This window comes from Liolophura sinensis, chromosome 9, assembly GCF_032854445.1.
Source record: "Liolophura sinensis isolate JHLJ2023 chromosome 9, CUHK_Ljap_v2, whole genome shotgun sequence".
NCBI classification, from domain to species: domain Eukaryota; kingdom Metazoa; phylum Mollusca; class Polyplacophora; order Chitonida; family Chitonidae; genus Liolophura; species Liolophura sinensis.
The window spans coordinates 4173066-4456600 of NC_088303.1; the positions used below are offsets into that span (position 1 = coordinate 4173066).

The 283535-nt window shown below is 38.9% G+C and overlaps 9 protein-coding genes across 19 annotated transcripts in view; 5 read left to right on the forward strand and 4 right to left on the reverse strand.

Moving 5' to 3' along the window:
• LOC135475447 (tetratricopeptide repeat protein 17-like) overlaps positions 1-7018 on the reverse strand; it is a 10997-nt gene extending 3979 nt beyond the window's left edge. Inside the window, exons 1-2 of the mRNA XM_064755350.1 lie at positions 6555-7018; positions 4096-4336 (exon numbers count right to left, since the gene is read on the reverse strand). Coding sequence (XP_064611420.1) covers positions 4096-4336; positions 6555-6883 — 570 coding nt within the window. The 5' untranslated portion in view covers positions 6884-7018. The remainder of the gene's footprint in view (positions 1-4095; positions 4337-6554) is intronic.
• Positions 7019-93675: 86657 nt separating this feature from the next.
• LOC135474734 (neuralized-like protein 4) lies at positions 93676-122024 on the reverse strand. The gene is made up of 26 exons (XM_064754309.1): positions 121860-122024; positions 120790-121156; positions 119864-120150; positions 118391-118514; positions 116220-116308; positions 114488-114749; positions 113891-113984; positions 112590-112857; positions 111844-112006; positions 110943-111182; positions 110191-110269; positions 108684-108853; positions 106568-106702; positions 106141-106280; positions 105703-105915; positions 105185-105283; positions 103852-103992; positions 103286-103459; positions 102553-102711; positions 101392-101571; positions 100642-100723; positions 99275-99397; positions 98362-98500; positions 97327-97442; positions 96575-96722; positions 93676-95276 (listed from the first exon to the last, which is right to left on the reverse strand). The coding sequence occupies exons 1-26, from the start codon at positions 122022-122024 to the stop codon at positions 95072-95074; spliced, it is 4362 nt and encodes a 1453-aa protein (XP_064610379.1). The 3' UTR covers positions 93676-95071.
• A 3755-nt stretch (positions 122025-125779) lies between these two features.
• Positions 125780-131312, reverse strand: LOC135474752 (inhibitor of growth protein 4-like). Its single transcript, XM_064754335.1, has 6 exons — positions 131156-131312; positions 128815-129053; positions 128422-128548; positions 127936-128023; positions 127328-127481; positions 125780-126922 (listed from the first exon to the last, which is right to left on the reverse strand). The coding sequence occupies exons 1-6, from the start codon at positions 131190-131192 to the stop codon at positions 126821-126823; spliced, it is 747 nt and encodes a 248-aa protein (XP_064610405.1). The 5' UTR covers positions 131193-131312; the 3' UTR covers positions 125780-126820.
• A 1156-nt stretch (positions 131313-132468) lies between these two features.
• Positions 132469-201946, forward strand: LOC135474671 (neprilysin-1-like). 10 transcript variants are annotated; one of them, XM_064754211.1, is made up of 28 exons: positions 132469-132516; positions 136264-136402; positions 136732-142091; positions 145578-145681; positions 154708-154768; positions 155042-158849; positions 168544-169020; positions 171775-171816; positions 174134-174295; positions 174571-174654; positions 175112-175317; positions 176673-176849; positions 177234-177320; positions 178560-178684; positions 179558-179660; positions 180256-180375; positions 183855-183953; positions 184885-184962; positions 185818-185921; positions 187289-187347; positions 188102-188153; positions 188560-188627; positions 189900-190030; positions 190608-190673; positions 192339-192434; positions 194446-194522; positions 196157-196877; positions 197501-201946. In XM_064754211.1, exons 7-27 carry the CDS (start codon positions 168699-168701, stop codon positions 196254-196256), a joined length of 2358 nt encoding a protein of 785 aa, XP_064610281.1. In that variant the 5' UTR covers positions 132469-132516; positions 136264-136402; positions 136732-142091; positions 145578-145681; positions 154708-154768; positions 155042-158849; positions 168544-168698; the 3' UTR covers positions 196257-196877; positions 197501-201946. The 10 variants fall into 10 exon arrangements, with proteins under 10 accessions (XP_064610281.1, XP_064610284.1, XP_064610285.1 ...); XM_064754214.1 differs by lacking the exon at positions 132469-132516 and adding an exon at positions 152025-152043 and having other exon boundaries at positions 132882-136402; XM_064754215.1 differs by lacking the exon at positions 132469-132516 and having other exon boundaries at positions 132882-136402; positions 155042-156461; positions 157013-158849.
• A 4967-nt stretch (positions 201947-206913) lies between these two features.
• Positions 206914-210168, reverse strand: LOC135475833 (ceramide-1-phosphate transfer protein-like). Its single transcript, XM_064755773.1, has 2 exons — positions 210046-210168; positions 206914-207427 (listed from the first exon to the last, which is right to left on the reverse strand). The coding sequence occupies exons 1-2, from the start codon at positions 210162-210164 to the stop codon at positions 206914-206916; spliced, it is 633 nt and encodes a 210-aa protein (XP_064611843.1). The 5' UTR covers positions 210165-210168.
• A 435-nt stretch (positions 210169-210603) lies between these two features.
• LOC135475025 (dolichyl-diphosphooligosaccharide--protein glycosyltransferase 48 kDa subunit-like) lies at positions 210604-226255 on the forward strand. The gene is given in 12 exon segments (XM_064754756.1): positions 210604-210678; positions 210680-210752; positions 213263-213373; positions 214174-214260; positions 214912-215015; positions 217416-217510; positions 218115-218208; positions 218971-219116; positions 219984-220131; positions 223427-223547; positions 224979-225085; positions 225840-226255. Coding segments are annotated over 12 exon segments (1317 nt in total). The 3' UTR covers positions 225996-226255.
• A 3244-nt stretch (positions 226256-229499) lies between these two features.
• LOC135474831 (protein mono-ADP-ribosyltransferase PARP12-like) lies at positions 229500-243330 on the forward strand. Of its 2 annotated transcripts, none has more exons than XM_064754441.1 (7): positions 229500-229584; positions 231143-232327; positions 232646-232826; positions 237979-238190; positions 239349-239454; positions 239932-240077; positions 241589-243330. In XM_064754441.1, exons 2-7 carry the CDS (start codon positions 231183-231185, stop codon positions 242004-242006), a joined length of 2208 nt encoding a protein of 735 aa, XP_064610511.1. In that variant the 5' UTR covers positions 229500-229584; positions 231143-231182; the 3' UTR covers positions 242007-243330. The 2 variants fall into 2 exon arrangements, with proteins under 2 accessions (XP_064610511.1, XP_064610512.1); XM_064754442.1 differs by lacking the exon at positions 229500-229584 and adding an exon at positions 229741-229862.
• Positions 243331-270470: 27140 nt separating this feature from the next.
• LOC135475145 (sulfotransferase 1C4-like) lies at positions 270471-277159 on the forward strand. Its single transcript, XM_064754910.1, has 6 exons — positions 270471-270584; positions 273965-274132; positions 274366-274686; positions 275426-275529; positions 276086-276218; positions 276777-277159. The coding sequence occupies exons 1-6, from the start codon at positions 270554-270556 to the stop codon at positions 276878-276880; spliced, it is 861 nt and encodes a 286-aa protein (XP_064610980.1). The 5' UTR covers positions 270471-270553; the 3' UTR covers positions 276881-277159.
• Positions 277160-279855: 2696 nt separating this feature from the next.
• The window catches only part of LOC135475146 (sulfotransferase 1C2A-like), a 14745-nt gene continuing 11065 nt past the window's right edge, over positions 279856-283535 (forward strand). Inside the window, 1 exon segment of the mRNA XM_064754912.1 lies at positions 279856-279902. The gene's annotated coding sequence lies outside the window, so the exon portion shown is untranslated.

Sequence of the window (283535 nt, forward strand, 5' to 3'; positions counted from 1 at the left end):
AAACGCAGGACATACCCTTCTCCACAACAATATGCCAAAACAGACGGGTAAATGCAGAACATATCCTTCACCACAACAATAAACCAAAACAGACAGGGAAATGCAGGACATACCCTTCTCCACAACAATAGGCCAAAACAGACAGGGAAATGCAGGACATACCCTTCTCCACAACAATAGGCCAAAACAGACGGGTAAATGCAGAACATATCCTTCACCACAACAATAAACCAAAACAGACAGAGAAATGCAGGACATTACCCTTCTCCACAACAATAGGCCAAAACAGACAGGTAAATGCAGAACATATCCTTCACCACAACAATAAACCAAAACAGACAGGGAAATGCAGGACATACCCTTCTCCACAACAATAGGCCAAAACAGACAGGGAAATGCAGGACATACCCTTCTCCACAACAATAGGCCAAAACAGACAGGGAAATGCAGGACATATCCTTCACCACAACAATAAACCAAAACAGACAGAGAAATGCAGGACATACCCTTCTCCAGAACAACATGCCAAAACAGATGGGGACATGCCGGACCTACCCTTCTCCACAACAATAGGCCAAAACAGACAGGGAAATGCAGGACATATCCTTCACCACAACAATAAACCAAAACAGACAGAGAAATGCAGGACATACCCTTCTCCAGAACAACATGCCAAAACAGATGGGGACATGCCGGACCTACCCTTCTCCACAACAATAGGCCAAAACAGACAGGGAAATGCAGGACATACCCTTCTCCACAACAATAGGCCAAAACAGACAGGGAAATGCAGGACATATCCTTCACCACAACAATAAACCAAAACAGACAGAGAAATGCAGGACATACCCTTCTCCACAACAATAGGCCAAAACAGACGGGTAAATGCAGAACATATCCTTCACCACAACAATAAACCAAAACAGACAGGGAAATGCAGGACATACCCTTCTATACAACAATAGGCCAAAACAGACAGGGAAATGCAGGACATACCCTTCTCCACAACAATAGGCCAAAACACACAGGGAAATGCAGGACATATCCTTCACCACAACAATAAACCAAAACAGACAGGGAAATGCAGGACATACCCTTCTCCACAACAATAGGCCAAAACAGACGGGTAAATGCAGAACATATCCTTCTCCACAACAATAGGCCAAAACAGACAGGGAAATGCAGGACATACCCTTCTCCACAACAATAGGCCAAAACAGACAGGGAAATGCAGGACATATCCTTCACCACAACAATAAACCAAAACAGACAGGGAAATGCAGGACATACCCTTCTCCACAACAATAGACCAAAACAGAGAGGGAAATGCCGGACATATCCTTCTCCACAACAATAAGCCAAAACAGACAGGTAAACGCAGAACATACCCTTCTCCACAACAATAAGCCAAAATAGGTGGTGACATGCCGGACATACCCTTCTCCACAACAATAAGCCAAAATAGATGGTGACATGCCGGACATACCCTTCTCCACAACAATAAGCCAAAACAGACAGGTAAACGCAGAAATACCCTTCTCCACAAAGAAATGCCAAAACAGACAGGGACATGCCGGACATACCCTTCTCCACAACAAAATGCCAAAACAGACAGGTAAACGCAGAACATATCCTTCTCCACAACAATAAGCCAAAAAAGATGGGTAAATGCCATACATACCCTTCTCCACAACAATAGCCAAAACAGACAGAGAAATGCAGGACCTACCCTTCTCTATAGCAATAAGCCACAACAGACAGGTAAACGCAGAATATACCCTTCTCCACAACAATAGGCCAAAACAGACGAGGAAATGCCGGACATACCCTTCTCCACAACAATAAGCCAAAACAGAAGGGGACATGAAGGACACACCTTTCTCCACAACAATAGGCCAAAACAGAAGGGGACATGAAAGACATACCCTTCTCCACAACAATAAGCCAAAACAGATGGGTAAATGCAGAACATACCCTTCTATACAACAAGCCAAAACAGATGGGTAAATGCAGAACATACCCTTCTCCACAACAATAAGCCAAAACAGACAGGGAAATGCAGAACATACCCTTCTCCACAACAATAAGCCAAAACAGACAGGGACATGCCGGACCTACCCTTCTCTATAGCAATAAGCCACAACAGACAGGTAAACCTCAGAACATACCCTTCTCCACAACAATTTGGCAAAACAGACAGGGAAATGCCGGACATATCCTTCTCCACAACAATAAGCCAAAACAGACAGGTAAACGCAGAACATACCCTTCTCCACAACAATAAGCCAAAATAGGTGGTGACATGCCGGACATACCCTTCTCCACAACAATAAGCCAAAATAGATGGTGACATGCCGGACATACCCTTCTCCACAACAATAAGCCAAAACAGACAGGTAAACGCAGAAATACCCTTCTCCACAAAGAAATGCCAAAACAGACAGGGACATGCCGGACATACCCTTCTCCACAACAAAATGCCAAAACAGACAGGTAAACGCAGAACATATCCTTCTCCACAACAATAAGCCAAAAAAGATGGGTAAATGCCATACATACCCTTCTCCACAACAATAGCCAAAACAGACAGAGAAATGCAGGACCTACCCTTCTCTATAGCAATAAGCCACAACAGACAGGTAAACGCAGAATATACCCTTCTCCACAACAATAGGCCAAAACAGACGGGGAAATGCCGGACATACCCTTCTCCACAACAATAAGCCAAAACAGAAGGGGACATGAAGGACACACCTTTCTCCACAACAATAGGCCAAAACAGAAGGGGACATGAAAGACATACCCTTCTCCACAACTATAAGCCAAAACAGATGGGTAAATGCAGAACATATCCTTCTATACAACAAGCCAAAACAGATGGGTAAATGCAGAACATATCCTTCTATACAACAAGCCAAAACAGATGGGTAAATGCAGAACATACCCTTCTCCACAACAATAAGCCAAAACAGACAGGGAAATGCAGAACATACCCTTCTCCACAACAATAGGCCAAAATAGATGGTGACATGCCGGACATACCCTTCTCCACAACAAGCCAAAACAGAAGGGGACATGAAAGACATACCCTTCTCCACAACAATAAGCCAAAACAGACAGGGAAATGCAGAACATACCCTTCTCCACAACAAGCCAAAACAGATGGGTAAATGCAGAACATACCCTTCTCCACAACAAGCCAAAACAGACGGGTAAATGCAGAAACATACCCTTCTCCACAACAATAAGCCAAAACAGACAGGGAAATGCAGAACATACCCTTCTCCACAACAAGCCAAAACAGACGGGGAAATGCCGGACATACCCTTCTCCACAACAATAAGCCAAAACAGAAGGGGACATGAAGGACACACCTTTCTCCACAACAATAGGCCAAAACAGAAGGGGACATGAAGGACATACCCTTCTCCATAACAGCCATCAACTGACTGCAGTTACCACCCTCAGTGTGATTAATCTGCTGAGCCTTCAACCAGTTCTAAATTTGCAATTCTAACTTGGCTTGAAGAGTACATGAAAAGGTACTTTAAAACAAAGAGTATGTAGAGATAAATGAAAAAAGATATGCCAAGAAAATGAATTTTTTTTATTTTTGAGGTTTATCTTATACTTCTCAATAGCCCTTTATTTTATACTTATTTTCCATCACTGATCAGGAATATTCCGAGATGAAGTCATCACTTATTATACTGGGAGCCAGATTCAATTCGGGCTCTCCCCTCAACAAAGTTGTTTGCACAGCTGTCATCGCTGACCACTGAAGGCTTAGGAAAACTGCAGTTCAAAGTCATTTTACCTCCCCAAGGAAAGCTGAGCTGTTTTGTACTTTCTGAATGTTTTCCGCATCCTAAACTCCATATTAAGAAATAACAACCAAGTGTTTCATGTATCCTTTAAGGCAACATAATTTATGGTAACATTAGCTAATGCATTTCACAGCAATCAAATCCATGTCACTAGGTGATCATTCAAATGTCAGCTGAAATACCCTGCAGAAAAATTTTTTTGTAAATAACACCAACTAGAAGTAAACTCTGAGGATCTGGATCTGGCATTCTGGATCAATATACTAACCTGTTTTTTGTTTCTTTTCAACTGTTCTTCTAATGAATTCATGTCAATCTCTCCGGAATCTTTTCCACCTTTCTGTTTAAAAATGAGAGCCACTTCAGGTTCAGGAACATGTGGATGTTCACTTCTGTTGGCAATTCCTCGTAAATGGTCATATTTTGTGGTATTCACTGGCTTCCCACATGTGAGCACAGTTTTTTCCTTAGTCTTATCTTTCTTTTCTGATAAATCTGAACAAACGTCTCTGAAATAAAGAAGCAAAACTGATACTTATTACAAATGATGAGCTTTAAATATAAACACATCAACAATAAAAAATAACCCAAAATTTCCCAGTCATTATACTCATAAAAAGCTTGTTGTTAATAATCAGAACAGAGATATTTCATTATGAATGATACAATGATTTTCTCACTTACAGTACTGAGGACTATGACTCTCACATGCTACCCTCAAAAATTATTCCACCATAGTGCATTGGTCTGGAGAGGGCCATAGATATGAAGTCACAGGTTTTATTGTAACGTGACACAATGCTAAATGAACAAAGTTAGACAGTACAAGGCACCATAACGATGAGGCAAACTGTCTAAATACTGGGACATGTTTGGAGATGATTACAGGTATTGTTACAACTGAGTTTGATAGAAAATATTTCAAATTTTGTTTGAAATCTGTCCAAGAAAAGCCATTTTACTCGTGAAGTAAGTCTTTTGGTTAAATTTACTTGTTGGATTTAATACAGCTCAACAGTTTGGGGGCCCAAACACTGTCCAGTACTAAAATGGCTCTAGATATGGCCTTGATGGCATCGGCACGCAGGAGTTAAGCACAAGGAGTTCTCTCTACTTAACAAACCAGAATTGTAGGAGGTCAATTCACACTGCCAAAATTCTAAATAAATCTATCAAAAGAAAACAAATTATGATAAGAAATGTCCCTCTTCTCTCTATCTAACGACATCTGAGACTGACTTGACTTTATAGGTTACCTTAAAAAAATAGGGCACTGATGTTATACCCACATAAATATCTTGTATCAATACAGTACTTTAGATCTTCAACACAAACTGTTATTGTAATGTGTGTGGATAGTTTTTGAATAGTTGAACTTTATAGGGCAGAGAATGGTCCAAGATCAACTGGATTATAAATCGTATCGCTGTTTGTTACATCTGATACCATGCTGGGGGCAACAGACAGGCTAAGCATGACCTCCAAGTGACATCACTGTTATCTGTGTAGGACGTCACACAAAGCAAATCTAGGTTGCATCATTTCTTTACTCATTTCAAGAGTTAATATGTAGATTTTTTATCTGTTTGAAATAAAAATGAAAAATCTTTACCAGTGATACATTAGTCATCTTACATGTAAATATCAATTTTAGTTTGCATGAGTAGAAATTACTCCAAGAAAACATAATTTGTATGTATTTTATGTCTATGTAACTGTGTGATGAAACATTCTGGTGTACGCGCTGCAGTTTTCATGAAACCTTTTGTGCTGTAAACATGTGTTCTTCTGTGTATCATTATTTATATTGACTTTGCTCATGTGCACGTCACACTAGTAGGTTAATTGTTAACGAGTAACTCAACCTCTCTTATATTCTGGGTACATGCAACAATGAGGGGCTGTCAAATCACCTGACAGTAGGAACTTCATGCCATCTTATTGACATCAATGGTTCGTTCTTCAGCTTATCATTATCACGTCACAACAAAGACAGGACGACATTACCGCAGAAAATGACACACTGTAACATTGTAGACGTTGTGCAACGATAATTTTTTAACGTAACAACAGATCAAGGGGCTTTACACATGCTCCACCTTGGGGGATTAAAAATTATGTGGTATTTCCATTATTAAAAGGCAGGTAGACCTTCGCTATGTTCACTGCAATCCTCTGTGATATGACTCAGTGTTGTTTAACACCATGACTTGGTCTGAAGTAGGAATTATATTAATACAACAAATCATATTATTATGCCTCATACAGTGATTCTCAGTTTCCATTGGTCGAGAGAACGTCATACGATAGTCCACAAAATATGATGTACAACGATTATGTAGCAGAGTAAAGCTACGTCACGCTCACTACTACCCCACGTTCATGAGGCAATAGCCAACGATCTCATGCTAATATCCAACCATCACATGCGTTCATGACACCTCTTTAAAAATTGCTAGATTAAATCATAACAACTGTACCGACTTAAATACTTGTGTCAATGTGAGCTATTCCAAGCCACTGACGTGCAGTCAATGCAGACCACTCAACTGTGACGATTACACGCTCTTTGCCAGTTTGACACTGTCTGAGGTCATTACACCCATGTGTACATGTATGTAAAAGCTGTGGGCGGTTTTCGAAACGTCTAGGCCTACTTATTTGTACTTGAAAAGGAGGAAATATCTCTGGGAACTTATAAATCAAATTATTTCCCCCTCAACTCACTTCCCGTTTCGGTTCTTCTCGTCCAAACTTCCAGTGCCCAAACATCTGTCAAAATATTGGTGGTTGTTTTTATCGTTTGATGGCCTCTCCACACGCCAACCTCCGCCCTCTGCTAACATTACTTTGCGCGTCAATATATCCATGACAACATCGTCGTTTTCTTGTACTCCTGAGTCCACACTGTCAGCAGCTTTTCCGCTGGCTTCCACGACTTTCCCTTCATGAAGATTTAGCCGCCAGTGGGTTGAAGTCCTCGAGTTACTATGAATGATGTGTAGAGATATGATATACAATGCCATGTGCGAGACGCATGGCAAATCGCACGCCATAGTCCTACAGACAAAAACTGAAAGATGTCATCTATCAAACGAATTTTCACGAATTTACTCTTTGTTTCTCCTTCACACGTGGCCAAAAAGTTCCTTCCTCAACATCCAACTTGTAATTTTCGCGATCTGTCAAGATGGCCCTCACAGCGCCATCTATTATAAGGGTAAATAACCAATGTTGATTTATTTGCTTAAAATACATGGGCTAGACTTACCTCCCTTGAAACAGCACCAACATATACATCGGTTGGCGCCCCACTAAGTTCCACTCGGGACGGCCTGATTAATTTTGCATAGGTGTTGTGCAGAAAAATAGAGACTGCGTTGCGAAGAATTATTAAACGAAGTGCCGGTTTTCTTTGTTTGTTTGTTATAATACTCATGTATACCTGTTATCTTTATTATTTTCTCATTTAGACATTACGTTCTCATTCAACATCAGACAAGCGTTCCAAGTCCTAGATAACCTTTTCACATTTCTGGTCTTTGGTCAATCAATATAGGCCCTGTCTGCGGTTATCCGGTTTTCCATTCTCTTTTCATAGTAGATCTGGAGTTGGTTTCTGCAACTTCATCGGTCTCACTTTGTGCGCTCACGACCAAGGAGTCCACTAGTCAGTCAGTCAGATCTGCAATCTATCGGTCAGCCAGTCCAGATGTATGACGTAACTGAATCGCTATAAAGTAGAGCGGCTGTTCTTGTGGCATGTTGTGCCCATCTTTTTTTTAATTTACTTCATTATTTTTTGTTGCTGTTGTTGTTGTTGTAAATGTGATTTTGCCGTATAAGTTATCTTAAAAACAAGGGAATATAGCTCGTAAGTATTGTGGAATCAGTCAGGTATGTTAAAATGAATGTGTCTAGTATATTTGTATTGCCTTGTCATTTACAAACAAAACCCCACAAATTAACGTGAATTTATTTAATATAAATTAAAGCCTAGGAATAGACCCCTAACGGACCAGGTGTTGTAATATAGTCCACAGACAAGCCCTAACAAATACATTGTGTCATTCGAAAGTCAAATGACGATGTCAAGCGTCAAGAGCATCGTGCCTACAAGGTGATTGCGCTGTCAACAACAACGACAGCAGTGAGAATAGTAAGGCCAAGATCCCTCAGTGATGCATAGAAAGGTGTTATCGCCGTAGATGGGCGTTGATAATGTCGACCGACGCTATACATGTAGGGCCTATAGGCCTACACTTAAAATAGCATGGTTGAGTAAGAGAGCTATATCAAACCAGGGTTGTGTCACAAATAGATTTTAAAAACGGAACTTGTTGCTGCCTCGCTTGGTGCTTAGCACGGAGAGGTTAAAAAGAAAGGAAACAGGACTGGTTGGCCGGGTGTCGATATATATACAGTGTGACTGGGTGGGACGTCATGCCTGGTGTCTTCCTCATGATACTTCAGTGGCGGCAGCATTCTAGCGGCATGGACTCACCCTGCCACAAGAAGTCACAGCATATTACCCCTATACTGAAAGATAGGTCTAATACAATGACAAAGATAAACTGATCCCATTCTCTTCGTTTTTGAAATATTCAATTGTAAAGGACATTCTAGATTATATTCGTTTGGTATACATATCATATATAGTGTCATAGTTGCATATCCGTACTTACTTCCATTTGGCTATTTAACTTAAAACTGTGGCTGCATAATTTAGTGCTCGCGGATCTCGCCGATAAGCTGTTTGTTTACAGTCGAAACTCTTCAAACGGAGATTGCCCTTCAGTAGGGGTACTGTTTGCTATCTATTTCCATGCCATATAATTACCGCATCTATAGTCAACTGGTCATGAGATCAGGTGTAAGCTGGTCACTATCGGCCTGAAGAATACAATATCATATAATATGACACGCTGTTTCCTTTTCCTTGACATCTTTAAACAAATTTTCAAACTCGCTGATTTATACAATTTTGCATGATTAGATCATTTTAGCTTGGATAAACATTGTGTAATCTCACAACCATGCATTTCATTAATTGAAAAGGGGATAAGAAAGAAGCATACATCTATATAGTTTGAGTGTAGACATGGTCTATACTCGGTCTATGTATGACTTAAAATTTGCTGCTATATTTAAGCATTTACATAAACCGTTACTGAGGTAAGCTGACAAGTGGCTGTACTTCACCAGCAATGCATTTGTCAGTTATCAGGCTATTGTGACTGCTCTGGTTTTGCCATTTGTGCTGTAAGCCTTTTATCATACTGTATTAAACCGAATATTAAACAGAATTATGCTTCAGTTTAGACGTCATTACTGTAGAATTCCTCAAACTGCTGTGCTGTCACATTTCATACGGTAACATTAACACAATACAAAGGCCGTGTAATTTGCTTCTATACCTCATTGAAGCATCTGAACGCTTAGAATAAATTCTTATATAACAGAGGAATATTGACAAGATACCGTGTTTCACCTGTTGCTTGTGGCCGTTTGCAAAGGGCCTGGTACGATAAGGCGGTGAATCGGCCCCAGAGAAGCACGATAAGAAAGAGCAAATTTCAAAATCCCAGCATAATTCTGTAAATTTCAAAATCAGAAGTATAAAACTTGGCCGAATCACCATAAAAGTTATATGACTATAAAAGAGATGATTGCTTAATTATAACTCACCAAAAATACAATCTCGATCAAAAACGCCAATTTTTCGTTCGAACGAGGGGGCACTGTGTCTTTAATTTTGTGTCTTTAAACGTTAACGAGAAAAATATCTTTACTGAAACTTTCATGTGTGTATTTCTGTGTGCTGTGAAAGTTCGTTTTGGTTAACGTTTGTCCTCATGCGTAAAAAATAAATTTTATAATGTGATCTATTTTGTCATATTTTGGTTTAAACTCCATATTTTTGCCATAGTTTGTTAGGCATCCTTCATAGTATGGTGAACTGACAAAGTCACTGTAGAGATCAGGTTACACCTCAATGAAGAGTTCGAATTTTCTTGAGGGTTTTTTTCTTTGGCAACATACATTTTTGTGTGAGTCAGGATATAGGCTGTCTTGTATTAAACGCTGTAAGTATTATCATGAATTAGAGTTAATAATTGTTAAGCCATGGTATTACGTAACGTGTGGCACCTATAGTGAAACCATACGTGAATCTTGGTTGAGAGCACATGTAGTGCACTAGCTATGATTAAAGAACAAGACAGCACCAGTACAAAACATATTTCATTTGAATGAGTGAGTGCTTGGGGTTTAATGTCGTGCTCAACAATCTTTCAGTCATATACGACGAAGGAATCCTTAGGGTATATGTGATGTGCCTCCTTGTTGCAGGGCGGATTTCCACCGCTCTTTTATCTAGTGCTGCTTCACTGAAACGACTTACCGAAGGAAAGTAAATGGCCCCGCCCGAGCCATTGTACTGATACGGGTCAACCAGTCGTTGCACTATCCCCTTCATGTTGAACGCCAAGCGAGGAAATTACAACTTCCTCTTTTAAGTCTCGGGTGTGACTCGACCCAGGATTGATCCCGGATCTACCGCTCTCGAAGCAGGCGCTCTATTTCAATCGAAAGCAGGATTCTCAAGCTTTCTTAAAATTATCATGCTTTATTATTTAAATGTAGAACAAAATGACAATACTGTCCAAATGACTGGTGTGAATCGAGGCAGACTTTTACCCAAGCGAACACGTTGCTATCAGATTAAGCTGTGACGTAGCCTTTACCCATTCACTCCATGAAGTCACATATTATAAAACAGAACTTCTGCATAAGACATTATTTTGAGATCGTTTACAACGGCTTAGTTACGTGTAGCCAAAGGAAGATTTCACACAGTGTTGCGGGATAGATTTGTATCATTTACGGACCAGCACAGGCGTAAAATTAGGTCATTTTTAGGTCGTTTAATGCTCAACGACGGCATCACAAATTAAGTCAGACAGTAGCATACAGTCTCAGCCAAACCGCAATCACCCTATTCCTACTTAGACACGCTGTGTGTGTGTAGAGAGAGAGACGGTAATTTTAGCCAATATCACACCGGTTTGGATTCATATATCATTTCATGGTTATTTTTAGACAGAAAATAAAATTAAAATAAAAAGACATGTTCGAATGCCAGTGTACAGTTTGTTAAGCACGGGTCCCTTTATAACACACAATGAATATTATAGCCTGTATACAAAGATAGGTAATTTTTGTTAAACACAAAAAAAAACATAGTAGTTTTTATCAAAAATGCTGTGCATAAATTTTTCACTAGAAAGAAACTTTTGAGAGCTGTGGCGTTTACTTACTTGGCTGTGTATACAATGTTTTGGCCACAGGTCAAGTTTGGAGGATGAATAACCTACCATTCCTTGGTGTCTTAAATTTCTCTATTTATGCCATGTATACATTTTTCAGCAATAATATTCAAAGAAAATATTATATAACAAATACATTTAAATGTGCCAATAAAAATGACAGTATCATGCTGGAAGTCACAAATCATAGAAAATGTGGTACGTTTGTGTAAAGTATATTACTTGCGTTCATTCTGGTACTGTTCTGTCCGCCAGGTGGATCGACTGCAGCGGTAACCACTAGATCGGGGCGCGTAAATTAACTATCAGGCGCTGGACACGCTGCAAATTACAATATATTATAAATATATTTATATTACAAACTGTATAAAATTATATTAATTGTGATTTTTTGCACAAATGTGATAAAACTTCCCCGTAAATATAATAATTTAGGATACATTTTTACATTTGAAGCAATATCACCCATGCAAAATACGGGTCGTGTTACTATTCTTGCGAAAATAACTGCGTATTCGGCGGAAACCTAAGTAATGTGTTACCTTCGGGTGCACTTACTTATGGAGGAAACCAAGTTTTTGGAGCCGTGAAGATGATTCACGGCAAAGTAATACGAAAATTAGACAGACGCTGAACGCTATTGACGTAGTCGCGCATGTGACCGGGATAAGAACGCCGTTACCAGAGTTATGTCCCTTGGACCACGGTCAGCATGTGTGGGAAGGGCTGGCCCTCAACCATAAAGTAAAATCTCATCAAAAGTGCGTCGTGTATAGCGGTTGAAATACCTAATCTGATGCCATCAGCTCATTCAACTTCATGGTTCAATTCTCTTTTCTTATAAAATATACATATATTGCTGGAAATCTTGTGAGTTTTTGTCTCCCCAATAATAACAGAAATTATTGAATCTACGTTGGGAAAATACAGTTATTAACTAAGATAAAAATACTTTACAAAGATTTTGAAATAAATATGTAAATACGTCAAACCTCGATTTAGAAACGCCATGAGTAGAAACTGTACACGCGAAAACACTGCTCCTGAAACCGGAGAGGAAAGTTTTAAATAGGTTGTTTGTCCGCGCGTTTAACGTTCGGGATACGCGGAACACGTGTGTGTTGCCTTCAATAATGACGAACCCAAATGTTCTAACTAGTCCTGAATGCATTGACATTCTGTCACGGCGAAAAGACGAAACAACAACAAATCTGAGAGAACAGAAGCCTTATCTCACGTCAATCAAAACCAGAAAAGTCTATGTAGTGACGGTAGGTATATAAACGATGCATCGCATGGGTGGGTATATCAGAGTTCTCGTCCATAAAGATGTGTTCGTGTACATGAGAAGTAGGAAGAGTATGCGCGTTTTAGTCTATGTCATCGTCTTAAATCATTATTTCTTAATTACGGATGGCTATATATATATATGTGGTGTACATGTACTGTTTGGTAACGTTTGTTTCGAGCCTCTCTTTGGTGAGCTATTTTTGCAAAACCCAAGGTAGGCTGAAAACAAAGTTGCAGGTACCTAACATCAAGAGACACTTAATTACCTAGTTTGAACAAATCTTACCTCACAATAAGTCCTCCGACAAAGGTACGCTGTCTATTCGATTACCTATTATAAATAAACGTTTGTTGGAATGACATAGTATATGTGTTCATTTGAGCCCCCTGGAATTGGAAATGATTGGTTGAGTAATAACTATAAAACCTCCGGTGACAGAAAAAGGCCGCCAAATAATAAATAAAAACAAATTTTTATTTTAGAAACAGAACAAAACTTCATTTGTACTGAATACAGTAAACACATGTAAAAATATTTCAATTTTGTCATTAAGTTTAGTAGAACTCGCAGCATTCGAAGGATATGCTTTGATCGAAACACGGGTTCATTTACTATGTATATATAAATTCACAGAAAGGCGGTAGGAAACCTAAGTATTGTGTTACACATTGTGTGCACGTGCTTACGGAGTAAACCCAATTTCTGAAGCCGGGAAAGTGTCCACGGCAACTAAGTATTAATGTAAACGGTTAAGTGGGGCCTGACGTGTGGATGACGCTATGGTACACATGGGGCCAATGGTCAGTGAATAAAGCCGCATACAGCGGCAGTAGCGCGAAACACATGTCTGGTCGCTGGCAAACTAAATGAAATATGATTCAGTATGACATAAAGTACACTACATAACCAGACCAATCTGTAGGTATTTGGCTGTGAAGACGACGAAGGCCTATTTATCGACTGTATTCCGGTGGCATCCTCAGGGATCCTTTCCCAGGTATACAAACTCCCCCTGCTCCATGTATATGCGTGAGTGCCGTCATTGATCGATAGTTATCTTACTGATTTAGGTTTCCAGTTGTAATTAAAGGCTCAAAACGCGGCACGAATGCAGAGCAAAGAGCACCACCCTCGGGACGCGACCTGCGGGGCAAGGGGACGAGGTCACCGTTCGCCACCACGTGATGTAGGCCTACGTGCCATATATCAATAGTAGTTACCGGGAACATGGGATTAAGAGACGGAGGGATATGAAACTCCGCTGTTAAAGCCCACTCGCTATAGTTTTAGCCCGGGCAAGGGTGCCACAAAGTCCAGGTAACGCCTGGCAAGCTGCTTCGGGAACTATCGTGGGCTGCCGGAGTGAGCCGATGTCTTCTGAGCGGACAAGAGCTGATGTCATATCCAACAAACCTGATGGAAATGGTCAACACGTCTGTTGCCATAATTCCCTCCAGTTTATGGTCAAATCGCCTGCCGCCTTTCGCTTCTTCACATACATGGAAAAGTATGACTCCCGATACCAGCAGATAAATGTGTGAAATTATACGCTAAAATTCGCCCCGCAAATGTCACTTATAGGAAACTGCTTATGTTTAAATCGATGTCAGTGATAGTGTATTCGTTGGATTTGTGTCATTTTCAGCTTTCCAGATAGTCTGCATGTTTTTACAGAACTCACGTGATGTTTTTTTGTACAAACCAGCTCCCCCCGTTGTGATTTAGAAACATTAGGTATCCCCATGGGTGTTCCTGGTTTCCTCCCACCATAATATTGGCCTCCGTCCCGTGAGTGAAATGCTCTTGCGTGCTGCGTAAAACACCAAACAAATAAATAAATAAATAAATAGTAACAGGTGTAAAAGTCCTTCTCTGTGTGACCCTTAATTGTTACATGATCTCCAATTGCTAACCCACGATCCCCTAGCTGTTGTGACGTAAAAAATAGGTGTTATATCAAAACAGTATTTTGTTTAACTTCTTTAAATCGTTAACTAACTTGTTTAGATTGTGCATACATAATTTATCTTACAACTGATATACATGTAAGAGTTACCCTATTTCTTCAACCACCACTGCGATCAATATTTTGAAACATTTTGAGAGAACTATGGGATGTAGAAAAATAATTTACGCAGTTTAATAAAACTTGCATCCTTAGTGACACAAACAAGTTATTTTTAGCATCATTTTTATAATAATCCTGTGCATAGATTCCTCTGAATAGAGTGCTTTAGTGGTAGAAAAGGTTGAAGATTTAGAGTATACACGCCCTCTTAATTTTCAATTTTATATCTTGCTTTTATATATCATATAAAGCAAATTTTAAACTATGTTGTCTCCCACCATAATATTGGCTGCTGTCATATAAGTGCAATATTCTGCATACGACATAAAACACTAATCAAATAAATTTTAAAAATTCTTTGCATGTTTTGGACTCGCCGATGCATTACTTATTTGGTATCATTGGCCTACGACAATTCTGTTGACAACTTTTAAATGTGGGCGTCAGATAAACCGGTTCTGATCATACAGAAGGAAGATGACACATAAAAAATGTCCCTGTCTCTCAGAATGGGCTTCTTCCCTCTGGATTTTCGAGGCAGAAGTAATCAACTTTACGAAACAGAAACAAATGTTTTGGTAAGACAGTTTACAATAACAAGGAGGGTGAAAATGTTACATCAGCATTTAAGCTCAGATCTAATGAGTAAAAATTTTACTTCACCATACCATCACATGAAAATCAACAATATTTAAATTGGACCTGAATGACACATTTTCAATGAACTTTTTGACTCTCTTCCCTGAAATATATACGTAAGTAGCCTGCCAAATCCACATGCTCTATTAACATCAAATGGAACCATACACCTGCTGACAGTTCGGTTTTATTTTATGTGTCATACGGTTGTAAATAAATGCAATAAACACCAAAATAATTGAAGACACTTCCCGCAATATTTAATGCGTCTTGTTGCTGAAATAGACATCTATAATTTAAATGGTTCTATTACTAATCATCTACCTGTGCAAAATTGAACTCTGGAATTAGAAATTACAACAGCCGACTTATTACAGCGGCTCACATTTTAATAGAAAAAAATTATAACAGAGAGATCATTAACAAGACCATGTCCAAAAATGACTATTCAGTGTAAATAAAACGTGCTTTTTTTGAGATGTTTGATCCGATAACAGAACACGACTCACAGACGTAAAATTATAAACATGGCGATTACAATCCGTAATCTAGCCGAATTTAGTCACTGGGCATGGTGACTGAATTTTATACCTGTCGTCTTGGTCAGTAGCATGAAGGGGATAGTGCAATGACTGGTTGACCCGTATCAGTATAATGGCTCGGGCGGGGCGGCTTACTTGCCTTCGGTAAGTCGTTTCAGTGAAGCAGCGTTAAAAAAAAAAAGCGGTGCAAATCCGTCCTGCAACAAGGAGGCACATTACACGTACATGCACCCTAAGGATCCCTTCGTCGTCATATGACTGAAAAATTGTTGACTACGACGTTAAACCCCAAGCACTCACTCACACACTCTTGGTCAGTTGATGGGACGAACAGACCCGACTGCACGTTAATTTCAATGTTGTTCAGGCTTGAGGTGGACTGATGTTTCCGTGAATAAAACTGAAAAATGAGCTCTCGGTCAGAAATAGTACATAACTTCATCCGCGCTGAATACTGTAAAGACATGTAAAAATAGTTGAATTTTGTTATCAAGTTTAGAAAATATTGCTCTATTCGAAGAGATATCCTTTCATCGAAAAAGGGTTCTCTTTCTATGTATATAAAAATTCACGTGAAGGACACGGGAAACCTAAGTATTGTGTTACACTTTGTGTGCTATTGCTTACGGAGTAAACCCAATTTCTGAAGCCGGGAAAGTGTCCACGGCAACCAAACAGTAATAGTAGCTTACTATGTCAAACAGGGCAAACGGTGTGTGGTAGGTGATTCTACCATACCAAGCCAAGACTAATCTGTGAATGAAAGTCCACTGGTTGGAACAAAAGTGCAAATAGTGGAAGTACGTCCCCCATAGAACACCTTTGGGATATCATGGGTCGTCGAGTTAGACAACAACCATACCTTGCAGCTATTTGTCTATTTTTCTACCCCTTCGCTGTTTGTTCAGTTGTAGAATGATTTGAGGGCTGCTTTGTCCGTTCTTACTCAAGACTTTCAATATCTAAAGTCATTGGCCTTTTCAAAATATTAAATTTCAGTCATCCTGTCTTTTGCTTTTGCAAAATAAATTGATTGGAACTCTTTGTAAAGTTTCTTTTGGCCGTCAGTTTACAATATTGACCTCAGTAACCTTTTCCGGAATCTGGTAATTGACTTTAGGTGTATTTTGACCGTTCTGCGGCAAAGATTAACCGATGTCTTCTTTAAAGTTCTGTGGTTGGTGAGTTAATCTTGTGAAGTGTCGGACTGCCGCGTGATCAAGCTAAGCGATTTAAATTATTCAAAAACGCTTGATCTTGTTATATATTGTTCAGAATGGGTACGCATGTTTAGTACATATGTATAAATATATATGTAGGAATATGTTCTGTAATAATCTTGAATCCATTGATTAGCCGCCATGTTTATCTATGTATTACTTGTATCCTCTCGTGTCACCCTGGGTGGTCTTTGAGTGTAAATAAATGAATGAAAGGGCATGATTCTCATGGCTGACTGAGCGAGAACAATAAAGCTTCGTATTCCTCCGTCTCTTGATTTCAGTTTGAACGCAGCTCGCTGGCAGAAATTGACGCGTTCGTTTGGGTCATTCTTTAACCTTGCAATAGACTTATGAAATGGACAAACTTGTACAGGCTGCCAATAAAACTTATACATGAACAGAGCTCTTTAATATCGCCTGAGTAGAAAATGCTTAGGAAATATGTATAAATATTAATTTTATTACAAAGCCTATGGACTGTGCACGTATAGGTTGGGGCACTATCACTGAAGGTTAGATAAACACCATAGAATATATCCAAAAGGACGCTCTGCGTGTTATCACTGGACACTAGACAAACACGTTGTTCCTAACATACTGTGCAAAGATTCAGGCTTCATACAAATGCGTATACGTCACAACATACATCTCCATCTATTCATTCAAAATCGCATCAATGATTCATCCAGCAATGTATTTGAAAATAAACTACCACCACCAACATATTATCGGAACCCCCATCAAACCAGAACAACAAACGACTAGCAAGTTTCCAAGAAGAACAACCATCCAAAAAGAAATGAAGGGCCATTTGCCCCAAACAGAGGTCTCGGCGCCCTCGTGCAAAATGAAATATTATTCAGTGTGAAAGAAAGCACATATTTTTTATTAAAGTAATATTAGAGCTCTACCGGTATTGGATATCTCTCACCTCCACTCATGTATATATCTAAGTGTGTTTGTGCGCAGTCAAATATAATTTAGCATGAAATAATCCATCGGAGTAATCAGCATTTGTATTTAAACGAAACATGCAAATGACATGACATAATAGTAAGTAAAGAGCATGACATCATAGTATCATTTGTTTGCATAGATAGTCGTGATCAGGTAAGTGCACGAATTGTCTCATCCATTGGACCGTGGGTGTCACAAATCACATGCAAAGCATGGAACGTTTGTAGAAAATGCATAATAAAATTAGGCGTTTCTTTACCATTTCTTATTTATTTGTTCTATTTTAAATTTGTTAATTTTTAAATGAAATACAATTGAGTTTTTTACTATAATGATCAGTGGGATAGATATAAAAGTGTGTAAACGTTAATAATACAATCGCAATATCATAGGGATACATATAAAAAATGTAATATATCTGACTTGTTTAAAATTTCTACCTTGCATATTAATATGTATGTGTCCATGGTCCTTAGAGGAATAACTTAGTTGCCCCACTGAACGAAGTAAAACGTCAGTCAAATGCAAACAAATTCCCTCCTCCTCTCTCATACATCCCTTAGAAAACAAATACTGTGTTACACAATGAGTACACTTCCTTATGGACCAAATCAAGGTTTTGGGGCTAAATCTGGTCTTTTTATCTTTGTTGGGTACTTTACGAACTGTTCATGTAACCGCTTATATAGCTCCAGATTTACATGCCCTTAGCACCATAGGTTAAGCATACTTAGGTACAAAAAAAATACAGTGCTGTTAATTTCTGTTACTAGCGCAGCGTAATGATCCAGGAGTCTCTCACCAATGCGATCGCTGGGAGTTCAAGACCAGCTCATGCTGCCTTCCTCTCCGGCCGTACGTGGGAAGGTCTGTCAGAAATCTGCGGGTGGTCGTGGGTTGCCCCTGGGCTCTGCCAGATTTCCTCCCACCATAATGGTGGCCGCCGTCGTATAAGTGAAATATTATTGAGTACGGCGTAAAACACAAATCAAATAAATAAATAAATAATTTCTGTTACTCTTCTAGAATTGCTCGAACTGCCGTGTTTTTATCACATTTAACATACAATCACATTGGAACCGTGGAGCTGATTCAAGGAAGAACAAAAATTGAAAAGTAGAGCTCTAACGATATTTGGCTGTGGAACAACCATAACTTATTTTCTGAAAAACGTCTGATGCCAGAATGTTCGTCTTCCAGCTGTTCCAGCTCTCCCACATCCACCCGTATACATGTATCTGTCAGAGTGGCGTGGTACAAAGGCACGTATTTTATACTGTGAAAAATAAATATTTGTATTTTACTGAAAACCGGAGATAGTAGTATCATAATGAATAAAGATCAAGGCATTACACTATAACTATTTAAAGCGTTAGCTACATTTCTATACATATGTTTGGTAAGGGAAATACATGGATTATCTCTTGCCTTGGTTCTTTGGATGCCACAAATCACAACGTTTGGCACGTTTGCTAAAAATAACACAGTAATCATAGTAATGTAGTGCTCTATTGTGTATGTATTGTCCATGTCTATGTGCCCTATTGTTTATGTCTTAAAAGTATGCTATTGTAAGTAAAACACAATGCACACTATTTAAAGAGGATAAATGGAATAGCTGTCAGTATGTTAAAAGTGATATAAATAATGGCGGTACCATAGGTCATGGATAAAGATGTAAAGAATTTGTGAATTGTTTCAACTCTTTATTATGCATATCCACATGTGTGTTTCCATGGACGTTGAAATATCCGAATTGCCATCCACCAAGGGTCTTCCATATCACAACTAATAAACAGGAGGCATAGTACTGTTTAAAAAATTTTTTTTCAGTTATTAATATATCTTTTGTTATTATTTATTTGATGTTTATTCATTTTATTTGTGTTCATACTTTAATATTTCTTGTATACAGAAATACAATCTGCAGATTGCAAATGGATCTGCAGCACTGAGTAAAGAGGCGGCGACAATGTGATGGCTAGTATATCAATGTGATGGTTGCTATATTGCCACTTGTGACGGTAAATTCTGGTCTCTTGTCGATTCGTCTCTGTTAGGGTTTTATTCTAGCTGTTCATAAAAATGCTTAAATGTAACAGCTTATATGACACATTGACCTCTAATGATCTTCTGATAACTGCAGCGAAGGACTGTAAATCAGTAAAGGCAGTTCATTCCCTCCACATGCAAGGCTGGTTACACCGATGGACATACCCACTCTAATTCCTACTACGCGAATAATTGTACAAAACCTTCGGAATCCGGAGAAAACCGGAGATAGTAGTATCAGAGTGGGTATAAAAGCACAGATTGTCTCGTCCTTTGGATCTTGGATGCCAGAAATCACAGTGAGTTGCACATTTTGTGAAAACACACAATAATCAAAGCAATTTAGTGATGTAGTATTTGTTTCTTTGTCTTTAAAAATATGTTATAGTACGTGAAATACAATTGACGTTATATAAAAAAGATAAATGGAATGGATGTTAATATGTCAAAAGGTGATATAAATAATCGCAATATCACAATTCATGAGTAAAAATATAAAGAATGTATGACTTTGCCTCAACTCTTTATTATGCATATCCATATGTGTGTGTCCATGGACGTAGATATATCCGAATTGCCATCTACCATGGGTTTTGCATTCACAACTAATAAACGGGAGACCTGACACTTTTTAAAAAAAATTTCAGTAATTAAGATATCTTTTTGTTTATTTTGTGACTTATTCCTTTCATTTGTGCTTTTACTCTCATGTATATTTACACAGGAATACAAAGATCCACAACAATGAGTAAGAAGCGACGACAATGTGATGGTTGCTATATTGCCACTTGTGACGGTAAATTCTGGCCTCTTGTCAATTGATCTGTGTTAGGGTTTTATTCTAATTGTTGACGAAAAAGCTTAAATGTAACAACTTATGTGATCCCTTGATCTCTAATGAAGCTCCAATAACTACATCGAAGGACTGTAAATCAGTAAAGGCAGTGGAATCCCAGGCATTCCGTCCACATGCAAGGCTGGCATTCAAGTACATGCTTACACCGACGGACATACCCACTCTAATTCCAACTACTCGAACAATTGCACAAAGAATTCAGCATCAGCCAGCATATTAGGTTGTTATAAAAGTACAGAAAATGCCCAAAACACTCTGTTACTAATAACTTTTTCTCAGAATTTTAGTCTTAAAAACAGTGAAAAATGGATAGATTGCTATTTTTGTGCAGTAAATGTAAATAAATTCAAGTGGGTAAATATATTTACCATATGTTTGTATATTCTAAGAAATATAGCTTAATCGAAACACGGTATTTTTTGGTATCGGTGTAAATTTTGAAATTGCATAATTTGGAAACCTAAGTAATGTGTTACACTTTGTGTGCACTTACTTATGGAGGAAACCAAGTTTTTGGAGTCGTGGAGCTGATTCACGGCAAGAACGAAAATTAAAAAGTAGAGCTCTGTCGATATTTGGCTGTGGAATAACCATAACTTATTCTCTTAAGACGTATATTGTCACCCTGATCCTTTGGCAGCTGTTCCAACTCTCCCACACCCACCCATATACATGTATTTGTGAGAGTGGCGTGGTACAAAGGCACGTATTTTATACTGTGAAAAATAAATATTTGTATTTGAATGAAAACCAGAGATAGTACTATCACAGTGGGTATATATCAAGGCATTACACTATAACTTATTTAAAAAATTGGCTATATTTGTATACATATATTTGGAAATGAAAATACACGGATTGTCTCGTCCCCTGGATCTTGGATGTCAGAAATCACAATGACTTGCGTATTTTGTGAAAACACACAATAATCAAAGCAATTTAGTGATGTAGTATTTGTTTCTTTATCTTTAAAATATGTTATAGTACGTGAAACACAACTTACATTATATTTTACATTAAAAAAAGATGAATGAAATAGATGTCAGTATGTCAAAAAGTTATATAAATAATCGCAATATCATAGTTTATGGGTAAAGATATAAAGAATGTATGACTTTGCTTCAACTCTTTATTATGCATATCCACATGTATGTGTACATAGACGCAGAAATATCCGAATTGTCCTCCATAACAACTATTAAACGGGAGGTCTGGCACTTTTAAAAAATATTTTCAAGCAATAAAGATATCTATTATGATTGTTAATTTTGTAAATTATTCATTTCATTTGTGTTTGTACTCTAATATATATTTACACAAGAATACAAAATCTACAACACTGAGTTAAAAGTGAGGAAAATGTGATGGCTGCTATATCGACACTCGTAACCGTAAATTCTTGTCTCTTATCGATTCATCTCTGATGGGGTTTATTCTAATTGTTTATTAAAAAGTTTAAATGTGACAGCTATATGTGACCCCTTGATCTCTAATGAAGCTCTGATAACTACAACGAAGGACTGTGAATCAGTAAAGGCAGTGGAATCCCAGGCATTCCCTCCACATGCTTACACCGACGGACATACCCACTCTGATTCTTACTTCTCCAACAGTTGCATAAAACCTCCTTCATCAGTCAGCATATCAGGCTGTCCCACTCCTCAAATAAAGCCTGTTTGAGCTGTTGCCTGTTTTGTTGGGGAGGGATGCGTTGTTTCAGACGTCGATCAAGATGATCCCACAGATGCTCTAAGGGATTCATATCTGGCGATCGTGCTGGCCAAGGCAGTACGTTGACATCAACGGTGTCCAGATGATTTAGTACAACTCTGGCGGTATGAGGTCGTGCATTGTCCTGCTGCAAAAGGATACCCCTTTGCTGTTGATGCACGAATGGCACCACAACAGGTTCCAATATTTCATCTCGGTATCTTTGGCCAGTCAGATTTCCCTGGATGATGACCACTCTCGTTCTCACCTGTCCACAAATTCCGCCCCATACAAGCACCCCACCAGCACCACAAGGGTGGACATTCTGAATGCAGTTTTGTGCCAATCGCTCTCCCCTGCGTCGATACACACGAATTCGATAATCATTTCTGAAGAGGTTATATCGGCTTTCATCAGTGAACAGCACCATTTCCCAGACTCGTCGCTACCATCGACGTACAACTCTTGCCCAACGCAGCCTGTTTTGACAGTGTAGAGGAGTCAATGCCATTCCACGGAAGGGGCGATAGGCTGTAATACCTCTCACGCGGAGTCGTCGTAAGACTGTGCGTCTGCTGATGGGGTGTCCCAGTGCCGTTTCCACCGTTGACGTCGCCGTCACAAACCGGTTACGCAGGTGGATTGTGCTGATGTACCGGTCTTCGCCAGGCGTCGTAGCACTTGGCCTTCCCGATCTTGGACGATCTTGTGTCCTGCCTGTTAGGCGGTAACGACTCAACAGTCTGCTGATGGTGGCTTGACTGCATTTGAATGTTCTGGCAATGTGGTGTTGTCTGGCCCCCATGTCGGCCATACCAGTGGCTATATCACGTTCTGCTTGTGTGAGTCTCGGCATCTCTTAGATGTTTTTTATGGTATTGCACCCTTACCATATGCTACATCGGTATTTATACGGCAGTCATTATCGAGAATTTTCAACAGGGCCCGAAACTCTATTTTTCCGATTTTTCATGATGTCTGACACCAATTTCAATGAATCTTGTTAAAAAGTGACGTGTACACAGGATGCTTATGTGCAAACGTATTCGCACAAAGTTCAAACTCATTCAACTTATTTTTCCATAGAAAAAACTGGATTTGAAAGTTATACGTTTCTTTTGCCCGGTAGTATATATTTACACAGGAGTATAAAGATCTACAACATTGAGTAAGAAGTGACAACAATGTGATTGTTGCTATATCGCCACACGTGTCGGTAAATTCTTTTCTGTTGTCAAGTCATCTCTCTTAGGGTTTTATTCTAATTGTTTATAAAAAAGATTTAATGTCACAGCTTATATGACCTCTTGGTCTCAAATGAAGCTCCGATAACTACAACGAAGGACTGTAAATCAGTAAAGGCAGTGGAATCCCAGGCATTCCCTCCACATGCAAGGCTGGCATTCAAGTACATGCTTACACCGACGGACATACCCACTCTAATTCCTACTACTCGAACAATTGCACAAAGAATTCAGCATCAGCCAGCATATTAGGTTGTTATGAAAGTACAGAAAATGCCCAAAACACTCTGTTACTAATAACTTTTTCTCAGAATTTTTGTCTTAAAAACAGTGCAAAATGGTTAGATTACTATTTTTGTGCAGTAAATGTAAATACATTTAAGTGGGTAAATATATTTACCATATGTTTGTATATTCTAAGAAAAAGAGCTTAATCGAAACACGGTATTTTTTAGTATCGGTGTAAATATTGAAATTGCATAATTCGGAAACATAAGTAATGTGTTATACCTTCTGTGCACTTACTTATGGAGGAAACCTAGTTTTTGGAGTCGTGGAGTTGATTCACGGCAAGAACGAAAATTAAAAAGTAGAACTCTGTCGATATTTGGCTGTGGAATAACCATAACTTATTCTCTTAAGACGTATATTGTCACCCTGATCCTTTGGCAGCTGTTCCAACTCTCCCACATCCACCCGTATGCATGTATATGTCAGAGTGGCGTGGTACAAATGCACCCATTTTATACTGTGAAAAATAAATATTTGTATTTGAATGCAAACCGGAGATAGTACTATCACAGTGGGTATATATCAAGGCATTACACTATAACTTATTTAAATAATTAGGTATATTTGTATAAATATGTTTTGTATAGGAAAAGCACGGATTGTCTCGTCCTTTGGATCTTGAATGTCAGAAATCACAATGAGTTGCACATTTTGTGAAAACACACAATAATCAAAGCAATTTAGTGATGTAGTATTTGTTACTTTGTCTTTGAAAATGTGTTATAGTACGTCAAATACAATTTACGTTATATAAAAAAGATAAATGGAATAGATGTTAGTGTGTCAAAAGGTGATATAAATAATCGCAATATCACAATTCATGGGTAAAAATATAAAGAATGTATGACTTTGCCTCAACTCTTTATTATGCATATCCACATGTGTGTGTCAATGGGCGTAGATATATCCGAATTGCCATCTACCATGGGTTTTGCATTCACAACTAATAAACGGGAGACCTGACACTTTTATAAAATTTCTAAGTGATTAAGATATCTTTTCTTATTGTTTATTTTGTGACTTATTCATTTCATTTGTGCTTTTACTCTCATGTATATTTACACAGGAATACAAAGATCCACAACAATGAGTAAGAAGCGACGACAATGTGATGGTTTGCTATATTGCCACTTGTGACGGTAAATTCTGGTCTCTTGTCAATTGATCTCTGTTAGGGGTTTTTATTCTAATTGTTGACGAAAAGGCTTAAATGTAACAACTTATGTGACCCGTTGATCTCAAATGAAGCTCTAATAACTACAACGAAGGACTGTGAATCAGTAAAGGCAGTGGAATCCCAGGCATTCCCTCCACATGCAAGGCTGGCATTCAAGTACATGCTTATACCGACGGACATACCCACTCTAATTCCTACAACTCGAACAATTGCACAAAGAATTCAGCATCAGCCAGCATATTAGGTTGTGATAAAAGTACAGAAAATGCCCAAAAACACTCTGTTACTAATAACTTTTTCTCAGAATTTTAGTCTTAAAAACAGTGAAAAATGGTTTAGATTGCTATTTTTGTGCCGTAAATGTAAATACATTGAAGTGGGTAAATATATTTAGCATATGTTTGTATATTCTAAGAAATATAGCTTAATCGAAACACGGTATTTTTTAGTATCGGTGAAAATATTGACATTGCATAATTTGGGAAACCTAAGTAATGTGTTACACTTTGTGTGCACTTACTTATGGAGGAAACCAAGTTTTTGGAGTCGTGAAGCTGATTCACGGCAAGAATGAAAATTAAAAAAGTAGAGCTCTATCGATATTTGGCTGTGGAATAACCATAACTTATTCTCTTAAGACGTATATTGTCACCCTGATCCTTTGGCAACTGTTCCAGCTCTCCCACACCCACCCGTATGCATGTATCTGTCAGAGTGGCGTGGTACAAATGCATGTATTTTTATACTGTGAAAAATAAATATTTGTATTTGAATGAAAACCGGAGATAGTAGTATCACAGTGGGTATATATCAAGACATTACACTATAACTTATTTAAAAAATTGGGTATATTCGTATAAAAAGATTTTGTATAGGAAAAGGCACGGATTGTCTCGTCCTTTGGAACTTGAATGTCAGAAATCACAATGAGTTGCACATTTTGTGAAAACACACAATAATCAAAGCAATTTAGTGATGTAGTATTTGTTTTTCTTTATCTTTAAAAATATGTTATAGTACGTGAAATACAATTGACGTTATATAAAAAAGATAAATGGAATAGATGTTAGTATGTCAAAAGGTTATATAAATAATCGCAATATCACAATTCACGGGTAAAGATATAAAGAATGTATGACTTTGGCCCTCAACCCTTTATTATGCATATCCACATGTGTGTGTCCATGGACGAAGATATATCCGAATTGCCATCTACCATGGGTTTTGCATTCACAACTAATAAACGGAGGCCTGACACTTTTAAAAATTTCTAAGTAATTAATATATTTTTTGTTATTGTTTATTTTGTGACTTATTCATTTTATTTGTGCTTTTACTCTCATGTATATTTATACAGGAATACAAAGATCCACAACAAATGAGTAAGAAGCGACGACAATGTGATGGTTGCTATATTGCCACCCGTGACGGTAAATTTCTGGTCTCTTGTCAATTGAATCTGTGTTAGGGTTTTATTCTAATTTTTGACGAAAAGGCTTAAATGTAACAACTTATGTGACCCCTTGATCTCTAATAACTGCAAGAAAGGATTGTGAAGCTGTAAAGGCAGTGGAATCCCAGGCATTCCCTCCACATGCAAGGCTGGCATTCAAGTACATGCTTACACCGACGGACATACCCACTCTAATTCCTTACAACTCGAACAATTGCACAAAGAATTCAGCATCAGGCCAGCATATTAGGTTGTTATGAAAGTACAGAAAATGCCCAAAACACTCTGTTACTAATAACTTTTTTTTCAAAGTTTTGTCTTAAAAAACAGTGAAAAATGGTTAGATTACTATTTTTTGTGCAGTAAATGTAAATACATTTAAGTGGGTAAATATATTTAGCATATGTTTGTATATTATAAGAAATATAGCTTAATCGAAACACGGTAATTTTTTAGTATCGGTGAAAATATTGAAATTGCATAATTGGAACCTAAGTAATGTGTCTACACTTTGTGTGCACTTACTTATGGAGGAAACCAAGTTTTTGGAGGTCGTGGAGCTGATTCACGGCAAGTACAAAAATTAAAAAGTAGAACTCTGTCGATATTTGGCTGTGGAATAACCATAACTTATTCTCTTAAGACGTATATTGGTCACCCTGATCCTTTGGCAGCTGTTCCAACTCTCCCACACCCACCCGTATGCATGTATATGTCAGAGTGGCGTGGGTACAAATCCACCCTTTTTATACTGTGAAAAATAAATATTTGTATTTGAATGCAAACCGGAGATAGTAGTATCACAGTTGGTATATATCAAGGCATTACACTATAACTTATTTAAATAATTAAGTATATTCGTATAAATATATTTTTCAAGGAAAAGCACGGATTGTCTCGTTCCTTTGGATCTTGAATGTCAGAATCACAATGAGTTGCACATTTTGTGAAAACACACAATAATCAAAGCAATTTAGTGATGTAGTATTTGTTACTTTTGTCTTTAAAAATATGTTATAGTACGTGAAATACAATTGACGTTATATAAGAAAGACAAATAGAATAGATGTTAGTGTGTCAAAAGTGATATAAATAATCGCAATATCACAATTCATGGGTAAAAAATATAAAGAATGTATGACTTTGCCTCAACTCTTTATTATGCATATCCACATGTGTGTGTCAATGGACGAAGATATATTCGAATTGCCATCTACCATGGGTTTTTGCATTCACAACTAATAAACGGGAGACCTGGACAATTTTATAAAATTTCTAAGTGATTAAGATATCTTTTGTTATTGTTTATTTTGTGACTTATTCATTTCATTTGTGCTTTTACTCTCATGTATATTTACACATGAGATACAAAGATCCACAACAATGAGTAAGAAGCGACGACAATGTGATGGTTGCTATATTGCCACCCGTGGCGGTAAATTCTGATCTCTTGTCAATTGATCTGTGTTAGGGTTTTATTCTAATTGTTGACGAAAAGGCTAAATGTAACAACTTATGTGACCCCGTGATCTCTAATGAAGCTCTGATAACTACAACGAAGGACTGTGAATAAGTAAAGGCAGTGGAATCCCAGGCATTCCCTCCACATGCAAGGCTGACATTCAAGTACATGCTTACACCAACGACATACCCACTCTAATTCCTACAACTCGAACAATTGCACAAAGAATTCAGCATCAGCCAGGCATATTAGGTTGTGATAAAAGTACAGAAAATGCCAAAACACTCAGTTACTAATAACTTTTTCTCAGAATTTTAGTCTTAAAAACAGTGAAAAATGGTTAGATTGCTATTTTTGTGCCGTAAATGTAAATACAATTGAAGTGGGTAAATATATTTAGCATATGTTTGTATATTCTAAGAAATATAGCTTAATCGAAACACGGTATTTTTTTAGTATCGGTGAAAATATTGACATTGCATAATTGGAAACCTAAGTAATGTGTTACACTTTCTGTGCACTTACTTATGGAGGAAACCAAGTTTTTGGAGTCGTGGAGCTGATTCACGGCAAGAATGAAAATTAAAAAGTAGAGCTCTATCGATATTTGGCTGTGGAATAACCATAACTTATTCTCTTAAGACGTATATTGTCACCCTGATCCTTTGGCAACTGTTCCAGCTCTCCCACACCCACCCGTATGCATGTATATGTCAGAGTGGCGTGGTACAAATGCATGTATTTTATACTGTGAAAAATAAATATTTGTATTTGAATGAAAACCGGAGATAGTAGTATCACAGTGGGTATATATCAAGACATTACACTATAACTTATTTAAAAAATTGGGTATATTCGTATAAAAAGATTTTGTATAGGAAAAGCACGGATTGTCTCGTCCTTTGGAACTTGGATGTCAGAAATCACAATGAGTTGCACATTTTGTGAAAACCACACAATAATCAAAGCAATTTAGTGATGTAGTATTTGTTTCTTTATCTTTAAAAATATGTTATAGTACGTGAAATACAATTGACGTTATATAAAAAAGATAAATGGAATAGATGTTAGTATGTCAAAAGGTTATATAAATAATCGCAATATCACAATTCACGGGTAAAGATATAAAGAATGTATGACTTTGCCTCAACCCTTTATTATGCATATCCACATGTGTGTGTCCATGGACGAAGATATATCCGAATTGCCATCTACCATGGGTTTTGCATTCACAACTAATAAACGGGAGGCCTGACACTTTTTAAAAATTTCTAAGTAATTAATATATTTTTTGTTATTGTTTATTTTGTGACTTATTCATTTTATTTGTGCTTTTACTCTCATGTATATTTATACAGGAATACAAAGATCCACAACAATGAGTAAGAAGCGACGACAATGTGATGGTTGCTATATTGCCACCCGTGACGGTAAATTCTGGTCTCTTGTCAATTGATCTGTGTTAGGGTTTTATTCTAATTTTTGACGAAAAGGCTTAAATGTAACAACTTATGTGACCCCTTGATCTCTAATAACTGCAAGAAAGGATTGTGAATCAGTAAAGGCAGTGGAATCCCAGGCATTCCCTCCACATGCAAGGCTGGCATTCAAGTACATGCTTACATCGACGGACATACCCACTCTAATTCCTACAACTCGAACAATTGCACAAAGAATTCAGCATCAGCCAGCATATTAGGTTGTTATAAAAGTACAGAAAATGCCCAAAACACTCTGTTACTAATAACTTTTTCTCAGAATTTTTGTCTTTAAAACAGTGAAAAATGGTTAGATTGCTATTTTTGTGCAGTAAATGTAAATACATTTAAGTTGGTAAATATATTTAGCATATGTTTGTATAATCTAAGAAATATAGCTTAATCGAAACACGGTATTTTTTAGTATCGGTGTAAATATTGAAATTGCATAATTTGGAAACCTAAGTAATGTGTTACACTTTGTGTGCACTTACTTATGGAGGAAACCAAGTTTTTGGAGTCGTGGAGCTGATTCACGGCAAGAAGGAAAATTAAAAAGTAGAACTCTGTCGATATTTGGCTGTGGAATAACCATAACTTGTTCTCTTAAGACGTATATTGTCACCCTGATCCTTTCGCAGCTCTTCCAACTCTCCCACACCCACCCGTATGCATGTATATGTCAGAGTGGCGTGGTACAAATGCACCCATTTTATACTGTGAAAAATAAATATTTGTATCTGAATGCAAACCGGAGATAGTAGTATCACAGTGGGTATATATCAAGACATTACACTATAACTTATTTAAAAAATTAGGTATATTCGTATAAATATATTTTGTATAGGAAAAGCACGGATTGCCTCGTCCTTTGGATCTTGGATGTCAGAAATCACAATGAGTTGCACATTTTGTGAAAACACACAATAATCAAAGCAATTTAGTGATGTAGTATTTGTTTCTTTGTCTTTAAAAATATGTTATAGTACGTGAAATACAATTTACGATATATAAAAAAGATAAATGGAACAGATGTTAGTATGTCAAAAGGTGATATCAATAATCGCAATATCACAATTCATGAGTAAAGATATAAAGAATGTATGACTTTGCCTCAACTCTTTATTATGCATATCCACATGTGTGTGTCCATGGACGTATATATATCCGATTGCCATCTACCATGGGTTTTGCATTCACAACTAATAAACGGGAGACCTGACACTTTTTATAAAATTTTAAAGTAATTGGGATATCTTTTGTTTTTGTTTATTTTGTGACTTATTCATTTTATTTGTACCTTTTACTCTCATGTATATTTACACAGGAAAACAAAGATCCACAACAATGAGTAAGAAGCGACGACATTATGATGGTTGCTATATTGCCTCCCGTGGCGGTAAATTCTGGCCTCTTGTCAATTGATCTGTGTTAGGGTTTTATTCTAATTGTTGACGAAAAAGCTTAAATGCAATAAATTATGTGACCACTTGATCTCTAATGAAGCTTTGATAACTAAGACGAAGGACTGTGAATCAGTAAAGGCAGTGGAATCCCAGGCATTCCGTCCACATGCAAGGCTGGCATTCAAGTACATGCTTACACCGACGGACATACCCACTCTAATTCCTACTACTCGAACAATTGCACAAAGAATTCAGCATCAGCCAGCATATTAGGTTGTTATAAAAGTACAGAAAATGCCCAAAACACTCTGTTACTAATAACTTTTTCACAGAATTTTTGTCTTAAAAACAGTGAAAAATGGTTAGATTGCTATTTTTGTGCAGTAAATGTAAATACATTTAAGTGGGTAAATATATTTAGCATATGTTTGTATATTCTAAGAAATATAGCTTAATCGAAACACGGTATTTTTTAGTATCGGTGTAAATATTGAAATTGCATAATTTGGAAACCTAAGTAATGTGTTACACTTTGTGTGCACTTACTTATGGAGGAAACCAAGTTTTTGGAGTCGTGGAGCTGATTCACGGCAAGAAGGAAAATTAAAAAGTAGAACTCTGTCGATATTTGGCTGTGGAATAACCATAACTTATTCTCTTAAGACGTATATTGTCACCCTGATCCTTTGGCAACTGTTCCAGCTCTCCCACACCCACCCGTATGCATGTATATTTCAGAGTGGCGTGGTAAAAATGCACGTATTTTATACTGTGAAAAATAAATATTTGTATTTGAATGAAAACCGGAGATAGTAGTATCACAGTGGGTATATATCAAGACATTACACTATAACTTTTTTAAAAAATTGGGTATATTCGTATAAAAAGATTTTGTATACGAAAAGCACGGATTGTCTCGTCCTTTGGATCTTGAATGTCAGAAATCACAATGAGTTGCACATTTTGTGAAAACACACAATAATCAAAGCAATTTAGTGATGTAGTATTTGTTTCTTTGTCTTTAAAAATATGTTATAGTACGTGAAATACAATTGACGTTATATAAAAAAGATAAATGGAATGGAAGTTAATATGTCAAAAGTGATATAAATAATCGCAATATCACAATTCATGAGTAAAAATATAAAGAATGTATGACTTTGCCTCAACTCTTTATTATGCATATCCACATGTGTGTGTCCATGGACGTAGATATATCCGAATTGCCGTCTACCATGGGTTTTGCATTCACAACTAATAAACGGGAGACCTGACACTTTTATAAAATTTCTAAGTGATTAAGATATCTTTTGTTATTGTTTATTTTGTGACTTATTCATTTCATTTGTGCTTTTACTCTCATGTATATTTACACAGGAATACAAAGATCCACAACAATGAGTAAGAAGCGACGACAATGTGATGGTTGCTATATTGCCACCCGTGGCGGTAAATTCTGGTCTCTTGTCAATTGATCTGTGTTAGGGTTTTATTCTAATTGTTGACGAAAAGGCTTAAATGTAACAACTTATGTGACCCCTTGATCTCTAATAACTGCAGGAAAGGATTGTGAATCAGTAAAGGCAGTGGAATCCCAGGCATTCCCTCCACATGCAAGGCTGGCATTCAAGTACATGCTTACATCGACGGACATACCCACTCTAATTCCTACTACTCGAACAATTGCACAAAGAATTCAGCATCAGCCAGCATATTAGGTTGTTATAAAAGTACAGAAAATGCCCAAAACACTCTGTTACTAATAACTTTTTCTCAGAATTTTTGTCTTAAAAACAGTGAAAAATGGTTAGATTGCTATTTTTGTGCAGTAAATGTAAATACATTTAAGTTGGTAAATATATTTAGCATATGTTTGTATATTATAAGAAATATAGCTTAATCGAAACACGGTATTTTTTAGTATCGGTGTAAATATTGAAATTGCATAATTTGGAAACCTAAGTAATGTGTTACACTTTGTGTGCACTTACTTATGGAAGAAACCAAGTTTTTGGAGTCGTGGAGCTGATTCACGGCAAGAAGGAAAATTAAAAAGTAGAACTCTGTCGATATTTGGCTGTGGAATAACCATAACTTATTCTCTTAAGACGTATATTGTCACCCTGATACTTTGGCAACTGTTCCAACTCTCCCACACCCACCCGTATGGATGTATATGTCAGAGTGGCGTGGTACAAATGCACCCATTTTATACTGTGAAAAATAAATATTTGTATCTGAATGCAAACCGGAGATAGTAGTATCACAGTGGGTATATATCAAGACATTACACTATAACTTTTTTAAAAAATTAGGTATATTCGTATAAATATATTTTGTATAGGAAAAGCACGGATTCTCTCATCCTTTGGATCTTGGATGTCAGAAATCACAATGAGTTGCACATTTTGTGAAAACACACAATAATCAAAGCAATTTAGTGATGTAGTATTTGTTACTTTGTCTTTAAAAATATGTTATAGTACGTGAAATACAATTTACGATACATAAAAAAGATAAATGGAACAGATGTTAGTATGTCAAAAGGTGATATAAATAATCGCAATATCACAATTCATGGGTAAAAATATAAAGAATGTATGACTTTGCCTCAACTCTTTATTATACATATCCACATGTGTGTGTCCATGGACGAAGATATATCCGAATTGCCGTCTACCATGGGTTTTGCATTCACATCTAATAAACGGGAGACCTGACACTTTTTAAAAAATTTCTAAGTAATTAATATATTTTTTGTTATTGTTTATTTTGTGACTTATTCATTTTATTTGTGCTTTTACTCTCATGTATATTTATACAGGAATACAAAAATCCACAACAATGAGTAAGAAGCGACGACATTGTGATGGTTGCTATATTGCCACCCGTGGCGGTAAATTCTGGTCTCTTGTCAATTGATCTGTGTTAGGGTTTTATTCTAATTGTTGACGAAAAGGCTTAAATGTAACAACTTATGTGATCCCTTGATCTCAAATGAAGCTCCGATAACTACAACGAAGGACTGTGAATCAGTAAAGGCAGTGGAATCCCAGGCATTCCCTCCACATGCAAGGCTGGCATTCAAGTACATGCTTACACCGACGGACATACCCACTCTAATTCCTACAACTCGAACAATTGCACAAAGAATTCAGCATCAGCCAGCATAATAGGTTGTTATAAAAGTACAGAAAATGCCCAAAACACTCTGTTACTAATAAGTTTGTCTCAGAATTTTTGTCTTAAAAACAGTGAACAATGGTTAGATTGCTATTTTTGTGCCGTAAATGTAAATACATTGATGTGGGTAAATATATTTAGCATACGTTTGTATATTATAAGAAATATAGCTTAATCGAAACACGGTATTTTTTAGTATCGGTGTAAATATTGAAATTGCATAATTTGGAAACCTAAGTAATGTGTTACACTTTGTGTGCACTTACTTATGGAGGAAACCAAGTTTTTGGAGTCGTGGAGCTGATTCACGGCAAGAAGGAAAATTAAAAAGTAGAACTCTGTCGATATTTGGCTGTGGAATAACCATAACTTATTCTCTTAAGACGTATATTGTCACCCTGATCCTTTGGCAACTGTTCCAACTCTCCCACACCCACCCGTATGCATGTATATGTCAGAGTGGCGTGGTACAAATACACATATTTTATACTGTGAAAAATAAATATTTGTATTTGAATGAAAACCGGAGATAGTACTATCACAGTGGGTATATATCAAGACATTACACTATAACTTATTTAAAAAATTGGGTATATTCGTATAAAAAGATTTTGTATACGAAAAGCACGGAATGTCTCGTCCTTTGGATCTTGAATGTCAGAAATCACAATGAGTTGCACATTTTGTGAAAACACACAATAATCAAAGCAATTTAGTGATGTAGTATTTGTTTCTTTGTCTTTAAAAATATGTTATAGTACGTGAAATACCATTGACGTTATATAAAAAAGATAAATGGAATGGATGTTAATATGTCAAAAGGTGATATAAATAATCGCAATATCACAATTCATGAGTAAAAATATAAAGAATGTATGACTTTGCCTCAACTCTTTATTATGCATATCCACATGTGTGTGTCCATGGACGTAGATATATCCGAATTGCCATCTACCATGGGTTTTGCATTCACAACTAATAAACGGGAGACCTGACACTTTTATAAAATTTCTAAGTGATTAAGATATCTTTTGTTATTGTTTATTTTGTGACTTATTCATTTCATTTGTGCTTTTACTCTCATGTATATTTACACAGGAATACAAAGATCCACAACAATGAGTAAGAAGCGACGACAATGTGATGGTTGCTATATTGCCACCCGTGGCGGTAAATTCTGGCCTCTTGTCAATTGATCTGTGTTAGGGTTTTATTCTAATTGTTGACGAAAAGGCTTAAATGTAACAACTTATGTGACCCCTTGATCTCTAATAACTGCAAGAAAGGATTGCGAATCAGTAAAGGCAGTGGAATCCCAGGCATTCCCTCCACATGCAAGGCTGGCATTCAAGTACATGCTTACGTCGACGGACATACCCACTCTAATTCCTACTACTCGAACAATTGCACAAAGAATTCAGCATCAGCCAGCATATTAGGTTGTTATAAAAGTACAGAAAATGCCCAAAACACTCTGTTACTAATAACTTTTTCTCAGAATTTTTGTCTTAAAAACAGTGAAAAATGGTTAGATTGCTATTTTTGTGCAGTAAATGTAAATACATTTAAGTTGGTAAATATATTTAGCATATGTTTGTATATTCTAAGAAATATAGCTTAATCGAAACACGGTATTTTTTAGTATCGGTGTAAATATTGAAATTGCATAATTTGGAAACCTAAGTAATGTGTTACACTTTGTGTGCACTTACTTATGGAGGAAACCAAGTTTTTGGAGTCGTGGAGCTGATTCACGGCAAGAAGGAAAATTAAAAAGTAGAACTCTGTCGATATTTGGCTGTGGAATAACCATAACTTATTCTCTTAAGACGTATATTGTCACCCTGATCCTTTGGCAACTGTTCCAACTCTCCCACACCCACCCGTATGGATGTATATGTCAGAGTGGCGTGGTACAAATGCACCCATTTTATACTGTGAAAAATAAATATTTGTATTTGAATGAAAACCGGAGATAGTAGTATCACAGTGGGTATATATCAAGACATTACACTATAACTTATTTAAAAAATTGGGTATATTCGTATAAATATATTTTGTATAGGAAAAGCACGGATTGTCTCGTCCTTTGGATCTTGGATGTCAGAAATCACATTGAGTTGCACATTTTGTGAAAACACACAATAATCAAAGCAATTTAGTGATGTAGTATTTGTTACTTTGACTTTAAAAATTTGTTATAGTACGTGAAATACAATTTACGATATATAAAAAAGATAAATGGAACAGATGTTAGTATGTCAAAAGGTAATATAAATAATAGCAATATCACAATTCATGGGTAAAAATATAAAGAATGTATGACTTTGCCTCAACTCTTTATTATGCATATCCACATGTGTGTGTCCATGGACGTAGATATATCCGATTGCCATCTTCCATGGGTTTTGCATTCACAACTAATAAACGGGAGACCTGACACTTTTTAAAAATTTTAAAGTAATTGGGATATCTTTTGTTTTTGTTTATTTTGTGACTTATTCATTTTATTTGTACCTTTTACTCTCATGTATATTTACACAGGAATACAAAGATCCACAACAATGAGTAAGAAGCGACGACATTGTGAGGGTTGCTATATTGCCACCCGTGGCGGTAAATTCTGGTCTCTTGTCAATTGATCTGTGTTAGGGTTTTATTCTAATTGTTGACGAAAAAGCTTAAATGTAATAAATTATGTGACCCCTTGATCTCTAATGAAGCTTTGATAACTACGACGAAGGACTGTGAATCAGTAAAGGCTGGGGAATCCCAGGCATTCCCTCCACATGCAAGGCTGGCATTCAAGTACATGCTTACACCGACGGACATACCCACTCTAATTCCTACTACTCGAACAATTGCACAAAGAATTCAGCATCAGCCAGCATATTAGGTTGTTATAAAAGTACAGAAAATGCCCAAAACACTCTGTTACTAATAACTTTTTCACAGAATTTTTGACTTAAAAAAAGTGAAAAATGGTTAGATTGCTATTTTTGTGCAGTAAATGTAAATACATTTAAGTGGGTAAATATATTTAGCATATGTTTGTATATTCTAAGAAATATAGCTTAATCGAAACACGGTATTTTTTAGTATCGGTGTAAATATTGAAATTGCATAATTTGGAAACCTAAGTAATGTGTTACACTTTGTGTGCACTTACTTATGGAGGAAACCAAGTTTTTGGAGTCGTGGAGCTGATTCACGGCAAGAACGAAAATTAAAAAGTAGAGCTCTATCGATATTTGGCTGTGGAATAACCATAACTCTTTCTCCTAAGACGAATATTGTCACCCTGATCCTTTGGCAGCTGTTCCAGCTCTCCCACACCCACCCGTATGCATGTATATTTCAGAGTGGCGTGGTACAAATACACATATTTTATACTGTGAAAAATAAATATTTGTATTTGAATGAAAACCGGAGATAGTACTATCACAGTGGGTATATATCAAGACATTACACTATAACTTATTTTAAAAATTGGGTATATTCGTATAAAAAGATTTTGTATAGGAAAAGCACGGATTGTCTCGTCCTTTGGATCTTGAATGTCAGAAATCACAATGAGTTGCACATTTTGTGAAAACACACAATAATCAAAGCAATTTAGTGATGTAGTATTTGTTACTTTGTCTTTAAAAATATGTTATAGTACGTGAAATACCATTGACGTTATATAAAAAAGATAAATGGAATGGATGTTAATATGTCAAAATTTGATATAAATAATCGCAATATCACAATTCATGAGTAAAAATAAAAAGAATGTATGACTTTGCCTCAACTCTTTATTATGCATATCCACATGTGTGTGTCCATGGACGTAGATATATCCGAATTGCCATCTACCATGGGTTTTGCATTCACAACTAATAAACGGGAGACCTGACACTTTTATAAAATTTCTAAGTGATTAAGATATCTTTTGTTATTGTTTATTTTGTGACTTATTCATTTCATTTGTGCTTTTACTCTCATGTATATTTACACAGGAATACAAAGATCCACAACAATGAGTAAGAAGCGACGACAATGTGATGGTTGCTATATTGCCACCCGTGGCGGTAAATTCTGGCCTCTTGTCAATTGATCTGTGTTAGGGTTTTATTCTAATTGTTGACGAAAAGGCTTAAATGTAACAACTTATGTGACCCCTTGATCTCTAATAACTGCAAGAAAGGATTGTGAATCAGTAAAGGCAGTGGAATCCCAGGCATTCCCTCCACATGCAAGGCTGGCATTCAAGTACATGCTTACATCGACGGACATACCCACTCTAATTCCTACAACTCGAACAATTGCACAAAGAATTCAGCATCAGCCAGCATATTAGGTTGTTATAAAAGTACAGAAAATGCCCAAAACACTCTGTTACTAATAACTTTTTCACAGAATTTTTGTCTTAAAAACAGTGAAAAATGGTTAGATTGCTATTTTTGTGCAGTAAATGTAAATACATTTAAGTGGGTAAATATATTTAGCATATGTTTGTATATTCTAAGAAATATAGTTTAATCGAAACACGGTATTTTTTAGTATCGGTGTAAATATTGAAATTGCATAATTTGGAAACCTAAGTAATGTGTTACACTTTGTGTGCACTTACTTATGGAGGAAACCAAGTTTTTGGAGTCGTGGAGCTGATTCACGGCAAGAAGGAAAATTAAAAAGTAGAACTCTGTCGATATTTGGCTGTGGAATAACCATAACTTATTCTCTTAAGACGTATATTGTCACCCTGATCCTTTGGCAACTGTTCCAGCTCTCCCACACCCACCCGTATGCATGTATATGTCAGAGTGGCGTGGTACAAATGCATGTATTTTATACTGTGAAAAATAAATATTTGTATTTGAATGAAAACCGGAGATAGTAGTATCACAGTGGGTATATATCAAGACATTACACTATAACTTTTTTAAAAAATTGGGTATATTCGTATAAAAAGATTTTGTATAGGAAAAGCACGGAATGTCTCATTCTTTCGATCTTGAATGTCAGAAATCACAATGAGTTGCACATTTTGTGAAAACACACAATAATCAAAGCAATTTAGTGATGTAGTATTTGTTTCTTTGTCTTGAAAAATATGTTATAGTACGTGAAATACAATTGACGTTATATAAAAAAGATAAATGGAATGGATGTTAATATGTCAAAAGGTGATATAAATAATCGCAATATCACAATTCATGAGTAAAAATATAAAGAATGTATGACTTTGCCTCAACTCTTTATTATGCATATCCACATGTGTGTGTCCATGGACGTAGATATATCCGAATTGCCATCTACCATGGGTTTTGCATTCACAACTAATAAACGGGAGACCTGACACTTTTATAAAATTTCTAAGTGATTAAGATATCTTTTGTTATTGTTTATTTTGTGACTTATTCATTTCATTTGTGCTTTTACTCTCATGTATATTTACACAGGAATACAAAGATCCACAACAATGAGTAAGAAGCGACGACAATGTGATGGTTGCTATATTGCCACCCGTGGCGGTAAATTCTGGCCTCTTGTCAATTGATCTGTGTTAGGGTTTTATTCTAATTGTTGACGAAAAGGCTTAAATGTAACAACTTATGTGACCCCTTGATCTCTAATAACTGCAAGAAAGGATTGTGAATCAGTAAAGGCAGGGGAATCCCAGGCATTCCCTCCACATGCAAGGCTGGCATTCAAGTACATGCTTACATCGACGGACATACCCACTCTAATTCCTACTACTCGAACAATTGCACAAAGAATTCAGCATCAGCCAGCATATTAGGTTGTTATAAAAGTACAGAAAATGCCCAAAACACTCTGTTACTAATAACTTTTTCTCAGAATTTTTGTCTTAAAAACAGTGAAAAATGGTTAGATTGCTATTTTTGTGCCGTAAATGTAAATACATTTAAGTGGGTAAATATATTTAGCATATGTTTGTATATTCTAAGAAATATAGCTTAATCGAAACACGGTATTTTTTAGTATCGGTGTAAATATTGAAATTGCATAATTTGGAAACCTAAGTAATGTGTTACATTTTGTGTGCACTTACTTATGGAGGAAACCAAGTTTTTGGAGTCGTGGAGCTGATTCACGGCAAGAACGAAAATTAAGAAGTAGAACTCTGTCGATATTTGGCTGTGGAATAACCATAACTTATTCTCTTAAGACGTATATTGTCACCCTGATCCTTTGGCAACTGTTCCAACTCTCCCACACCCACCCGTATAGATGTATATGTCAGAGTGGCGTGGTACAAATGCACCCATTTTATACTGTGAAAAATAAATATTTGTATCTGAATGAAAACCGGAGATAGTAGTATCACAGTGGGTATATATCAAGACATTACACTACAACTTATTTCAAAAATTAGGTATATTCGTATAAATATATTTTGTATAAGAAAAGCACGGATTGTCTCGTCCTTTGGATCTTGGATGTCAGAAATCACAATGAGTTGCACATTTTGTGAAAACACACAATAATCAAAGCAATTTAGTGATGTAGTATTTGTTACTTTGTCTTTAAAAATTTGTTATAGTACGTGAAATACAATTTACGATATATAAAAAAGATAAATGGAACAGATGTTAGTATGTCAAAAGGTAATATAAATAATCGCAATATCACAATTCATGAGTAAAGATATAAAGAATGTATGACTTTGCCTCAACTCTTTATTATGCATATCCACATGTGTGTGTCCATGGACGTAGATATATCCGATTGCCATCTACCATGGGTTTTGCATTCACAACTAATAAACGGGAGACCTGACACTTTTTTAAAAATTTTAAAGTAATTGGGATATCTTTTGTTATTGTTTATTTTGCGACTTATTCATTTTATTTGTACCTTTTACTCTCATGTATATTTACACAGGAATACAAAGATCCACAACAATGAGTAAGAAGCGACGACATTGTGAGGGTTGCTATATTGCCACCCGTGGCGGTAAATTCTGGTCTCTTGTCAATTGATCTCTGTTAGGGTTTTATTCTAATTGTTGACGAAAAAGCTTAAATGTAATAAATTATGTGACCACTTGATCTCTAATGAAGCTTTGATAACTACGACGGACTGTGAATCAGTAAAGGCAGTGGAATCCGAGGCATTCCGTCCACATGCAAGGCTGGCATTCAAGTACATGCTTACACCGACGGACATACCCACTCTAATTCCTACTACTCGAACAATTACACAAAGAATTCAGCATCAGCCAGCATATTAGGTTGTTATAAAAGTACAGAAAATGCCCAAAACACTCTGTTACTAATAACTTTTTCTCAGAAATTTTGTCTTAAAAACAGTGAAAAATGGCTGGATTGCTATTTTTGTGCAGTAAATGTAAATACATTTAAGTGGGTAAATATATTTAGCATATGTTTGTATATTCTAAGAAATATAGCTTAATCGAAACACGGTATTTTTTAGTATCGGTGTAAATATTGAAATTGCATAATTTGGAAACCTAAGTAATGTGTTACACTTTGTGTGCACTTACTTATGGAGGAAACCAAGTTTTTGGAGTCGTGGAGTTGATTCACGGCAAGAACGAAAATTAAAAAGTAGAACTCTGTCGATATTTGGCTGTGGAATAACCATAACTTTTTCTCCTAAGGCGTATATTGTCACCCTGATCTTTTGGCAGCTGTTCCAACTCTCCCACACCCACCCGTATGCATGTATATGTCAGAGTGGCGTGGTACAAATACACGTATTTTATACTGTGAAAAATAAATATTTGTATTTGAATGAAAACCGGAGATGGTACTATCACAGTGGGTATATATCAAAACATTACACTATAACTTATTTAAAAAATTGGGTATATTCGTATAAAAAGATTTTGTATAGGAAAAGCACGGATTGTCTCGTCCTTTGGATCTTGAATGTCAGAAATCACAATGAGTTGCACATTTTGTGAAAACACACAATAATCAAAGCAATTTAGTGATGTAGTATTTGTTACTTTGTCTTTAAAAATATGTTATAGTACGTGAAATACAATTGACGTTATATAAAAAAGATAAATGGAATGGATGTTAATATGTCAAAAGTGATATAAATAATCGCAATATCACAATTCATGAGTAAAAATATAAAGAATGTATGACTTTGCCTCAACTCTTTATTATGCATATCCACATGTGTGTGTCCATGGACGAAGATATATTCGAATTGCCGTCTACCATGGGTTTTGCATTCACAACTAATAAACGGGAGACCTGACACTTTTTATAAAATTTCTGAGTAATTAGTATATTTTTTGTTATTGTTTATTTTGTGACTTATTCATTTTATTTGTGCTTTTACTCTCATGTATATTTACACAGGAATACAAAGATCCACAACAATGAGTAAGAAGCGACGACAATGTGATGGTTGCTATATTGCCACCCGTGGCGGTAAATTCTGGTCTCTTGTCAATTGATCTGTGTTAGGGTTTTATTCTAATTGTTGACGAAAAGGCTTAAATGTAACAACTTATGTGACCCCTTGATCTCTAATAACTGCAAGAAAGGACTGTGAATCAGTAAAGGCAGGGGAATCCCAGGCATTCCCTCCACATGCAAGGCTGGCATTCAAGTACATGCTTACATCGACGGACATACCCACTCTAATTCCTACTACTCGAACAATTGCACAAAGAATTCAGCATCAGCCAGCATATTAGGTTGTTATAAAAGTACAGAAAATGCCCAAAACACTCTGTTACTAATAACTTTTTCACAGAATTTTTGTCTTAAAAACAGTGAAAAATGGTTAGATTGCTATTTTTGTGCAGTAAATGTAAATACATTTAAGTGGGTAAATATATTTAGCATATGTTTGTATATTCTAAGAAATATAGCTTAATCGAAACACGGTATTTTTTAGTATCGGTGTAAATATTGAAATTGCATAATTTGGAAACCTAAGTAATGTGTTACACTTTGTGTGCACTTACTTATGGAGGAAACCAAGTTTTTGGAGTCGTGGAGTTGATTCACGGCAAGAACGAAAATTAAAAAGTAGAACTCTGTCGATATTTGGCTGTGGAATACCCATAACTTATTCTCTTAAGACGTATATTGTCACCCTGATCCTTTGGCAACTGTTCCAACTCTCCCACACCCACCCGTATGGATGTATATGTCAGAGTGGCGTGGTACAAATGCACCCATTTTATACTGTGAAAAATAAATATTTGTATCTGAATGAAAACCGGAGATAGTAGTATCACAGTGGGTATATATCAAGACATTACACTATAACTTATTTCAAAAATTAGGTATATTCGTATAAATATATTTTGTATAGGAAAAGCACGGATTGTCTCGTCCTTTGGATCTTGGATGTCAGAAATCACAATGAGTTGCACATTTTGTGAAAACACACAATAATCAAAGCAATTTAGTGATGTAGTATTTGTTACTTTGTCTTTAAAAATGTGTTATAGTACGTGAAATACAATTTACGATATATAAAAAAGATAAATGGAACAGATGTTAATATGTCAAAAGGTGATATAAATAATCGCAATATCACAATTCATGGGTAAAGATATAAAGAATGTATGACTTTGCCTCAACTCTTTATTATGCATATCCACATGTGTGTGTCCATGGACGTAGATATATCCGATTGCCATCTACCATGGGTTTCGCATTCACAACTAATAAACGGGAGACCTGACACTTTTTAAAAATTTTAAAGTAATTGGGATATCTTTTGTTTTTGTTTATTTTGTGACTTATTCATTTTATTTGTACCTTTTACTCTCATGTATATTTACACAGGAATACAAAGATCCACAACAATGAGTAAGAAGCGACGACATTGTGAGGGTTGCTATATTGCCACCCGTGGCGGTAAATTCTGGTCTCTTGTCAATTGATCTGTGTTAGGGTTTTATTCTAATTGTTGACGAAAAAGCTTAAATGTAATAAATTATGTGACCCCGTGATCTCTAATGAAGCTTTGATAACTACGACGAAGGACTGTGAATCAGTAAAGGCAGTGGAATCCCAGGCATTCCCTCCACATGCAAGGCTGGCATTCAAGTACATGCTTACACCGACGGACATACCCACTCTAATTCCTACTACTCGAACAATTGCACAAAGAATTCAGCATCAGCCAGCATATTAGGTTGTTATAAAAGTACAGAAAATGCCCAAAACACTCTGTTACTAATAACTTTTTCACAGAAATTTTGTCTTAAAAACAGTGAAAAATGGTTAGATTGCTATTTTTGTGCAGTAAATGTAAATACATTTAAGTGGGTAAATATATTTAGCATATGTTTGTATATTCTAAGAAATATAGCTTAATCGAAACACGGTATTTTTTAGTATCGGTGTAAATATTGAAATTGCATAATTTGGAAACCTAAGTAATGTGTTACACTTTGTGTGCACTTACTTATGGAGGAAACCAAGTTTTTGGAGTCGTGGAGTTGATTCACGGCAAGAACGAAAATTAAAAAGTAGAACTCTGTCGATATTTGGCTGTGGAATAACCATAACTTTTTCTCCTAAGACGTATATTGTCACCCTGATCCTTTGGCAGCTGTTCCAACTCTCCCACACCCACCCGTATAGATGTATATGTCAGAGTGGCGTGGTACAAATGCACCCATTTTATACTGTGAAAAATAAATATTTGTATCTGAATGAAAACCGGAGATAGTAGTATCACAGTGGGTATATATCAAGACATTACACTACAACTTATTTCAAAAATTAGGTATATTCGTATAAATATATTTTGTATAAGAAAAGCACGGATTGTCTCGTCCTTTGGATCTTAGATGTCAGAAATCACAATGAGTTGCACATTTTGTGAAAACACACAATAATCAAAGCAATTTAGTGATGTAGTATTTGTTACTTTGTCTTTAAAAATTTGTTATAGTACGTGAAATACAATTTACGATATATAAAAAAGATAAATGGAACAGATGTTAGTATGTCAAAAGGTAATATAAATAATCGCAATATCACAATTCATGAGTAAAGATATAAAGAATGTATGACTTTGCCTCAACTCTTTATTATGCATATCCACATGTGTGTGTCCATGGACGTAGATATATCCGATTGCCATCTACCATGGGTTTTGCATTCACAACTAATAAACGGGAGACCTGACACTTTTTTAAAAATTTTAAAGTAATTGGGATATCTTTTGTTTTTGTTTATTTTGTGACTTATTCATTTTATTTGTACCTTTTACTCTCATGTATATTTACACAGGAATACAAAGATCCACAACAATGAGTAAGAAGCGACGACATTGTGAGGGTTGCTATATTGCCACCCGTGGCGGTAAATTCTGGTCTCTTGTCAATTGATCTCTGTTAGGGTTTTATTCTAATTGTTGACGAAAAAGCTTAAATGTAATAAATTATGTGACCACTTGATCTCTAATGAAGCTTTGATAACTACGACGGACTGTGAATCAGTAAAGGCAGTGGAATCCCAGGCATTCCGTCCACATGCAAGGCTGGCATTCAAGTACATGCTTACACCGACGGACATACCCACTCTAATTCCTACTACTCGAACAATTACACAAAGAATTCAGCATCAGCCAGCATATTAGGTTGTTATAAAAGTACAGAAAATGCCCAAAACACTCTGTTACTAATAACTTTTTCTCAGAAATTTTGTCTTAAAAACAGTGAAAAATGGCTGGATTGCTATTTTTGTGCAGTAAATGTAAATACATTTAAGTGGGTAAATATATTTAGCATATGTTTGTATATTCTAAGAAATATAGCTTAATCGAAACACGGTATTTTTTAGTATCGGTGTAAATATTGAAATTGCATAATTTGGAAACCTAAGTAATGTGTTACACTTTGTGTGCACTTACTTATGGAGGAAACCAAGTTTTTGGAGTCGTGGAGTTGATTCACGGCAAGAACGAAAATTAAAAAGTAGAACTCTGTCGATATTTGGCTGTGGAATAACCATAACTTTTTCTCCTAAGACGTATATTGTCACCCTGATCTTTTGGCAGCTGTTCCAACTCTCCCACACCCACCCGTATGCATGTATATGTCAGAGTGGCGTGGTACAAATACACGTATTTTATACTGTGAAAAATAAATATTTGTATTTGAATGAAAACCGGAGATGGTACTATCACAGTGGGTATATATCAAAACATTACACTATAACTTATTTAAAAAATTGGGTATATTCGTATAAAAAGATTTTGTATAGGAAAAGCACGGATTGTCTCGTCCTTTGGATCTTGAATGTCAGAAATCACAATGAGTTGCACATTTTGTGAAAACACACAATAATCAAAGCAATTTAGTGATGTAGTATTTGTTACTTTGTCTTTAAAAATATGTTATAGTACGTGAAATACAATTGACGTTATATAAAAAAGATAAATGGAATGGATGTTAATATGTCAAAAGTGATATAAATAATCGCAATATCACAATTCATGAGTAAAAATATAAAGAATGTATGACTTTGCCTCAACTCTTTATTATGCATATCCACATGTGTGTGTCCATGGACGAAGATATATTCGAATTGCCGTCTACCATGGGTTTTGCATTCACAACTAATAAACGGGAGACCTGACACTTTTATAAAATTTCTGAGTAATTAGTATATTTTTTGTTATTGTTTATTTTGTGACTTATTCATTTTATTTGTGCTTTTACTCTCATGTATATTTATACAGGAATACAAAAATCCACAACAATGAGTAAGAAGCGACGACATTGTGATGGTTGCTATATTGCCACCCGTGGCGGTAAATTCTGGTCTCTTGTCAATTGATCTGTGTTAGGGTTTTATTCTATTTTTTGACGAAAAGGCTTAAATGTAACAACTTATTTGACCCCTTGATCTCAAATGAAGCTCCGATAACTACAACGAAGGACTGTGAATCAGTAAAGGCAGTGGAATCCCAGGCATTCCGTCCACATGCAAGGCTGGCATTCAAGTACATGCTTACACCGACGGACATACCCACTCTAATTCCTACAACTCGACCAATTGCACAAAGAATTCAGCATCAGCCAGCATAATAGGTTGTTATAAAAGTACAGAAAATGCCCAAAACACTCTGTTACTAATAAGTTTGTCTCAGAATTTTTGTCTTAAAAACAGTGAACAATGGTTAGATTGCTATTTTTGTGCCGTAAATGTAAATACATTGATGTGGGTAAATATATTTAGCATACGTTTGTATATTATAAGAAATATAGCTTAATCGAAACACGGTATTTTTTAGTATCGGTGTAAATATTGAAATTGCATAATTTGGAAACCTAAGTAATGTGTTACACTTTGTGTGCACTTACTTATGGAGGAAACCAAGTTTTTGGAGTCGTGGAGCTGATTCACGGCAAGAAAAAAAATTAAAAAGTAGAACTCTGTCGATATTTGGCTGTGGAATAACCATAACTTATTCTCTTAAGACGTATATTGTCACCCTGATCCTTTGGCAACTGTTCCAACTCTCCCACACCCACCCGTATGCATGTATATGTCAGAGTGGCGTGGTACAAATACACATATTTTATACTGTGAAAAATAAATATTTGTATTTGAATGAAAACCGGAGATAGTACTATCACAGTGGGTATATATCAAGACATTACAGTATAACTTTTTTAAAAAATTGGGTATATTCGTATAAAAAGATTTTGTATAGGAAAAGCACGGAATGTCTCGTCCTTTGGATCTTGAATGTCAGAAATCACAATGAGTTGCACATTTTGTGAAAACACACAATAATCAAAGCAATTTAGTGATGTAGTATTTGTTTCTTTGTCTTTAAAAATATGTTATAGTACGTGAAATACAATTGACGTTATATAAAAAAGATAAATGGAATGGATGTTAATATGTCAAAAGGTGATATAAATAATCGCAATATCACAATTCATGAGTAAAAATATAAAGAATGTATGACTTTGCCTCAACTCTTTATTATGCATATCCACATGTGTGTGTCCATGGACGTAGATATATCCGAATTGCCATCTACCATGGGTTTTGCATTCACAACTAATAAACGGGAGACCTGACACTTTTATAAAATTTCTAACTGATTAAGATATCTTTTGTTATTGTTTATTTTGTGACTTATTCATTTCATTTGTGCTTTTAATCTCATGTATATTTACACAGGAATACAAAGATCCACAACAATGAGTAAGAAGCGACGACAATGTGATGGTTGCTATATTGCCACCCGTGGCGGTAAATTCTGGTCTCTTGTCAATTGATCTGTGTTAGGGTTTTATTCTAATTGTTGACGAAAAGGCTTAAATGTAACAACTTATGTGACCCCTTGATCTCTAATAACTGCAAGAAAGGATTGTGAATCAGTAAAGGCAGGGGAATCCCAGGCATTCCCTCCACATGCAAGGCTGGCATTCAAGTACATGCTTACATCGACGGACATACCCACTCTAATTCCTACTACTCGAACAATTGCACAAAGAATTCAGCATCAGCCAGCATATTAGGTTGTTATAAAAGTACAGAAAATGCCCAAAACACTCTGTTACTAATAACTTTTTCACAGAATTTTTGTCTTAAAAACAGTAAAAAATGGTTAGATTGCTATTTTTGTGCAGTAAATGTAAATACATTTAAGTGGGTAAATATATTTAGCATATGTTTGTATATTCTAAGAAATATAGCTTAATCGAAACACGGTATTTTTTAGTATCGGTGTAAATATTGAAATTGCATAATTTGGAAACCTAAGTAATGTGTTACACTTTGTGTGCACTTACTTATGGAGGAAACCAAGTTTTTGGAGTCGTGGAGTTGATTCACGGCAAGAACGAAAATTAAAAAGTAGAACTCTGTCGATATTTGGCTGTGGAATAACCATAACTTTTTCTCCTAAGACGTATATTGTCACCCTGATCCTTTGGCAGCTGTTCCAACTCTCCCACACCCACCCGTATGCATGTATATGTCAGAGTGGCGTGGTACAAATACACATATTTTATACTGTGAAAAATAAATATTTGTATTTTAATGAAAACCGGAGATAGTACTATCACAGTGGGTATATATCAAGACATTACACTATAACTTATTTAAAAAATTGGGTATATTCGTATAAAAAGATTTTGTATAGGAAAAGCACGGATTGTCTCGTCCTTTGGATCTTGAATGTCAGAAATCACAATGAGTTGCACATTTTGTGAAAACACACAATAATCAAAGCAATTTAGTGATGTAGTATTTGTTACTTTGTCTTTAAAAATATGTTATAGTACGTGAAATACAATTGACGTTATATAAAAAAGATAAATGGAATGGATGTTAATATGTCAAAAGTGATATAAATAATCGCAATATCACAATTCATGAGTAAAAATATAAAGAATGTATGACTTTGCCTCAACTCTTTATTATGCATATCCACATGTGTGTGTCCATGGACGAAGATATATTCGAATTGCCGTCTACCATGGGTTTTGCATTTACAACTAATAAACGGGAGACCTGACACTTTTTATAAAATTTCTAAGTGATTAAGATATCTTTTGTTATTGTTTATTTTGTGACTTATTCATTTCATTTGTGCTTTTACTCTCATGTATATTTACACAAAATACAAAGATCCACAACAATGAGTAAGAAGCGACGACAATGTGATGGTTGCTATATTGCCACCTGTGGCGGTAAATTCTGGTCTCCTGTCAATTGATCTGTGTTAGGGTTTTATTCTAATTGTTGACGAAAAAGCTTAAATGTAACAACTTATGTGACCCCTTGATCTCAAATCAAGCTCTAATAACTACAACGAAGGACTGTGAATCAGTAAAGGCAGTGGAATCCCAGGCATTCCCTCCACATGCAAGGCTGGCATTCAAGTACATGCTTACACCGACGGACATACCCACTCTAATTCCTACTACTCGAACAATTGCACAAAGAATTCAGCATCAGCCAGCATATTAGGTTGTTATAAAAGTACAGAAAATGCCCAAAACACTCTGTTACTAATAACTTTTTCACAGAATTTTTGTCTTAAAAACAGTGAAAAATGGTTAGATTGCTATTTTTGTGCAGTAAATGTAAATACATTTAAGTGGGTAAATATATTTAGCATATGTTTGTATATTCTAAGAAATATAGCTTAATCGAAACACGGTATTTTTTAGTATCGGTGTAAATATTGAAATTGCATAATTTCGTTACCAGGGCGTCTCTGTGAGTTTTGACTGGGTACCAGCTCATGTCGGTATTGTGGGAAACGAAATGGCAGACTCCCTGGCGAAGAGAGCTTCATCCTTTTTAGATATATCCATACACGTGCCCTTAAACATTAATGAAATCATGAGTCATGTCGCACCTAAGTTTGTGGATATTTGGCAGCGGCAGTGGGATGAAGCTAATAAGGGGAGGTTTTTTCACCAGTATAATCGTTCTGTCTTGTTAAATTCGCCAATATCATTACGTTCCCGACGAGATGAAACGCTAGTTTTCCGCCTTATTTCTGGACATGTACCTACAAATACCTATTTATTCAGAATGAATCTGCACCCATCTGGGTTATGTGACGTATGCCTAATTAACGATGATATCGCTCATCTCTTATTTACGTGTACCCGGCACTCTAACGCTCGCCGTGTTCTTTACCGGGACTTACGCTCCATTGGCCTTCGGCATTTTACGTTAGCATCTGTTTTAAATCCTAAAGCGAACCGAAGTAAGACTTTCCAGGCCCTGGCGAATTTTCTTAGCAGATGTCGTCGTTTTTAATAATGGTTTTTTTTGTTAACATGGTTGGATCAGCCTATTTGTTGCTTTTAAAGTGGTTGTTGTCGTTTTTTTTTTTTTTTTTTTTTTTTTTTTTTTACCCGAACAGAACTGATGTGAGCTGACGCTTCTACTGTTTTTTTTTGTCCAGGTGTTGTGTATATATACTGTTCAGCTCCTCCTGTACTACACTCTGTGTTCCATATATGTTATAACATCGTGAGTGTTCTAACGCCCACCTTTCCCAAAATCTCTCTTTTAACCCATGTACCTGCCCATCTTGTACTGTAAATATGGATTATACACTAAGAAACGGTCATCATAGTGAATAATGACCCTCTGCAAACACTTTTGTTTTTTTTTCTTTTAGTCATGAAGCCCAAAATTCGTCGGCTATAATGCTACAATGTCCATAGCACTAGTACTGAAACTTCTTCTTCTTGTCCGAAATAATATACTCTTCCTTTATATACTATCCAGCTTAAAAGCATTTTCAATGACGCCAAGTTTTGGCGCGCATCGGCCCTTTCGGCCGGAAAAGCGCCAGTGCAAATCAACCCCCCCCCCCCGCATAATTTGGAAACCTAAGTAATGTGTTACACTTTGTGTGCACTTACTTATGGAGGAAACCAAGTTTTTGGAGTCGTGGAGCTGATTCACGGCAAGAACGAAAATTAAAAAGTAGAGCTCTATCGATATTTGGCTGTGGAATAACCATAACTTATTCTCCTAAGACGTTTATTGTCACCCTGATCCTTTGGCAGCTGTTCCAGCTCTCCCACACCCACCCGTATGCATGTATATGTCAGAGTGGCGTGGTACAAAAGCACATATTTTATACTGTGAAAATTAAATATTTGTATTTGAATGAAAACCGGAGATAGTACTATCACAGTGGGTATATATCAAGGCATTACACTATAACTTATTTAAATAATTAGGTATATTCGTGTAAATATATTTTGTATAGGAAAACCACGGATTGTCTCGTCCTTTGGATCTTGGATGTCAGAAATCACAATGAGATGCACATTTTGTAGAAAACACACAATAATGAAAGTGATTTAGTGATGTAGTATTTGTTACTTTGTCTCTAAAAATATGTTATAGCACGTGAAATAAAATTTACATTATGTATAAAAGATAAATGGAACAGATGTCAGTATGTCCAAAAGTGATGTAAATAATCGCAATATCATAGTTAATGGGTAAAGATGTAAAGAATGTATGACTTTGCCTCAACTCTTTTATATGCATATCCACATGTATGTGTACCTGGACGTAGAAATATCCGAATTGCCCTCCACCAAAACTAATAAACGGGAGGCCTGGTACTTTCTAAAAATATTTGTAAGTACTTAAGATATCTTTTGTTATTGTTTATTTTGTATTTTTTTCATTTAATTTGTGTTAGTACTCTAATATATATATATTTACACAGGAATACAAAGATCCACAACATTGAGTAAGAAGCGACAATAATGTGATGGTTGCTATATTGCCACCCGTGGCGGTAAATTCTGGTCTCTTGTCAATTGATCTCAGTTAGGGTTTTATTCTAATTTTTGACGAAAAGGCTTAAATGTAACAACTTATGTGACCCCGTGATCTCTAATGAAGCTCTGATAACTACAACGAAGGACTGTACATCAGTAAAAGCAGTGGAATCACAGGCATTCCGTCCACATGCAAGGCTGGCATTCAGGTACATGCTTATACCGACGGACATGCCCACTCTAATTCCTACTACTCGAACAATTGCACAAAGAATTCAGCATCAGCCAGCATATCAGGCTGTTATAAAAGTATAGAAAATGCCCAAAGCACTCTGTTCCTAATGACTTTTGTCTGAATTTTCATCATACAAATTCTTATCATGCCATACAAATACAACAAGACAAAGTGGATTGACCTTTAATTCTGAGCGACTCGTAAGTCAACTAATTGGAAGTATGGATAGTAACCCAAACACTGCAAACTTAACAACTATCTGTTTAACATGGCAGTGGGTACGATTGCACTGAAAGGCTTACAGCGGCCCATTGAAGTTATAGGCTCTCAGTGATTCTACATATACATGTATTCTTACTGCAACCCAAGTATTGTTTCGTCGTCGGTCTACCTTGTTAAAAACAAACCTGAAAATAAAGATCAAAACTTTATCTCCACGCTTTCTTCCGTCATGTTTGGCCTCGTTTTTGGCAAACCGTAAGAATGGAATTTGACGTTTTCCAGGAGTAGAGGTAGCGATAACAAAACGGTGCCAAAAATGACCGCAGAGGAAAACGTCAAGTTTAAGTTAAGCGGAGACTACAGTTGTTCAATGTGACGTCTTGAGTTTCCAAAATTACTGTTCCTCTGATAGCAGACTTATGAGGGTAGATACGAGTTTGGTGGTACAGCTTATTGATCAACATTAAAGCCACCTTTGTATGGAATTTTTTGAATTTTTGGAATCCAGTTAAGTTTTGGTATATCGGTGTGACGGGAAAGTACAGATCTTTCTTTGAGAAAGGAGTATGTGAATGAAGTTATACTGCGGTTATTGTTATAGCCCCCATTAAGTGTCATTAATGTACCAAGGGTGACGTTTGTAGGTGCAGTATTAATGGATAAATGGGCCAGACTGCTATTCATCACAGAAGCGCCCCCTGGCGTCAGAATCGGGAATTACATGTATCAGGTACCAAGTATGGTAGTTGTAGGTGCAATATTGATGGAGGTATAGCCCAATAAATAATGGATAGAAATAATGATTTGTCCTCGTTGAATAGTTAACCATTAACTGCGAATCGCAATCTAAGATATTTCACGTGAAATGGGTGATGTTTTTAAAAAGGGTAGGTCGTAGAATACGTCGATTTTGCGGTAGTTGTAGCAATATTTAGCTATTCTACAAAAACATGACAGTAATAATTCCTGCAGACAAATTTAACATTGTTAAGGACTTTGTCAAAAGTCCTTAATAACGCAGGGGGCAACTTTCTCTGGAAGTCAATATTGCACGCAGGAACGTCAGAACGTTTGGCTGTTGTATCGGCATTAGCATTTACGTGGCGGATTGCATACAACCTTTTTCTTTAGTGTAGCGCAAAACCAGTGTCAAGTACTGAAGGTGGGAATATCTGCCGTGTTGCATATGGTTCTAGTTCGAATAATACTTTAGCCTTTTTCTCAGCTCTTTCGGCGGAGAAACCCCCCAGACCTTTCCACGTGCGACCGAAAAACCAGAGTGAGGTGGGCATGAACTCACAACGACCACATAGTTGAGAGGCTCCTCACTTTCTTGAAAGGGAAGTACCTATACTCACAAAACCATATCTCCCTCGATCCGTGACATTTACCATAATTTCGCTATGTTTTAGAAGGAATTTGTAAACTTTATCAACAGAAATGCACTAAATGATTAGCAAAATTGGTTTTCATTAAACTTAATTTAATGTTCTGTTGAATATTGAATGTTAAGTTATCTGATTCTTATGTCCCTGATTTATTGGCGATTTATTGCCAGTTTTGGTGACATTTTGGCTCATTGAATGCTGTTGCTCCAATATCTTTAGCAACATTTGTAAAGGATATAATATCACCTCGGTTTCGATGACGTCCGGATTTCATAAGTAGTTGTCTCCTTGACTTGAACTGTGTAATAGTGTTGCTCCCACGTCGCTAGGGTTATTTGTAAAGGGGATACGATCACTTTCGGGTTCGGTGATGTCACTTCCGGTCAGTTAAAATAGCTATCCGTCAGTGTATATGCGTTTTTTTAAAAATATCCAATTAGTTTTAATGTTTTTAGGAAAGTATCTTTTGCTCTACTCAATTGGCTAATAGCCCAAATACCGTCAGGGCTACATTCGGACGCATTAAAATTAAAATAACATTAGGACTGTTTACACCATGATCTCTACAAACTTGTGGTATTTTTGTTCTCTACTTGCGCATCTGCAAATGTTAGCCATTTATTTACAAGATCCCTTTTATACCTTTAGTCACCAGAGAAGTGAAAAAAAAATAAAAAGCGACCAATACTATTAGGGAATTTAACTTGTGGTCAAATATCGTCACCCACTGAGGCACCCAGTAAATAATGATATCATCACCCAATGAGGCACCCAGTAAATAATGATATTCGTCACCCAGTGAGGTACCCAATAAATAATGATATCGTCACCCAATGAAGCACCCAGTAAATAATGGCATCTGGGGTCAAACATTGTCACCCAATGAGGCGCCCAGTAAATAATGACATCTGGGGTCAAATATCGTCACCCAATGAGGCACCAGTAAATAATGACATCTGGGGTCAAACATTGTCACCCAATGAGGCTCCCAGTAAATAATGACATCTGGGGTCAAACATCGTCCCCCAATGAGGCACCAGTAAAGAATGACATCTTGGGTCAAACATCGTCCTCCAATGAGGCACCAGTAAATAATGACATCTGTGGTCAAATATCGTCACCCAATGAGGCAGCCAGTAAATAATGACATCTGTGGTCAAATATCGTCACCCAATGAGGCACCCAGTAAATAAGGACATCTGTGGTCAAATATCGTCACCCAATGAGGCAGCCAGTAAATAATGACATCTGTGGTCAAATATCGTCACCCAATGAGGCACTCAGTAAAAAATGACATCTTCACAATTTATGACAAAAGCATGCAAAAAATAAGACAGCTTTCGTGAACAATAAGCCAAACTTCGTCAGGTACCATACTCGATATACTTAAGTTCAGAAACATTTGTCAAATGGCCAATATGATAATCAGTGAGTTACCACAGTATTCAAGATATAAAAACTGTTTTTGTGCATTGCGCGGGGTGGCAAATGATTTAGCAGTGAATAAAATGTCACCCAGGTCGGTCAGGTAGTTCTCAAGGAAAACATTCTGTAAAGGTTTTGATCTAACATGGCCGACAAATCCCGTGATCAGTTTTATATGGCTCATTTGTTTCTTGCAATGAGAACTAATAAAATGCATTTAAGATCGCTGCATTTTTTACCTCATTCTGTCTAAGACATGGTGCTAGGGGGCGTGCAATAGAGTAAAACCCTAACTGAGGTTAATTGATAAGAGGCCGTATTTCACCGGTTACGTGTGACCATTTGCCAGCGATCACACCGATGTCGCTGCTCTGCTCTCACTCTCTATGCTGTAGCGGTAATTCACCGGTTACGTGTGGCCTTTTGCCAGCTATCACACTGTTGTCGCTGCTCTGGTTTTTCTCTCTATGCTGTACGTCTTATTTATATTTAATTCCTTGAAGAATTTGTAAGACCCGTATGACTTGTTTTTTTAGTCAAACTTATGTGGCCAGTAACACAGATTATTTGGGTCTACTGTACTTTTAACGTAGCTTATATATTTGTGATCCTTATCTATTATCTACTGGGCCCCCATTGTAGCTTATATATTTGTGATCGTTACACCCAGCTGTACCCGAAACTGTGTCCCGTTCAAATACCTTTAATAATTTGAGCTATTTTCTCACATTTTCATCAGCCTGTTGTTGCCTAATTGCATTTTCACGAAGTTCATGTTCATCACACTTCATTCGCGTTGGAATCAGTCTGGAATGGATACCTTGGAGATTATTACCTATATGCCATGTATTTTAAATTTTACCAAATTCCAGTGTGATGTGGTTATCCAATATGGCGCAAACCACGTGACTTACATTGCTCTCTTTTGGTGTCCTGGTATAAATTTTACATCCCTACAATATAATAAATTTTCAGATTCCTGACAACAGCCTTATAGATTTTGGGGAAATATAGAACTTAACAAAAACAAACGGGCTTCCAGTAAGCTACTGTAATCCTAATTAATGCCTGGTATGTTTGGCAAACTTGCAGAAATGTTGAATGAAGGCTCTTGATATTCCTCTTATCCTTCCAAAAGCAGGCATTGCCTTTTGGTTATTTATATTAAATGCATTATGTGAACCGTGATTTCTGCATAGTTATGGGTGGTAACTTGCCAATTTTTGAATTAGTTCTTTATGATCAGAGCCAATAGGTTTTTTCTGGTCAGAGCAACCCGGTTATTTGTGGTCAGTCCGACCTAGTTATTTGTGGTCAGTCCTACCAAAGCTATTAACGGTCAGTCCGATCAAACTATTTTTGGTATAACTGACCACAAAAAGAAACTTAATAATATCTTAGTCGAGAATGCGGCCAGGATGTTTTGGTCGGTCAAGTCTGTACCAAGTTTTGGGTCGGTCAAGTCTGTACCAAGTTTTGGGTCGGTCAAGCCTGTACCAATTTTTTTTTGGGTCTAAAACGACCAAGTCCATATAACATTGTGGTAAATCACTGACCTGGAAGTTTCAGCAGTAATGCTTTATTGCACAAATTGAAATGGTTGATGTTATTATGCAACTAGGCGAAATATATATGTATGTACACACCATATGCAGGGCATTATGAGGGGCGCCATCCATAAATGGTGTCAAACGACCCCAACTCCCGGTCACCGCGTCAGTGAGTTTGCCAGGATGAATTCTGTATTCCTTACACGAGAATTTGTGGAAATCTCGATTCTCCCAGTATGTGATGAAGACATCGGTATAATGCAGGTTTCAGAATATCTGGAGTAAGAAGTAGGCTTAAAGAAACAGAACCCATCCTGATTAAATTCAGCAGTGTGTTAACAATGAGTTTTACACCATTCGTGAGGCGAACAATACATAAAGTGTTGAAGACAGAAGCATATGAGCTTTCTCCGTTAATCCAAAGCACATTATTATTCTGTGGGATTCTTTGGGAAATTATTTATAAGAATTATTCAGATATATAGTATAGAAAGGCTGCAGTATGAAGTGTGAAACCAGAAAAGCGACGACAGTTATGCTCGTTAGCAAATGGTCACACCTAACTTTAAAATCTGGTCCCTTCTCAATTTTCCTTTTTTAGAGTGTTTTTCTAACTGCTCATGTAAATACTTTGATCTACTAACAAGATACCTAGCCCAATGGCTTAAGTAGAATTAGGTTTAAAAAGACAGTAATGTTGATTACACTTTGTTGGACGGTCTAGACAGTAGTTACTGGATCAGGCCGCCAAATATACTCAAAAAAGCTAAAAACGCTCTGCATTTTATATTGTATTGTCACGTCCTATTTTATATACAGTACAAAATTTTAATCTAAACAAGTGCACAAATATCTTAAGTTGCTGAATGATGTTAGGACATGGATTTTATTTGAAGAAACATATTTCAGTCGAAACATGGGTTCTCTTGTGACGCATGTCAATCTGTTCCAACCAGGGAACTTAAATATTGTGTTACACTTCGTGTGGACATGCTTACGGTGTAAACCCAGGTGTTGAAATCGAGGAATGTGTTGCACCGAAACATATAACAGATATTAGACTCTATAAACTATAATGATGATTACATAGTGGAAAATAAGTCTTTTACAGTACCAGAAAACCAGTACAGGAAAATGTGTCGTTAAGACGACGTCTTATCGTACATCGACGCATACTGGGCTACCTCCACTGGTAGATCAAAACGATACGTTTGTGAGGCAAAAGACGAACTTTCCCAAATGTGACGGACAGGTGTTTGTCATATTGGTTTTTGAGAGTAATCTCCCCTGACCTTCAATCATGCCATGCAGAGCACTTAATTATAAATAATCTTACTAACGTAGTTGGCCTCTTATTGCCACTAAGGCTGAGCAAGACAGACGATTTACAGGCATTCTCTGTCCACCGACTTGTCTTCAAGTGACTAGTCTGCACCGAGGAGCATATCCATTCCAGTCACTGGAATCATGCTAACAAAGTTAATATGAAGGATCCAAACTTTCTTCCCAAAATGACATGTCATGTTGTCACAATGATGCCGTGAATGCAGGCTTTCCTGAGGGCGAAATCGCCTTGAAACTTCAACCGTATACTGAACAGAAAACCATTTCGTCCAGAAATTCGTCATGCTTGTTGTCATTTGTGTGGCTTTTTAACACTGAACTAGATGGCGAAGCTCTGACAGCTCATAAAGGTTGGACTTGAATGACGTCATTCGGCGGAGACTACCGAGGTACATTACTGTACCTTTTCCCAAAATGTTTTTACACTCAATAAAAGAATACATACATATAATTAGGTTTATGACTAAATAACCAGTCTGGTCATTAGTCCTTTAATATTACAAAAACGATTATTACAGCGTATTTCATAACTTCTTGTGAGGCATTATACATAATTAAAACATGTACGGAAATTTGATAGTAAATTATTACCGCAAAATAATGCCAGGTAAAGCTGTTTTCAACTAAATACGCCCGGTAATGCGAGATGTATGGGCCTTCTTATCTTCAGGGGCCATCGGCTGTCGGATGGTTTGGCGTCTATAAAGAGTTGTTTGCAAGCTTGTCACTGGTCTGATCGACGTAAGCCACTCAAGAGTCCGTTCCCGTTTTTAATTTGTAGGCGATGCTGTGCAAAATAACATACCCGTATATATAAGATTATTTATATTCACCATTTATGCAACAGCTGAGTGTTAGGTAGCTACATGACTCTATCTCTATGTAAATATTTTCATTTTGACCTTATATTGTGCCATTTTGAAAATTCCCAACAGAAACGACCAGCGTTTATGGTTTCAATGTAAAGTATGATGCCGTATTAGTAACCGAGCTTTCATTCATCCGTATTTCTTAGTACGGAGTATATGATGTGGTCCAACATATAAAAGTACAAAAAAGCTTCTCGGCTCACTTCATGGTGAAGTTACTTCAACAGGTGTATTATATACCTGGTGAGATATGGCGTCACCTCAGGGGATTATCTGATACCTGGCGAGATGAAGTGTTACGTCAGGGGGTTTATCTGGTACCTGTTGAGATGCGGTGTTACGTAAGGGGGTTTATCTGGTACCTGCTGAGACGTGACGTTACGTCATTTGATTATCTGGTACCTGGTGAGATGAGGTGTTACGTCAGGGGGTTATCTGGTACCTGGTGAAATGAGGTGTTACGTCAGGGGTTATCTGGTGCCTGGTGAGATGCGGTGTTACGTTTATGCGGTGTTACGTTATCTGGTACCTGGTGAGATGTGACATTATGTCTGGTATCCGCTGAGATGAGGTTTTACGTCAAGGGGTTAATGTGGAACCTGGTGGGATGCCGTGTTACGTCAGGGAGTTTATCTGGTACCTGGTGAGATGCGATGTTACGTCAGGGGGTTTATCTGGCACCTGGTGAGATGAGGTGTTACGTCAGGGGGTTTATTTGGTACCTGGTGAGACGTGACGTTACGTCAGGGGATTATCTAGTACCTGCTGAGATGAGGTGTTACGTCAGGGGGTTTATTTGGTACCTGGTGAGATGCGGTGTTACGTCAGAGAGTTTATCAGGTAGCTGCTGAGATGCGGTGTTACGTCAGTTTATCAGGCACTTGGTGAGATGTGGAGTTACGTCAAGGGTGTTTGTCAGGTACCTGGTGAGATGTGGCGTTACGTTAGGCGGTTTATCAGGTACCTGGTGAGATGTGGCGTTACGTCAGGGAGTTTTTCAGGTACCGAATGAGATGAGGTGTTACGTCAGGGTGTTTATCTGGTTCCTGTTGAAATGTGCTGTTACGCCAGGGGCGTTTATCTGGTACCTGGTGAGATGTGGCGTTACGTCGAGGGTTCATCTGACACCTGGTGAAATGTGGCGTTACGTCAGGGGGTTTATCAGGTACCTGATGGGATGTGGTGTTACGTCATGCGGTTTTCACGTACTTGATGAGATGTAGGTTTACATCAGGGGGTTTATCACGTACCTGTTGAAATGTGGTGTTACGTCAGGGAGTTTATCAGGTACCTGTTGAGATATGGCTTTACGTCGGAGGGTTCATCTGGTGCCTGGTGCCTGGTACCTGGTGTTACGCAAGGGGAATTACCTTGTACTTTGTGAGACGCCTTGTTACGTGAGAGGATTTATCTGGTGCCTGGTGAGCTGTAGGTTTACGTCAGGGGGTTTATCAGGTACCTGTTGAGATGTGGCATTACGTCAGGGAGTTTATCAGGTAGCTGATGAGATGTGGCGTTACGTCATGCGGTTTATCAGGTACCTGATGAGATTTGGCGTTATGTCGGGGAGTTTATCTGGTACCTGTTGAGATGTGACGTTACGTCCGGAGGATTATCTGGTACCTGGTGAGGTGCGGTGTTAAGTCAGGCGATTTATCATGTACCTATAGAGATGCGGAGTTACGTCAGGAGATTTACCATGCATCTAGTGAGTTGTAGCTTTACATCAGGGGGTTTTTCAGGTACCTGTTGAGACGTGGCGTTACGTCAGGGAGTTTATCGGGTACATGGTTTATCTGGTACCTGTTTCAGTTTTAGGTAGGCAGTTTTCTCTATGTAACATGATATAATCTTCAGCCCAGTTAAATTTTGTTAGCATTCACTTTTGTAACTTCCCGCCGTTCCCCTTTAAACATGACATCTACAGTATCCCACCATATACTACTATACTGCTCCCTCTGTTTTGCTATCATTGCAGAACAACAAATAAATAAATAAAATAAATGTTTCTCATTAAGCGAAGACCAGCCAGAGTTGTCAATCTTCACTCAGAAAAAGCAAACAGCCCTTTTGCGGCCCCAAAATATAGGTAACAATGTCCTACCTGTTGCGAAGCATTTACAGTACAGAAAACTGCAATCGCCGAACAGCTCCGTTGGATCGACTTCATCAAACTGCTGTCCGTTCTCCAGGCATTTCTTACTGAATGTGTCACAGAAATCTTCGCCTGCGGAGTCAGACCCGCTGGACTCGTTGGATTTGCTTGATTTGCTGGATTCATTGGATTTGCTGGATTTCGACTCTTTGCTTGCGTGACCCTGTTCCACCGTCAGTAAGATCAGTAGTATAGTCATCAACGCGAAAGTAAATGCCGTTTTCATGGTTGACAATGCTGAATTGTAGATGTAAACTTCTGAGGGGTGGGGTCAATGTCAGTTTTATCTGCCAGTGTATGACATTTAGCCTTTATATAGCGTTTCAAAATTCAAAAAACACACTGTGCTCGATCAGTGAACAATGACAAATCAAATACGTCGGCTATCTTGTAACAAGAACTGAAATGCAGACAGGTCTATAGAGAGTATTGTTTCTTTCTTTTCAGTTATGTACATTTACACAAAAAGCAGCCTATTACCACCTCTTGACCCACTTCATCTCCGCCACACCCTCGCCCACTTCAGAGATATGTTTTGTTTTTCTATTCGCTAAATGTTTCTACTAGCACTTACGTATAACAAAGGCTTCAGTAAAAACACTTGAAGTAACGCATCTCTTATTGAAAAATCTCTTCAATGCGATATCCAATTCTGAGTGAATATAATATTATCTTCTGTCAGATGCACATGGATATAAGTGAACTTTTATTATCGAATTTCATCCCATTTTATACAGTACTCAGTCTTATAAGTGCCAGTGTCTTCATGGAGTAAACAATTACCTTACATTGCATTTTGTTCAGATCTGTGAGAATTATTATTTATATGCACTTAAGGCATAGAAAAAGTTTACACAAAGAACATCAAAATATGGTTTGTTTAGCAATGCATAAGGTTTACATTGCAGTGACATCTTTTCATTTGACAACACCAACGCTCAGTATCTACTGGGCCAGGCCATATATACTCATTAAGGTACCTGTAAGAATATAGCCGTGAATCTACTTGTATGGAAAGTTTACCAAAATGAAATTAAAACAATTTCTGCTAACAGGAATAAGGTTATGTTTATTTATCTATCTGATTGGTGAATTAAAAGTTTTGAGTTATTAGGAAGACATCACTACATTTTCTCAGTTGCATATCGTCGACCTGTCATTCACTGAATACTACTTGAAATGTAAATTGGAATGTTGCAAAATTCGAAAGCAATACATTTAACTTTACAGGTGGTCAGTGTTCAGTTTCAAGAAAAATGTGTTGCTTTATTATATTTTGTTCTGATAAGAATCTTGTTACAGGTAAAGAACACCTAAAATGTTATTTTGCACGAAATACAAACAACAAACATAGCCTACCATATTATTTAAACAACACCCACCATTCCGATCTTTTCCAGGGTTATTCTGCCGCTCTTGTGACGGTTTCTGTGAACTTTACTTAGTGTATTAAAGTTATGTAAGGTTATCTGATTGCCATGGAGGAATAGGGTCAGATAGGACATATGGATAGAAAGCTATAAGCAAGCAATGCAAAATAATTCTACTGATTCAAACTGCTGGCCTTAATGAAAATGGCTATAGCTAGGTAAGGATATGTCAGGATGACCCCTGTACGTACACGTATTCATGCCTTTTCCTAGGAGTGTTATGCAGCATGGGCGCTAAAATGAACACAAAATGCTGCAGATGGAGTGGTGTGTATCAGGTCAGAAACTCCCGGCTTTTGACGTGTGATGTTCCCCCTTATTCGAGGAACGATATGCTCAATCTACAGATTGCTCAAAGCCACAGATGGTGTATGCTTTTGTTCACTTCCAGGAAGGCCGATCAATTAATTTATTGATTTGATTGGTGCTTTACGCCATAATCAATAACCGATCAATCCGTGCTATAGATATTTACTTGATTGCCGTTTACACACTACTTCATTGATGAGTATTTCATATGTTTACGGCAAACAACATTATGGTGGAAGGGCCTTCCACAGGTTGCTGGCAGACTTTCCAACATATGACCAGAGAGCATGAACTGGACTTCAGCTCACAGCGACTGCATTGGTGAGCGGCTTCTGAGTCACTGTACTGTGCTTGCACGCTTACTCTCGTACTTGACAATTTTTCAGTGCTGTGAAAACGAGGAGACATTAGGTGTGTGTACATATATTGTGTATGGTGGCATCCACTGAAGTATCATGCCAAAGACACCAAACCTCACACCCCACCCAGTATACTGACATCGAGTCAGTCAACCCTCCTCTAACCTCTCAGTTCTTTCCGCCAAGCAAGTGTCATTTTAAAGTCTTTGGTATGGCCCGATACGGGTTTGATCCTAGGGTATCCCGACTTAAAGGCGGGCGCTCTAACCGAAGCGGTCCGTATTTACATCCATTCACAGTGATCTTATGAACAGATTTAACTGATTATTGTTAAACTGACACAATTCGTATTCGTCAGCAGAATGATGGTCACTGGCATCACTTTAATTTTGGCTTTGTTCACTGTGTATTCTTAAAAAGCTCTTTCGACACTTTATGATACGACATTTGGTATCAAATATTAATTTTTAAAAAACTTGCTAATATTCCGGTACAAATGTTCTTCTACCTTTTTTAAACCGTCTTGGGTTCTTGTTCTAGCAAGAGCTAATGTCATTTTGAAATAATTGGCGTTGTGTAATGAAGACACGTAGTTGTTATAATTGTTGATTTTCTTGTGAAGAACTTTCTACTAACTGAAGGTTTACTCATCAGTCAATATGATACCATTTGGATGTCACCAAAACGAGCTAACATTTCCTATTACTATACCTCATAGGTTAAATGTCGGTTTCCATCAGTGGAGAGAGGGTCACATGAAATTCCGCAAAACATGATGTACAATGTTCACGCGCGCCAAGGAATGCAACGTCACGCTCACAAAGTATTATCCCCCATTCACGAGGCAATACCCAACGATCTCGTGCTATTATCCAACAATCACATACATTTATTCCTTTGAGAGCTTTCTGATGTCTGCTTGTTCGTACAAATGACATACAAATCGGGCGATTTAAAGTACAACACGGAAAGGTACTGTTTTTTTTTTTGGTATAATAAAACATATGGCCCTCGTTGAACACCACGTCTTTCGAGCTGATGTCCTGATGTCAACAGCAGTTATCTCCCTTTGCAATTGATTTAGTTATTTATTTATTTTATTGGTGTTTTACGCCGTACTCAAGAATATTTCACTTATACGACGGCGGCCAGCATTATAGTGGAAGGAAACGGGTAGAGCTCGGGGAAACCCACGACCATCCGCAGGTTGCTGAGGGACCTTTCCACTTACGACCAGAGACCCTTTGCAACTGATAAATCTCACCTCACAGCATGCACTATCTGTAATCTCACTGTATGGTCATAAGACTTTGTTCAGCTTAACTGAACATACAATTGAACACTCCTAATGTCTCATATGTCTCGTTCGCTTGTGTATACATTTATAGTCAGACATTTCTCTGACGTTAGGTTTGGTAAAAATTTTGAGCAGCAAGGATGGCCGAAACCAGCGTGCTACATTTGAAAACATGATGCACCTGCCGCGGTAGTTTGTCACAGCATTAGAGGCAAAAACTTCCCATCAAATACGTATCTACGGTATGTAGACTCTTACATTCCTTACTTTTTCCTCTGTCGATTTTTTGTACGCACAACACTGATCGGTTATTTCTTCGGCCATGTGGGCACGATATTCCATATAAAAGGCACCCGCTGTACTACCAGCTCCGACAAAATTGACAAGCGCAGGTAACTGCATCAGGTTTTTAAATATTTTAAATATTAAAAATTTTTGATATGAAGTCGACATCACGTTTGGGTACATTAAAGGAAGGTATTGATGTGCTTTATTTATTTGATTGTTGTTTTCGGTGTATTGCACTTAGGGATACCAAAGGGTTTGGGGATATCACTACCATCCCAAGGTTGCTGGCAGAGCTACCACACTGGCCCCGAGTCACCGTGCTGCGATAGCGCGTTAACCATACACTCCCCCACGGAGATCACGTTTAAATAAAAATCTCAAAATTCATGCATTTTATGCAGATATCGTTTTGTTGATATTTTTACATTTTTTACATTAAATACATAGAATAAACAAAACAAAACAAAAAAACCCATTCAGGTTATGCGGTGGCTTAAACAATTATTTTTTCCTGCTGAACAGACTAACTCTTACAATATATTTTTTAATTAAATACAGATGAAGTAATAAATGTATTTGCATGCTGTATTTAGAAATACGGAGTATGTGCAGCAGCTAAAAACAATCGGTGACTTCACTGTGCTTCAGCCTGTTGAATATGGCCCCAAAACTCCACCCTACAATCTCTGTTTGCATTGTATTCACTATAAAAACAACTGCATATCGCGACTTGTTTGTAACTTACTAATGAACAGAGTCGTCGTCCTGGTATTATAAAATACACAGCGGTATAACTATTTGCTTAATGGAAGCTCGTTGGTTTGGTCAAAGTCTGTTTCTCCTGCTTAGTGTTACAGACATATAACAAAGAACACAACAACATCAACGCCACCTTAACCAGGACGATCCTAAAACTAGTACTCAAAACTCAAGACGCTAAAGTGTACTCGATGTGTATAGCATGAATTCCACGTAAAATGAGCCACTGAAGCCAAATTTCAAAATAACATTTTTGGAACTCTTGTAGTAAATCCAAACAGAGCACTACCTAAAGCCCTGAAATTGACTGTAGCTTTTGAATATGCATGAGGTATTTGTCTTACGCGTGCTGAAAACTTCAACCGGAAATTGTAGGCCTTTGTCACGAGGCCGGCGTACGCATGGTGAGATTTTACAGTCGCTAATCTGGACCCATCTTCAGCAAGGTAAGAGTTTTCAGCCCTAATTGATGGCTCATTTTGTAGATAAATTCACACTTTATAAAACACAGCCAGTTATTTTGTCAAACATTCGTTCAAAAAGCAACTTAGCTAGCCAAAAGTTTACGTGAATATCCTTGTTTATTCGTACGATTTTGGTGATTCCGTCACGAAAAGTGCTACTTTTTAAATATTGCAGTTCATGCAGTAGTCTTACTAAAGGGAGGATTAAAATACAAAGGCAAGTCGGTGTTAAGGGTCTTTTACATGAAAAATCGAGAGTTTAACGACAAATACAAATCCCACATAACCGTGACGGAATCACGCAAACCGTGTGACGGAATCACTACCAATATGTGATTCCGTCACTTTCGCTTTACAATGCGAAGGACTTAATTAGAATATAAATACGGTATTGTTGTGCAATTTTAAAAAGCTCCGTTTAGCATATATGATGACAAAAGTACACATTGAACAAATCTGAGGTTAAAAAATAGGCCTGTTTGATTAATACAAACAAACTATAACAACAATTATGTATCTGTTCAAAGCTCAATCTTGTTATATTGCAGCATGCCTAAATCAGCCGCAGAACGACAGAGGGATAGAAGGAACCGATTGAAAAGTGATGCTGAAGCATTGGAATTGTACCAAGAGAATGACAGGCTACGGAAGCAGGCGCGGAGGGCGCGGATGACAACTGCTGAGTTGGAAACTCTGCGAAATAAAACAATGCTGAATACCCGAGCATGGAGGGAAAGGAATATGGACACCACTGTGACTAGTACAGAGACACCGTCAGGTTCAGGCACACCTTACAGCTGTCCCCAAAGCAAGATAAAGCTATTGCTAAACACCAAGATAGCACAACATGTATGCTCCAGATGGACTTTGCCGAAAATTTTACGGCATCTTTTCAAGACGAAATACAATCGGCCCATTGGCGACAGAGACAGCTCTCTATATTCACCATCATGACATGGGCAAGAGACGTTATTAGGTCGTCAGTGATTGTTTCAGATGTGAAAGAACACGAAAAAAGAGCAGTATCAACATATACATATTTAGCTCTGAAGCAGATAAAACAACACTTTCCCTACGTGAAGACAGTGCTTATGTGGACAGATGGACCTAGTAGCCAGTTTAAAAACAGGTACATCTTTTCGCTGATTGGGGAACTAGAGCGTGAACTCGATCTCAAAATCATTTGGAACTATTCTGCAACCAGTCATGGCAAAGGCCCGAATGATGGATTCGGTGGAAATGTCAAACGAATAGTGCAGAGAAAAGTTCTGAACAGACAAGCAGTCGTCAGCGACGCAGAATCATTTGCCACAGCAGTGATGTCTGCCACTCAGCAAATTCAGGTGACCGTACAGACTCAGCAGAATATAGATGACAGGTGTTCACAGCTTGATCTTGACACGGTTTGGTCAACGACGCCAACAGTTCCGGGTACCATCAACATTCATCATGTTACCACATGTGGGACTGGAATGATTAAATCAAAATTCTACACTTCAGCACCGGATAGTAAGATACACAACATTGCCAAGCGATCTGATGCCGGCATGAATCGGAGACAGAGGCAGTTGACCAGGAACCATCATCTGAATCTGATGATATTCCCCTTGCCCAACTTTCAGCCAGAAATGTGGAGTATCCATGTGCGAAATGTGGCTGGATCTTTGGCTCTTCCGATGATCCGAAAAAGGCGGAAGATTGGCTGAAATGTCCTTGTGATAGATGGCTTCACGAGTCATGCGCTGAAGATAGTGGCATTATTGATGACAATGATCTGTTCACATGCGAACTCTGTATCTAATCCCAACTGTCGTTGTGCTACGCTCTTCAGAAATAATTGTACGGATAAATACAATGATACAGATGAAATCATTTTCTAAGAATTTATTGCATGTGTGTATACTCACCCATCTCATAACCTAAATACATGTTAAATTTGGTATCTTCAGAGTGCAATTTGTCATTGTTGCTGTTTATAGTTAAGGTGGTATCCGATTAAAGACGTTTATTTGGGTAGTAAGGATAATTTGTCTAACATGAAATTCAAATAAATGTATCGAATAATTGCGAGAACTAATTTTATTCCCATAGTTATGATAAAATCGTACTCGTGATTCCGTCACGATAATTTTGTGATTCCGTCACAGCGGTATACTCAGTTTTTTTTTCTTGTTTGGTCTGTTTTCTATACAAAAAAGCTTCTAATATCTCGGCAGTTCATTGGCGCCTGCCAATGAATACTTTGTTTGCATGATTCCTGGTCACAGCTCGCACATTTTGGGTGAAATGTACTAGTGGTACAGAATGCACTTCCAAGTCATGTGATTCCGTCACGGAGATTTCAGAACTCCGGCCTATAAAAAAAATCCGGTATATGACACTGGTTTCTCAATAAAATGTTGGGAATTTCACTGTCGTTGTTAAAAACAGTAAGTTTCTGTTCTGATCAGTGTGCGGTAACGTTGTAGCGCATATCAAAGAACCGCGACACCTTTGCAAATGTGATTCCGTCACGCTGGAATTCATGATAGGCAATTGACACAGAAAACTGGACTACCTTAGACCAGAACTCGGTTCTGGACGGTATTTCGACTCTGGAGTTGTCGGAACATCCTCAGTAAAGAGCTCGACTTCGGACTTGGTTGTCCTCAGCCAAGAAAGTCCAAGGTAACGAAAGCGGTTCCACACGAGATTTTCCTAACATCATCAGTCAAGGGTCTTATTTTAGAGGAATGTTTTTGGTCAGGACGTCCTCAAGAAGTGAGGTAATTTAGAAGAACAAGATGAGTAAACCGTGTATCCGCATTCCCAACTACTTTGTTCAATGCTCGGGGGGTGGGGTGTATTAGCCAGGTATTAAGCATGACCAGCTTGTATTTCCCAGTGTGGGCGTGGTTACTGTCAAATGTTAAACAATGACAGGTTATGTCTCCTAGCCTTGAAGTATTGTGGACTTTCCAAACATCAGCTCAGTGGAAGATACAATGATACACAATGAATAAACGACTTTTCAAAAAATCCCAGTAATTCTAAGGTTCAGAGATTATATCATTTGTGATCAACAATCGTTTCTTAATAAAAACGTACAAATATATCATGCAATATGTGAACCGCCAGGGTAGAGGCCTTCATGCAGCATAACGTTGGCGGCGGAAACATGGGTGAAATGGGTGGAAACAGGACAAAAAGCAGGGGAAACCTTCCACCATCCGCAGGTTGCACACAGACCTTCAGCATAAGTCAGCATAATGTTAGTGATGTTTATATGGTATGGATATATTGATACACTTCAGCCAGAATCTCCGCAGAGATGATGATGGTGTCAGAGAAGTTGCCTGTTACATTTTAGTATCCATTCGAAAACATTGATGGTGTTAGAGACGACCCATCGTTACACTTCAACCTGTGTCTCGTCAGATATGTTGATGGTATCGACCAATCGCTCTAAGGGTGGACGCAATATCAGACTCCTGCTGTATCTCGTCGGCGATGTTGATGGTATCGACCAATCGCTTCGAGGGAGGATGCAATATCAGACTCCTGCCTGTATCTGGTCGGCGATGTTGATGGTATCGACCAATCGCTACGAGGAGGATTCAATATCAGAATCCTGCCTGTATCTCGTCGGCGATGTTGATGGTATCGACCAATCGCTACGAGGAGGATGCAATATCAGACTCCTGCCTGTATCTCGTCGGCGATGTTGATGGTATCGACCAATCGCTACGAGGGAGGATGCACTGTTACATTTCAGCCAGTGTTTTGTTGGGGATGCTGATGGTATCGACCGATCGCTCTGAGGGAGGATGCACTGTCAGAATTCAGCCAGTACCTCGTCGGATAAGTTGATGGCATCGACCAATCGCTCTGAGGGAGGACGCACTGTCTCACAAACACCGGGTTGTATAGACAGCAGGTCAACCCGGAGAACCACGGCCACAGTCTAACTTCCACTGCACTCAGGTTCTTTCAGTACCTGCCTTACGCTTCTCCAGCCTTGATGACCGGTCAGTGGACAATTCTGCATGTACAAAACAACTATACAAGCTATGCAATACATGTCGACGTTGTTGCTCAATTTTCACTTGGAGTTTTGGTATCGTCGAGGGCGCCTGGACAGGAACAGTGTCTTGTATGGTCGACTTGTAGCAAGGGAGGACACACTGTCTCATGATAACCAACGGAGACATGCAGACAAGAGTTACCTCCCGTGTTATAAGCCGTTGTCTTTATTTGATCATGCGGATCATCTCTCGTGAAATTTTCAAGAAGTGTTTCCACCTGCAAGAAATTGAAGGATAATCCGAAAAACGTCATGTTTTTGCCTCTACGAAAAATGTCTTTGTGAATAACCATAACACTAGTATATCAATTCCTAATTGCTCAGTAGTCAGTGACCTTGTTAAGCTCTTACACCCCCTTAACTATTTGACACGACAACACCAGATTAGCAATTCGCATCAGGCCAAGGAGCACTTATAAAAATAAATGTTTACTTGTTTGATTTGTGCTTTCTGCCTAGATCAAGAATATTTCGCTTATAATACGGTAGTTAGGTTTTGCTTTTGGAGGAAATTGGAGCCAAGGAATAGCGAGAAAGGCATTAAAATCCATATGATGTTTTACAGTTACTCGTAAAATGTATGTATTTAAGAATGTCGCTCTTTATAACTACATAGCTCCACTGATAACGTGTGTCGGTGCCTACGCCTTTGAGAACATGTTGAACTTTAGCGATTGTTGACTTTGCAATTGTACGAATTAACCCGGGAACAAAACTGTGACACCCTCCGTCACAGACGACACCTTTTGACGACGTCATTAATTGAAATTAAGAAAATAAAAGAACTGGCGATGGCCTTTTGAAATGAATGCTGTGTAAGCCCCTGGTAAACAAAGACAGAATGTCAAAGAGTACGGTGTGGGTTCTGGCATGGTTGTGAGAAATATAGCCCGGGACTATGTGTATGATTTAGGCATACAGCGAAAATATCATATTTGAGGTTGGGAAAGTGAATAAAATACAAAACATGGGCAATGGTCACAAACTACATGCTGCGGAATATCATCCCAATAAGAACTGTTACATTCCAGTCCTCTCTGGAACGAATATTATAAAAAACTTACTGCACTTAATCCATTCAAGAAACATATAATAAATATATAACTGATTATATACTTTATGTTGAAGTTGTACTAGGGATATACAAGGCGTATTCATGAAGATGCGCGCATCGTTAATTTGAGGGGAAAAGGTTAGAATTGTTTGAATAGCAAGTCTCAATGCTGTCATCATAAAGAGACCATGTCTAAGACAGCATACAGGCTTGTAACCCGGTCAGTGACAAGATACAACGATCAGTTACATAGATTATTAACTAAAAGAGTTCCCCTTGTCGTATTTGTTGACACCTACGATTGTTGCCAAACACATGTTCAAAATGTTGATAAAGAACTTAAGAAGCATTTTGTTTTGGCTTTAATTGTTTTGAGTATTTTTCCGATCATGCAGTCAGACAGGGTAACTCGTTAACGACGAATATGCATCCAGTGTTATTATATTTACAATGTGGATTCAAACACATCGAGAAATTATAAGTGTCCCGACATAACATTCCACTGAGTCACACTATCCTGACAATGGCTTTTCAATAAATACCTCTTGTCAAGTGAAAATAAATGAAGTTACTAATTATCTTAAATTCTGGCAAGAACACGGTTTTGGGGATTGCTTAATCCACATACGACGCCAGATCAGTTTACAGGACAAATGAGAGAATATTTTATTTCCATTTTTAAAGTATGAAGTACAACATGCTCTATGTATAATATTTTAATGAGAGCAAAACGCTGAGGAAGTACGGTATCCAGTTAGAGCGGCTTTCAGCTCATGCATGTATGTGACAACAACATGTGATGTTTGTGAATTCACTCAGCATGAGTGTTACATTACTCAGCTGGTTCGTGTATGGGTTAGGCAGCAATTGTACACTATAGGGGCCTTGTTTATACACTATCATGTTTGGAGGCCAGCATGTGCGTGGTATGTTTACAAATAGGCTGCACCAAAATATATAGCTGTAGATAAACCAAAGAATATCAAAACAAAGTACAGTTACCTCTATATATAGGTCCTATGTATGATTAGTATAACGATAGGGCCACCGCGCCTAACCTGTCTATGGGCAACAGCTCTCAAGCTGGTTTTACTCGAGTAAATGTAGTCCACGTCAAAGTTATAGATTTTTCTGGGCGAAAAAGAAAAAGGCAGATAAATTCTAAAACATCGCTTGTCCTATAACCGCTGAGTCCATAATATGTAAGTGAATTTTCATACAGTTTTTACAGTGGTATGCTCTATCACTGTTCAAACATAAGAAAGGCTTCACAGCAAACGTATCCACTAGATAAGACAGTGAGGAACAATGGAATGTCGACTTCACTGTCCCCTCTGCGATATTCGGTACATAGGCTTGGTTTTATTAATGGAAATTACGCCCGACCCTTATCACATCAAGGGGAAGCTATTTATCAGTCAGAACATGGATTCGACCTCTGATTCGTTTTACTTCCACCGGTATAAGAAACAGATTATTGATAAAAAGAGAACCTCATATATGAATGACGTGCGTCTAGGTATTGAAACACAACCTTCCACCATCCAAAATAAACGTTCGAAGTCAAAAATCGCAAGATCATTTTCCAGAAGGAGTCAACAGATTTCAGGGATGGTGGAAAGACGCAAGGAATGAAGTCAAGCAATCAAGTCAGTATCCAAATCATGTACCATGCTAGTTCATAAGTCGCCCTTAATTAAAATATGTGGAACTCGGTTAATTGCGTTTTGATTGTAACTGTTCATATATCCAGCGTGGCAATCTTGTTCAACACGATGAATACATTGCCCCTAGCCTCGGGCTAACTGATATAAGACAAATTTATGCATAAATGTGTACCATAATCAGATTACACAAAACACAACCCAACTTAATATCTGTTGGTAGAAATGTGTGCATTAAAGATGTACATAAACATATGCTATACTTGTGGTCTACACACACATATCTCTTTTTTAATTTCTTTTAATCTGGAATTTAACAGATGGATAAATTCAAATTTTTCCAAAGAGAAAAGTCGTTCGTTTACACCGTGCATTTCTCCGCCCATAAAACTGCTTGCCATCTTGTAAGTGAAAAAAATGTTGTCTTTCGTTTTTACAACAATCAAATTAATAAATAAATAGATAAATAAGTAAATAAATATATTCAAGGAAAACTGTAATACGAATCTTATCCATCCCTTATATAACTTACAGATTACCACTGGAAAAGCACGTATCCGCATATAGGCAGGACATTTAAGACATTGTTAACATCAATACCGTTAGGGCTAAAAAAAAAAACAACAAAGAAAACAGAGTAACCAAACAAACCTTGCTCCAAGTAAGACTCACTCAGCTGTCCGGCGTGTGGGTGGCGGTTCGAATACTAGCAATGGCTCCTTGTAGGGTTGTTCATGGTATGCCGCTTTCAGATTTACCTGAACAGGTGAGGAGTACGTCATAATCTGAAAGGTAGTTGATACATACTTAGCTGATTACATCAATTACTGTAAGTCTACATGTCAATTGTGCATTCGTGTCAGCAGACTCAAATCATAATGTGGAGAGTGTCTACGTGTATATGGGTTGAGTAAGCCGTCTCTAATGATAATGTTATGCCCTCTACAACCTCTAGTATATACTGCCGGTTTACCTTGACTGGGGCAAGTACCCCTGTGGTATACCTTGGAGCATAGGCCCGGGGCCACACGTACATATGTGTTACCTGTTGCCTGAGGCGGGCTGTATTCCCAGACAGAACTACAGGTAGAGAGTCGGATGTTCGAACCGGCTGTTGGGTGTTTGTCTAGCTCGCTGTTCAGGCAGCCCGCATGCGCCAGTCAAACGCCGTTGTAAGCGTGACATAGCAATTAAGCAAAACACAAGAACAAAGGAATGTTGATCCCTCGTGTTTTCTCTTTGCTGTCCAGTGATTCATCTGGGGAGAGACATACCAATGACTGCTTTCCGATGAGTTCGTACAATGTGAATGTATGCTGTACGTAAATAGAGGGACCATTCATACGCTGGTATACAAATCTACCACTTTATCATATATATATATGTACACTCGTATATCGACACTAAATTAAACATGTACGCGGGCAGTGTTCCAGCATGTGTTACGCGCTAGATGGTTTGATATGTATACAACTGTTATGAAAATATATTTATTTATTTTCTATTTGGCAAAGGTTTTACGCCGCCTTGAAGAACATTACACTTATTCAACGGAGAATGGATTAGCCTATGAACCATCACATTTGCTCAAAATTAAAATTTCTCTATATTACCGTACTTCTTTATTTACATTTATCTTATCCCCTGTTATCAGGAAGAGTAACGATTAACCGCTTAGCAAGCCTCCTATTTATGTCCACTTCATTTTCAGCTGGGAGTAAGGAACTGGAAACATAACACTGCTTTTATTCCTGAAGCTATGGAAACCTGTTACAATTATTTCAAGAAAACAACTTTCCTCAGAATGACGTCTTCGAAATGTTGATTCTTAAGCGGTCAACGAAACAAATCTTTGGTAATTTAACTTTCCATACACAGTCTAGACAATAAACCTGGGGATTATATTTTACCCACTGTGTTTTGGATTGGTGAAAAGGATTTATTCCTTCGTTTAATTGTTTTGTTCTTGTATTCTCCATTTAATGTGTAATGAATGGTACAGAAATAGGTGCGATGCTGTTGTCTCTAATTTTGATAAAAGTTATACCTTCGGTAGCTTTGCAATCAACAAACATATTTGCATGTTGTATAAGATTGCCCGATTTTGTCTTAAATCCAAATTCCATGCATGCATACATCACTTTGTTCTTTGCATGTTTTTTAGAATAAAATACCGTTTTGATTTACAGCCATAAGAGTACAAATACGAACAATTCTACTACTGCGTATTTCTTGAGCACACAGCTGTATACGAGCAAATAAATAAATAATGTGAGTTATTTGTGTTTTACTTGTGTCATTCACTTGGTCACATTTAGTACACCCTCCATTTTGCAGAACAAAAAAACTTCTTAGAAAGACAAAACAGGCGGTTTGATGGCTTTGTATTCAGTGTTTGTCTTGTTGAACCTATAGCTTTAATTGACCCGTTTCTTGTCGAATGTACATGTCATGCCATGCGTATTACTGATCCTTATGAAGATTTCTATACCATGCCACCAAATGGAAAACAAGAGTACGTCATCAACACTACTGATCTTCAAATCGAGAGCAATATTATAAATTAGGATGCCTAAAATATACGTGGTGAATACCCATTTACATGTAACTCATTCAAGGGGACCGGCCCGGATAGCACAGTTGGAAGAGCGCCCGCTTCGGGACCGGTAGATCCAGGATCAATCCTTGATCGAGTCACACCTAAGACTTTAAAAGAGGAAGTTGTAACTTCCTCGCTTGGCGTTCAGCATGAAGGGGATAGCACAACGACTGATCGACCCGTATCAGTATAATGGCTCGGGCGGGGCAACTTACTTGCCTTCGGTAAGTCGTCTCAGTGAAGCAGCACTAAATAAAAGAGCGATGGAAATCCGTCCTGCAACAAGGAGGCACATTACATGTACATGCATTCCTAATGATTCGTCATATGACTGAAAAATTGTTGAGTACGACGTTAAACCCCAAGCACTCACTCACTCATTCAAGGGGAAATCACTGTGAGATAATTTTTGAAAACAGCGTGAATGTATCCGTGAAGAAAATAAATTCAGCAATAAGTCAAATGTCACATTTTTATATCCCTGAAGGAGGTTTGTATAAGAAACAACTATCTTGTGTAAACCTTGTATAAGGTTCTGTATTGAACATATGGCCACAATAGAAAGCAAACAAACTACTCCTCAGTAAGTGGAGTCTCTACAAAAATACTTGACTCGGAAACCGGTACATTATAAAAACTGGGTGAAGTAAACAAAGGTGTGGCGTCAAGGTATCCAGATACTCGGTCAGATGAGAATATAACTGCACATAGGTACAACGATGAGAGCTTCTTAAACGTCATGTTGCTGGATTTGTCAGGCTTTTGAAATAGATGGGCTGAACAATAGTTAAATTTGTTACTGTGAGGCCGGCGGTCTGTACTCAGGCAGATTCAGTCATGTGTGAAGGTAATGAACAATGCGAACCAGGTACGCATCTGTGTACAGCTAGCATTATCAACTTGGTTCACCTAGGAGCGTCCTGGTGGCCAGTATTATATATGTAATACACATTTATAACGAAATTGGAGAATTCCCCAAGAATAGGAAAAATATAAAAAAAACCTCCAACCGACAGTGGTCGCTGAGGTAATACAAAGAGAGGTAAATGGAGGTAGGAATACAGAAGTACAGATGTAATTACTGTCCTTTCTTTTGATACACGCCCACTAATTTGTACACGTTTTAAAGTCAACATTATAAATGTCGCCTTTCACACACTATTTACGTACATTACATACAACCTGGCTTCAGTAAAAAGGGATGTCAAACATGACAGCTTCACGTGACTTAACATGTTCAAGTTACAAGACGAGGCAAAACAGCCAATTCCGGATATGCTGTTAGCTAAATTATCGTTCTGTGTTAGTTTAACCTAAATTATCTAGCTCTTGTTCCACAATTATTAAAGACAAAAGGAATGAAATTTAACATATTGAAAGATTCAGAGGAGATAAGATAGCCTGGTCGCGTGCCAATCTTTCCTGCGCCTGAGGCTCTCATGTTCAAAACTGCTGGTTGAGACCTACACCTAGCACAGTTTGAAAACTATAGTAAGCAGAACATCAGACAGCCTACAACTATTAATGTATGCTAATACACTCTTTTTCAAATATCTTCCTTTGAGTTGCACTGAAGACAAACGTTGTTACAGTTTGACTATGATTTAAACTATGCTTATAACGTACTGTTCACAGATGGTAAATTTCACTATACGGGCGGTTAATGCTAACAATTGAAATCTCTTCTGGGTGATTCTAAAAATTAGGTTATACAAAGTTCGTGCGCTTTATATAACGTTTTAAACATAGCACTAATATAAAGATTCACATCTGTCTTAACTATGTTACTGGCAATAATGTTAGAATAATTCTTACCTGACTCAATGCCATCAACTTATCGTACAGGTGGGGTAACAGGTATATGGGGGTTGAGGGTGTCCGACTCCAGTGCGTGGATGACATACATCTCTCTTTGATACGGTAGGTGAAACTCGATACATGCGCTTTTAGTCAAGCTGTGAACCGAACTATCGTTCATGTCTGAATCTCTAGCTAATACAACTGGACCTAAACCTCGACACCAGCTGACGGCCATAAGCAAGTACATCAGTGCCTGTCACTCTACATTCCTGCATGGTGAAGCAGTTCTACCTTCGGCAGAGCGAATCCTTGATATGGTCTGTTTGTTTGATGAGCCCACTGTGTGTTATACTTTGTAAACATGACAAGAAAGTATCGTGTGGCAATCACAAGTCAGTGAATGCTGTGCGAGATTATACACAGTTGCAGGTACAGACGTCTACATATGACACAGAGGTCCACGTGCGGTTTGTTAATTCATTAATTACTGGTTGGGGTTGGGTAGGGATGCCTACCAGCTAACCACGATTATATATAGGCTACTTAACCTATAACGTATCACATATCCGCGATCAATAGTACTTTCTATGTAAATTACATCATTCTAAGCTCCATGCAATGAGCGTCTTATGATTGGTTACATACATGGTTGTGAAACATTTGCGTTAATTCGAAAATCGTTATTTCAGTGGTGGGTACTCCCCCAGTGCCACAGTTTGCAACATGCATAAGCGATAAACTGTCTTACCGCGTTCATGAACCGTTAAAACTGCACAAAAGTAATTCCGTAATTTCAACGAAATTCAACCATCGGCATCTTTCATCATGGCCTGATTCTTGTGTGCTAGCAGACGACAGCTCGTGGAATGTCCATTTCCGTCGAATTGCAGACTTGTCCATCGTCCAGCAGTAAGAAGCCCATAAAACTGTGGATTGCCCGTAAGCGAACACTGACCGGCGGCAACTACTGTGAAGGGAGGTGACTTTTAGTGGCACAGATAGATATAGCAGTTAGTAGTATAAGCTAAATGGATCTGCTATTGTTGCGGGGACAACTAAAAATACGCTGGTAAAGAATGCAAATAGATTAAGAGCCAAACGGCCGTGTTGGTGACCCGAAGGTGACACACGACACGGCATCTCAACTATTCCCTCCGCCTGCCCGAGTCAGGTCACGTCAGAGATGGAGAGACCGGGAAAAACAGCGGCGAAATACCGTGTACTGGGCCGAGACAGACGTACTCCAGCGCCCGTCAGTCCAGCTGGATAGAAATGTCCGAGAGACAAGGATGTCTCGGGGCGGGTTAGCCGCGGTATTTGTGGAGACAGACACCTAACGTGACAGCGTGCCGAATGTCAGCTCGGACATTTTAAAAATCACGTCCTTATAATTAAAGCCAGATCGTGAATCAAGGTTTCCCATCAGAAACTTTACTCCAAAAGCTGCTCACAAAACTTGAGATGTGACCAGACGACCAAATGGCCCGGTTCTCCGTCTTTTTCTCTGCTTTTGGCGGATTTCCGTCTTTTATTTCCGCGGAGCAGCCCAATTTCACACCGCCATATTTATATGTGACCAGTTTTAAAGACCACAGAACAACACAGAAATCTGGCCGAAGCTGTGGGCAAAACGGCTGGCGGTATCCTGTAAGATCAGGCAACGACCTGGGGGTTAATCTATATATCAAGGTAAACAGACTAGCTGACTCCAAGCCCACAGCGATGGCAATTCTGCAGGTTGGTCACGTTGGCGCATGCGTATTTTGGATAGATATGCCGAGGCACGTGCTTGTTAACAACTATTTCAGTCAAAAATAAAAACGTCGGTTGGATCCATTCTTAAGCATACCCAGGTCAGCCGTGTAAGGGACATGTATGAGAGTTTAAACAAGGCAGGCCTGGTTAGTAGAGCATGTGGGGTGTCTCACGCCATGCAGGTGGGCCGTTTGTGCGCCGTGTGTCCACACTCAGGGACATTGTAGTATATCTGACATGCATATCCTGTATGACAGGACTAATATAGTGCATGCATGATGGAGAAAACATTTCCGCCACGGAAGTGATAACTGTCCAAACAAGACGGATTTCAGGTGAACCAATCCAACCACAGCGTGTTTGTATAATATGTCAGTGGTGTTTCATGTTCAAATTTCACCTACTCGTTAAGTCCACGTAGATTGAATACAATAATTCAGGCGGACGTAAAGCATTCTGGGTAACAGACCCGTCAATACACGTGATGTTTCACATGTCGGGGATCATCTTTTATACATGTATATAAACTGAAGGTACCACCTTGTTTTAGCGTCTATACCTTTTCCTCCACGCGCTGATTTAAAAGCGGAAGTTGTGGTTTTGTGTTCCCTGTTAATATATTTTAGTCTAGAAGCCGCAAAACACTGGCCGTCATTTGCAATAACTGAAGTTATTCACTGAAATGCGTGATATACAATATTACACTATTGTGCAATGGCCTTTGTTGTCAAAATGGCCATAACGCTCGCGAATGGTCACCTATTTATTGCGAACACGATCGTATATATTGCAAAATGGTGTTTATTGAAAACAATAGTCCCCTCAGTGTTTGACTTAATACGGATGTAATGCGTAAAGCCATAACATGCAATTACACTGCACATGTAGTCTAGAAATACAGAGCAAGGAATATCCTGTTTAAAGCTAAATGCATGTTCATATCAGAATAGATTTTAATGGATTTAGTCATCTATTATTCTATCTCAAGGCCAATAATTCCAGGAAGGCGTTTCGTGAGAAGTAAGAAGTAAAGACAGTCATTGATCATTGAGAAAATGCGATTGGATGGAAAGAATTATCCATTCACGCCGTTTCTTAGAAAATTACGGATAACAAGAGCATGCAGTTCCTGGAATGCGCGTACTATTCTGTTTTAATCCATGACTCTCAAGCTGATTGGAGACGTTCTCTTCAAAGTGAACTGTAGATTAAGTATAAATTAAACAAAGCAGGAATAGAATACAAACCCCGGCTCAAGAAAATATCATGCGTTTTTCCAATTACATGTGCAGACTGAATACCAAGAACCCCACAGTTAAATTTTCGTTCTACTTCCTTTCTCGTTCGTGTTTTTACGACAGGCAAGATCAACCATGTCGCATATACAGGGTCATAATAGAAATCACAAACAGAGTTAACAGATCTGTAAAAATAAATTTACTTAAAATTATCATCTTGAATTATACATAACATTTGAATTATTTGTTTACATACTGTCCTCTAATCCTAGAATATACGCCTTACCTTCGATAACTCCCCAGTGCTCAACTGGTCTCTTCATTCCTTGTTTTCGGAATAGTGTTCAGCAAATCCAGGTAAAGATCACGGCTGATCTGTTATCAGCATTCTTTGTGGGGTACTGCTAACTGCTAACTAACTGGTCGTCAAGAAGAAACTTCCCCAGCCAGTTTTCTGATTTTATGTCTCGAAAGATCCAACATATTCAAGTCAGTCTGTCGAAGTTTTTCAGCGACCATCAATGTATATAATTTAATGATGAAGAAGTTGCAAAGAAATCAGTTAAACAGACCCGAGAAGTTGAACGGAAACTTGACATTCCAAGATTTGCTTTAGGATTGCTCGGTCAAATTGGGTTCTTTAACACAGACAAGCAAAATCGTTTCGACAAAATTTTCTCTTGAAAAGAAAGCCTTGGTATTCAAAATGTCTTGCAGACCACCTTTAGACTACCTGATTTATCCAATCACAGATCAAGCAAGAAGCAGGCCTAGATTTTTGAAAGTGACACAGAACATAACCGATCACTGAATAATGCATCTGAACGTTCCCAAAAAGATTCTCGCTCTTGATCCAATTCAGACATACCTTTGATCATATCTATCAGAATTACAAACGGTTTCTCCAGCCAAACCAGAAACGATGTTCAAACCTTGCAAAAGCTTTTGTGAACTGAGTTGATGTCTAGATCTGGGGACAGGGTTTATATAGGTTTGCTGGTGAGACGGTGACTACAGCCGGGGTCGGAGTACGTGAGGCAGGGCACTTCTCTCGTGGGGGAAGAGAAGCGTAAGCCACCAATCTGAGGCTGGAATTAGACCACGGGCCTTGGATTTAAAATAATACCCGACAAAAACAATTTTGAAACATTTTCTTTGTGTTATATATAGAAGTTAGGTTATGAGATGTGTTAAAGTTGACCTGACGGGAACTCTTGGTTTCTGACTCGGTGTGACCAGTCACGGGCAGGGAAGGCTTAGACGTGTCGGATTATCCTTAGGCAAATGCCGTGAGCCACGGAGACAAAACTGCCTGCCGTATGTTGTGGTTCGTCTTCAGGGGGTTATGCCCTCACAATTCGCTAGGTCTTTTTTTTGTAAAACAGTTTCAAAATCCGACCACGACTAACTTTAGAAACCTCAAGCAAAAAAAAGCTTGGCTTCTTGATCTGATTCCCATGACTTTTCTAAACATAGGTTGACTTTGCGGTCAAATTCAATCTCTATAGAATAAGGTAAACATCTGTGGCGACCGATTTCCCACTGCAGGTGTGAAAAAATCGACAGAAAAAATAGATCAGACAAATTTCATAAAATTATCTGCTATCGTCAGTCGTTTTTTTTCCTCAGACTGGGACTTAAAGATAAAATTTGTCTTCTGAATTTTAAAGTAAAAATATACATGTACAGCTTTAACTAAATTACACATCCACTATATGAAAATATGCCAGTGAAATTGAATAATATATTCATAATTACTTTCAAACCCAATTTTTCCATTTCCGAATTTAATTGATTAACAAGACTTGACATTGGTCAATTTGGGCTGATTATTTTAAAGTTACAAACATCGTATATTGTATTTCGCCTACAGACGTACGTGCGTGTAAGTGGCACTTTCTTACACCCAATATGCTCAATATACTGTAATATGAAATTGGTAAAATCCACAGGAATGCCAATCATTTGGTGTCGTAAACTGAAAAAAAAATTTTCAAGGTATTTTAAGTTACGATTTACGGATGGATTATTGCATGTGTACGATTTATTGATTGGCTGATGATCGTGTACGATTTATCGATTGATCATTGATTGTGTATGGTTTATTGGTTCATTATTGATTGCGTGATATAACCAGTATACATTGTTATTTGTGTTTGTTACTACTTCGAATATCAGGATATGATCCAAATCTATACCAAACTAAACACTCTGTTTTTCTCAACAAGAATTATATTTTACAACTAGGCTGTATATCAGACAGTATGTCCTTAAATACTGCATTATGGTTAACTAATAAGCCAATTAAAATGTCCATAGGTTCATCCACATGTTCAGATATTTTAATCAAGTTTATAGTCAGGTAATATATGTGTGCCTTTAGAGGTCAATTAACAGAAGTAATCCGCATGTTTTAGGACTTCTGGAGTGGTAGAACAGAAAAACAACAGTTGTAGTACGACGCAGTTGATCCAACCAGACGTGCTCACAACACTGATGAATCTTTATCGGTTCCAGATCCAATAATCCGGTAATATTTGCGCCATATTGTATGTAACATTTGTCACACCAGTGCTAGGTCACGGTCTTAGTCTGTATATACTGGCTGATCTCTCAGATACACCCATGCACTTATACAGGCATAATAAACATGCGCAAATGAGACAATTGTAAACAAAAAAACATTTATACATTTCCAGTATTACCAATAAAATGCACAGGTACATCAGAAATGTACTTTGAACATTTTTTTTATATAAAAGCTGTATTATTAGGGAAAATGAAATATGCATGATTTTCTGCTGTTCCCACCATCTGCTGATGAGTTCTACAGAGCTGAAGGATACCAGCTGTTTAGCTGTTACTTTTATGCCTTTTAATAGATTCCCCGACCCTTGATGTTTATGGTGCCTGGTGACAGTAAGCTATCGACAACGCTCGTGTGCAGTTTGCACAGTCTAACGTTCGTTAAGACCACTTGTCACCTGCTGATATGGTGTGCGTACCTACAGGCCTACGCCAAGTGGGAAAGTTTGTCAGTAACTTGCCAAATGTCGCTGGTTTACACCGGGCACTCCAGTTTACTCTACCTGTAAACCTGGCCGCCATTATTCTAGTGAAAACGTCTTGTGCATAGCCATAAAAAACAATGAAATAAAAAAGCAACCAAAATAAAACAAGAAACGAAATAATCAAATAGGTATATCTTTTAACGTGTGGTGGCCGATTGGTTACAGTGCCAGCGCGGCATAATGACCCAGGAGCCTCTCACCAATGCAGTTGCTGTGAGTTCAAGTCCATCTCATGCTGGCTTCCTCTCCGGTCGTATGTGGGAAGGTCTTCCAGCAATCAGCGGATGGTCGAAAATTTCTCCCCACCACAGTGCTGACTGCCCTCGTATAAGTAAAATATTCTTGACTACAGCGTAAAACACCATTCAAATAAATAAATAAACTTAACACGAAGGTAATAGTTTGTAGGCCCATCTATGATCCAGGTAACTCTTTGATTGGTATTTTACACCGTACTCAAAGGTATTTTACTTATACGACGGCGGCCAGCATACAATATTATTACACTACGGTAGATGAAAGCTGATTCATAGATGGACCTACAATATAACGTTAGAGAGTTAGCTGAAACATAGATGGGCTTACAATGCAGGGTTACTACAATACGAAAGATGAGAGTTAGCTGAATCATTGATGGGCCTGTAATATAACGTTACTCAACTCAGGAAGATGGAAGTTAGCTGATTCATAAGTTTACCTACAATACAACGTTTCTGCACTACTAAAGATGAGAGTTAGCTGAACCATAGATGGGTCTACAATACAACGTTTCTGCACGACTAAAAATGAGAGTTAGCTGAACCATAGTTACTATACTGTAGAAGATGAGAGCCGCTGGATCATAGAAGTGTATACAATACAACGTTTCTGCACTACTAAAAATGAGAGTTAGCTGAACGATAGATGGGCCTATAATACAACGTTACTATGCTGAGGAAGAGTGAGTGAGTGAGTGCTTGGGGTTTAACGTCGTTCTCAACAATTTTTCAGTCATATGACGACGAAGGAATCATTAGGGTGCATGTACGTGTAATGTGCCTCCTTGTTGCAGGACGGATTTCCATCGCTCTTTTATTTAGTGCTGCCTCACTGAGACGACTTACCGAAGGCAAGCAAGCCGCCCCGCCCGAGCCATTATACTGATACAGGTCAACCAGTCGTTGCACTATCTCCTCCATGCTGAACGCCAAGCGAGGAAGTTACAACTTCCTCTTTTAAAGTCTTAGGTGTGACTCGATCAAGGATTGATCCTGGATCTACCGGTCCCGAAGCGGACGCTGTACCAATGCTGAGGAAGATGAGAGTTTGATAAATCATAGATGTGCCTACAATACAGCGTTAATACACTCCTGAAGATGAAAACTGAACCGTAGATGTGTCTACAATACAACGTTACTACACTATGAAAGGCGAGAGTTTGCTGAACCATAGATGGGCCTACATTACAATATTACCACACTACGAAAGATGAGAGCTGAATCATAGATATGCCTACAATACAACGTTACTACACTACTGAAGATGAGAACTGAATCGTAAATGTGCCTACATTACAACGTTACTACACTACGAAAGATGACAGCTAGATGAACCATAGATGGGCCTACAATACAACGTCACTACACTATGAAAGGCGAGAGTTTGCTGAACCATAGATGGGCCTATAATACAACGTTACTACACTACTGGAGATGAGAACTGAATCACAGATGTGTCTACATTACAATGTTACTACACTACGAAAGATGACAGTTAGCTGAACCATAGATGGGCCTACAATACAACGTCACTACACTACGAAAGATGAGAGTTTGCTGAACCATAGATGGGCCTATAATACAACGTTACTACACTACGAAAGATGACAGCTAGCTGAACCATAGATGGGCCTACAATACAACGTCACTACACTATGAAAGGCGAGAGTTTGCTGAACCATAGATGGGCCTATAATACAACGTTACTACACTACTGGAGATGAGAACTGAATCACAGATGTGCCTACATTACAATGTTACTACACTACGAAAGATGACAGTTAGCTGAACCATAGATGGGCCTACAATACAACGTTACTACACTACGAAAGATGAGAGTTAGCCGAACGATAGATGTGCCTACAGCGTTACTGCAATACTGAAGATGAGAAGTAAATCATAGATGTGCCTACAATACAACGTTACTATACTACGAAAGATGAAAGTTAGCCGAACGATAGATGTGCCTACAATACAACGTTACTATACAGCGGAAGATGAGAGTTAGCTGAATCATAGACGTGCCTACAATACGTCACTGCACTACTAAGGATGAGAACTGAATCATAGATGGACCTACAATACAACGTTGAGAGTTAGCCGAATGTAGATGCTAATGGCTTCAGTTTTCCCGATATAGCGTGTAGTGTTCAGCTTTAGAGATGGTGTAAAGGGAGGATGAAACGTGGTTGATTTTAAATTTTAAATTTTAAGTTTAACTGTGAATTACACAGTTTAACTATCAAAAGGGTCATTGAAAAAACTAGAAGGTAATCCGAGTGCACAAGCCTAGCGTTGTCAGATAAATTTATAAATTCGTCACAATCTAAAGAAAGAGACGATAATTTTATGTACTGTTTATTCTGTAGTACCTTCGCGATGGTGAAGAATCGTTTAAAATATTATTGGATCCGCATCCGAATCACGACTGCCAACAAAATTTATTGAACTGATGCTTGGCCCAAAGCCAAGTTGAGCATACAATTACACCAAAGTCCGTCCGTGAGTATTTGCGTAAAGTTACTGACACACAGACAGACAGACAAATAAATGCCGACAAAAACATGCGGAAGTAATAAAAAAATATATAGAGATTAGAGGAATGAGTGAGGATGTTTCCCTCCCCCACCCCCCTTTATCATGCTGACAGAAGTGGATTTAATTCCAGATCAGTTTAAAACCTGATCATTTAACACGTGCAAACATATAATGAAAATAGTATATGCGCCAGAAGGGCACCTTGTCGCACGATATACGGCCAATGATATTATCATTCACATCTTTCATTTACTGGAACGCCCTGGCAGCTTATGGAAAGAATGCAGATTAGTATTACGTCGTGTGTTGACGAATTCCGTCTACATGCAATTAAAATCTCTCCACATCCTCGTGTACATCATGAGTTCACCCCAAGACGAGGTATTTCCGCTTAGTGTTATAATCTCATATGTGTGATTAGCATGTAATGTCAGGGATGTATGAAATAAGAGGCTTATGACCCAAGATATATACCATAACCTCCCGTTAATTTTATGAAATACTTGTTACTGTGATTAACGATGAAACCGCTCCAGAAATAAAGTGCCGAGACTATACCACAATACTTATGTACTTCACAATTTTTCAGTCATATGACGAGGAGATGTCAGTAGGTGGGTGTGCATATATTGTGTCTTCTTGGGGCAGGACGAGTCCATGACTCTGAGGTATCATGTTGAAAACACCAGACATGATACCCCGCCCAGTCACATTATACTGACACCGAGCCAACCAGTCATGTTTCCTTGCTCTCAACTCTTCGTGCTGATCGTAAAGCGAGTAAGCAGCACGTACCGGTACCATTTTAGCAGTTGTAACACAGTTTTCTCGCAAAACAACAAAAATCAGTTTTCAGAAAAAAAAAATTTGTAGCGAAAACAAAAGGCTTCCAGCTTTCAGTTTAGCTGTATGCGTAATAAATGTCACACCATTACGGCGTGTTTTACGCCGTGATGGAGAACTGTCACCCCTTCGGCAGTTTATTCAGTTAACGCCTGGTGTTTTACGCCGTAATGGAGAACTGTCACCCCTTTGGTAGTTTGCTCAGTTAACGCCTGGTGTTTTACGCTGTAATGGAGAACATTTTACGCATCGAACGAAAGCCTCATGTATATTTCTTGATGAAGTTACTGTTACTGGGTCCTTGCCGAGCCGTCTCAAGGATTGTCTCAGAGAATGACGAACACTTGATCAATGCAATGGCAGTGGAATAAGTGAAGTACTTCTAGTATACGGCACAATACACCATTCAAGAGATAAAGTTACTACCCATGCGGAGATATCCATCTTCCCTTTGCAGTAAGTCGATGTATACTATACTCGAAAGTAAGCACGTACATGGGATCGATTCAACGAAGCGATTTTTTACAAAGTCAAGATTTCAAACTTCGGAATCTTAGGTATGGTTTATAACCGCTAAGTAGTCGAAATTGTGATACACCGATCTTCCTAAATAACACGTTAGGTGCTCCCAATTCTAAATCCTGCACAAGGCCCATAAATTCAGATGATAAATTACATTCAGACTTTAGTACAAAGTGCACGCTTTGCGGAATTGGGTTCACAAATTGAGGTGAAATTTTACATTTAAACTCCGGTCAAAACTGCATGCTGCGCGGAACCAGCCGTTGGTGTTATGTACCATTTCAGATTATACATTACTGAGCATTTGTCACGTACGGTATAATGTCTGCTGAATCTATATATATATTTTACACTGAATTAATCGTACAGTGGAAATTACACACAGCTACTGACTGAAAACCACGGTGTACAAACTTTCACCTCCACAGCGACGTCCATGTGTATCAGCAGAAGTCTTGTTAACTAGTTATAACAGATTTCTGTTATCAGTGGTACACAGTTAAAATATCAAAACTTACTAAATCAAATGTTATAACATTTTTCGTAAATGACCTTGCCTGATTTGTGAAGGTTTTGTGTTTGGGAAGGGTGTGTGTTAGAAATTTGCCCCCAAATCTAATTCTGCATACACCATTTTTAGTCCCACTTTACAGGGAAATAAATTCTTCAGCTTCTTCGGGCCCACGCCAATGGCATAATCTGCATCACTTACTCAATAATATCCACCCACATTCTTTGATTAAATTCAATCAAATTGAAAAAAATATCCATAATATGTATCTACATCGCTGGTGTTTAAATCCATGTGTAATGTTTCCATAAGCATGAACTTCACACAGTATTGATCACGCAGATGTCATGTATATGTAGAGCCAAATGATCTAGTCCATATCCTGATTCATACACTTCTACCACCACTACTTTCACACAGTTTCGTAAATTAAAGTTCTGGTAACTTGCTCCATGGTTCATAGCGCCATAAGGCGACGTGACTTACGATAAAGCTTATAACAAAATTATCAAATAAATAAATAAATAAAACAAAATGAAATTGTCACAAAATTGATGAACGAAGTTTTGCGAAAATGGGTCAAGATCTTATCCGCTCATATGGTTTTCTCTCCAAACAGGACAAAACTGGAATATATAACACAGCAATAGATCACATACACATTTATTACATAACTTATACAACTCATAGTATACACAGTAGCGATTTGATATACACAAACAAATAAATAACAGATCATTCTTGTGGACATAACAAAATAACAAAAATATAAAAGCGCATTTAATACTCACGGGGACGGGACATGATGCGACCAGAGTTAATAGTAATGAATGTACATATAATCACACCGATAAAAACGGACAGCTTTTGCTACAAGGAAAACGGCGTTCATCTCCATGCAGATGCTTACTATACCGTGTACTACATTCTACCCGACATAGACACTATAGTCCTAAAATTTCTTGTGGAATTTTGTTTCTCTTGACAAGGAATGTGTAAGTCCGCCTCACACCTCCAATCAAAGGACAAAAACGCAAACGTGAGGCACCAATTAAGTGCCTTAGTATTAATACAGGAAGCAAATCAGATATGGTGATATGAAGAGAAGTCCAGTGTGAGTTTGAGGCCGTTACGAGAGAAGTGGTTAACATCAGTGTGTTCTGCTATTGTAGACAATTCAAGGACTGTATCAGAATTTTCACGTGATTGATCAGGAAAGGCGGGCATGTCATCAGCCTTGGGCGGATCAATCAAGGTGGTTTTGTCAGAATCACTACAGGATTGGTCAGCCAGGACGGTAATGCCGGCCCAACATCAGCTTTGTTGACACAATTAAAGAACATTTTTTAAGAAACTTTATCAGATTTGGACTGGCCAAGCTTTTCAATGCCGGCGTCATCAGCTTCGGCGGGCCAATGACCATCGCGAGAAACAGCCTAGGTTAATCACAGAAGTGTTTCTAACCAATTGTAATTTTATGATATTATAACTTTTCCAATACCAAATCCATAAAACTCGATTTAACATAGCCTGAATTAAAGCACCCAGTTTTTCTCTGGAAACAAGATTGTCTAAGTATAGAATGCAAGTTATACACATATACCGTGGTCATAATAGGAACACAACATGGCGCGTTTGAGAGCTGAAGTATATGTAGGAATTCCAAAGTCCTTCCACGATTAAATAAAAATGGGATTGACAACGTATTCAAATCAGAAGATAAAACTATTCCCAGCTGACATGTACATGCAACAGAATAACAACAGTTTTCGCATCTTATTTGGATCCAGTGAGAAATCAAAGCGGATCCAACCTTTCCGTTTCAAGAGGAGTCGCTTAAATTGGCTGAAACCAACACTAGAAAATAAAATGTTTGGCAACCTGAAAATATCAAATGAAGTGAAAACAAAGAGGTATTTTGGATTGTCGACCTACCATGACAAACTTGACACAGTGGCTGGGTCTCGGAATATAAACGCTTGAATACCACATCAACTGTCCTTATGCTGGTAGAAACAGCTTTTCAAACCATGGTCATAACTGACTCTCCGACATGTAAGTGATAACTGGTCCCCTTCTCACTTTATCTCACTTTAAAAAACCGACAGCCTAAAATGTGGGATACTCTATCAAGACCTGCCCAGCAGAAACTGTTACATCCACTTGACCAAATTTATAAAGAGAGGCCAATACTTTTTTAAAACCTGACCAACAGACCACTATTGGCTCTCAAGCAGTCCACGATAATACTGAAGCGTTGTCCTCGTTAAGTCACTGTCTGGTTCCTGTTGTTAGTAGAGGACAGTTTAAACAGATGCAAATGTATGTAATTATTACTAAAAGATATAATATTACCAAAAAATGTTCATAGAATCAGAAAATAGTCTTCAAACAATAAAACAAGATTGTACATATAGCGGCACTGTTCACTGCTTTGAATTTCATTTCATCACCAGTTCAAACACCAGATAAGAAAGCTTCTGGGATTGATCTCACAACTAAAGACCTATGATGAAAAGATCTGTGACCATCACAAAACTGATCTAAGCAGCATATGAGGCAAAAATGACCTGTCTACAGTGTTTAACAACAACTTCTCTAAACATGGCACAGCAATTATCTTTCAAAAAATTGTTTTGCAATAAAGTAAAGTTGTACGAGTAGTAAGTCGGACTGTTTGTTCTTTAACAAATCTCACTTCTTTCTCTTTTGAGCGAAAACAAAATGAAATTTATGCTCTTTGCTATCTTGATGAATAAGATTATATTGTATTGGCTGAATTTGGTCATGTGACAGGACAGAAATATCAAAACGATTTATCATATCATTCTATCATCAAATCTTCACAAAAGTCTGCACTACTTCCATTAAAGGAGAAGGAAACTTAAAACAATGACACTACAGGCTGAAAAGAGCACATTTTCTTATATCTGCTGGTGCCTGCTGCATAATTTTGCGATTTTTCCTCGCCATACACGTGAAGTGTGAAAACAGCAAAGCTGGCATAAATCGCTTAGTTCATCGCATCCTCCATCTTTAACACCCTGTAATTTATGCTGGGGGTGGGTTCTCTCTCAGCCAATAAGAGTCGTTAAAACTACCGGCTTGTTCGTGTAAACTCTTTCGTGTAAACCAACTGTACTATTCACTACCTTCTGGGAAGAAGAGTTCTACAGGAAATGTACGAACTGCACTTCGGGGGTTTCCGACAGCAATTCCCCTCCTAACACAGAAGCCTTCAGGACTAATTCTTTGGCAAAATAGAGTCGCCCACAGCGGATTTTGGCGCTGACTTTATTTATAATTTATCAACGTCAGGTACATAGTAGAATTTTTTATGCCATGCACTTGCAAGGAAATGCGTACTCCTTTTCAATGGTATTTGTTTGACATTTAAATTTTCTTCTCCTTTAAGAAAAAAAGCTGGAACTTGTACATATCTCACAGCATAGAATATGTCCTGTTAAAAGGAAAGACAACACCAGACTAACTGGAAGTAGCTATCCATGAAGTATCCCATCCAAAGTTTAAAAAGCGAACTTCTTTATGTTTGTGATGTTAACAGAGTTATCACAATTCAACGCAAGCCAAAAATGTCCAGTAAGAAAATCAACAGCACATCCTTGTTATAAATTTTAGCCAATCAGGCTTGAGTTGTTTATATAACCCAGAACAGCAGTTTCCGCTGTGACATGCAATCCCTGCGTTGCCTTTCTGCCACATGAGACTGTGAGCACAGGGTACGGGTGCTACGACATCATGTTGCAGGCGTCTCTATTATAGCATATTACATGTCCTTGTAAAAATGCCACATTAACTAATGATTAATGGTGTCACAAAGCACATGAGAAAAATAAGGCGGTGGTAGTTTAGGCCTGTTTCCACTCTTTGTCCAAAACAACTAAAGCTGTGTTGTCTTCTCTTGTAATGATGCTGAGCTGTGGATACAACTCAAGGGCTAGGGTTAGAGAAAATTACAGAGAATTTTGAAGTCACATTATGAATCAGCAATGTCAGACATCCCACAGTACCTTGTCACAGAATACTGACACCTGGAGCGTCTGATGTGACAGGTAGTTCTAGTGTCATCTTACCACTGGTGTCAGACATCCCACAGTACCTTGTCACAGAATACTGACACCTGGAGCGTCTGATGTGACAGGTAGTTCTAGTGTCATCTTACCACTGGTGTCAGACATCCCACAGTACATTGTCACAGAATACTGACACCTGGAGCGTCTGATGTGACAGGTAGTTCTAGTGTCATCTTACCACTGGTGTCAGACATCCCACAGTACATTGTCACAGACTACTGACACCTGGAGCGTCTGATGTGACAGGTAGTTCTAGTGTCATCTTACCACTGGTGTCAGACATCCCACAGTACCTTGTCACAGAATACTGACACCTGGAGCGTCTGATGTGACAGGTAGTTCTAGTGTCATCTTACCACTGGTGTCAGACATCCCACAGTACCTTGTCACAGACTACTGACGCCTGAAGCGTCTGATGTGACAGGTAGTTCTAGTGTCATCTTACCACTGGTGTCAGACATCCCACAGTACCTTGTCACAGAATACTGACACCTGGAGCGTCTGATGTGACAGGTAGTTCTAGTGTCATCTTACCACTGGTGTCAGACATCCCACAGTACCTTGTCACAGAATACTGACACCTGGAGCGTCTGATGTGACAGGTAGTTCTAGTGTCATCTTACCACTGGTGTCAGACATCCCACAGTACCTTGTCACAGAATACTGACGCCTGGAGCGTCTGATGTGACAGGTAGTTCTAGTGTCATCTTACCACTGGTGTCAGACATCCCACAGTACCTTGTCACAGAATACTGACACCTGGAGCGTCTGATGTGACAGGTAGTTCTAGTGTCATCTTACCACTGGTGTCAGACATCCCACAGTACCTTGTCACAGACTACTGACGCCTGAAGCGTCTGATGTGACAGGTAGTTCTAGTGTCATCTTACCACTGGTGTCAGACATCCCACAGTACCTTGTCACAGAATACTGACACCTGGAGCGTCTGATGTGACAGGTAGTTCTAGTGTCATCTTACCACTGGTGTCAGACATCCCACAGTACCTTGTCACAGAATACTGACACCTGGAGCGTCTGATGTGACAGGTAGTTCTAGTGTCATCTTACCACTGGTGTCAGACATCCCACAGTACCTTGTCACAGAATACTGACGCCTGGAGCGTCTGATGTGACAGGTAGTTCTAGTGTCATCTTACCACTGGTGTCAGACATCCCACAGTACCTTGTCACAGAATACTGACACCTGGAGCGTCTGATGTGACAGGTAGTTCTAGTGTCATCTTACCACTGGTGTCAGACATCCCACAGTACCTTGTCACAGAATACTGACGCCTGGAGCGTCTGATGTGACAGGTAGTTCTAGAGCAATCTTTACAGTACTGTCTCACTGATAAATCTTACCACTGGTGTCAGACATCCCACAGTACCTTGTCACAGAATACTAACGCCTGGAGCGTCTGATGTGACAGGTAGTTCTAGAGCAATCTTTACAGTACTGTCTCACTGATAAATCTTACCACTGGTGTCAGACATCCCACAGTACCTTGTCACAGAATACTGACACCTGGAGCGTCTGATGTGACAGGTAGTTCTAGAGCAATCTTTACAGTACTGTCTCACTGATAAATCTTACCACTGGTGTCAGACATCCCACAGCACCCTGTCGTAAACTACTGACACCTGGCCACTGTGATGTGACAGGTAGCTCTAGTGTCATCTTTACAGTACTGTCTCACTGATAAATCTTACCACTGGTGTCAGACATCCCACAGTACCTTGTCACAGAATACTGACACCTGGAGTGTCTGATGTGACAGGTAGTTCTAGAGCAATCTTTACAGTACTGTCTCACTGATAAATCTTACCACTGGTGTCTGACATCACACAGCACCCTGTCGTAAACTACTGACACCTGGCCACTGTGATGTGACAGGTAGCTCTAGTGTCATCTTTACAGTACTGTCTCACTGATAAATCTTACCACTGGTGTCTGACATCACAAAGCACCCTGTCGTAAACTACTGACACCTGGCCACTGCGATGTGACAGGTAGCTCTAGTGTCATCTTTACAGTACTGTCTCACTGATAAATCTTACCACTGGTGTCTGACATCACACAGCACCCTGTCGTAAAGTGTAGTCATGAGAGAGTTTTGTGAGTGTTCAAATATTGTCAGTACAGTCTAATATACAAGTACATGCCTCATCAATGTTTTGGAATCTCAATCTGAAACTAGTATGTCAGCTCAACAGAGTTATCACACAATATCAGTCATGTGGCATAAGGAGACAGATATGCCACAAATATTTTCATGTACAAGTGCAAACATGCATGTGAATACTGGAAAATAACACAACAACATCTCATACTTCAGGTGCAGACCACCATAGGCTTCACTATGAGGAGAAACTGTAGCATGTGAACTGTACGTATAATGCTGGGGGCTAGTTTGTGACAACGATTCTGTGTAGTGACCAGTGATCAAAGATGCTACAGGTAACATCTATGGTGGTCACACATCCTTTACAGTTCTGAGACATGATCTGACACATCCCTGTCTGTTTCACTCCACTTTGATCAGAAGTCCACATAGCATTATTGACCCCCTCTCTTTGGTGGCCCACTCTAGCTCATTGTTACTGAAGCGGGGGTCTATCTGTTCATTGGCCCCAATACTCTGGGGTCCTATCTTATAGGAGCCTGGCTTCACCCACACCTGGAATGCCACTCTACAATGGTACATCTTTTTGGTCTTGGGATCCACAAATCTGTAAACAATACAAAGCAAACCACCATGATAACTCGTTCACTTAGTAGCCTAACACATAGCTCTGTAGGGTTTTGATTACGTATACTATCACAGCCCTGTCTTGATCCATAAGCTTACCTTGACCACCACTGTACTTCCTGTGTTGACTTCGATATACTACTGCTGGCCACAAAATAATGTGTCTGTCCATACTCCTAGTCGTTTCAGCCATCAATTCCAGATCCAGGTCTCCATGTGTCATCCCTAGTGAATCCTCACAACGATGAAATTTGTGGAAGCTGGATAAATTTGAACTCCAGCCGCCATGTTTGAATGCATACTCCTCACAGCCAATACAAGTTAGATCACTGGACATCACTAGAATATTTTGTCTCATCTTGCCGTAATCTTTTCTTGAATTGTCTGAGAAATCTTTGTAGTCATCAATGTTGATTACAGGCTCCCTCTAGGCCATTACTTGTGAGACTGATCCGAAACAATCAGCACATGTGTGTCAAAAGGTCAAACTTGTCTAGGGGTAGTGGCAGAGATAATTGTATACATGATTCCCCTCATTGTAAGGATTCAAACATGGCGGCTGGAGTTAGGATTTATCCAGTTTCCACAAATTTCATCGTGGTGAGGGTTCACTAGGGATGACCCATGGAGACCCACACCTGGAACTGATGCTGAGACGACTAGGAGTATAGACAGACACATTATTTTGTGGCCAATAGTAGTGTACTGAAGCCAGCATATTAAGAACAGAGGTGTTCGAGATAAGGTTTAGGATCTAGACAGGGCTGTGATAGTATACCTGATCATGGCCCTACTGAGTTACGTAACACACTGATCTAACAGCAACATATATTATTGGTGTTTTCTTGAAACTGTACAACTTTCATTACGATGATCAAGCTTAACAGAATGAAGGAAAGTGGACTGAACAGAGAACCACTGCACCTTGCCAGATTCCACTTGTATGATCCCTCATACAGCTATAAGCTATCATCAAAAATATGTTCATTGAGCAAAACCTAAATGGCCCTCCCAAAAGGGTCTCTACTCAAATATTTGTATTGTTTTTTTTTTCCATTGTTAATTCTTTTTAAATCTTCATGTTTGTCAAAGTATGACAATTCATCGTATTATAGGATATTATTAAAATACTACAACTGGTTTACAGGTAGAAAAGGAAAAATGTAGAATATGAGTGACAGTGACAAAATGCTGAAGCCCAAAAAATTACAGTTAAATTCAAACTAGTGTATCACATGTTAACGTATCCACACTCTTGCTGCATGACGTCATACTTACTTGCACTTGGGTGCAAACGTGTTGGATCCACCATATTTTATGGTTGGTGAAAGGAAGATTTGCTTTATATCACAGCCATCCGGTTTGCCTCGGTCTGAAAAATGGTCAGGCAAGGGAGATAACACACTACTGCCCATCATCATGTCTCCTGCAAGGTGAAAACAGCACTGATGTAATGTACAACTATTTAATTCTCTTCATCTGAACAAAACACTAAGCAACAACAAGTACTCAAGAGTATATTATTTATTCCTGTGGGATAAAAAATACACTTTCATAAAGAAAAAAGATAACTGCAAACATCCATCATTCATTTCCATTACAACTTTTTTCTTTTGAAGTGCTGCTATCATATTTTACAACTTCACACATCCAGTGGATACAGGTCCCATGTCAAGTGGTTTTTTGACTGGTATGAGAAGGATACATATTGCTCAAAGAAATAATTAGCGGTACCTCTACAGAGAAGGAAAAAAACATGATTTGGGATACTAACTGAAGGTGCATTGAAAGTATGTACATGTAATACAACATCTGTTTCTGATGTGTCCCTTGCCAACTGTTGGAAGAGTTGATCACACAAAATTGATAATCAGTGTGAGATGGACGGACAGAAGGACAGACACTTTTTACTGCACCCATCCTTTTTTGAATAGGGGAGAAAAATCCTTAAATTAAAAGAAAATCAAAAATATTCAAAAGAAAAAAATTTTCATTTTTGACCACATGGATTAAAGTAAACAAATGAATACCTGGAATTAACAGGTCTCCACGGTCTAGAATATTCCTCAAGGCTTCCGCCCTTGTTCCATGGAATGAGACATGCCACTTTTCTGACACATTCAACATATGTGCTTTAGAGGACACTCTGTGGAACACAAAAATTACACAAACTTAACGAATCTTAAGACGACTTTAACAGTTTTCAATATCAGTAATCTGCAGGCAAATATTTTGTACATAAATGGAAATGTATCAAGCCTTGTTTTAACATAAATACACCTAAATTCAACAATTGAGTTTCCATTCTGACATAAAATATGTCCTTTATTATTTATATAAAGGTGAAATGTCAGAATTTCCTTCACTGATAAAAGTGATATTTCAATCAGTTAGATATCACGTTTTTAATTACATTTTGATACTTTAATAACACCCAGATGAAAAAAGAAAAAAGTTTTGCATGACTGTCCAATCTGAGCTCAGCTGGATAACATCATAATGTATCTTCAGTCCATTTTCCCAACAAGGAAGCACGATCTCATACAACAGGTCATTTCTGACATCACACTAAATACACCTGTGTGTAACCTGTAGTGATATACAACTGTAAAACACTGCGTAACTTGTTCACATACACAATGTCACTGTCAAAATAAAAATACTAAATAGAATATTGTAGGAGAAGGTTGAATACCGTAAGTATTTTTCTTGTGAAAAAATGATAACCCACTTAACGCTTCACATTTCACAGGTTATTATTTCCACATCTCACTCGAAAAATATTTATGGCCTTCAACTTTCACTGTGCAATATCCTCTATTTCTTGGGTGAGATTCACTTAAAATATCAAACCTTGCAAACAAAGCAACTCTGTGCCCTTATGCAGATGAAATATATTTCATAAACCCTTTTTATCTTTACCATGAGGAAAATTACCTGCTTTCAACGTACAAATTTGATCTACATTTGTCTCCTTTTTACACATGCACTAAAGGTGGGTGACACAAATTTACCACTAAATTGAGTAAAGAATTCAGAATCCCCCAAATCCAGGAGGAGTTTACCTGACAGAAAAGCGTGACCATCCATGCGGAACAGCGTACTCCTTTGGTGGGTCACCGCGGCGACCATAGAGATCATCACCTCTCAACTTGTGACAAGTTTCACAGTAGCAAATATTTAATGAAGATTCGAAATATCCATCTGGAATCACAGCATAATTGAGTGAGTGAGTGCTTGGGGTTTAACGTCGTACTCAACAATTTTTCAGTCATATGACGACGAAGGAATTTAGGGTGCATGTACGTGTAATGTGCCTCCTTGTTGCAGGACGGATTTCCACCGCTCTTTTATTTAGTGCTGCTTCACTGAGACGACTTACCGAAGGCAAGTAAGCCGCCCTGCCCGAGCCATTATACTGATACGGGTCAACCAGTCGTTGCACTATCCCCTTTATGCTGAACGCCAAGTGAGGAAGTTACAACTTCCTCTTTTAAAGTCTTAGGTCTGACTCGATCAAGGATTGATCCTGGATCTACCGGTCCCGAAGCGGGCGCTCTACAGCATAATTGCAAATAAATACTTATAAATGTATGTTCACACAGACACACACCTCTAGCCACTAGACCCGAGTCTCCTTATAACCAAGAATTATGTATATAAATGTATGTTACAAAGATTCACTTTACATTCATGTATATACACACATTTGGACTGCCAAAATTCATTTTGACAGTAATTTCACATACAGCCAGATATGAAGTCGCCAATACGAACACAGTGTTTTGATAAGCAAATAAAAAGCAGAAATGACTTGACAACAATAACCAGTCTTCAACATGTACGACTCATATATTTGAGATGAGAAATGCAGATTTCTGTACATACATACATTTTGGTAACACAGAAAGAATCCCATTGTGGTGACATTCTCAGTCACAGACTGGATTTGAACTCCTCACATACTCCTGTACATACCTGGCAATCCTAGCGTGGCCTTGAAGCGCTGACACATGTTGAAGTATTCACAGTTTCTGACATGTCTGGTTTCTACTGGTCCCGGTCGACTTGGCCCCAGACCCACAGACTTCTCCTTCATACCTGGTTAAAATGAAAGCAACACCTGTCTGTAACTGGCCATTTGGCTTACACATCAACTTGTCAGATTAAACTGCGGTTTACATTTGGATTACACTGTTACCAGGGAGGGTTTTATGTATGTATGTATGTATGTATGTATGTATGTATGTATGCTTGGGATTTTTTGTAATACTTAACAATTTCTCATAGTGACGATGATTCATGAGTAGGTCTGTGTACAAATACTGTGTCTTTTTGTGGCAGGACGAGTCCTTGCTGACACTGAATTTTACTTATTTATTTGATTGGTGTTTTACGCCGCACTCAAGAATATTTCACTTATACGACGACAGCCAGCATTATGGTGGGAGGACACCGGGCAGAGCCCGGGAAAAACCCAGGACCATCCGCAGGTTGGTCTGGACAGGAAGCCAGCATGAGCTGGACTTGAACTTACAGCAACCGCATTGGTGAGAGGCTTCTGGGTAATTACGCTGAGCTAGCGCGCTAACCAACTGAGCCATGGAGGCCCCGCTGCCACTGAAGTATCATGCCAAAGACACCAGATGTGACACCCCACCCAGTCACATTATATTGACACCGGGCCAAACAGTCTTGCTTCTTTGCTCTGACCTCTCAGTGCTGAACGCCAAACAAGGCAGCATCAAATGCCATTTTTAAAGTCTTTGGCATAATCCGACCCGGGTTTGATCCCAGGGTTTCCCGACTTTAAGGTGGACACTCTAACCATCAGGCTACTGAAGCTGTCCAAGAGGGTTATTATGGTTTGTGTAATCAATGATGTGCCCTATCTCTTCGAGGGTGATTTATTTTTTGGGGAGTGAGTACATTGTTATGGTATTCATTTCACCGGGTTGCCACAATCTTCCTTCACAAAATGGCTCACTTCACTTGTTTACTCACTACTTTCATTTACATCAACCAAAAATAAATTGGAATAATATAACATGCTGGCAGGATTAACGTTCAATGAGCTTGTTCTGTATCAGGAAACTGGGAGTTTCACCCAGAAGTTCTTAGTAATGTCTCTGTGTGAGCAGGCCTTTGTACATGTCCAACGCACACTGCCCAAACTCTCACAAACAAAAGCTGTTTACCAATCAGTATTTTATCTCCCCAGAACAATGTGAAAATTGATTAAACTACAATTCAAGAATGAAAATAAATTATCAAAATCCTTCACCATTGTACTGTGTCAAGAAAACCATACCATACAAAGGAGAACCAGCCATTATATGACCTACCTTCCTCTAGGTTAGCTTTCTCTCTGTACTCTGTAATTGGGGGAGGCGGTAAACAGCTGGCTGTGTTAGCGACAATTGTCACCTGCACAAGAAATAGACAAAAGCGATAACTTCTTAATACATGGTACTGTAATTCTTCAACATTTTTGCATGTTTGCAAGGTGTTTATTTAAGCATATTTTGAAGGCATTATTCTGTGTAGCTATAGACTGATAAAATTATACTTTTTGTGAAGCCCTAAAATGGGCCAATCCTATTTTGGTCTCCAAAATCAAATAAAAAGTGTGCACAGATTGCACTGAAACTTGTTCTTCCATATGTGAAAAAGTTGAGGAACTAGGGCACTTTATGTGATACATGTGATATCCCATAAGTGTGAAATATTAACCTTTGTTTACTCTTCCAACAATGTACAATGTTCATAATTGGTGTGAAGATGAGACTAGATGTATATTTTTTAGTCGAACATGTAACTCCAGACATAAATCAACATTTATTTGGAGCTTAAAACTAGACTTGAAAAATATTTCACTCATATACCAGAATATTATGAATTTGTGTTTATGAATAACTTAAGATTTTTCTCCAAAAATTGCATATTTAGAGGCACAGAAATACTACTTCTTGTGCTGAAACTTGAATTTTTTATAGGTTATAATGGTAACTTCCAAACAAACCTCAAAACAACTTCCTGAGATCATCAGAGCTCGCAGAATCATGCAAAATGTGCAACTCAGTCATGGGGGTTACCTGTTCACACTGTCCGTAGAGGTCTACAAACACATAGGAAGGGTGGGGAATGTCTCTGGTGGCCACACCATGGTCGATGCCGTTCACATGAAGGTGTAGACAGTTGTCCTCATCAATCAGCAGCCCCACCGTGTGGCCAGTCTGCAGGGTGTCCAGGTTAGGCCCGTATCGCTCTCGGATCTGATCACAGCAGAGAAGGGGAGGTCATCAAGACTCAGACTAGTTACATGTACAATCACAAACTGAATGTAACTAACAACTCGTGAACAGTAGTTATTAACAACACAAAAATATCCTTTAAACTTTCCACATATCTAGCCTTAGTTACCCACAGTTGATCACATCTAGCTTTAGCCCCACAGCTGAACACATCTAACCTTAGCCCCACAGCTGAACACATCTAGCCACAGCTCCACAGTTGAACACATCTAGCCTTAGCCCCACAGTTGAACACATCTAGCCTTAGCCCCAAAGTTGAACACATCTAACCTTAGCCCCACAGTTGAACACATCTAACCTTAGCCCCAAAGTTGAACACATCTAACCTTTGCCCCACAGTTGAACACATCTAGCCTTAGTCCCACAGTTGAACACATCTAACCTTAGCCCCATAGTTGAACACATCTAGCCTTAGCCCCACAGTTGAACACATCTAGCCGTAGTCCCACAGTTGAACACATCTAACCTTGACCCCACAGTTGAACACATCTAACCTTGACCCTACAGTTAAACACAGCTAACCTTGACCCCACAGTTGAACACAGCTAACCTTGGCCCCACAGTTGAACACAGCTTACCTTGGCCCCACAGTTGAACACAGCTTACCTTGGCCCCACAGTTGAACACATCTAACCTTAGCCCCAAAGTTGAACACATCTAGCCTTTGCCCCACAGTTGAACACATCTAACCTTGACCCCACAGTTGAACACAGCTTACCTTGGCCCCACAGTTGAATACAGCTAACCTTGACCCCACAGATGAACACAGCTTACCTTGACCCCACAGTTGAATACAGCTAACCTTGACCCCACAGATGAACACAGCTAACCTTGACCCCACAGTTGAACACAGCTAACCTTGGCCCCACAGTTGAACACAGCTTACCTTGGCCCCACAGATGAACACAGCTTACCTTGGCCCCACAGTTGAACACAGCTTACCTTGGCCCCACAATTGAACACAGCATCCCCTTGAATAACAACACAGGATTTCCTTATGGCCATAGCTGAGGCAGGGAGTGGGAATTTCTCTGGGTTGAATCCCAGAACCCCTAGCATCAGCGAAGAGCTCCAGCGTAAGTTCAGCTGTTCAATCCTCACCTAGGGAGAAAAATAACAGGCTTATTTTATTAAGTCATGTAAAAGTAAATTCTGAAACACTTGAAGACAGTGCATAATTCAGTCCCTATGACATGCATGTCTTTACAATACTGTGTAAAGTGGACATTTTCATTCCATAATCAGGCATTCAGACATTCAGTCATTTTGAAAAATACATGTTTTTATTCCTCCGGTTTTCTTCTGAGAGGCTGAGCCAGCAATTATTTAACTGCACATCAATGTCCCACTGAATATAAGAGCTATCCTTTATCACACCATTTAATGGTATTAAATACTTAATGAATGTCTGGAATGCCAGAATTCGCTGCAGGTACCTTAAAAAATTGTTAGCAAGATGGCCAACAATCATGATATTCTTGGCAGATGATGTCAAGAATGAATAGTGTCTACAGCTGGACATACACACGCAGGGGAGTGTCTGTTGAGCGATGTATAGGAGTATAACCAAAGTTGGCTGCAAGGGTTTACAAAAGAGAGCAATAAAATACAGAAAAAAAAACAGTGCATACAAAAAATGCCTTGCCTTTTGGAAGGCCTGACATGAAGCACTCACCTGGAAAAGCTCAGTCCGTGGAAGGGGCTTACGACTAACGACCAGCCCTTGGTTATAGCTGGCTGCTCGACACGCCCGCAAGTTCCGCTGACTCAGCCGTATGTTTTTGCCATGGTTGTTGTTGAACTCTACTGTGATATCCTCAGCAGTATCCTGATCCTGGTCAAGGTCAGGCTGAAATCATGCAAAACACAGAGAACTCTATATATATTTACAGCCATTTTAATTCCACATTACCTTTGGGTTCCCAAATTGTTGAGCGTGAAAGCTAACCAAGATGTATAAAACTAACAAGTAAATTGAACATACAAGTTTCTTTCATTCACAGATTTAACATGTCTCAGAAATTATCATTTTGATTTTTTTTTCCAGATATGGCCCTGATATTTCTCTTAAACAAGTTACAAATAAACCGGCATCAGGTGGAAATTTTCGTTACCATTCTTTTTAAAACATAAATTTCATCTTAAACAGAAATTAAAACAATGAAGATCCCCATCTCCATCCACTGTACAAAAAAAAAAAATATGACCGAATAAGTGTACATGCAATAAAAACATGCTCACCTGTAAATGAAAGTCCACCTTGTCCCGCATGTACTCCTCAAATGTGAGTCGTGATGAAAGGGGTGCCGCTTCAGTGACCACATTGCTGGTTACTGTCACTGTGTCGACACGGCCGTACAGATCAACCACCGCAAACACATTCTGAAATGTACATCGACAAGCACAGCCATATATTACCCTGATAACAGTTCTGTGTAAGGTGCAATGTATGTACTTCCACGTTTTCATACAGGTACAGATTACAAAATTCATGAATATTAAGAAAGGATTCTCTAGTCATGCTGGCTTCCTATTTGGTTGTACATGAGAAATTCTGCTAACAGCCTGTAGATAGTCATGGGTTTCCCACATGGCTCCTCTCGGTTTTCTAGCACCACAATGGACACCGTCATCACTTAAGGGAAATATACTTGAGTTACGGTGTAAAACACCAATCAAACAAAAACAAAAAAGACTACTTAAGTTAATAAAAGAAATACAAATGACAACTAAAGGAAAGCAATCTGCAATGATGCTAAAGTAAACAGTGCATCAAAAGTTGGTTCCACCCAAAAATGTGTTTGACATTTAACAAGATATTTGCCCAGTTGTTCTGAAAATTTTTAATACACCATCTCAGTACTCCATTCAACACAATGTAACAAGGGTCACCCTGTAGATACAGATGTGCTCCAATGAGCATGCACAAACACATTATCTGTCGAATTTTGAAAATTTTACAAACAGATTCGAGACGGAAATGGACTTCTTTCCATGGACGACAATGCTCGTTCACATCATGCCAGAGTGATAAATGTCTTCTTTGAACATGAAGGCATTAAGCACATGCAATGGCGCTCCAAATTCCCCAGAACTCAATCCCATTGAACGTTTGTGGGACTAGTTGAGATAAGCTGTGTATCCCATGTTATGATGGTGTCCGATCCTGATGACGTTAGATATCTGCCTCAGGAAGACTGGTTAGTCATCCCTCAAAATCGGATCACACGCCTCATTAACACGAAGCAAGCTCGCTTTCTCAGTCTGATACAAAAGCGTGGTGGTTATACCAGATTTTAACATTATCTGGTCATACGGGTAGTCAAAATTATCCACAATATGTCAGTAAAATTGTCAAAATCCGTCCGACAATGGGTTTGCACATACTCATTGGAACACATCTGCATCTACAGAGTAATCATTGCTACAGTGTGTTGAGTTCATTACTGAGATGCTGTGTGAAAACTTTCACAACTATTGAGCAAACATCTTGGTAAATGTTTTTGTGCTTAGTAACACAAAAGCATGTAACATTGCACACAGGAACTAGGAGTTGACAACACGGTGGCCTGACCTTTGGTATGTTGGAGGCAGCCGTTCCCACGTCCTCACCATTCACATAGACGTGCATGGTGCCATCAGAGCATCGCTTCAATCCCACCTTACTTCCCACCTGTAATGAGACAAACATACCTTCCTCAGCTGACAAGTGCTTATGTACAGAGTTTACATGTACTAAGTTTATACAGAGTATAAAGTAGTATACAGAGTTCCAGAATAATTCACTATCAGAATGGCAATCAAGTATATGGGGAAAGAAACTTGACACACTCGTCACACTCTGTATGTATTTTTGAAAAGTAAAGTGTGACGCACAGACTTTCACTTATATGCCCTTATCATTGAAGATCACAGAAATATGTGAGGGGGCCTCCATGGCCGAGTGATTAGCGTGCTAGCCTAACACAGCAAACTAACTCAGCAGTCTCACCAATGCCATCCCTCTAAGTTCAAGGTACAAAAAGAATATTTTCTTTGTGAGTGTTACACCTCACACTTTTTAATTACACTGAGACAGAAAAAAACACCTACCTGGAGTCTCTCCAAGGATGGAGCGTAGTTCTCCTTTATCACAACACCATTTTTCATCACCTCTGACCCAGAAACAATCCATGTGACCTTTGTGTTGAGGTCATGAGCTGTCGCCGGGATAAGGGACAAGGGTGTGGTGTCAGAGATTGCCATGGTGGTGAGGCCAACCACTAGAGACCCTGACCAGGCCGGGGAGAGCTGATCAATGCGTACCTATCAAACAAAAACCTGAATTATCAGGCGGAGTAACTGAGTGACTGAGGACATGGGTTGAGGTGTAGTGTCAGAGACAGCCATTGTGGTGACTCCACCTCAGCCCGACCACCCTTCACCCCCTGAAACAGTAATAATAAGTAATAATATGGACTAATAACCACCTAAAATAGAAACTCCACACAGTAGATTTACATAATCAGATGTGAGATAAGCAATATTTACCTCGAAAAGTTCCTCTTGTTTAAGTGGTTCAGCACTGAAGACTATCCCATGATTGAAATTCCTCACCCTGCAGGCCGTGCTGTTGTTGTTCTTCAGGGTAACATTCTTACCACAACACAGACTGAAACGATGACTAGCTTCTGCAATACAAAACACACACACTCACTGCTGTAATGTACATGTTGGTGATGGTGGGTAGTTCTCCTTTATCACAACATCATTTTTCATCACCTCTGACCCTAATTCATCAATCTTTTCACATGTGATGGACCAATTTTCAGCCAAAACTTTTTCAATTTGATGAAACTACACTGAATGGATTACAAAGAGTGTAACTGTATCTGTTTACATAGAATAATATTGTCAGAATGAATAAACAATATGTCTGATTACAAACATTTGAAAATTGAAAAGGTTTCAGAATCACCTGTACAGATTGGAGAGTTGAAGGACTGCTCTGGTTCCAGGCTACAAGGCAGGTTTTCTGAGGGTACAACACACAAGCCACTGGTGATGGTCACTTGAGCACACTGACCATAAAGGTCTATCACAGCATACACACCTGCAAAACAAAACCCACAAAGGTTAACGCACTGACCATAGTGGTCTATCACAGCATGCAAATCAGCAAAACATAACCCACCACAGTTTACACACTGTCCACAGGGGTCAATCTAGGACACCACAATGCCTAGGCATTGCCAAGTTCTCGCAAATATTCAGAAAAATGTGAACGTATGCCTTGGGTTTAATGTCGTACTTTACGATTTTTCAGTCGTATGACGAGGAGTCATTAGGTAGGTGCACGTATATTGTGTCCTTTTGACGCTAGGGGAGTCCACTCAAGTATCATGCTGAAGACACCAGACATGACACCCCACCCAGTCACATTATACTGACACCAAGCCAACCAGTCATGTTTCCTTGCTCTAACCTCTCCATGCTGAGTGTCAAGCAAGGCAGTAACAAGTACAGTACAAATTTTAAAGTCTTTGGGTGTGATCCCGCAGTCTCCAGGCTTCCAAATATTCAGTACAATACTTAACTATGTACTTATGCTTTAACCCTTTTGACAGTATTTCCACAGATTGGATATAGTCCGGCTTGGACTCCTGTCACTCTCAAATCTGATATAGGGCTGTAAGTTCTCGCCTGGTAAACACAATCTACAGTGAAGAGTTTGTGCCCTACTGAGAGAGTCTGTAGTGTACTTCTTGATGCCCCATTGGTGGATACAACAAGGTGCATCTTGATAGTTATCCTGTTTCAAAGTGATGGGGTCGAGACTTGAACCTACATGTAACACTATCTACAGTGAAGAGTTGTGCCCTGGTAAAGGAGAATATATAGCACTAACAGATGCTTTCCAGTAGTGGATGAAGGCATCTTGTGAGTTATCCTGTAGTGATGGGGTTGAGACTTGAACCTATAAACACAATGCACAGTGTAGAGTTTGTGCCCTACCAAACGAGTGTGTACTGTAATTGCCTTTTTATTCCTGGAAATAAACGCGGATTTGGTAAGAAGACACATTCGCAGGAACGAACTTTTACCGATCTTAACAGAATTTTTGGACAACTGATCAACGAAAATCAAACTTCAATACAGAAACGTCAAGTAATAAAACAACAAAAGTAACAATGTTATCATTTAAACTTGTTTGTACCTTGTTTTGTGAGATGAGACAAAAATTCTATACAATACAGTAACTCGGCCAGACAAATGAAGTTAGTCCTCCTAAGCTTTTAATCTGTTGAAGACTGCTAATCTTTACAAGACGAAGCCCTTACCTGCTGTGTGAGCAAATATTCGTGTCACTCACTCCGAGAGGCATCGCAGGATTAAATGTGATATCAATAAATCCCACTGTTTAATTCTCATGCGTAAGCAGTGTGAGTGAAACTTTGAGTGAACTGTGACAAATCTGAGAAAATTTCTCAGAAATCATAATTATGAAAAGGAAATTTGAAGTGCGGAAACCCCCGAGCGATGCATTGGAAAAGCGATCTGACTTGAAGACAAGTGTAGTTGATTGAAAAAACAGCCTCTCTCATCGTATGTATATCATATCATGTACAAACGCCCAGTACAAATTATTGATTTGTATGTCTTTAAACTGGGCACTAAATCAACAACAACAACAACGTCGCAATGAGGTCATGCTTAGACGGAGCTAAGCCTACTTACAAGAAAGCAAGATTAACTGACGAACAAGTAAGCTGGATTTGTGCGGGAATACATTCTAATTAGGTATTTCTAATTAACGTGTTTGAAAAAGTATTTAAACTGTAGTGTTTGTTAATGAATTTATAACTGTAACCCATGCTACAGTAATAAATTACTTACATGGGTTTTATATTCGATGGCACTTATTTTCGCAGAAATGTGTTTGCCGCGAAATCCGCGAATGTTAGTTCCACGCGAATAAAATGGCATTTACATCATCTCAATCTATAGGCTTTCCAGTTGTGGATATAACACATATAACAGAATTACTGCATGTATCCTGTACTGAAGTCCTGGGGTTGAGACTTGGGACTTACCACTGGATATGTCACTACAGGCCACCCCCATATCCTGGCCATTGTAGTAATAGTGCAGAGTAGCATCAGAACACCTCATCATGCCTATCCTGTCCCCTACCACCAGGGTATCCAGGTCTAACGTGTAACCAGTCTGGACTGTGGCCCCATCCTGCATGATTGCTGAACCGCTGGTGTAAAAAAGAGCAGAAAAATGTCATCAAGCTCCCTACAGGCAGATGTGGTTTTTAGCCACAAGGTGTTTAAAATGTTTAAGTAACTCTATAATCTATAATTCCTGAAACTCACCAATGAGAATTGTTTCTTTGTTTTATTTTTTCCCTTGGGTCTTTGACATACATGTAGTTTCAGTCAAGTTCTTGGGCTATCTCCTGCATAAAGGGAGCCTTCAAAAATCCAATGATTTCAAATTTCCAAGCTGTTTCAAACCTAAAATACACACTTTCCAGGCTATTTGGAATAAATATGTGTATTCCACAGTTGCAAAACCTTTGAGCAATGAAAAATGATCTCATTAGTTGAACTTTCTCATAAACACAACAGTGCAAGAAGCAATTTCAAAGATGTTGGAAAATGAATTTCCCAAAGAGATAGTCTTCATATAATACATGTATACAGTCTATGTTCCTACTGGTTGAATTTAACTTTAAGTTGAGGTACAATTTCCAATAGACTCCGCAAATGTGATATTTGGTACCACACGGAAAGCAATGTTTCAATCAAATGTTGTTGTGGTTTTATAGATACAAATGTGATAATCATGACTAGTTACATGTAATTACGATATCCTGGAATACTAATTCCTTATGATAGCCTGGAATATTAAATCCTTACTATAGCCTGGAGTACTAAATCCTTATGATAGCCTGGAATACTAATTCCTTATGATAGCCTGGAATACTAAATCCTTATGATAACCTGGAATACTAAATCCTTATGATAGCCTGGAATATTAAATCCTTACTATAGCCTGGAGTACTAAATCCTTATGATAGCCTGGAATATTAAATCCTTACTATAGCCTGGAGTACTAAATCCTTATGATAGCCTGGAATACTAATTCCTTATGATAGCCTGGAATACTAAATCCTTATGATAACATGGAATATTAAATCCTTACTATAGCCTGGAGTACTAAATCCTTATGATAGCCTGGAATACTAATTCCTTATGATAGCCTGGAATACTAAATCCTTATGATAGCCTGGAATACTAATTCCTTATGATAGCCTGGAATACTAAATCCTTATGATAGCCTGGAATACTAAATCCTTATGATAGCCTGAAATACTAATTCCTTATGATAGCCTGGAATACTAAATCCTTATGATAACCTGGAATACTAAATCCTTATGACAGCCTGGAATACTAAATCCATATGATAACCCGGAATACTAAATGTGGTTGCATGTGGGAAGGTCTGCTGTGGGTCTCCAGAGCCCAGTTTCATTCCAGCATAATGCTGGCCGTAATCAGTGGACAAGGATGCTGTCCATTAATCCTTTACCTGAGCATCCAGGTGTCATAATCTATATCCGTCATTGTATTGGGGAATTCCAGTTCTTCAGGTTTAATCAGCGTCACACCTGTCAGGGACAAGAACTTTGCCTTTAGTCCAAGGAAAGTAGCTGACTTTTTGTCTGGTTCGTATAGGCTTACAACTTGAAGCCTATTTCACAAAGCATAATGCTGTAACCATCATTTTTACAAACTATAACCACAAACCTTGTACTTATATGTCCTGATATTTGCTAAAACCATCAGTTTCCTACTCTCTCTTTGTGGAACATGACAAAAAGTTCTCCTAAAATGAAATGTTTGAGATTTTCAGTATGAAAGAGCTTATTCTGAGAAGAAACACCCACCATATGAACATGTAATTAGCGTGTACACAGATGTCACTCGATGTCAAGAGTACCCCGACAAATGAGGATGTAATTCTGAATAGGTACCCAAATTCAGGTTAGCAAGTAAAAATAAGTCCTCCAAATTTGTTATCCACAACATTTCAAATGTTCCCTTTAGTGTAGTTCTGAGATCTGATTCAATCTTCCCATCTTTGCTTTCAGAAATACAAAGACCAGTCTTACAAAATTTACAAAGGGAATTTGCAGGATACTAGGGAGGTTTCCCTCATATCGTATGAAATCTCCTCTGCAGCTGTTCCAAGCTTTCTATTAAAATCAACGGGTTTACAACAATAAAAATGCCTTATTTAACCTTGGTCCCAAGTCCCAAGGTCCCAATGTATTTGCCCACCTGCTTCTATTGACCCAGACCACCTGTCAACCATCTTGTCCACGGTCACTTCAAACAGTTCATTGTCCCGCAGAGGACGAGTCGTCATCACAATAGCATCGTTAAACTCCCCGCGAGCGTTTGGTCGAGCTGCTGTTTTCCCTCCGTTGACGATGGCGGCATTCTGGCCATGGAGGTTATGAAAGCGAATGTCCGAATCCAGCAGGAGACTGGAATCAAGCTCAGGAGAACTCAGTGTGTCTGAAATACACAATACTTAATACCATCATGTGTTCTTTAAATTAGCTCATGACAGTGAAAACACAAGTGTCAAAGGAGACAATCAATAGATTAACTGGATGATAAACATCTCACTGTTCTACAACACTGGCTCGCAAAATGACATGCCACTGACATGCAATCACCACTCTGAGTCATAATCCATGAAATTAAAAAATGAAATGAAAAAAAAGGAACTGATATTGCAAATCTGGTATATAAAGCTTGAGTTAGGGAACCTATAAATACCACTGTCATGACAGAGTCAGTAACAGAGTCAGGCATAGTGTTGAATAAAATTCCTTTTTCAGTGCACCTAACTTCTTTACACACAGTCGTTTAACGGCAAAGAAATGAAGTATACACCAGATGAAAGACCATTAAACCCTGTCCAGGAAAACAGTCTGATGTATTTTTTTTTACAATTTTTCCCACTGAGTAAACTTCATTTATAACATCTGATTCTACGGTGGTCTGTAGCGACCCAGTGGGTATCAGTTAAATAACATCAATATTTTTTGCTTGACTATTTTCATAAACAATCTTTCATCTAACACATTCTTGTTTTCTTTGCCTTCATTTGTTGCTGGCAAACTTATGGGCATGCCTCTGTAACATTACATGTTAGAGTAGTCTCCCTTACCAGACATATCACAAATAGTGGCCTGTGCTGCCTGACCGTAGAGGTCTATCACACCGTACACATTAGCCGGTACATTGCTGGCAGCTGGGCCCTGGTCTATACTGTTCACATAGAAATGCAGAGTTCCGTCCCCCTTCCTCATCACAGCCACACGGTCACCAACCTGGGCCAAACAATACATGCATTCCACATGGGAGAGATTTGCTCCAATTCTTCCTCTTTTCTTATCATAAAAAGCGGATGTATTCAATTTCAGGGAAAAAAAAAACCCAAATTATTAAATAGACTGGGAGGGTTTTATAATTTGGGGCGTAATAAAATCTAGAAACTAGACTGCATAAAAATAAACCGAAATGTGTCAAACTCTACCACTTTCTTACGAAATGCCAGATTGCCATTACAGGTTTGCTTCAATCCAAAGTCATGTGTTACGTCTGTTTCACCAGAGTTACATAGAAGCCAGTTAGGATTATCTACAAACCTGTGAGGCTGATTACATAGACTGTATGGATGATAGTAGTTTAATACCACATATATTAGCATTTCTGTCAAGCTGTGGTTGAGACATGAGTAATGATATCAGTCTCTGGGAAACACACTTTGAGCAGACACTTTCACAAAAGCTGATATTTTGTAAACTTTGAAAAAAGTTGTTTAGTTTACAGGGCCATAAGCCAAGGTGGTTTATGACAAAACTTATTTAAAAACTGATTTACGAAGTTATGAGGAAGTGGATCCAAACTGACCTCTAAGCTATCTAGATTCTGACCATAGTCCTCTAGCACTGTCGTTCCATTGTGCATGATACCATTGCCCGTCATCATCCATGTTCCCGAGAAAATGTTGGTCATTGTGCATGGGAATTTAAGGTCCGTTGGTAAGTGGGTTGTCACTCCGATTTCAATGGAACCCGCCCACTTGTTGACCATTCGATCAATTCTCACTTCAAATAGCTCAGTAGGGCGCAAAACACGACTGGTCAACACAACCCCGTTGTTGAAATCATCGAAAGCACTGGTGTAAACAAACAAAGCATGTACAAGAAATGTGCATGTTGTGCTTTAAAAAATATACCGATATACGTATAACCTTTACCTTAAACAAAAGCATCTTTAACTTATGATAATTATCATAAAAATTATACACTGATGCAGTAGGCTAAACCAAAGCTCATTCTTGCAATATTTTTGACAAACATATAACTCATTCACAATGGCCTGGTGTAGTCCACTTATTTGTTGAGCGTGATGAGAATGTGTGGGCATGACTATTAACTCTACAAACAACACAACCCCTACATACTTAATCCATGTAGAGTTTAGCCAGGGAATGCTAGCCGTAAAGTTTAACCTATCTGAGTTGCTGGTACAGATGCCAGGGCAAAGTGATCAGTCACCAGTAATCCCCAGTTAAACCTTGACAGCCAATCCTTGCCACTTGGGGTTAATTCCCCACAGCATGGACTGAGAGAAGGGTGTTTCTGGTTGAATCTTGAACAGTACATTGTTAATTCACTACCTGCACTTATTAAAACTTAGGAGTTATTGTCAGTCATTTTAAAAAGTGACATGTGATTTCTGAAATGTAACTGAGCTGTGGTATTTGTGCTTAATGCCATCTATTGGCACAATTTTAATTTTCATATTTCAACTGAGAAATAGAGACAAAAGGACTGATTGTTTTAAGCGTGGACCTCAATGAGATCAGTTTCATCAAGCTGGAAATCTGTCACCAATTTCTGAATGGCAGGGATGGACGTAATGTCACAATGAATTTAACTTATCAAAATGTTTACCAAAAGCTGATAAACCTGGCGTTGTTGTGAGCAGCAGATAAATCCACTAGTAGTGGTGGCAGGAAAACACAGGTAAGTCCAATGACCCACAATCACAACTAGACACAAGGAATCACGGGATACATATTGTAGGATAATCGGGTAAACTATATGTGAAATACAGCATATATTCCACTACCACTGTATTTGTGTTAGAGCTTGACAAGGTGATGTAACTGACAGCAGAACTGTCGCACTGGTGATGTCACTTACTTTGGTCTGTGCGCTGTTCGATGTCCATTGATGACGGACACATGAGATCCACAGCGAGGATGAAAGGTCAGTCTAGACACGTCGTCCTCAGTAACTGCAACGTAAGTTTTATTGCTAGTGTTATTATTGCGGAAGTAACAAATCAGCTACTAGAGGCATTAATTGGGAACAACTGTCCAGGAGCCTCTCACCAATGTAGTCCAGCTCTTTCTGGCTTTCTCTCCGGTCATACATGAGAAGGTCTGTTAGCAGCCTGTGTATGGTCATTTGCTTTTCTCATGCCTTAAAGTTGGCCACCGTCTTATAAGAAAAACATTCTTCAGCACAGCGTAAAACATGTCATGTAAATAAATATCACAGGGATAAATGTACATATGACATGCATACTAGCACTTAACTTTCCACAATGCCTGTTTAGAAAATGTCAAAACTTTCACCATGGTGATAGCCAAGATATACTTCCTTCATATTTTGGGGTCATTTAACATTCTGTTTCTTTGGTTACTCCTACAAAACAAATAATTACTTAACAATCCATCACAAAGTATGAGGTACAAACCTTCATGTCCTGGTTAATATGATTAATAAAACCCTTACCATCCAGAGCATTATCTTCAAACATCTCAGAGAACTGCCAGAAACTTCTATTTGCCCTGACCTCCGATCGGGCTCCTTCAACTTCCTGGTATTCTGGATCACTCCGCTCGATGATGGTGACCTTGACTGCCATTCCGTAGAGGTCAACGACTCCCCAGATTGGTGAGGGCGTGTTCGTGGCAGCCACACCCTGGTCAATGCCATTGATGTAGTAATGTAATGACCCATTGCTCTTCCTCACCAACCCAATACGGTCATTTTCCTGTCAACAATCATGATGTAGTAATGTAATGACCCATTACTCTTCCTCACCAACCCAACACAGTCATGTTCCTGTTAACAATCATGATGTAGTAATGAAATGACCCATTACTCTTCCTCACCAACCCAACACAGTCATTTTCCTGTTAACAATCATGATGTAGTAATGAAATGACCCATTACTCTTCCTCACCAACCCAACACAGTCATGTTCCTGTTAACAATCATGATGTAGTAATGTAATGACCCATTACTCTCCTCACCAACCCGATACGGTCATTTTTCTGTTAACAATCATGATGTAGTAATGTAATGATCCATTACTCTTCCTCACCAACCCAACGCGGTCATTTTCCTGTTAACAATCATGATGTAGTAATGTAATGACCCATTACTCTTCCTCACCAACCCAACGCGGTCATTTTCCTGTTAACAATCATGATGTAGTAATGTAATGACCCATTACTCTTCCTCACCAACCCAACACAGTCATTTTCCTGTTAACAATCATGATGAAGTAATGTAATGACCCATTACTCTTCCTCACCAACCCAACACAGTCATGTTCCTGTTAACAATCATGATGTAGTCATGTAATGACACATTACTCTTCCTCACCAACCCAACACAGTCATTTTCCTGTTAACAATCATGATGTAGTAATGTAATGACCCATTACTCTTCCTCACCAACCCAACGCGGTCATTTTCCTGTTAACAATCATGATGAAGTAATGTAATGACCCATTACTCTTCCTCACCAACCCAACACAGTCATGTTCCTGTTAACAATCATGATGTAGTCATGTAATGACACATTACTCTTCCTCACCAACCCGATACGGTCATGTTCCTGTTAACAATCATGATGTAGTAATGAAATGACCCATTACTCTTCCTCACCAACCCAACACAGTCATGTTCCTGTTAACAATCATGATGTAGTAATGTAATGACCCATTACTCTCCTCACCAACCCGATACGGTCATTTTTCTGTTAACAATCATGATGTAGTAATGTAATGACCAATTACTCTTCCTCACCAACCCAACGCAGTCATTTTCCTGTTAACAATCATGATGTAGTAATGAAATGACCCATTACTCTTCCTCACCAACCCAACACAGTCATGTTCCTGTTAACAATCATGATGTAGTCATGTAATGACACATTACTCTTCCTCACCAACCCGATACGGTCATTTTCCTGTTAACAATCAGTTTTTAAATGTTATTTTTAGTCAAAATTTTCACTTTTCAAATGAAAAAAATTCATATACATAAGGAATGATACCTTTAAGGGCTAGCTCTGTGACTGTCCCTTAATAGATAGGGCTGAACAGAAAAAAAATGCCTGTTCTCAAAGCCAAAAAAGTATACATACGTAAATAGACATGCACGTATTATTGAATGTAAGTTATATACTACAAATACTGTGAAAAAAGATATGACTGTGAACAAAGAATTCTTACTGTGAGTTCATCTAAATTATATTCTCCATATTCTCGCCTTGATCCTTTCCCATTGGTCAAAATACCACAGCCGCTCATCATAATTGTACCTGCAACATTCAGCAATGCAGCATTAATAACCAAATTGTTTCAAGTCATGGTAGCTTTGTTATTAATTTTATGTTTATCTATTGATTTAATTGGTGTTTTACGCAACACCCAAGAATTCCTAGTTTAATAAGTGATGTGTCTTATTGTAATCTTTGTAAGAGACCATTAGTTTCCAACATACGTAAAGGTTAAACAACCTCAAAAAGTATAAACTTAGATTTGGCAGCAATGTTAACAAAGAGTACACCTGTAGGAGACACATTAATGCAAAACTTCATTTCAATACATAAAGAACTGAAGTCATGAATTTGGTTATTTATGATAGTTAATATGCACACAGGGGATCCGCGATGGAACATCCCCTTGTGTCATTGTGCTTTACATGCACGTAAAGCTTGTGTGAATACATGCAATATGTTTAGCATCCCAAGACCTCCTTTAAAGAACAAGACAGCACCTTGCCAAAACATATTTCAATCAATAGCAGGATTCTCAAGCTTTCCAAAAACTACTGTATTTTATTATTTTAATGAGATTTCACCGAATAACATGTACAACAAAATGTCAGTACTGCACAAATGACTGGTGTGAATCGAGGCATACATCTTGAGAATTTTATCCAATCAAATATGTTGCTTTCAGATTGTGTGGCCTAAGCTGTGACGCAACCTTTACCCATTCACTCCATGAAGAGACATAACAACACAGAACTACTGCATAAGACATCATTTTGAGATCGTTTACAATGATTCAGTTACGTATACTCAAGAGGCCATTTCACACAGTGTCATGGGACAGGTCTTTATCATTTACCGACCACCACAGATGTAAAATCAGTTGATTTACAAGCCGTGTAATATTGAACAATGGTATCATGACAGACAGTAGCATACCGTCTCGGCCTATACCACATTCATCTGCCCAGTCTCCCCTAGACCTATTTAGACTTGCTGTTCAAATTACACAAATACATTTCTGGTCGTTCAATACAGTGTTTAATCAGGAGTTTCTAACTAACAAATATTAGAGTCAGTGAAAAATTCATCAGGGAAGCCAAAGATTTGTGGGAATGAGAAGATGGCATCTTACCTGACAATGCTTACAATTAATTAAATCTTACGATATAATCTTTTTTTCTGAATTTATTAGAACTGAAGAATTTAAATTTTGATCTTTCTTCTTTCTTGCACACAAGAGATGTTTTTTTCTGTTTTCTTTTATAAAATAAAGTAAAATTATTGAATCGCCACGTTTCAGCTGAAGTGCTTTTTCTGACATCTGCAATAACTAGGTCAGCAATGCTATTATCTTAGAAGCCACCACCACAAAAATGAAGCATAAATTCCAGCAACAGCAGAATGTCTAGATCTGCCTCAGTGGTGTTAAGATTTATTTCCATTTGTTTCAGAATTGAGCATGAACCGAGTTGTACAACAATCAAATTGTAATTTTGTAAGTATTTAATAGGGGTCAAAATCACCAGCACAACCCCTCCAAAGGCACAACCTGAACCAGGAATAGCCCGGCCATGCATCTGCAAAACACTTAAACTGTAAATGATATAGCAGGCTGACTGTATTAACAGTTCAAGCAGTGAAAGAAATATCCTTCCAGTATGTCCAATTTCCAAGAAAGCTTGGACCTTCATCGCCAAATTCCACAACTTTTATCTCCCTGGGCTATACTACTCTGACTATAATACGGAAAATAACTTCGACCTTACAGAGCAAACGTGATGTCCCCTTGCTGTCGATAATGGAGACGTGTTGAAGCTGTGTCAAGATGAAGTTTCACTAAACGTTTACTGGGTTGCAAAAAACCCTAAAAAAATGTTAAATGCTGGCCCTTCAGTGGACATAACTATTGGCCATGTGCTGTCTGTCACTTTAACACTGATTCTGATACACAATACACAAAGTTGTAAATTCTGAATTTACAATAATTAATATGCACACAGCGCATCAATGATGGAACCTCCGATGCTGACGTTCAGGGTATGACATATGCTACTCTTGGCATTTGTACAAGCAATAAGGTATTAATTACACATTTTCACCAGAACAAACACATATTTTTCTCACCATTTGTGATGCCTGATCTCATATTGGTCATGGTTGCGGGAAAATCCAGCACTGAAGGATTATGGGTAGTAATACCCATTTCTATAGAGCCAGACCACTTGTCCACTAAACGGTCCAGACGAATCTGTAACAGATTAGCACATTTTCACTGCCTGATTCATTTATATCCACTGTGTTACATGAATTTGTGCAGGCTAACACTGTATGTGTATTATTACACAATTCGAATTCAATATAACATACGGACATACTGCAAAATAAGGACACCAAAAAAAAAAAAGGAATTCCATACCCTGTATTTCACTTTAAGTTTAAATACCATATCTCTTGGGACACATTTGCACGATTTTGACTGATCCATTCACCTTCAGAGTTGACCTTGTGAAGTGGGACTAATTTTTATTATCAAGACTGGGCATCAAAAGTATAATTTTAGGGTAAATATATTTTTGTAAGTGCATTTTTAGGTACAATGTACCAAACTTGAGGTGATATACAGTATTTTTTAATTGAAGTTTATTGTCGTTTTCAAGAATATTCCACTTGTATGACATCTGATGAATGGCTGGACCTGACGGTCTGAACCTGACAGCCTTTCCCATGTATGCACTGCACATACTTTCATATCCGGAGGAACTCAACATCTATGTCATATTGGTGGAATTGAAGTCATCTTTGTCATACTGGTGGAATGGAAGTCATGCATGTCATACTAGTGGAATGGAAGTCATCCATGTCATACTGGTGGAATGGAAGTCATCCATGTCATACTGGTGGAATGGAAGTCATCCATGTCATACTGGTGGAATGGAAATCATCCATGTCATACTGGTGGAATGGAAGTCATCCATGTCATATTGGTGGAATGGAAGACATCCATGTCATACTGGTGGAATGGAAGTCATCCATGTCATACTGGTGGAATGGAAGTCATCTATGTCATACTGGTGGAATGGAAGTCATCTATGTCATACTGGTGGAATGGAAGTGATCGATGTAATACTGGTGGAATGGAAGTCATCCATGTCATACTAGTGGAATGGAAATCATCCATGTCATACTGGTGGAATGGAAGTCATCCATGTCATATTGGTGGAATGGAAGACATCCATGTCATACTGGTGGAATGGAAGTCATCCATGTCATACTGGTGGAATGGAAGTCATCTATGTCATACTGGTGGAATGGAAGTCATCCATGTCATACTGGTGGAATGGAAGTGATCGATGTAATACTGGTGGAATGGAAGTCATCTATGTCATACTGGTGGAATGGAAGTCATCTCTGACAAACTTCAAGTATGACTAATTAAGCAGCAATAAGAGGTTTTGACAAAAATTCACTCACAGTTTTAATACACCGTTATGATTTGATCATATTCTACAAGTCCATGTTAATAGCTACACCATGTAAACAAGGATTTGTATGAAGACAAGGAAACGGTTCAAGTTGTCATAAATCAATGAATCCTACCTCAAATAATTCATCATTTCGAAGTGGTCTGTTAGTCATGACAACACCATTGTTGAACTCATCAAGTGGTCGTCTCCGTTCAGCAGTTCGCCGACTGTTGCTAAGTTTTATTAGGCTGCCACATTTCTCATGGAAAACCAGACTCTCATTGGAATAAAGGATCTGCTGTTCTACAGCAGCTATCAGTTCATTGGATAATTCATTTGACAACTGATTGGTCAAGTCACTAGAGAGCTGATTGGATAACTCTGTGAGAAATTCAGCTGCTACTCCATTACTGATCACAGCTGAAATGATGTAAAGGCAAAGATTACTGCTACTCAAACATTTTCACATACCAGTTCTTAGCAAAAGCAGTCTAAACAGAACTATGCAGAAAAAAACAAAGGTGATGCTGACTGACTACATGTGTGGGGTATGTCTACATCATGATGACTTATCAGACTTCTCGCAGATTCTGCCTCAACCATGACCAAGGCTGAAAAATATGACTAGCGTTAATTTATGCATATATATATATATATATATTAACACAGGATACATTCGCTTGCTATCAGCCAATGTAGATTCTCTATATTGCTTTGATTAAATGACCAACTGATTGTTGTTTAACAGCATGGTCATGAATTGTTCACTCATATGATCAGTTTCGTAGGAAGAGAACTGGAGTGTCTGGGGTAAACCACCACGCATAGGCAATTTACTGACAGACTTGTACATCCTACTGATGGGAGAACTCAGACAGAAGGCCTTAAAAAATGTAAGGCTGTGTGTAAAAGGCCATGCAAGCACATAATGAATCTGCTTTAAAGTTGAATTTGGAGTCTGAAGTTATGTTAGCTATAACTATAAAACAGGGATTCACAAACCTTCCAAAGCTTGTATGAAATGCTAAACCTAACAGTGACCATGATATACAGTCTCACCCTGTGCAGCCATGTCTCTGTTACTATCCTGGTCCACTATTGTGACTTGAGCACACTTGCCATACATGTCTACCACAGCATACACAGTTGGCGGAAGGCCTGTGGCTGCAGGGCCCTGATCAACACCATTCACGAAGAAGTGCAGGACACCGGCGGAATTCCTCATCACTCCGATCCTGTCCCCTTCATCCAGTTGGTCCAGGTCCCGCCCATACTCTTCGATCATCGCATGACCGTCCTTCAGGATTGAACTGCCAGACATCACCCATGTTCCCTCTCGAAATCCTGTGGCGCTTGTAGGGAAGTTCAGATTGTTGGGGTCACATGTTGTGACACCAATCTCTATGGATCCACTCCATGAATTAACCTGGAAGGATTGATAAAACATATATACAATACTATATGTCAGTGCTACAAACAAAAATACATGCTACATACTGAGAGATCGACTGACTGATGAACTGATTTATGTGTTTGTTTCTTTGATTCATGTTTTAGGTAATACTTTACAAATACTTCACTTGCATGATGGTGGTTAAGTTTACACGACAGTGGAAATAGCTGCACCTAGTCTGGTACTCAACCATCTTCCCAACACATACCAGCAGACAAAACTGCGCGAGTTGGATTTTAACCTGATACCAGTAATTCATTGATAAAATGCGAGTGGCGTCCAGCAGAAACCACTACATCACTCTGAGTTTAACTTCTGAGTCTAACAATATTAAGAATTGATATTACGCCAAACTTGACGAGGGAAAGGCACAATATTATGTGAGAACTGTACTATATTACGCGATTTCTAATACATGTACGTCGATACATTCACGTGCATTTACTGTGTACATGTATGATCCCAGACGATTGGAACTTGATTGTGATGATGAGATACATGGTAGATATCGACAATTTGTCAGTATATTCAGCTATTGTGTCTAATGTTTCTGTTCATGCTACCGTTCAATATGCCAACCCTAGCACACAAGTACATGCATCGTTGTATGTACGCAGATTTTATCATGATAAACCATGTAAACAACTTCACATGATATATCGCCTGCAACAATAACCTTCTTGTCAATGTGAACTTCAAATATCTGGTTATCTCGCAGCGCATCAGAGCTAAGAACAACCCCATTGTTAAATTCTTGCGTTGGACAGTTGCGCTGAGCAGTTCTGTTCCCATTACTGAGACTGACAAGTGTCCCAGTACGACCGTGGAACTTGGCCGCCATCTTGCGGCATTACCGCATAACATTGAATGCGAAGTTTCGTATTCATAAACATTTGCTTGTCCTCGGTTATTTTGGAAGAAATACTTTACATCAGTCGACTGTGACATTTATGCATGATTAACAGGCACTAAAGCCCTTTTCTATTTGGTACACTATTTGTTACATGATAAAAAAATATACGAAACAGTGTAAAATTTCGAAGGGGGCGTCTTCAAATATCTGAATCACAGAGTTGTTCATAGTAGTATTTATTTATTTATTTGATCGATGTTTTACGCCGTACTCAAAAATACTTCACTTATACTACGGCGGCCAGCATTGTGGTGTGTGGAAGCCAAACGGATCCCGGGGGAAACCCACAACAATCGGCAGGTTGTTGAGAGACCTTCCTACAGAGAGGAAGCCGACATGAGCTGGACTTGAACTCACTGCGACCGCATTGGCTAGAGGCAACTGCGTCATTATACTGCGCTAGTTCACTAACCCACCGAGCCACAGAGGCCTCTTCATAGTAGTGAGTTGTAAATTAAACGACCATCAATGCACTATCAGTTGAGAACATGCAGCTGACGCAATTAATTATACAGCTGGAATAAGATCTAATTCGGCAGTAGGCCTAATCTGCCTCAGGCTAGGCTACCAGTTGTGACTCAGTAGCATCACATGCATGGTGATTTATTTTACATGGCATGCTGTAGATCACAACCCCATTCAGATTTTTCCATGCATATAAAAATCCCCAAAATAATTCTCTTGGCTGTATGACAATAGTTCAATTGTTTGATTTGTGTCTATATTTATTTATTTATTTATTTGATTGGTGTTTTACGCCGTACTCAAGAATATTTCACTTATATGACGGCGGTCAGCATTATGGTGGGAGGAAACTGGACAGAACTCGGTAGAAACCCACGACCATCCGCAGGTTCCGACATCTACATACTAATAGACTTACTTACTTATAGACTTATCTGTTGCTATAGCCAAACTGCGCCTCATGCTAGCCTGCTAGCAGATCACACAGAATCTTGTACCGGTAGGGCTGCACGCTAAACAGATTAAAATTCATACAAGGTATAATCACTCTTTCCAGCTGGATTTGCATGTTGTCAGATAAGACTGAGTGCAAGTGTCAGAAAATCAACATTTCAAGCATCTAATTTAGTCTATCAGTAAGTAAGGCTATAGACATACAGACCTCTGTGAAACAAATTAAACCAATTCTACCACTAGTTCAACAAAGTATAGGCTGGTACCAATAATGAAACAAACAACATAAATATCTGATAGGAAAATATTTTAATTCAACAATTAAAACAACCAAAACAGTTATCCATAACTTTAAAACAGGGATCTGAGGTTACATTTTAAAACTCAGCTGACATTTACAGTAGCCTTGGATATGTACAATGGGACCTACAGGGAAATTCATTCCCAGCATTATTTACAGGCAATGTTCATACACCTTGTACCATGGAATCTGAAAACTGTACACTTGCTGTAGTTGATCAGTCAACACACAAGGATTCAACTAGAGCCTATTTACAGCGCAGCACTGCTGAAACATTTCAAATGAGTTTTGATTATATAACTCTTCCCACTTTTCAGGGTGCCAAGTTCCGACATGCACTGAGTTCCAGCTCCTTAAAGACAAGCAAACAGAACTAGGCACAGGCCTATTATCTGTTTTATTCAATAATAGGGGAGCAAACATTTACCCTCCTCTAACTTTAACAGATCCACAACAAATACCTGTTAAAAGGTTCTGTATTGGAACTCACAGAGTTCACAGTATCTGTTAACTGAAGCTTCTGTGGAAGTTATACACAAACTTATTCAGTACAACCCACTTTTCCTGCCACCACTATTAACAGGCAGGTTTATGAGCAAACTGAATAATTCCTGGGTTCACATGCAGTGACAAGTGATATGCCATACTATATAGTCACCTATTCCTGGTATACAGATCCAAATACTCATAATTAAAACTTATTTAACAAGTCAAACCTTTTTCACTTTCTTCCTTCAGATTTACTTCATCCAATCTATTCAACAAGGTTTTTAATTGTAGATTGACAAGTGAAGAACAACCATGGAACAATAAGAAAATCAACCTTGCTTGATCTTGGGCACCTGCATCCACAGATTAATCAGAATTTGAAATCAAATCGTCCCATTTCCTAATTCCTCCTATTTTCTCTACCTGTCCTGTGTCAGAATGCAGCATCTCACCCATGCCTGTATCAGAACTGTTATCAGCAATATAAAGAGTATGGAGCTCCATACTTAATATTTACATCTTCATCACCAAAAATATCAACATTTAAAAAAAAAACCTGCTTGTCCATCCACTATATATTTACAGGTTTTGGTGGGACTTTATTACAAAGTATCAAACCATACTTGTTTATATGCACAAAAAACCCAGATAAGAGACACATAAAATAACCCGAACACATTGATTATGAGCTACAATTTCTTTGAGCACGCTATTGGACAATAAACAATAACACTTCACACACCAGTTCTAACGCAGTAGTGATATTAAAATGATAATGTCAAGAGTAACTAATATGTCACAGGCTTAACTTACATCAATGGGCAAATGTTATCGGTTTGACATGTTAAATGGTTGGGCAGAGGGCCTCTTCATGCATTTGCTTTGTATTACTAGGGGAAGAGTGCGGCTGTTCACATGGACCAGGGCATTTGTAGTTAAAACAGGATAAGACAGTTGCACTGCTTTTTGCCAAAATGAAACAAATGAAAACGAAAAAATACCGTAACACAACCATCTGAACTTGTATATTAAAAACTCCCATGACAGAAAAATATCCACTGACCACTCAAATATAAAACAGTGGACATATATTTAAAAGAATCAAAGAAACAAGACCATCAGACTAAAATAGTTAACGCTGCCATGAAAATCTGTAACAGATATATAGTCTAGTTTTAAGAATCTTGACACTCTTTCACGTCAACACCTGTAATTCCATTAAAATCAGTTTTATGAACACTATCATCATTAGTATCAAAATAAGGTATTGGTGCATTAAGTGACTCATTTTTGATCCTTTCAGGCCGTAGAAAGCAGCACGGAAGTAATTCAAAGTCACACGTCTACCCTACCCCACAGTCTTTGATTTGAACAACAATGTAAATAAATGTATGAAAACTCAGTTGAGATTAGATGTTGGTTGATCTTTGTATGGCACATCATAATTTCTGTAAGTCTGAAATAAATGTTTGTCAGATTCTTATCTGTACATCATTAAAATGATAAATAAAAGTAATCAGAATTACATTTCAAAAAGAATCTCTTTGCAGTCTGCCTTCCATTCAGTAAAAAAATAGTTTCACTCAATTGGTGTACCTTTGTGTCAAAACTAATGTGAATATGAGAAGAATAAGTAAAACACACTGATTCATAGTTTGAGTAAATTTCAATAAAGGTACACGGCATAATTTCATATATCTACACGAGAACTCCCTTGTAAAGCCTACTGGTGTCCATGTGTATCATTGATGACAAAAGGAATTAGCAGGGAAACATCAGTGATAGACTAGTTGGGAACTTTATTGGATGACTACTCTTTAGTGGAAGTACCAAGGCTAGTGTTACAGTATCCATGTATTTCATTTTTTGGGCAAAGCTGTACACTTGTGGGTAATACTATAGCAAGTCAACTAAATGTACTATCATGTTTGCTATTCATAAGTTTATTAGCTCTCACTGAAATATTGTGTATTTTGCGTAACTTCGACAAAGGCTGAATCAAGTCGGCCTGAGAGAGCTTTAAGTGTACTCCTTCATCCATCTGACATGTCCATAAATTGTGCAGTCTGAAGAAGTATTATTGTCAGTTTCATGTACAAGTCCATGTCCACTTCAATATCAAACTCAAAGTCCTTAAGACACACACAACACACATGCAGGTAAGTATATTTCACTGGAAGGATGGAATGGATAAACAAGGACTGAACACACACAAAAAAACATCTTTGGCATTATCAGCTTCATCATTAAAGAAACATCTGAGCTAACTTTCACAAAACTTTTGAAATACATTTACCAAAACTTTTCTTATGTAGCCTTATCCTAATCCTAATAGTGTACATAACCTGTACACTATGACAGAAGCTTAGAGAAATAGAACTTGGGAAGTTCTGAACATTTCAGTGTTTCTCCCACATCTACTGAATCACTCATAAAACAAGCCAAAACAAAGAGCCTATTAACCAGTTCCACTAGAACTGATCTAAGTCACAGAATACTATTCCTTTCCTCACAAAAATGTCAATCTATACAATTTGCATGTATGTAGTGCACTATACATGCTAATGTATTTCAAATGTATTAGGCACCACAACTACAGCATTCCTGTAGATGTCTGTATTAACCGATCCCAATAACTGTACAGCAAAAAGGCATGTCTGAAACTGTAGCAGGATTTATGTTTCAGAACAAACAGGATAAAAATGACACGATAAAAATGAACTGTCCTGATTAGATCATTATCAAACACAGAGTCTGAACATATCCATGACATTTCAAACACATGCAAATTAAAATTCTCAAATTATACTGAAAGTGTTATCGTATCATGTATTTTTCAAACTGACAGGGCATCTAATCTACGACTTCAGACTTCATAACTCTCAGCACACTTAACAACAAGAAATATCACATTCCACAGAGTTGTCTGCCCTTGTTCCACATCCGCATGAGCACTCTCCTTCAATCATGCAAAGAAATCAGAAATAATTGTCTCTTCTTAAAAGAAATGCTTTGTTCATTTCTTTTTCCTTTCTTCTGTGCATCTGGGACAAAACCATTTTCCTTTAGGCTTCATATTGAGACCGACACAGGCAAAGTGAAACCACTCAATGGGGCACTGAAAAGGGAAACAAGAGCAATCATTTTAGGCATAAATAATTATAGGATAGGTGTTTATAGGATATTTAACTTACTGACAAACCTCCTGATGTAAAGCCATAGCCATAGAAGTAAGGGCTAAAATTTAGCCTGCGACATACCTGGCTAGAGGCCAGTTGGATACAAAAAGACCATATTACCTGAATGTGTCATAAATGATTACAAGCATTGCTGCCTCCAAAGTTAATATTTACCATTCCACCTATCTAATTTTTATAAAAAGATTTACCTTACACATTTGTTTGGGGGGTTTTTTGCTGAAGGGTTGGGGGGTGGAGGGATTTTCAATATTTCATCTTCTGGTGTAGTTATGTTGACTTCCTCACACTATGATGAGCTAACTATAACATTAGTTCTGACTCACATCTGGATTGTCACAGCCTATCATCTCCCCGTAGGACACTTGGTGGCAGAGACAGTAAGTGGGTTCGTTCGGATCAACTGGCATGTCAAGGACATCGGACGGATGGGTTATGGATAAAGGTAACTGGGGAATGATCAAAGGCGGAGACTCGAGTCTGAAACAGATATGCATTAACGTGGCTAATGACACATGTACACTCAACCTCTTCATTTTGACGGATTCTAAGACAAATGGATGATACAGAAATGACAGACTATCAACATTAACAACATGAACACATTAAGTGTCGTTTTAGGGGCCAGAGAAATGCCGGCTTAGGGAAATGTCAGGCAGCATTAAGCTCTTTTTACTGCTGATAGAGAGGCACAGTTCACATTTATCACCAGCACAGTTAACTCAGTTTGTCAGCCTTACTGTATCACATTTAGTCAACTTAGTCTTCAATAGCTACAAAACTAACTACGCCGTCACATAGGATTAATGACATTTCCTGTCCAACCCAGGGACTGAACACAAACCTTGTGCGCCAGGGGCTGGCAGTTATGCGCTTTACCACTGACAGTGACGCGATACTTGAAACCCTTTATTGCCCATCAATATAAACTTACTGTGTCTGGGACTTTTTCAGTTTTTTCCTCTTTGGGATTTCATCCTCAAACTCGTCTTTCTTCTTCCGTTTTTTATCTTTGTCTTTATCTGCAACCAAAAATAACTTCTTGCTTTAAAATACCAACTAGTGAACTCAAGTCATGCAATAATGGTGATGTACTAATGATCTCTTTCTAAAATGTGCAATTCACTGATTTTTTGGGTGTGTATCTTTGTGCTTCAGTGTATTTCCCTATGGCTCGAATGTGCAGCAATAAGGTTTAATCATTTCCAGATGGGACAAACTTGGCAAGTGACGGTGCCTACCCAAACTTTTGCACAATTTGATTAGGGGATGCAGCCTACTTAGAATTATGATAATCAGGTTTATGGGTGGAGGAAAACATAGCTTGGAGAACACCAAGACATTTTGGCAGCAAAGCCCTTTATCGTGAAGGAAGATGTATCCAGGGTAAGCTTCTTTTCTTTGCTAAATACAAACTTACTTTTCTTTCCAGTATCTGGTCCTTCAACTCCCTTCAACTTCTGATTTGCTGTAGACACAGATTTCTCCTTCAAGTCTGCCTCAAACCTTGCTAAGTCAGCATCCAATTTTCGAATATGTTTATCAACCTGCACAGAATGTTCTACATGTACATGAATCATACAAATTAAGAAATAAACAAGAAAGAATGCTCAAAAGTTGTCAAAACAATATTATTATACAATAACCGAAGACAAACATTCATCAGTCTGTTAGCTTTATTCTATTCTATGCCAATTACTTCCTATCTGTTTGTTTACAGCCGCACTAAACTCATGAGCATGGACTGTGCTCTTTTTGTTCTTTGGATCCTATTAATAAAAATATTTAAAACAAGTATCATGACATCTATTACCATTTCATATGTCTGCATCGCTAGCTGAACTTTATCGTCTCCAAACTCTCTGCTTTTTCCAAATCTCTTCTGGATCTCTGCCAAATGTTGTGTTCGTTTCTCAGGTGACATCTGTCGTACATTTTCAAGGTATTCCTCTGCCATTTTGTCGATCTCCTTCATTAGATCCTGTGCTCTCTGATCCAAGTCCCTCATTAGTGTAAAGTTTCTCTGTAACTCTGTTGGCAAGGACTCTAGACCTGGACAGAGAATTCACAGATATTGCATGTACTCGTAATATTATGCATTACATGCCAGTAAACAAATAAAAATGAATGAACATACGAAAAAAAAAGATCCAGCAACCCTGCTTAAAGACCATTAATAACTGATGAAATAGGTTTATATCAAGCTGTCTGCTGCTTAGTCCTGCTATTACGTTAAGAAATATTTGAATACGATACAATCATGGCTGCTGAACCTGCAGTCAGAGACCCAGTCATTCACCGAAGTGGTGAAGAGAAGATTGTGGCACACTCTGAATACCACCAGCTAGTCAAATGGACGTCATAACATCTCCTCTTCCAATCTACATTTCAGTAATGGTTGTCTGTTTAAGTATCACTTCTCAGGAGAAAACAAACACGCTATGTGGTATCGTCAATAGCCAGCATATGATTTAACAGGTGAATACAATTTTGGGTGCGTGCCCATATGTACAATATCAAAGTTTTACACTATCTGCATATGAAATATGGAGACTAGGAGTTTCACTGTTTTTTGACAATTCAAGTGTTCTAGCCAGCTAGAGGTATCTTCTTCGCCACAACACTGAAAAGTCGGATCTCTGACTTCGAGGTTGAGCAGCCATGACTATGGTGTATCCAAACCGTTCTCAACCTACTATAGTCTATGTACCCAGACTACATAAGATCTTTTCAATATACATGTAAATGGTGCCTTTTTTTGTGACTAAAGATACCAGCTTGAAACGTATCTTACATTTGGCATACACTAACTTTCTGGGTCATTCAAAGTGTAGATATGTCACAGCCAGCATCAATAAACTAGATTTTAACAGTAATCTAGCCATCTAAACTTTGAATCAAACTTGTTTCACCCTGGTCCATCTAGATTTTAAAATTCTGGCATTCATCATAATACTGAGTCCATCTCCACTCTCAAAAACTTTCCATAGATTTCCTAACACTAACTCGCTGGGACCGATCTCAGTGAGGTTTGCGCTGATGGTAGCCAAATTTAACTGTACTAAAAAATACAAGTACTTTTAATGCCCTTCTGGGGTGGATTACGAATATTGAAGTGGTACTTACAGACATCAATATAAAAATAATAGCATTTGGAAGGATTTTAATGCGAAAACTCAGTTACATTTCAAACCCACAAGAAGGTCATGTGATATTTCAAAACGGTTCTCTATGGCAAGGAGCTTAGAACTGCTGAAGTTCTTGCAGTCAATGTGTCCACAAGGCAGCGAGTTAATTTCATTGGTGAGAATAGTATTTTAGGAGAATAATATTGGAGATTCCACTCAAAAATTAGACAACCAAGCAAGAGGCGAACGTGGTTGCCTTGAGTGAGGAGATGGGGGTTGAAATTTGTGCCATGTTTTTTGAAAGGAGGGGATGGGCTTAGTGTCACAACAAATGTAAGAATTCTAAAACAGTAGAGTCCATCTAGATGTAGTAGTTTCTACACAGTAAAAGGATCACTGAATTTGACAGAGAATTTGTCTCTACATTACCTGGAGGATGGATATGAAAATCCTAAGCAATGCATGTAGGCACCTTTTCAAAAGTTAGACCACTTTGCCGATTTTAGTATCAGCTAGTTTGGAAAGCCCACGGTAAACATGTTGTCTGTTCATGAATGGTGTGATTGGAGCAAAACCCCAGCAAGTTCCTTGCAAAGGGAGATCAATCCGATGTTTGATAAACAACATAGCAAAGTTTGGCGCAAAAAAACAGATATTCAGATCTTCGCCGTCAGAGATCGTTTACTTCTTTCGTTCTCACATGAGAATCTCTTGTGTACACGCACAACCTGCTTTTAGATGTGGATCATTCTTTTAAATCTCGGTGAGTTCTGATCCCTCTAGAGCTATCACAAAAAGTTTAAATTTGTCAATGAAGTCGCGCTATTTCCTTACTTCCGGTACACAAACAGCAGCGCAAAAAAAGCTAACTGTCAAATTTAGGAAAGAAAATGAACAGGAACAGGGTTAGATTTCGTGTAGCTATGTTTCTTTATGTGGAGTAAAAGAGAAAACTATCTTTTTCGAAGTCAGACAAATATTTTCATTTCTGAACCACTGCGATCGAAGTCAACACTAAATACTCACTGTCCAAATAATGCTCCAAATACATAGCGGTCGCCATTTTCACGATTAAATGCTCATTGGTCCTTTAACCACGTGACTTGCTATAAGGGACCCGCTTCAATTCACGATAAACAGTAGCTCTCGCCCATGCTGTGTTTAATGGATACATAAAAAGGAACTCTAAAAAAAAGATAGTGTTTCAATGCCAAAAGAAGAAAATTATTCCCCGGAATTTTTGTTTAAAAAATCATTTTGAAGGTATTTTGTATACGTTTTAATTACTCCTCTATATTATGCATATCTTCCGTCAACAGTCGGATTTCTTCAGAAATTACGTCATCGTGGATCTTCCTCGAAACTCGGTGAACACCCCAGAAGTGTCTCGAGCCGGGTGAACCGTGAATTGCTATTGTATGTACAAGGTGACATGTCATACAGGCACGACATCGCTTCTTCGGGCAAACCCATTCGGTACGTCGCCCACAGTTCTTTTTCAACAGGGATCATCGTTGACGTCACCGCTGCAAACTACTTAATTTCCGGAATGACCACTGGAACATTAGGAAAACTGTACTTTCAAGGCATTTTGTCTTCGAAAGCGAAGTTCAAAACTTTGTTCGTACTGTTAATTATATGTCATTACACGTGATAATATGCACATTATAAAATAAAACCGAAGCATTTCATGTATCCTTTAATCAATAAAAACATGCTTGGACTTATTTATTCTCTTTATTTATTTGATTGGCGTTTTACGTCGCACTCACTAGCCCGCTAACCAGCTGAGCCACGGAGGCCCCCTTTTAGAGTGAGCTAGTTTTCTAAATTTGCCTAAACCGAACATACCCTAATATGACAAGCTATGTAGGCCAACGGATGTAATACCTTACTCTCTCTATATACAAACAATAATTATGGTGAAAACAAAAGATTACGTAAATTTATGAACTTGTACTTTTATATAGTGGTTTAGCTTAATTACAATGGCATGGAAACTGTAGGTGTGATAGGTTTTATCTGAAAAAATCCTGTACCGTCTGCACAACCTGGGAGCAAATTCAATGACCAGTGCCGATCAAGTCACTGTAATGCCCCGATTTCACCTGCGAACACCTTTCAGACCCAAGGCTACCGGTACTTGAAAAAGATCTGGATTGTTTGTAGAGTAAATCCCATCCGATCACAAGGGGTCACATTATTAATAAGTATCACTTGTTAATTTATTTTTGACCTGTGGTTGCATCAAAGGCAGCTAGTCCTACATGTAAACAACGATAATAGCGTCTACTAACCACTGTTACCTCCCTTATTTGTAGGGGGCGCGGCTAGAAAAGAAAATATATCGGCTGCTAGGAGTAGATCTGCAGCATTTCTTGAGCGGTGTGAGAATTTTTTGTTATTTTTGTAAGCATGTTACTGTTTGTGCAGGAAGTTTTTGTTCTGAAGCTGTAATGCAATGGATGAACCATATTTCGTTTTTCCGAGCTATTCATTTGAACCTTATGACGAGAAACGGACCCTTTGTAAACCACTTTGAAGTTGTGTGAAATCTAGTTGCGGAATGTAACTCTGAAATCGATCAATCCGAAGTGTTGGGAGGGCTACGGGCAATAACTGCTTCAGATGTGTCGGATCGACGCCACATCTTCACACGCTCATTAAATCTTCCCTAGGGTAAATCGATGTCAACCAAGTGGTCCGCATAATCAACTAACCTGTTATGATTCTCGCCAAAAACGATCAATGACAACCGCACAAATTCACAAAATAAATACATTTTCAAACCCTACACCCACTGTGGCCTCCATCTCGTTCTGATAGTCGTACATACAAATCACGTGGTCGATTTGAGCCCAGAAAAAATAAGGTCGTTCAAAGGAAATGATAGCTATAGCAATCATTGTAGTAACACTGGGCAAGTCTAGTCGTCCATTTGGCTGGTTCAGATGGTGCTTCAGTCTCGTTCGTTCTCGCAAACGGCTTTCGGCCACAGTGCATGTAGTGTCTGAAAATGTATTTATTCTGTGAATTTGTCCAGTTGTCATGAATCATTTTTGATTCGGGGAGACTCAGAACAGGTTAATTGATTATGGGGACCACTCAGTCGACATCGATTTATACTTGGAAAGATTTAATACGCATGTGAAAATGTGGTAAATGTGGCTTACCTTTGGTCCGACACATCAGAAGCAGTTATTCCCCCTAACTCTCACAAGACTTCATGTTGGTTGATTTCAAAGTAACATTCTGCTACTAGGTTTCACGTGGATACAATTTCAAAAGAGTTTATAAAGGGTCTGTTTCTCCTTATATGGTTCAATTGAACAGCTTGAAAAAACGAAATATGGTTCATCCATTTCGTTTAGGAAGTTGCATTACGGCTTCAGAATCCTCTCAGGCAGTACGTGGGAAAGTCTGCCAGCAACCTGTGGATGGTTGTGGGTTTCCCCTGGGCTATGCTCAGTTTCCTCCCACCATAATGCTGGCTGCCTTCGTATAAGTGAAATATTCTTGAGTATGGCGTAAAACACCGATCAGATAAATAAATAAATAAATACAGCTTCAGAACAGAAACTTCCTGTACAAACAGTAACATGCTTACAAAAATTACAAAAAATTCTTACAGTTGCTCGTCATTAATATAAGTACAGGGAAAGAGAAATACGTTCAACTCAAATCAGGATAATCCAAGATGACAGTTAACACTATATATTTGGGTCTGGGTTGCCCCGGGTGGCTATTTTCACTCCTCTTTTTATACTGGGCTGGCGGAATGTTATAAGAGAGGTTGCATGACCTACTTTTGGTAGCCGTATTGGAGTACTATGGCTATACCAGCCCATGTTAACAGCACTCCAATATGGCTACCTGGCTGTTGTTCTGCCAAGGTGATCACGTTACCATAAACCCCTCTGTAGGCACAGTGGCAACGTATGGTAAAGCATGCACCAATTCATACCGTGTTGAATAAGTCCTTTTTAAATGATGTCTGCAGTCAAAAACAGGTGTCATCTGTGGCTCTTACCTCTCATGCAACAATCCCAATCATGAGACAGTCACCGCTGAAGCAGTAGCCATTTTGCCTTCTGTTCTGGGTCTTGAAAAAGTTATCATTCCTGGATGGTGCATGCGGCTTAACCCAGAAAAGACAAGCCTATTGGCAGACTTGTTTTAAAATCGGTTGCATTGTTGTGACTACAGGACAAGTGTGTCATACCTGGGATGCTGCGTGTACGGGCGAACTGAGAGGTAAGAGCCACAGTTGACACCTGTTTTGAACTGCAGACATCGTTTAGAGAGATGTCTCGGACACGGCATGAATCAGTGTATGCTTTTACCATTGGTTGCCACTGTGGCTATAATACTCCACCTGCCCAGTATAATGACAGGAGTTTGAATGGCCACCTGGGGCAAGATTTGGGGGCCTCCATGGTTGAGGTCATTAGAATGCTGGCATGGTGAAATAACTCAGGAGCCTCTTACCAGTGTGGCCACTGTGAGTTCAAGTCCAGCTGATGCTGGCTTCATCTCCGGCTGTACGTGAGAAGGTCTGCCAGTAACCTGCAGATGGTTGTGGGTTTCTCCCGGGTTCTACATGGTTTCTTCTCACCATAATGCAGGCCGCCATTGTATGTGAAATATTCTTGAGTATGGTGTAGAAACACCAATCAAGTAAATAAATATATTTGAATCTTGCTCTGAATCATGGATGAATATATCTCTGACTGGAGGTTGAGCAGCCATGATCACAACATATCTAAATATTTCTCAACCTACTAGTCAGTTTAGTTGGAATTTTAACAGTCCAGTGGTCTGGGACCCTAAGCATTGTAAAGGAGTAACTCCAGGGAGGTTAGGCTATAGTACAATAATAATAATATTGTCATTTTTGTAATCAGTTGTGTTCTGAAACTGTACTAAGTATCCTACAGCGGTGAATGGGAGCAAGCCATAACTATGTGAGAACCAGTCCCCACGGAAGTGAACATAGTTATCCAGGGCTAGCTCTGTAGGGCCTTGTATATTTTGTTTACTATTGCAGCCCTGCCTCGACTGTTCCATAAGCTTACTTTGAACACCTCTGTACTTCCCATGCTATCTTCAGTGGATCGATGCTAGGGCCATTAAAAAGTGTCCGTCCATACTTATAGATGTCTTATTCGTCGTTTTCAGATAGATGTTGTCATGCGTCATCACCTATAATCCAAACCTGACGAAAATTTGACAAATTCCAGATCCTATCAACATTCTTGAACTGAGACTGATCATACAGAAAGCCCATGTGTGTCAAACTTGTCTGGTAGCAGGGTATTCATTATCTTTTGGACATTTTAATTGGAGTTGGAATTTGTCAAAATTCGGCCAGTTTTGGGGACATATGGATTCAGTGATGACAGAATAGGACATCTACTCCGAATTGACAGCTAGGGCATCTTTGAGTACAGCTAGACACTTTTTATGGCCCCAATTGATCTGTTGGGGTTAGCACTTGAAGAGCAGAGGTGTTCAAGTTTATGAACAAGACAGAGTTGTCATACTAATAGTACATGTATACGGAATCACTGCCCAGTAGAGCCAGTTTGTATCATGATACACTATCATGCGTTCCAACAATATTGCTTAAAATTTGAATTTGGTTTTGAACATGTAAGTTTCAGTTAACCTCTATTCCTTCACTATCTTCAGCAAATTCTTGCAAATCAAAAATGCCTTTTCTTTTTCTGCATATAGAGATCATCTAACAGTATGAATAAAACCCTTGCTTTATGCCTGCTACATGCATCTTCATACACCTATCATTTTAGAGACCCCGAAGCGTCCATGACTGAGGGGGTTAGTACGCCAGCGCGGGGCAATGACCCAGGAGCCTCTCACCAATGCAGTCGCTGTGAGGTCAAGTCTAGTTCATTCTGACTTCCTCTCCAGCCAAACGTGAGAAGGTCTGTCTGCAACCTGCGGTTAGTCGTGGGTTTCCCAGAGCCTGGTTTCCTCCCACCATAATGCCGGCCGCTGGTGTGTAAGTGAAATATTCTTGAGTAGCGTGTAAAGCACTAATTAAATAAATAAATAAAGAAATGGTAGACCGCAAAGACCTTGGAATTTGCTGTTTTACTTCGTCTGCTCCACAGCTAATTCAGCAAGATAAATGATCTCCCTCCTGAGTTAACATTCTGACATCTACCAACGGAATGAATGTCAGAAATATAAAATGTGGATGTAGTACATTTAACGTTGTTGAATTACTTCAGAGCAACATAGGTCCAAAACGTAAGTTGTTATGTTGTAACTGTGTAACATATCTGGCTTTTCAAATTGACCAGTTGTTATGTTGTAACTGTGTAACATATCTGGCTTTTCAAATTGACAAGTTGTTATGTTGTAACTGTGTAACATATCTGGCTTTTCAAATTGACAAGTTGTTATGTTGTAACTGTGTAACATATCTGGCTTTTCAAATTGACATGAATTATGACTTCAAAGCAGCATTTGTTCTATATAGTGACAACAAATCACATATTTTGTATGTTTAAGGTTGCTAGTAAGGACCAGTGAAGACAAGTGAACGAATGGTTTAATTCTCTATTTCTCTGTTTCAGACAATGCTGAATAATAAAGACTCGTAATGCATGTTGCAGACACAGGTAAATTGATTTTCGCTTGAAAATACTTTTAGGATTGAATTATTACACCTACATGTACATATGGTACAGGAGCTGTATAATTTCATTATACATGTACTAGAGGTGGATATCAACAGTAACTAGTGCGGTTGACAACCTTAATAAAAACAGAATCTTTATCTGATCCGTTCAGTATCACCGAGGCCCAGCAGTGACCAGCACTATCACTAAACATTACCTGGAATGTTTTAAAGCAGTTTTCACACAGTGCTGAGAATGGAACTTTTACAATCCATTGATGTTGTTTCCCTATTTCCTCAGCATCCAAATATAGGTTTCTATCTCATGTCACCATGAACCATTTTAATGTGTCTTAAGGCAGAGTAAGTGTAAAAAGATATGGGGAAACTGTGGCCGGGGTGGTGCAATGGCCCTGGAGCCTCTAACCCTTGTGGTCGCTATGAGTTCAAGACCAGCTCATGCTAGTTTCCTCTCTGGCTGCACCTGAGAAGGCATACCAGCAATTTGCAGATGGTCGTGGGTATCCCCTGGGCTCTGCCTTGCTTCCTGCCACCATAATGTTGACTGCCATCATGAAGTAGTCCTGAATACGGCATGAAACGCCAATCAAATACAGTAAGTAAAAAGATAAAGTCTACTTGACGAATCTTGTAGTTCTAAGGGAGATAACTGCAGGATATCATTGAACATAGTGTTCTACAGGTTTGACCCATATACCTTACATATAAAATACTTGAGTCGCTTAGTTATCTTATAAACCTTCATTATGCTGTGGGGTACATTTCTGTGTATTTTGTACAATGCTGTGTTTGACTCCTTTGTGTTTATGATCATCTCCTTGATGTTAGTAGACTTAACTGTGTCAACTGCTAGTATAAGTTTCAGCGGCCCCCATACTTTCAAACCCTCTTGATGTCATTCCAGCAGAGCTGCATTACTCCACATCATATATTCTGCCTCAGGGTGATTCAGATCACACGATGAATGTTTTCACTTCACATGAGGTAGACTTTATGAAAATTGATGGAGGATTTTGTTTTTGACGTCAGCTATAGAGATTAAATAGTGTCCAAGTTATTGGTAAATCCTTTAAACCACACTGCTAGCTGTGTTCCAGAGGAAATTTTACGTAGCAGTGTAACTTTTTTACTAGAATTCTGCCCATGGTAAATGACATAATTTCACATATGACAGTTGCACATTCTGCCTGATTTTGAGAATTCTATTGATCTAATAGGTGTTTCGTTTGGAATGAAAGTTAATATCCTTTCTGCCCCCAAAAATAATACTTTTTTCCTCTGAATATGAAATTTTTGGGGTGAAATTTAGACTTGGAACTTCAGTCCAGTCTTTGTTTTCAGTTTCTTATATTTCTTTCATTTTCTAAAAATGCATGCAGTAGTGTTCTTTAGGAGCATAGTGGGTTTGACCTTCCTACATGTGTTAAAGCCGGCAGCGGGCAGTTCTTATTACATTGAATATACATGTAACATAACTTGTATGATGTATGCTCATACATGTATATACAGAGACGGAATATACTAACATGGAAGGGCCACTATTTGTAATTTATTAAACAACTGGTATATGTTTCCTTTATTCTGTACGGTACCTCTTGCAAGGAAAAAATTAAAATCACATCACAAAGTTTATGAATTTGAATAGATCACAAATTGAATGTCCTGTGCAACTCATAATTTATTTTAACAGTTTTAGGTGCTTGAAAGAGAAGGCTTTGTCAGTTTTGAAAATTGTTATGTGAAACATTTGCAACGACGCACCTAATTCTTCAAAATTATTCAGCGTCATTTCTGTGAACAGCTACCGGCCCTGATAGTATAGTTGGTAGAGCATCCACTTCGGGAGCACTAGATCGAGGGTCAATCCTGGGTCAATCACACCTAAGACCTTAAACGAGGAAGTTGTATCTTCCTCGCTTGGCGTTCAGCATGAAGGGGATAGGCAACGACTGGTTGACTTGTATCAGTATAATGGCTCGGGCAAGGCGGCTTGCTTGTCTTCGGTAAGTCGTCTCATTGAAGCAGCACCAGATAAAAATCCTCAAAGGATTCCTTCATCGTCATATGACTGAAAAATTGTTAAGTACGAAGTTAAATCCTTATCACTCACTCACTCTAGGAGCAACTAACAAGGTAAACAACATAAACTTTTATGTTCAAAAAAGTGCTTCTTTAGGGGCAAATAAATTAGGAGATATCCTCTCACCAAGCAAACAAACTTTAAAACACTTGGTTGATGTCAGCATTTTATGTAAAGCCACTCTTTTATGAAAAAAATATTGTCTGACAAACTTGGACCTAAATAAAGGTCTCAGCGGATGTCACTCGCTGACTTGGATGTGCAAGTAACAATAATTTCCAAGACCAGACAATCAAATTTGAACTTTTAATGTCAACAATCCATACAGACAGTATTTGCTAGCCTTTCTGATTATCATGTAACAAATCAATGTGCAGGGTACAAGAAGATAAAGTCTATGATGTTTCAGCTTGATTTCAGCTCTTGACTATTCTGTGTATAGCGCATGTGTATGTTGAATCAAGCTGGACTGACTGACTGATTTAGAAGGAGTGAGTGATCTTTACAGTAGAACAGAGCTGTGTCGGTCACAAAGTAAATTATCAAAAAAACAGGTTACAGTTTGAAAAGTTATAAAATACTCTTGGTATCAATAGTCCTGCTCTGAATTAACTCCTTTGTTAAACAACAGTGACTGTGATGTGATGTAAGGTTAGCTTTTGAAGCGTGAAACTACAAAGTGGGACATTGCCTATTATAGCATGCATGTCTGTTATAGTATGTAGGCTATGCCACAACAGTGACAAATATTTTGTAGGCAACAGGATATAATAAAACATGATATCAACCTTGAGAGTGGCAGAAATGTCAAGAAATCGTAAATGAAGTTGGGTTTTCAGCTTAGAGTTTGCTGAAATTGTTTATTGTATTTAATTAGCGTAAGGATTTTAAAATTACCTCCAAATGGATTTTAAAAAATGCGTAACGTTTATCCTGGGTTTTCCAAATAAGTTTTAAAAATTAAAATCTGCCTTAAAGCTAGGTCATCAGCCAGCTAATGCTGCTTTAACTCGAAAACTTGGTAGCCATTTTCTGAGGTCCCACCTAACCATAGCTTACTCCTAAAAACAAACCTTTCAAACGAGAGTGACCACAGCGGAGGTAACTTGGTGTGGCCCCATTAGAATGGTACAGCTCACCATCTGGCTCCAGCATTGCAAGATGTTATTTATTGTTATATTTCTTTTTTCCTTGTTAAAATAGTCTGACCTGCAGTCAGTCGATATACATTGGTTCCCCTACGGGTTTGGGCTATAGGGTAGGTCGAGTTTTAAGCCATATGTATTTTTGACAAATTACGGCAGTTTTTATCCTGTCTTTGAACCTCAACAGTTTTGCACATGTTTTTTAAAAGATCATCACATTGAAATGAAACTTGAATGGTAATTCAAACATTGTACTTATTTATGTCATGTGGGATATCAAAATTTGTACCATTGTTGTTACATCAGTTGTACATAGATATATTATGGAATAGATTTCTACACCTATATGTGGAGCATGTTGTGCTCTTGTACTGGTAGTGTGTGTTATGTATTGTGAGTGTACAGGTAAGCATTGCAAGGTAGCCAATTAGTGTACTTTAATGACATGAAAAACAACACATAATCTTTCAAGTACATGCACGACAACATGCATTCTACATAATACATATTAAACAATGTATATAGTTTATGTCAGGCATCTAAGGCTCATTTGAAATGCGTATGCCATGCCATTCACAGGTGACTCTTCAATGAGTATGGTACTTTTTTTGTTCTTGGAGCTGACTAGATGTGATTGTTTGGTAAAATTTTACAGTGATAGCTTTTTAACAATGAACATGATTTTCCAAAGATCTAATACTCATGTACACTAACACTTATACTTCATGAAGAGGTCTTAAGTTGTTAAAACATATTATAGCAAAAAGGCCACAGCAGAGGATCAGTAGAGGAAACTCTGGCAGTGTGTACTTTGCTCTGTATGCAATCTTCACTTGGCAGTCTTCACCATCATTCCCTCATATCTCATGTGTATCCATCATAATTGTGATCTGCTCAGCGTGCAGTGTCATCACATGTCACTTTTCTTGTTTGTACATGTTCCTCATGGTTAGCTTCAGTTTCATACTGTCTTTCTTATGGATGAAGCTCTCAGCTGCCTCTCACATCTGGGACTAACATAACACAATCTGTTGTATTAGTCCCAGATGACATGCACTGACATGTATGCATATACTTTCAGGTACATGTATTACTGTTGCAGGTATATTTTTTATTGCTTGTTCAGTTTTTAATCTGATTCATTGTTATTGCTACATACTGCTTCTTTTGTGTATGGTTATTAATCATTATTGCTGTCTGATCTTTAAGATGTAATGATCGAGTTACCAGGGTCACATACAGTCAATTTTTCATACCCATACTGTATGCTCAAACCAAGCCAAAGATGAGATGAGTACAAAAATGTTAATTTTGATTATTTTGAGGTTGAAAATGTGTAATATTCCTTTTCCCTCAGTCATTGTCCTTGTTACTAAGTGTCATATTTAGCCCAGTATGTCACATGTTACACCACTTGTTTTGATTTAGCCCATATTATAGAACTTAAAAAGGCACCCATGTTTACAGACTGAATGTGACCCTGATTTATGATTGTGTCAGATATTCATTTACAGGCAAACTGTATCATGAGAGAGATTCATAGAACTAGACAACATCTTTTCACACCTGTCTGGATAGGGGAATTGCAGTTGGTGACAACCACCAGTTATGCTTTTTCCATCTGTTATTTACACATCACGCTATAATCCACGGAATGAAGAAGTCTTCAAACATTAATACACTTTAAAGCTTTCCTCTCGGGACATGTTTTACATTTTACATTTGCTGTGACTGCAGTTTATTAACTACAGAATTCTGTTCATTGCCTCTGATCTAAGTTTTTCAGTTCATTGAAAATTCCTTGAGTGCTATAGCCAATAGTAACACTGCAACTGATTTTGTTGACAGATCTGAGGATGGTTTATCTCCCTTGTTGTGAATGTCGTCAGCTTTGGGCTTGTTTAAGTGGAGAGGGAGGCTGTTACAGAGATCCTGTGAGCAAATAAATGTACACTTGATGGCAAACCCTGTCATGGGCGTCTCATCCAACTGGCACCATGTGACTCCCAGACCAGCGTCCGTGGTACACTCTCGAATGATGGCCACCATTTTACCTGGTCACGAAAAAAGGTATAACTGAGTATACTACATAACCTCAAGACACTGCATATGGGTTCTTCCTGTAACTTGGCAGTTGTTAACTGATTTCAGATTTTTATTTCAACTTCTGTAAGCAAGAAAGACAGCAAAAATTAACATATACATCCTTTTGGAGAGGGGGATAGAAAAACAAATCCATGTGAGCCATCATCAACTGAAATCTCAAGTTTGTCTCAGATGCAGTTGTATATGGATAGGTAATACATTTGGCTGAAACTTAGATTGGAAAATTTCTATTGAAAGTATCAGTTATCCTCAAAACAACTTTCTCTGCCAAGGCTGCATATTGATCCATGTCTTCCATTCCATAGTTGTCAAAATGGACCATATTAAATTCAACATGGCGACAGTTCTTTCCTCTCTGGTTTCAGAATGGCTAAAGACCGGTTATCCAGTTTAACTACAGATTCAAAAATTTTGTAGAACAAAAGGACAATACTACACAATTGGCTGTTTTGAATCGAGACAGCCATCTAAAGAATTTTATCCAATCAAACATGTTACTATCAGATATGTCAGGTTGCACAGCCTAAGTTGTGACATGGCCTTTACCCATTCACTCCATGAAGTGACATGATAACACAGAACTACTGCATTGGACATCATTTACAACAATGTATTTATCTGTAACCGAAGGGCCATTTCACACATCATTCACAGACCACCACAGATCGATGTAAAACAAGTTGATTTATGAGCAGGGTAACATTCAGTGACACCAAATTATGTCTGACACTACCATAACGTCTCGACTCAAACTGCATTCATCTCCCCAGTGACCCTATAGGCCTATTTAGTCACTCTGTTCAAATAATACAAATACATTTGTGTCATTAATTTTGGCATTTAGTCAGCAGTTTCTAAATAACAAAATTAATTAGGGAAGCTGAAGGTTTAAATCTTATGATAAAATAACTTAAATCTCAATGAAACAATATTTTTTGACTGAATATATTACAACTGGACAATTTAAATTTTGCTTCGTCTTTTGCGCATACAAGAGATGTTTTTTCTGTTTTCTTTTATAGAATACAGTAAAATTATTAAAACGCCGTGTTCAAGCCAAGGTGTTTTCTCTGACATCCAGCACTACTAGCATCTTAGAAACCATCACTACAAAATTGAAGCATAAAATCCAGCGAATTCCTAGATCAGCCTCAGTGGTGCTTAGATTTATTTCAGAATTGAGCATGAATCTATTTGTACAACAATCCTATCGTAATTTTGTAAACATTTAATGTTTCAAAAATCATCAGGGGTCAAAATCACCTGCACAACCCCCCCGGCGGCTATGACCTGAACCTGGAATATCCTGGCTGTGCATTAGCAGGCTATTTAAACAGGGTCGCTGGAGTTCCCTGAAAATGATATAGTAGGCCTACTGTATCAATGAGGCCAACTGTATCAACAGTTCAGTGAGTGGAAGAAATGTTCTTATATTATGTCCAGTTTCCAAGAAAGCTATTTATCACTAGGACCTTCATCGCCGAAGTCCACAACTTTTATCTGCCATAGGCTACTGCTTAGACTATCATACAGAAAATGACTTTGACGGAGAGCTGGAGTAAAGGTAACATCACCTTTCTCCCGATAATGGAGATGTGCTGAAGCCGTGTCAAGATGAAGTTTGTCTAAACTTTCACTGGGTTGAAAAAAATCTAAAAAAATATTTAGTGCTGGTTTAAGATACCTTGAATGGTAGTCTTTTAGTGGACATGAACATTCGTCAGTTGCTGTCTTTCATTTTAATAAATTTCTAAACTCAAAAACAGTTGCTGATCGATCCTTGTGGTTTAATGTATTTAAAGGGAAATAACTCTTTTACCTCGAGGGCTAATTTGATAGCAAAAGGGCGAAAGTAATTTAGAAAATATAGGTGTGTATGTTGAACCAATACTGTGTCCATGTAACTTGTACAATCATCCTTTCCCAAAGTAACTCTCCTCCAGCTAAATTAATGGCTGTCACGTCTAGTGAAAAATTGACTTGGCAGCACATTTATCAGCATTTTAACAGCAAAGTGGAAAAGTTTTGATATTCAAAACCATGTGCAGTGTTCATAGTATTTGGTCAACTTAAATTCTCCAGTCTTTCCAACAACAAATTTCATCCATATCCATCTCTGTTCAAACACACAGTCTTCCTTGTCTCGTTGAAATAACCTCCAATAAACCAAGCCGAGTGGCCTTTACACCAAACTCTCTATGAATGTACTGTTAGCTAATGCTCCTGAGCCAGTGGAGAATTTCCAGCCGTAATGTAAATATTCTACACCAATCTGCTTTGCCATCAAATTCAAGCAGCTGGCAAAATTAAAATTGCTTTCCCCACTTTAATAAAATGTGGACAAAACATTGTTGCAGGAAAATTGTTATGTTAATGTGATCATTTGACCAAAGTTTATTGACATGTAATTGTCTATTTCAATTTCATGGTACTCGTGGGCCTACTGAAACTTCTTTTTTCTTTCCAAATGTATGGAAGAACATAAGACAGATAGGCTTGTGGGATAATACATTTGTTATTGAGATTTTAACAGGGCTGTATTACATGCTGTGACCCCCATTTTTAAACTTTTATTTCTCATGTTTGACAAAATCGACATACTGTAAGTGCCTTTTTATTCGCGTGATACTAACATTCGCGGATTTCGCAGCAAACACATTTCCGCGAAAATAAGTGCCATCGAATATAAAACCCATGTAAGTAATTTATTACTGTAGCATGCGTTACAGTTATAAATTCGTTAACAAGCAGTACAGTTCTTATTCTCTTTCAAACAGGTTAATTAGAAATACCTAATTAGGATGTATTCCGGCTTTTAAAAATTCAGCTTAATTGATTGTCATCTTATAAAGTTTAACAGTCTTCAAAAAATTAAAAGCTGAGGAGGATTAACTTCCTTTGTCCGCTCAAGTTACTGTATTGTATAGAATTTTTGTCACATCTTACAGGTACAAACAAGTTTAAATGATAACATTGTTACTAGAATGCTTGAGTTGTTTTATTTCTTTACATTTCTGTATTGAAGTTTGATTTTCGTTGACCAGTTGTCCAAAAATTCAGTTAAAATGTGCAAAAGTTGATTCCCGCTAATGTGTCTTCTCATCAAAGTTTATCCCCGCGAATAAAAAGGCATTTACAGTATTATTTTAAATAGGCCTATTTCATGTTATAGCTCAGTTTGTAGAATCCTCAGCTGAGTCTCATACACCCTCCACCTACAGCTCAGTTTGTAGAAGACTCAACTGAGTCTCATACATCCCCCACCTGCACCTCATTTTGTAGAAGACTCAACTGAGTCTCATACACCCTTCACCTGCAGCAACAAAGATTGGTGTAAACAGAGATATGATGTATTGAACATACCATTTTGCTCAATTGTCTGGGTAACACAGTAGTAATTCCTGAAGCCAGTCAGCCCCAAACTACAATTCTTATGGATGGCATTTGTAGGTTCCGAGCTGCACTCACTGTGGGCCGAAGTGGAGGCACATTGATAACACACATTGGCAGTGTCACCTGAAATGTGAACACACATGTGAATGATGGTGCAGCAGGTAAGATTATTGCTTATACATGTACATTTGTGTGTAATACAGCACTGTTTTAGCCAGTGTTAACACATCAGTTTGAGAATATTGATTGAATGCGTGATTGATTGATTGATCAAGAATTTTTCACCTATTTGGTGGTGGTCAGATTTATGGGTGGAAGAAACCAGGGTGCTGGGTGTAGACTCTCAGTCTGAAAAGCCAGGTTTATGGGTGGAAGAAACCAGGGTGCTGGGTGTAGACTTTCAGTCTGAAGAAGCCAGGTTTATGGGTGGAAGAAACCAGGGTGCTGGGTGTAGACTTTCAGTCTGAAGAAGCCAGGTTTATGGGTGGAAGAAACCAGGGTGCTGGGTGTAGACTTTCAGTCTGAAGAGCCAGGTTTATGGGTGGATGAAACCAGGGTGCTGGGTGTAGACTTTCAGTCTGAAGAAGCAAATCTTATTGTAGTTACCCTGAAGTTCTCTCCAGGCTGTTATTTGTGCATTATGAGAAAACTTGCTCTGACATTTTGGGGGCAACGTTTAACAATCAAAATTTGTTGAACAAAACTATGATTTAAGTTGGTACACTGGTGTCAGTATACTGTGCCTTGTGATTTCACCATGCTGTTCCAGTGCAGCAACACTACAAATACATGAAGGTTGTGATTAGATTGAAATGGTGTTGAATGCAACTTCAAGTCCTAAATCGTTCAAGTTACGTCTGTGGATTTATTATGCGTGTCATAACTGGCAAGAACAGGTATCATTGTCTTCATTGGGAAAGTACATGTACTTGCCAGGTGTTTTTTATTTATTGACATGTTTTCAAGGCAAACACCCTGTTACAATGTACATCTCTGATTATTTTCATGGAACTTATTATACATGTATATTTCATATATGGTGTTAACATGTGGCCTGCACTTTACACAGCTCTATTGCAAGCATAAACATTTTATACAGTCATTAAAGTTGATATCCTGAAACATAACCTTGACCGAGTTATAGCATGCAGTGAACAAACAAATGGATAAACTCTCATGTGGTCAACAATTTGTTTTTGGGATTCAGAATGGAGCATGCCATTGCCTTTGGGTTAATGACGTGCTATGTTTGTTACTGAGTATGTAGTATATGTAAGGTATAACACCTATAAACATAGTATTTGTAAGCCTTTCTTAGTCTCTTCATTGTAAGGTTATGCCCATGGGAATGTATACTACTAATACCAGTCATGATGTTATAGGTTATCAGATAATTTAGTCAGTACGTATTGCACAGATGTACTTGTGTGGATACATATAGCCAATATATGCACTCTCCGAAAACCCAAAGTGTTATCATTGCATGCCTATGCCTACATGTAGCTATTTAACTATGAAAAAAATTTTGCAGTTCTGCGAGCAGATATGAAAATCAGCAAGTAAAAAAAACAAAGGTCATGATACATGTATGATATACAGGTTAAATTTAGGTATTTACTTGTATTTCTAGTTTCTCACCATGATATGGCTTCATTATTGCAAAGTGACCTTAAGCCATAATTATTTATTTATTTGTTTGGTGTTTTATGCCATACTCAAGACTATTTCATGGATAGGTTGGGAGGAATTGGGGTGAAACCCACGACCATCCACAAATTTCTGGCAGCTAAATTTTGTTACATTTATAAATATGTACAAGGAATTATACATGCAGCAATATTATTTCATAAGCCATACGAAACATCCTTTTTTTTAGACAGATGCTTTTGAGTTTTTAACTATTATTATGTGATCACAAGATGAAATGAGTTGAAATGGCATTGACAGGAACAGGATAAACTCTTAAATCAAATTTAATTGCCAGGGTCCTGCGCTGTGGAAGAATGAACTCACCTTTGTGAAGCAGTAGTTGGATAAGGGTGACAAGGGTTGGGAGTTGACAGATGACAAGTCTCTGCTTCATTGCACTTCCTCCCCATTCATCATTCTAGCTCATCGACACTAGCGCATATTTGTTGTGCAGCTGACAGAATGAGAAGGACAAGTGCTTCTTGTGTTCCCAGACTTATTCTTGTGTTAGGAGAAGCATTGGTCGTACAAGTTGTTCACTCCAGACAAGCATCAGCATATCAAGAGGCTGTACACAGTTGGTGCTGCTCCCACCATCAGATTGGTCCTTAGCCTGACTGATCTTTACTCTCTCTTTTGCCGCATCCTATCCAGAAAGCAATCCATCCCAGGAAACATGCACAGTAATTTCATTTCTGCCTTTGGAATTGATTGCCCCTAGCTCTACCTAGCATTGTTGAAATTTTCCTCGGATTCAGGTTGACCTAGAAAAAAAGGTAGCAGGACTTGGAATCAATTGCTTCCCCGAAGCGCTGTCTAAGGTAGAGGTGATTTACAGAAAAAATATAGCATGAAGTCAGAAAAGCCATTGATAGAATTTTAACATGCCTCTGTCATTTTGTCCCCAGTGCACAAGTCTGAAAGGAAAATTGCACAGTTGCTTGATTTGCTTAGGAGAATCTTCAAGAATGTCATGGAAACCACACAAAACGTTTTTTATGAGTTGTAATTGGCCACGAGTCAAGTCAATAAACTGCAACTACTTGGAAGATGAGTTGGGGCTTATAGGGCTTAATTGACAACTCATGTTTTAATCCCCGATCGTTGGAAGTCCCTGGTTTGTCATTTGTCTCTTCTGAAGACAGCAAAGGCGCTCTATCTATTTCTGTATGAAGGGAGCTTAAATGGAGCCCTGCTTTAAGTCGCTTGAATGATCATAGTATATGCTTATGAAGAGTTTCCACTAACTACATGCACTTGAAAAATATTTTTGAAAATTTTGCAGGCATATATTAATTTCAGGTTATAATTAATTCTGTGATATATACTACATCCAAGAATTAATGCTTTTATACTGTAGAGTTGAAAATTATACATGTGGATTGCATGTACTTCACCAGTTGAGTAAAAACCTGCTGTCAGTGACAGTGTGAACAGCCAACAGCTGCAGTGTTGTCATGTTGTAACTATTAATATCTTAACCAGAAGAAGTGTTACATGTACATAACTCCTGCAGGAATGAATGCAATCTACGTGTAATTTAATAAGCTACATGTAATTGGCCAACGATAAATGGATAGGTGGTATAAAGTACCCTATTTCTTTTTCACCCGCCTCTGCAACCAATATTTTGAAACATTCTGAGAGAATTCTTCGTACAGTTTTATGAAGCTTTCATCTTTAGTGACACAAACAACTCAATTTAGCATCGTTTGCATTGTTGTATGCATAATTTCCACTGAAAAAAGTGCTTTAGTGGTTGAAAAGGTTTAAAATTTACATTATTATTTATTTCTACAGTATGTAGTGACATATCAATTATCTGCTTTAATTACTATTTGGACTGAATACAGGTACAGTGAGAGTAGCCATGGCAGCTTAGAGTCATAGTTTAGGAGTCTACATACCTATATGTGACAGAATATACTGAATAACATGCAGTACATTTCGTTAGAAATGACATTTTCTGTTCGTACTGTACAAATCACCTGAGTCAAGTTAGACTGCAGTTCGCAGTTAGCGGTTAGCTATTCAACGGGGACTTGTCTTTATTTCTAGAAATTATATATTAATTTAGTAACAATAAGTCACCATGTCTGTGCAATATATCGATCCAAATGAATTCATAAGAAGTTGACCATATTTTGATTTGTACACGTGACATAACCTAGACTGCCGTTGGCAGTTAGCAGTTAGCTATTTAACGCTGACAAGTCATTATTTCTATAAATAATCTATTGGGCTATATCTCCAATAATACTGCACCTACAGATATCATACTTCGTACATTAATGGCTCTTAATGCGGGCTATCATGTGATGCTAATAATTCACGATTCTGACACCAAGGGGTACATTAATGACCCTTAATGTGGGCTTTCATGTGATGCACTTAATTCCTAATTCTCATGCCAGGGGCCTCTTCTGTGTATAGCAGTCTGGCCCATATATCCATTAATGTTACACCTACAGACATCATACAGTGTACTTGGTACATTAATGACCCTTAATGCAGGCTATCAAGTCATGCCAATAATTCCTGATTCTGACACCAGGGGGTGCTTCTGTGAATAGCAGTAATAATGGATGTATGGGCCAGACTACAATTCAAAGAAGCGACCCCTCACATCAGAATTGGGAATTATGTGCATCACATGATAGCCCACATTAAGTGTCATTATTGTATCAAGCATGATGTCTGTAGGTGTAGTAATAATGGATATATGGGCCAGAATGCTATTCATACTGCTATTCACCTAAGCACCCCCTGGTGTCAGAAACAGGAATTATTGGCATCACATGACAGCTGGCAATAAAGTGTCATTATTGTATCAAGTATGATGTCTGTAGGTGTAGTAATAATGGATGTATGGGCCAGAATGCTATTTATACTGCTATTCACCTAAATGCCCCCTGGCGTCAGAATTGGGAATTATATGCATCACATGATAGCCCACATTAAGTGTCATTAATGTACCAAGTATGATGTCTGAAGGTGCAATAATAATGGATGTATGGGCCAGAGTGCTATTCAGACTGCTATTGACAGAAGCGCCCCCTGGTGTCAGAATCGGGAATTATTGGCATCACATGATAGCCCGCATTAATTGTCATTAGTGGACCAAGTATGATGTCTGTAGGTGGAGTAATAATGGAAATATAGCCCAATAGATAATTTATAGAAATAATGACTTGTCAGTGTTCAATAGCTAACTGCCAACTGCAGTCTAGGTTATGTCACGTGTACAAATCAAAATATGGTCAACTTCCTTTGAATTCATTTGGATCGATATATTGCACAGACATGGTTACTTATTGTTACTGTCAAAGATTGATTAATGGTAAAAGCCATGGGAAGATGATTATCATGTCCTAGTAAAGATAACAGCTTTTCGGAAATTTGTAATGGCGAACATTTAATTTTTTTGTACCCTCAGTTGTATACATGTAGATTTAAACACTAGCCAGAAAATTTTTTATTCTAGCCAGTTAGATTTAAGCATATTTTGTGGACTTTTGAATGAAAATAATCAAGTAAAGCTCTCTATTGCTGTTTTTAGCCAACAATTTACAGCAGAGGTGATGTTAAACTGTCTGAGAGTTTCTATATTACATGCTGACATGGCTGAGAAATGGTTAGATGTAATCTTCCTTAGCAGTACCGACAGCAAGGTGTAAGAGTCAATAAAGATTTACAAGGATCACTGGGAGTGTACATGTATATCATGTCATAGTGTGCAAAAAATCACCAGAGTTGTACATTAGGATGATAGTGATGTGTGAATGGGTGATATGTGCAAGAAAAGCACATATTTTCTGTTTACATGTATGTCTATGTTATGAACATTACAGACATTGGCAACAGTCTGGGATTCAGTTCTGTTCTAAGTTTTTTTGTGTGTTTTTTTTCTAATTTTTGAACTGTTTTTTAAAAACTATCACACTGACTCAGATAAACTGCACAGAATTGCTGAGGGTTGCAGGCAACATAGCCACGTGGATTTCTTGTTAACACTGTGCCGCAGTGAAGAAATCCAAGTCAGGTGCACTTAGACATGTCAAAAGAGCTTTATATTTGCTTTGTCACATATTTGATTTTCAGGGAGAAAATAAAGCTTGAAGACAAAACAATACTTTGCAAGCCTAATGGGTTTGTATCTAGTTGGGCGTAGCTGGGGTGACTGCCAGCAATATTAGTAAAAAAAGTTTTTTTTTTTTTTAAATTTTGGATTTTATACAATTAATCAAGCATCTTTTCATTTCGTTTGTCACTCAGTCTGTATATACATCTTGTAAATAAATTAATAATTGGCGAAGGATTAATTAGGAAACCAATGGACTTTGCCACCTAATGTTGCATGCTGGGCTTTCAGTAAAATTACCAGTTTGGCAGTGGCATTAGCTTATGGAAATGTCTGAGAAACATGAGAGACATAAAAATAGAATATCCAGGAAAGTACTGGGCACCTTGCTTTCTCTTGCTTAGACTTCCTGTCAGCCTAACTGATGGACATGACGTGCATGTAATATAATAACATATAACGTATAATGTGTAATTACAGGCTAGCTACAGGTACCACAGCTGTAGATCAAGCTAGCACAGCTACAAGGTCACAAAGAGCAGAAGTGTGGTATTAGATAGTCAAGGACAGACAGTGTACCTTGTCTTGTGTTCCCTGGGAGGAGGTGTAATTACAGCTGCACAGTCCTGGTTTGTTATTTATTGTCTTGTTGTCTTCCTAATTATCTCCCTATCTTCTGTGACTAGCTCACATCTTAAGGCTGCCCAATAGATGTTTTTTTTTTTTTTTTTCAGAAATGGATCATGTTTCAAGGTAAAAACTTCACAATTATCCCTCAAAGGACCAGCTGCATCTACATCGATTTTCTGCTTTATTTTTTTTTTTTTGATTTGAGAGCTGCCATTGTTTCTGTAGCCCTGTTAATTGTTGTATTTGTTTAGGTGAGGTGGAACAAATCCTCTTGGGTGAGGTTACTGAACAAGTAGGTTATAATAGTGACACAATACCCTGCTGGTATGGAGAGAAGTAGGGCTATCTTTTCCTTATTCTATATTAGCTCATCCATATAGCCAATATACATGTATCTCATCATGTGTGTTTGTCTCTGCCTATTTGTCTCTATGCACATGCACTTAAAGTCCTACTCCAGTGAGTTTAGGTGTCATAAAAAAGTGAAAGTGAGATATGTTGTTTTCAGTGTGAATAGCTGAAAAAGATGATTTTGTTTTTCTCATGACATTTTTTTTTTTGTAACTTCTTTCTGTCAATTTGTGGATTTACCCCAAAACCTGTTTGCCCTCGGTCATTTCCATAGGCACTCATGAATGACGTAACAAGAGACACCTGTCTTTGTTGAGTTCATTGAAAGGGTGCAGACAAGGTAAAGATGTGCCAAAAAAAACCAACAACAAGGGTTGAATTAATTTTTATGATAAATGGTTTGATAATGTGTTACCTACGATTGGTATCCATTGCACACAAGGCCCAGACATCAGAAAAGGGTGAAGTTGTTCACAGATTTTGTTCAAGATATGCGAACCCACTAGAAGCCCTATTACAATGGAACAAATGACAATAAGAATTACAGGAAAGAGTTTTGTGACAGTAGGCCTGTTGAACACTGAATATGACCTCAATTAAGGCCATAGAAACTAGTTTAATTAATGTTTAATTCTCACCAAGTCATTCCAACCTGTTTGGAAATTGAGATGTACGGTACTGAAATCAAGGTTAGAAACGTGGTAGCTGTCTTTTTCCACCTGATCTGATTGCTAGAAAGCACCTTAGGCTCTGTCTCGAAGTGTACTGCAATGGTGTAATTTTATTCCATTTTATATAAATAAAATGTCTGCTGCCAGTGTTATCTCTGGTTTGGTCAAATACCAGATGATTACATTGAAGTGCACCAAATTACACACCTTTCTCATGAAAACATACCCTGTAATGTTAAATAGCTTCATAAAGATTAATTAAGTACAGTGCCAATAAAGTGCACATTTTTGGTGGAGGATGTGTTGGCGAATGTGTAGTTTTGACATGATACCTTCTTTTTCCCCTTGCCCTGTATTTCTGAAAGATTGAACAAATAACATCTGAGGCAAAGTGTATGTTACATGTAGAATAAGATCTCCTTGTGGTTAGAAGTATAGATTGTAAACCTTATTAAGCGTTAAAAGACTTTACTGGAAGCTGAGTGGAAGCCATGTATATGGGCCCTCAATCGGTCGATCAAGTCTAAAATTTTAATTTCCTGATTGACTATAGTTCAGTGTAAAGGTGAATAATATTTTATGACATGCAAATATTTGCCTCAGATAAAGAAATTTTATGGTGAAAATTTTTAGCTATGTAACATAAAAAAGTAAAAACCAACAATAGAAAGATTATATTAGGGCACTCCACATCTGTAAGCTGTGTTTCTGTGACGGTAGCTTCATGGAAAGTATTTGATTGACAGGCCAAAGATGCAGTTGGCCCAATTCCAGGTTTGGCCCAGTTCGTTTTAGCTTTCATTACTGTGTAAACCAACAACCATTACTGTGTTAACCAACAATCAGGGACTACACATGAGGTGCCGATTCCACAAAACCATTTTGACTTAATTCAGAATTTGAAATATAAATTTAGAGCTTATTTTGAGTCCTGTGAATTAAAATTTTGAGCACCTCATCAAAGTTATCCAAGGACGAATGTGTCAGAATTTCAACTTCCATTACCGAAAACTAAACATTGTGATAACATTTTAAATTTTTTGACTTAAGTCAGAAATGTCTTAGGGGAATTGGCCCCTGGCTATGTTTCATTTCTTGTGAGTGAAGGCAAGTCATTGATCTTGAGGTTGGAAAAAGGATTACCCATTTGAAACATTTCATTCTGTAAGATTTTAAGAAATGGCTGGTTGTTTGGCTGAATGAGGAGGAATTTATTGATTGATAATTGTAATCTTAATCTGATTGGTTTCATAACTGATCTAATTCTTCATCCAACTGTTAGGAACAGTTGAACCTAGCAGTTGACCTGTATGAGGATGTATTTACTCCTGGTCATCATGCTGGCTTCTCTCTTAAGTATTATGTTCACCACTCTTAAGTGCTCCAGTCAGTGAAAGATCTATTCCAAGACATCCTCTGGCCATGAAGAGAAAGCCACACTGTTGAGCAAAATCACGCTGACAATTTATGGTTTTAATAGCAGCGTTCAAGCTACCACTGAGCAGCTTTCTGTATAAATTGTATTGAGTACATGAAATGCATGTATGAAGGCTGATGTATTTGGTTGTTGAGGTATGTGTTAAGGTGGAGATCTCACAAACTTGACAAGGCCATCCACTGAGATGTCATTAAAGGAAAGATTGATGGGAAATAGCATCCATCTTAGGCCAGTTTGTTGCCTGCACTGCTTGGTCCTCCTCCATACTCCATCTTCTTCCAGGACTCCAGAGACTCATAGAAATCCCATTTTCTCCTTTTATTGCAGATACCAGATTCACTACTGTTCAGATGATGAGGTTTTGCCCTACCAAAGCAGATTTCTGCTCGTGAGTTATACCGGTTGATGTGCAATGACATTAAAAACATATGTCCAAGGAGAAAAACCCTTCAGCACGATCAATTCCCTGGAGCTTTTAGTGTTCTTGCAATGTCATTTTAATAACCTTTACTACTTCCATTGACATGAGGCTCTTCAACTTTTCTTTAGTCATATAGTGCTGTATACCCTGTAGAACAACATTTGATACAGTTTATACTGGAGATGCTTTATCATAATACATATTTTTTTTTTTTTTTTTTTTTTTTTTTTTTTGTAAAAGGACGTGCCTGGTTTTATTATGAGCAGAAGAATACACTTCCAGGCCACTACTTAAAACCAGTTTACACATGGAATTTTTTTTGAAAGTTGAGTATGTGTTAAATAACATTAATGGATTGTGATGTTCCTATTTATTTGCATACACAATTTTTCGTTACTTAATATTGCACTGCCTTGGATCTTTAGCGGTATACTCCAGATATATGAAGTCAGCCAGTAGAAGGGTTGTGGAGAAAATTGTAGGACAAATGTACATAGAGGAGGACAGACAGACAAACAGATACAAGCAGAGAATGATGTATGTAGAATGGAGAAAAATGTGTATTCTGTAAGACGGATCAAAAACTAGAGACCTCATGTTCTCTAGTAACAAATGGTGTTGGTGAAGAAAATGGTCCTCCCAACGTTGTTGAATAGGAAAATGCCTATTTTTAAATTGCTGTTAGCAATCTTGTAATCGTTGGATTTTTGCAATTTTCAGCTTAGTTCTGCAAAACTTTTGTGATGCTATTTTGTACAACTAGGCCTTACTGGTCACTAACAAAGTGGCAAAAAGTGACCTTTTCCCCAATGCTTTAACATTGTGGAGCCATTTTATTTTCGACACAAAAGGGTGGTCACATGACCTCCAACTCCTGTCCCGTCTTACAAAATATTTTTGTACCTTGCTTGCCTTTCATTAGTTTGGGTATGTGAACATGTACATAATGTAGGCCTTGTACGGATATCAGCTCAGATGCTACGCCTCTATGTTACTGGTTCTGTTGTGTAGCTTATCAGCCTGACATTTACATGTGTATCAGTGGTGTTAACATATCTCTGGCATGGAAGATTCAAGCAATACTGCATGTGCCATTGGAAAGGATTAAGAAAGATTTAAGGTGCTGAGTGCCAAATAGCTTGCATATATGTTACTCACATGATTAAATAAAACAACGTTCAGATACATCTAAGGCCCCTTTGTCACAGATTCCAGAGACATTCTCAGACTCTGTTCTTTAGATCAGTGATTACCATAAACCATTATGAACTATTTAATAGCAAACCAGGGAGTTGTTGTGCAATCATGGTCATTTGGTTTGTCTTTTCATCATTAAGATACACTATTGGCTTTTTTCAGCTAGACAGAGCATGTGACTCGCAAATTCCCGTTTACAGCAGTGCTCCAACATTACAAATCCCGCATGATAATGTGTGAAAAGCAGGTAGTACACTTACCTCCTGTTTATCTGTTTGTCTTTCTGTTCGTTGATGGTAGTTGGTTGCTTTCATAGTGACACTTTTGTCCCTCTGTTTGCTTCTTTTAAATCTGAAATCAGCACGACATAATCTGGTGAGAGCAGTTTCTCATTAGCTGTTAATGGTACTAATCTGAAAATCTTTTCCAGGCCATGTCTGAAACTCTGGTCACAATAACTTTGGTAAGTATTGATGTACAAGGTAGTTTACTGTTACATTTCTTTGTAACAGTATTTGTGTGTGTATGCTGTCTTCTGTAAACATGCAAGAAAAACATTTTGATCAAAGATTAAATATATTTCATGTACATTTTTTTCTCATGATTTTTGTTCTTTTACTGTGCAAGTTTATGGAAAGATTGAAGGCTCTGATTTGGTACATGTACATCAGTTTGGAAGGTTTGTGTATATGAAACTCTTTCAGTATTATATGTCTAGATATGTCAACTGATGTTGAAGTCTGTAGCTGTGTAGGGCTTGCTGAGATTACCTGTGTGTAACAAACGCGTGATATATAGTGCATGTGTATGTGAGCTCCATCATGGAGCATGTAGGCTCCTGGGCAGAGCAAGACGAAGACCCTATAGGGACCTAATCACAGGACTACAGCTAATAACCTTAAACCAACTTGGGATACTCAGCCTTGAGCCCGGATTACCAATCTTATTTAGAGATTATATATTGCATTAGACGCAAATCCCCATTCCTAATCCCTGTTGTGCCTTCATTTTCAGCTGTCAACAACAGAGATATTCCTAAAACCTGGAATGATAATCCTTGTATAAGTTCAATCTCCATATAAGATTTTTGCTCCATTTTTTTTTTTCCATCTTCCTTTTTGGACGAATGAACAGATTGTTATTCACCTAGCCAATTTAAACCAACAGATATCCATTTTACAGTGGGTGTATGGCTGGAGAAAAATATCAAAATACCTGAATGTTTGAAATTTTACTTGATCAGCTTTTATACCATTACAGAATGTGTTTAATGTAACTGCATGCACATAAAGTTAAAATTTTTATACAGTTCATTTCCCAGTGATCATATGCAATATATACATGTAGGCATATGTATTAAAATATTTCATGGCAATGTACTGGCTGCAGAAAGTAGGAACTTCAAATTTTTTTCCCTCGGGAGAGGAGAAATCTGATGCTGTTAAATTGTATAGTGAATAATGTTGAAAGCAACATTAAACCTCAATTGTAGAACAGGATACTTAGGTACGTTGACAGCCAGATTGAAACTGGTCATAAGGACTGTTTTGAGACTTGTGGGTTAGCGGGCTAGGTTCTGCTTCAGGATTGATTGTTATAAAATTGCCAGAGGCTTTGATTTCTTTTGAAAACTAAGGCTTTAGTGCCTTACATTAGTAGTCAAACCGTGCTGATATGTCAGTTTGATTATGAGTAAAAGTCATTTCTCAGGGACAAAAATATATCATCTGTCAAGTCACAAAGTCCATAAAATAGCATCTGCAGAAGGAGAAGCTAGGTTTGAGTGATCAAAGATAGGCGTCCTCAAATCTGGCATATTCTAGCTGGGTCATATCCTATTAGTGATGCTTGCCACACAACTAATGGATGGCTGGATTCCAAAAGAGCATTGATTATGTCTTATTAGTTCCTTGAATCTCTGGGTGTCTTGATGGCTCCCATTCTGTCGGACTGTGTTCCTCTCTCAGACAATGCGTACAATTAAATCATTTCTGCTGTGATAATGTGTGAAGGTTGAGTAGGATCCGCTGTGTAAGGGTTTGAGGGGATTCCAAACCACAGACGCTTGGAAGCACTCTCTTGAGCCCGGGGAGAAAAAACATCGATCTTTGTGGCTGGGAAAAACTGCTGGCATCTATATAATAATAAGTAATGCTTCTGTCTCCTTGGTGGAAAGCCCTTTGTCCGGGGCATCTTGAAGACAATGGAGCAGACCTGTCTACAAAATGGATGAGTGAAGAAGGCTGGGGCTGGTGAAGGGCTCTGTAGGCAGCTCTGGATTCATCACCTACTCATTGCTGTCATTGATTTGTCAAGATTTGTCACAAAGACTGGCACTGATCTGATTGGGTTTATTTCCTGGGTTGCTGCATGCATGGAGTTGCTGGAAAATCTCATTAGATCAACCGTCTTGTATTGCCAGCTGTTGTTCAGGTGTCATCAACAAGGCTCGCTTTTCTTGGCAGCGCGTCAAAAGATTAACAATGCCAGCGACAAGACGCTGGCATCATTATCACTGGACTCAGATCTCCGCAGTTTGCTGAACTGGAAAAGATAAAAAAAAAACCACACACACACCCTGGGTGGCAATTGAGGTCCTGATGGAGGGCTATTTGGGAGCTGTGTTAAAGAATACTGTGGATGCAGAGGGCTATTTGGTAGTGTGATAATTTGATCTGTTGCCGATAACAGGGAACATTTGTAGCTGTTCCACGAGGAGGCCTATCCATGACAATAGCACCTGGTTCACAGCCATTGACGAGACTTGTGGGACTAAATGCAGGGATTACGCTCATCTTAGCCACTAAATTGGATGGAAATTGGATGCTAACAGCTTTTGAAGCAGTCACTGGTAAGTCTAAGGAAGCTTTTGTATTCAAGCCATTTGCCTTGTGTTCTTTAAAACCTGCTCAATCAATCTGCAGATTTCCTCTACTTTTGTACTATTCCAAACCTCATGTAATTAGGTGTTATTTGTGTGTGGACTTTAAACTGTATTTGAAACTGTTTTCCTCAGTATTGGTTTATGCTTGGCCTACTAATTAGCTCTTTGAGATTGTGTACATACATTTAGGCTTCCCAGTAGCTTTATGGAGAAGCTAATAGAGTTGTGAAAGGACCATTGTGTTTATGCTCATACATGTATGTATGTATGGCTGTTATATCTTGCATGCATTTTTACATGGTATTGAAGGTTTAAGTTTGTGGTAAGAAAAGAAAAATGCCGTTCAGAAGATTAATATACCAGAGATGGTATGTCTTTGCTTTACAGGGTGCATGTGTTTGATAACATGATAATTTAGGTTCTTGATAAGGGTGTAGCCTTTACTTGATGCCTAAACTCAGCCTTGTAGTGCCTTAATTTATATGTATATTATAAATTAATATATATTTTTGATTTAATTACTTTTTAATGGAAAGATTAACTAGTATCTTTTGGTAGATGGACCTGTGTGAATATTCATGTATTGAGTAGGTGACGGATGAATTTAGTGCAGAATTTTTAAACCATTGTATATTGAAATAGGGAGCAGGACACAATAATTCTTTGCCTCACTGTTTTGTGCCTTGATATGAAAATTTTGTCTTAGACATGAAATCTTGTCATGGACTAAGTTTTGAGTCTTAAGTTTTGAGTTTTGAAGTTTTGGGATGAGATTTCAGGTTTTAAACTAAAATTTGTGTCTTGGGGACTTGTAAATTTTCATGTTTTATTGTCATTTTTTTTTTTCAGGTAAACGTAAATCCCTTTCTTTGATTACAGTTTTTGGCAAATAAACTTCAGAGAAACTTCATCATTGGTGGTATTGTTGGTTCCAACAAGAAACTAAATGAGCTCTTAGTACATGTGACAATACACAATATTGTAGCTACTTGGTCCATTGGAAATGGTACTCTGAGGTACAGTTGAAAAATTTGTTTAGAATGGAAAATTTTGAATTTTCTATATGATAAAAATATAAAATAAAAGTACATGTGTGTTATCCCGATTCAATTCATCTGTGATTATTGAGATTAGTTCAGTTAAATCCTGTTGTTGATAGTAGTATTCCCTTCCCTCCGGAGATGCAACGTAACATTGGCGACGAGGAAAACTTAACTTAACTGTGAGTTTATGGTGCAATTGACTTTAAGTGAGATAATTGTGTAGATCATGGCAACAAACATTGACATTACTGAGGTGCCGAATTTTGACTAAGGCTGACCCGATTACTTATGCATCACGCTGGCGTCGTCGGATCCGTGCATTTGAACTGTATGTCACTGGAAAGGGAATTGAAAAACGACAATCAGAAAGGTTGTCTGCTGCTACACTGTGCAGGGATGGATGCACAGGACATATTTTTCACCCTAAATGATACAGGATCTGATAACAAGACAGCTGGTGAGAAGTTAAGACAGATGTTTTACCCTGCAAACCAACATGCCCTGTGAAAGACACTTGTTTAGAAACATGTCTCAAAATGAAGATGAGTCTGTGAACTGGTATGTGACTCATTTAAAACAGAAAGCTGCTAACTGTGAATTTGGTGACAATTTGGGGGAACAAATCTATGATTGGATAATTGATAAATGCCATTCATCACAGCTGAGAAGAAAAATCCTTGAGAGAGGGAAAGACTTAACTCTAATAAAACTAACTGACATTGATGGAGCCTGCTTGAGTCTGCTTTGCCCCAAGCTGCTGAAATGGAAAGTGGACTGAATCCTAACATTGTGAAAGAAACTGTCAAAAGAGTGTCCGAACATAAACAAAATCAACCAGAAAGAAACACAAAAGGTCCCAAGTGTTTCAGATGTGGTTACTCAGGTCAGACACAAAGAGATAAAAACTATCCTACTAAAGGAAAAACATGTAGGAAATGTAATTCACCTGACCAGTTTGTGAAAATGTACAAAATGAAAACACGTACTCGACAGTACATCGACAACAAGAAACACAATAAACGCAACACAAAAAGAGAGGGTAAAGGCAAAATTAACTACATGCAAGAGAGTGATAATGAGGAAGTCATGCTTCGTGTACGTGACATTACAACAAAGTAAGGAACAATTCTAGTTAACATTGGGTCAGCCAACATACATGTGTTAATTGATTCAGGGGTTAGTGGTAATGTTATTGATCGACCTACATGGGAAAACATGAAACATCAAAAAGTAAGATTGTGCTTTCAAGGAGTTGGAAAAACAGAAGACTTATATGATGCAAAAATTCATCTAAATCCGGAGGTGAAGACTGTCGCGCAAACTGCCAGGAGAATTCAGTTCCATTTGCGATCAAAACTGGAAGAAAAACTGAATGAACCCGAAAACTTGGACATAATTGAGAAAGTTAGCGGCCCTACGCTGTGGGTCAGTCCCATCGTAATTGTACTGAAACCACCTGGAGAAATTAGACTGCTTTGACATGCCACAAGCAAATGAAGCTGTGTTACGAGAATGTCACCCATTTTCCGACCGTTGACGAAATCATTCATAACATGAATGGTAGTACTGTGTTCAGCAATCGATCTGAGATGGGGAGAAGCAGAGGAGTCAAGCCATATTACAACAATTGCAACTCACAATTAATGGATTGTGTAGGTACAAATGCTTGATATTTGGCCTAAGCTCAGCTCCTGAAATATATCAGCATGCGCTACAGCAATGCATACAGGGCTGTGAGGGGCGCAGAGGGCAGATTTATGGGAATACACTTATCTGACAAAGGTATTAGCCCGAACAAATCCAAGGTGGAGGCTGTAGTCAATGCAAGGTCTCCACAGACAGCAGCTGAGGTGAGAAGTTTCCTGGACCTGTTGAATTTCAGTGCTAGATTTATTCCGCACCTAGCCTCAATTTCGGAACCACTATGCCAACTCCGTTCATGTGGGAATGAGATCAAAGGAGTTGTTCAATAGACTTGTGTGGTCGGGAATGCTAGCCCAGTGGGATTGGGTGCAGTGTGGTTTCAAGAGAAAAATGGACAGCAGAAAGTTCAGGGCTATTCCAGCTGTAGTTTAACAGACGTCGAGAAGCAGTATTCTCAAACTGAGAAAGAAGCCTTAGCTCTGGTAATACCGACCTGGGAAGACAAACATCGTGGACGCGTTGTCTAGGGGTAAGGCCAATATTGGCAGGAATGTTGTTGTGGAGTACGTTCAGTTTGTTGCAGAAAATGCAGTTCCTGTTGCACTGAATGCCACATATGTCGAACATGAATCAGCCAGAGACACCAAGATATATGAGTTGCGACAGACAATACTGACAGGGGATTGGTTCTCTCCAGTTGTCAGCAAGTATAAGCGATTCATCATGAACTGACCATGCTAGGAAAATTTGTTTTAAGGGACACACAGTTATTATGTGTAGGTTAAAACAGTGAGTGATTCATCTTGCGCACGATGGCGATCAAGGCATTGTCAAGACAAAAATCTGTCTGCGTACTAGTGTATGTTGGCCTATGGATAGAGATGCAGAGACGTTTTGTAAACAGTGTCACTCATGTCAACTTGTGAGCCAGGCACCACCGCCAGAACCAATGCAGAGAAACCATTTTACCATCTGCTCCGTGGGAAGATTTAGCTGTTGATTTGATGGACCCGTTACCATCAGGTGACCATATCTTGGTACTGGTAGATTATTACACACACGTTACTATGACATAGCCATATTGAAATTGACTTCTTCGGCAAATGTGATAGACCATTCAGAGAAGATGTTTGTCATATGTGGAATTCATGTAACCATAACCAGTGACAATGAACCGCAGCTTGTGTCTGAGGAATTTGAAAACTTCCTAACGGAAAACGGAATAGTCCACAGTTAAATCTCGCCCCTAGGGCCTGAAGCCAATGGAGATGTTGAGCGACAGAACTGAACACAGCTAAAAGCATTCAGAATCGCTCAAGCCGAAACTGGCGAAAGGAATAATAAAAATCTCTTCGCCTACTGCACAACGCCGTATTCCACAACAGGTGTTTGTCCATTCAAGTTACTTTTTGGTTGGAAGCTGTGAACTAAGTTACCAGAATTGAGAAATGATGAACTAGTAACTGATGTTTCGTGTACGAGATGTTGACAGCGAGCAGAAATCTAAAGGTAAAGATTACGCTGATAACAGAGGCAATGCAGCAGAGAGTAATATCACTGTTGGAGACACAGTGCTATTATGACAGCAATGCCAAAACAGACTTTCAACACAGTATGAGAATGTGCCCTACACTGTAAAAACAAAGGACGGAAAACCAGGTGATTTGTTCAGTCAACAGAGGGTGAGACGTACTGTTGAAATTCAACTTATATAGTATCATGGTAACCTGCCTTCAGTTAGCAAACCAGAAGCAGTTATGTCAATAACGCATTCGATGGAGAGCCTGAATCAGATGCTCAACTCTCTCAGCCAAGCTGTAGACCTGTGCGCGCCAAACATTTGTAAACCTCCTTCAGTCAGCAAACCAGAAGCAGTTATGTCAAATAACACATCCGGTGGAGAGCCTGAATCAGATGCTCAACTGTCACAGCCAAGCTGTAGACCTGTGTGCACCAGACATTTGTAAACCTCCTTCAGTCAGCAAACCAGAAGCAGTTATGTCAAATAATGCATCCGGTGGAGAGCCTGAATCAGATGCTCAACTCTCTCAGCCAAGCTGTAGACCTGTGTGCACCAGACATTTGTAAACCTCCTTCAGTCAGCAAACCAGAAGCAGTTATGTCAATAACGCATTCGATGGAGAGCCTGAATCAGATGCTCAACTCTCTCAGCCAAGCTGTAGACCTGTGTGCACCAGACATTTGTAAACCTCCTTCAGTCAGCAAACCAGAAGCAGTTATGTCAAATAACACATCCGGTGGAGAGCCTGAATCCGATGCTCAACTCTCTCAGCCAAGCTGTAGACCTGTGTGCACCAGACATTTGTAAACCTCCTTCAGTCAGCAAACCAGAAGCAGTTATGTCAATAACGCATTCGATGGAGAGCCTGAATCAGATGCTCAACTCTCTCAGCCAAGCTGTAGACCTGTGTGCACCAGACATTTGTAAACCTCCTTCAGTCAGCAAACCAGAAGCAGTTATGTCAATAACGCATTCGATGGAGAGCCTGAATCAGATGCTCAACTCTCTCAGCCAAGCTGTAGACCTGTGCGCGCCAAACATTTGTAAACCTCCTTCAGTCAGCAAACCAGAAGCAGTTATGTCAAATAACACATCCGGTGGAGAGCCTGAATCAGATGCTCAACTGTCACAGCCAAGCTGTAGACCTGTGTGCACCAGACATTTGTAAACCTCCTTCAGTCAGCAAACCAGAAGCAGTTATGTCAAATAACACATCCGGTGGAGAGCCTGAATCAGATGCTCAACTCTCTCAGCCAAGCTGTAGACCTGTGCGCGCCAAACATTTGTAAACCTCCTTCAGTCAGCAAACCAGAAGCAGTTATGTCAAATAACGCATCCGGTGGAGAGCCTGAATCAGATGCTCAACTCTCTCAGCCAAGCTGTAGACCTGTGTGCACCAGACATTTGTAAACCTCCTTCAGTCAGCAAACCAGAAGCAGTTATGTCAAATAATGCATCCGGTGGAGAGCCTGAATCCGATGCTCAACTCTCTCAGCCAAGCTGTAGACCTGTGTGCACCAGACATTTGTAAACCTCCTTCAGTCAGCAAACCAGAAGCAGTTATGTCAAATAATGCATCCGGTGGAGAGCCTGAATCCGATGCTCAACTCTCTCAGCCAAGCTATAGACAGACCCGTGCGCACCAGACATTACCAGCCAAATACAATGACTTTGCCCTGACATAAACGTTGTGCTGCAGGTTCTGCTGCCAGAAGTGATGTTACAGTGTGGTTTATTCAGGACATGTCAGATGTTAAAAGTTCAACAGTTCAATTGTCCAGTGTGGATATTTTGATTTATGGAAATTTGAACTCTCAGATTATAAAATCAGTGTTATGAGTGTTGATTAATAATTTTAAGAAACTAACATTACGACTGTGGGTCATGTGCAAAGCACATATGAACACTAATTTCAGGTTAAATGTTCACAAATAACTGCATGGTCATATTGTTGACATAAAGTTTACAAATGTCAATTTGTAAATGTCAAGTCATTTTAAAGTTCTTAAAGGGATAGAATTTTAGTCATTTGATTATTTTGCTACAGAAATGTAATAGAGTAACACGTATATATTAACTGATGATTTTATTCCGAAAACAAGGAGGGATGTAATGTCGTGACATTTGTACAAGAGCAATGCTAGTGTAGAACTCGCTAATGTATAGAGGTTAGAAAAGTATTCAGTACATGTACGTTTTCCCAATTCAGTTCGTCTGTGATTATTGAGATTAGTTCTGTTAAATCCTGTTGTTGATAGTAGTATTCCCTTCCCTCCAGAGACGCAACTTAACAATAAAGTCTTGACATAAAGAGTCAATGCAACCCATTTACATGCAGTGGTTTTAAGTGGGTTTTCATAAAGGTATACATGTACAAATGATTAGGAGGCAGCACATGTATGTGGATGTGCATGGGCTAATTTGGTTTCATTACATGAACTTCTTTTTCCCAAGTTATTGCCATTTGAAAATAAAATTTATCATCAGTTTCCAACATATCCAACTTTACATGTGTTGGGGACACTGACACGTGTAAGATGTGCATGCACATATTACGTTGCATGTCAGTAATTTTACAATATCACACACAAGCATAAATGAGAGCATTTTGCAAGGCATCCTTCATTTTTCACAAGATTTTAATAAACTATTGTGAAAATGCTGTTATGAAGTGTATTAGTTGCCTTTCATGCTTTCATGTCAAAGTTATGTCAGTTCAGTAATAGTATTTGGACTCTTGTCAATCATACTCTATTTTTTCCCATCTGCCATTAATTTTATCTGGGCCCTTTAATTTTGTTAAACAACTGAAGATTCTTTGCTTGCCCAAGAGAATTTTGAATTTGAATTTTAGGCCGAGAAAGAAAAACGCTTGATTGGTTTATTAGTCCTGTAGTGTATGATAATACCTATAGATTACATGTAAGTGTACTCAAGTCAGAGTCATTATTGTAATAACACAAAAGTGTAACTGCTATTGTTTATGATTATAAGGCAAAATAAATTGTTGTTATTTTTGGTAGGCATAATGGTCATTGTATTAAGCAGTGATGGATAAAATCTCCCACGTAAAAAAAACACTTGGTTTACTTCTGATGCCGTGCTTGAAATCATAAAAGAACAATTAGGGCTAAAAATGGAAATGTGGTGTAGGATTATTTAATTATGTCCTACCTTTTATGTGTTGTCAGGTGACACATCTATTGTTATAACAAATTGAAGAATTCTTTTACATGTAGGGCTGCGTGTAATTGTTTCAGAGTAAGTCATTTTCAAACTAACATTAACACAATTAGATATATTTTAAATATTCACAGTTTACCAGTTATGCTGAAAAATACAATTCTTTGTCTGTTCGCATGGAGTTTGATTGATGTCTGATTTTTAAAATCCAGTTGGCTAGAACTGTAAATCAACCTTAACTGAGTCCTAATAGTCATAGCTGATGCCATTATGTGAGCAGGCAATGGCACATTGTGCTAGCTGTCTTTCTGGAAGGCTTGATTCTTTCAGTTTTGAGATATATTGGCTGTTATTATTTTTGCTGCTATGTGTACTACATGTAGATGAGACACAAGCTTAGTTCATGAATAAATACAACATTGTAGGACGAAAACTGAATTGCGTGAGAGTCTGTCTCTAAACTGCTCTGTATATACAGTATGTATTACTGCCTTTGTGCAGCCTATACAATTAAGACTTGCACTGGTCAACAAGTGGCATGTGACACTGTCTTTCTAGATGGCCATTAACAGAAATGTTGTAGAATTCCTGTCAGGCATCAGGTGTGCACATACCACAGGTGTGGTGGTCCTGCAATTGGCTGAACAAGACTCAGGTACATCATAATTTGCCTCAGCTTGTAGTGTTGTCTCTGTAGAGGACAATGTACAGTAGATTGCTTCTGGTGCATTGTGTGAGTCTTTCCCATTTATTTGCTTACTTCATTGGGCAGTATAGTCAAGAATATTTCACTCTCACGTTCCAACTCACATTAATGGATGGAAGCAACAGGAAGGTTTCCAGAGCTGCTGCCTGAAGAAAACAACCAGATATCAGGTATTTCTGGACTTACTTGGGTATAGAACGAGCATTTTCATACATGTATGTATTTTGACTCTATGGCTATAGATGGTATACATATTGACTCTCATGTGTATACAGGATTCGTTCTTCGGTGTAATTGAAACCCAACGTTAGCTTGAAATTAATAGATTTTTCCGCGATTTCTGGTGTATTTACTTGACACCTTGTACATGCATACGTATGTGTACATGTGGTTGATGAGTACACAAAGGTTTTATTGGGCACACCTGTCATCTACATGTGGTTGATGAGTACACAAAGGTTTTAGTGGGCACACCTGTCATCTACATGTGGTTGATGAGTACACAAAGGTTTTAGTGGGCACACCTGTCATCTACATGTGGTTGATGAATACACAAAGGTTTTAGTGGGCACACCTGTCATCTACATGTGGTTGATGAGTACACAAAGGTTTTAGTGGGCACACCTGTCATCTACATGTGGTTGATGAGTACACAAAGGTTTTAGTGGGCACACCTGTCATCTACATGTGGTTGATGAGTACACAAAGGTTTTAGTGGGCACACCTGTCATCTACATGTGGTTGATGAGTACACAAAGGTTTTAGTGGGTACACCTGTCATCTACATGTGGTTGAACACATGAGATGCATGTTCAGTTCAGGCTTTGGTCAGGAAATTTGTGGATTCCCCTGAGTTCTACTATTTATAGTCCTTAATTAACTGGTTGCAGTAGGCGGTTGAAGACACTTACATGTATCTGTATGTTTGTGCCATCTAACCTTTGTCGGAGACATAGCCACTTGTCTTCTGTCAGTAATCACATGTATATCTGTACATGTATACATGTCACAGGTGGGAAAGCTCATCATTAAATTGCCAAAGGTTATACCTGCTTGCTTTAATGACCATAAACACTCAGGCTTCCTACACTCAAAAACTTGGCTGCCATTGTAGAAGTGAAAAATTTTAGACATTTAAAATTAACTCTTAGTTTAGATAGATCTGAGTGCATGAATTGTCTGTACGTACTACACATACATGTATATATATCCTGTCATAAAGAAAGGCGCATATACAAATCTAAGGCATGGTGCTTGTCCTAAAACAGACATACTCACTTTTTGTAAATTTCTGTCCTGGCAATTATTGTCAATAACAATTATTTGCTTTTCACAATTATGAGTTTCACCATACATATAATTCTTCATAAGCTTCAAGGCTACTTGTTAATAATTGTTGTCCATTTATAGCCCTTGGTCCTTAATTATATGCCTAAAATCAAGCTTAAAGATTACTATCCATTGATGGATCTTTTCCTTTAATAGCAAACTACTGCATGGAACATGTTTTAAGATGCTAAATATCAATCAGGGTTACATGTGTACATTGTTCACTTGTTGCAGTGCGTATGCTGTATTCAGAATCAGCTTGAAACTTTCCAAGCATCCCATGGTGGACATTTGAGCAACCAACGGTTTGGATATAATCCCATAATATATATCATCAGCTGTCATTCTTCATATAAGAGTTTTCGCGGTGGCAGTTCCTAGTGGCCACGATGCCGAGTGGACAGGGACGATACTCGCCAGCTTCAGTGCGAGAGGATTGTAATGGTGGCACAGAGCTTTTACAAAAAGGCCATGTGCACAGTCACAATGAGAGCACAGAAACAGATGCCTCCACAGAGACCCAAAGAAACTGTGAGAAAAGGCAGCAGGCAGACAAAGTGCATTACAGCATTTTTAAGAAACCCTGCAGTGGCCGTCGATGGACGAGTTTTGAAAAGTATTTGTGCTCTGTGTGTGTTTTGTTACTTCTGGCGTGTGTAGCCTTCATCGTCATTGCCTTCACTCGAGACCAGCCACAGCAATGCAGCCCAGGTAAGTCTGTCAAGATGTGATAGTTCATGAGCTTCTGTCTGCATTCGCCCTTGAATGACCTCATTTACCATTACATGGCAAGGTACTTACATTGTACTGTACATGTACTTATGAGTGGAATAAATAAGTACAGTACATTTAAGAGATAATGTTACTGCTATGGGTGTCTAACAGAAGTTTTACAGTCAATAAGGTGGATGCTGTTGTTATTTTATTATCTTTACAAAATGTTTAACTTTGTTCACCTTATTGACTATAAGTCGTCGCTGGACACCCATAGCAGGAAACATTAATTCAGTTCTGTGTACTTCTCCAAAATATTTAATGCCGGTAATCTTATAATTAAACATGAAATACTCCAGTCATGTAAACACTTTCACAACCACAGCATTGAAAGATCCCAGCAAAGTTATTGTAAATAGTGCATGACCTGTAACGTCATACACATCGGGCAAGACCATTGTTCTTTGACAAAAGGGGTACCAGTCAATATAGTCATTGATTTTGGTTCAAACGATTAATGTTGAAAGTAATATGTGAAGCATTTTGAACGGTGAAACAGTCGTTAGTACCAGTCTGCTTGTAATCTTTAACAGTGATACATTTCTCACTGTGAATTGAACACTGCTGCCAAGTGTTGTTTACATATCATCTGCAACACACTGGTTAGTACGTGTACATGTTCGATCTTTCTGTGACGTAATTGCATTCACCAGAATGAAATACAGAGTTGCAAATCGTTCGCCATATACTGAGTACATATGTTCAACCTTTCATGACGTCACAGGAGCTTTCCCCGTTGATGGAATGAAAATGAACAATGTTGTGAGATGTTGTTCTCTTGCAACTGGCATGTGATGTTTATCCATTCATTTTTGTTGGCGAAAACAACATCCTGTTTTATAATAGACTTGTCCATTCTATTTACATCATCGGACAAGTGTTTCGCAGGGAGTAAAACATGATATGTATAATCTTTGATCGTCTTCCTTATATGTAATAATATGCTGTAAATCCTGTAAAATATCACACAATTTTTCCACCAACTTAAAGCAGCAGGTGGGTTGGTGAAAACTACCTGTACATGTACATTCAAACATGCTCCCCTTTGCAGATTGACCTGATGGAAGGTGGACACTATTTGCAAGCACTAGTTTTTTCCTATCATGAAAGTTGAAGGGAGAGTTACATATAGAAGTACAGCTGTTCTTCTCTTTCTGTAAATAATCTATCTAAAAAGCAATTCATCACTTTCAAAATTCGATAGTGCCACCATTCAGCTATCCTTACTGTGATGTATGTAAACTAGATTGAGGAATTCCTTTGACGCATGAATAATGCTTTTCCATGTTTAGACATTGGCCCTGATGCTTTTCGCTGCTTTCCATGTTTCAAAAAAGCTCTTGTTGACCATCTTAACTCTCATTCATCTGTCTTTGACTTTAATAACCATTTTGTCAATATTATATATTGAAATCAAATCAAGGAATTACATGTGCTTTCAAACTTTACTATATTGTCTAGGTTGGGATGGCTATTTGCTGTACACCTTCATCCAAGATGTTCTCTTTCATCTAAGATGGCCTCTGTAGGCCATCTTAACTTGTTTTCTTTTGTCTGTGACTCACCCATACTTTGAACAAGATACACATGTATTTAAATCATATGAAGGAACTGTTTTCAAATGTGAACCAAGATGACTGCTGCTGCCCATCTGACGCAGCTTCCATTCATCTGTCTGAACTTCTTGTATCCGTGCTGTACGTGAAAACACTAAATTTATTTTTAAACCGAAACCTTTCCTGCTTGAAAAGTGTTTTTCACTGCACTAGTTTGATCCAAACTGTGAATACACTCTGTTTAAATCAAAACAAAGGATGTTTTTCATGTTTGAATAATGTTTAAATTGCCATTTTGAGATGATGTTTCTGAATGTTTTTTTTTTTGTTTTTTTTTTTTGCTGCAATCAGTGAAGAGATCTACATTTGGCAGTAAAATGGTTGGCATTGCCTATCCTAAGATCAATTTATGAGTCTGTGTTTGCGACTGATTCCTGATTTACCTGATTCCTGATTTACCTGATTCCTGATTTACCTGATTCCTTTTCAGTGCCTTTTCAGATTGCTGCTTAACACCATATTCCAGGATTTTTCTCTTACACAGGGGCAGGGAGTTTTATGGGATGAGGATATGTTAGGTGCACTGATATGGGATAATGCACACCATTTTGGTTGAAAACAAGCGGCTTTAACAAATGTTAAAGTGCGTAATCTGTGAGATGAGTGATGCTTCAACTGCTTATTGCCACCATATTATTAGCTTGATGGCATACAATATGTAGCTTTAGGCTAAATTTTTAATGGTTTAAAGTGGTATTGAAGGATTAATGATATTTCCTGTATGGTATTTCTTCAATAGTTTCAACATTTCTGTGTTAACTTTTAAAAGTTGACTGTACAAGAAGTCATTGTATGTACATGATACATACATGTCATGTGTGTCTAAAAATCCTGTTTCATACTTTTTTAAAAATTTTTATTTGATTGGTGTTTTATGCACTACTCAAGAATAATTCACTTACAGCCAGTATTCTGGTGAGAGAGAACTGGGCAGGGGACGAGGGAAACCCACAACCATTCGCACGCTGCTTACAGACCTTCCCATGTACTTCAGTCAGGTTGCATTTTTACGTAAATGTCATTGCATTTTTAGGTAAATATCTTTTGCATTTCTATTTTCTTTTCCTTTGAATAGGTAACTCAAATGTGTGTAAGACAGCGAATTGCATTAAAACAGGTAAATTCATTTATTTATATTTATTGAACATTCCGAAGATCCAAGAGAGTGTAATTAAAGCCATCTTAAAATATCCATATCAGGTGTTCATTATTGCTTAATGTTCTACAAGACAAGGGATCTTTTCCATATTGCATTTCTATTTAGTCATGCATCTGGAACAATACAACACCATTTTTATTCTGCTGAAGCCATTGTATATGACCACCTTGCATGATTAATCTAGTTTGACATTCATGTCAGCACCTTGAAATGACAGCATTCAATGATGTCAGCATGATACTCAAGATAGAAGTAGTTGCCATTTTTTGCTGATATTACATAGTAAAGCAAAACATTGTAAGAGTGTGAGTTGTACATGGCTCAGATGAATCTCTAGCTAAAGATTTAGCTCTGTGTGTGTTTTTTTCATTGTTAGAGGCATCATGAGTTAATCAGGGCCCATGTGTCATTAAATTTTAACAGAAACCAAACGGATTCTCCTCACTTCATCTCACGAGAATGAAATTACAGACCCATGCATATTCAAATTGGTCTTTAATCCCTTTTCTCATGGCAGAAATGTATACCTAATTCTTCCCACAGGTACAGATCTTGTTTTTATGGGAATATTACCCCTGAAGTAAATTCCCATGGGAGAATGTGAGCCTTGTCACACAGAGGTGCTTTAGGTGTGCATGGCTTTGGCAAGGCATTCTTGTATTCTGACAACACTAATACACTGTATTGTACTAATATGTCAGAAAAACCCTTGACTGAGTTTAGTTTTTGCATTATACTTTAAGTCTCAGGACTACAGCTTTCTTTGTATGATTACATAATATTTCATATATGTCAAAGAAGAAGATCACCTGATAATCCAACATCATTTTTTGTCAACTTTGACATATAAACTTTCCACAGACTCATCTGATTAGTTGAATTGTTAGTGAATAAGTTGAACTTGCATATCAGTGTATCTGGAGTAAAATCTATAAAACACAAAACATTATTAACCACAAGATCAGTGTCATGTTCATTGGCAGTGTGTATAGCCATTGACATTGATCATTAAACACTGAATTCAGACATGACATCATTTTCAGCCACTACACTGAGGGACATGAACAGACATTAATCAAGACACACTGAATGCTGACATAATGCAGATTCAGTCATGACAGTCACCAACTTATGTTGACATTTATTGTTATAAATACCAAACGCAGATGTGCATGTAACACCAATTTCAGCCTCCACACTGATATAAACACGTGCGGACACTAATTGTTAGTCACCACACTAATAAACATGTAGTGACATTTAATCACTTTTAGGCACTGAATGCAGACAATTTAGCCCCCACATTGACCGACATATACCAACCTTTATCCCACATCAGACAAAATACTCCGCTTTTCATTGTACAACAGTGGTCCAGTGGGGTACAGATATATATCCTGCAAACGATGTCAAATGTATCCTTCAGCCGATACCATATGCTTCTGTTGACAAGGCTATCTGCCTTTTTTTTGGCTGTGAAAACAATGACGACCCTGAAATGATTCCCCTGTCTAGCTGAATTAATAGATCATAAACATTTGGCAGATTATAAATGTACTGCTGATGCCATAGTCTGGTATGAGAATTACCGACACTATTCCATATCCTCAGACTGAGTAACCGTGTGACTAATGTCATCATTATAAATACCAATCACATGTCATCACACTGGCTGCAGAGATCAACTGATATTAATCATTTATAGACACTGAAGACACACTCCATCAATGTCATTATCCTTAATTAATCATTAGGATCTGCAAGCAGACATAACACCGTTATGGCTTCCCTATACTGACTAGAGGCATTAAATAACATTATACCATTAGAAACCAAATACTACCCTAAATTACCTAAAATTTTGCCCACAAAAATGCATTTTTAGAGGCAAATAGTCACAAAATACTGAAATGGTGGAGTTGTTTTTTTGTTTTTTTTTTGCTGAAACTTATAATTTTCAAGTAGAATGTCATTTCATAGCAAACCTCAAAACACCTTTCTGAAATCAGTAGAACCCTGGGAATCAGAGAAAATGGGCAAGTTAGTCGTGAACGGAATTCATTCATTTAGGGTATAACAATTACCACACTGATAGACAAGTACACTCTGTTGACAGTAATCGTCATAGAGACAGACAGGCAAACATCACATCAGTTTCAACTGAAACATGCAGGCTTTAGTCATTTTTTGCTGACTAAAGACATCAGATTGATGTCAGCTGCCACACTAACTGTGGATTAGTATCTCTTTTGTGGCCAAATGTTGCACTTTGCAGCTGCCCAGCTGATGGATTCCATGGACATGGCAGCTGACCCATGCGAGGACTTTTTCCAGTACGCTTGTGGGACGTGGAACAAGAAATATGTTATACCAGAAGACAAGGCTACATTTAACACATTTGAGAAGCTTCATGATGACTTGCAAGTCATTCTTAAAGGTACTTGAATGAAAGATTTCTTTACTCTATCTGTCAAGAAATACACGTGTAATGAGGAAGAAGGTGCGCTTATTAAAGAAAAAAATGTTGATTTCTCCCTACAAAAGTCAAAGTATGTACACTCTTCTTATTATTTCTGATCTACATTCAGATTATATAAAATCATTTTGTGTGTGTGGTGGGAGGTGGGGGGGGGGGGGGGGATATTGAGGGTAGAGTTTGATGAATTTGAGATGCCATAGCAACCCCTGAAAGTATTCTTTTTTGTTTGTCAGATTTACTGGAGGAACCGTCTAGGCGAGATGAACCAAATGCTATCCATCAGGCCAAGGTTTTATATAGATCTTGCATGAATACAAGTATGCCTCTTTTACTTTCCTTCCTTTTTATTTTCTATCTCCTTAAAATATAAAGTTTAACCTCATTCCCTGCCCTCTAAACTTTTGGCTTTGACTGAAAATGAATTTTTGGTGGGTGGATTTGAACTCATGTGACTGTGATAAAGTCAGAAAGTGTGTCTGTCTGTTCGACCACTCGTCTTTCTGTCCTTCTTGAGGCCTGAATTTTGATATCTCTATACTTAGACCTGACACATGTTGATATGTGATTTCCTCGACAGTACCCCATGCTTGGGATTTTTTATTTTCGCCTTCGTCCATCTGGTGATCTGCCTAATTATTTTCAAAGTTATCACCTTTCCTAGGGACATGTATAATCTGGACTTGAGGAGCTAGTGCATGTGAAGACAACTCCTCCCCTAGTTTTTGTAAGATCTTTGGTCGATATGTACTAGAAAGCATTTATATGTTGCTACAGCTCAGATCCAGGAGATTGGTGATGGTCCCTTCAGGAAGGTGCTAGAAGATCTGGGGTCCTGGCCAATTGTGGCCCCAAGGTGGGATGGACGCAGTTTTGTACTGGAGGATACGCTGGCCAAGTTGCGCAGCAAGTATAACACACAGGTGCTAGTTAAGACTGTTGTGGGCCCAGATGATAAAAACTCTTCGGTCAATATCATTCAGGTGAGATATGACATGCAGGGAACCAGTGTTTTGGTTAGCAGGTTACATGTACTTGTACAGCCCATTAATATGCGGTTTCCGATTTCCTGAAGAAATTGTGATACGATCTTATGTATTGATTATCGATATAATCCTTCATTTGAAATTTTCAGCCAGCAGAAATCAACGCATACACACATGTATTACTATATTGTGGAATCAGGTCCCTTATAGTCACATGACAAGCTTCATTTGTACAATGTCATGATCTCCTCTGCATTTTAGTACTGTAAAACTTCAACCATTCGGCATGTTTGCAAGGTGTTTATTCAAGCATATTCTGAGAGCATTATTCTGTGTAGATTGATAATTACACTTTTTGTGAAGCCCTGAAATTGGCCAACCCAACCAATGTATTTTTATCTTCAAAATCAAATTAAAAATGTGCATAAATAGCGCTGAAAGGTGATCTTTAATGTGTGAAAAAGGTTGAGGAATTAACGTGGTAAAATACATCACTGTTCATGGCAGATCAAATGCCTCATGTGCAGAGCAAAGGTGTCAGTAGTTTTTGTCTCAATCTCGACTTTACAGGCCTATAAAGGGCCATTTAAAAGTTTTCTGTGAAGGCTTAATTTTAAGTCGCTGAACTATTTAGAAAGCCTGATTTTTTTTAGTCATTTACCTCCCCTTGTTGTTTAGACGACAGGAGATGTTTAGCAAACTTGAAGTGTCAGATACAGTGTTGTGTTGTAATTATGCAGTCTACCTTGTAACTTCAGTTCTGCTGTACAGATCGATGGCAATTACGCATTTATAAAGCATTATCGATAGAAGATTGTTTTTGGTTTACTGGACTTATTATTCACTTTCAATCTATAATATTGTTTACATGTGTGATCCATGAGCAAATGTTGCATTGTGTGAATCTTTGCACTGCCCCATTTGCATGTTATCTTGCCAGGCAGACAGTTTAGACAAGTGACGGATTTCCCCTCATAACTGTCTGAAGTGACATAGACCCAGGAGGTTTAGTTAGGAGTCAAATGTAACTCATTGTATTTAGCTGAAACAACTCTGAATTTCTTTCGGCGGTATGTTCATTTAATACAATGCATTTTTTTTTTCGATTGGGGAAAACAATTCTGATTATGTTGATCCTCATCATTTTATCTTACCCTTAAGACATTCAGATCTTGACACTGAAGTAGCTCTTTGAATGTTGGCATCACATTTTAAGACTTTTATGAAAGTTAATTTTCACAGGCTAAACTTTAGTTGTAATACAGTATTTTGTCATTCGTAAAGTTGGCCATTTGTGTCACTTATGACATGCATGACACACCCATAAACTAAACACAGAACTTATGTTGCAGTTAGATCAGCCTGAACTGGGCATGCCCAGTCGGGAGTACTACCATGACCCGGAGTCAAAAGTTGTCAAGTCCTACCTCAGGTTCATTGTAAAGGTGGCATTGGTCCTTGGTGCAGACCCGGACCAGGCAGAGACAGACGCTCGTGATGTAGTGTGCTTTGAAACTGAACTGGCCAATGTTAGTAAACACTGTAAATGGCAATGAAAGTGATTATGAGCCCAGAAGATTCAGTATTCGTAGATGCTTCTGATTAATGCAAATTAGTTTAATATGGTGGAATTGTTTTAATTTTTTTTTAAAATGTATACTGTTCTAAAAAAATATCCACATATGGCAATACAGTGAATTACACTGACCATGGAGTTACATATAACTACATATAAGTACATGTAGAAGTTTGTTTATTCCAATTTTGTTGTCCTTAAATAGATTAAAAAGTTGTATTACTGTAGTCTGGAAGTAGCCAAATATTAAAAGAATATTATATTGTCCTGATAGAAGCTTGTAGGTTGATATTTTGATTTTAATCAACTATAAGTAACTATGTTATCTATCATGCAGGTAACAAAGCCAAGGGCTGATCGACATGATACAGGTGCCATGTATCAGAAAATGACCATTGGAGACCTGGAAGCATTAATCCCAGGGGTAAGAGACATATTTTACATACAGGTCTTCTGCTCAGTCTTTATGTGTAACATTCAAAACCACAGAGTGTGCCTTTAGTTCTGGTCCAATATCAAAGTAAAGCTAGGTTTGCGCTAATTTGCTGGTCATCATATTTTCTACTCTGTGGCAGAGGGGTTAGCATGCTAGCCCTTCCTATCCAGTCATACATGAGAAGGCCTGTCAGAAATCTGTGGAAGATCGGGGGTTTCAACCTGGTTACCCCCACCATAATGCTGGCTGCAGTCGTATAAGTGAAATATAATGAAAAAAGATAAATGAACAAATACTTGGAAGGCATTACAAAGTACCGATAGCTTTGCGAGCACTATGCGAGAAATCTTTGCATGAAGCTATATACAGTTAAAATTGGTGACTTTTCACCCGTGTGCTAATGGGTATGGCCAGAAATGTAATCGTGTATGTGGCCGTTGTGTTCATCTGTTTGTGTTTTGCTGAAAAATCCTTGAGAACAGAAAGTCGATTGATGTTTTAAATTCAGGGAGTAAAACTGCTAGCTGGGATTCAGTACCAGTTCTTGGTGATCAGGTTTGTTTGTGGTCAGCACAACTGAAATTTTAGTACTTACTTTTGAACTTTTAAGTGTAAATAATGTTTATTCAGTTTCCAAGAAATCTTCAGGGAGAAAGTGTTGCCATGTGAAATGTGAATGTATGGCTTTGTGAATGGCCACGTGGAATGTGAATGTATGGTGAGGTGAAACATGCATTTATGGCCAGGTGAAATGTGGTTGTATGGCCACGTGAAATGTGAATGTATGGCCACGTGAAATGTGTATGTATGGCAATGTGAAAGTAAAACCATGAATGTATGGTCATACTTCATATGACCAGGTAAAATGTGAATACATGGCCATGTGAAATGTGAAGGTATTGTCAGTGTGAATTGTAGAATATAGCAATCATGTTTATGGCTCAAGGTAGGCTGTGGAAATGTTCTTGCTTACTACATGTAAAATTAGTTTCTGATGATCCCAGTCACGAGCCCACTCCTAATCTCAAAGGTGTACGTATGCTTGACACTAGGCTAGGTATATCTAATTTCTTTTCATTTTCCATTATGTATCTACGACAGCGTTGATGACAATGTATTTAGATTAAACATGCTATTGTAACTGTCTGGTTTTTTTTTCAACTTTATCTGTTAAGGACTTACCAGTTATTCTCTCTTTCATGCAGCATTCTGTGGTGTATATTTCAGTTTGACTGGCTACGGTATCTACAAGGGGTTATTCCCATACATATTGCCAGGGATGAGGAAATTGTTCTGTTTGCTCCAGAGTATCTCTCATTAATGGTGAATCTTGTGAAGAAGACAGAAACTCGGTGAGATTTTGTCCATTTTTGTAATATGGAAAACAACACAGAATGCAGGATTCAAGTTCCAAAACTACAGTGATCCTTGTTGTGATGTTACAATTTCACGCTAGCACTGAGCTACATGCGTGTCTCTCATATTCTAATATCACATGATGGTTTAAATATTTATTTGTTTATCTTATTGATGTTTTACGCCATACTCAAGAATATTTCACTTATACGAAGGCAGACATGGTAGGAGGAAACAGGCCTATTGCGAGGCAAACCCCTGACCATCTGCAGGTTGCTGACAACCTTCTCACATATGACCAGAGAGGAAGCCAGCATGAGCTGGACTTTGAACTCATGGGGACCACATTGGCTTAGAGACTACTGGGTCATTTGAGCTGCAATGACATGCTAACTGCCTCGGCCTCAGAGGCCCCCGTTTAAGTACTGGTACTGTATTTAAGACAAACTCCTGACACAATTTTCATTTTAGATCAGTGTGGTCATATTATACTCTGGCCTACATCATCCTCTGTCAAGTCTTCTCCACCATTAAACCATGCCACTCTCATATTTAAAAATGAAATATTCTTATGTAAAATATGTCAAGTAAATAAAATTCAGTTTGTTTCTTTAAATTTATATCTCAGGTTATTTATTGTCTTCATTTTATTTTTTATTTTATATTTTTTTTTGACATACATGTATAAAGAATTTTCTAGGTTATGCTGATAATGCAACACATTTTGATTGACAAGCTAGAGAATTTTAAAGTTGTGCAAGATTTGCCTAAATGGTAATTATTTGACATGTGCACGGAAGCTTTGCATACTGGTATTTTAGTTGTTCAGGTTGAATCTATGTGGCGTGGGGTTTGCTGATGTTTTACAGAGTAGTGGTGAACTATATCATCTGGAGAATAGTGATGGACTTCACAGAGAAATTGACCACAGAGTACAGTCAGCTGAGGAATGAGTACAGGAAGATACTGCAGGTCAGGCTCCACACCAACCAAACATTCCAGTAGTACATGTAGTAAAGTCAGGGAGTGGACAGTGGTCCAGTGATTGGAAAGGAAATTCCCTGTGGATTCCCTCACTCTCACTGCTCTGTGATCCTTCGTGACAAAAAGTGGTTGAAAAGCTCCGGTGGCCGTTCATGCCGTGTAACATTTGTTGAAAACTGTTTGTCTTCCTCCAATGTGGTGTGTATACCTGTGCTTCACCTGGGAAAGCTCATCGGTTTACCTTGGGCACTCCAGTTTCCGCCCATAAAGCTGACTGTGAAAGTATATAAATGAAAAATTCTTGAGTAGGGCATTAAACAATTGTTAAATGAGTGATAATGTGTAAACTTCTTAAAGGATCACAGTTGGTGTTAAATTTTGAAAACTATTTACTCTGCTGTGCATAGAAATTCCAAGTTTAAAGCTCTAGCTGGTTTGGCTGCAGCCTTTAATTAGAAAGTTTGTTACGTAAGCATCAATCCTTGATTCTAGAGATCATTTAGTTATCATTTTGAGTCATGGGCAAATTAAAGTCATGTCCAATATGATATGTTAAGCTGTATTGTGAACTGAACTATTGCAGGGTGTATCGCGAGACAAGGTGAAGTGGCAGCAGTGTGTGGAGTATGTCAATGAAAAGATGGGAATGGCTGTCGGGGCCATGTTCATCAAAGACCACTTCAAGAAGGAGAGCAAGGACACAGTAAGTCAAAATAATGTGCTATATTACTTTGACACAAATGCAAAGTGACATTTGTCACATAGTGACAGATAAAGAGAGGTATGGACAAATTTGTAGTGATAAAAGCTAAATTAAACATGTTAAAGAGGCAAATTTAGGCAAGTGGTGTGGCACAGTATGAAGAATTTATGTCAAATGATGAAGTACATTAAAAGAGTCATGGACATATTATCAAATACACACACCTGTACATGTACCTGCATAAAGAAAGGTCGCCTCGACAAGTGAAATGAAATAATGTGGCATTTATAAATTAGATCCCCAACGCTGGGCCTGCCAAACTGCATATAGTTGGTTTGATGTCCCCTGAATTGATTCCGATCATTTAAAATGTCAAAACGGTAGAATTTGGTGATCAAACATCAAAAAGTCCACTCCACTACAATCGAGCCACCATTGACCTTGTGATGTCACAGTGGTACATTTGCTGCAGACATCTGAGGCTTCTCTGTGTACAACACAGACAACAGGAGACAATCGCCATGCTTTTTCAGCTAATTTTGAGATTATTCCATGCCCAAGTATTTGACTGTAAAGTTAAATACGTATGGGTAAAAAATATATGTTCTAAATATAATGCAGAAGTTGTTTAGCTCTTTGCTTGTTTGAAATAGCAGACTGTGACACGAACTGTAGGGAGCCACTAGCCTATGCCCTACAATGGCCATGAGGCAACAGTCACCAAGAACGTTTCTAAATTTCTTATAAAATGACCTATGAGCACTTGTTTGATTGACAGATGAATGAGGCTTGGTTAAGTTGTTACAGTGATCTGAAAGACACTACTGTAAAAAGATTTTTCTTAATTTGAAGTACTTTCCGATCAGTGAAGAAAAAAAAAATTCATGTGAATGTAGATAACATATCAAGTTATTGATTGCTTAAGTGAATTGAAGGTCAGAAGCATATTTTCAGAGGAATCCAGTGTTAAAAAATCCCCAAACGGCCTGTTTGATTGACATTAGAAAAACGGAGAAAATCAGAATACTGCCTGTCTATGACAGAGTACTGATATACTTCCCGATCAACGTTCATAAAAAAAGATTACGCTAACCAAAACAGGAAAATGGAAATGAAATATTTTTCTCTCAGCACATGTGCGCAAGAGCTTGGGGCAGTCCGGCGCAAATGGACATAGAGCAATTAAAGTCTATGGGCCTACACATTGTGTAATATCGATCATATATAGTAAGGTCGTGGTCTAACAGAAATCACAATATTGCTTGAGGGAAACTCCTCCTGGCAGGCAGTCATGTTTATAAAAACCTCTACACTTGTTATTTCTGAGGTTTAAACTTATCTGTTGATAATAGAGGAAACGCAATTGTTGCCTGCTTGGGTGGAGTGATATACACACGTGGACTCTCAGGCCTGTTGCTCTCTGGCTGCATGGGTGGGGCAGGTGACTTTAATAAATACTTACCTAATAGGCAGAATTAGAAATATTTGCGACAATCTGGATTTACCCCGCTTCCGGCATTACCTGTGCTGATTGAATTGTTTCTAAAAATTGTGCGACCCGCTTTATAAAATGAAGAAGCTTTATTACTGATTTTGAAGGGTAATGTGTGCACAAACAAGGCTGGGGTTATTCCAAAATAAGAGCAAAATACGATTAGATTATCGCTGCGTGGCAGACTTTTGCTCTCAAACAATCTCTGGTATAGCCTTTGATATGAAACTCTGGCTGTCCAATAGAACTTGCCCTTAGTGTGCAATTTTTGTTGCAAAGTTTATAAATTCCATTTCTCTCAGAGTTGAATACAAAACTTCATAATGGACCACAATGACTAAAATAATGACCCGTACCTCGAGTTTGTTCCAAACCAAACTAGATAAACCGGTAGGAATGCATCGAGACAAACAAACATTTAAATGATCAGATTTACCGAATCTTTATACAATAAACAGATAAATCCATTAAATTCAGTAACTGTAGATCAACATTTGTAATGATTTAGGCCCTATAATTCCTGTAGATTTTGTTTATTATTTTACGGAGGGCATACAGGGTGGTAATTAAAGAACCATCCGCAACTCACATGACTTTCATAGAAACTTTAACATTTTCTGCTTTGTTCCTGTGATTCCAAGATCAAGGCACCCGCCTGTCCTTTCTTTGTCTTGGTGGTCTGCTTATTCACCAATATACAACCGGCTTCATTGTTCAAACAGTTATTTATTTTAATTTTAATCAAAATACCACAGACAGAAGTACACAAACTTAAAGGCATAATTGACTGACTTAAGTCTTTATCAAAACATGTGTCCTGACCGTTTGCCTGAGACAGCCTCAAGAGTGCTTGCGACAAGGCTTGACCAAGCCAGAAAGCCCCAATCTCCTGTCACAATAGAGAGTGGACCGCAGGGTTGTGCTTCCATCTATTCTACTTCCATGCTGCAGCTCACAATCTGCCAGCCCAACTGCTTCTAAGATCCTCATGTTACAGCCCGTATTGCTTGAGTTGGCAGTAAGAATTTATAGTCTGTGGACTGCCAAAGCGTGGAAAATTCTCCACATCAGGTACTGCCCTTATTCCATGGCTGTCCAATTCATGTCAGACAAACCAGAGGTAAGCGTGTTTGCGCCACATATGGTGGCCTGTATGTGAGCGGAAATTGGGCATCAAGTAGCCCAGTTGTATGCTGTACACACTTTTCCAGGATTTAATAGAGCTCCGCTAGCCAATCTTTCTAAATATTTGTTGTAAAACTGTTTTACTTACATGATTATCAGGAAGCTAATTAAGAGGTGTACGTTTAGGAGTAATTATAGATTAAGCCTTAGAATGGCTTCTGGAAAACACAGTGGGTAGGCCGGCAGGTCTTACTGGCATGACCTCACCCAGCCAGGGGTCTGCGGTCAACAAGATAGACAGAGACTCCAACTTTAATGCGTTTTTTTAATGGAACTATTTAACATAATGTTTTTTAAATGCAATTCACGGAATAACATAGCATAAATATTGTGTTTAAGGAACATTTTCTGCGAGGATCTTGTTTGGGATGTCCCTAAATTATAGCCAAAGACAAATCCAGTGAAATACTATATTTAAAGAAAGAATAAAACTAGGGCAGAGTACATTAAATAACCATGCATCTCCTCAGGAAAGTGAAGAACATAGAGACATCATTCACATTTAAGACATATAATTGTACCACTAACAGACATATATATTATGAAGACAAAAAGAGATACAGCAGAATTGTTGGCCAAAGGTAAGCTAATTCCACCTGTTAAACAATTTGTATCAAATTGGAAATGGCAATATTGTGTTTTTAAGTCCATGCACCTATGTATACAACAGAAGTACTAGCCGTTTGAGAATGGATAAATATGAGCAGGGATGTTCAGGTATAATAAGGTGACTCTAACTTGAGCAGTGGGTATAGGATTTTCACTTTGTTCTGCAGTATATGTACATGTATGTGTTTGTCAGGCCCTGGAGATGATCCATAACTTGCGAGAAGCGTTTGATGAGTTGTTACTGGACAATGATTGGATGGATGACGAGACACGTGCTGTTGCCAGAGAAAAGGTAATGTGCAAATGATGCACATTTCTGCTACTTTGCTCAGTCATTTTGTCGTGCATAAGGCCTACATATCTGTTTGACACATTTGCATTGCAAACAACTAAAGGTGGACTGCAATGTTTTAATTTTTTGCAAAACTTGTTTTGAAGCTTCAGTCTCATGTTATTGTTTAAGAGTATGGAAATGTCCTTTGTAAAAGTGCTGTGTTTCACCTTATGTTTACCTATTTCAAGTGACACATTTTGTTTGACCCTGATTGATACATCCACCTTATAGAGGCACATGAGAGTTTCTTGTGAAGTTGGATTTGTTTCTTATCAGGAAAAATTGGGCTTTTTGTGCTTCTGAAAGTACATTTTACGGACCAAACATTAGGTGAAATACAGTAATTCATGTAGTATTTTAAATATAAATCTTTAAAATTGTTAATGTTATATACGGAAAATGCCCATGACATATATTATCTATCTTTGTTTTTGGAACATTGTGGTGACATTATGTTGTCTGTCATTCATAGTTTGAAAAAAAAAAAAAAAAAAAACAGCTTTGGTGATGTTGACAGTTAGATGATTGAACTGGGACCACATTGTTGGGGAATGATGATTTAAACCCCGAAGGAACAAACCAGACCTTTATAAATTGTCCAATTTATTTCTGGCTGAACATGAACTACAAATTACATACATGTACACAAAATAATAGAAAAATGTTACACCATCATCACCAAATATAACTTTCATTTTTAGCTTAAACACCTTTACAGTTTACCTTAAAGAGGAAATGTGTGAAAAAGGCAATAAGCCAGATGTATAACATAATTTGTGAAAAGAGAAATTATTCAAATATGCTTTTGAGTGTCAGTGTGATCAAAGAAGAAGCAGTTGGTTTGAAAACTATTGAAATGCTGACAGCAGTTTATTTGTGTATTTAACAGGCATATGCTATGAATGAAAGGATTGGATACCCAGAGTTTATCCTCGACAGAGATGAGCTTGATGAGCTGTATGAACAGGTCAGTGTATATATCGCGGGGATTTAACTTTTTATATTTGTAAGTCTAAAACACAGGGAGGCAGAAGCCATATTAGCACAATTTTATTACAGCATGTGAGTTAGTGTTCTCTAGCTCTAACATACTCTTGCCATAATATAACTGAAATACTATCAATGTGATGTCAAACCTCAGTCAATCGTTGATTGATTCATTTATATTTGTTGATGATGCATGGAGATATTTTTCAAGAGGTATGATGCAAGAAATGCAAATATACCTATGTAGATCATGTGAGAGTTAAATTTTAAGAGATTCGTGAAAAAGAAATGTTAAACTGAGAAATATCATTGTAAATGTTCAGTATTAAGCCAAGATGATTTTTCATGTTGGGGGGCATATTTGTAAATTGCTGTGCTTGTTTGTGGAGTTTCTTCATTTGCACATCAGTTTTTTCAAAAATGACATCAGAAGTCAATCAAGATCACCGTAGCAAAATGCCAGTTGAAGGGCGTATTCAAGTATCTCCACTATAAATAATAGTGGTTTTCGCAATCTATATCACTGGCCTAGCTCATCATATGTAGGTGTCAGGTTGATTTTGTTGACCTGGTGAAGCCTTTTCTTTAAAAACATATATATGCCAAATATGAAGACTGAAAAGCTTGTTTATATCCTGTCCTCTGCATATCCTTTCACATCTGGAAAAGTTTGGCAGTAACTTGCCCATTGTTGGGGATTTTCCTAAGACACTGCAGTTCCCTGCACCCATAAAACTGACTGCCATCATATAAGTGAAAAAGTCTTGAGTATAGAGAATGAAAAACATTTAAATCGATAAATAAATAGACTCTTTGCTTTCTTTGTTTGAATCAGCTGGACCTTGATGAGAGGTACTTCTTGGAGAATGTCCTGACGGTAGAGGAATTTGATGCACAGTTTATGCTTAAGAAACTACGACAGCAGATTAGGAAAGACAAGTGAGCTGGTTTTGAAGTTTAAAGTCTGGTTTAATGTCTTTAAGGATAATGTTGCTATGAAAGTAAGTTTGCATAAACTACTTATGCGTAAGTATTAAAATATAAAGGGTATTCTAAAGATAGTTTGTTCACCAATAAAATGGCCAGAAACAGTGTGAAAATTTTCTTCATAACGGCATTCAATCAGTTATTGGTAGGGTGGGGAAGAATACTACATTTATGAAAGGGAGCTGTCCTCCTGGATTAAAAGCGTTTGCTGTCAGACTTTGTTTTGAAGGATCTCACATACCCGATATTCCAAGCTCCTTCTCATAACAACAGTAGTTTTCATTTCGTTCTTGGTGAAAGCAGCTGGCTTGCCATCACGTTACAGAGAGACTGACAGTTGGAAAGTCCTCTATAGTCTATGTCTTTTAGAGAGTCGCCTATATTTAGCTGACTGTAAAATCACTCATACCAGCTACCAAACTTGCCTTTGGTCAGTGACAGGTAACAATACAAGTTCTACACATTGATATGTTTGAAGTTCATATTCTTGCTATGAAAATGAAGTTAGAACACTTTTTTAAAGTCATACTGTTGAAGTCCATAAGTTCGCTTTCAATGGCAAGGACCTATTGCCTCGAGCGACGTCATAATTATTAAAAAACAGTGGCATGCTGGGTATTGGGCAGAGCTCCACATGTTTTAAAGGAGGGTGACATCAGTTACCTGAACTGGTGTCAGCTGTTTTTGACATTGCCATATTTGAAATTGTTCGCACGTTTTGATATAATATAACCTTAATAAATGAATTTTACTTTATCTTTTATAGTGTATGATCTCACGGCAGTGTAGTTTTAAATATGGATATTAGGGAATTAAAGTGATCTAGTTATCCGCAGAGACAGTAGAGTAGGCTGTTACTGCGTGGAGTTTGTTCAAACTGCTTGTTGGTGCAGCTGTTGTAAAACAAATTACTCTGCATGCCCATTGTCCGGCAAACAACTTGTTTCTTTAATAATTATGATTCCACCCCATGATTTCTTGGTGTTGAAACTAAGCCTATGGACTTTAACATTATGAATTAGAAACAGTATTCTAACTTCATTTTCTTTGTAATATTATGGATGTCCAACGTATCAATGTGTACAGCTTGTGTTGTTAAGTGACACTGACTGAAGGCAATTTTGGTAGTGTGTATGACTGATTTTACAGGCAGCTGAATGTAGACGACTCTTGAAAAAAAATACACAGTAGAGCACCAAGTGAAGGTAAAGAGCAGGTGAGTGATAGACTGTCTCTCAAAGACTGTAATGATCATGTGACATGCTTTAACTGTGCTTGTTCATAAATCCTCCATGTATATGTGTAACTTCTAATTCCAGATGGCTTCAGGACCCTGCTGTGGTGAATGCTTTCTACAATCCGAATACAAATGATATTGGTAAGCTATAAACTGCTCCAGCCTGTGCTTAGTAGCTTTTTGATCAGCAGCATAATATAGTTTCACCATTGGAAGATAGTATTATTCAGAAATGAAGTGCATTTGGCTCTCTGTTCATGTTCATAGTAAGACGATAGGTTTGATCTGCTGTGTAATTTAGAAGATATTCCCTGTTGGAGCATTCATTGCTGTATGCACTTGTCTCAGTTTTAGTAAAAACACTAAAATACCATCAATCATGTCACATGCGCAATACCAGATAACATTCACCGTGGGCCTCGTACAGCCCAAACAGGGAACATAACCTACTGGGGAAGGGGCATCGTCCATTGACAAAGGGGCATCACCTACTGGGGAAGGGGCATCATCCATTGCCAAAGGGGCATAACCCACTGGGGAAGAGGCATCACCCATTGCCAAAGAGGCATCACCCACTGAGAAAAGGGGCATCGCCCATTGCAGATGAGGCATCACCCATAGGGGAAGTGGGTATAACCCATTGAAGATCTGGCATCACCCCCTGGGGAAGTGGGCATAACCCATTGAAGACCTGGCATCACCCACTGGGAAAGGGGCATCACTCATTGAGGAAGGGGCATGACCAATTCTGGAATGGCATCATCCAAGCAGGAAGAGGCATCACCCATTTGGGAAAAGGCATGATCCATTCTAGAAGGGGCATCACAACCTCCCAATATTATGTATTTATGTTCGTAACTCTCATTTAATGTTTCTCTTTTGTTGTCCGTTGTAGTGTTTCCAGCAGGAATTTTACAGCCTCTTTTCTACAGCAGACATTTTCCACAGTAAGTACTGAGACCACAACATTTGCATCGTACAAGATCAGAAGAAAAACGCAGTTTCTGATGGTTAATGGCATGAGCATACATTGTACTTCTCTCAACCAGTTCTTGACATATATGGTGTATTGGTTTGACTACATTGTTTTTTTTATCATGCCCAATTTCTCAGTCTGTCGAATGTTTGAAACCAGCTATTGACTGTTTTATGTGAGGAGGTTTATTGGGAAAATCAGGTTATTCCAGGCATTCTGGTTTACTGTGCCATAATATAAGTGAAATAGTTTGACGCAAGGTGTTAAATACCAGTCATTTGTAGTTCACATGCATGTACCTTTTTCCTCGGCTGTGTATCTTTTAACATAATTGCACTCTTCTTGAAACTGTTTGCCTGGTATGTCCTTTTCAACAGATCCTTGAATTATGGTGGAATAGGTGTGGTCATTGGTCATGAAATCACTCATGGTTTTGATGACAAAGGTGAGCGACGAATTTGAATGTTATCATTTTGGGAGGGATCAGGAAGTTTTGTTCAGGTGTTGGTTATTGCAGAAATAACCTGTAATCTAGTTGTAATTCGTGTAAGTTAACATGATAGCCCTGGATGTTCAAGCTGCTCTAACTGGTATAAACTAAATGCTAACTTGTCCTTGGTGGAATTTGTTAATCATTTATCTTAGAAGACAATGAATGGAAGTTAAATACCATGTTTTTTTTCAAAAAGTTCAAAATGTGAAGATTACTTTCTTGAGGAGGGTAAATGATACATGCATTCCTCATCTGCCATGGTTTCCACTTCTGGAAAAGCTGATTGAGAAAGTCATTATGTGATAAATAATTAAGCTAATTAAAAGTTAATTTTCTTGTGCTTTCATAGATTAAAAAAAATCATGAGTTCAATCTTTTGGCTGGATCCCTATTTCTACGCAGTTCATTATTTTAAATAGCAATTGCACATATCCTAGACATAATTGATTTGTCTGTGGTCTCCCTGGCTTGAAAAAGCCAGGACCTCGATATTGGGAGAAATTTTCCCCATACAAAATTTGTCTATTTTTTAAAATTTTATTTGTACATCTTCAAATTCTGACAATAAATTTGAACACACCAGAAGTGACACCTTCAAAACTGGAAGTGATCTTATTTTTAAATTTTAGTTGTATATGCTCAGTGTCTCACAATCAGTTTGAACAAACCAGAAATGATATCATCAAAAATCAGAAGTGATCTTTTTTTTTTGAACATGATGAAGGACAACTATTATTAGTATTGTAAGGTTTTATTGCACTCTGAAGTCCATAGAATACAAACATGCGAGATAAATATGGAGATTACATATTTAATGACACTTATAGCCTGACTGGGAGTAATACCATGTGATAGTAAAATGGAGGGAGACAGAGCTCATTAAACCTGGCATGACATCATATCCACAAATGTCAATCCTCTCCAATCGTACGTGGAAAGGTCTGACAGCAACGTGGGGATAGGCGTGGGTTCCCCTGAGCTCTACCCAGTTTCCTCCCACCATAATGCTGGCCGCAGTCGTAAAAGTGAAGTATTCTTAAGTGCAGCATAAATTACTATACCAGATAAAAAAATAAAAGCTGAACAAATGCCACCTTGAACCTTGGAACCATAGCTGTTCAGCTATATGTTTTTGTATTGTTTTTTGTGTAACGGTGATGTTTTTAGACTGGACACACTGGTTATGCTCTAGCTGTGAAAGTCTGTGTACATGTATGTCTGTAGGTCGACAGTATGACCAAGATGGTAACCTCAAGCAGTGGTGGAAAAATGAGACAATTGCTGCTTTCCAAGAACGGGCTCAGTGTATGATTGACCAGTACTCCAGCTACGTACTGGACCAGATTGACATGAATGTGAGTAAGGATAGGCCTGAAGATGTTGGCCTTCTGTTTCTGTGTGACAGTCAAAGCAAGTAAATGTAACATATACATAAGTGACTTATAGTTGTACAGTTAGACAGCCATTTCTTTGAATTAATTGAATATTTGAAGAATCAGTATATCGAAACACATTATTAGGCATGCTGATTGCCGGTTTCTCTGCCACTGGCCAAGGAATATCCTCCAGGCATTCCATAGTTTCCTCCAACCAAACTTTCACCAGGCTGAAATATTGTGAACAATTCACAATCATTCATACCAACTAAATCTAATGGACATCATACACATGTAGATGAAATTCTCATCAAGTAAGTAAAATAAAAATGAGAAGAGACAGTGAAATCTGTGAAATGTGTTTTATGTTTGAATCCAGTTCTTGCAAGCTCAGCTGAGGCTTCACATTTGTTAGAGAAAGTGCAGTAGTTTCCTTCATAAATGTGACCACAGTGATGTTAGTGAAATATTCTTACGACAGCTTATAACAGGGAAATAATAAAGTAAAACAACATATGTCCTAATTCACAGTACAGCTGCTGATGTCTGATTTCAGATTGATGGAAAGAACACACAAGGAGAGAATATTGCTGACAACGGTGGACTAAAGCAGTCTTACAAGGTCTCCTTTTTTTTTGACTTTATATTACATGTTTGTGATGAGCGTAGGCTTGCATGTCTTAAATTGTGTGAATTAAAATGTTTTTCAATGATCTTTAAATACAGATAGCAAGGAAGCATAATTATTGATAAGTAAATGACTGAAAATTAGATTTATAGGGTAAGTCTCTGAGGTTGTACACCTACCCAACCAAAGATATGGAAGTGAATTTCGTCAGTATGCAGATTAGATTTGTATGGGCATTACTCATATGCAATGAAAATGCAACAAAATAAGTCAAATTAAAAAGTAAGATATTTCATGAAATTGTTTCCAGTACAGCTTGATGTAAGGATAAATACATTGACATGGCAATTTTCACCCTGTGGAGATACGTGAGCAAAATTATTCATATCCTCAAGCAAGGAGAAAGAAATAATTTAACGGAAAGTGATTGTAATGGCACCTGAAACATCAAACATGCTGTTCAGGTCCCAAGTAAGTTCAGGTGCTTGACCTCTGTGAATGTCTGGAGAACATAGTAAAATATCAAGGTTGAATTCAGTGTCTATACGTAAGTTTCATAATATCACCACTAGACACAAGTACAGTAACCAGAGTATTTAAATAGGCTTGATACGCAGTGACTGGTGTAGTTAAATAATGTAGTAGACTTCGGGCCTGAAACTCTGAGAACAAAAATACATTGGCTGAGATGTTTCCTAAAACAATAACACGGTCAAACTTACAGAAATCAAAAATGCAGTGAACCCTCACATGATTTCAAGTTAAATCAGTAGTTGTTATAAAAAAACAATATTTTCGGATATGTTGATGACTTAATTTCAGATCATACAATTCCTTATTAAAGAAATAATGTAACTTATCATTTTGGCCTCTCTTGTTTCTAAAAACGCAAAATATTCTGGCTGCGTGACAGGAAGCTTGTCAGCCAGCTACAAGGTCAACAAGCAAGAGCTTAAACAAGGGAGATTATTCTAGCCATATAGCGGACTGCTTTCACAGAGTGCATCTCCTTTGCAAATGATCCTAGAGATATGGATATGCTAAAGCATACAAGCACATTTTTGTTGTGAGTGGCATAATTAAAACTGGAAATCAAACCCAGCCTTGGACAGAGAATTTGCAGCAATGCTCTCAGTGTTACTTGGGGCCTTGGGGACCATCAGGTGTCTGATGCTTTTTTCACTGTCAGTGTTAATAAAAACTCATAAATTTCCTTCCCCCATAATACCGACAACCATTGTACGAGCACAAACTTCATCAGTATGGCATATTTAACAACAATCAAACAAATAAACAGAATCATATTTAGTGAAAATATGTCTGGTTGACATTAACAGACTCTGTACATGCATTCAATACATTAAGCTGGGCTTCATTTCAGCAAACAAATTGAAACATTAAGTAAAAATTTAACATAATTACAATGAACTACATAGAATACATAAAGTTTATGTATGATATTTGCCAAATAATAGCAATCTGGTTATCGCATAGCTGCCATGCCTAAAAAAGAGATTTTTTTTGTAAAAAAATACATATTTACCATAAATGAAGTTATGTTTTCAGAATTTTCCAAGAGCAGCTAAAGGCTATTAGGCCTAGGCTATTAAGTACCAATATTTGGAATAATGTAGGACATGCCTTGATTCTGTTTGCCAGGCTTACAGAAAGTGGGTGGAACGAAATGGTGAAGAACCCTTGTTACCTGGGATAGGTCTCAACCATAACCAGCTGTTCTTCCTAAATTATGCACAGGTGTGTAATGTTGCAAAGGTTGATGTCAACATGTCTTTTGTGTGTCTCACTATCGTGTATGCTTGTCAGCCAATAAAAGAACAATCCAAGGATAAATTAATTTTGTTATATTTCATTACACATTTTTCAGATTGTAATCTTTTCAGGATAGATGTTTGGTCAGTATAATTAGGAGCAATGCCAAGGCATTATAATCACATACAATGGTTCCCACCAAATCATATAAATTATGTGTACATCAGCAAATCCATAGAGTTCTTTCAAAGGCTGAACTCTGTTATTCAAGATAGCTTCTTTCAGCCAAGTTAAATTCCATTCATCTCTCTATGACTTACCCATCTGGTGAACATGATGTCTGCAAAGCAAATGAACGGCGACTTTCAAACTTGGACAGTTCCATCCGTGAGCGGATACTTTGATGCTGTGATCCAAAATGGCTGCTATTTTGAGTTTTGTTCACCTATCTATGACTTGCTGTGAACTCAAAATCTTCAAACAAATAAGACGATCACCTTCAGACTTACACATGAAGGCAATGCCATTCCAGCGGTGAGCGGATGGTTGTGGTTGCTTTTTTGTTGAACTTAGTGATTAAAGGTAGCTTCCATTGGTCATGTTTGATTTACAGCAGAGACTGATTTTATAGCCAGTGTTTCTTAACATCATCTCAAAGATCTATCATGATGAATTTCACACAATGTCTGTACCTCATAGATGCATTGATGCTAGACGTTTCCACCAAACATGCTCCGTGACAGATGATGCGGTCGAACTTACATGTAACATACTTTTCATCCTGTGTCTGAATGACCTTCCACAATATATTATAATTGTACTTCTCACATTGAGAACTTTGCTAATGACACAACCGTCCATTGTTGTGCTAAAACTGTTACAGAAATTGAAACAGTTTTGAATGAAAGCCTAAAAGCTGTTACTGTATGGTGTTATCAAAATGAAATGTATGTAATTCCAGATAAAATAAAATTTATGTTAATAAGTTTTCGACAATGTAAAAAAGAGTAAAAAGCCATGTCTTAAGAATTGAAAACTGTTCAGTTGAACATTAGTCTCATTAAAACAGTTACTTGGCAAGATCATATTGATTTCATTTGAAAAAAAATTTCGAAAGTTCTTGGAATTTTTGGGCAGAACAAGATTTAGTTGAATCTAAAGACACAAAAAACTTTTTCATAGCTATATTTTGCCACATTTTGATTACTGTAGTTCAGTTTGTTGAACTTGTCCACATTCACTTATTGACAGAGTATTTAAGTTTCAAAAAGGAGCAGCTAAAATTATTAAAATTATTACGTGCAAAAAATCCATACTTCTACAGTTCCTGTTCTCCTAGAGTTACGCTGGATGCCAATTTCTGATCCCATCAGATATCGTATGATTTGTCTGATTTTTAAATGATTGCTTGATGAGTCACCACTGTGTAAAAGAATAACATCTGTTAACAATCTTGATAAGCATAACTCTAATTATTATAAAAACAGTTTTACAGAAGTGGACTGTCATGCATGGAACAGTTTAGAATGTCTAATCAACACAGCACCATTACTTTCTGCTATTAAGTCAGATTAATCGAAAAATTATTTCAACCAGTAAATTTATATTTAAATATTTAAAGCTGGTAGAAGTAGTGACTGTTTTCATGTCTTTAAAAAATGGACTTGTATATACTGTTAGTACTTGTTTAATTTTCATGTATTGCTATAGAGGGCCTCTGGGGAGAGCAAATTGTTCAATTTGTCAGAGCTACCCTCTTTAAATAAAGATTTCATTCATTCATTCAATTCAGGAAAGCTTCAACATTTTTTGTCTTCAAGTTTTAACCTTAATTTGATCAGTCTATTCAGTTTTATGTACATGTACCAGTGTGAATGCAACCTTTAAACACAACCACCACTACCTACCCTACTCACTGAAAAAGTAAGGAACTGGTAACTATCATCTATTAACCAAAAATGTAGATGTGTTTTGTAATTTATGACATTGTTAACAGATTTGGTGTGGCACAATGAGAGATGAAGAGGCTCTTCAGAAAATCAGGATTGCTGTGCACAGCCCAGGACCTATCAGGTAACCATTGTAAATCTTCAACCTTTTTGACCACTAAAGCAGTTTTTTCATTGGAATTTATATGAAAATGACGCTAAAATTCATTGGTTTGTGTCATTAAATATGCAAGCTTCATAAGTGTTCAAATTACTTCTGTACACTATATAGTTCTGTCAGAATGTTTCTAAATGTTGGCTTCAGAAGCGATTGGAAAGGTTGAAGTATTAGGGTAATAGGGTGACGGAAAGTGTATAGGTAGATTGGGCAGATATGGTCATCGGTTGTCTTTCTGATTTTTGACTGGTTTTCATGTCTGTCAGTTTGCTTTCATGATATAACAGAAATTACTAGCAAGTTTCATTAAATTAAGCCTTTTGTGCGTGTAGACCGGAGGTTAATTTGTGTAATTTGTGTTTTATGCTGTATTACATAATATTTCTCACTTAAGACAGGAGCTGAACAGAGTTATATGTAAATCTGAAAGCAACCTATGGATGGTTGCATGTATTACTTGTGTTCTACCCTGGTGTCCCTGCCATCATAATGCTGCCCACCATCAAATAAATTAGTAAATCAGTCAGAGGCTGGATTTGAACACACCGTTCATGGTCCAAAGTACATAGAATGGAAGCCATTATTCCACAATCTAATTGTTAGAAAATTACACTATTAGAGATACACCCTTTTCGGTATATACATATTTTAAAAATATATATTCCCAAGAAAGCTGTTGTGAAAGGCAGCTGCGTAATAAAATCTACGTGACTCCTGCCTTGTTAAAATGTGTGTATGCATGCCACCCCTATTCTTACTGGGGGCAAGCTGTGGTCAAGCTGTCAAAGGTGCTTAATTGCCTTTCAAATGCTTGAACATTCACAAACACAGGCATTTGTATATTCTGGGCATGTATGACACCCGTATTCTAACTGTTACGTGTACCTTGTATGTGTGTATGGAGTGCTGGGCCAAGGGGGGCACCTGTATTCTGTGTTAGATTGTATGTGTGTGTGGAGTGTTGGGCCATGGAGGACACCTGTATTCTATCTGTGTTACCTTGTAATGTTTGGCAGAATGCTGGGCCATGGAGGACACCTGTATTCTATCTGTGTTACCTTGTATGTGTATGTGGAGTGCTGGGCCATGGAGGACACGTGTATTCTAACTGTGTTACCTTGTAATGTTTGTAGAGTGCAGGGCCATGGAGGACACGTGTATTCTAACTGTGTTACCTTGTAATGGTTGGCAGAGTGCTGGGCCATGGGGGACACCTGTATTCTATCTGTGTTACCTTGTTATGTTTGGCAGAATGCTGGGCCATGGAGGGCATCTGTATTCTCACTGTTGTCTTGTTTTTGTTTGTAGAGTGCTAGGCCATGGAGGACACGTGTATTCTAACTGTGTTACCTTGTAATGGTTGGCAGAGTGCTGGGCCATGGGGGACACCTGTATTCTATCTGTTGTCTTGTTTTTGTTTGTAGAGTGCTGGGGCATGGGGGGACACCTGTATTCTATCTGTGTTACCTTGTATGTGTATGTGGAGTGCTAGGCCATGGAGGACACTTGTATTCTATCTGTGTTACCTTGTAATGTTTGGCAGACTCCTAGGCCATGGATGACACTTGTATTTTAACTGTGTTATTAACTTGCATTTGTAGAGTCCTGGGCCCGCTGTCAAACTCTAAGGATTTTTCAGAAGCTTATGGTTGCCCTCTTGGGAGTAGGATGAATCCGAAGCACAAGTGTTCTGTCTGGTGATCAGTGTGAAGGAAAATATTACCATGACGTTTGAGGAGTAGTTACAATGTGCCTGGACATTTCCATTGAAATCTGCATCGTTACAACTGTACTTTATCTCCCAACATTATAGCACGCCTCATTTGTTGTATCGTTTTACCACCATTTCTGTTTATATTCCGTTAGTGATCGTGACTCTTTTTCATGCAGTTGTGAAGAATGGCACATTTTGACCAAGTCAGTGCTAAGGTTGTAGTTCTCTTCCACTATGTTCTTGATTGATAGATTGATTGTGGTTGTGAAGAATGGCACATTTTGGCCAGGTTAGAGTGAAGGTTGTGGCTCCGTCCACATAGCTCTAGACTGGTTGTGGTTGTGAAGAATGACTTATTTTGGCCAAGGCCGTGTAAAGATTGTGGTTCTTTTCCAGTGTGGTCAGTTGACAGATTTATTGTCAGTGGTAGTGAAGAATGGCTAATTTGCCCAGGTTACAGTAAAGGTTGTGGCTTCTGTCCACAGAGCTCTAGACTGGTTGTGGTTATGAAGAAGGATTCATTTTGGCCAAGTCAGTGTAAAGATTGTGGCTCTTGTCCAGAGCTCTAGATTGATTGTGGTTGTGAAGAATGACTCATTTTGGCCAGTGTAAAGATTGTGGCTCTTGTCCACAGAACTCTAGATGGATTGTGGTTATGAAGAATGATTCATTTTGGCCAAGTCAGTGTAAAGATTGTGGCTTTATCCACAGATCTCTAGATGGATTGTGGTTATGAAGAATGATTCATTTTGACCAGTGTAAAGATTGTGGCTTTATCCACAGATCTCTAGATGGATTGTGGATTTGAAGAATGACTCATTTTGGCCAAGTCAGGTGTAAAGATTGTGGCTCTTTTCCGGAGCTCTAGATTGATTGTGGTTGTGAAGAATGATTCATTTTGGCCAAGTCAGTGTAAAGATTGTGCTTGTGAAGAATGACTCATTTTGGCCAAGTCAGTGTAAAGATTGTAGCTCTTGTCCAGAGCTCTAGAGTGATTGTGGTTGTGAAGAATGATTCATTTTGGCCAAGTCAGTGTAAAGATTGTGGCTTGTGAAGAATGACTCATTTTGGCCAAGTCAGTGTAAAGATTGTAGCTCTTGTCCAGAGCTCTAGATTGATTTGTGGTTGTGAAGAATGACTCATTTTGGCCAGGTCAATGTAAAGATTGTGGCTCTTGTCCAGAGCTCTAGATTTGATTGTGGTTGTGAAGAATGACTCATTTTGGACCAAGTCAGTGTAAAGATTGTAGCTCTATTGCACCATGCTACAGATTGACAGATTGATTTTGGTTGTGAAGAACGGTTTACATTAGGGGAGTTAGAGTAAATGTTGTGGCTCTTTCTGCTGAGCTAGAACAATGTGAGTAAAGAAGCTAAACAAACTGTATCTGACTGTAGTAAAGCTTGTTATTACAGTAACAAAGTTAAGCGAGATGGGGATTTGGCATGAATAAATATCACATTTGAACTTCGTCAGATTTAATCTCCAGAGATAAATCACCACTTAGCCATTAACCATACATCCATGTCAGTGTATATAGAGCAGAGGAATCATTTTTATATTAGTGGGTATTGGATCATTGTCATTATTTTACATATCTGTTTGATTCCTCTTCGGTGGTATGTGGGGAAAGTCTGCCAGCAACCTGTGGATGATCATGGGTTTCTCCCTAGCTCTCCTCAATTTCCTCCCACCATAATGCTGGCCGCCTTTGTGTAAGGAGAATATTCTTGAGTATTTCAAAAGCACCAATCAAATAAATCAGAAACTTTTTTTATTTTTCTTCCTGAAACCAAAAGACTCATAGAATCAAATCTTTGGTTGATTACCTCCACCAGTCTTGACACCAGTGATTTGCACTTCGTGGTTTAAGTTTCGTAAATAGCCATTCATGAATAGGAGGACTCACTAATATCTAAAAATGGTGCAAAGAAAGTGAGAGAAAAGAATGCTGATGGATTCTGTGAATTAAGTCTGTAGTAATATAACATTTGGTTACTTATCCTCAAAATTTTAAGATTGCTTTGTAGCCTAAACGATATCTTTCTTTTTTTTCACAACAAAAATGTAAATGTATTCAAACTGTGCAGTATTCTCCATTTATTCTCAACATTCAGCAAAACAGAGCAAAATTTTTCCAACAATTTTTCTGGTACAGCTGAAATTTACAACTCTCTCATTATAGTTTTGTATTGCATGAATAATGCCATTAAAAAATACGTTGCCATGTTAGTTCAGTGGGTTTGAACAAAACAGTCCCAAGGTAATAGGTCTTCAACCTGCTTCATGTAATCTGTCAGAGTAACACAGGAAAAGATGATACGAACCTTCATGGTTATATGAATGTGTTAAATCATTACATTATCTGGGCCCTGTATAAGTGTTATACAACATATCCAAAATAGAGTCATTACAGGTGCTGAAGTAAGGGTGTCCACATTTATTTGACATCATAATTGAGCAATCAGTATTATGTATCATTTATGTGTCATTAGTCACACACATGGGCTGATAGTTCTAAATTCAGATCTTTGTTTCATATCAACGAATATGCCAGTTCCTATCTACCCAGGGTCCTGTTGTTTTAGCAGGTTGCCTGGAAATGTATTAGAACAGATATGTACTTGTTTGAGCAATCAAAGATGCATATAGTATTGATTGTACCTATAATGATAGAGATACATATAAGGATCTATACCTCCATAATATACATGTAACAGAAACAATATGTAAGCTGCTCCTGTTGTGTTCAATATATTAATTGTGTCCTAGATACTGAGCAAGGACGGCATAGTGTTGCCATTCAGTCCAGGACTGGTTATTAATATCTACATCAATTCTAAGATCTGTGACATTTTTATATGACATGGTTGTGTTTTAAATTAACATTATGTAACAATTTTTAACTGGTTGTGAATCGATGGTTGTGATTGGCCCCTCTGTAAATGGTTTTATTGACTTCTTGTTATATCCATTGTGATATGCTGTTTCTGTCAGCAGTTGTCATTGATTGCTGACAAGGCTTTCAGTATAGTTTGTTCTTTGGTCTCACTCTCTTGTATAATCATATTTATACACATATATTTGGCTGTGTTCCCCAAAGTTGTGACTAACTGTTGTGATGGTTCTTGTTCTGGTCATTGCCATTGTTGATCTCCATTGTAATGGGAATGGTGATGATCTTGTATTTTGGTAATGACATTTTTGAGAACGTAATATTATAGCATACAAAGGTTAATAATGATACATCTACTGTGAAAAAATATGTACAACTTGAAAATAGTATATTTGTTTCATTTGACCAAAGGAGATGTGTTTGTTACTATTTATCCAGTGATCTATTATTCCTTTAACTCAAACTGTGTTTAAGGCACCCCATGTAGTCAGAGCATATGGCAGCATCTATGTTAATGAATATTTATCATCACTTATCCATTGTGAGCTCAATGGGACCAAATCTTTCACTCTCTTGTAATGTTTAGCCTTTTTAATGATGTGTTTTTAACCTTAGTACCATTACTTGAAAATATTTGAAATATGTTATATTGTGCTTTAGACTTTGTGCTACTGTATACAGCATTTACATGTATTTGCATGATATTACCAGTATTATACATGTGTGTAGTTGAACTGTACATGATGCCAGTACACCCAGAGAAAATCAAAGCTTAAAACATTAATGAATTGTCATAGTACTGAGTATATCACATCTAAGTACGAATGTACCGATAGCATTGGTATATATTGTTGCTAAGGAGCCGTGGATGTACATTGACATAAAAGCTGTATTAATTTATGTTTCTTCCTTGCCTGGTTTATTACTAAAACATTAATAATATATACCTGAAATGCTACACCTTAAACTGTTAACGAATCCGTCTTGGAATGATCCATAAATCAGTTACACTATAATCACTTGATATGAATTTCACACAACAAAATATGTACTGTACTTAGCTGGGCCTTCTGACATCCATTGTACTGCAAAAGGAACTATTGATACAGCTCCAAGAAAGCATTCCATTCTTCTCAAACACTACCACTGGTAGCGTGTCTGTATGGTAATACACAAGTGTTAATAAGTTATAAATATGACTTAATCATCTTGATGAGGTATTTTAACTTTCAGATTTATTTCCTTAAGCTCATTCTGGTGATTGATGTATGTAGAAAAATAAAAAATGTCAACTTAAAATGAATTTGTCGATTTTCATATGAGCACTGTACTAGTTGCAATTTAGATTTCTGAAGTCATTCTTTTAAGTCAGTTTGTAGGATGGTTTGTCTGGTGGCATGCTTGAAATGGGAACTTAACAGTAGGGAGAGGAATCAATCCTGCAGTTACATTAACAAGTGGCAAAATGTATGTGTATTGGTGGAAAAAACAAACCCTGTAACATATAAGCACATAGGGTGTAAGACATGCTGCATTCCTTATATGGCCACTGAATGATAACGTGCAAACACGCTATTGGTAGTGACTCAATAATAATTCAAACTGTACTTGGTTGACCATTTTGCTATATAGTGGTCAATATGTTGTAAGTTCTTAAGAACTGAAGAAAGTTGTAGAAAACTGAATTTCATGCACTATTATCAATATTATAAATAAAACCCACTGTAGAATTTACACGTGGCAGCATTTAATTCAACTGAAAAAAAATCTAAATCTAGAAAAAGGTTTTGGGATCAAATCATATGTGACCTCCTCCTCTGTGCTAGCATCAGAAAACCTGGATAGATACCTGCACATATATAAGTGAATGGTGGGCAATGAACACTGAATTAGATTCCAACCCGATGGTCTAGAGACAGAGGACTATCTCAGTGGGACAAGGTTATCAATTGCGTGTTACAATTTTTAAAATAATGATAAACAAATATGCTGAAATGGGCCTACTATAAATAATTGGTCATTTTTTAAGTCCCTTTGTCATTAAGCTTCAGAAACAATTACATTAACTGTGGATATGTTTGATCATGGACATGTTTATTGTCTGATAAAATGTAACAAATAGACAAACCCCAGATGTTGATCCATGTCAAACTTGAGGTCAGATTTGGTGAAGATCAGCTTCTAAGTTCTGGAGTATACTGCAGACAAGTTTACTGTAGAAGCCTGATGGCATACAGCACAATGATAATAGAAAACGGTGGTTTCTGATTCAATTTTCGGTACCATTCATCTATTGATGCATACTTATTTCTTCTGTTTTCTGTACCATTCGTCTGTTGATGCTTACTTATTTTTTCTGTTTTCTGTACCATTAGTCTATTGATGCTTACTTATTTCTTCTGTTTCCTGTACCATTGGTCTGGTGATGCTTACTTATTTTTCTGTTTTCTGTACCGTTAATCTGTTGATGCTTATTTCTTCTGTTTTCTGTGCCAATGGTCTGTTGATGCTAACTTGTTTCTTCTGTTTTCTTTCGATCATGTATCAGTTTATTGGTGAGCACTTAGATGTTGCTAAACAGCTAACAGTATTAATGAATACTGACATGTATATTACAGGAGAAGGGAGTGTTATTCCCCTAAAGCATGACTCAAAATTACCAAAACTGTAACATTGAACTGAAAAGGTGTTCTGTATGGAATTTGTTGATAGTATCTGTTGTTATATACTGTTATGTACTTGTCAAATATAATTCCAACTAAACTGTAATTTATCACAAGATTCTGTGCGTTGGACATTTTTTTTTTAACTGTGCCTTTTAGTCAAAAATTCAAACGCAGCCACAGTAAAATTGTCTTGCTCTATAAGTTTAAAATTTGTACACTGACTCTTTACTGCATCACGAAATAACAACCACATTTTGAGTTCTTTCTGAGTTTGGATTTTTAAGCATTTGCAATTTATGACTTAAGCCGTAAGTTGCATGATAAATGCGATCTCAGGGCCTGTATTCATTAAGCAACTTAAGACTGAAGTCATTTACGACAAGTGCTTAAAAACTCAGAACAAGAAAAAACTCAAATCGTGGTTAGTACATTGTTTTGCAAATAGAATCAGTGTACAAATTTTAAGCTTTCTAGAGCAAAGCATTTAATTTGTAGCTATGTTTGAATTTTTTACTTGCTTTAAGATGTTTGATAAATACAGGCCCAGGACCATAGCTCTCTACATTACAGGTGAAATGGGGGCCTCCATGGCTGGGGTGGTTAGCACACCAGCACGGCTCATGACCCAGAACCATGGCTCTCTACATTACAGGTGCAATGGGGGCCTCCATGGCTGAGTGGTTAGCAAGCCAGCACGGCGCAATGACCCAGGACCATGGCTCTTTATATTACAGGTGAAATGGGGGCCTCCATGGCTGGGGTGGTTAGCATGCCAGCACGGCGCGATGACCCAGGAACATAGCTCTCTACATTACAGGTGAAATTGGGGCCTCCATGGCTGGGGTGGTTAGCATGCCAGCACGGCGCGATGACCCAGGAACATAGTTCTCTACATTACAGGTGAAATTGGGGCCTCCATGGCTGAGGTGGTTAGCACGCGAGCACAGCGCAATGACCCAGGACCATAGCTCTCTACATTACAGGTGAAATGGGGGCCTCCATGGCTGGGGTGGTTAGCACGCCAGCATGACTGAATGACCCAGGACCATTGCTCTCTACATTACAGGTGAAATGGGGGCCTCCATGGCTGGGGTGGTTAGCACGCCAGCATGGCTCAATGACCCAGGACCATAGCTCTACATTACAGGTGAAATTGGGGCCTCCGTGGCTGGGGTGGTTAGCATGCCAGCATGGCGCTATGACCCAGGGACATAGCTCTCTACATTACAGGTGAAATGGGGGCCTCCATGGCTGAGGTGGTTAGCACGCCAGCATGACTGAATGACCCAGGACCATAGCTCTACATTACAGGTGAAATTGGAGGCCTCCATGGCTGGGCTGGTTAGCACGCCAGCATGGCTCAATGATCCAGGACAATAGCTCTACATTACAGGTGAAATGGGGCCCTCCATGGCTGGGGTGGTTAGCACGCCAGCACGGCGCTATGACCCAGGAACATAGCTCTCTACATTACAGGTGAAATGGGGGCCTCCATGGCTGGGGTGGTTAGCACGCCAGTATGACTGAATGACCCAGGACCATAGCTCTACATTACAGGTGAAATTGGGGCCTCCATGGCTGGGGTGGTTAGCACGCCAGCATGGCTCGATGACCCAGGGACCATACCACTCTATATTACAGGTGAAATGGGGGCCTCCGTGGCTGGGGTGGTTAGCATGCCAGCATGGCGCGATGACCCAGGAACATTGCCTCAATGCCGTTGCTGTGAGTTCAAGTCCAGCCAGACATGAAGTCTGGCCGCAACCTGTAAATGGTCATGGGTTTCCCTTGAGCTCTGCCCAGTTTCCCTCTCACAATAATGCAGGCCATCATCGTATAAGTCAAATATTCTTTAGTGTGACGTAAAACATCAGTTAAAAGAATGAATAAGATACAGTTGAAATATTGCTAATCTGACAACTTGTTCATTATAAGAAGTTGTTAATTTGCTGTAAGTTTAGGTAATTCACTTAAACCATGTTAAAGACTAAAACATTACCAGTTTTCACTCTTCTTTACTGATTAGCCCTAGCATAAAGGACAGACCAAATGCTAGTCACTGTAGAGTCAGGGCACCAAGATTGACTGTGTGAAGAGCGACCTGCCAGACAAGCAACTTTTTCATGACCAAGATAAAGCTTCACTACAGGCAATGCACCTATATTCAGTCTTACGTTGTTCCGAGAAATCCATGTGGTGTGACTTCAAGTTGGCGGTCATTCAGTGAAGTCTCTCAGTAAATTATACCTATCTTCTGAGAATCCATGTGTGACCTCAAATTTACGAAGCAGACAAAGGATTAGTGTCCAGATTTACCTACTGGTCCCAATTATAAAAATTATAACCTGTTTAAAGAGGTTCTTCGACCACCTGTTTTTACAACCGTATACAGAAAAGCAAACCATTTCGTGGAGAAATGTGATATGCTTGTTGTCTCTCTAGCGTTTTTAACTCTCAGTTAAATGGCTAAACTCTGACAGTTCGTAAAGGCTGGACTTGTATGACGTAAATCGGCAGCCACTACAGAGTGTTAGTCAAAAAAACAAGAGCAAGAGCCATATTACTCGAATTAATATACCTTTTTCCTATATTTTTTTATGCTCAATTTAACAATATATACATTGGTAGCTAATTATGAATAAATAATAAATCTGGACACTAATCCTTTAAGACAGGCATTTAAATCAGTCACCAAAGCTCCTTCGCTCTGGCACTTCATTTGTCGTAGGTTGAAGGGTATTAATGTATTGTGTCCTTTACTACCAGCAGTTTAACATAAAGGTAAACTGACACAGTGGGAAATGGGCCAAGTTTTAGCACATGTACTTAAAGGTGCTTGCCTTTCAATTGCTAGGACATCCTGTGGGTTCAAATCCCACCTTTGGTCCACATCCCAGTGAATTTGTGCCTTCTCCTACTCCTGCATTTGATAAAAACCTCTTCCTGCCAATATGGTTTGTACATTTTGTGATCATAAATTATAATCAATACATTCTGGATAATTCTGGATAGAAACACTTTCTACAACTGCAAAAAGATATCAAGCAAGTCAGGCTTATGTCCGAAATTACATGCAGTAATAAACATTGCAAAAGTAAGTTTTTTCCAAAACTGTGTTTGACTTTTACCAAAATCTGTGCCCAATCGTTTTAAAAATTTTTTGTACAGTATTTAGTTAATCAAGTCAACACACGGCATATATTTTTTTTCAAATAATATGATGATTTGTCCATTATGACCACAGAGTGAAAGACAATAGCATATATATCGGTGTATTTTTATATTCAATACCAATCTTTCTTGTTTGAAGAAAAATGGAATCAATATGTGCTTCTTTGTTCATTACTTTTTCCTGTAGTACTTGTCTGGAGATAGTGTGGCATTATTAACAATGTTCAGTCAAATAAATGAATTTTATGAGGTGCTTCCACATGGTGTTGTTACTCTAAGAGATACTGTAGTGACTACATAAAAACCACATGTTACCAAAGTAGTTCTATGCAAGTCCATGTGTATGACTCAACTAGCATTGAGATTAAACTTATTTAAGCAGAAAATTGATCTGCTAGCCAGAACAAGTGTGTATATACAGAACAAAATATGTACTTTTTGATGTAACACAGTAATGTGCTTTAAGAGGTACAAATAAACAAAACCTGATCATATGTTATGGTACACAGATTGTGCACAGCTTGGAATGGACTTCAAGGTTCAAGGTTGCGAGGGAATTCTTGTTACAAGATCAAAACTTTAGAAACTGGCAGTATCAAAATGCAAAATAATATCATAAAGCCATGAAATGTTTTCAACCAGAGTGAACAGATACATGAGAGGTGAACAACCTCTAAAGGAAATTCCAAAAACAAAACATCTGAGTGAGTACGACATTCCAGTGTCATATTATCATATTATAAGTCATATTATTTACTTTTCAAAAACCCTTCCTTGAAATGGATATGAGCACGTACTAAAGTCTAATCGAATCTCTCTTACAATAACTACCTGTAAGCTTGACATGTGGAGGAAAGTTTGTCAGTTACTTGCCACAGGCAGGTGGATTATTCCAAGCACTAAACCCTACCCGAGAATTCCAGTCACCTTAAGTCCTCATCAAATTCAAACAGTAAAGTATAACTTTACACGCAATTTGAAAACTTAATTCATAACATTTTGAAGATCAAAATGTATTGCTCAGGTTGGCACAGTTAGTGCACATATGAAAAATTTTAAAACAAGCTATTCAAATCAGAGAACATTCATCTAATATGCCAAAACATGCTCAATGCCCATGGTTGAATTTGTTGAGTTATTAAACTGCTGTCATGAGCTTATCAGTGATTCAGTGAATAGTGTGTGACAGTAAACACCACCATCAGGTTTCTATAAGGTAACACCAGGACTACATCTGATTTTTATATGGCTTATTTCACAGTTTACCAGTGTACTTTTTTTTATTAAAAGAGAGTCATTAAACTGTCACAAGAGTGCAAGTTTCAAATCCTTAACACAGTAAAAACTAGTATAATACTAGAACTCTTGCAATGGCCTATAACATTCATGCTCCATATAAGTTGTCCTCTTAAATCACAGTGGTCAGGTCTTTATGCTCATAATAGTATTACATTATTAGTCTTTTATCATGCAATTATGTTACTTTACAAAACAATATGTGCTAACTGACTCCCATTCTCCACATGCAAGCATATATACTGAACTGACATCTTGATATCTACAGATAAAAAAATAATAAATTATAAATTACAAATATATATTGTGAAAATATTGCTAATTTCAACAGATACTTGTAAAAATGTACCCAGCTATTAAAAATTGTATCAATCATTCTATGCTATTTTTCTGTTAAATTACTGGTGCATGTACCTGCACTTTTCAAAACAACCAAACGGTTTTCCAGCTGTGCAACATAAGTAAGGAAATGCATTACATATAATTCATAATGAATATTACAATGATGTGTTTCAAGATTCTGTGAAATTCTGACTCAAAACAAGATATATGTGGAGTGCAAATCCTGAGTATACAATGACTGTGGTTCTTTATTAAATAGCTACGCTAAATGAGCTACGCTAAATTATGGAGATTATTAGATGTGTAAATTGTCTGAATTTCATCATAGATAGGCTGGGCAAGCTGAATCACGCCATTCATCAGCTCTAAAGTCTTGTCCATATCGTGCTTGCCCATTTTACTGAGCAGTTGCTCTCCGGTGGGGAGTGTGTACATGGCCACACCTACTGCTTTCCGGATCACCCACGGATGATGTTTTGCCAGAGTCTTCTGGTATGATTCCCCTGCAATACTGGTAAGTTTTTTCGAAATCTCCATTTGCGTTACAGCTGTCATGAAATCAATCACAAATTCCAGAGCTCTGTGTAACCGTAGCAACGTCCTTGAGCCAGACAATGGCTTAGTTTTCTTGTTTGTTAGTTTGTTTTCCACCTCATAGTGGATCATGTCACTCACAGTTTCATACTGCTTAGCCAGCTCAGACTGACGGTAGGCCCGTAAAATACCAATTTTTTCATGGACATCAGATGTGACAAAAGTGAACACAGTTCCTAGAAGATTGAAGAGTCTAAAAAGAAAAGAATAACAAACCAATTTCATTTAAAATGAAACATTTTCCAACAATTAGAAGTTAAAAATGAAAATCATTGTTATCACACCCAGTAATCCTAACACAACAACCACCGTCACATAAAGAGGAATACATGTACATATTATCAAACCATCTATTCCCCTGAATTTTTATGATTTATTCCTGCATGCACAATAGTATTTCATCAAAGTTTATACAGAGTTGTACTTGTGTTTATCAGTTTCTGAATCATGAAAACAGGCGGGCCAGCAACTTAAAATAGTATGGAATTTACTTCACAGACACCATCAACCCATTTCACATTTCATGCCCTTGTAAAATGACATTAATCATCTTCATATGGGGTGTTTCTCGGAGGAGTTTCTTTTATTTCTTGCCTATGACCTTTACTCCAGGAATCATTATGTGCAGTGATTACCTGCATGAGTTTTGTATGAAAAATTGTTCAATTTCATATGTCCAGAGCAAGATAGGCAGCTTGCACAAGGGTCTAGTCTAGTGCATATATGACTACATGCAATCTGGCTCTTTACACACCCGTGGCAGCAGCTAGCAGATAAGGAAGTGAAAGATAAACATAGGAAGGTATAGAGAAATGAACAAAGGCACTGATGACATCTGGAGAAACTATGCCAGACTATAACCAGAAAATTAGTGTATCATGTCAGACAACAGAAATATTCTGCAACGTATATGCAAATTGTGAAACATCATCAAAGTGTAGTTTTGGACGAAGCAGAGGTTTTATATTAACTTACAGGTTATTTTGTTGCCTGAATATCCTGACAGGAGCTCTTATCTACATGCACTCCAACCTGGTGTGTCTACACATTCTGTATGACAATTAAGTAGCATCATGTATTCAGAGACCAGACTGCAGCATGGGTAACACTCTTATCTACTTACATTCCAGTCTCTGAAGCAGGAGGTGATAAATAACATTGAGCTTAATGGGCAAACTGGTGATTTTCGCCGATTCCTAAACTTTAGAGTACTTCAGGACACTGAAACTATCATATCTGAAGGTTAAACACATTCTGATTACTTTTCCAGAGAGAATTTCTTTCCTAAAAGCCGTATGTTTCTTTTTTATGTGTAGACTATCTTCAATGCCTATCTACCCTGGGTGAAAATCCTGTTTATTTTCAACTCGAGTACTCTAGTCACATGATGAAAGAGTTTGGTGATGATTGGCTCAAAGCAGCTATCACTGCAAAACTATGAATAGAACAGCTCCTACAGTGCATATCCTCCACTTTACCCCTACTTTTCCTCAAAAAACACACACCTAAACTGTTTAACCCCAAAAATAAAAAAAATTCCCCCATTTATAATTTGGCTACATCCCAAACAAAACATGCCCCCTTTTTAAACACTTGATTAAGTAACCAATGGGATTTCTCAACAAACTAGCCCCAGGTGGCTATTTCAACTCAACTCTTTCTACTGAGTGGGCAAAGTATCATAGCCACAGTGGCAGCCTATTGTTAACCATAGAGATGCCATGTTCGATAAGTCCTTTCTATGTCTGCAGTCCAAAACAGTCCAGGTATGCTATATTCCACCTGGTAATGGCACACCAGCCCCGTACTTCATGACACGGCAAACCATTTCAAAACAAGGCAGTCATTAGGCTCATCTTTTCAGGTTAAATACACGTGTCATTCAGGAACGATAACGTTTTCAAGACCCATAATTGTGGGGAAGGCAGAATGGCTGTTGCTTCAGTGTTGACCATGACATGAGAATGGGTGTCCTGTGCATGTGCAGGCGAGATGAGAGATAACACCCACAGTTAACATCTGTTTTGGACTGCAGAGGTAATTTAGAAAAGATCAATTATGTCCACATTTTGGACATTTTTGACAACGTAATGCCAGCTTTAGACTCACAGGACACCAGGAAGTACAGATCAGTGCAAAGTTAGCGGAACCAAACTAGAACATGTGCTGTTGTTTTGACATGCATGGCCTACACAAATTAGGCCAGTATAAGTTACCCGTTTCATATCGCATGCGCGCTGTGTAGATGGCAGCCATTTCATAAATGAGAAGAGAGTGGAGACGCTGAACTTCCATAAACACGGATGGATATTTACCTTTGGGATGATGAACATCTCAGGATTTTAACAGTCAGGTGCCCTAGGGTTGTAAGCATTTCAAAGGAGTAACTGGAGGTTAGTAATCGACTGGAGGTTAGTAATCGACTGTTTTCCGAAAATTTTACAATCAATCCATGACTATGCATGCGTCAGTATAAATATAAAAGAGCTAAGGGTAGTCATCCTTGACTAGGCTAAGTAATGCACTGCGTGCGCGCCTAGGTGTTGCCTATTTCATATTACCTGATTATATAATATGGACCACTTTTCCCAGGTCTGATTGTGCCATCTAATACGATATAAACTCAATACAAAAATTCCGCAGATAGAATGTCTATACTTTGTCAGGACGGCATTTGATTTTGGACAACGCCATTGTGAAATTGTTTGACGAAAACTGGGCACCAGATACTATTGGACACATCCGCCCAATCATTCGGCATTCATCCATGCTATGTATACACACCATTCAGTGTAATATTTGCATACTTACTTGCACAGTTCATCAAATGCTTCTGCATACCCATCCATATCAATCCTCCCGTCATCGCGGCCGCATTTTGTGAATAGTTCGTAAACTATCTCTATATCGAAACTGTCAGCTGAAGCCATGTTGTCAATGACCAGCCTAGTGGTTAAGCCAAGCCATAAGTACGGTCTGGTGTCCAAACGACATCAGGCTAAGGCAGGCAAGAACCTGTCCAAACAAGATCACGGTCATGTTTCACAAATTTAGCCATTACGAGCTTCAGCCTAAAATTGCAATCAAGTTTTATACATCAGCTCATCAGCCCATTTTTTTATTTTTTTTTATTTTTACTGACTGTTTATTATAAACATTATTATATTTTGCAGTGCCTCTTCGCACCACATATCAGACAAGTGAGTTAAAGGTTAAGCTTTGTTCAGCTAATGGTCAAGAGCTCTGCAGATTCTGCGTCGTGGCAAGTGGTTAGTTATCACCTGATGTTACCAGACTAAGCCTCATTGCAATACACGTGTTAGGAGGGCTGGTAACGGAGGCTACTCACCCACTGATCCAAGTCGAAAAATGGCAACGATGCTGTCCTCATATGTTGTGTTCTCACTCGTCTGCTTCGTTGCACTGAGTTTTGCAGCCAGTGGCAAAAAAAACACTTGTCTTGGTTGATAATTGGTCTGCCAGAGAAACTCATTCCATCTTTTTCCGAACTCTACGAGGTGAGCTTATTTATTGTGTGAATGCCGACGACGGACGTGTACACGTGTCCAACTGCAGGCACGCAACAACAACAACATCTGAGAAATTCTTTACGTCTAAGGAAATCGACATGGTGTAGATTTCTTGCGAATGAATCAGGAAGAAGAGTACATTTTATAACTTTTTTGTGTCACGTTAACATGTAACTTGTTTAAATCCCTGTGTTTTTTTTTTTTCAATTAGAGGGCCTATCCTTTTCAGCACTGATCAGATCATCTGATTAGCTCTGAATATCTTTGCCTTTCCATACACTCCAGGGCCTGGTTTCACAAAGATGTCGAACATAAACGATAATGGCATATGTAGGACAAGGGTATGGTAATAGTAATGTACAAAATATCGTACAACAAATGTATGTAGAGTAGCCTGAAAATCTGGTCTAAGGGTGGCTTATATTTACTGACGGGCAGAGATGACGTGTGCACCCGATTATGACATTGTATCTGTATTCAGCCACCTATCGGAAAATCCACTTAATACATGATTTGTCTGCAAACTAAGATATTTATGCACCTTTTTCGACCATTGACACCAGCCTTTGTGCAATATTTTCGCAGAAAATCTCAGTTGAATTTGAAGGTAAGGTCTGCTTTGAGCCACTGACTGTGTGATGCCGTCTACCCAATTGGTAAATTGGTACGTCAATCACATGGACGTCTATTGAGAAGCTGACATCATGTAAAAATATATCATTATGTTATTGTAAGTATTCCAATCTATATAACAGCTCAGCACGGCTTCTTTGGAAGCTCTTCACACAAGGTGGTGGTGGTGCCGGGGGGGGGGGGGGGGGGGTACATTGCTTACATTCACCACGGCCATCATGAAGGATTGGTTTCGTTTTAACTTGAGGTGATCATTTTGGACAAGCAGGCTGCTAAAGACTAATGATGAGGCCGCAGAAATTGTAGCATGCATATTTGTGCGAGTCTGTGCTTCTGTGGGAGATAAGTGTCTGAGGTGCGAGGGAGTAGAACGATGGCATCACTCCAAGAGAAGTAAACACCGAAGATCTGAATGTAAGCAAAGGAAGAGATATTCAGAGCTGTCATCTGATGCAGGTTGTCAGGATTGCTTAAAAGACGTCCCACCATGACGACTGACAGCCTATCAATTTAGGGCATAAGGATGGGGCCAAATGATATAAAACCGCCTCATTTATGCGTTGATTGACTTATAGTGTGCAATCGAATATAACCCGACCCAAATCTTGTCCTTCAAAAATTTGTGGTGTATTTCATTTCCTACTGTTGGTTTGATAGTTTAGGTTTAATATTTTGAATACAATGTTATTCAGTGCAAAAGAAAATAATTTTTGTATGAATAATGGAAGAGGGTCTAATTTATTGGTTACATTTCCTTTTGAGCAAGTCTGACTTCAAATGTACATCATCATGTGAGCATTACATATCATCTTGTGAGCATTCCATCTGCGTGAATTGGCTTCATCAGCATTACAGAACACATTTTGCTCACTGTGACAGGCAAACCTCATAAAGGGATCAATATCTGTACACTATCAGTCAGTGAAGATACTGTAAATCTTCAACCTTTTCTCCCATTAAAGCCCTTTTTACAGTGGAATTTATGCATACAATTGTTATTTGAATGTTGCAAAAAATGAGTTGTTATTGTCATGAAAGATGCAAGCTTCATAAAACTCTCAGAATTATTTCTCTACACACCTTAGTTCTCTCCGAATGCTCCAAAATATTGATTGCAGAAGCGATTGAAAAGGTTGAAGAATTAGGGTAGGTTTAATCCATTTATTGATTGGCTGTAATGCAAGTTGAGAAACTACAGGGAGTGAGATGTAGCATGTTAACATATCGGAGTTGAGATGAAGCAGCCAAACTTCTGAGGATGGCTTCTTTCGTCTTTTCTGCATTTAATACTTGGATGTAGCATGAAAACACGCCGAACATTATTTATTTTTTTGACACAAGTGCACATACATGTAGTCCATCATTTTTAATCTAAGGCGTTCATCTTCCACAAATTACTTCTGATAGGAGCAGACCTGGATGGAGCAGAAACTAAAAAGTGGATGAAACTACATGAATGGAATTAAGTTCGTGGAGAGGTTTAACCTACGTAAAGTACTAGTTGAATCCTTAGGTGACAAAAATTTGACATGTTTACAGTCTAATCACAGTCAAAAAGCGTTTGACAAAACACATTTTGCACTGATAAAACGTTCATTGTCAAATCATGACCTGTAAAATACACTATGGGTCTCTATCAACACTGGATCTCAAGGTCATTTTATCATAGCACGAGGTAGCCTATAACACGCTCAAGAACCTGTCCCCAAAGTGCAGCGCTATAGTGAGGTTACACTGTATGTTGAAATTGGACAATGATTTGCAGAGAAATTGCCTGTTTTATAAAGATGGCCTCTGTCGGCAAAATTTTCTTATAGATCTGTAATTATTCTAATTGGAAAACCGTTTTGAATTTTTGTTCTCAGATAAAGGATATGAACTGTCCTTCAAGACTGCTGATGATGCTAGCTTGGCGCTGGTAAAATACGGAGAATTCTTGTACGACAACCTCATATTGTTTTCCCCGTCTGTAGAAGGTGAGGACATCTGAACATTGTATAAATGTCTTGACATGATTGATACTGTAACTGATCATAAAGCTCACGTCTTGATAGGGAACTAACAAAGTTAGGCCAGATTTGGAATCTTTTGCAAATGCTCATATGTACATGTAAATATACTACTTCTCTACAAATACATACATCACCCTACAGATTGATTACTGCTCATATAACTCTACTGGGATACTGGGTAAATTCTCAGTGAAGATCAGATTGTGAAAACGTTCAGATGCTGAGAAAGAGCAGCCCATATTGTATTGAACTTGTCTTAAGCTAAGACCCACAGTCTCAGCACTTCCGTGGACTGACTCACACCATGAGGGGATCAACTGATTCAACGACTGTCAGATTACTGTTTCTGGGAGGAGAAACGACAGTCGTGTGTTAACTTTGCGCCTTTAGTATGGCATATCATTGAGGCAGCTCTAAAGTACTGCATAGGAACCAGCCTACTGTAAGGAGAAAGTTCCTCCATGGCCAGCGTGCCAGCAGAGCGCATGACCCCAGGAGCCTCTCACCAATGCAGTCAAGCCAAGCCAAGCAGAAGGTCTGCCAGCAAACCTATAGTCGGTTGTGGGTTTTCCCACGACTCTGCCTGGTTTCCCATGACTCTGCTTGGTTTCCCGCAATTCTGCCTGGTTTCCTCCCACTAAAATGCTGGCCGCCATCTGATAACTGAAATATTCTTGAGTATAGTGTAAAACAGCAGTCAGTTGGATAAATTTCAGAAATGAGAATTGTTTTCGTTCTACGTTGTATATGTATACATGTTCCAGATTTCGGGGGTAATGTCAATGTAGCAGCCATCACAAATTTCATAGATGGAGGTGGTAATGTTCTTGTGGCAGCCAGTTCTTCTATTGGTAAGTTTTTATTTGTATGTAAAATGAAGACGATGCATGTATCTAAAAAGACAGATCCTCAGAGCCTATCTAATGTTACAGAAATACCATTATTACCCTGGAATTTGGGTTACAGTGTTGTTACAGGTTATAAGCCATGATCACCTAATGATTTCAGTTGTCATTCAAGAGACTTTGTGTCTGAAAACAAACCACTATACTTGCTTGTCATTGATATAGTTGAATGCTCATGGCGGGAAGCTTTTGGTTTGGTCAACTGGAAGGAAACATTATTGTGATTTGACCAAAATATTGCTGACAGCCATGTCAAACCATAATGAAATAAGCATAATGAAGCATAGCAGGGATTCATCTTGGCTATGGATAAGTGGACAAGTGTCTTATGTGACTCACCCTGTCACACCAGTTCACTGTTTATATACCCAGTTATTTAAGTACCTACCTTTAATAATGAACATGAGTATTATCTTTATGCACATTCCAATTTGTTAAACAACTTGATATTGACAACTTATTGATCAGTAAGCTTCTTGTTTTATTCTCAACACAGGTACACAACAAGGAAAAGTTGGAGAGCTTGGACTTTTATATAAAACGTAATTTCCAAATTGCATGTTAGAGACTGACACTTAGCAATTGTTTATCCGACAGGGGAACCAATCAGAGAGCTGGCTAGTGAATGTGGGGTGGAGTTTGATGATGAAAACACAGCTGTAATTGACCATCTGAACTATGATGTAGGCGATCAGGGAAAGGTAATTCTGGTGCTTCTGGTGCTATCAAAACCTTGGTTAAGAGTTGGAGAAATTCTTACATAATCCTTAAAAGATTGCTGTGTCTGCCAAAGTAAAGCATTATTTGTAAATAATCATTTTATTAATTGCATTGCACAAAATTATTCTAGTGGTGAGCATGCCAGGGCAGGACAGTGATCCAGGAGTGTCTGAGCAATGCTTGTATGGGGCCTCTGTGTCCTAGTGGTGAGCATGCCAGGGCAGAACAATGATCCAGGAGTGTCTCAGCAGTGCTTGTATGGGGCCTCCATGTCCTAGTGGTGACCATGCCAGGGCAGAACAATGGCCCAGGAGTGTCTCAGCAGTGCTTGTATGAGGCCTCCGTGTCCTAGTGGTGAGCATGGTAGGGCAGAACAATGACCCAGGAGTGTCACAGCAATGCTTGTATGGGGCCTCCGTGTCCTAGTGGTGAGCATGCTAGTGCAGGACAATGACTCAGGGGTATCTCAACAATGCTTGTATGGGGCCTCCGTGTCCTAGTGGTTAGCATGGTAGGGCAGGACAATGACCCAGGAGTGTCTCAGCAGTGCTTGTATGGGGCCTCGGTGTCCTAGTGGTGAGCATGCCAGGGCAGGACAATGACCCAGGAGTGTTTCAGCAGTGCTTGTATGGAGCCTCTGTGTCCTAGTGGTGAGCATGTCAGGGCAGGACAATGACCCAGGAGTGTCTCAGCAGTGCTTGTATGGGGCCTCCATGTCCTAGTGGTGACCATGCCAGGGCAGAACAATGGCCCAGGAGTGTCTCAGCAATGCTTGTATGAGGCCTCCATGTCCTAGTGGTGAGCATGGTAGGGCAGGACAATGATCCAGGAGTGTCTCAGCAGTGCTTGTATGGGGCCTCCATGTCCTAGTGGTGAGCATGCCAGGGCAGAACAATGACCCAGGAGTGTCACAGCAATGCTTGTATGGGGCCTCTGTGTCCTAGTGGTGAGCATGCCAGGGCAGAACAATGATCCAGGAGTGTCTCAGCAGTGCTTGTATGGGGCCTCCATGTCCTAGTGGTGACCATGCCAGGGCAGAACAATGGCCCAGGAGTGTCTCAGCAGTGCTTGTATGAGGCCTCCGTGTCCTAGTGGTGAGCATGGTAGGGCAGAACAATGACCCAGGAGTGTCACAGCAATGCTTGTATGGGGCCTCCGTGTCCTAGTGGTGAGCATGCTAGTGCAGGACAATGACTCAGGGGTGTCTCAACAATGCTTGTATGGGGCCTCCGTGTCCTAGTGGTTAGCATGGTAGGGCAGGACAATGACCCAGGAGTGTCTCAGCAGTGCTTGTATGGGGCCTCCATGTCCTAGTGGTGAGCATGCCAGGGCAGGACAATGACCCAGGAGTGTTTCAGCAGTGCTTGTATCGAGCCTCTGTGTCCTAGTGGTGAGCATGTCAGGGCAGGACAATGACCCAGGAGTGTCTCAGCAGTGCTTGTATGGGGCCTCCGTGCCCTAGAGGTAAGCATGGTAGGGCAGTACAATGACCCAGGAGTGTCTCAGCAGTGCTTGTATGAGGCCTCCGTGTCCTATTGGTGAGTATGGTAGGGCAGGACAATGACCCAGAAGTGTCTCAGCAATGCTTGTATGGAGCTTCTGTATCCTAGTGGTGAGCATGGTATGGCAGGACAATGACCCAGGAGTGTCTCAGCAATGCTTGTATGGGCCTCCGTGTCCTAGTGGTGAGCAGGGTAGGGCAGGACAATGACCCAGAAGTGTCTCAGCAATGCTTGTATGGGGCCTCCATGTCCTATGCAGTTCCAGTGCAGTTCATTGACTCCACAACCTCTCAGCAATGCTGTCACTGTGAATTTGAGTCAGCTCATGCTGACTTCCTCTGCGATTGTGTGTAGGAAGGTCCATGAGCAACCTGTTTGGGTATCCTTCAGGCTTGACCCAGTTACCTTTCACTGTAATGCTGGCTCTCGTTGTACAAGAGAAATTTTCTTGACTTTAAGGTAAAATACCAACCAAATAAATAAATATATGTGTGTACTATTGTTATCTCAGGTGTTTGACAGCTACCTTGGTATACAATTGGAACAATTTATAAGAGGCCGCACATGTTCAAATCCTCTGAGAATGGCAGGTGTCCGTCCATTCGTCCATCACACAGTGAAATCAACGCCTTCCATAGTAACCAAGGGAGGCTTCTGAAACTCACAGATTTTGTAGTAGATGCTTTAAAGTTTTGTGTGTTATCTTGAATATCTTTGTTATCATTTTTATCTGGTATGGGACAGCTTTTCGTTTTGCCTGTGCTCTATATTATTGAACAATTACAGTGTTGATGTGAAATGTAGACATTGTTGCTGGTGACCAGATATATTATCTATGCTACTTGCTAGCTGTATCAGATTGATGCTTCTATATTTCAGCACACTTTGATTGTAGCAGACTCTAAGAATTTGATGGATGCACCTAAAATAATCGGCAGTAAGAACATCAACCCGCTACTCTTCAGAGGTGTCGGGTGAGTATCCTAATATGGAAATAAGCAGTGTGCGAGAAATCTGTGCAGCCCTGTTCATTTGTAGATAAATTGACACATTACATTACAGTACAGATTTCCACACTGATATATTTATTGCTTTCAAGTATCAAGATGAAAACACGGTACACAGCCTTGTGGTTATAATTTCAACCTGCAATTTATCAGGACTATGTTTTGGTTTTATGTGTGGCTCAGTCGGTTAGCGCGCTAGGGCAGCGTAATGACCCAGGAGTCTCTCACCAATGAGGTCAAGTTCAAGTCCAGCTCATGCTGGCTTCCTCTCCGGCTGTAAGTGGGAAGGTCTGGCAGCAACCTGCGGATGGTCGTGGGTTTCCCCCAGGCTGTGCCCGGTTTGCACCCACCATAATGCTGGCCGCCGTCGTATAATTGAAATATTCTTGAGTACAGCGTAAAACACCAATCAAATAAATCAAATAAAAATTTTGGTTTTATGTTTATTTACAAACCCGGATGTCTCATCATTGACGCTGTCATTTACTGACAGGCTGAGATGGAAGATATTGTACTGTTGTGTTGATTGCAGCATTATTCACTATTCACTGTTTTTTGTATGCAACTCTAGGATGACTGCTGACCCAGAAAACCCTCTGTTATTGAACTTACTACATGCTTCATCCACTGCTTACTCCTTCAACCCAGATGAGAAAATTGATGAGGTGAGATCAGCACCCAAAGTTACATTCCCTGACCACAAGTTTGCACTGCTCTGACTCAACTGTTCAGTGGACAGCATGTTTTTCTCCATGAGTTTTTAGTTTCTTCCCTGATCTGGAAACTTCATAAACAAGAGAGATATATAACCCATGGGTCCATGTCATTTTCAGACACCACCATTAATTGTCCATTCGTGTGTCTACCCAGAAAAGTACAGGTATTGGCACCATATCAGAAGAAATTCATGCTTAGAACTTTTAAGCTTGGGGTACATTTATATTACCTTACCACTGGTCCAGAAGGTTATTGAATTCACACAGCTATGCACCTTTTTAACTTGCCTCATGATTAAGGAGAGGTCTTGTGAGAGGGGGGATCAGATATTGTTGGTGGCATTGTCCAGTTTGGTTAAAGTTTTTGGCCAATCATTGTTTTTGAGTGGCCACCCAATAGTACCCAGATAGTCAGTCATCAGTAGCAACTTGCATGTCAGAGACTAAGGAAGTTTTTTACCTCATAGCTCAATGTAGTTTTCTCCAAAATCAAATTTAAAATGTGCATATATTGCACTGGACATTGCTCTTTTATATGTGAAAAGCTTGATGAATTAGGGTTTATATTGATTTCTCATCTCATTTAACTTATTACTGTCTGCAGAACCACTTTTGAACTTCAGGTGTTGAAGCCTGTGGAAAATGGATCTGAAGGGGCACGTCCGGAAATCTTGGTAATTTTGTTCTAAGTTGGTTATTTTTGTTGTGTAGTTCCCTCATGCTGTTGGCAAGAACACCCTGCTGATATCAGCCCTCCAGGCTCGTAACAACGCCCGCGTCGTCTTTGTTGGATCTTTGGATTTCTTCAGTGATGAGTTCTTTTCAGCAAGCGTACAGAATGCAAATGGCGGTCAGAAGTAAGTTTGAAATTCTCTTGAATGTTATCATAAGTTGACAGGGATGTCAGATCAGTACATGTAGTGCGACCATTAACACAGCCTGTTTGATTTAAAAGTAGGATAAAATAATAAGCATTAGGATACTTGCAATTTTTTACAAAAATTTGACCAATTGTCAGGGTTTCATAAGGAAATGGTTTTGTAAGTCTCACATTTTTGTCAGGCATTACCTGAAAAAAAAACATGTCCCCTATCCCTGTCAAATAATTCAGCGCTGAGAAAAGGTTTTTGTCATTTTATCAAAATTGCCATAGATTATGAGAGACCAGGAAAATGTTCACATCCCATTATCAAAATTGTACAGAGGCTACCAAAATATTCAGTTCTTCATGTTTACAACTACTGTTTATACTGTGTACCTCAGTTGTACTAGTATAACAATGTAAATAGTTTCCATGGTGTCTATTCAGTAAATGTTTTCTTCATATAAGATTCTTATTTTTCTGGAAACTGGAGTAGCTCTCTTAATGACCCTGAAAGTTGGGTGTTCACCATATACTGTGATACGGAAGCAAAGATAATTGTCAATTAAATAAAAAGTTAAGAAATTTGTCTCAGGAAAACTTTTAGAGATAAACTCCCACTGCCACTAGAGACAACCAGCATGCTAACATTGCATTGCAACTAAAAAGTTAATATTGCCATGTTTAATTCAATCCAAATAAAATTTCGTTTGTGAATGTATGGTGGCAGGAAGTGTATAGAAATGTGAAATTTCAGGGATTCAGTTTACATTTCGTGGATTTTGACAAGAATCATGTGGATGATGGATTTATCAGAGTTCATATGTGGATCTGATCGTTACGTGATTTTCTTTATTTTCAGATTTGACCGCTCAGGCAACGAACAGCTGGCTATCAATTTGGCCCAGTGGGTGTTTAAGGAGAAGGGTGTTCTGAAGGTGGGCAAAGTTCGTCATCACCTGCAGGGAAAGACTAACCCACCAACCGCATACACAGTAACTGAAGATGTGGTGAGTAGTGTTCGTAACTGATGACATCATGAGTAGTGTTCATAACTGATGACATCATGAGTAGTGTTCGTATCCGATGATGGGGTGAGTAGTGTCACTAACTGATAACGTTTTTGAGTTGTCAGTAACTGAAGACAGGGTGAGTGGTGTCAGTAACTGATGACGGGGTGAGTGATGTCAGTGATGACGGGGTGATGGTGTCAGTAACTGATGACAGGGTGAGTGGTGTCAGTAACTGATGACAGGGTGAGTAGTGTCAGTCACTGATGACAGGGTGAGTAGTGTCAGTAACTGATGACATCTTGAGTAGTGTAAATAACTGATGACATGGTAAGTAGCAGACACCTAGCCAGGATTTCAGAAAAGCATGTGAGATGTGTGTCCTAGCCATAGTAGCCAGGTGTCCCCAGTCCCCCCAGCTGCCAAGAACTTTACATCACAGAAGATGGCTGTGTTGCGATTCAAGAAGTCATAGAGCTCCTGCACTTATAATAATGGATATTTTGACATACATGTAAGCCTTCCTTCCAGATTCCGCATAAGGATCACAAACTCCTTAGCAGACAGTCTATTAAGTTAAGACCTAAACAGTAAGAAATTATTTTATTTACCTTCATTTTTTTTATATCTTTGATTCATTTTATTTTTTGTGATTTCCACTACATCAAATACAAATAGCACCATGGACATGAATGTTATTTGTTCAGGAATTATGACTGATAGTATTTGTTGCTCTGACAGTTGTCATGTCACTTAAATCAATCAGTTAAGTTATTTGTAAAATTCATACCATTAGAAACAAATAGAATCAATTTTTTTTTTTTTTAAGTTACAAGAAAATAAAATTCATTTGCTTGAATAGTTTTGAGTGGTCTGCTTGAGGTGAACTTTGTATAATGATTTTCTTAATCTAGCAGATTGACTCATGGGTATGAGGCCACACGTTGTCATTGCTCTGACAGTTGTGTTCGTCTGGCTCGTAATAAAAAAAGGATTGAAAGACTTGCTCTGTGCAAATGGTCTTTCGTGGGTGGACTGACACTTCCTCTCCAGTTGACCCGAACTGGGCATGCTGTTGGCAATGGTCTAATACTCAAGGTTAATTGTTGTGAAAACTTGTTAATGGGAGCTTGTCGATCTACGGCTGCACATTATATATGTGCAGTTGACTGAATGTTAAAATCTCGGAAATCTCCTTTCGCGGTAAGAATTATAAGGCTAACAGCGGTTTCTGATTTCATATAGTTACTCTTCGATATTTGGAGGGCAAAAAGTCATCCAGCAATCGAAAGCATTGCTCAGTGAATACGATACAACAAGTCGATGAAAGTATGTACAGTATTGTTTGTCAGAAAGCAGGGTTGGGATTAAGCAGCGAACTCTCGGGTCGCCGTCCGTCTAATTATGAGGAACGGTCGCCCGTTGGCCACGAGCTAAGACTGAGATTCAAATATTGTATTTTAAGTTCACAGGAAAATGCCTTTAAAATCTGTACCGCAAGACATGTTTAAGTCGATTTACTTTGGCACTATGTCAATACTACTGTCAGTATTTTGTACGACAAGCGGCCCGCGCTCATAGTAGTCTATGTAGCATTTCGAGTATTAAACGTGCCTCCACACTAAAGACTTCCACGTAACCACACGCTGAAAGTCAGCTAAAATGGCCAGTTGATGTTCCCATGAAAATGTCGAAAAGTAAGGGCACAACTTCTGAGTCTGTCACGGAAAAAAAACATTTCTTTCGTTGGACTTTCATGGCGACTTTACATATGAAACAAGTGAGGACGAATGATTGACTAGACTCCAATGCAAAGTATGTTCGGAACATATTTCCAAGATTTGCGGCGAGGCAAAAGATTCGAATCTGGAAAGTCACTAGTGGAAAGTCACATGCTGTCCCTCATAAACTGTGTGGACGGCATAACTTATGTCCACAAATCCAATGTGACAAGACATGTCAAGTCCAGGTCTTTGCATGACTGGGATAAGTGAAAATTCTGTTCAATTGCGCAACAAGAAACATCAGCAACAACAACAACATCTGCTATTTGCACCACAAGTGACGCCAGTGAAAAGTAGGCCTACTGGCAGTTCAACATCACAACAGGGGTATGCCATTCAAAACTTATTCTTTAAACGTGTGACAGTGTGTTTTATTCAACAAAGTGAATTATTTATTTTACAGTGAGGTATATTCATTGTGTAAAACATTTTTTACTGGAAAGGCACAATGAACAACAGTATGGACTTTTGCGGAACACTATTCCGTTAGATCTAACTAGTCAATAACATATATTGAATGAATGGGTGGTAACCCATTTTTATAATAGGTTACCGCACATGAAAAAGCGGCAACCCGCAAACAGGTTACCATCACCAGAGCTTTATTCCAACCCTGAGAAAGGTGCAACAAATCGAAAAAAGTATTGTATTTTAGAGGCAAGGTGCACTGCATTGTGGCTTTTACAGAGGCATGGTGGACCTCCCGATAGGCATGGCGCTGCACCACGCATTAAGCTGCTAACTAGGGGCCTGAGTAGTGTCAGTAAGTGATGATGTATTGAGTAGTGTCAGATTGATGATGTGGCATGTAACGTAAGTAACTGATGAGGAGGTGAGTAGTCTCAGTAACTGAGATGGGTAGCAAGTAACTGATAACGTGGTGAGTAGTGTCACTGACCCATGGTTTGGTTAGTGGTATCGATGACTGATGACATGGTGAGTAGTGTCACCGACTGATGACATGTGGAGTAGTGTCACCATCTGATGACGTGGTGAGTAGTGTCGTGGACTGATGACATGGTGAGTGGCGTTGCAGACTGATGACATGGTGAGTAGTGTCGTGGACTGATGACATGGTGAGTGGCATTACAGACTGATGACATGGTGAGTAGTGTCACGAACTGATGATGTGGTGAGTAGTGTCACTGACTGATGACGTGGTGAGTAGTGTCACTGACTGATGACGTGGTGAGTAGTGTCACTGACTGATGACGTGGTGAGTGGGGCCCTGGACCGATGACAGGGTGAGTGGTGTTACTGACTGATTACATGGTGAGTAGTATCAATGGCTGATGACGTGGCGAGTAGTGTCACGGACTGATGACGTGGCAGTTAGTATCAGTACCTGACACCTGGAATGGGGTTGTGGGTAGGACTAGAAATCATATAACTTAGGACAGCTCAGCAGAAATTCTGTTGTCCATAGCAGTGGTAATTACACCTCTGTTACACCTTTATAATTAATTCATTGTGTTTCAGTAAAATTATTATCTGTTTGCCTTTCATCACAGGAATACTCCATTGAAATACAGGAATTGGTTGATGGCCAATGGAAGCCATTTTCAGCAAAAGATGTGCAGCTGGAGTTTGTCCGCATTGATCCCTTCGTCCGCACAGCTCTCATTCCAAAGAGTAAGCCTCGACTGTTACTTTGTCTTTGACGGAGGGTGCACTAAATGTGTGTCATAAACCAAACCAACTTCCACTCACCCAGATTTTCAGATACAGATCTCGCTCTTGCTAGAATACAGGTTTATGTTGGGAAGTTGGTATGGCACTTTGTCCAGTGACTGCAAAAAACAATGTTGAATGTTTTTTGCTGCACTTTGTTGCTTTTGACCTCCAAGACAGTCCTTGAAGGAGAAGAAAATTAAAATATCAATCAAATACCATTGAATAGAGCATGCTTTTCCTCACAGGTGCATCCAATAAAAAAATTCTAATATGTACCTCAAGTTGATAAATTATAAATAAAGTCAGCGTCAAAATCCATTGTGGGCGACTCCATTTTGCCTAAGAACTAGTCCTGAAGTCTTCTGTGTTAGGAGGAGAATTGCGTTTTCAGTCTTTACGTGTATGGCGAGGAAAAATGGCTAAATTATGCAGCAGGCACCACCAGATATAAAAAAAAAAATGTTTTCTTCTCCTTTAATCTGTTATTTCTGGTATTTATTTTATGCTGGGAAATTTGCTGGTTTTCATTTTTAGGTCTCCTGTACTAGCTTTTGTCGTACCCTCAGCATGGGGCGTGGGCGTCCATTTACAGGGAAAGCAATGTTAAACAAAATGTTAGGGGTGATATCTTAAAAAATGCTGCCGGTATTTAGATCAAGGTTTGCACACATGTAGAGCACGATAACACAAGAGGGATATTCCATTGCTGATTCGGTGTGTACATATTAAATACTGTAAATTACTGAATTCCTCCCTTAGTGTATTATGTATTAGAATCAATGTTAAGAAAAATGTTAGGTTTGTGTCTCAAAAAGTATTGAGCTCAGAATTTGCACATATGCAGAGGGTGTGATATTCCATTATTGATTTGGTGTGTTCATATTAAATACCGTAAATGACTAAATTTCTAACAAAATGTTATGGGTAGTATCTTAAAAAGTACAGCATGTGTTGACCTGAAGTTTTACACAATGCCACAGCGGAGATGCTCTGTGTGCATGTTAATTTCACCATTTCATGATCTCATTACTTTATGTATTGACCTGAAGTTTTGCATTCATATGTCTCCTACAGCCGAGCTGTAAGTATTTTCATGATATTGGGAATGCCTGACAAATGAGGCCTCGACCTTCTCTGGTTCAATCGTGGTCAGATTGAGTTCCGAGGTTTGGCAAGTTCATACCATGATTTGTGGTATACTCTAGGAACTCATTTACTCCATCCATAAACCTGAACACGGATATAAATTCTTCCTTGCAGCATTAAATGTCAGTCAAATTAATACATGGTCGAATCTATATATTGGTGTTGTCCGTGTAATGTTGTAGCTGTAAGACAAACTTCACGCAACCAAGGTCAGCACTGTCAGTTCTGCATTATTTTCACCAGATGGACGTTTCTCTGCCAAGTTCAAACTGCCTGATGTGTATGGTGTCTACCAGTTCCGTGTGGATTACAACCGGATAGGATACACACACCTCTTCAGTACAACACAGGTACAGTACCCTATTTGAACCCTTTGTGACATGTTACCTGTACAACAAGAAACCATTCACACACCTCATCAGTACAACACAGGTACAGTACCTTACATGAACCCTTGGTCAGGTATTACCTGTACAAGACACCATTCACACACCTGTTCCGTACAACACAGGTATAGTACCCTATTTGAACCCTTTGGTCACATGTTACCTGTACAACAAGATACAAGATATGGACACCTCTTCAGTACAATGCAGGTACAGTACCCTATTTGAACTGTTTGTCAGATTTTTCACGTACAAATGAATAGGATACACACCTCTTCATTACAACATAGGTGCAATATGCTATTTGAACCCTTGGTCGGATATTACCTGTCTCCCGGACTCTGCCCAGTTTCCTCCCACCATAATGCTGACCGTTGTCGTATAAGTTAAATATTCTTGAGGACGGTTTGAAACACCAAGAGATAAATAGAAATAAAAAGTTTTGATGGTTTTATTTTTTCACAGATTTGTGTATCAATCATTTTTGTGCTAGCTGTTTAGAAACCATCTGGGCAACCTTTGAACGTATACTCATTCTACACAAAGATGAATTGGCAGTGCATGTCAAAAGTGCAAGGCCAGGGGAAAGTTTGTACCATCACTGTACACATTAAAACTGTGCATTGTACAAGCTTAATTTCCTAAAATATTTGCTATTTCAAATGACTGTAGTTGTGGCCCTCCAGCCAGCTGTCTGATTTCCATTCTTACATTTTAGGTGTCTGTGCGTCCCCTGGAACATACCCAGTATGAGAGATTCATTCCTTCAGCCTATCCATATTATGCTAGTGCATTCTCCATGATGGCTGGCGTACTCATATTTAGTTTTGTGTTTCTTCATTTTAAAGAGGACAGTAAGGATAAGACGGAATAGTACGTTTAGTTCAAAAAAATAAAAATTGCATTGGAGCAAAAATAAGAACTTTCTTGAAATCTTATTTCTTTATCAAATCATTTTGAGTTTAAAAACATCCCCCTCTGTAACTTAAAGTAAAAAGTAGTTCTTAAAAAGCATAGACACTTTAAAAAAAATTAAAAGAAATCATCGACTTATATGCTGTGTCTATGTGTATATATTATTGAGGTGCATTGGTATTTCCTTGAAAATATTTTACACAAAGCTGAGAATTTCAATAAAAGATTTTCAAAATAGTGTTTTGTCGAGTTTTTAGTGAAAATACTTATACATGATTACTTACTTATTTGACTGGTGTTTTACGGCATACTCAAGAATATTTCCCTTATACAAAGATGACCAGCGTTGTGGTGGTGATACCCACGAATATTTCCCATATACAAAGATGACCAGCATTATGGTGGTGATACCCACGACCATCCGCAAGCTGCTGGAAGACCTTCACACACATGGAGAGGAGGCGAGCATGAGCTGGACTTGAACTGTAAGCAACTGCATTGATGAGAGACTCCTAGGTCATGGCTCGGCGCTGGCGTGCTAACCATGTAGGCCCCAATGTTACATGTGGAGGGAATCCTGTTAAATCTAGACTCCATTAGAGGCATTCTGCAATGAGGAGACACCATCATTACTGGACATAGGTAATGTTTGGGGCAGCGTTAAAACCAGACATGATTAACAAATCAGCCAGCGATGCAGAAGATTTAATGAAAGGCGGAGAACTCCCAGTTAACGGACCGTCGTTGTATGGCTTAATTTGAAGGTTCCTCCAAAATGTTTTGATAGCTTAAACTGGTGGTTTGTTCTCCATTCTGGTATACACGCCTACATTCTGGTGGTGATAATAAGAGCTTCAAGGATTAGGTAATTTCCCATCGGTCATCTGTCTAACTTTTGTAAAATACATGTAGTTGCATACAACTGAACGAGATGCATGCCTTATATGAGAGCTGGTAAGTGAATCATGGACAAGAGGCAAGTTATTTTAATATAAAGTAAACATCAACTTTTGTTTTGTTGCCTTTTTATAGCATTTGGTGGACTACACGTAGGTCAAGGGCATCTGCCTTTCAATGGCACGGGCACTCTAGACATGGGTTCAGTACCTTTGTACGAGAGGGAATTTTCAAGATTCCCTTCTTTGAGTCATTTTCAGGCTAGTTACTCTCGTGTGTGGTCTGGCATGAAGTTCATGCTAGTACATGGGAGACTTCACCAATATATCACCAAAGGTCATATCAGAGGTTCAACTCTGGGCTCTACAATTACCCCCCCCCCCATAAGCAGCATTTGTGTAACGGAAAAATTTGAGTATGATTATGTTATAGACAATCATAAATGAATAAAAATCAACCATCATAAATAAATAAAACGACCAGAGGGTTGCACCAGTATCATTAAGTGGTGGTAGATCTATCATTATTTAGAGTTGCACGGTTAATGACTTGTCTTAATAGACATTTCAGAAACTATTTACTTATATATTGTTAGTATACTTGTTGAGTGTTTAACGCTGCATTCAAGAACATTTCACATATATACCAAGGAGCAGAGCATTATGGTGCATTAACATAATAAGCTTCCGTTCAAAGTGCAATGATTGCAACATACGTCCCTTGAACAGAACCATCTTATTATGTCTCACAAAAGTAGAATTTTCCTGTATTTGTGATAACGCCCACCTATCAAACCTAACTACGCATAAAAGTGGAGCTACTGCGTCAAACCATGCACCGATTGGTGTCGTAATATGTCCATGTAGGCCCCCTGCGTGACTAGGCTGTATAGTATTGTACTTAACCTACTGCAGCCTACATGTACTTGCTTACGGCTGTATACATCTGTATGAGTAGGGCTTGGCTGACTTTATCAGTTTATGACACGTGTAGTACTTATATAGTACTTATCGGCCATTGTATCGTCGATGGACTGGCCATCCACTCCTCCGTCCCGACTACACTTTCAGTTGTTTTATGTGCAGTTTAGTTTTTAGTAGAGAAATGTAAGAACATGGTGACAGAATGTCAACCATGACCAGTTTGTGTGTCGTAATGATGGACTTATTTTAAACTAAATATATATCGACCATTCTTCCTCTAAAAAGTATTAAATCAAAGATGGCAAATAACAGTTGATGCCCACCATGACGAATTTTGTTTTTGCAGTGGGAATAATGGAGGAATGTCACTTCTGTTCACATGTTTCCCCACAGGCCTAAATGTAATACACATACCTGCAGGTAAGGTGTGGTACCGGTACGTTAATATAACAATCCGCCTGATATGACGGTTAGAAAGTAAGGTTTATTTTCGCTATTAACAAAAGGTGTTTTTTTTTTCATGATGTATTATGTGAATTTGTACACAGCCGATCAGCTAGCGGAACCTCAATAGGCCTACCCTAATTCTGAAAGTAGCATATCACATTTCTTCACCAGCCTTTGGGGAAAGTAAAGATATGAGTGAGTGAGTGAGTGCTTGGGGTTTAACGTCGTACTCAACAATTTTTCAGTCATATGACGACGATAAAGATATGAGTATATTGTTCATCAGATGGTCTAACCACGTGAGAAAAAAGAAATTCAATATTCCTGCTGGAATTACATAGGCCTATATACTAGTATTGCCTAAAATGAGCAGACTTGGTGTCCCAAATTTTAGAACGAACAGAGCAGGCTGGGCGCCTCGCAAGATGTATATTATTAAAAGTTTCTGAAAGAACGAAATTTTGTCGACATACTTATTTTCATCAAAAAGTTCCAATTCCGGTTAATTGAGACAGGTTTTATCTGACGGATGTCATTTATACTCCATACACAGTGAAACGAGTGTAATTGCGAAGTATTCAAATTACAGTTCAGGTCGTCAACCTGTAAGACAGTATCTATTGTCAGAAGTCTAACTTTATTTCATTTAAAAAAAACAACAACAAAAAGAACAACAACAAAAATTTGTTAGGCCCACGTGTATGTCTACACTGTAGGCTATGTAGCCCCCTAGCTACCACCTCACCTCCACAGGCAATGACCAGCAGACGAGCTAAAAGTAACAATTTGGAATGAAAAAGGTTGTGAAAATGACTGGAAATTATTATAGATAAGCCCCCAGGCTACAAAGTATGTAGTTGGCATGAATACTATGTCCACCATTCAATGAAACGGTAAGATTATGGCCTACATGTTGGCCTTCATGTAGCCTGTTATTTTCATTGTCAGAATTCATTCCGTTGTCCGCCGATCAATAACGTTGTGAATACATTATGAATATATATGTAGGCCTACGCCTATATGTGTATGTACGTATGACCAGCACCGTGAGTGTAGGTCTCCCTGCCAGTACTAGTGCTGGCCTACATTCGCAATACAAATAACAAAACAAACAAACAACAAGATCACATGATACAGAGACGCACATGCGCACTCTGCACCTTAATTGTCGGGTTACTTTCACTTTAGGCTTGCAGATGTGAAGAAGTGTCTTACTACTAATCATTTTGGATTGCTCGGTGCTTCTGGCGTTGTTTGGTGTGTGAATCTACTTATGAAAAGGTTGAGTAATTTACATTATTCTTCTTTACAGTCGGTTCTCTGTTAAATGGTTAATTAATGTGTGGCTAAACACTTTTACAAAGCATCATTTGGTCGGTCCAAAGGTGAGTATGACGTAGGCTAAATGTCACGTAAGAGCGTGAAGGTAGCCATGTAGTCCCGAAAGACTGGACCTTCGTTGAGTATGAAATTAATATTGTAAGCGTCGAGACTCCAACAAGGCTAGGTCAGTATAAGAAAAGAAGTTGGAGTCTTTCGGGGATAGCCTACATGTTCATGTAAGTTTCGTGGCCGTGAACTGTTAAATTGTTAAATATCGTTAGACTCACCGTTTAACTTTACACTTATTTTACTGTATTTCAAAAGGAGTTTAGTATTTTTAGAGTGACACATTTTGTAATGGATTGATCCACCTGACTGGGCCACATGCGATGTTTGTGGGTAAGGTTTGATTGATTTCTTTTCAGAAGGAATAAAGTATTATCATCAGAAGTGTCATTTTAAGGCTTTTATGTGCTTCTGGAGGTGCATGGTTTAACCCAAACATTAGGTGAAATGTAGTTTAGTTAAAGTCACTATGTCAAACGTAGCTGTGGTGTTATGGAAACCACATGTGCTGTCTGAAGCCCTTTACCAGACTGTTCTGTGGCGAGTGTATAACGTCAGCTTTCAGTTTCATTAACCTACCTACTTTTACATGTAGGTTCTAAATTTATCTGGGGTGGAATTTTGTTTGACTTAGATCCAGTTACATAAGACTCAATGTCAGGCCTAGTACATTAGTACATGTATGCACTGCGTTGATTATTTCTGATATTGACCTACCTCAAAATTGTTGAAAATATTAAATTTAATTGAACTATAGTCTAAACTAAAGGGCAAAGGCTAGTTTTGCGCAGTATGCATGGAGAGGCAACATATTTTTTCATCATGTCCAACGGTATAGTGACAAGTAGGACTTCAACCCATTTGTATGTCAGAAACTGTTCAAATACATAGCGAAATATCCAGGAGAGAAGTCTTGGCTGTGACGATTTTGATGCTTGGATTTATGATGGATGGCCAGATGGGTGAACGTTGTCATGGTAGACTGGGAGTTTAGGTTATGAAATGTCTGCGATGTTATTTACCATATATCAGGTGCAGAGCTGGGAAAGAAAAGATTAATGTTAAATAGAATAACATCGGAGTCCTTCTGTTGGGTGTTTGACTGGTCCTCTTTGGCACAATATAGCTACCAAAAGAAGCTCACTCAAAACCTTTACTTTAAACAGATGATAAGACATTCATAAAGAACCAGTGGTCAAAATGATGGGACAATTGACCTTTGTCATATTATCAACTTCTAGTGAAAAGTTACCTTGGAATGAAAGAATGATTAAGTAATCAGTTGTAGGATCATAAGATATAAATGTGTGCTGTGATTGTTATGGTGATACAGGCTACTACTATTAAAAGCTGAATGACGATTTCAATTCCTGTTATTTTATGCTTTTTATAATGTGATCACAAGAGTAATCTTTCAAGTGATAGCAATATTCCTCTTTTCTGCTTCCAGGGGAGATAACAACGTAGGCATGTATTGACAGTTGTCTACAATGGCTCATGCTGAAATCATCAGAGATCATTCTCAGAGAAGAACAAGACTTGACAAAGCTGCAAAGGTTTTGTTGAAACATGTATGTAAGAGATTAATGTCTGACTGTAATGATCCTATGACAATTCAGAGTTTGTTGAAAGTGGTTAAGGTCAAAGATGAACAGCATCTGGTTTCCTTTCTGGAAGAGTATCCATCTCTCTTTGAAATAACATCTTATTCCACTGATCAGAAACTCCTGTGGACAGTGCAGCCAAAGACAGACGTCCAGTTATGTGCAGAACACACAGAGAATGCAGGCAGTTGCACTACATATTCATGTGACAAGTTGCACATATGCAAGTTCTATCTGTCAGGGAAAGATGGTTGCAAACGTCCTGATATTGGGACGAAGAAGTGTCGCTTTCTTCATGACCTGAAGTCAGCTCACAATTTGCCAATCTTACAGGAGATGTTACTTGACGAGTTATCCGCAGAGGAGATACAGTTGGTCTTCAGGCTAACGAGACCCTCTCAGACACCTTCTACTAAAGATGCCATTCCCATTACGTGTAAATTTTACAACTCGTCCGGGTGTGAAAAGTCAAGCTGTCTGTATTTGCACCTTTGCTGTCATTTTATTTTGGGAAATTGCAAGTTTCAAACGAGCTGCAAAAGAAGTCATGATCTATATGCACCACAACCAAGAGCTATTTTGAGGAAGTGTGGGCTTGATCCACATCAGACAAAGGCCTCTAAAATTCTGCAAATTCTCCAGAAAAAATTGATGGAAGCTGGCTTGGAGACAACCCATAAGGCATCATCCGTACCAGTAAGGCAGTCAGTGGGTGGAGCAAGACCGAAACTTAATAAGCTTGGAATGCCCCTACATTCTCCCAGGCCTGAGACTGTGATGCATTCGGCAATGTCTCAAGTGGAAGGATCAAACCAGCCTGAGATTTGCTCGCATTTCCTAAAGGGTAAATGCCGATTTGCAAGTTCTTGTTTTAACTGTCACCCAAGTTCTAATCTTCCCCACCAGTGGCAAGTCACATCGTCTCTGTCCTTTGAAGATGTGTGGAAAGATGTGGAACAGACTGTTGACAGTTCCTTGGAGGCAGCCTATTGTGATCCAAATCAGTGGTCTTACAAGTTTTGCTTCGAGGGGTAGGTGTGAAATTTGGCCTGTGGTCAGGTCCTCCAAAGTAAGGTGCTTTCTAAAGATAAACTGCAACACTTTCGGTTTCTTGTTCATAAGGTTCACCTGCTAATATAATCTTTTTGAAAATAATCCATCACTTTACATATGTCTATAACTAAGCTACAAATTCATACATGTACAATGTATACCTGTCAAATGACAGACACAGGTAATACAGTCTTTGGCTTGTATTTATCTTGATTACTTTCAGTTTCACTTCAAAAATCTTTGCAGTTCACCATAAATATTTATGATATTCAGTGTGATTCTCTCCTTTGATATAGGGTGTTCTACGTTGTGGAGTTTGACACCTTGACACTGCAGGTGGGTCAAAGTAACAGTAAAATCCGCCGACTGAGCACGCCATCCAGTGAGGAGGAGGGTCAGGAATTCAACGGATTGGCCACAGAGTGGGCCTGGTTCTGGGAAGACATGGATAAATCCTGGAAACAGTACGGCAGTCAGGTACTTCTAACCAGTCTATCGTGTACACCACATACTGTTTGTCTGGAGTTAATTAGTCTACCATGTACACCACATACTACTTGTCTGGAGTTAACTATTCTATCTATTTGTTTGAAGTTAACCAGTCTACCATGTACACCACATACTATTTGTTTAGGGTTAACCAGTCTACCATGTACACCACATACTCTACGTTTGGAATTAACTAGTCTACCTTGTACACCACATACTATTTGTTTGGAGTTAGCCAGTCTACCATGTACACCACATACTCTATATTTGGAGTTCACCAGTCTACCTTGTACACCACATACTATTTGTTTGGAGTTCACCAGTCTACCATGTACACCACATACTATTTGTTTGGAGTCAACCAGTCTACCTTGTACACCACATACTATTTGTTTAGGGTTAACCAGTCTACCATGTACACCACATACTGTTTGTCTGGAGTTAATTAGTCTACCATGTACACCACATACTGTTTGTCTGGAGTTAATTAGTCTACCATGTACACCACATACTATTTGTTTAGGGTTAACGAATCTACCATGTGCACCACATACTCTATGTTTGGAATTAACTAGTATACCACGTACACCATATACTGTTTGTCTGGAGTTAACTAGTTTATCTATTTGCTTGAAGTAAACCAGTCTATCATGTACACTACATACTATTTGTTTGGAGTTCACCGGTCTACCATGTACGCCACATACTATTTGTGTGGAGTTAATTAGTCTACCATGTACGCCACATACTATTTGTTTAGGGTTAACTGGTCTACCATGTACACCACATACTATTTGTTTAGGGTTAACCAGTCTACCATGTACACCACATACTCTACGTTTGGAATTAACTAGTCTACCTTGTACACCACATACTATTTGTCTGGAGTTAACTAGTTTATCTATTTGCTTGAAATAAACCAGTCTATCATGTACACTACATACTATTTGTTTGGAGTTCACCAGTCTACCATGTACACCACATTCTATTTGTCTGGAGTTAATTAGTCTACCTTGTACACCACATACTATTTGTCTGGAGTTAACTAGTTTATCTATTTGCTTGAAATAAACCAGTCTGCCATGTACACCACATACTCTATGTTTGGAGTTCACCAGTCTACCATGTACACTACATACTATTTGTTTGGAGTCAACCAGTCTACCTTGTACACCACATACTATTTGTTTAGGGTTAACCAGTCTACCATGTACACCACATACTGTTTGTCTGAAGTTAATTAGTCTACCATGTACACCACATACTATTTGTTTAGGGTTAACTGGTCTACCATGTACACCACATACTCTACGTTTGGAATTAACTAGTATACCATGTACCGGTACACCACATACTATTTGTTTAGGGTTAACCGGTCTACCATGTACACCACATACTGTTTGTCTGGAGTTAATTAGTCTACCATGTACACCACATACTATTTGTTTAGGGTTAACTGGTCTACCATGTACACCACATACTCTACGTTTGGAATTAACTAGTATACCATGTACACCATATACTGTTTGCCTGGAGTTAATTAGTCTACCATGTACACCACATACTATTTGTCTGGAGTTAACTAGTCTACCATGTACACCACATACTCTACGTTTGGAATTAACTAGTATACCACGTACACCATATACTGTTTGTCTGGAGTTAATTAGTCTACCATGTACACCACATACTACTTGTCTGTCAGAGTTAACTAGTCTATCTATTTGTTTGAAGTTAACCAATCTACCATGTACACCACATACTATTTGTTTGGAATTAACTAGTCTACCATGTACACCACATACTCTACGTTTGGAGTTAACCAGTCTACCTTGTACACCACATACTATTTGTTTGGAGTTCACCAGTCTGCCTTGTACACCACATACTATTTGTCTCGAGTTAACTAGTCTGCCATGTACACCACATACTGTTTGTCTGGAGTTAATTAGTCTACCTTGTACACCACATACTATTTGTTTGGAGTTCACCAGTCTACCATGTACACTACATACTATTTGTTTGGAGTTCACCAGTCTACCATGTACACCACATACTATTTGTTTGGAGTCAACCAGTCTACCATGTACACCACATACTATTTGCCTGGAGTTAATTAGTCTACCATGTACACCACATACTATTTGTTGAGGGTTAACCAGTCTACCATGTACACCACATACTCTACGTTTGGAATTAACTAGTCTACCTTGTACACCACATACTATTTGTTTGGAGTTAGCCAGTCTACCTTGTACACCACATACTATTTGTTTGGAGTTCACCAGTCTACCATGTACACCACATACTGTTTGTCTGGAGTTAATTAGTCTACCTTGTACACCACATACTATTTGTTTGGAGTTAGCCAGTCTACCATGTACACCACATACTCTATATTTGGAGTTCACCAGTCTACCTTGTACACCACATACTATTTGTTTGGAGTTCACCAGTCTACCATGTACACCACATACTATTTGTTTGGAGTCAACCAGTCTACCATGTACACCACATACTGTTTGTCTGGAGTTAATTAGTCTACCATGTACACCACATACTATTTGTTTAGGGTTAACGAATCTACCATGTGCACCACATACTCTATGTTTGGAATTAACTAGTATACCACGTACACCATATACTGTTTGTCTGGAGTTAACTAGTTTATCTATTTGTTTGAAGTAAACCAGTCTATCATGTACACTACATACTATTTGTTTGGAGTTCACCGGTCTACCATGTACGCCACATACTATTTGTGTGGAGTTAATTAGTCTACCATGTACGCCACATACTATTTGTGTGGAGTTAATTAGTCTACCATGTACGCCACATACTATTTGTTTAGGGTTAACCGGTCTACCATGTACACCACATACTCTACGTTTGGAATTAACTAGTCTACCTTGTACACCACATACTATTTGTCTGGAGTTAACTAGTTTATCTATTTGCTTGAAATAAACCAGTCTATCATGTACACTACATACTATTTGTTTGGAGTTCACCAGTCTACCATGTACACCACATTCTATTTGTTTGGAGTCAACCAGTCTACCATGTATACCACATACTATTTGTTTGGAGTTCACCAGTCTACCATGTACACCACATTCTATTTGTCTGGAGTTAATTAGTCTACCATGTACGCCACATACTATTTGTTTGGAGTCAACCAGTCTACCATGTACACCACATACTATTTGTTTGGAGTCAACCAGTCTACCATGTATACCACATACTATTTGTTTGGAGTTCACCAGTCTACCATGTACACCACATACTATTTGTCTGGAGTTAAATAGTTTATCTATTTGCTTGAAGTTAACCAGTCTGCCATGTACACCACATACTCTATGTTTGGAGTTCACCAGTCTACCATGTACACTACATACTATTTGTTTGGAGTCAACCAGTCTACCTTGTACACCACATACTATTTGTTTAGGGTTAACCAGTCTACCATGTACACCACATACTGTTTGTCTGGAGTTAATTAGTCTACCATGTACACCACATACTATTTGTTTAGGGTTAACTGGTCTACCATGTACACCACATACTCTACGTTTGGAATTAACTAGTATACCATGTACCGGTACACCACATACTATTTGTTTAGGGTTAACCGGTCTACCATGTACACCACATACTGTTTGTCTGGAGTTAATTAGTCTACCATGTACACCACATACTATTTGTTTAGGGTTAACTGGTCTACCATGTACACCACATACTCTACGTTTGGAATTAACTAGTATACCATGTACACCATATACTGTTTGCCTGGAGTTAATTAGTCTACCATGTACACCACATACTATTTGTCTGGAGTTAACTAGTCTACCATGTACACCACATACTCTACGTTTGGAATTAACTAGTATACCACGTACACCATATACTGTTTGTCTGGAGTTAATTAGTCTACCATGTACACCACATACTACTTGTCTGTCAGAGTTAACTAGTCTATCTATTTGTTTGAAGTTAACCAATCTACCATGTACACCACATACTATTTGTTTGGAATTAACTAGTCTACCATGTACACCACATACTCTACGTTTGGAGTTAACCAGTCTACCTTGTACACCACATACTATTTGTTTGGAGTTCACCAGTCTGCCTTGTACACCACATACTATTTGTCTCGAGTTAACTAGTCTGCCATGTACACCACATACTGTTTGTCTGGAGTTAACTAGTCTGCCATGTACACCACATACTATTTGTCTGGAGTTACCTAGTCTGCCATGTACTCCACATACTATTTTTCTGAATTAACCAGTCTACCATGTACACCACATACTATTTGTCTGAAGTTAATTAGCGTTCCACTTTCTATTTGTCTGGAGTTAACTAGTCTGCCATGCATACCACATACTATTTTTCTGGAGTTAACTAGTCTGCCATGTACACCACATACTATTTGTCTGGAGTTAACTAGTCTGCCATGTACACCACATACTGTTTGTCTGTAGTTAACTAGTCTGCCATGCACACCACATCCTATTTATTTGTCTGGAGTTAACTAGTCTGCCATGTACACTACATACTATTTTTCTGGAATTAACCATCTACCACTTTGTAGTTGTCTGGAGTTAACTAGTCTGTCACATACTATTTTTCTGGAGTTAACTAGTGTGCCACTTTCTATTTGTCTGTAGTTAACTAGTCTACCATATGCTGTTTGTCTGGAGTTAACTAGTCTGCCATGTTCTGTTAACCTGAAAATACTCCTGACCTAAAGTCACAGTAGAAAAGCTAGTGCACAAATCTGTATTTATATTATCATATCAATTTGACAATTACTTCACAACATTGCATGGAGATGAGGCGGGACTCAGCCAATCATGGGCTAACCCATTTGTACCCATCTTTGAGCAACAAAATTTCCACCTCAATAATTGCAGCCTACTACAGAAACCAGAATTTTCATACACCATGGGTACTGGCGGGGAATCCTGTGAATTGATTGGTTGAGCACAGGAAGAAAAAAGATGGTATCTGCTAGTGTAATATGACAAATGTATAAATACATATTCTGTTCACTCCTGTGTGTTACCTTGGCGACATTGTTTCTTTTTTGCCAAGGTTTGTATGAGCATGTATATATTTGTTTGCCCACACCTAGGGGTTTCACAGCAGTAAAGCTAATGTAAGCAGTGCTGACCTGGAGAAGAAGTATCTGAATCAACCAAGGGATGAGCTTCGTTTTGCCACAAACAGCTATGAGTATGTCATGGATTTTGCTAAAATGGAACAAAGAAATGCTGTTTTGGGAACAAAACGAAAGGTTCGACGCAGGCCAGTGCTTGTGACAGTCCAAACACTACCAGAAAAACTGTAAGTACCCTTTATAAGTACTGTATTATACAGCTTAACTAGACAGAAAGCTTTGTAGTATATACAGATTGGACCTACATTATGAGACAGAGAGTCTGAGATTGGCAAAGATGTTAAAGATGAACGTCAGAGTTAGACTGACTCAACAGAACAACTTTCAACATCTAATTTCATTAAATTTGTTTATTTACTTGATTTATGGTTTTGGCTGTACTCAAGAATATTTCACTTATACAATGACGACAAGCTTGATAGTGGAGAAAACTGAGCAGAGCCGGGGGAAAACACACAACCATCCGCAGGTTGCCACAGACCTTCCCACCTACGGCCGGAGAGGAAGGCTGGACTTAAGCTCACAACGACTGCATTAATGAGACGTCCCTGGGTCATTGAGCCGAGGTGGCACGTTAATCGCGGAGGCCATTGAGACTCCAATTTCATTAAAAAGGAGACTTGGCCGTTGTTTGGGGGCCATAGTTGAAACTTTGTTTTGTGCTTTTATAGGTTCATTTTCTTCAGTGAAGAGCTCCTCATACTTGATTCCTATAGTTTTTGTCTAGACTTCTCTTCATTAGGCAATGATATGCATATATTTGGCATTATTCATGGAACAGTATCATTATGGAATGCAGCAGTTGGTATTCAGTAATGCCATCCTCTGAAAAAAGTTATGTGTGTTGATCATCAGTCTTTTCCTTTTGATGTGGCTGCTTCAGTGGCCTAATGGTTAGTGTGTCCTCCTCGAAGTGTGGAGCCCTGGGATCATACCTGGGCCGGGTCATACCAAAAACTGAAAATGGTACTTGTTGGTGCCTGGCTTGGAGCTCAGCACTGAAACATGACTGTTCGGCCCAGTGTCAGTATAATGTGCCTGGGTGGGGTGTCATGTCTGGTGTCTTCGGCATGATACTTCAGTGGAGGGAGCACTTTGGAGGCATGGACTCGCCCCTCCAGAAGAAGACACACACCTAATGACTCCTCATATGACTGAAAAATTGTCACGTACAACGTTAAGCCCCAAGCATTCATTAATTAATTCCTTTGGAAGTATTTTGTAACAATAAGAGTGCAAAAAAGTTGAGTGGATTTCCTAGGTTTTCTTTGTGTTTTTCATGTATTTACATGTATGACATGTCTGTTTTATATTCATAATGGCAGAAAGCGAGCTGCTGAGAAAATGAAGGAGCAAACAAGTTTATCAGACATAGTACCAGCCTCCTGGAAAAGCCAGTCACCATCCCTTGACACCTTTTGTAAAGTTGAGGTAAGTTATAAATCCTGAGCTAAATCTGGGCTCTCAAACAGTAGATTAAAATTTCAGGGCAGGAAGGTGTTCATAAAACATGTGAGGTTCCGAATGAATTGTTCACTAAAGGCTGCGTTAAGATGTATTGTATACATGTGTCTATAATGTATCTATGCCTTTCTGAACTGAAACAAAAAAAATTGTCAGATCAGTTTGTGTACTACACAAAAAAGTCCCTCCATCACCTATATGTAGTCCCATCAGCAACAATTTTTGCCTTTTTGTTGGCAAATTTTTGTTCATATCAATGACTAAGGTCCAAAGAGGAACAAACAAAAGGTGTTCATCCTTCATGATGGTAATAATACATACCTTCAAGCATATCATAAATCTAATATTTGCAGTAGATACTTGATGTGCCTCAAGTGACCTAGCCAGTGAAAAAGTAAGTGTGATATACATACATGTACATTTATGAGTAACTATTTTCTTCAGGTGGACAGAACTGGCTCCACTGCAGAAGAATTTATGGAAATCGAAAACCTGGTTTTAAAAAGCATGCAAGCAGAGGGAGACAGTCTGACGCGTGTCAAGGCCATTTTTAGGATTCAGAACCTGGAACTTTTGGAACGTTTTGAGAGGTATATGCAACATACATGTTTTAGAATCTCAACCATGACCCCCACCCCACCCCCAAACACTTTTCAGCCCAACTATATAAAAAAGTAATTCTACACCACGGTGAATGTTCAAGGCTCTCCCTCACTTCTTTGAATCAGATGTTAAACCATATGTTTTAATTTGTTCAAATAGAAAGTCATCATGTTGTGATTGAAAATTGATATCTGAAATTTTCTGTATTCAATCAAGTTGAAACCTGGCACCTTTTCCTCCGAAAGGCCTCTTGTCCGCCACCAATACTCAGCGCAGTACTTGTTTTATTTTATGGCATTTTTTCAGCCAGGTGATAACGCTTACTACATCTACTGTTTGTTTATGGTTTGTGAAGCCAGGTCTGCATGTTTTTTTATCACTCAATTATAGCGCACAAATTTTCGCTATTTTTCTAGCTGAAGGCTCAGCACATCTGTTTGTATATATTTTAATTGGTCCAAAAGGCATTTACAGACATGAGAATTTTCTTCCAGTTGGCTGATTTTAGACTTTCTTGTATAAAATTTAAATACACAAAAGCAGGGGATTGTTTTGGAACATGTGAATGCTAATGTAATTTGGAGGTAAGGTGAGGTATTTTAATTTGGCGGTAAGGTGAGGTATTTTAATTTGGCGGTAAGGTGAGGTATTTTAATTTGGCGGTAAGGTGAGGTATTTTAATTTGGAGGTAAGGTGAGGTATTTTAATTTGGCGGTAAGGTGAGGTATTTTAATTTGGCGGTAAGGTGAGGTATTTTCAGACTTTTTTCTGGCCATCAGTGTCTATGCCTGCATTTAGAACTTGTCTCTGGATGTCTGTAATCTCAGAGCTTCTGGGGCCAGGGTGGCCTCTGAGCCATCGCCTCTAATTTTTGCGGTTGTATGTCCCCACCACCTCTCCACACCATTGACCACGGGTCTAGTTACTCTGGTCAATGTATAACTTGACATTTCTCAATTTATCTGCATGCGCTAGTTGAGTAAATATTTTAGAGCTAACATAGGGCAGATTTCTATTGAAAGTAAGTACATGTACATCCATGTATGTACAATATGGAAGCGATCAAATAAATAAATTTTGTGCCAAAGTGTGCAGTATACTTAAATCACAACACAGTTTAGCTTCTGGAGCCCCGGCAGCCCGGGTGCCCTCACCTCTTTTGTTAGGATAGATAGTCCCCCCCCCCCTCCCCCAAACTTTACATGTGCTTATTTCATACAGGTTAGAAAATATGCCATAACATTGAAAAATGTACCTGCTTATTGATACTTAAAATTTTTGCAGTTTGGTATCTGCATCAAGATTATAGCTTTGATTAATCCTATTTGTGCTGCATGGGTGGAACATGTAATATTAAAGTTTCTCTGAAGAACTTTATGGAAATGGATTGTTAATTTCAAGTGTATGTGTACAGGTATAGGCATCCTGTAACACAGGTTCCCTGCCATGTTGTAGCAGTGTTTAATTTTTGTGCGACATCCACTGTGTCTGTTTTCAGTAAGAAGAGATGGATGATGAGAAAGTCCTCTTCCCCAGGAAGCAGCTTGGAGCGGCGACTTTACCACGGCACTAGACAGTGTTATATGGATGCCATCTGTCAACAGGGGTTTGATTTTCGTGTTAGCGGTCTGTCCACTGGTACCAAATTTGGCAAAGGCAGCTATTTTTCTGTCAGTGCAAAGTACTCTTCCCGCTATTCAGACACAGATGAGGTTTTTGTCGCCCGCGTTCTGACTGGTGATTTTACCAGAGGTGACGCGTCTTACACCCGCCCTCCTCTCAAACCCCAAACATCACAGTTGTTTGACTCTTGCGTCGACCGGATAAACAGTCCGACAATGTTTATTGTCTTTGATCTTGCTCAAGCCTATCCTGAGTACATTGTTCAGCTGAAGCAAGATAGCTGCCTCATATGACCGGGGCCTGCCCCCTGGTGGGAGTTCTCCTGCCACTTTCACAAAACTATTCAAGTTTTATTTCTCATATTTTTTTCTGAAAAGATGTTGTCCAGGTTATAGCGCATATCAGATGACGTCATTTAAAAGAAAACATACGAGAAATTGATTTACAAAGTTTTGTGAATATTTGGCTCGGTGTTAAAGCCTGGATTTCCTGTGTATGTTTGGATTGTTTATACCTGTAGGTGAACCTGAGTGATGCTACGGATTGAGGTGGTTTTCTTATATACATGTACATGTAGTTGGGTTGTCTTGAGCATTGCATTTTACGAAAATGTCATCTACTGTTGTCTACCATTAATGGAGAAGAGTTCAGGTAACTTTCAAAAATGATGATGGAGGTGCCATAAAAACACTGAGGATTTGTTCATAGAGTGTCAACCTGGAACTTTAGAAGCTGTAAATGTCAGGACTATAACAGGCTGCTAAAATATACCCTGGTCAGGAAAGAAAACTGCATCATGGCTTTATTATATATGGTGTCTAAATGTTATTGGTTAAACCTTTATGAAATATTTTTCCATTTTATAATTTCCTAATTTGTTTTACTCAAAGAGTATACTGTATATACATTTCTTTCTCAGTTTGTACTGAGAGTTTGGTAATAAATGAAGCAAGAATACATGGTTGCATGATTGTGGAGACTTAAGTAAACAAACATTGAGTGCTGGCCTATTATTACTGGCAAAGTGATCTAATGAATGATACCTGTAATTAATCCCTAAAGTCACTGATCTAGTTGCAGACTATAGAAGTACACAGTCCCTCAACTTATAACCTGGCCGGGAGTAATGGTCTGGTAGTGGTGAAGTGAACCATATTAAGAAAAAATGATAGAAAAACCAAAACTAAGCGAACATAATTGTAAAGTCTGTTAATACTGTATTTAGCTCAATTTTAACAGAATGTCTTAAGATGTATGGTCAGACATGTAGGGTTTTAGAAAGGCAATATGGCTCAGATGTAGTCTACATATTGATGAACTTAACATGTTATAAGAAACCCTGGTTACAGTGTTCTGTTGTATCCTTTAAGCTGTATTGTCTGTGTTGGAGTTCTATTACTGACAACATGTATATGAATTTATATTTTAAAAGTTAATAACATGCCAAAAAGAATTTTCCAGAGTTTTTAATGTTTTTTTTTTCATTAAGACAGCTAGCTCAAAAATACAGAAGTGGCGTAAAAGGGTGGCAGTGTTTGAAGGCATGATGGGCCTGGCCTCCCTAATAAGTACAAGATGTGCATGAGTGTCTTTGATTGATCTGATGTGAGGAAAAAGTGGAAGAAAAAACAAAGGAAACTTCTAAAATTTCTACATCGTGGTATTCCAACTCCAGAGTTCAACACTGAAGGTTGTTTTTTCTTGTACCTTTTCCTCACATCAGAACAATCAACCTCTTTATGTATATATATATATATATATATATATTACGAATGTAGATGTTTATATACATGTATATTATATGGGTATATATATATATGGGTGTATATTCTCTTTTTGGCATATTTCTGCTATATGTCATAGTTTTATATGCCTATGTGTATCACTGAGTGTTATGTTCTGCATCTCACCAATGCGGTTGTGGTGAGTTCAAGTCCAGCTCATGCCGGCTTCCTCTCCGGTCATACGTGGGAAGGTCTGCCAGCAACCTGCGGATGGTCGTGGGTTTCCCTCGGGCTCTGCCCGGTTTCCACCCACCATAATGCTGGCCGCTGTCGTATAAGTGAAATATTCTTGAGTACGGCGTAAAACAGCAATCAAATAAATAAATTAATATATTCTGCAAAATTATGGCCTGCATGTCCTAGGGCCAAAAACAAATTGTTAGGAAAAGTGATAGTTTTCTTGTAACCATGGTAATGCCATCAGGTTTTCCTGTAAATTGCAAGCATTCCATAGAAAGCATGATATGTATGGAAAACACTTACACATAAGCCTCCAAGCACTATAACAGTGTGTATGGGAAACACTTACACATAAGCCTCTAAGCACGACAACAGTGTGTATGGAAAACACCTACAGATAAACTTCAAAGCACTACAACAGTGTGTATGGAAAACACTTACATATAAGCCACCAAGCACTACAACAGTGTTGTGGAAAACACTTACATATAAGCCCCCAAGCACTACAACAGCATGTATGGAAAACACCTACACATAAACTTCAAAGCACTACAAGGGTGTGTATGGAAAGCACACATAAACTTCAAAGAACTACATCAGTGTGTACGGAAAATACTTACACATAAGCTTCCAAGCCCTACAAGGGTGTGTATGGAAAACACTTACACATAAGCCTTCAGGCACTACAACAGTGTGTATGGAAAACACCTACACATGAACTTCAAAGCACTAAAACAATGTATCGAAAACACTTGCATATAAGCCTCCAAGCACTACAACAGTGTTTATGGAAAACACTTACACATAAGCCTCCAGGCACTGCAACAGTGTGTATGGAAAACACCTACACATAAACTTCAAAGCACTACAAGGGTGTGTATGGAAAACACTTACACATAAGCCTCCAAGCACTACAACAGTGTGTATGGAAAATACTTACACATTAGCCTCCAAGCACTACAGCAGAGTGTATGGAAAACGCTTACACATAAGCCTCCAGGCACTGCAACTGTGAGGCCCCATATACATGTGCAATCTCACCACAGTGAAGTAACCATCTTTTGTAACATTTTTTTGTTAACTGTCATTGTGGCACAATTTTCTGTCAGCATTTTTCATAACCTGTAATGAAATTAACATTTAATTAACATTACTTAATGTTACGCTTCGTATTCGCTACATTTCTGATTGAAATAACAGTAGTTGCGTTTCGGTATATTTAATGATAGTTGTGTCTTTTAATAATTTGTAACTCCACTAAAGCTAGATAGAAAGCCTGAGGGGCTTAGAGGAACATTTCCTTTCGTATTTCGTAGTAGAAATCCACGAATGTGTGTGATGTCAAAAGTATGTAAACAAGGGGAATAACTCCTGATGGAATACGCTCAACAGGGGCGACTACTTTTGTTGGAATAATGGAAATAAAGGGCTTAACTCTAAATTTCAAAAGACAATATGTGTCTGGAAAGTGTAATATGTTGTAACTTTCTATATTTTTGTTCCAAAACTGTATATGGGTTTTGCAGAGTTAACAATTGTATAAGTATATATAGATTTATTTCATTTAGTTCATATTTGTGTAAAGCAAACTCATGTCACAATTCATTTAGACACATTGTATTACATTATTTCACTTAATTTACAGTATCCCATGAAAATTAATTACGATTTGTTGTTATTTAAATCGTGCACTCATTTACCATCTTTGAGACGATCGCCACATTTTGATTATGTCCTAATGAAATTCCCTTTTTATTCTTCTTCAGAATAAAGCCATGTGAAGGTTATACAGTGTGTCGTCTGGGTCTTTTACACAACAGTGTGTATGGAAAACACCTACAAATAAACTTCAAAATACTACAAGGGTGTGTATTGAAAACACTTACAAATAAGCCTCCAAGCACTATAACAGTGTGTATGGAAAACACTTACACATTACCCTCCAAGCACTACAACAGTGTGTATTGAAAACACTTACACATAAGCCTCCAAGCAGTACAACAGTGTGTATGGAAAACACTTACACATTACCCTCCAAGCACTACAACAGTGTGTATGGAAAACACTTACACTTAAGCCTCCAGGCACTGCAACAGTGTGTATGGAAAACACCTACACATAAACTTCAAAGCATGACAACAGTGTGTATGGAAAACACTTACACATAAGCTGCCAGGCACTACAACAGTGTACATCAGCCACCAAAAACAAAATGTAAACATGTCTTCACTTCAGCCACCAAAAACAAAATGCAAATGCATGTACCCTAAATGACCATGAATTTCGTTGATGACTAACTTACCTTTTTTCCTGATTTTAAGAGCTCTGTTAATTTCAGAAAGGTGGCTTGAGGTGTGTTTTAAACATGGGATGATATTCTTCAGGAATATCGTAATTTTCAGCACCAAAAATAGTATTTTGGGACATTTATTTGCCTCAAAAAGTGCACTTTTGTCGGCGAATGTTTAGGTCATTTAGGGTATATATAGATGGTATCAGCCATCATGCACAAAATGTTTGGTGAAGAGATATAATTATCAGTCCTCTTGTACTAACTGAATGTTGGTAAACATATGCGATCATGAAAAAATGTAGATAAAACACTAGCACATATTATTTTACTCTATAGCTTCCAGCACTAAACAAAGAATGTTATATACATTCCTGTACCTTCAATATCCACTCATTTCAACAAATTTTTCGTTATACTTACTAGATATACAACTCATCAAATCTTGATCATTAATACATGTATAAACCTTTGGTAAATGTACTTTTACTTATATACCATCACTGGGCTAGTACAGGTCTGTTGGGTAAATACATGCCCATCACCATCACAGGACTAGTACAGATCTGTTGGGTAAATACATGCCCATCACCATCACAGGACTAGTACAGATCTGTTGGTTGAATGCATGCCCATCACCATCACTGGGATAGTACAGATCTGTTGGGTAAATACATGCCCATCACCATCACAGGACTAGTACAGGTCTGTTGGGTAAATACATGCCCATCACCATCACAGAACTAGTACAGATCTGTTGGGTGAATACATGCCCATGACCATCACTGGACTAGTACAGGTCTGTTGGGTAAATACATGCCCATCACCATCACAGGACTAGTACAGGTCTGTTGGGTGAATACATGCCCATCACCATCACTGGACTAGTCAGGTCTGTTGGTTGAATGCATGCCCATCACCATCACTAGGCTAGTAAAGATCTGTTGGGTAAATACATGCCAATCACCATCACTGGGCTAGTAAAGATCTGTTGGGTAAATACATGCCAATCACCATAACAGGACTAGTACAGATCTGTTGGGTGAATGCATGCCCATCACCATCACTGGACTGGTACAGGTCTGTTGGGTGAATACATGCCAATCACCATCACTGGCCTAGTCAGGTCTGTTGGTTGAATGCATGCCCATCACCATCACTGGGCTAGTACAGATCTGTTGGTTGAATGCATGCCCATCACCATCACAGGACTAGTACAGGTCTGTTGGGTAAATACATGCCCATTACCACCATTGGACTAGTACAGATCTGTTGGGTAAATACATGCCCATCACCATCACTGGACTAGTACAAGCCTGTTAGGTAAATACATGCCCATCATTATCACTGGGCTAGTACAGGTCTGTTGGGTGAATACATGCCCATCACAATCACTGGGCTAGTACAGATCTGTTGGGTAAATACATGCCAATCACCATAACAGGACTAGTACAGATCTCTTGGGTGAATGCATGCCCATCACCATCACTGGACTAGTACAGGTGTGTTGGGTGAATGCATGCCCATCACCATCACTGGACTGGTACAGGTCTGTTGGGTGAATACATGCCCATCACCATCACTGGACTAGTCAGGTCTGTTGGTTGAATGCATGCCCATCACCATCACTGGGCTAGTACAGATCTGTTGGGTGAATGCATGCCCATCACCATCACAGGACTAGTACAGATCTGTTGGGTGAATGCATGCCCATCACCATCACAGGAGTAGTACAGATCTGTTGGGTAAATACATGCCCATCAACATCACAGGACTAATACAGGTCTGTTGGGTGAATACATGCCCATCACCATCACAGGACTAGTACAAGCCTGTTGGGTAAATACATGCCCATCATTATCACTGGGCTAGTACAGGTCTGTTGGGTAAATACATGCCCATCACCATCACTGGACTAGTACAAGCCTGTTAGGTAAATACATGCCCATCATTATCACTGGGCTAGTACAGGTCTGTTGGGTGAATACATGCCCATCACAATCACTGGACCAGTACAAGTCTGTTGGGTAAATACATGCCCATCACCATCACAGGACTAGTCAGGTCTGTTGGTTGAATGCATGCCCATCACCATCACTGGACTAGTACAGGTCTGTTGGGTGAATGCATGCCCATCACCAACACTGGATTAGTACAGGTTTGTTGGGTGAATACATGCCTGTCACCATCACTGGGCTAGTACAGATCTTTTGGGTAAATACATGCCGATCACTATCACTGGACTAGTATAGGTCTGTTGTTTAAATACATGCCCATCACCATAACAGGACTAGTCAGGTCTGTTGGGTGAATGCATGCCCATTACCATCACTGGACTGGTACAGGTGTGTTGGGTGAATACATGCCCATACACCATCATTGGACTAGTACAGGTCTGTTGGGTGAATACATGCCCATCACCATCATTGGGCTAGTACAGGTCGGTTGGGTGAATACATGCCTGTCACCATCACTGGACTAGTACAGGTCTGTTGGGTGAATACATGCCAATCACCATCACAGGACTAGTACAGGCCTGTTGGGTGAATACATACCTGTCACCATCACAGGACTAGTACAGATCTGTTGGGTGAATGCATGCCCATCACCATCACTGGACTGGTACAGGTCTGTTGGGTGAATACATGCCAATCACCATCACTGGACTAGTCAGGTCTGTTGGTTGAATGCATGCCCATCACCATCACTGGGCTAGTACACATCTGTTGGGTAAATACATGCCAATCACCATAACAGGACTAGTACAGATCTGTTGGGTGAATGCATGCCAATCACCATAACAGGACTAGTACAGATCTGTTGGGTGAATACATGCCCATCATTATCAATGGGCTAGTACAGGTCTGTTGGGTGAATACATGCCAATCACAATCACTGGACCAGTACAAGTCTGTTGGGTAAATACATGCCCATCACCATCACAGGACTAGTCAGGTCTGTTGGTTGAATGCATGCCCATCACCATCACTGGACTAGTACAGGTCTGTTGGGTGAATATATGCCTGTCACCATCACTGGGCTAGTACAGATCTTTTGGGTAAATACATGCCGATCATGATCACTGGACTAGTATAGGTCTGTTGTTTAAATACATGCCCATCACCATAACAGGACTAGTCAGGTCTGTTGGGTGAATGCATGCCCATTACCATCACTGGACTGGTACAGGTCTGTTGGGTGAATACATGCCCATACACCATCACTGGACTAGTACAGGTCTGTTGGGTGAATACATGCCCATCACCATCATTGGGCTAGTACAGGTCTGTTGGGTGAATACATGCCTGTCACCATCACTGGACTAGTACAGGTCTGTTGTGTGAATACATGCCCATCACCATCACAGGACTAGTACAGGTCTGTTGGGTGAATACATGCCTGTCACCATCACAGGACTAGTACAGATCTGTTGGGTGAATGCATGCCTATCACCATCACTGGACTGGTACAGGTCTGTTGGGTAAATACATGCCAATCACCATAACAGGACTAGTACAGGTCTGTTGGGTGAATACATGCCTGTCACCACCACTGGACTAGTACACATCTGTTGGGTAAATACATGCCCATGACCATCACTGGACTAGTACAGGTCTGTTGGGTGAATACATGCCCATCACTATCACAGGACTAGTACAGGTCTGTTGGGTAAATACATGCCCATCACCATCACAGGACTAGTACAGGTCTGTTGGGTAAATACATGCCCATCACCATCACAGGACTAGTACAGGTCTGTTGGGTAAATACATGCCCATCACCATCACAGGACTAGTACAGGTCTGTTGGGTGAATACATGCCTGTCACCATCACTGGGCTAGTACAGGTCTGTTGGGTAAATACATGCCTGTCACCATCACTGGACTAGTACAGGTCTGTTGGGTGAATACATGCCTGTCACAATCACAGGACTAGTACAGGTCTGTTGGGTAAATACATGTCCATCACCATCACTGGACTAGTACAGGTCTGTTAGGTGAATACATGCCCATCACCATCACTGGATTAGTACAGGTGTGTTGGGTGAATACATGCCCATCACCATCACTGGACTAGTACAGGTCTATTGGGTGAATACATGCCCGTCACCATCAATGGACTAGTACAGATTTGTTGGGTGAATACATGCCCGTCATCATTACTGGACTGGTACAGGTGTGTTGGGTGAATACATGCCCATCACCATCACAGGACTACTACAGGTCTGTTGGGTGAATACATGCCTGTCACCATCACAGGACTAGTACAAGCCTGTTGGGTAAATACATGCCCATCACCATCACAGGACTAGTACAGGTCTGTTGGGTGAATACATGCCTGTCACCATCACTGGACTAGTACAGGTCTGTTGGGTGAATACATGTCTGTCACCATCACAGGACTAGTACAGGTCTGTTGGGTAAATACATGCCCATCACCATCACTGGACTAGTACAGGTCTGTTGGGTGAATACATGCCTGTCACCATTACTGGACTAGTACAGGTCTGTTGGGTGAATACATGCCCATCACCATCACTGGACTAGTACAGGTCTATTGTGTGAATACATGCCCGTCACCATCAATGGACTAGTACAGATTTGTTGGGTGAATACATGCCCTTCATCATTACTGGACTGGTACAGGTCTGTTGGGTGAATACATGCCCATCACCATCACAGGACTAGTACAGGTCTGTTGGGTGAATACATGCCCATGACCATCACTGGACTAGTACAGGTCTATTGGGTGAATACATGCCCGTCACCATCAATGGACTAGTACAGATTTGTTGGGTGAATACATGCCCGTCATCATTACTGGACTGGTACAGGTCTGTTGGGTGAATACATGCCCATCACCATCACAGGACTTGTACAGGTCTTTTGGGTGAATACATGCCCGTCACCATCAATGGACTAGTACAGATTTGTTGGGTGAATACATGCCCGTCATCATTACTGGACTGGTACAGGTCTGTTGGGTGAATACATGCCCATCACCATCACAGGACTAGTACAGGTCTGTTGGGTGAATACATGCCTGTCACCATCACAAGACTAGTACAAGCCTGTTGGGTAAATACATGCCCATCACCATCACAGGACTAGTACAGGTCTGTTGGGTGAATACATGCCCATCACCATTACAGGACTAGTACAGGTCTGTTGGGTAAATACATGCGCATCACCATCACAGGACTAGTACAGGTCTGTTGGGTAAATACATGCCCATCACCATCACTGGACTGGTACAGGTCTGTTGGGTAAATACATGTCCGTCACCATCACTGGCCTAGTACAGGTCTGTTGGGTGAATACATGCCCATCACCATCACAGGAATAGTACAAGCCTGTTGGGTAAATACATAACCATCACCATCACAGGACTAGTACAGGTCTGTTGGGTGAATACATGCCCATCACCATCACTGGACTAGTACAGGTCTGTTGGGTAAATACATGCCCATCACCATCACAGGACTAGTACAGGTCTGTTGGGTAAATACATGCCCATCACCATCACTGGACTGGTACAGGTCTGTTGGGTGAATACATGCCCATCATTATCACTGGACTAGTACAGGTCTGTTGGGTAAATACATGCCAATCACCATCACTGGACTGGTACAGGTCTGTTGGGTAAATACATGCCCATGACCATCACTGGACTAGTACAGGTCTGTTGGGTGAATGCATGCCCGTTACCATCACTGGACTAGTACAGGTCTATTGGGTGAATACATGCCCGTCACCATCAATGGACTAGTACAGATTTGTTGGGTGAATACATGCCCGTCATCATTACTGGACTGGTACAGGTGTGTTGGGTGAATACATGCCCATCACCATCACAGGACTACTACAGGTCTGTTGGGTGAATACATGCCCGTCATCATTACTGGACTGGTACAGGTCTGTTGGGTGAATACATGCCCATCACCATCACAGGACTAGTACAGGTCTGTTGGGTGAATACATGCCTGTCACCATCACAAGACTAGTACAAGCCTGTTGGGTAAATACATGCCCATCACCATCACAGGACTAGTACAGGTCTGTTGGGTGAATACATGCCCATCACCATTACAGGACTAGTACAGGTCTGTTGGGTAAATACATGCGCATCACCATCACAGGACTAGTACAGGTCTGTTGGGTAAATACATGCCCATCACCATCACTGGACTGGTACAGGTCTGTTGGGTAAATACATGTCCGTCACCATCACTGGCCTAGTACAGGTCTGTTGGGTGAATACATGCCCATCACCATCACAGGAATAGTACAAGCCTGTTGGGTAAATACATAACCATCACCATCACAGGACTAGTACAGGTCTGTTGGGTGAATACATGCCCATCACCATCACTGGACTAGTACAGGTCTGTTGGGTAAATACATGCCCATCACCATCACAGGACTAGTACAGGTCTGTTGGGTAAATACATGCCCATCACCATCACTGGACTGGTACAGGTCTGTTGGGTGAATACATGCCCATCATTATCACTGGACTAGTACAGGTCTGTTGGGTAAATACATGCCAATCACCATCACTGGACTGGTACAGGTCTGTTGGGTAAATACATGCCCATGACCATCACTGGACTAGTACAGGTCTGTTGGGTGAATGCATGCCCGTTACCATCACTGGACTAGTACAGATCTGTTGGGTAAATACATGCCCATCACCATCACTGGACTAGTACAGGTCTGTTGGGTGAATACATGCCCGTTACCATTACAGGACTAGTACAGATCTGTTGGGTAAATACATGCCCATCACAATCACAGTACTATTTACAGATCTGTTGGGTGAATACATGCCCATGACCATCACTGGGCTAGTACACGTCTGTTGGGTGAATGCATGCCTGTTACCACCACTGGACTAGTACAGGTCTGTTGGGTAAATACATGCCCATGACCATCACAGGACTAGTACAGATCTATTGGGTAAATACATGCCCATCACCATCACTGGACTAGTACAGGTCTGTTGGGTAAATACATGCCCATCACCATCACTGGACTAGTACAGGTCTGTTGGGTGAATACATGCCCATTACCATTACTGGACTAGTACAGGTCTGTTGGGTGAATACATGCCCATCACCGTCACTAGACTAGTACTGGTGAGTTCGGTGAATACATGCCTGTCACCGTCACTGGACTTGTGCAGATCTGTTAGGTGAATACGTGCCCGTTACTATCACTGGGCTGGTACAGGTCTGTTGGGTGAATACATGCACGTCACCATCACTGGACTAGGACTTATCTGTTAGGTGAATACATGCCCATCACTTTCACTGGACTAGTACTAATCTGTTGGGTGAATACATGCCCGTCACCATCACTGGACTTGTACAGATCTGTTAGATGAATACGTACCCGTCACTATCACTGGACTGGTACAAGGTCTGTCAGGTGAATACATGGCCGTCATATTATTGGACTAGTGTAGATTTGTTTGGTGAACACAAGCGTATCACCATTACTGGAACAGTGCAGATCTGTTGGTTGAATACATGCCCGTCACCATCAGTGGACTAGTACAAATTTCTTGGGGGAATACATGTCTGTCACCGTCACTGGACTTGTGCAGGTCTGTTGGGTGAATACATGCCAGTTACCATTACTGGATTTGTACAGGTCTGTTGGGTGAATACATGTCCGTCACTAGCAGTGAACTCGTACAGATCTGCTGTATGAATACAAGCATAACACCCATCGCTGGACTAGTACAGATCTGTTAATTTTAAGTTACTATAGCGCAGAATTCAGACAGAAAATGCGTTCATTGTTATTGTACTTAAGTGCAGAATTCAGCCCGAAAATGCGTTTATCGTTATTGTACTTTAGGGGAAAATTTAGACAGAAAAGGCGTTCATTGTTATTGGACTAAAGTGCAAATTCAGACAGAAAGGCATTCACTGTTATTGTACTTTAGTGCAGAATTCAGAGAGAAACGCTGTTCATTGTTATTGTACTAAAGTGCAAAATTCAGACAGAAAGGCGTTCATTGTTATTGTGCTAAAGTGCAGAATTCAGACAGAAAAGACGTTCATTGTTATTGTACAAAAGTGCAAAATTCAGACAGAAGAACATTCACTGTTATTGTACTAAAGTGCAGAATTCAGACATAAAAGGCGTTCATTGTTATTGAACTAAAGGGCCAAATTCAGATAGAAAATGCGTTCATTGTTATTGTACTAAAGTGCAGAATTCAGACAGAAAATGCGTTCATTGTTATTGTTCTTTAGTGCAAAATTCAGACAGAAGGACATTCACTGTTGTTGTACTAAAGTGCAGAATTCAGACAGAATAGGCGTTCATTGTTATTGTACTTTAGTGCAGAATTCAGACAGAAAAGGCATTCACTGTTATTGTACCCAAGTGCAGAATTCAGACAGAAAAGGCGTTTATCGTTATTGTAATTTAGGGGAAAATTCAGACAGAAAAGGCGTTTATCGTTATTGTAATTTAGGGGAAAATTCAGGCAGAAAAGGCGTTTATCGTTATTGTAATTTAGGGGAAAATTCAGGCAGAAAAGGCGTTCATTGTTATTGTACTTTAGTGCAGAATTCAGACAGAAAATGCCTTCATTGTTATTGTACAAAAGTGTAGAATTCAGACAGAAAAGGCGTTCACTGTTATTGTACTTTAGTTCAAAATTCAGACAGAAGGACATTCACTGTAATTATACTAAAGTGCAGAATTCAGACAGAAAATGCGTTGATTGTTATTGTACTTTAGTGCAGAATTCAGACAGAAAAGACATTCATTCTTATTGTACTTTAGTGCAGAATTCAGACAGAAAAGACGTTCATTCTTATTGTACTTTAGTGCAGAATTCAGACAGAAAATGCGTTCATTGTTATTGTACTAAAGTGCAGAATTCAGACATAAAAGGCGTTTATTGTTATTGTACTATAGTGCAGCGTGCAGACAGAAAATGTCGTTCGTTGTTTATGTACTATAGTGCAGAATTCAGAGAGAAAAGGCGTTCGCTGTTTATTTACTATGATGAATTCAGACAGAAATCAGCCACCAGTTATTGTACTACAGTGCAGTGTGCAGAAATGGTGTTCGCTGTTATTGTACTATAATATAGAATGCAGAGAGAAAAGGTGTTTGTGAGTGAGTGAGTGGTTGGGGTTTAACGTCGTACTCAACAATTTTTCAGTCATATGACGACGAAGGAATCCATAGAGTGTATGTAATGTGCCTCCTTGCAGGGCGCATTTCCACCGCTCTTTTATCTAGTGCTGCTTCACTGAGACGACTTACCGAGGTTAAGTAAGCGGCCCCGCCCGAGCCATTACACTGATACGGGTCAACCAGTCGTTGCACTATCCCCTTCATGCTGATCGCCAAGCGAAGGAGTAACAACTTCCTCTTTTTAAAGTCTTAGGTGTGACTCGATCAAGGATTGATCCTGGATCTACCGGTCCCGAAGAAAGGTGTTCGTTGTTTGTGTACTATAGTGCAGAATGCAGACAGAAATGGTGTTCGTTGGTGTTCTGCAGCATGCAAACCGAAAAGGTGTTCGTTGTATAATTTTACTGTCTTGCAGAAAAGGTGTCCATGGTTGGAGCAATACCACTACGGAGCTCCCAGTATTCTGTAACTACCGAGTTCGCGTTTATGTGCTTAGAAGAACATTTTTTCTCCTCATGCCTTTAATATTTTTCAAAGGTTCGAGTGTTACCCCTTGTCTATGTATGTTTTATACTCCCCTTTCCCCTTAAACGTACTTAAGTGATAAAGTGGAGCATGTAAACAGAATAGGAAAAATGAAAACAAAATTTTGCACATGTACATGTTTTTCACATTATAATTTTGATTATCTGTTTTATTTTAGGTACGGTTTACTATCCCGTCACCAACGTAGTTGGAGGGGGGGAAAGCATAGGCCTATTTCGCTTGTGTTTGGAAGGGGGAAAAGCATAGGCCTATTTCGCTTGTGCGCGGTTAAGAAATCTCCTCTCTGAATTATTATCAAATTATTAACACATTGCTTTTGCAAGAAGGGGAACATAAGTGCACTAAATCTGAAATATGTCAGTTACCATAAAGGGGACTTTAATTAAAATTTTGTGACACTATGTGATTTGTCATATCAAAATGGGTACTTTGCAAATTCAACTGATTCAACACAGAGCTAATCCATTTCAGCTCTGCCCGGTTTCCTCCCACCATGATTCTGGCCGCCGTCGTATAAGTGAAATGTTCTTGAGTACGGCGTAAAACACCAATCAAATAAATAAATAATCCAGTTCAGTAACGTTTTGTGCTTTCACTTTGATGTAGATGTCTCCCCTGACCCAACACGTGAATGGGAGATAGTTGTTTATTTATTTAGTTATTTATTTATTTATGTCCTTTGAGTTTTGCGCCGTACTCAAGAACAATTCTAATGGTCATCATGAACAAGAACGTTGCAGATGGCCGTAATGAACAAGAATATTGCTGATGGCCGTGATGAACAAGAACAATGCTGATGGCCGTGATGAACAAGAATATTGCTGATGGCCGTGATGAACAACAACAATGCAGATGGCCGTGATGAACAAGAATATTGTTGATGGCGTGTGTAAATTACATTTACGTAGCAAACGTAGAGATTTATTGAGTGTCCAGACTAAAATTTGAAAGTCTTTGGTGCGGATTTATACCGATTATGCCTTTTTGACGTATGTCAACACAAACGACATAGAATCACAACGAGACTGTTTCATGAAGTCTATTTAGCGTGAAGTTACTCTTCGCAAAGTGCACTTTATGTCTCAACAGCATACGTTGTCATGGCAGTTAAGGGCAGACTTAGGTAAGTGATCCTCATATGATGGCTTTCCTGTGCATATTTGCATAAACATTACTATAGATCACCATTTTTGAAATGAATACAGACGAAAAAAAAAACACCTCTTCAAATGGCGGTGAATTTTGTAGACACTCTAATTACATGTTCCATTAATGTACCAAAATTGCATCGAGGCAAACATCTGGTTGGGAGGTAGGCCTAATCTTGAAACTGAAGATAAAGGTTATCCAAGAAAGTTTGTGAGATGCTTTTAATGTTTGGGTACAAAATACATTTACTGTCCTTAAGAAGATAATATAAATTTGATTTTGTTTACTTTTCAGAAATGTGCATTTAATGACAACAAAGAATACTCAGACAAGCGTTAGGCTTATCAACATGTAAAGTCGTTTGGGTGAGCCTTAAAGGACACTCAGACAAGCGTTAGGCTTATCAGCAGATAAACTCGTTTGGGTGAGCCTTAAAGAACACTCAGACAAGCGTTAGGATTATCAACAGGTAAAGTCGTTTGGGTCAACCTTAAAAGAACACCCAGACCAGCGTTAGGCTTATCAACAGGAAAAGTCGTTTGGGTGAGCCTTAAAAGAACACCCAGACAAGCGTTAGGCTTATCAACAGGTAAAGTCGTTTGGGTGAGCCTTAAGAGAACACTCAGACAAGCGTTAGGCTTATCAACAGGTAAAGTCGTTTGAATCAGCCTTAAAAGAACACTCAGACAAGCGTTAGGCTTATCAACAGGAAAAGTCGTTTGGGTGAGCCTTAAAAGAGCACTCAGACCAGCGTTAGGCTTATCAACAGGTAAAGTCGTTTGGGTGAGCCTTAAAAGAACACTCAGACCAGCGTTAGGCTTATCAACAGGAAAAGTCGTTTGGGTGAGCCTTAAAAGAACACTCAGACAAGCGTTAGGCTTATCAACAGGTAAAGTCGTTTGGGTGAGCCTTAAGAGAACACTCAGACAAGGGTTAGGCTTATCAACAGGTAAAGTCGTTTGGATCAGCCTTAAAAGAACACTCAGACAAGCGTTAGGCTTATCAACAGGAAAAGTCGTTTGGGTGAGCCTTAAAAGAACACTCAGACCAGCGTTAGGCTTATCAACAGGTAAAGTCGTTTGGGTGAGCCTTAAAAGAACACTCAGACAAGCGTTAGGCTTATCAACAGGAAAAGTCGTTTGGGTGAGCCTTAAAAGAACACTGAGACAAGCGTTAGGATTATCAACAGGTAAAGTCGTTTGGGTCAGCCTTAAAAGAACACTCAGACAAGCGTTAGGATTATCAACAGGTAAAGCCGTTTGGGTCAGCCTTAAAAGAACACTCAGACAAGCGTTAGGCTTATCAACAGGAAAAGTCGTTTGGGTGAGCCTTAAAAGAGCACTCAGACCAGCGTTAGGCTTATCAACAGGTAAAGTCGTTTGGGTCAGCCTTAAAAGAACACTCAGACCAGCGTTAGGCTTATCAACAGGTAAAGTCGTTTGGGTGAGCCTTAAAAGAACACTCAGACAAGCGTTAGGCTTATCAACAGGTAAAGTCGTTTGGGTGAGCCTTAAGAGAACACTCAGACAAGCGTTAGGCTTATCAACAGGTAAAGTCGTTTGGATCAGCCTTAAAAGAACACTCAGACAAGCGTTAGGCTTATCAACAGGAAAAGTCGTTTGGGTGAGCCTTAAAAGAACACTCAGACCAGCGTTAGGCTTATCAACAGGTAAAGTCGTTTGGGTCAGCCTTAAAAGAACACTCAGACAAGCGTTAGGCTTATCAACAGGTAAAGTCGTTTGGGTGAGCCTTAAAAGAACACTCAGACAAGCGTTAGGATTATCAACAGGTAAAGTCGTTTGGGTCAGCCTTAAAAGAACACTCAGACAAGCGTTAGGATTATCAACAGGTAAAGGCGTTTGGGTGAGCCTTAAAAGAACACTCAGACAAGCGTTAGGCTTATCAACAGGAAAAGTCGTTTGGGTCAGTCTTAAAGACCACTAAGACAAGCGTTAGGCTTATCAACAGGAAAAGTCGTTTGGGTGAGCCTTAAAGGACACTCAGACAAGCGTTAGGCTTATCAACAGGAAAAGTCGTGTGGGTCAGCCTTAAAGGACACTCAGACAAGCGTTAGGCTTATCAACAGGTAAAGTCGTTTGGGTCAGCCTTAAAGACCACTCAGACAAGCGTTAGGCTTATCAACAGGAAAAGTCGTTTGGGTCAGCCTTAAAGACCACTCAGACAAGCGTTAGGCTTATCAACAGGTAAAGTCGTTTGGGTGAGCCTTAAAGTCCACTGAGACAAGCGTTAGGCTTATCAACAGGTAAAGTCGTTTGGGTGAGCCTTAAAAGAACACTGAGACAAGCGTTAGGCTTATCAACAGGTAAAGTCGTTTGGGTCAGCCTTAAAAGAACACTCAGACAAGCGTTAGGATTATCAACAGGTAAAGCCGTTTGGGTCAGCCTTAAAAGAACACTCAGACAAGCGTTAGGCTTATCAACAGGAAAAGTCGTTTGGGTCAGTCTTAAAGACCACTCAGACAAGCGTTAGGCTTATCAACAGGAAAAGTCGTTTGGGTGAGCCTTAAAGGACACTCAGACAAACGTTAGGCTTATCAACAGGAAAAGTCGTGTGGGTCAGCCTTAAAGGACACTCAGACAAGCGTTAGGCTTATCAACAGGAAAAGTCGTTTGGGTGAGCCTTAAAGACCACTCAGACAAGCGTTAGGCTTATCAGCAGATAAAGTCGTTTGGGTGAGCCTTAAAGGACACTCAGACAAGCGTTAGGCTTATCAACAGGAAAAGTCGCTTGGGTCAGCCTTAAAGACCACTCAGACAAGCGTTAGGCTTATCAACAGGAAAAGTCGTTTGGGTCAGCCTTAAAGAACACTCAGACAAGCGTTAGGCTTATCAACAGGTAAAGTCGTTTGGGTGAGCCTTAAAAGAACACTCAGACAAGCGTTAGGCTTATCAACAGGAAAAGTTGTTTGGGTGAGCCTTAAAGACCACTCAGACAAGCGTTAGGCTTATCAACAGGAAAAGTCGTTTGGGTCAGTCTTAAAGACCACTCAGACAAGCGTTAGGCTTATCAGCAGGAAAAGTCGTTTTGGTCAGCCTTAAAGACCACTCAGACAAGCGTTAGGCTTATCAGCAGGAAAAGTCGTTTGGGTCAGCCTTAAAGACCACTCAGACAAGCGTTAGGCTTATCAACAGGAAAAGTCGTTTGGGTGAGCCTTAAAAGAACACTCAGACCAGCGTTAGGCTTATCAACAGGTAAAGTCGTTTGGGTGAGCCTTAAAAAAACACTCACACCAGCGTTAGGCTTATCAACAGGTAAAGTCGTTTGGGTCAGCCTTAAAAGAACACTCAGACAAGCGTTAGGCTTATCAACAGGTAAAGTCGTTTGGGTGAGCCTTAAGAGAACACTCAGACAAGGGTTAGGCTTATCAACAGGTAAAGTCGTTTGGATCAGCCTTAAAAGAACACTCAGACAAGCGTTAGGCTTATCAACAGGAAAAGTCGTTTGGGTCAGCCTTAAAAGAACACTCAGACAAGCGTTAGGCTTATCAACAGGTAAAGTCGTTTGGGTGAGCCTTAAAAGAACACTCAGTCAAGCGTTAGGCTTATCAACAGGTAAAGTCGTTTGGGTGAGCCTTAAAAGAACACTGAGACAAGCGTTAGGCTTATCAACAGGTAAAGTCGTTTGGGTCAGCCTTAAAAGAACACTCAGACAAGCGTTAGGATTATCAACAGGTAAAGCCGTTTGGGTCAGCCTTAAAGACCACTCAGACAAGCGTTAGGCTTATCAACAGGAAAAGTCGTTTGGGTCAGTCTTAAAGACCACTCAGACAAGCGTTAGGCTTATCAACAGGTAAAGTCGTTTGGGTCAGCCTTAAAGACCACTCAGACAAGCGTTAGGCTTATCAACAGGAAAAGTCGTTTGGGTGAGCCTTAAAGGACACTCAGACAAGCGTTAGGCTTATCAACAGGAAAAGTCGTGTGGGTCAGCCTTAAAGGACACTCAGACAAGCGTTAGGCTTATCAACAGGTAAAGTCGTTTGGGTGAGCCTTAAAGACCACTCAGACAAGCGTTAGGCTTATCAACAGGAAAAGTCGTTTGGGTGAGCCTTAAAGACCACTTAGACAAGCGTTAGGCTTATCAGCAGATAAAGTCGTTTGGGTGAGCCTTAAAGGACACTCAGACAAGCGTTAGGCTTATCAACAGGAAAAGTCGTTTGGGTCAGCCTTAAAGACCACTCAGACAAGCGTTAGGCTTATCAACAGGAAAAGTCGTTTGGGTCAGCCTTAAAGAACACTCAGACAAGCGTTAGGCTTATCAACAGGTAAAGTCGTTTGGGTGAGCCTTAAAAGAACACTCAGACAAGCGTTAGGCTTATCAACAGGTAAAGTTGTTTGGGTCAGCCTTAAAGACCACTCAGACAAGCGTTAGGCTTATCAACATGTAAAGTCGTTTGGGTCAGCCTTAAAGACCACTCAGACAAGCGTTAGGCTTATCAACAGGAAAAGTCGTTTGGGTCAGCCTTAAAGGACACTCAGACAAGCGTTAGGCTTATCAACAAAAAAAGTCGTTTGGGTGAGCCTTAAAGACCAGTCAGACAAGCGTTAGGCTTATCAGCAGGAAAAGTCGTTTGGGTGAGCCTTAAAGACCACTCAGACAAGCGTTAGGCTTATCAGCAGGAAAAGTTGTTTGGGTGAGCCTTAAAGGACACTCAGACAAGCGTTAGGCTTATAAACAGGAAAAGTCCTTTGGGTCAGCCTTAAAGGACACTCAGACAAGCGTTAGGCTTATGAACAGGTAAAGTCGTTTGGGTCAGCCTTAAAGACCACTCAGACAAGCGTTAGGCTTATCAGCAGGAAAAGTCCTTTGGGTGAGCCTTAAAGACCACTCAGACAAGCGTTAGGCTTATCAGCAGGAAAAGTCGTTTGGGTGAGCCTTAAAAAAACACTCACACCAGCGTTAGGCTTATCAACAGGTAAAGTCGTTTGGGTCAGCCTTAAAAGAACACTCAGACAAGCGTTAGGCTTATCAACAGGTAAAGTCGTTTGGGTGAGCCTTAAGAGAACACTCAGACAAGGGTTAGGCTTATCAACAGGTAAAGTCGTTTGGATCAGCCTTAAAAGAACACTCAGACAAGCGTTAGGCTTATCAACAGGAAAAGTCGTTTGGGTCAGCCTTAAAAGAACACTCAGACAAGCGTTAGGCTTATCAACAGGTAAAGTCGTTTGGGTGAGCCTTAAAAGAACACTCAGTCAAGCGTTAGGCTTATCAACAGGTAAAGTCGTTTGGGTGAGCCTTAAAAGAACACTGAGACAAGCGTTAGGCTTATCAACAGGTAAAGTCGTTTGGGTCAGCCTTAAAAGAACACTCAGACAAGCGTTAGGATTATCAACAGGTAAAGCCGTTTGGGTCAGCCTTAAAGACCACTCAGACAAGCGTTAGGCTTATCAACAGGAAAAGTCGTTTGGGTCAGTCTTAAAGACCACTCAGACAAGCGTTAGGCTTATCAACAGGTAAAGTCGTTTGGGTCAGCCTTAAAGACCACTCAGACAAGCGTTAGGCTTATCAACAGGAAAAGTCGTTTGGGTGAGCCTTAAAGGACACTCAGACAAGCGTTAGGCTTATCAACAGGAAAAGTCGTGTGGGTCAGCCTTAAAGGACACTCAGACAAGCGTTAGGCTTATCAACAGGTAAAGTCGTTTGGGTGAGCCTTAAAGACCACTCAGACAAGCGTTAGGCTTATCAACAGGAAAAGTCGTTTGGGTGAGCCTTAAAGACCACTCAGACAAGCGTTAGGCTTATCAGCAGATAAAGTCGTTTGGGTGAGCCTTAAAGGACACTCAGACAAGCGTTAGGCTTATCAACAGGAAAAGTCGTTTGGGTCAGCCTTAAAGACCACTCAGACAAGCGTTAGGCTTATCAACAGGAAAAGTCGTTTGGGTCAGCCTTAAAGAACACTCAGACAAGCGTTAGGCTTATCAACAGGTAAAGTCGTTTGGGTGAGCCTTAAAAGAACACTCAGACAAGCGTTAGGCTTATCAACAGGTAAAGTTGTTTGGGTCAGCCTTAAAGACCACTCAGACAAGCGTTAGGCTTATCAACATGTAAAGTCGTTTGGGTCAGCCTTAAAGACCACTCAGACAAGCGTTAGGCTTATCAACAGGAAAAGTCGTTTGGGTCAGCCTTAAAGGACACTCAGACAAGCGTTAGGCTTATCAACAGGAAAAGTCGTTTGGGTCAGCCTTAAAGACCACTCAGACAAGCGTTAGGCTTATCAGCAGGAAAAGTCGTTTGGGTGAGCCTTAAAGACCACTCAGACAAGCGTTAGGCTTATCAGCAGGAAAAGTCGTTTGGGTCAGCCTTAAAGGACACTCAGACAAGCGTTAGGCTTATCAGCAGATAAAGTCGTTTGGGTGAGCCTTAAAGGACACTCAGACAAGCGTTAGACTTATCAACAGGAAAAGTCGTTTGGGTCAGCCTGAAAGAACACTCAGACAAGCGTTAGGCTTATCAACAGGTAAAGTCGTTTGGGTCAGCCTTAAAGACCACTCAGACAAGCGTTAGGCTTATCAACAGGAAAAGTCGTTTGGGTGAGCCTTAAAAGAACATTCAGACAAGCGTTAGGCTTATCAACAGGAAAAGTCGTTTGTGTGAGCCTTAAAGGACACTCAGACAAGCGTTAGGCTTATCAGCAGGAAAAGTCGTTTGGGTCAGCCTTAAAGACCACTCAGACAAGCGTTAGGCTTATCAGCAGGAAAAGTCGTTTGGGTGAGCCTTAAAGGACACTCAGACAAGCGTTAGGCTTATCAACAGGAAAAGTCGTTTGGGTCAGCCTTAAAGACCACTCAGACAAGCGTGAGGCTTATCAACAGGAAAAGTCGTTTGGGTGAGCCTTAAAGAACACTCAGACAAGCGTTAGGCTTATGAACAGGTAAAGTCGTTTGGGTCAGCCTTAAAGAACACTCAGACAAGTGTTAGGCTGATCAACAGGAAAAGCCGTTTGGGTGAGCCTTAAAGACCACTCAGACAAGCGTTAGGCTTATCAGCAGATAAAGTCGTTTGGGTGAGCCTTAAAGGACACTCAGACAAGCGTTAGACTTATCAACAGGAAAAGTCGTTTGGGTCAGCCTGAAAGAACACTCAGACAAGCGTTAGGCTTATCAACAGGTAAAGTCGTTTGGGTCAGCCTTAAAGACCACTCAGACAAGCGTTAGGCTTATCAACAGGAAAAGTCGTTTGGGTGAGCCTTAAAAGAACATTCAGACAAGCGTTAGGCTTATCAACAGGAAAAGTCGTTTGTGTGAGCCTTAAAGGACACTCAGACAAGCGTTAGGCTTATCAGCAGGAAAAGTCGTTTGGGTCAGCCTTAAAGACCACTCAGACAAGCGTTAGGCTTATCAGCAGGAAAAGTCGTTTGGGTGAGCCTTAAAGGACACTCAGACAAGCGTTAGGCTTATCAGCAGATAAAGTCGTTTGGGTGAGCCTTAAAGGACACTCAGACAAGCGTTAGGCTTATCAACAGGAAAAGTCGTTTGGGTCAGCCTTAAAAGAACACTCAGACAAGCGTTAGGCTTATCAACAGGTAAAGTCGTTTGGGTCAGCCTTAAGAGAACACTCAGACAAGCGTTAGGCTTATCAACAGGTAAAGTCGTTTGGATCAGCCTTAAAAGAACACTCAGACAAGCGTTAGGCTTATCAACAGGTAAAGTTGTTTGGGTCAGCCTTAAAGACCACTCAGACAAGCGTTAGGCTTATCAACATGTAAAGTCGTTTGGGTCAGCCTTAAAGACCACTCAGACAAGCGTTAGGCTTATCAACAGGAAAAGTCGTTTGGGTCAGCCTTAAAGGACACTCAGACAAGCGTTAGGCTTATCAACAGGAAAAGTCGTTTGGGTCAGCCTTAAAGACCACTCAGACAAGCGTTAGGCTTATCAGCAGGAAAAGTCGTTTGGGTGAGCCTTAAAGACCACTCAGACAAGCGTTAGGCTTATCAGCAGGAAAAGTCGTTTGGGTCAGCCTTAAAGGACACTCAGACAAGCGTTAGGCTTATCAGCAGATAAAGTCGTTTGGGTGAGCCTTAAAGGACACTCAGACAAGCGTTAGACTTATCAACAGGAAAAGTCGTTTGGGTCAGCCTGAAAGAACACTCAGACAAGCGTTAGGCTTATCAACAGGTAAAGTCGTTTGGGTCAGCCTTAAAGACCACTCAGACAAGCGTTAGGCTTATCAACAGGAAAAGTCGTTTGGGTGAGCCTTAAAAGAACATTCAGACAAGCGTTAGGCTTATCAACAGGAAAAGTCGTTTGGGTGAGCCTTAAAGGACACTCAGACAAGCGTTAGGCTTATCAGCAGGAAAAGTCGTTTGGGTCAGCCTTAAAGACCACTCAGACAAGCGTTAGGCTTATCAGCAGGAAAAGTCGTTTGGGTGAGCCTTAAAGGACACTCAGACAAGCGTTAGGCTTATCAACAGGAAAAGTCGTTTGGGTCAGCCTTAAAGACCACTCAGACAAGCGTGAGGCTTATCAACAGGAAAAGTCGTTTGGGTGAGCCTTAAAGAACACTCAGACAAGCGTTAGGCTTATGAACAGGTAAAGTCGTTTGGGTCAGCCTTAAAGAACACTCAGACAAGTGTTAGGCTGATCAACAGGAAAAGCCGTTTGGGTGAGCCTTAAAGACCACTCAGACAAGCGTTAGGCTTATCAGCAGATAAAGTCGTTTGGGTGAGCCTTAAAGGACACTCAGACAAGCGTTAGACTTATCAACAGGAAAAGTCGTTTGGGTCAGCCTGAAAGAACACTCAGACAAGCGTTAGGCTTATCAACAGGTAAAGTCGTTTGGGTCAGCCTTAAAGACCACTCAGACAAGCGTTAGGCTTATCAACAGGAAAAGTCGTTTGGGTGAGCCTTAAAAGAACATTCAGACAAGCGTTAGGCTTATCAACAGGAAAAGTCGTTTGGGTGAGCCTTAAAGGACACTCAGACAAGCGTTAGGCTTATCAGCAGGAAAAGTCGTTTGGGTCAGCCTTAAAGACCACTCAGACAAGCGTTAGGCTTATCAGCAGGAAAAGTCGTTTGGGTGAGCCTTAAAGGACACTCAGACAAGCGTTAGGCTTATCAACAGGAAAAGTCGTTTGGGTCAGCCTTAAAGACCACTCAGACAAGCGTGAGGCTTATCAACAGGAAAAGTCGTTTGGGTGAGCCTTAAAGAACACTCAGACAAGCGTTAGGCTTATGAACAGGTAAAGTCGTTTGGGTCAGCCTTAAAGAACACTCAGACAAGTGTTAGGCTGATCAACAGGAAAAGTCGTTTGGGTGAGCCTTAAAGACCACTCAGACAAGCGTTAGGCTTATCAACAGGAAAAGTCGTTTGGGTCAGCCTTAAAGGACACTCAGACAAGCGTTAGGCTTATGAACAGGTAAAGTCGTTTGGGTGAGCCTTAAAGGACACTCAGACAAGCGTTAGGCTTATCAACAGGAAAAGTCGTTTGGGTGAGCCTTAAAGAACACTCAGACAAGCGTTAGGCTTATCAACAGGTAAAGTCGTTTGGGTGAGCCTTAAAGAACACTCAGACAAGCGTTAGGCTTATCAACAGGTAAAGTCGTTTGGGTGAGCCTTAAAGACCACTCAGACAAGCGTTAGGCTTATCAGCAGGAAAAGTCGTTTGGGTGAGCCTTAAAGGACACTCAGACAAGCGTTAGGCTTATGAACAGGTAAAGTCGTTTGGGTGAGCCTTAAAGGACACTCAGACAAGCGTTAGGCTTATCAGCAGGAAAAGTCGTTTGGGTCAGCCTTAAAGGATATATGAAAAACTCTAATTATAAAAACAAAACTATGGTTTTAAAAAATGATGAAGGCTCTTCCAAAGAGAAAAGAAAAAGCTACACGTTTTATGTGTCCTTCAATCAGCCTTTCAGACCGAGTTATCATGCATGGCTTGTTCTATCAAAGCGATGTTTGTGCCCTCTTCCCGATCAAATCAAATCTGCAGTTGTCTGAACTCATCTAATGTGGAATGGAGGGCTAGGAATTTGCAAGGACAGTGATGTCAACAGTGCCAGTCTAACAGCTACACATATTACAACCAAACTTTTTTTTATTTTTTTACATATTTGACCCGTCAGATCAAGATATTTTTGCGAATTTGACACGGATAATCGTCATAATATCTAAGACGCCGACAATGAGATGAAGTGATGTCAAAATCTGATCGGCCTGCTGGTGCCTGATTGTTGCACGTAAGCTTCAGCCTGAACGGAATAGGTATGGACCTCTGCATACCCTGCAACAGAGAACACATTCGATAACACCCTAAAAGATCACCAAATGATTCTCAAGCAAACAGGTATTTCGCTTAGACACGATGATGAAGATTTGCCAAGTATATATTGAATATTCAAAATGTACAAATTCAAACATATGGTCATAATTATGATTTGCCTTTCCATGTTCTTAACACAAGCTCTACAGGAAGTTAAAACATTCAGTTATCCAGAAAAAGCCCTGATGTACAATGCATGTGCATACGAAATATGCTAAAAGACAATGACCGGGGAATGAGATTTGAAAGCTTCAGTGCAGTATAAACATGTATCCACGTCGGACTTCTCGATTCTCTATACTATAAGCCCTCATCAATATATAAACATGTATCCACGTGGGACTTATTGACACTCAATACTACAATCCCTCTTCATTATATAAACATGTATCCACGTGGTGCTTCTCGATTCTCTACACTAGGATCCCTCATCAGTATATAAACATGTATCCACGTGGGACTTTTCGATTCTCTACACTAGGATCCCTCAGCAGTATATAAACATGTATCCACATGGGACTTCTCGACTCTATATACTACAATGTCTCATCAATATATGAACGCGCATCCAAAATGGACGTCTAGACTAATCAAGGTCTATTCCTTGCCTTTGAAAGCCGATTGTTTTGCTCTTTCAAAGGCAGGCATTTCATAGAACGTGGGGCTTCTCGAATCTCTACACTACAATGTCTCATCAGTATATAAGCATGTATCCACGTGGTGCTTCTCGATTCTCTACACTGCAATGTCTCATCAGTATATAAACATCGATTCTCTATACTATAATCCCTCATCAATATATAAACATGTATCCACGTGGGACTTTTCGATTCTCTACACTACAGTGTCTCATCAGTATATAAACATGTATCCACGTGGGGCTTCTCGAATCTCTACACTACAATGTCTCATCAGTATATAAGCATGTATCCACGTGGTGCTTCTCGATTCTCTACACTGCAATGTCTCATCAGTATATAAACATGTATCCACGTGGGACTTCTGAACTCTATAGGCTACAATGTCTCATCAATGTATAAACATGTATCCCCGTGATGTTTCTCGACTCTCTACACTACAATGTCTCATCAATATATAAACCTGTATTCACGTGGGACTTCTCGACTCTATATACTACAATCCCTCATCAATATATATAAACATGTATCCACGTGGTGCTTCAAGTTTCTCTACACTACAATGTCTCATCAATATATAAACCTGTATCCACGTGGTGCTTCTCGACTCTCTATACTACATGTACAATATCTCATCAATATATAAATCTGTATCCACGTGGTGCTTCTCGATTCTCTATACTACAATATCTCATCAATATATAAACATGTATCCAGATGGGACTTCTCGATTCTCTACACTACAATCCCTCATCAGTACATAAGCATGTATCCACGTGGTGCTTCTCGATTCTCTACACTACAATGTCTCATCAATATATAAACATGTATCCACCTGGGACTTTTTGATTCTCTACACTACAATGTCTCATCAATATATAAACATGTATCCAAGTGGTGCTTCTCGATTCTCTACACTACGATCCCTCATCAATATATAAACATGTATCCACCTGGGGCTTCTCGACACTCAATACTACAATCCCTCTTCATTATATAAACATGTATCCACGTGGTGCTTCTCGACTCTCTACACTACGATCCCTTATCAATATATAAACATGTATCCACATGGGACTTCTCGATTCTCTACACTACAATCCCTCATCAATATATAAATATGTATCCACGTGGGACTTATTGAGACTCAATACTACAATCCCTCTTCATTATATAAACATGTATCCACGTGGTGCTTCTCGATTCTCTACACTAGGATCCCTCATCAGTATATAAACATGTATCCACGTGGGACTTTTCGATTCTCTACACTAGGATCCCTCAGCAGTATATAAACATGTATCCACATGGGACTTCTCGACTCTATATACTACAATGTCTCATCAATATATGAACGCGCATCCAAAATGGACGTCTAGACTAATCAAGGTCTATTCCTTGCCTTTGAAAGCCGATTGTTTTGCTCTTTCAAAGGCAGGCATTTCATAGATATCTTATCTCATTTGGCCTTCTTCAGTTCTATACCTTATTCAGGTAACTATTCTTTGGATAGTGAATACGAGTAATCCTGGATTTGTTGAATAACACCAACTTCATAAAGCGCATACCTTTACATAGACCAAAAGTGAACAGCTGGTGCAGCTGTTCTATCAGGTGGACCTGAAATGAAATTTTAAAAAATCAACAACAATAAACAAAGATGCATCAATACAGAAATCACAGATTTTACATGTGGAGAGATGGCTGCGTCTTGACTCAATTTTCTAGGCTGCTATGACAGCCAAGACACCATTTCCGTCATATTAAACTTCATATACTCACATACTTCCTTAATAAAAGCCAGTTTTTGTATTCTGTGATCTGGTATGTAAATGAATGAATAATTATAGCTTAATTATAACTTAACTATTGCACATCTGCAAGAGTTAAACCACACTGTGACGAATCTGATATGCATTTAACCTCAAACTATTTACACAAACTATACAATAACAAAAATATAACAAAGTTTAATAAAGCATCAGTTTTAACAGACTGTTGTCTCCATAAGCCATTTCGACACGAGGTCTCATTCTAACGTCATTTCTTGCAGTCACTCGGTAAAATAGGTAAAGCTTATCCAAGAGTGATCGATCGTGTTATTTTTGGTCCAGGTTACAGATAGGCGCTACAGATGGTTTCAATAAATAGTCCCATGGATGTCCTCTCCAACCCTTCCAGGACATTGACATTATAACCGGTACTGACCTTACCCTTGCACCACAATGTCTATAACAATGCCTAGTACAAACTACACATATGCCGTTGTTGTTGTTCATTCTTTTTTTACCATGACATGTTGACAAACGTGGTATGCCACTCCTCCTCCCACCCCCTAACAACCCCCACTACGCATGTTTACTTTGCTCAGTCATTCCAATCCTTTCGCTCATACCCCTAACAGCACATGCGCATTTACATCATTCTCACCACTTACAAATTGTGTACTGAAATGTTGAACAAGGCCATGGCAAGGTCGAATGGGGTCAGGGTGATTAGGCTGGCTATGATGTCAGAGAAAAACGAAAACGATGTTTCTCTTATTAATAAACCTATATGTACGGTAAATGAAAAGCTTATATTCACATTCTCTTTTACTAAAAATGCACAGCGGACACTTAAAACATTTCTGCGAAAGGACATTATATAGTGGTCATAAACAAGCCCATTTGCGCCGCACATGACCCAAAGGTCAAACTTATCTGGTGGTGTCGTCAAACAACGCGTGGCAGCCACACAGTGAGGCTCGGTGTTGGAAATGATCAGCGCGCACAAGCAGTAGATATTTGTCAAATATTGTTCAAATTCAACGATGGATCTAAGTGGAGCCCAACAAAAAGCAGGTCGGTTTCCCTTCGGTTTTGTTATGTAATACAACAAATTATGCAAAACCGGGCTTTATGATTTTGACTCCATGTCATGCAAGTCCTATAATTTCTCAGTAATTTTGCGCGCAAAACAAATCACGCACAACAACGAGATAAGGTAAATTATACAGTTATAGTTTCTTGACATCATTCAATAATTTGTGTTAAAGTGGGCCCAGTGGAACAAGGCTCCCCGATCAAATAAATATATATGTTCTGTATGTAGGGCGCCAAATCACTCACACAAGCCTTCAGTCGTACGCCATCTTGTTATTCTTCATCAACATATATTTGTTAGAAATATGCCATGCATCCTCTCCATAATTATTCTACACCAAAATATAACTGGTGTTTACCACACTAACGTTCTTGTATGTGACTGCATGTAAAGACCTATATCCTTCAGTTTTAAATGTATACATTCAGCCTCTGTCAATGCGACAATTGTAATCTGTACCAGCGTTTAGCTTTAAAGAGACACATTGCCGACGGCGAAAAAAAGGTACTGTTAGTTTAGGCGCCATCTACATAAACTTGAGACTGTCTAGTGACTTGTGTCTGACTTTAAATAAACAATTAAATGATCTGTTTTATCCATGGCTTTTTGGACTGGGTAACCTATTGCCTTGACGATGGGAGATGTTCAGTGAGCTTCAAATGTCAGACACGTTATCGTGTTGTAATTATGCGACCTACCATGTACATGTAATTTCAGTTCTGCAGCGCAGATTATTGGGAATTACAAATATTTTATAATATATCATCGACAGAAGTGAAGGCACCAAAACGAATTGCCAGTCCTCGAGTGACACTGAAGAACATGAAGGATATTTTGAGTTTGCTACTTTCCCCGAGGGTAGGACATAAACCATACTTTGTTGCGTCTAAGCTGAACAATCAACTCTCTGTGGGTGGTGACTTTACCATACTTTACCAACTTCACCATAGCAGCCTTATTGAAACGATAAATTATGTAAACACGATCAGTACACTCTGATATTCTGTCTGTTGTCAAACTGTTGTCCCATGGTGACAGCTTGCATTTTCTGGCGCCAGCTGAAATAACAGTTGAGGTGTATTAGGCTTGACAGGCTCCCGGCAGGCCTAATAACAGAGCAAAATAATATACCAGGATATATGGTACCCTAGGGCAGTATAATAACCTATAATAGTACCGGTATCCTAGGTTACCATATATTCTAGTACCATTATTTTATTTTGCTCTAGGCCTACGGTTGGTTCCAAGTGCCTGTGCCTAAGCATTTGGTCATATGGTCATTTTGTACTAACACTACGGGAGCTAATTAAACCACCACCGGATGACCCGAAGTGACCGGACATCTTTGCGTGCTTCCTTGGATTCAGCAAAGACATCGTGATCAAAGAGATTTACAACAACAACAATTTCTATTTATAAGTTCCTCTCTTTTCAAACATGAATGAATCTCCAAAAAAGGTAAAATATAGGCCTACCATCGATCGATGACTTCAAAATGCGCTACTGAGTAGAAATGAGACTGAATGTTCCAATGTTGAACGAAAACCCGGGCAACTCGAAGTTATCCCCCTTTATAAGCCATTCAGGCAGCAAAGGTGAATTACTGTTTGAATAGTTCAGAGGCTGGGGGCAAAAAAATAGGGGCAAAATCTCGAGGTGATTGCATGCAGTGGTCGAGTTTTTGGCAGAAAACACCTGTGTAACGTCTCATGTGCACCCAGCGATGGTCAGTTCATACGTGATAATAACTGATATCTACTATACACCCGTATGTGGGACGGTCTAGCAGCAACCAGCCGATGGTCGTGGGTTTCTTTTATTAATACATTTTTCCATTGGTAATTTAGAATATAATAACACAATATTTTAGAATGTAATAACGCAACATCTGAGCAACAAACGGACTCAAAAACAAGATGTCGCCGTTGTTGATGTATAGTGTTGATTATTTCGCGGAGCGCATTTGGAATTTATGAATTTATTTAGTAATTCCCCATATATTGATGTTGATGACCAGAAAATATGGCATTGGCGAGAGTATGGTAAATACAGCATATAGATATATATGTACCTAAATTTGTAGAAAGATCGAAACGGATTGCTCTGTCGTTGACCGTACGACAAGAGGATTGTCAATTTTGAAATTGTAAATTATCCTGACTTGGCCAACAATATACAGAAGGATCCTGCATATAGCATGTATCTGGCCTTTTGCATTTGTTAGATAATATGTGTTATGTGATGATTTCAATCACCGTCACACGTTATTAGTGAAAAAAAACTTGTGTTTGAAAGTTATTCCACTGAACGCCTTCACTCTACGTTATATAAGTTTACAATGAGTGTAATTCTTTCGTAAGTAAATATGGACAGAGCGTCCAGAATCTCTCGCACCCTGCTTCATAATTCTGTCCAGTTCCGCTTAAGCCGGGGCTAGGGGCTTAGATTGCCGCTTTGGATATATGAACATTTGAGAGCCCGCGAAAAGCAACGCGAAACTGAGATACATATTTTATTATCGACAACTTATATTCAAGCATGGTATATACGACTTAGATCTATGCGTTGAAACAGACATTCGTATGAAAGCCGTCAACTATTAAGGATGTTCCAGGTCAATAATCGCAATGCCAGTTCCCAAAACGACGTACAACACAAACCACAAAAAAACTAATAAAGTATATAAAGTATGAAAATAGGACGGAATCTTTGAAAGAGAAGCAGTCAACGGTTTTCAATGATGTTTGAAAGACGCAAGGTATATTCTAGACGACTGAGTGAAAACGGTATTGAAATTGTGTACCATGTTAGCGTATCAGTTGTCGATAATAAAATATGTATCTCAGTTCCCCTTTGATTGCAGCTATTCATACATTCAACGTTTCAAATTAATTCAACACGATGAAAATACGGCTCCGGGTTAAGCGGAATTAGCAACCTGCGGATGGTCGTGGGTTTCTCCCGCCGCCTCTGGCCGGTTTCCTCCTCTCATAATACTGGCTGCCTGCAGATGTTCGTGGGTTTCCCCGGGCTCTGCCCGGTTTCCTCCCACCATAATACTGGCCGTACGTGGGAAGGTCTGACAGCAACCTGCGGATCGTCGTGGGTTTTTCCCGCCGCCTCTGGCCGGTTTCCTCCTCTCATAATACTGGCTGCCTGCAGATGTTCGTGGGTTTCCCCCGGGCTCTGCCCGGTTTCCTCCCACCATAATACTGGCCGTACGTGGGAAGGTCAGGTAGCAACCTGCGGATCGTCGTGGGTTTCCTCCCGCCGTCGTATAAATGAAATATCGTTACCCTAAAAACATGGCATCTGAAACCTAAGAACGCCACTTTGCGTGTCATCGTTCATGTTTCAGAAGTAAAAACAGTGAAATTTACCGACCCAGACGGGCAGAAACTGCCACTATTAACAATCGGATACGCCAAGGTGTTCCCAATAAAAGGACTTCAAGAAAACTTCCACAAACTCCAAGATTTGAAGTTCAAAAATGATGACATTATCGTGACGGCATATCCACGATCAGGTATTGAACAGCGTATCCGTGTCAGGTCACATGACCGTACATCTTTCTTCTCGCCTTTCCCCCCATATTTGTAGAATATATAAAGGTATGTGTAAAACATCATTTTGAATCATTCTGAATTTTTATGAACAGGCTTCTTTATTGTTTTTTTTTAACATAACCTGTGTGACTACATATACATATATAGTCGGCTGGCCAAATGTTTATTCATTGCTGTTCTAATATGTTAACAGGTATGCATTTCATCTGGGAAATCGTGCACATGTTAAAACAAGGCTCATCCGAATACATAAACACTGATAAAGAAATTGAATATCTAGAAATGTTTTACTGCAACGATGTCGCCAGCAAATCAGACCGAGTCATCAAAACCCATTTACCACCAGAGTTGATGCCGACAGATTACATGAACCGGAAATGCAAGTTCATCCATATTTATCGTAATCCCAAGGACACTATGGTGTCACTATACAATAAATGGACGAATGCTAAGGAGCTCCTTGGGTACACTGGGACGTTTTCAGGCTTTTTCGAGCTGGCAATGGAAGGCCACAGTAAGTGTGAGAAACCGACAACTGACATTGTTAGGAACTGTGTTAAACATCTGGAGGTGCTCTTGATTGTTTTTTTGCTCTTGTTTTTTTTATCCTGGCTTGGTTCTGTTTCTTTCAACCGTATATAGAGTCGTGGTCTTTGTGATGCTGTTCAACACACATCAGTGAAAGAAAAGCAGTAAGATTGCAAATAGCTAAACTTTTGAAATATGTGGCGCTAATATAGTTCTAGTTTGTGAACAATACGCTCCGCTTGCACTGGAATTGACGAAGTCTTGATTTCTCGAGTCATTATCGATTCAAACGATGGACTGCTTTAGATTTATAGCCAACTCTCACATTTATGTCTCCGTCTCCTATCCCTCAATAAAATCTTTACCCGTAACTTTCATACTCGTACCATCTTTGCATAGTGTGCTGTAATCCTCGAGTAAACCTCAAGTCCTCAGCTGCTTGTCAGCAAGCCCGTCGATCCTCAATGGCTCGTTGTAATCATGGCGTCGTATGGTGCAACGTTACATGCGCCAACTGTTTAACTAGGCTACCCCAGACCAAACGTTCCTTGTACTGTCATTTATTTCTCTGTGAATATTCAGTCGTAAGTTTGAGCCGGAGAACGGTAAAAGTTGGAACCAAGCTGTTGCCATGCACGTATGTTTGCAAGAGCGTGTACTGAGTTCGTGATGTTTATTGGTAAACGTTTAATCTAATGTAAAAATTCAGCATTTTTATCTTTCAGTTGAGGCTGGGAATTGGATTACATTTGAATTGAAATATGAAGAGTTTTTCAAAATCAACCCGAACGTCAGAGGTCTAATGATGAGCTATGAAGACTTCAAACTGGTAAATCTCAATTCTACATCAGGTCATCACAGTGCTTACCAACTATTACCATTAGAGCAGTTGTGATCTTTAAGCTTTACAAGAAAAGACAGTATCAGACCAAATGTATACATGCATTGGTCAGTTATCCCACATAAACCATAAAACGCTAACCTTTTTGTTTTTTGATGATGCATAACACAGATGTTGCAGTTCAAAGTAAGCCAAATCGCCCACGATGAGAAAATGGAAAGCGCCGCTATGTTATCAATTTTAACCAATCAAACGCGAGTTGTTTTTATGTTCCTATACACGTGGGTATACACGTGACGTTAAATTCATGGCGCCTTCCATGGCTTGATGAGAATTCCAGTTCAAAAAGGAGTTACCAAAGTTCGTTAAAATTTCTGTGACCGTTTAGATCTGTTTCCATCTCTCTTTTCAAATAACTAAGGTTAAATAATTTGCCGTCTTTTCTTTTAGGCACAACTACATCTCTAATGTGAATAAATGGATGAATTATTACGTCATCAATGTGACGAGATAATATTTATCTGAAAAAGATATTTTATTGCAGAAACCAATTTCCAGCATCAAGAAACTGTCAGAATTTCTGGAACTTGACCGAGATGACGACATAATCGCTTCCATTGCCAACGCCATGTCATGTAGTACGATGAAAGCCGCAAAGCTACCCGAGGACAACATGCGTAAGTGAAAGAAAATACACTCAGCGTTCAGATGAAACTGGGGGGTTTATAGATATGGCTTTAAGTGAGAGAGACCCTGCATCTGAAGGAATCGACATATCTTGAGAAAAAATAACACAGTAGTTTTCTGCCTGTAGGAAAAGGCTGTACAGCTATATACTTTATGAATTTACAGCCTGTGATAAAAATGCTACAATTTTATTTATTTATTTGGTTGGTGTGCTACTCGGTACTCAACAATATTTCGCTTATGCATCGGCGGCCAGCATTATGGTGGGAGAAAAGCGGACACAGTCTTTGGAAAACCCACGACCACCCACAGGTTTTAACAGATCGTCACACGTACGTCCGGACAAGAAGCCAACATGAGCTGGACTTTAACACACAGCGACCGCATTGGCGAGAGGTTTCTGGGTCATTGCGCCGCGCTGGCACGCCAATCACCTCGGCCACGGAGGCAAGTAAAGTGCCCCAAGTTACTGCGTAGAGTGAAGGGATAACTAACATGGATATATACTATTTATATTACAAAACTGGTTTCTCTTGTTTTGGTCCAAGGAGACTGGAAGGACTGGTTTACGGTTGCCCAGAACGAGAGGTTTAACGAAGAATACAAGCGTAGAATGAAGGACTCTGCACTGTACAGCAAGGATGTGTTGTAAGTGAGGACACCTGAACGGCGGTCAGCTACAGCAAGATTGATGTGTTAAACGTTGTGGTCAAAAACATGACGGTGGCCCGTTTGCGGGTGGCGGAAATGGAAATGTCACGAGTAAACCCCTAACCTTCAGCTAGAACCTGTAGACGTAAAGTCGGGGCCGATAGCCGAAGTCAGACTTGCGACTTAATTGTCCAAGGGCCTGATAGCCTCGAATTTATTGTGGATTATTGCGTGAAAATGACTATTTGTGTATTTTGGGTAAATAAAGTTCTTTTTCTTCACTGGCATTGTTGTGCTGTCCAGTCAGATATATTCTGTACGTCAACATCTGGACATGTATACGTCCATTAGAGCCAGACCTTTTTATAAATGATGCCTGACAGATCTCATGATAAACAGAGGCCCCTGAATAATGAACAAATGTGCAAATCTTCATGTACGTTCGGTGCCAGAATCAATTCCTAACATTGACATTTCCATGACTAATTGGATGGTACTGTGCTCATGATAGATTTACCCAAGTGGGTTTAACTGATCTATGTTTACTCCAGAATATTTCACTTATACAACAGCGGTCAGTGTTTCTAATAGTGGAAGAAGAAACTGGTGCGTTCGTATAGTTAATTCACCTCTGACAGAGAACTCAAGTGCTTTCCATTCGTAAAGGGTTTCGTCTACAAAACGAGTTATCCATGAATGCCGTTATTTAAATCAAGTTAGACAGCACGGACATATCTAAGCTGACATATCACTACGCTTACTGCCTTGCTCCGACGGCTACGTGAGAGTCATCACATACCCAAACTTAACAAAACGTCATAGTTATCCAGTAGTAGCCTTGCCTGTTCAAGTTAGCAAAGGATTTATGAAAATAGAAAATTTCAGATGTGCGAGTCAAATGCCATGTATAGTGAAAGCACTTAAACACATGGCGAACCAACTCGAGGCAAGAGCTGTTTCTACCGTTTTAGTCACCAGTCGCATAGGAATTGTAAAGTGCTTGTGCTAGCAGATTTTACATGACATCGACCGCGAATACCGAAAACCTATACATGTTTTTTCTGGTTGGTCAAATCATCATTAAGAAAACTTTGATTCGATACTCTGTTCAGTATTATTCATCAGGTATCGTGTTGGACGGATCGGTTATTCGTACATCTTGTATCAACGAAATAAATATGCATGGCTATATATATGCTAAGTGTCTAACTTGATAAAAATGTTTTTTTGGAAAGCAAGTGATGATGAACGATTCTGAAACTAGACAGGACAGGCCGACATTCGTATATACCATGCGACAAGATAAAAAGCTGACAACCGCTTTCGTGGGTGGACAAATGGAAACCCGAGCTTACCATAAATGGATGTGCAACATAACTACGATGTTACGATTCAAAACATGTTGCATCTTACCTCAAATGTGTATGTCGAACGACTGAATCTAATACTGAGACCTCCTATAAGAAAACTCCTTGTACATACGTAGCTATACATGTATGTCAGTAATTATCGCAATTCAGAGAAAATGTTAGTCCTGTGACTGGTCAAGCCAATTTGGATATGCTACCGTCTTCGCCGAACAAGAGGGGAATACAATTTCAAGCGTTGGATTTTTTTTTCTGTATGTACATCTACGCAGTCAGGAAGGTACGTGACATCCGGTAACATTTTTTTGAGACAATTAAAATTGCACTCCCTGGTAAACTGAATCGAGAATGACTAACTATAATCTATTTCTTTTAGTTATTCGCCTATATTCAGCTGTCTGTAAAATCAGTCATACTCCAGACCAAACTGGCTTCAGTCAGTGACACGTAACAACACAAGCTCTACACAACAATATGTTGAAAGTTCACATTCTTGCAAAGAAAATGAAGTTAGACCACTCTTTCTAACTCATAATGTTAATCCTCATAAGCTTTGTTTCAAAACCAAGAAGTCATTGCATCGGGTGACATCATAATTATTAGAAACCAGTGGCATGCTGAATATTGGGCGGTGTCTTGGTGTTTGACGAAGGGCGACACCAGTTACCTAAACTGCTATCGACTTTAATTTAAATCCTGTTTTTGCCGCTGCCATATTTAACATTGTTCGCACGTTTTGGTATAATATAGCCTTCATGAACGAATTTTATTTTTTCTTTTGTAGTATATGATCTCTCTGGAGTATGGTTTGAGTAGTCTATTTGCTGAGACAGTAGTGTATAGCTGTTCTATTCCGCATGTTGGTGCAACCAAATTACTCTCCACGCCCATTGCCCAGCATGCCACTGGTTTCTGAATAATATGACGTCACCCGAGGTAATGAGTTCTTGGTGTTGAAACACCAGTCTATGGAGTTTAACATTGTGAATTAGAAAAGTAATTATAACTTCCTTGCAAAAATATCGACATATCAATCCGTAGAGCATGGATTGTTACATGTCACTACCTAAGGTAATTTTAGTAGCGAATATGGCTTATTTTTACACATAGCTGTTTTTAGGTCACCGGCTAGAAGAAATAGAATTTAGCAGTTCACCTAAGGCAAGTATTTTTCTCTCTGCCCAACTCAAGCCTCGTGCTTTTCACATTAGTCTCGGCGTGTTGCCAGTCGTCTAGCGGCAAAGCGTTCCTCAAAACACAGCGAATGTTGGCTGAAGTACCAGAATTAATTCAAGAAAATTTTTCCTTAATGCTCGTCATTGTGATAAATTCATTATACCAACGTGTTGATCAGGTATGCGGCCTGACATTTCGCCTGTATGCTGGGTCTAGCTTATCGTATAAGATCTCTCAGACCGCATCTCACTTCGCAATTCTCTCTCTGTGATGAATAGTTGATAACACATCTTTCACACCTTTTTTTTCTTACAAAGGATACAATGAAAACACGCACAACACACAGATATGGGATATAGGTCGGTTAAGATTTCACATAGTGGCCAATCAATCAAGGTGGGTTAAATCTGCGGTCACTGCATTAACAAGTGTACCTGGCGATCGTACGGGGAGTCCGTCTTACTAGGAATCCAGCCACTGGTACGTTGAAGGGTATGTGTATTACATGTGGTAGCAATATATAGGTTTTCGGACGTACACAACTAAAGTAGCTCCATACTTTATCCAAGTGCACCATGTCAGGCCTGCTACGGCTACGAACTATACAGGCGCTGAAATACATATAGGCTAAAAGCTAAGTTTGACTAAGGAATCCGTTAGTAGACCTACGCCATTTTGTAAACACACCCCAAGAGATAAGTCACCTGGGTTTAATTTGTCCGTTCACAGGCTATTTCGCGCTTTAGCCTATACAGAATGGTTTTCGGAATTAAACTCTTACTGTATTTGCATCAAATTGATTATTTTGACTGCTGTTTCTCTGCTGTAGAAGCACAATTTCAACAAAGTCTGAGCAGTCAGTTTCAACTTTTCTGTTTTGTAAAGATAAAAATTGTGGACTTAAGTTGAGCTATAGATGGAATGGCTTAAATTTGTGACACAAGCCCCCGGCAACGATTCCAAAAAAAACACTGACTTAAGTCAAAATTTGAAATGCGATTTTGGAGTTCAAGTGTAGGTTAAAAAAATCCAATTGTTGACCTCCTCACCAATGTTATTTATTTCAGCTTCCTGTAGTATCTTATTTAGTAAGAGGGTAAGCTTGCGTTTTATTTTTAGTTGGACTATGCAGTCTGGACAAAGGTTGAACCCTACCCCTAAGTGTTTTCGGCCCCCAGACCATTTACTAATATCAGATTTTTATCGTCAGACTTTATACCACATAGCGATATGCTACATACATAGTGATTTTATTACGCATACTGGCTGCGTATTACCATATCTCTCCACACATATAATCACAGACTGGTCTAGTGATACTGAAGTTACATGTTGGTTGGTTGTTTTACTCGCAGTTATCCCATTTATGCTGTGTAACCTCTTTTCTAATCTTGATGTACCTAACAACGCTGCACCTTTATTCTGCCCTCACCCTTCCTTCCAGTCGAATCTCTTCTGTCCTACATACTGACCCTGCAGTTCTGACTAGAATAACAAACGACTGTAGGCCTACATCGTGAACTCCTTCAGGCGCACGTGTCGCTCTTTATGCTCGCTTTACATGTGCTTGAAACATTAGCTTAACCATTGCAACCCAGTTGATGCACGTAGGCTTGATTCGGCTTTGCCTCGACCACTGGTTTCCTCGCGAGAACCTATTTAATTAGCATTCAGAAATAAGTTGGCATTTAACAACATTACCTACTCGAATTACATGTTTTGTAAACTGGTATGTTATTGATTATCAGTCAAAATATTTCACAGAGTAGAATATAAACTGGTTACATTTTCCTTAAGTAGTTAAGCAGACAAACGTTAATCTCGCAGCCATGAGCTCTTGCAGTCTGAGCCCTAATGCTGTCAGTGTTTTGCATGGTCGCACCTCCATGTTCAGATATCGTGCAGTGTAATGCTGTCAGTGTTTTGCATGGTCACGCCTTGATATTTAGATGTCGTGTAGTGTAATGCTGTCTGTGTTTTGCATGGTCTCACCTTGATGTTCAGATATGGTGTAGTGTAATGCTGTCAGTGTTTTGCATGGTCGCACCTCCATGTTTAGATATCGTGTTGTGTAATGCCGTCAGTGGTTTGTATAGTCGCTCCTCGATGTTCAGATATCGTGTACTGTAATACTGTCAGTGGTTTGCATGGCCGCACCTTGATGTTCAGATATGGTGTAGTGTAATGCCGTCAGTGTTTTACATGGCCGCACCTTGATGTTCAGATATCGTGTACTGTAATACTGTCAGTGGTTTGCATGGCCGCACCTTGATGTTCAGATATGGTGTAGTGTAATGCCGTCAGTGTTTTACATGGCCGCACCTTGATGTTCAGATATGGTGTAGTGTAATGCCGTCAGTGTTTTGCATGGTGGCACCTTGATGTTCAGATATGGTGTAGTGTAATGCCGTCAGTGTTTTACATGGCCGCACCTTGATGTTCAGATATGGTGTAGTGTAATGCCGTCAGTGTTTTACATGGCCGCACCTTGATGTTCAGATATGGTGTAGTGTAATGCCGTCAGTGTTTTGCATGGTGGCACCTTGATGTTCAGATATGGTGTAGTGTAATGCCGTCAGTGTTTTGCATGGTGGCACCTTGATGTTCAGATATGGTGTAGTGTAATGCCGTCAGTGTTTTGCATGGCCGCACCTTGATGTTCAGATATGGTGTAGTGTAATGCCGTCAGTGTTTTGCATGGCCGCACCTTGATGTTCAGATATGGTGTAGTGTAATGCCGTCAGTGTTTTGCATGGTGGCACCTTGATGTTCAGATATGGTGTAGTGTAATGCCGTCAGTGATTTGCATGGCCGCACCTTGATGTTCAGATATGGTGTAGTGTAATGCCGTCAGTGTTTTGCATGGCCGCACCTTGATGTTCAGATATGGTGTAGTGTAATGCCGTCAGTGTTTTGCATGGCCGCACCTTGATGTTCAGATATGGTGTAGTGTAATGCCGTCAGTGTTTTACATGGCCGCACCTTGATGTTCAGATATGGTGTAGTGTAATGCTGTCAGTGTTTTGCATGGCCGCACCTTGATGTTCAGATATGGTGTAGTGTAATGCCGTCAGTGTTTTGCATGGTGGCACCTTGATGTTCAGATATGGTGTAGTGTAATGCCGTCAGTGTTTTGCATGGTGGCACCTTGATGTTCAGATATGGCGTAGTGTAATGCCGTCAGTGATTTACATGGCCGCACCTTGATGTTCAGATATGGTGTAGTGTAATGCCGTCAGTGTTTTACATGGCCGCACCTTGATGTTCAGATATGGTGTAGTGTAATGCCGTCAGTGTTTTGCATGGTGGCACCTTGATGTTCAGATATGGTGTAGTGTAATGCCGTCAGTGTTTTGCATGGCCGCACCTTGATGTTTAGATATGGTGTAGTGTAATGCCGTCAGTGTTTTGCATGGCCGCACCTTGATGTTCAGATATGGTGTAGTGTAATGCCGTCAGTGTTTTGCATGGCCGCACCTTGATGTTCAGATATGGTGTAGTGTAATGCCGTCAGTGTTTTGCATGGCCGCACCTTGATGTTCAGATATGGTGTAGTGTAATGCCGTCAGTGTTTTGCATGGCCGCACCTTGATGTTCAGATATGGTGTAGTGTAATGCCGTCAGTGTTTTGCATGGCCGCACCTTGATGTTCAGATATGGTGTAGTGTAATGCCGTCAGTGTTTTGCATGGCGGCACCTTGATGTTCAGATATGGTGTAGTGTAATGCCGTCAGTGTTTTGCATGGTGGCACCTTGATGTTCAGATATGGTGTAGTGTAATGCCGTCAGTGTTTTGCATGGCCGCACCTTGATGTTCAGATATGGTGTAGTGTAATGCCGTCAGTGTTTTGCATGGTGGCACCTTGATGTTCAGATATGGTGTAGTGTAATGCCGTCAGTGTTTTGCATGGCCGCACCTTGATGTTCAGATATGGTGTAGTGTAATGCCGTCAGTGTTTTGCATGGCCGCACCTTGATGTTCAGATATGGTGTAGTGTAATGCCGTCAGTGTTTTGCATGGCCGCACCTTGATGTTCAGATATGGTGTAGTGTAATGCCGTCAGTGTTTTGCATGGCCGCACCTTGATGTTCAGATATGGTGTAGTGTAATGC

Coding starts and splice junctions, on each gene's coding strand:
- LOC135474734 (XM_064754309.1), bottom strand. CDS start 122,024: ATGGCGGCCAAGTTCCACGGTCGTACTGGGACACTTGTCAGTCTCAGT. Junction 101,572..102,552: donor TGTTCAATTGTGGGGCCAAG/GTAAGCTGTGTT, acceptor TGCTGTGATCAG/ATCCGAGAGCGATACGGGCC. Junction 97,443..98,361: donor TGGTCACGCTTTTCTGTCAG/GTAAACTCCTCC, acceptor TGTGTTCCACAG/AGTGTCCTCTAAAGCACATA.
- LOC135474752 (XM_064754335.1), bottom strand. CDS start 131,192: ATGGCGACCGCTATGTATTTGGAGCATTATTTGGACA. Junction 129,054..131,155: donor TTTGGAGCATTATTTGGACA/GTGAGTATTTAG, acceptor TTCTCTGTCCAG/GTCTAGAGTCCTTGCCAACA. Junction 128,549..128,814: donor CGATGCAGACATATGAAATG/GTAATAGATGTC, acceptor CATTCTGTGCAG/GTTGATAAACATATTCGAAA.
- LOC135474671 (XM_064754211.1), top strand. CDS start 168,699: ATGCCGAGTGGACAGGGACGATACTCGCCAGCTTCAGTGCGAGAGGAT. Junction 176,850..177,233: donor TTGAAACTGAACTGGCCAAT/GTTAGTAAACAC, acceptor TCTATCATGCAG/GTAACAAAGCCAAGGGCTGA. Junction 190,674..192,338: donor GACTAAAGCAGTCTTACAAG/GTCTCCTTTTTT, acceptor TCTGTTTGCCAG/GCTTACAGAAAGTGGGTGGA.
- LOC135475833 (XM_064755773.1), bottom strand. CDS start 210,164: ATGGCTTCAGCTGACAGTTTCGATATAGAGATAGTTTACGAACTATTC. Junction 207,428..210,045: donor GCATTTGATGAACTGTGCAA/GTAAGTATGCAA, acceptor TTTTCTTTTTAG/ACTCTTCAATCTTCTAGGAA.
- LOC135474831 (XM_064754441.1), top strand. CDS start 231,183: ATGGCTCATGCTGAAATCATCAGAGATCATTCTCAGAGAAGAACAAGA. Junction 232,827..237,978: donor GGAAACAGTACGGCAGTCAG/GTACTTCTAACC, acceptor GCCCACACCTAG/GGGTTTCACAGCAGTAAAGC. Junction 240,078..241,588: donor CTTTTGGAACGTTTTGAGAG/GTATATGCAACA, acceptor GTCTGTTTTCAG/TAAGAAGAGATGGATGATGA.
- LOC135475145 (XM_064754910.1), top strand. CDS start 270,554: ATGGATCTAAGTGGAGCCCAACAAAAAGCAG. Junction 270,585..273,964: donor TGGAGCCCAACAAAAAGCAG/GTCGGTTTCCCT, acceptor TTCATGTTTCAG/AAGTAAAAACAGTGAAATTT. Junction 274,133..274,365: donor GACGGCATATCCACGATCAG/GTATTGAACAGC, acceptor ATATGTTAACAG/GTATGCATTTCATCTGGGAA.